We start from the raw sequence: 232,062 nt of genomic DNA on the forward strand, positions 1-232,062 counted from the left end.
AGGGATTGTGGTTGATGCCAGTTATTCTTCACCCATGATGACACCTTCCTCTCTAAGCACCTCTTTGGAGCATTCAGTATTCTAAAGAATAATGCCAACTCCAAGGGGCTGTGTACCAAACTAATGCCACTGTGAAAGTAACAGGAAACAAAGGAAAAGAATAGACTGCTGAATTTGATCACCTCTCTAGGATGTTAGCAGAACTGTGGCACCTTTCTGAACATCACAGATGTAAAAAGGTGCTGTCACCAATTTTTCTTTATATTCAGCTTTTCGTAAGGAAACCCAGTGGCACAGAGGTGTGTCATGTGTCAGATAAGCATGTCATTTACAGTCCATATCTCAAGGTGGACTTCTCCAGTCTACTTGATATGTCTGGCACTGGTGGTCCATGCACTGCACTGCATCTTTGCCCTTTGGTGAAAGGTGGACTGTTCAGTCACTTGTTTTCAGGATGTTGGTCTGCCATTGCTTTGCCAGCATTATGTCTTTAGGTGTTCATTTTGAAACCTAGCAACCCCTCTAGTTTCTCAACCTGAGCCGAAGCTCATTCAATAAAGGAAGGCAGCTTGATGGATGAGGTCTCCAGGAGTCTAAAATTATCTAAATCTTATTATGTGATATCATCTACTGTTAAATTCTGCTCCGTACTTCAAAATTTTTTTTTTTTTATTGAGGATTTGTTCTGTTCTGTGTATTGTATTGTATTGACCCCCTTCTTTTGACACCCACTGCACGCCCAACCTACCTGGAAAGGGGTCTCTCTTTGAACTACCTTTCCCAAGGTTTCTTCCATTTTTTCCCTACTAGGTTTTTTTTTTGGGAGTTTTTCCTTGTCTTCTTACAGAGTCAAGGCTGGGGGGCTGTCAAGAGGCAGGGCCTGTTAAAGCCCATTGCGGCACTTCCTGTGTGATTTTGGGCTATACAAAAATAAACTGTATTGTATTGTATTGTAAGTACAAACCCTCCATAGGATGCCAACCATACTGGGATGAAGTCAGAGTCCCCAGAGAAAACCTAAGGGACACGGAGTGAATATGCAGATTGCACACAGACAGGGCGACGATTTGAACTCATAGCACTGTGTTGTGAGGCAGCAAGTCCTGTGGTGTTGAAAGTAATGGATGGATATTTGTGTTAAAATTATTGATTGGTACTTTTATTCCATAAAAACATTTTTTTAAAGATAACTGTACAGAGGCAAGGTGCAACTTTTTTGAGGAGATGTAAACATCCAGTGAGTTTTGCGCTACAGAGTTATGGAAAGAAATGTCAAGAAGACAGCTTCAGCCTTGTGCCAACCTGGAGAAATGCCAAAGTCACTCATTCTTTGGGAATACTAAGTGTTTCTAATGGTAAATGCGGTACTAATTCAAGCAATAGGATGGCAAATTATTACATGGACACAAGTTCAACCTGCATGAAGAATTAAAGATGTTCTACCAATTCACTGAGGATTGTCAAGTAAAGCGGACATGCCTCATAGAGACCCTGGGGAAGGGATGTCAGATTTGAAGGAACGAAGGGATGTTAAATTTCAATGTCTTCATGACAGCAGAGATAGAGTGGAGACCCATATTCAAATGTAGCTGACAAGAAGAGACCCAAAGGTATTGTGGAATACAACTGGGTTATGTAAGTTAACCACTGAAACACGGCTGACCTATGCAGGCCGACCTCTTTGGGTTGATGAAAATGTCCAGATGAATTCTACCAACACAGAACCCCCATCCATTTTCCTCAAGGTAGGTAGCACAGTGGCTAGGTACAAATCTAGGCCTGGTCACTCCTTCTCTGAGTTTTCCTCAAACATCCCAAAGACAGGCAAGAGGCTGTGTGGTAACATTAAGCTGGTTCTATGTGGGTATGTGAGGGCCCTGAGACTGGCTGGCATACTGTACAGGGTTTGTTCCTATCTTGTGCCTGATAATACCAGGACAGACTGTAGACCCTGTGGCACCCGACTGTATTAAGTAGCTTTGATAATGGATGGATACAGTCTCAGGAAGCCCAATGCCAAACCTTCAAAAACACATGTACTGGAGGTCACATCTTGATAGTAATGGAGGAAAGCAGGGTGAAACCCCAAGAGCACTAAGGATATACGTCTCATCTTCCACTAGGAAGAAGAGGAAACAATCCTGTGACCATTCTACTCATAATTTTTTACATCTATCTTCCATCCCTCCGTTATGTGAGCGCTTTGTTTAACTGGAAAGGGTCAGTAAGTGCAAACAATTAATGTAAAGCAGTAGCCATGTCTTGGTGAGATGCCTGTCCACTGCACTGCTCTGCAAATCCTTCTTTATGAGTGTGCTGCTTTCTTGTCACTGTCACTGAGGGGGTGGAAATAGTCTCGGAGACTAACATAAAGGAGCAATAATTAGGGTAAAAATATGATATGAGGAACACCCAAGGGTTATGAGAATCCTCTATGCAAAGTATCTTGAAATGACCAAGTTGTATTAATCCAAATGATGCACCCTGATGAATCTGAATAGCAAAGAGAAGTTTATTATTGCTGGGAACACTGGGCTGAGTGATGTCACCAACATGATGTCATTGGAAGGTCACTTATCAGTGAAACAATGCTAATTGTGTCAAATTGTTAAAAGGCTGGGAACAAAAGCGTCCATTACCTTATAATACGACTGATCGATATGCAAGGCTGATGTTACGTTAATGTTCCTTTGTTTTATTTATTAAACATTATGATGCTAAAGAAATGTGACCTATCCTTTTTAAATTTCCCAACAGATTGATTAGCCAGTAATAGATATTGGGCAGTGTTCCCATAAACACGTCCTCATGCTTTGTTTCAGCTGAAAACTTTAGCCTTGGAGGCCACAGCGCCATGCAAACAGAGTTAGGCCATGTTCATTTTAGATCATTGACCAGGTAAAGACACTTGCACTACTATCACAAAGACGAGACGGTCACTGCACAAAGCATGACTTCGAATGGCTGCTCCTTAGGGCTTATAACTTTACAGCATTCTATTTTTATGATTTTATTCTCCTCTCCTGTAGCTAATATCAACAGGGAACAAAGATGCATATTTAAACCAGTGATAACATGGATATTTTTTTTTTGGGTTATTAGGCTGGGAACACCTTTTGGTAATATCGTTAGCAGAAATCACATTACCACACAATTTGCTCCGTTCAAAGCAGACATTCATCTTGTCTTTGGCAACCACAGCTTGGTATTCATGTCATATAAAATCAGGGTCAGCAGCAAGTACGGAGGAATCGGCCAAACTTGAATTGTCAATAATGGCTAGCAGCAGTATGTGAAGATGGACACATTAATAGTGACAACAACAGTGTGTGGAGACATGATAAGAAGAGTTCGCTGCTGATCAGTAAAAAATAAGCAGCAGCCAAGGACACAGTCAAAAAACAGGGCTCTGGGTCAGAATCCAAACAAGTTAACCATAAGCCAAACCGACAGTAAAAGTGTAGCTGGAAAAAACAGGAAAAGAACATTGAGACCATAAAAAGACCCAAAATGTGATTTTTCTCCCACCTCTAAAGGCAAACACGACTGGCCTTCCATGATTGGTTCTTGCCTTTCACTTTGACCCAAACAATGGTCTGAGAGAGACTAAGCCGAGATTAAAGCTCAGGAGCCAAACAACATGAGGTGACTGACTGATAATGATAGGTAACCAGCAAATGAAAGTGTTGGTATGATCTTTAAGGAAGTCCTGCATTTGTGCTCAACATGGGTCCTTTATGTGCTAAGCAAGGCATGGGTCCTGCTGCACCCTCTTCAGCACAGACTCCAGACGTAGCAAAGTATCTGAGGGAAAGAATACCGGAATGTTCTATTGTCACATTTATATACATTACTTTTTATAATACAGGGTTATAAGTGACTGGAGGTTTTGTTAGTGAGTGCTGCAAGTAAGAAACCAACCCTGAATGGTATTCCAGTCCGACCCAGTACAAATGAATTGCTACTGGGCCAATTTAGAAGCTTCAAGACATCCCAGGCAGGTGGTTAGCTGTAGGGAGGCTACAACACTGCTTGCTGTGGCCCATTATTACTCATCACAAATATCAATGGGATAAATGAGAAGAGGACATGGCACCATGTGGAAATAAAGCCTGAATGTCTGGAATATAGGGTGATGAAAAATGGTTGCAGATTCCCGTGTTTGTAACCCAGCCCAGCCACTATTTGTCTGTGTAGGATTTTCTCCAGTTTTTCCTGTGGCGTCCCCACTGCGCACTGGTACATTGTCACAGCAGGAGTGGTTGGTACCTTGTCCTTGTATTTGGTGCAGCAATTGTAGAGTTGGATTAAGCAGGATGACTTAGAGGAGGTGGCTACTTGTGTGTTAAGCCAATGTCACATTACACATTGGGATTTCAAACTTGACAAGTACAGTTGCTGATCTCGTAATCAGTGGATGGCAGATTGCACAACTAGAAATTACAGAGTATGTCAAATTAGAATGTGTTTGATGACTTTCCAGCACAGTTCCAAAGTATTGCAAGCTCAGCCCTTTTTCTGACAGCCAGTAGTGTCTGCTCTGTTTGTGACGTCCAAAACACCCGCATGCCTTATTTCACATTATATGTATTGTACTTGCAGCAGAGCGCTCATTGGTTGTAAAGTCTCACACACACACAGTCCATCCCTACAACTTAAGATTTTGTCACGGTGAGTTTTGGATTAATTAAACTGTGACTGGAGGTTATGGGAGCGCAATGCAACTACCTGTGCACTTGCTAAGATTTTGTAAATGAAGTCTGTGACTGAAAATCGCTAGAAAAGTCTTTTACCGTGACACGTGGTCTTTAGTGTGATCTGGTGACTTTAAGGTTACTTTGTTACACGATGTCAGATTTTGTTTGGGCTTTAATTAATTCATACATAAAAAAAACAGTTGTCCTCTAGGTTTAAGCAATATCAGCAAACATTTGTTCAGAGCATAATGAGAAAATCAGTATGTTTTACTGCATTGTGTTTCATTTCAGCTATTATATTTTTAAATGTGTTCAGAGCTCTTGGCTATTAAATGGAAGGGTACTATAAAATACATTTATCTGACTTAAACTGGGTACTATGGACTCATTGTGACCTCGATGTGGACCAAGCAGGTCTGATAAAGCATGAATCAGTGGATACTGATATTCAGAGTTAGTTGTGTATGTTGTTGCCTGGGTAGGCTCTGGTCCCCATTGACTTTGTACTGAAATAAGTAATGCAAAAACAGTGGAAAGTGGAGTGTGCTTACAGTGCCAGCCTGTTTGCCCATGTCATATTTTTGATACTGCGGTGGGTTGGCACCCTGCCCGGGATTGGTTCCTGCCTTGTGCCCTGTGTTGGCTGGGATTGGCTCCAGCAGACCCCCGTGACCCTGTGTTCAGATTCAGCGGGTTGAACAATGGATGGATGGATATTTTTGATAGGCACAGGCAATAAATAATATGCTGCCCCAGCACTGCACCTGCTCTCAAAGAATGGCATCTCAACGATAGTTGTAAAGCTGTGAATTAGTGGTGCTTAAACACAAGGCCACTGAGCTTCTCAGGTGCCCATAGATTGATTTTAATTTTATAGCTAATTTTCTTTTGTATCTACTCGTGCATACATGTAGCTCTATCTTGTTTTTAATTGTTCCAAGTAGACCATAACACGAGATGTATCTTCTGTGTGGAAAAATGGCTGGAATGTAGATCTTGGGAGTAGTCTGTTTTGCTTCCCCTCTCAGTGGGCAGTTTTTCACTCATCACTGAACCCATCTGCCAAAACAGCAGAAAATATCAGTTTTCCTCAGTGGTGGGTAGCACTGTTCTCTCATAGCTTTGGGTATCTAGGTTAATTTTCTGGACCATTTATTGTATGTTCTCCCAATTCACATATCTGCTCTTCCTTTATTCCGGTTTCTTTTCACATCCAAGAACACGTGTGCAGGAACTGGGTTACTGGACAGGGCCTTGCGAAACGTATGGGTCCTAAAAAAAAAAGGTGGTCCCTTGTCTGTTACTCCATGCTTCTAAGCTGTGTTTTTGGCTTCTAATCACACTGCAATGGACATGGTAGATTCATAACACAGGTAGACCCTTGTTCCTTTTGAGGTGACATACTGCATGTATTACAGAAATATATTCTGAAGTTTGACCATCTACATATCTGTACAGGGCAAACATTTTAAAGAACTACACAAGATGAGGAGTTTCTGTTAAGGCCATCAAAATCAATGCGAATATAGCTTCCTAGAAAAACTTGAACATGAAGATATATGATACGACTGTAGCTCAGTTTCCCTGAAAGAGAGAAACACATTCTTCAATGTCATCATGATTCCTTTAGCTGCATCTGCTGTAGTCTTAGATCAACATTAGTTCAGAAACAATATAGAATAAAACAATTCTCTTATTTCCAAATTTGTCCTTCTGGTCTAAATTGAACTCTAGGGTAAGGAATGGGTGGAGTAGTTTGGCTTGGTAAATGGCACATGTACTGTGTACATGAGAAAAAAATGTTCAAATATGTCAGAACACAGTGAAACTACCTTCAACATCATTTTAACTGTTATTGGTTGACCATGGAAAAGATTAGGTTGACTCCTTCACTTTTATTTTTTTTCCATGAAATGCCAGAAGCTACCAGAAGGGTTTTACCCAATCCAGCTGCTGTGTAAAAGACATCTATGAGCAACCCTGGATATAATCCAGGACATATTGGAGAAGCAAACCTGATATTGAGACAGATATAATTGAACATGCTTCTTGTTTCAGTGACTGCAGAACAATGGTGTGTGAATTTCATCTTAGCAACCACTTTATGTTATTAGTTCTCATCTCACAGTCAAAACTAAGACAAACAGGCCTGTGGACCATGTGCTATTAGAACCTATTAAAAGGCATAGTAGCAAATTGACCACATGAAAGTATTTTGTCTTTGAAAACTTCAAGATGGTAAACATATTCATGACTACTTAACTATAGTCACCAGCGCATACTAAAATCTGAAGGAGCTGTAGGGCATCTATCTGAAGAAATGCATACTATTGTCATTTTATTAAGTAAAATTAGTTTTTATTAGAGTATTACCAAAAGCAAGACATTTTATCTAAATTACCTTATTTCTGAAAGAAAATTAGATTTTTTTTAACCTGAGTGAAACATGGCTTAAGAAAGATGATTGAAATTTTCAATTTTATTCACAAGATGGGGCTTGGCAAATATTTTCTCAAACAAGTTGAATTGCAAAAGCATCAGCCTTGGCATTTTTTTTGCTTCTTTTGAATATCTAGCTTTTATCATTTAAGAAGTAACATCTGCTAGTATATTAACCATCTATTTTTTTTATCAGTAAATCATCAGGTTTACTATCATAATAACTGACAAGTTCATAATAGCAAGTGAGATAATCAATGTGGCCTCAAAACAGGAGAGTTTATGAACCTTGCACATTCCTTTCATCTTAGTCGGCAGGCTACTCAGCCAAAGCATAAGAGTGGACATACAGTAAATTAGGTTTATTAATATCCAAAGGACTTACAGATCTTAGACATCGATATTTCTGACCACTTCATCATCTTTGACATAATATCTGTAACTAGAACAAAAAAACTGCACATTTTTAAGCAGCAGCATGTTGATGCAGCATCTGCTTCTATATTTTCTATTATTACTATTTGGGAACAACCCTTTATTCTCTTACATTCAGAAATATTGACAGCCAGATGTACAGTTTCAATGTCAGGTTGAAGAGGCCACAGCCAAGAAATGTGTAAGCTCAAAAGAGATTGTCGTAAAGCTGAGCAGAAAAGGAGAATAACTAAATTAACAGTCCATTATGAAGTTTTGAAAACTCAGATAACCAGACAATACAGACGTTTGGGCTGAGAGACAGGTCTTACTTTAAAATTCTAAACAACAGGGTAGGTAATCCAAGACTGTGGTTCTCAACTACACATTGAAGCCAACACCGTCTATGGAGTGAATGAACAAAGTTTCAGTAATTGATTAGAAATGTTTCTAAAACTTCTCAAAGAAAAAAAAAACTTATCTAATGTAATACAGACATCTACTGTAGAAAAGTCAGTTAAACTTCCCCCAATTCATCACAATGAACGGAACTCCTTTAGAAAAATAAGCACACTTGAATTTCATAGAAAAATTTCTCAATTGCTCACCTGCATTCTTGATCCCGTACCTACAGGCTTTTTCAAGGAAGTTTCAGCGTATGTGACATCATTTACAGCTCAACAGATTCTCCCATTTTTCCAAATTCCTTAAAAACCACAGTAGTAAAAAATCTGATGTAAAAAAATGATCCAAAATGGATTGCTTATCTCTAATGTACTATTTAAAAAAAAGCATTTAATTACTTGAATAAATCTTTTATTCTGGATAGATACAAGTCAACTTTTAGATCTAATTACAGCACAAAAACTGCTCCTGTGAAAGTGGTTAATATTTTGTGGTGCAATGCTGATGGAAATAATATTTCAGTTCTCGAGTTAGACTTGAGCACTGTGTTTGATACCACAGATCACAATTTTCTCTTTAACCACTTGTAATAGCAGGTTAGACTTTTAGGTAGTGCGTTAAGTTGGTTAAAACATACATATCAGGCTGGATAATCTTTGTAAGTCTTGTTGACTATACAACAGAAACACATGATATCATACTTGGTGTGCCTCAGGGATCTATATTGCGTCCTTTATTATACTCACTCTATATGCTCCCCTTTGGCCAGATCATTTTTAAATATAAAGTTATTCACAATATTTGGACAACATTCAGCTCAATATACTGCTCATGCCAGATGACTCCAGGTCTCAAACCCCTGATTCAGTATTGTGCTAACATTAAAACAGGGATGAAGCATAATTTCTTAAATACAGGAAAAAAATATAAACTCTAAATTATTGGCAGATATTAGAGTAAAACTTTGATCATTATGCCCTGAAAATTAAACCAGAAGTGCAGAATCTAGATGTCATTATACAACCAGAAAAAAAATTAAGTTACATATTAGTCACATTATAAACTTTAACCTTGTAAATATGGGACTTATGAACTTTATGTTGTAAAATATCTGCAACACAACTGCCGTTGTGGTCAAAAAGTGTCCTTTTCATGCTCATTCTCAAGAAAAAAAAGAGTCAGAACTTTAGGATAATAGACATGTTAAATGTGGTGGTCTATAACTATTGCATTTATCCTGAAGGATGATAATAAGTTCAGTTGACTTTTTTAATGTCGCCTTTAGATAAATTAGGAGGGCTGGTAATGGATATTTACTAACTATGATGACAAACCTGTACTGTATTGACAAATACTCTTGATTGAGGCAAGCAAGGGAAAAATATTTTTGCAGCTCCTCTGGAATTAGCAGTACCAAATTCTTCCTGTTGGATTTCAAAATGCACCAGCTACTTTTCTACATAATGTGCCCAAACAGCTAAAGCCCCAGTTCATCTTTAGTGCAGTATACAGTATCTATATAACATTTTTCTTTCATTTGGACAGAAGACCTTATGCTGGACACACTAAAACAAACTAGACTTCACAGAAACTCTACCAAATTCCTCTTTTATCTAAGCAAGTTAAAATTACTTGGGGTATGCAGTATGGAAAATATTAAAAGTTTAAGCTAACACAGTAAAGGTCTTATATTTTCAGTAGGATAATAATAGAATGACAATAGCAATTTGTAGGAAGCACAGGTTCAACTCTGAAGTGTGCTAAGAGCACAAGTTTGCTTCCTTTGGCTTTGGATCAGACCTGCACAATGCTCAGGAGGAACTTTGGACTATTCTTCATTATATAACTGCTTCTCCTCCACAATATTCGTTAAGATGTGTGGTGTGAACAGCTCTCTTGAAGTCATTCCTCAGCATTGCTACTGGGTGTAAACCGAAGGGGGCAGTACCGAGCCCCAAATCCAATAATGTCCAACACAGTCAATGAAACAAAAAACAATGAAACACAGCCCAAAAACCATACAAACAATAAAAGTTTTTCCTTTCCTATCGTCTCCAGTTGAGTGCTGCCCACTGCCTCCTAGCTCTGACTTCTTGAGGTAGGTTATACTGTACTAGACCCAGAACAACTTCTGGTGAACCAGCATGACGTGTGGCGAGTACTTCCTGGTTGTTTTGGAATCAGTGAAGTCCTCTTGTAACAGCGTCCTCTTGTGGCACCAAAGGACCCCGACAGGGTTGCACTTCTGGATTCCAGTTCCCATGATTCCTGTGGGTATCCAAACTGGGACACCTCCAGTAGACCACTGTCACCTAATGTATGGGGGATGGAACTGCTCCAGGCTTCTGCTTGCCTACCCCCTGGCACCTTCCATTTTAACTGGAAGTCAAGCTGTTGTCCAGTTGGGATGCCTGCCTGTCCTCCGTGTCACTCACATACAGTACTCCCTCCACCTCAGCTGAGCCATACAGGGTCCACGGCCAGTCCTGTGTGGGGGTAAGTCCAACCAGCATGATTGGGTGTGCAGATTCGCCTATGCATGCGATCATTGTCAGGAGACAAAGAATAAGTTAAGAAGTGTGGTCGGCTGTCAAGACATCTTTGATCTATGTAGTTGCAGCACTTTCTGTTCAGTTCCTAACCCCTGTCTAATGGCAGGCTGCTTCAATGGACATTGCCTTCAATAGTGCCCTTGTAATTGGGACTCAAAACATTGCCCTCCTGGTATTTCTGTGGGACTTTGATTTCCTTTAAAAGCAGAGGGGAAAACTTGGACTGTCAGTGACATACATAGACTACGTGGACTTCATGGGGGATCAGGATTGAATGCCTTTCCCTTGTTGGGTAAGCCTCTATTTTTAGATAGGCTCGCCATTTTCATTTGTGGCCTGAAGACAGTTAGGGATCTTTTATGAGGAAAAAATGGACCCTTTCCCATCGGTGTAGCCTTTGCTAAAGCATATCGAGGTTTTTAAATGAGATCACCTTTTCATTTGTTGGAGAACACTACTTGGTTCCAAACAAATGAATCTAGGACCTCTTCACACTGCATCCACATTGCTTTATCTTCCCAGGTCTCAGGCATCTGAACAGCTGCTTCTTTGATGCAAAGCTCAGAAGTGGGGAACTTTTTTTTTGCAGACTTACAGTACAGTGATCCCTCGCTATATTGCGCTTCGCCTTTCGCGGCTTCACTCCATCGCGGATTTTATATGTAAGCATATTTAAATATATATCGCGGATTTTTTGCTGGTTCGCGGATTTCTGCGGACAATGGGTCTTTTAATTTCTGGTACATGCTTCCTCAGTTGGTTTGCCCAGTTGATTTCATACAAGGGACGCTATTGGCAGATGGCTGAGAAGCTAGATTGCTTACTTTTCTCTGTCTCTTGCGCTGACTATCTGTGATCCTGACGTATGGGGATTGAGCAGGGGGGCTGTTCGCACACCTAGACGATACAGACGCTCGTCTAAAAATGCTGAAAGATTATCTTCACGTTGCTATCTTTTGTGCAGCTGCTTCCTGAAACGACATGCTGCTCAGTGCTTCGCATACTTAAAAGCTCGAAGGGCACGTATTGATTTTTGACTGAAAAACAAACTCTCTCTCTCTCTCCCTGCTCCTGACGGAGGGGGTGTGAGCTGCTGCCTTCAACAGCTTTGTACCGGCGGTGCTTCGCATACTTAAAAGCCAAACAGCCCTATTGATTTGTTTGCTAGAGATTGTTTTCTCTATCTATGTGACATTCTGTGCTCCTGATACGCACTCCTTTGAAGAGGAAGATATGTTTGCATTCTTTTAATTGTGAGACAGAACTGTCATCTCTGTCTTGTCATGGAGCACAGTTTAAACTTTTGAAAAAGAGACAAATGTTTGTTTGCAGTGTTTGAATAACGTTCCTGTCTCTCTACAGCCTCCTGTGTTTCTGCGCAAATCTGTGACCCAAGCATGACAATATAAAAATAACCATATAAACATATGGTTTCTACTTCGCGGATTTTCTTATTTCGCGGGCGGCTCTGGAACGCAACCCCCGTGATGGAGGAGGGATTACTGTACATGGCATTTGAGTTGGAATGAGTGTGTTTTGGTTCCCCTCAGCTTTGTCAGGGATTGTTTCACACTGCGTTCCTTTATTATGTACTATACAGTCTCTGCTTACCTGTATAGCCGAATCAACACCCAGTAGTAATCCTATTTCCAGACCCTGGAAATACCTCTCGTCAGTTTCAAGAAGTTCATTTGCTGTCTCCTTGATCCCTTTTATGTCTTCTTCGAGGTACTTTAGTACAGATAGCAGTCTCTGTACTGGGTGCAACAGCACTTCCAGCTCTCAAAGATCAACGTGGCTTTCGTGCGGAGTAGTGGTTTTCTGGGAGAAACTTAGGGAATTTCCATCTGTTCTGCTGGAGTCACATGGCATATGCTGATCCTGCACATGCTCGATTGGGCATACAGTTGCCACCTGGGATAATGAGTCTGGAAGCCCTGAAAAGGGGCCAGTCTGGTCAGTTTTCCTTAATTTATCAACAGAGTCGTGACACTTATCAAAAGATCATTTTAAGTTGAAAATTCAAATAAGGTTGAATAGGTATTCAGATATTAACATTCGGCTGTACCACATTTTTCCACAATAATAGCTTTGTTTTAGGGGTAGGCATCTTGAAGTTTTGCACACAGAGTGATTTTTGTTCAATCCTCTTAACAGACTTGGTCCAGCTCATTGAAAGTTTTTGGATTGTGCTTGTGAGGTACTGTTTTTTAAACCTTGCCACAAATTCTTTGGGATTCTGAGACGTTTGACTAGGCCACTTGTGAAATTCACCTTTTAGCTAAACAGTCACTTCAGCGTTGCTCTGTCACTGTCTTTGAATCAGTCCCCTGCTAGGGTGTGCATCTTTAGCAGGTGAAAACAAGATCCCTTCCAATAGTTAGTGGTACTGAAACTCCATCTCAAATTATTTGCCCAGATCTTGATGAGGACAAGCACCACCAGCGCATAATGCTACCATCTTTATGCTGTAAGGACAACATTCCTTAGAGTACAGACAGGGATGGGTTTGCTCCTCAAATAAGATATTTTAGCTAATGAGGTCAGTTTTAGTGTTATCTGACCTAGAGTCCTTAGACAATTCTCTCTTGTGGCTTTCCAGTAAACTCCAGATGGGTTTTAAGATGCTTCTTTGTAATACCCTCCCATACTGATCTGTGTTAAAGCTCACTGATGCACTTTTCACTCCACTCTCAGTTGGACTTTAAAGGTGATCACTGACTTCTAAGTAGCTACCCTCTCATACTTAGTTGTTCAGATGATAAGTTTTGACAGACATCCTTTTTTAGACAGAGTATGGGTGATGTGATGCACAGCTTCCATTACTTGATCAATAGGGCAATAATGTTCTGAATTAGAACCAAACAATTTCCTTATGTACACATTTTATCATTGTAACTCTGACTTCTTTAGCTTATTGTATAGTTTCATTTTCATAACATTCTTTCAGATTCATTATATAATAAATGATTCCTAAATAGACTAGAGTTCTTTTCCCCAGATAATGTGACATTGATTTCAGTGGCATACACAGTGAAAGGTCAGCAGTAAGACTAGGATTTTAAAATTTTTAGCTGACAAATAACTTTTGTTTTAAAATTTTTCTTTTTTAACATACTTGACTTCAATAATAATACACAATGGAAAATATTTTATATATATATATATATATATAAATAATTTGCAGCTCAGCAGCTTTTTAGAATTTTTACAGGATGTAAATACCTTTTTAAGAAAATAAAACAGTAAAATTCAGATGTTCTAAAAGTGTCCATCCAAAATAAATTCACATCGTAGCATACATGGTGAGATGAAATGGTCACACAGAAGGGAGGTTTCAGAGAAGAAATAAATTGGGTAAGAACAACAAACAACTCTTGACTAATGCCACTGTTATTATCAAAGTAAAAGGTGACAGACTCAAAGAAGAGCAGTAAGATTTTAGTGATTTTATTCAATTTTTTATTGCAAATTACTCAGTATTTTCCAGAGTGCATTGATTCACAGTGATGGCATTACCCTTGCCACAGTGCTTGTCACTGCATCTTCAGAAGTCCACATTCAAGGTTTAGTTCCTGCATTCTCCCAAATTCTCAGGTGTCCCAAAACTAGCTTAGTAGTGTGTGATTGTGTATCCTATTCATTGATGGTTGCTGCCTATTGCTCAAAATTGTAGGTGTTGGATCTGGTATCCCACAACTCAAAGAACAAACAGATTTAGAACAAGGATGGATGAAGTTTATAAGTGATAACAAGGCCTCTATCAGCAGTTGTAGGCTTAATGGGAAGGTGCAGATGGAACGAAATCTGCCACAGTCACATGAAAGTAATCCAAGATTGTTATATTTTTTTGTTTTCTGACAAACTCCATGAGAAGTGATGTGTGCTGGTATCAGTCCTATGTTTTCTCCAATTGAAGTAATCTTTCTTACTATAATTACACAGAGCAAAACCAAGATGCTAAACAAAAACAGAAGAGATGCAAATAAACAAGCTCTTTTTCTTCCTCTCTTTAAATGCATGATGGTTAACCAGAAACTTCCACCTAACAGCCTATCTCCACCCTCTGTCTGACAATACTGGCAGCCAGCTGCTGCAAATTCAGACAAAAGCAGCGAGAAGACTTGCATCTTAGTTATGGAAGCCTAAGGCAACTAACACATACTTCTTTATAGTGCTGAAAAGAAGGCAAAAAGGTGCAATTAATTTATACAATTTATAATTTTGTTTTTTGGAAACAATTCACAAGACATTTACTTTGGTTACAGATTAACATCTGAGATAAATACATAAACTGGAGAGCTAATGTGTTAGAGCAGGCCTGCCTTGCACATAACAAGTAAGGACCCATGTGCAGATAAGAAGTCAAATTCTTAAATGGTAGCACATTGAGTTTAATGATTATGTAACTCTTGAATAATCAGACAAAACTACAAAGCCCCCATAACTCCAACACAATTCCGATATTACTTTTTTTGGTAGGGCTATGTTCACGAAATGACAAAGAGTACTAAAGATTTACCATGGACTAGGGTGATTTTCATGTAATGGCCAAAACATGGAAGGACAAGTCTAAATAGGGAGCAGTGAGCATAATATAATTATGAGATGTGCAGCAGAAAAATTACTTCCCAGCAGGCCTCTAACTAATTAAGGTGTACAATGGCCTGCACTGCTGTGTGGTTGGAAGCATGTCCCTCAATGAATGGCAGTCCTTTAATTTAAAGTACGTATTTTGAGAATACAGTGGAACCTCGGTTTGCGAGTAACTTGGTTTTGCAAGACGAGCAAAAATTTTTGATAAATTTTGACTTGATAAACGAGCGAGGTCTTGCAGTCCGAGTAGTATGTATACATTTTGTCTGCTGAGCGTCATGTGATCACAACTGAGCTGATGGTTCTTCTCTCTCTCACTGCGGGATTGTGGGCAATCATCTCCTATTCTCTGTCTGAGTCGCGTGCCTCACTCATAGTAAACATCCGTACGAGCGTATACTGTTTACTACAGCATTAGCATTGTGACTGTGTGTGCACGCGCGCTTGTGCGTGTATGTGTGTGTGCTCGCTCGCGTGTGTGCTGTGACATGCGAGTCCCCGTCCTGCACACTAAAACACAAAGTTGAGTCTCAGTACTTTAGCAACAATTTTATTTAGCTTGAATGTGTGTATGCACTTGCTCGCTCACGCACGCGTGTGTGTGTGTGCTCGCGCACGCACGTGTGTGTGTGCTGTGACGTGCGAGTCCCCGTCTTGCACACCAAAACACAAAGCTGAGTCTCAGTACTTTAGCAACAACTTTATTCAGCTTGAAACAGACACAGCAGTCAGGCAGGGCCCTGCACATTTATAATGTTCCTTGTATCACCCATTGACGGCAGGCGCTTATAGCATGTCCGCAATCTTTTCGGATTCGCTTTTACAGCGAACTGCTACAGCAGTGGGAGACTGTGATTGCTTTGGGACTCTCTTCCGCATGTCATCCCGTTGGGTGGAATACCCACAAGAGTTTAGAAACTCACTCACACCAGCCATGATTCTTTTCAAAGGTAAAGTGCAAGTTAATTTGTTTTATGTATTTTTACTTTATATTTTGTATTAATCATTTTTACATGAATAGTTTTGGGTTGTGGAACAAATCATCTGAGTTTCCATTATTTCTTATGGGGAAATTCACTTTGATATATGAGTGCTTTGGACTACGAGCACATTTCCGGAACGAATTATGCTCGCAAACCGAGGTTCCACTGTATTAAGAATTCTAAAGGCTTGAAGGCTTTGATACATGTCCTGGTGTGTTTGCAATGATTAGTGGCACACTTTGCTTGCAAGGCAACATTTTAGTCTATTGTACCCTAATGGGACTGAGTGATAATCTTCAATCACTGCTGCTGTAATTGATTTCTTTACATGATGATGATGATGCTTCGATTCACTGATTATGTACAGTTACCCAAAAGATAAATAAATCACTGACCTTTTCTTTATGTCATGACCTTTTAATTTGCTGATACTAATTACTGGCACCTAAGCCAGTGCTCTTCACCTTTGTTATCCAGAAATGAGCTTCTCGTGCCTTGTACACCCTAGAAAAAGTAAATACTGGTACACTTTATACAATGGTAATCGAAAGAGATTTGTTGCTTTCATTTTTTATCAGCTACAAATCTCTTACATGTGTAAGAGATGCAAACAAAAATGTCACAGTCCTTAGCTAACTTTATTTTCATTACATCATATGTAATTTAGTACTATAAATTCAAATGGAGAACTGATATTGCAGAACATTCTTGTACAAAGACTGATTTGTAAAAATATTTTTTCCTACATTTATAAAATCAAAATAACATGGGTAATAAATTGTCTACAATTCACCAAATATGTCAAATAGAAGGGAAAATCTTTTTTAAAAGAATGACAGCAATCAAATATACCCATAAGCTGATTTTAACGGAAAAAAAATCTAATTTTATGTAAAGCACATAGGATGAGAATTTGTGCCACATCAATCCATTTTCCATTTCTGTTGCCTTGATACTGCACCTTTTGGTGGACATTCTAGGAAGAACAGAGACATCTGGGTCATTTAGTCCTCCCAGGTAAGTGCTTTGAAATTAATGGAACAGTATGCAACTTTTCAGATAATGTGGACATTCAATTCTAATATAAAGCAATTTATTTTGTGTGCACTACTGCCATTCAGCAGAAGGGAAGAAGAAATGCAAGCCTCTCGAGTAAAAGTATAATTTATTGAATATTAAAAAATACCCTTGCCACTACACAAATTAAAAACAAATATTTAAAATAATTTTAAATTTATGTCCCAAATGAGTCTCTGAAGATTAAAACTTATAATTAATTGATAAAAACTTATGGCTAAAAACAATATGATCAGTCTGGAAATGCGGATTAGCGAAAGAGACCTTTGGCTGATTTCTTTTTAGGTCTTGCAGTAGGTTGACTTGAAGCCTGAGTGGCAGTTGCCATGGTCATCTCCTGAAAATAAAAGGAAAATGAACATCCATCAATATCTATGCTAGCTCCTGATGGAGGAAGTAAGTAAATAAATTAATGTAATATGAACGGTCTGCATTCCAGCAGTTACAAGCACTAATACCCAAGTTGAATGTGAAGGTCTTCAAATGCAGGTATGAAAACACCAATCTTTTTTAGTATTTTTTGTATTGGAATATTGTTACAGAATGTCATATTTTAATTTATTTACTTTTAAAATGCATCAGAGATAAAGGGGATTTTGGAGGACTTGATCAGAAAATAAAACTATATGCAGATGATATAGTAATATATACAGTATATCAGACCCACAAAATACTGTGCTTGCAGCTAGTGTTGGACGATATGACCAAAATTTTATATCACGGTATTTTTCAAAATTATACCAGTTTCACGGTACTGGACGGTATTTTTTTCCCCATGCATGAGTGGTTGTTAACCACATTTTCCACTGCAATTACTGGCTAAGAATAACCTATTCCACTGTCATGAGAATTGTACATTGTACTAAAAAAACATTTTAATGTGCACACAAGTATTAATACAGGTTTGCATGGCCCCATAAAGTGATACTTTTCAAGGGGGAGGCACTAATGAAGAGAAGGAATCACATTGCATGATACAGTCAAAATATAGAGCCTTTAAATTGAACAATATTTGCAAACAACTTAAACTAAAATTTTGACAACATATTTTCAACCATCCAAAGAGGCATTTAGACTTAGTAAAATATCCAGAAGTGCCTGTCAAAAGTTGTATTGCACTGAACAATGTCTTAGAAAAGAAATAAATAGTAAATATTTTTTGTAAACCAACTACACTTTGTTAATATTAACAATCTCTGTCCACTGACACTTTAAAGTGACTTTTTAAACAACTTTACCATCATTAAACTGCATAATATTTAAACTAATAAATAATAACAATAAAATAAATAATAGTTCAACTGCCAGTAATACTATTACTTCCAAGACTTCAAGCCCAGGCGCATTACACAAAAATAAAACAAGTGCAACTTGGTGATGACATCTTTACCAACTGAACCATCATTAACACTAGAATTACCAGAGCCTACGAAAAAACTTGTATATCCGGCCCACCTTAAATCGCTTCTTAAATCCGTTCACACCTCTCCGCCAGCATCCTTTGTCCTCTAAATGTGCTGATAAAAGACAAGCTGCCAGCAGCCAGCTATTCCATCCCCCCACCGACTTAGAACGTGAGCGAACTTTTCCCAGCTCATGCCTTGATTGATTATGTGGGAGTGAAGTGGAGTTTTACAGTGGAAATAAGAGATCGTTATTCTAAAGTAATCTGTGTAAACACATTGTTAAAACAGAAACTTTGTCATATTTTAGTAATAAATGTTACAAAATGTAGTAGGCATAAACTATAGAATGTGTAAAGCCCGAGTTCCAAAGATCAAATAAACACTTTCACAAAAGCTTCAAAGACAGTACAAGAGCCTCCGTGGCGTAGCGCGTTAAGATTTGCCTCTTAGAGCTCAACAGCTCTGCCGCCTCACAGACCTGAGTTCGATTCCCCACTGGGGATAAAATGTTGCTTTTTTTTTTCTTTTTAACCTCAAACGGACATAAAATTTATAAATTGGTATGCACTGTCAGTTAATGAGATCGTTATATTTTCATGTGGGATACTCCTTTTAAAATATTTTTTTAACAATTGAGACTGCAATTAACAGGAACAACTGTCCTTATAACTGTTATTTTTAAGATCCATAACACACAGACAGACGAGCACTGCGTAATAGAGAGACAGACAGGCAGAGATATATAAATAAACAGGGAAGGCACATGCACTGAAAGAAAAAAAAAGATCAACGTGCGTTGTTCCTGCAGCACTGAATGAGCTCACGTGCTCTAACATCACCCCTCCCCCCGATCTTACTTAGTGCTCGTCTGTCTGTGTGTTATGGATCTTAAAAATAACAGTTATAAGGACAGTTGTTCCTGTTAATTGCAGTCTCAATTGTTAAAAAAATATTTTAAAAGGAGCATCCCACATGAAAATATAACGATCTCATTAACTGACAGTGCATACCAATTTATAAATTTTATGTCCGTTTGAGGTTAAAAAGAAAAAAAAAAAAGCAACATTTTATCCCCAGTGGGGAATCGAACTCAGGTCTGTGAGGCGGCAGAGCTGTTGAGCTCTAAGAGGCAAATCTTAACGCGCTACGCCATGGAGGCTCTTGTACTGTCTTTGAAGCTTTTGTGAAAGTGTTTATTTGATCTTTGGAACTCGGGCTTTACACATTCTATAGTTTATGCCTACTACATTTTGTAACATTTATTACTAAAATATGACAAAGTTTCTGTTTTAACAATGTGTTTACACAGATTACTTTAGAATAACGATCTCTTATTTCCACTGTAAAACTCCACTTCACTCCCACATAATCAATCAAGGCATGAGCTGGGAAAAGTTCGCTCACGTTCTAAGTTGGTGGGGGGATGGAATAGCCGGCTGCTGGCAGCTGGTCTTTTATCAGCACATTTAGAGGACAAAGGATGCTGGCGGAGAGGTGTGAACGGATTTAAGAAGCGATTTAAGGTGGGCCGGATATACGAGTTTTTTCGTAGGCTCTGGTAATTCTAGTGTTAAGGCAAACTGTATTAATATGGACATTGCTTCAAGCTAAGCTATATACATACACAATAAAACTGCAACTTGCATTCATAATGCTATTTGTGGTATAGCCCTATGGAATCGTATTAGGGCCACGGTGAAGAAAAAAAAAATCTGGACACAGTGAAATAAAAAAAAAACTATATGTCAAGATTAAAGTCGACATTTCCACTTTATTCTTGTAGTTTATTCTGTCATTAAAGAAGAATGTCGTAAACTAAACTTCATCCTAAAATCAATGTTTAATTCACTAGATTTTCTCAAACCCCGTCATAAGGTATGTAGCACATTAAATGCTTTGTTAAGTGTTCCCCGACCCAGTTGTTAATCGCTACGCTCTTCTTAAACTAACTTCCTCTTGCACTAAGAGGCAGCAATCGCTGCACAGAATACATTCACTTCATGATATTCCTTCTCTCTGAAAATGTAGAATGCTAAGATAATTTTTCATGATGTAATGCATTAAAACAGGTATTAAACATGCACGGTAGTATGGTGGTAGTGCTGCTCCCTCGCAGTAAGAGGTCCCCAGGTGTACGTTCAGTGTAGAGAACTTTATGGCAGGTGTGACGAGGTTCCAAAAAACTGGATGTATGAATGGGTATTGCAAAGGTTTAACTTAAATTTTGTGTAAATGTTGGGTTCATGATCTGGTGGTCGAAGACACGAACACAGAATTCAATGGATGTTCTTCTGAGCGGGCTTTCTTTATTGCATGCATGCTGTCTCTTTCTGATGTATTAAACCCCCAGTTCCTATCCTTCCTTTTTCTTTCTCCAAATAACCAATCACCACATGATAAACGTCCTTGTGAAATTAAAACTAGTTATAAACTTAGACCACGGAGTGTTCAGAACTTTAAAAAAAAAATCTTTGTTATACATGTTTAATTATGCCGTCCATTCAGGGTTGCGCCCATCCCAGCAAGCACTGTGTGCAAGGCAGGAGGAAATCCTGAATGTGGTGCCAGCACATCGCAGGGTGAATACGAGCAATACATACACTAGCAGGGTTAATATAGCATAACAAAACCTGCCATCCTACATGACTTTGAAAGGAAACTGAAGCACGCCGAGTAAACCCACCAGAAAAACATGCAAATTCTAAGCAGGGAACACCCGGGACCCCATTGCTGTGAGGCAGCAGTGCAACTTCCACACCACTGTGCCCCACATGATTAATACATGCTTTAGATAGATAGATAGATAGATAGATACTTTATTAATCCCAATGGGAAATTCACAATTGCTTTAATGCATTTCATCATGAAAATTACATCAAGTATTTATCTTAGCATTCTAAATGTTCAGGGAGCAGGAATATCATGAAATTAATGTATTCTGTGTGCCGTCTGCGCCTCCTCTTAGTGCAAGAAGAAGTCAGTTTAAGAAGTACGTAGCGATTAACATGGCTCCGGGAACACAACACAAAGCATTTAATGTGCTACATAACTTATGACGGGGTTTGAGAAAATCTAGTAAATTAAATATTCATTTTAAGATGAAGTTTAGTTTACAATATTCTACTTTAATAACAAATTACGAGAATAAAGTCAACATGTCAACTTTAATCTCGACAAACGGCGAGAATAAAGTAGAAGTGTCGACTTTATTCTAGTCATAAGCGTTGAGATTAAAGTGGAAATGTCGAGAATAAAGTCAACATGTCGTCACACTATTACACAGTACTGAAAAAAATACAACTTGGCTTGCAGTATTATCCAGTAGTATAGAAACAGTATTCACACATTTGAACATAATGGTCCACATCCGACCTTTTAAATCCAAAGTATCTCCAGGCAACAGATGTGACTCCTTTTTCCAGCAAAAGTTCTTCTGTGTCATCATGTCAACTTTATCGTCTGCTACAGCTTCAGTTTCAGAATGTTTTCTGTCCATTTTCACCACGCAATACCTCCACTAACACATGTACTCAGTTGTATGCTTGTTTAGTGGTGTTGCAGTAAAATTAGCCCCCGTGCAACACCTCTGTGGCATGTGTTTAGCGGTGTAGCAGTGAAAAAGGTTCCCCTTAAACAGTTTCCCACTGCGCCACGTTCCGAACGCTGTTAAGGAAATTTAAACCTGTGTTGCGGTGTAAGAAAAATCCATATCATAACAAAAATAAAAAACGTTTATCAGTATGAACCTGTATACCGCCCAGCACTACTTGCAGCCCTAACTGCACAAGCAGAATTTCAAAAGATATCTGGACTCAAAATTAATTTGAACAAAACTGTGCTTTTTCCAGTGAATTCTCTACCAAATAACATTAGATTGGAAACTTTACCTTTTATCATTGCAGATCAGATTAAATACCTAGGGGTAAACATCACAAGTAAATATAAAGCTCTTTTTAGACAACTTTGCGGTCTGCTTGGAAAAACTTAAAACAAGATGTGCATAGATGGTCCACCCTCCATCTTACTTTAGTAGGGAGAATTAACATGATCAAGATGAATCTCCTCCCTAAGCTTCTGTTTCAGAACATCCAAATATACATTAACAAATCATTTTTTAAGAAATCAGATCAGATTGGAATTCGAAATATCCACACATCCAAAGGGTGACCCTATAATGACCTAAATCAGAAGTTTGCATGGCTCTACCTAATTTTCAATTTTACTACTGGGCAGCAAATATACAAACTATAAAAACTTGGACATTGACACAAATAGATGAACATACACAGTCTTGGTCCACAAAAGAAATCAAATCATGCAGTACTCCATTATATTCCCTGCTTAGTATATTGATGACACTTTGCATTTCCTGATGTACAAACAATCCAATTGTCCTTCATTCTGTGTCAAGCTGTTGTGCCATCTTGCTTTAAAACCTCAGAAATCATCCCAGTTCCGAAAAAACCCATAGTCACAACCATGAATGACTATCGCCCTGTAGCCTTAACATCAATAGTGATGAAATGTTTCGAGAGGCTGATCAAGGACCACATTACTTCTGTCCTACCCTCCTCTTTTGACCCACTCCAATTCGCCTACCGCTCCAACCATGCCACAGAGGATGCCATATCTATTGCACTCCATTTTTCATTGGAACATCTGGAGAATAGAGACGCTATGGTCCGCATGCTGTTTGTTGATTTTAGTTCGGCTTTTAATACCATCATCCCTCAGAATTTGATCAGCAAACTGGGCCCATTGGGACTGGGCATACCTCTGCAAAACTGGATATTGGACTTTCTAATGGATAGGCCACAGTACGTACGGGTAGGAAAGAATAAATCAGATACCATCTCCTTGAGCACAGGTTCTCCACAGGGGTGTGTTCTAAGTCCCCTCCTCTTCATGCTCATGACCCACGATTGTTGTGCAAAGTTCAGCACAAACCAAATTATTAAGTATGCGGACGACACAACAGTGGTGGGTCTCATTCGAGGTGACGGGGAGGGGGATTACAGAGAGGAGGTGAAGTCATTTGTGGAATGGAGTGATAAAAACAATCTGATACTGAATGTCGAAAAAATAAAAGAACTGTTGATTGACTTCAGGAAGAAACAGCTGATACACATCCCTATCTACATTAAGAACACTGCTGTGGAAATTGTGCAGTCTACTAAGTTCCTGGGAGTTAATGTGACGAACAACCTCACCTGGTCCCTGCACACCTCCTCCGTCATCAAGAAAGCTCACCAGCGCTTGATCTTTCTGCGGAGGCTAAAGAGGGCCCATCTCAGTAAGTCAGTCCTCACCACTTTTTACAGAGGGACCATAGAGAGCGTGCTAACCAGCAGCAGCTCTCTGTGGCAGGAGAGCTGCAGCGCTTCGGACTGGAAAGCACTGAGGAAAGTGGTGAGGGCTGCGGAGAGGATCATTGGAGCCCCGTTGCCAAATGTACAAGATTTGGCAAAACAATGCTGTCTGGCCAGAGCTGTGCGGATTTCTAGAGACCCTACTTATCCTGCCTCTGAACTCTTTTCCCTCATGCCCTCAAGCAGAAGGTACCGCAGCCTGAAATGTAGAACTACCAGGTTTAAAAACAGTTTTTTTCCTACTGCCGTTCGTCTTTTAAATGAAGCATTTTAGTATTTCATTGTATACTGATTTTAACTATGTGTTTTTATTAATGTCTTGTGCATCGTATTTTCGTTCTGCAGCACATCTTGGATGTTCTGCTGAATGACAAATAAAATTGAATTGAATTGAATTCACTCAGAATATGGAACCAATGTAGGAAGCACTTCAAGTTAGAGAATATTTTATCTGTGGCACCTCTACATGATAAGCACCTTTTTCCACCCTCTCAAACTTACACATTTTTTTTTTTTATATTTTATTAATTTTAATGTAATCATTCCGTACAAATAGATCAATTTTTACAAAAAATAGGATTGAAAACAAATCAAAACCCCACCCCTGAGAAGGAGAGCATGGCCAAAGGAGTAATACTTAAAGCTTGTAAACATACCTAAATTGTTGAGTTTAATAGGGCAATAAAGATAAATGGAGAAGGACAAGAAATGCAGAAATAATTATTTCTTCTTATTCTAAAATATTATTGATTAGATCCTGCCAGGTTTTGAAAAAGTTCTGTACAGATCCTCTAACTGATAATTAGATTTTTTCCAATTTCAAATAATATAAAACATCAGTTTCCCACTGACTTATAAGAGGAGAGTTAGGATTCTTCCAATTTAACAAAATAAGTCTTCGTGCCAAAAGTGTAGTGGATGCAATCACTGTTTGCTTGTCCTTCTCCACTTCAAATCCATCTGGAAGAACACCAAACACAGCTGTTAATGGGTTAGGAGGGATTGTGACACCAACGCTGTCTGAAAGGCACTTAAAAATTTTGGACCAGAATTATGTTAATTTGGTGCAGGCCCAAAACATGCGACCCAGTGAGGCAGGAGCTTGGTTGCAGCCTTCGCAGGTTGGATCTTGCCCTGGAAATATTTTGGACAGTTTTAAGAGAGACAGAGGAGCTCGATATATAATTTTGAGTTGAATAATTCTATGCTTTGCGCATATGGAGCTCGAGTGAATTCTCTGCATTGCTACCTTCCACTCCTTTTCTGATAGATTAATTAAGAGATCTTTTTCCCATTGTCCTCTAGGATCTTTGAAAAGAAGGGACACTAATAAAATTTTATATATTGCAGAAATGGTGTCCAAGTCCTCAAAACTGAGCAATATTTTTTCCAGCATGGTGGAGGGTATGAGATGAGGAAAATAGGGTAGGTTCTGTAAAACAAAGTTTCTAATTTGAAGATAGTGAAAGAACTCTGTAGCTGGAAGGTTACATTTGGAATGTAATTGTTCAAAGGATGCTAACTTACACAATTTTTAATGTTTGGAAAATGTATGGCATTGAATCATTTAGAGATTTGTACATAAATAATATATATATTATGTCTTTGCATCCTATGAACAATTACAATCCAAATCTAGCTTCTCATCAACATAATTTTTCCACTATCTCCAAATCAGAAACTTTGTTAAATGAAATCTGTCCAATTTTCCTCACCTCTCACCTATTTCTATTTCAGAAGAAACACTGATCAGTCTTGAAGATTCAGACAGCATTTCTATAATACAGGGTGGCCCACAAAAAAGTGCCCCCCTCCACTCAACCCCATGATGTTTCAAAGAGTGTACATGAACATGCTGAAACGGGCACAGAGATGTATTGATGCATAATGAGATCACTTTCAGCATCTTCTGTAAATGTGAGTACCAAATTTGATAATTTTCCTCTTCATCATGTAATGCAGTCATCTCGGTGGAGGCAGGCCACTTTTTTGTAGGCCACCCTATATATAAAACCATTTTATAGTCCCTTCCTTTTAAAGATCCCAGAGTACAGTGGGAAAAGGATCTCTTACTCAACATTTCAGTAGTACTAGGGTGTTGTACTGTGTTAGCCATTATGAATGCAGAGAAAAGCCAAGCAAAATGACACATTTATTGGCTAATTAAATTGCCTGAAGAAGGGGCCTGAGTTGCCTCAAAAGCTTGCATATTGTAATCTTATTAGTTAGCCAATAAAAGGTGTCATTTTGCTTGGCTTTTCTCAACATTTCAGAAAATAAGTAGAAGGCAGCCATGCACAGAATTAATTCTAGCTCCATATGTGCAAGGCATTCAATTATTCAACTTAAAACCTTTTATTGAGCACATCTGTCTCATTTAAAATTGTCTAAAATGTTTCCAGGGCAAGATCCAAACTGCGAATGTTGCAAACAAGCTCCAGCCTCACTAGGCCACATGTTTTGGGCATGTACCAAATTAACATCATTCTGGACAAAAATTTTGAAATGCCTAACAGACAGCCTGGGTGTCACAATCTCTCCTAATCCATTAACGGCTGTGTTTAGTGTACTTCCAGATGGGCTTAAAGTGGAGAAGAATAAACAAATTGTAATTGCCTTTGCTACACTATTGGAACATGGACTTATCTTGCTCAACTGGAAGAATACTAGCCCACCTCTTTTAAGTCAGTGGGTAACTGATGTTATATACTATTTGAATTTGGAAAAAATCAAATTTTTACTTAGAGGATCTGCTCAAAACTTTCTTTTTTAAATTGGCAGGATCTAATTAATAACATTTTAGAATAAGCATTTATATTAGGGAGGAGGACTTCTTTCCCTCTTTACTACTCTCAAAGTTTTACTCTGGCTGTTGGCCTTCCTTCCTTCCTTTCTCATGTGTGGGGGTTGAATTGAATTTAGTTTTGTTAAGTTTGATTTGATTGTATGGAACGTTACATGCTTTTAATAAATTCAAAATAACATAGGTAAAAAGTTTACATCTTCTTTCTTTTGCCTCCTCCAACATTACAAGCACTGTACACTCTCACAGTTTTTGAATTGACATACTAAACAATTTTTGGATGTCTTTTTTAAAAAAGTCAAATCTTTCTAGTCTTCTTATTTAAAAGAAGTCAGTGAAAAAACATTTTTAAAAACCTTTCTAGTGTCATTTGTCAAAGGTGACTGTGTTCCTCCTTCTTCTTCTTTGCACTTTTCTTCTGCAAGATGTTCAAAAGGCATCTTCTGGGCCTGTTCAGCTTGGGTGGAGATGCTTTTGGATACTTCTGAGACAACAAAAACAAAGCAAGTTTGTTAACTACCCAGAATTACAAAACTGCACCATTTTCAGTGGTACATTCTTATCAGGTAGACTTGTTTCCGCATCCAGATATTAATTATAGTAAATTTTTATTTTCCTTCTTACAACAATTGTGATTTCATTTAAATACAATTTAGTATACTAGGTAGTGCAGTGGCTAAAGCTGCTGCCTTAAAGCTTCATAAAACTGGATCTGAACCAATGTCTGTGTGTAGTTAGCATGTTCTCATTGTATTAATGTGGATTTTTCTCTGGGTACTTTGGTTTTCTTCCAACATCCAGGTTAGGTTAAATGTAAACTTGAAAATGGCCTGATGTGAATCAATATGGTGGATAGGCTCAGAAAACACTCCTGACTACAAATGAACTCTGATGGGGTTTAAACAGCATTTACTCTTGTAGATGAATATATAAGATAGTATACAAAAAACTTCAAGTTTTCAATGCTTTGTTAACATTTCTTTGAAAGTATTTGTTTCATGGTATTACAGTTATTTTGCTCTTGGTTGTACTTTACTAGTAAAAAAAACAGACAGGTTAAAAAAAAAAAAGTGTGCATTCAAGTCAATAAATAGACCCATCGCCTTCATTCTACTTTGATTTAAAGCAAATATTTTAGAAGTCTTATTTAAAAATAAGACAATATTTTAATATTAAACCAAATAAAAATAAAAGAACTGCCAAATGCACTAATGTTTTTCAAGTATTGACATATTTCATCATAGTAAGTGACAGATGCACAGTAGTTGCCCAGTGTGGTTATAAAGCAACATAGAGTTGCCAACCCACCCGGATTCTCCTGGATTCTTTACAATATAAAGTCAAATCTCTGGAAAACTTCTGAAAACAAGCCAGAAAGAAAACTTTTGGGAATTATTTTTTGGGAAAATAATTGTTTAATTGACTGTTTCCAAATACCCTGCCAGGAATATGGCATAGTAATGTGAAATTTCAATTAAAGGATAAAAGCTGCAGAGAATCTAAAGGCATATATAAAGATTATTTTTATTCTTACATTTTTTTAAAGATATTTTCAACCTGTCATGTATAATCATTTGACACCATTTTTAAGCCTTCCTGCAGAAGGCTTCCTAACTGCACTATAAAATTCAAGAAACAGCAGAATAATTTTCAAAAAGCTTCTGCTAAACAAAAATGAAAGAAATGTAATTTAAAAATCACGACCACAGTACATATATATATATATATATATATATATATATATATATATATATTTTTTTAATTATTATTGCTGTATTATTGAATGTCTTTCCAAATCTTTCACTTACCAGTCATTCTATTGTTTTATTATTATTAAATAATACGTACCCTGGGAAACCTGAGTACTTGTATCTTCACTGTCCTCATGCTTACGCTTCTGCCGAGACCCCATGGTTGTCACTGCTACATACAGCTCTTGAATTTCTCTGGTGAATCCTCTGCAGTCCTGAACAGCGCAAATCTCAGGAAGTTTCTGATTTAAGAAAGACAGACAGACTGATTAGATAATTCTACTGATACTAGCCAGCTAATTGTGGTATAATTCATATATAATTCATATTGTATCCTGATTGCACACCTTTCTTTTATTATTTTCTTATTTTGTTCTTTTATTAGCCACATACCAATTTCCACGTTTACAATCAAGGTTAAAACGGTTTTATTTATTTTTTCAGGTTACTAAAACTAAGGACTCTTTGAGTCAGGTGAGTAAGTACTGTAATTCATCAGCATCCAAAAATGAGGTATGGAGTCTAAATAAAAACTTGCAGTAACTGCTTGGTTAAAAAAAAAAACCAAAAAAAAAAACCCAAAGATTTTTGAGCTAGCAGTAGCCTAACAATTTTTACCCTGACTGTAAATTTGAAACTACATTGTTCATTAATTTTGTTTATTCCCTACTTTTTTACCTGGTTCATTTTAAAAGATTAAGTATTAAAGGAAAACAAATTCATTACACTGTTAACTAAACAGTGTGTGGCATGGTGACACAGTGATTAGTGCTGCTGCCTTGTAGATCCAGCCTCCAGCTATTATTGGCATTGAGTTTGCCAGTTTTCTCCATCTCCATATGGGTTTACTCTCATACAACCTCAGAGATGCGCTGGGTAGGTTAATCAAAGACTTTAAATTGTCCCCTATGTGATACACAAACAAACCCTGCCGCCCTGTCCAGGGCAGTTATCATCACTGAGTACAGTATCTATGGGAATAGGCTTTGGCTCCCTTCAACCTTGAACTGGATTAAGTGGGTGTGAGAAAGTTAAGTTACACCTTATTTAAAAAAAAAAACAAAAACAAAAAAAAAAACATGAAGTGCTTGTTCTGTATCTAGAACTAAATTTTTAAAGGAACAAAAATGTAAAGTTGAACGGAAAAACTAGATAAAACAAATGACTGGACTATACTTTATATAGAAATAATTAAAAGAAAAAGAGAACAAAAGTCAAGAGTTAAAAATGAATATTTTTGGAATTTTACACAAAAATTGCTCTCAATAGGGCTGTATCAGACAGACTTTGTAAATTGTAAAAAGGTCAATTAATCTGAACTGCTTGAATATACACTTGTGAGGAGAAACAAGATAAAACCCCTGAGAACAGAAAGAGTGGGGGCTAACTATACATATGTGAACCCCTAAGGACTTGTTACCCAGGAAATGTGAGGCATTAGTACTACCTCCTCTGTTAAAGGAGACTAAATTCAATAAGAATCTTACTGGGCTTTACAGGCTGGGTACATTTATAGAGTACATATGCTGTTTGTGCAGGACTTGAGATTATGTAACTGGGTCAGGGCTTAAGTGAATATTTTCTAAATTCCCTTTCAGTCCCCTGGAGAAACAGTTTTTTAATTCCTATAAACTAAAGATCTATTGAGTCACCAAGTGACTTCCACCAGTCGACCTTAAGCAAAGAAGTCTGATTTTATCAAATGATTTTGTAGTAAACTGTTAGAGGGTTGAATTCACTAACTGAGCCTACTATGGCCAAGTGTAAAGTGAAACATGAAACAAGAAATATAGAATGTTGCTGTGATCTTGTTGTCAGTCCAGTGGTTTGTTTTATCTTAACTGGTTTTATTTTTGGAATAAAAAAATTTGGAATGCTCTTCGCAAGGAAAAATGTATTATTCATTTCAAAGTCCTGTTAAAAACACATCTTTTCAATAAGTATTATTAATTTTCTTGTATGTAATTTCTACTGTCTTGTTAATGTGTTTATTGAATTGTAAAGTGTCAGTGAGTATATTAAAGGAGCTACATAAATAACACTTATTATTATTATAACTGTGCGATCCATAGCAGATACTAAGCTTCACTAATTAAAGGAGTTCTAAAGCAAAATCGACAATCAAAGAAATAATACACAAGAAGTATTTAAAGAGCAATGTATTCATTTTTAGAGCTGAACACAAAAGACTGGATAAATATTAACAAAGAACACTAGGTTTAAGGTCCCCTAGAGTCCCTGCTCATAACAGATAAATGTAAGAGGACTCCTTAATCTGTAAATGCAATTTATTTATTTATCCTGTCATCATTAATAAGTTATTCTAGCAACTCAATATTTTTTTCCACTAGCACAAGCCATATTTTCTGGATCTACATGTTGAAATTGTAAAGAGGTGAGTTGGGCAAACACTACCACAATCTTGAACTTCTAACCCATCTGCTAGTGTGATGCAGTAGAAAGTGCAATGAGCACAGTACACTCCTGAGGATAAGGCAGCTTGAGCTGCGTAATGTAGAATGCCATCTAGTGGCTGAAAAGATCAAAGTGCTAAAAAAGAGTAGACTTGATTTGCATGCTTATTTAAGAAGGTTTCAATCTCTAAAAAACATTGTTGCATTAATATGAAAATAGCAAAAGGCCAAGATTAAAAGATGTTATGGACAAATGTGGAAAATTAAAAATATGGAGAGCATGGAGAAAATGTGCACAAGAAAACCATGATGTCAGGAATAAGACAAAAGGCAGATTTTACATTTTTCTTAAAAGCATACTTATACATGAAAATTACTAATGACTAGTGTAATAGCAAAACTAATTAAACACATGGTGGGATACCTAAAACTATGAAAACTTAGTTCAGAATTTGTAATGACCTTCTCTTTGTGTAAGTCATCTTCTTACTGCATATTCATTTATTTAGACTCAGAATTGCAGGGTTGCTTTTCTGGAACACATTTTAGTCATTTGCTGGTCCATCACTTTTGAACACAGCTCTGCAGTGGGCAAATCCAACATCTGAAGCTTTATGAAACTTAAAATTCCCCATGGGCATGCTGTAGTGAGTAATTTAAAGAAACCAGCATTTGTAAAAGCTGAAGGATGGTCATGGCAGGGGATCTGAAAGTGTCCTTTAAATGTCTGAAGTCATTTCTTGTTGATTTAGATTTATTTGGCATCTTTTTAAACACTTTTCTAAGCAGTTAAGAATGCTAAACTGACCAGTTAAATATATATGGTTCAATACAGTGTTAGTTAATTGTAAACTAGCAATATTAGGCCAGAAATCCATAATGCTGGTTTATGTTAAAAACCACTGTAATCTTTTGTACTGTAAAATCAAAGAAAACAATGTTTGTGAAATCAAATACTGCAGTGGCATAACATAATTCATGCTGATTTCCCAGATCACTCTATTTCTAAAAGCTATTTTCCCAAGCTAAAAACAGGAATTCACACTACGTTTACAGGAATACACATAACCAGGTTCAAGTGAATAATTCGGTTAAGGCAGAATTCTGGTTTCTTAAAAATAAATGTTTACATCAGTAAGTAACCTTCTGGAGTTCTCTTTTATGAAAATGCTCCAATGTCATAAAACTGCGCAAAAAAAGAGTTAAACATCATCATTGGCCTCTGTGATCCTGAAAATAAGCATTACTCCTGTGATAATGTTCATGTGCTTTATAAATACTGTATGTTTAGTCAAATTGATGCTGCATTCATAGATTTCTGTCACAGAAATGCATACAGCACACTCTTTTCTGCATGGCTACGTGATTGAGCCCTGTAAAGGATCTGATACATGTGCTTCTTGTCTTGCACCCTTGCTGCTGGAATAATAATGCTGCATGTATTTTTACTTAAATAAAAATAAGTATTTCGTTAGGTTACTCATTACTTTAAAAAGTAATCTGACTATGTAATGCACATACATTAAATGTGTTATCCTATTGCTCTTGAGATTGTGTTGCTAAGGTTGGCTCTGTATGGTACATTCAGCGTATCAACATAGATGTAGTGATTTCTAAAATATTAAGATGGATTATTTCAGCCATAAGAAGGAATAATGCAAATTCACAATCACTTGTTTCTGGAAATTTATTTTGTGGGTGCTGAAAGCGTGTGGGTAGAAAATACATGCACAAACTACAAAAACCTTAACAATAACCTGTATGACGGTTTAAATGGGCACATAATTGGGCTATTTGTGAAAAAATCTACGTCTGTTAACTAGGTTTCTCTGGGGTGAAACCCAGTTTCTTTAACCAGAATAAAGTTTTATATGGCGTTTTAGAAACCAAGTTTCTGTGAATAATCGGTTACTGAGGCATATGTAAACACTTGCTCTAAAATGTACCTCTAATTCTACTTTCAAGTCTCTCAACATTGAAATCTAGCTCTAAAAGGCCTAAGCGTGGCTTATTTCACTAAAATCCACTAGAACATCTGATTTTATTTTATGTGATACAGATTATTCACATAAAAAACAACTTAACAGGCTACTTCCATAAAGAGGATTTCATTAAATAGTTGCTTGAATATACTTAAAGATTTTATATAAAAAAGTGGAAAGGGAAAGTTGGAATTGAGCAACATTTCCTATTGAGTCTGTGGTGACTACAGACTTTATAAATGGAAAGGATGGACATAAATGGCAAGTTTTGTGGTTCTAGGAGAAAGAATAATATCTCTTAAACTGAAATTACACATTCAGCATTTTACTTTAATAATAACCAAGAGCTAAAAAAATGACCTATGATATGAGATACTGTATCCAGAGCTGATGTAGATCTGAAATTCTGCTGCTTCACACTATTATCATATGATAGATTATAAAACAGTTTAATCTAACATTTGAAGGGAATAATTTTAAACAGGTATGCAGAACCATTCAGAAGGAAGACTGTGAAAGACATTTAAGATATACAAAAAAAAATAGTAGAAATTTGGGAAAAATATGGTTAATTTTCAAGAAAGGCTTACTAAATTCCAAGACTAAACAGATTAACTCACAAGGAAAGACTGAAATTTACATATCAAGAAAACATACACAAAAAGATGCACTAATGGACATATAAAATTAGGACCGCTTTCATCAGCAAAATAACTGCATTAAGAAAGGGAATGGATCAATTTAGAATTTAAAATTACATTTTGCAACAATGACAGATTATACCTCTTCACAAAATCAGCTGTAGAATCACAAAACCAGCTTCAAATCTGAGCATTGGCGACTTTCAAATCACAGCTGTCATTTTGAACATTGCAGAACATGCAACAGTTGTGATAAAACAGTTCATGTCATTAGCCACACTCCTTTTCCTCTGTGAAGCATTTTGTATGATCTCAAGACTGCCAATTCTCTGTTCTTTGTCTTGATTTCTTGGTTCCTAATGTAAACTTTGACAGTGTTTTAGCCAATTTCTTTTCTACTTGTTTGCCACTGTCTGTGACCAATTTAATGGCATATTCCGGGGTATTTAGGTTGCACTTTAATTTAGCAGGTGACAGTTCCTGTTCCAGTAATCCAAAGTTTAAATAATGGTAAAATGTGCTATTGGGAAAGACCTCAGTATTTTGTGCCAGGTTGGAACTGCCACTGTAGTTATATTATATGTACATAAATATACATTGGATATAGCAAATAGATATCGAGTATAATGGTATGTATGTTGCACCCTAGATATACTTTTTTGTGTATGGTGTGTCTTTGTGTGGGTATTCTATTGCTGTCAAATCTTCAGAGACCACACGCAGGTAAGAATTTTATCGTACTATGTAAACCTGAACTTGAAGAGAACAAGACACTAAAATTATATGCTTAAGATCATAGAATCTTGAAAACTACAGTTCAGTATAAAGTGTATGACAATATTTATCAGTAAAGGCAACATTTTGGCGGTGCCCAAAAAAAGTAAGACAAAAATGTAATATTAGGTTAAAAATAAAAGTTGTTAAATACAAATCAAGGAATATTATGATCAAATTCTATAACGCACTTGTGAGACTACACCTGGAGTAGTGTGTGCAATTCTGGTTACCATGCTAAGAAGCAGGCATAGCAGCACTATATGCTGTGTAGAAAAGTGTAACCAAGTGCACCCTGGGACTAAAGGGGAAGTACTAGATAAGATTTAAAGAACTAAACAGGGAAGCTAATGTAGAAGTATCATCTGATGCTCAAAATTCAGTTATACGCTGAACTAGGTGCTCAAAAACAAAATATAGTCGAGACAAAAATAGGAAAGCATTTCTTCACAAACAGGAATGTAGGAATCTAGAATAAACTTAAACTGAGCTCCAGAGGGCCTTAAAAAAAGAAATAAGGAAAAAAGTCAAAAGTAGTAGTCATATCATCATGGTATTCAGTACAGTGAAATTCTTCTTGCATATGTGACCAATAGGCAACTCATCAGCACTCTCTGGTGTCAAGATATTAGTTCAACTTGGTCATTAGGTAACTTAACAATGCCGATGGTGTAAATGGTTTCTCATTCATAAAACTTATTATATTCTCATGAACTCTCCAGAGAAAATAAAATAGACTACATACAACCAAGGTCTGTGAGACGGGAGTGCTAATCAGTGTACTGTATGTGAGGAGAAACAGTGCTCCTGGAGTTGAAACACACACAGATATGGAAAGAAAGTCCAAGCCCAACACAGACAATGACCAAGCTGAACTGCATTAATGACCATGGACAGTGCTCTCGTAGAATTCAAGTAGGTGATCAAAATTTTTTAAGTAACTGGGCATGATATTGATATCAGAAATTAAGTAGAACAAAAACACAACATTTACAAGGACAGAACTTATTACAGAGAAGAGAATGATTACAGTCTTTATTATAGGGAGAGTCTTGTAAAATAGGAACCTGATAAGAGGTAGTATGGCACGTATTTGATCTGAATGTCAAGTAATCAGAAGAGCTTAAGTTATCTTCTGAAAATGTGGCATGTGAGCAACCGGCCAACAATATGCAAGAGTGCCTTCTAAAAAACATCACCTGCAATCAAAGCAATACTTCCTCATAGTATTAACATAACAGTACATAACATAACAATTACATTCATGATTGTAATTTTAATACGACCAACAAAAATAAAGGATTACATATTTTGAAACTGCTTCTGTCATTTTGTATTTACCACAATGCTCAGAAACAAAAAAGGAAGAGAATGTAAGTGCGTATAGCATATGTATCACGTTATAAATTGTATGCTAGTTTGGCCATTCTATTCTTCTTTTTAAAAGAACCTTAAAAAAAAAGTGCTTTAAAAATTTGCAAACCTTAACCATAAGCTAAGAATACTTGAATTCTGGATTTGAAGCAGTGTTCTATACTGTATCATTTAGTTTACAGGCACTGCCAGACCTTCAGGTGGCAAGTCTATACTAGACAGAAAAGAAATGCCAAGGGTAAATGTGTACCCCTCTGATGAGCTACTGGAACATCACTCAGTTTGACACCCAGCACAAACTTTCATTAGCCCAAGACTCAGCAAATGTTAGGGTGTGCCTGAGCAGTCCTGTGACGCTACAAGATTTCATGAATGTTAAAGTGAGCAGACTGCTGAAAACTAAATGCCAGCTAACTCCTTTGAACAAGGAAAGTCAGCAAGCAAACACACCCAGCTCTGGAGTGTTTATCGCTATTGCTGCCAAGATTCCTCTTAGATATCATTTACAACAATGAAAGCACCTATAAAAATACCAAGCAAGAGCATCAGATTTGAGTTGGAGAGGGAGTTTGCCCTTTAAAAAAAAAAAAAAAAAAAAACCTTGCTTTTCAGATCTAAAGAAAAAAGCAATCACCAGCAGACATGACATTCCTCTCAAAAACAAACTCATAAAACAATTAGCTTCATCAAAGCAAAGTGATGGCACTATAAGGAATAAAACAGAAAGTCAGTGCCAAGATGAAGCCCCAGCATAGAGTTGCTTATAGTTACTGGACTGAATCTATTCTATGACTTTGCTCATGGAGGCTATTTTAGTTTTCAACTTAAACTGCAATTACAACTGCATCACACTTTACTTGGATTACTCTAATGGCTCTACAGAATGGTTAAAGTAAACAGTAAGCCAACCCAAGTCAAAGCAAACCATGTTATTAAAAATCTGTACTTTATCAGGAATCCTGAAAACAAATATAATCATTAAATTTAAGGAATTGTGCACCTCCTGACACCTTAGCTACAATTCACCAGAGCTATGATCTGCCAATGAAGCTTGAATCATGAGTACCTTTATGTCATTACATCTAACCAGGAGTTACAATACAGAATTTTAACAAATACTGGTTTAATAATATTTAGTCAAGGGTGTGCAAAGTTTCATCACCACCAAATAATACAGAAACTATGCAAAGAGACAAGCACCCCTGACACCAAAAGTCACTGTAACCTAAAACATGAGGAACAACAACTGAGAGGTGGGTCCACACATAATTCTGGAGCTATGGCACCAGGAGAGTCACTGTTTCTTAGTAATTATTCCAAATCAAGCAAGAAAAACAACTTTTCAAGTGTCATTCCCGGGGACCAGAAACTCATTTAACAATCTGAATTTATGGCAGTTTTCTTCTAAAAGGCTTTTCTTTTGCTATCTTAAAGTTCACCATCCGCCAAAACCTATCCTCAGGGAAAATTAAGACTTGCCTAGAATAAAATAGGAGTTCAAAGTTTATCAATGCAAGCTAACTTCATTCCAAAAATTCAAAACTACAGTAATCCCTCCTCCATCGCGGGGGTTGCGTTCCAGAGCCACCCGCGAAATAAGAAAATCCGCGAAGTAGAAACCATATGTTTATATGGTTATTTTTATATTGTCATGCTTGGGTCACAGATTTGCGCAGAAACACAGGAGGTTGTAGAGAGACAGGAACGTTATTCAAACACTGCAAACAAACATTTGTCTCTTTTTCAAAAGTTTAAACTGTGCTCCATCACAAGACAGAGATGACAGTTCTGTCTCACAATTAAAAGAATGCAAACATATCTTCCTCTTCAAAGGAGTGCGTGTGAGGAGCACAGAATGTCACATAGATAGAGAAAACAATCTCTAGCAAACAAATCAATAAGGCTGTTTGGCTTTTAAGTATGCGAAGCACCGCGGCACAAAGCTGTTGAAGGCAGCAGCTCACACCCCCTCCGTCAGGAGCAGGGAGAGAGAGAGAGAGAGAGATAGAGAGAGACAGAGTTTGTTTTTCAGTCAAAAATCAATACGTGCCCTTCGAGCTTTTAAGTATGCGAAGCACCGTGCAGCATGTCGTTTTAGGAAGCAGCTGCACACAAGATAGCAACGTGAAGATAATCTTTCAGCATTTTTAGATGAGCGTCCGTATCGTCTAGGTGTGCGAACAGCCCCCCTGCTCAATCCCCATACGTCAGGATCAGAGAAAGTCAGCGCAAGAAAGAGAGAAGAGTAAGCAAAGAGTAAGCAATCTAGCTTCTCAGCCATCTGCCAATACCGTCCCTTGTATGAAATCAACTGGGCAAACCAACTGAGGAAGCATGTACCAGAAATTAAAAGACCCATTGTCCGCAGAAATCCGCGAACCAGCAAAAAATCTGCGATATATACTGTATTTAAATATGCTTACATATAAAATCCGCGATGGAATGAAGCCGCAAAAGGCGAAGCGCGATATAGCGAGGGATCACTGTATACTCCTGAAGGTTAGCAGTAATCAATTAAATCAGCTAACTTCTCTCTCTCATTCTTTCCTAGGGCACGGAGAGGAAGCAGACGCAGACAATGGTCGACAGATGAACCGCGTCGTCGAAGAACTTCAGGCACTCAACATCCAGATCCAGAAACTCCTGTCCACACAGAGTACCTGAGGGATTTGAAGGCTCGTCTGCTGGAGAAATCATCCCCGACATCTGAAATCGATGCAGCAAATCGCGGTTCAGTAACATCGACTCCACGCTGTGCCGCTCACCTCCATGGTCAAGTGTGCTTTACCCCAGTGCCTCGTCATTGTAGCGTCGACGTCAACGATGAAGACCTCGGCTTTTTTCAGCTATGCAGGTGGGGGTTTAAGGCTGGAACACCTCCATCGGCACAGGCAAGCTTCTCCACCCAGAACCGGTTCAACCCTCTCCGCGTCCCCAGTTTGCCTTCAACCCCGGTGATGTATTTGTGATTGGCGATTCAATCGTATGAAACCTAAACATCTTATGCCTTAATCAGAAATCTTTTGTCTCTTGTTTTCCCGGTGCTCATGTCCAAGATGTTATGAGATGAGCTCCGACAGTCTTCGAGAGGCACAAGAACAGAGCAGTGGGATCCATTGTAATACACGCCGGGGTAAACGACGTGAGATACCGACAGTTGGAGATTCTCAAGGCGGACTTCACAGCACTGATCAAAGCCACAAAGGAGAGGACCCCGGCTGCAAGAATCATCATCTCGGGTATCCTACCTCTCGTTAGAAGATCGAACGAGTATTACAGTCGTCTGCTGGGATTAAACATCTGGCTGAAAGGCTTCTGTGAGAGTCAAAACATTGGGTTTGTAGACAACTGGGACCTCTTCTGGGAGAGGCTGTGTTTCTTCAAGCGGGAAGGTCTGCATCCAAATAGATTTGGCGCCTGGGTTCTCTCTGAAAACATCACTAAGGTAATTCGTCTGTCTTGACTCTCTGTTTCTACTCCTAACCCTTTCCGTAATGCTTCACAAGGACTCTAATAACTAACCTCAATGCATGTACAAAATCTAGGCAGTGCAGCATAAATACAAATAATTTAATTACAATTACACCTCTAGATGAGCAATGTATTAAAACTATAAAAACAGATTATAGATTAAATAAAAAATACGCACAGACCGGCGCTAATAAAAATAACCTAATTTCTATCTCGAATACCCATAACGCATATACAATTCAGCTCTGCTCTTCCGAAACATTAAATATGGCTTTATTAAATGTTAGAGCATTAACCAACAAGACTTTTTTCCATCAACGATCTTATTAGTGATAAGAAAATTGATTTTATTGCATTAAGTGAAACATGGCTTACCTCTGATGGCTCAGCTATTTTTATCGATTTTAAGCGTTGCTCATGTGGATCGCCAAGGTAAGAAAGGCGGCGGTTTAGTAAACATTTACTCGAGCCGGTTAAAGTGTAAAGATGTCAGTTTTGGCAAATTCAAGGTCTTTGGGTATCTTGCCGTTGTTATTCATGGAGTTTCACAGTTTCTAGTATTATCCGTGTATAGACCTCCTGAACACAATGCGTCTTTCTTTGAGGAATTCTCAGACTTTGTTTCAATTATAATTATGAACTATGATACGTTCCTAATAGTTGGTGACTTAAACTTTCATATCGATAATCAGTGCGACCCGAAAGTAAAAGAATTTATGAACCTCCTGGACTCCTTTGATTTGAGACAGCACGTTAGTCACCCTACACACAAAGCAGGTCATACGTTAGTCTTAGTAGTTACTAAAGGACTAAAAGTTGATGTAAAGCAGATCTTTGATATTGGTCTGACCATTTTCTTTTACTATTTAATATAGAAATAATGATAGAAAATTTGCACGAGAAGCATATTGTTAAAAAACACTTCTTTGATTCATTGGCAGCTTCAAAATTTACAAACATTCTAAGCAACCAGTCTGTTTATAGTGTTAACTACAAAAGCACGGATAATGTAAATAGTAAGGTGGAAAATTTTAATACTAAGGTGAGAGCAGCTGCTGACATAGTCGCAGCTGAAAAGACAGTTAAAAAAATCTTCTAGCATTGTTATACCATGTAAGACCCAAAGAGTGTCTGATTTAAAGAGAACATGCCGGAGAGCTGAGCGTAAATGGAGAAAAACTAAACTATCCACTATGAGATATTGAAGGTTAAAATAACAGAATACAACAACATAGCAGTGCCTCTCAAGACGGACTATTTCTCTAGAATTATAAATAACAATGCTAGTAATCCCAGAGTTTTATTCAATACGATTGATCGCCTGCTAAACCCAGGTCACTCAACGGAATGACTCCAAGATACTTCCAGTGAAATGTGTGAGGCTATTGCTGTATTTTTTAATCAAAAAATTAATGATATTAGAAACAATATAGTACATCTCCCCAACACTGATCCTCTTAAGCCCCAGTACTCCATTATAAACAAATTAAATTCTTTCACCAGGATAGATTTACCTGATTTATATAAAATAATTTCTCAACTGAGACCCTCCACCTGCGTCCTTGACCCAATACCATCAAAGAAGTATTGGGTGTGCTAATTGATAGTATTCTTGACATAGTAAACTCATCATTAGATACGGGGGTCTTCCTAGACTGTCTTAAGACTGCTGTAGTTAAACCCCTACTCAAGAAAAATAATCGTGACTCCTCTGCTTTTGAAAATTTTAGACCTCTCTCTAACTTGCCTTTCTTAAGTAGAATTCTAGAGAAGACAGTCATTATGCACCTTAATGTCCACCTCAATAAACATGCTATTCTTGATGAGCTTCAGTCGGGTTTCAGAACAAATCACAGTACAGAAACTGCACTCGTTAAAGTACTAAATGACTTGTGGGTAAATGCAGACAGAGGCCGTTTATCTGTTCTCATCCTCTTACTGTAGATCTGAGTGCCGCATTTGATACCATTGATCACAATATTCTTAGAAATCGCCTTAGTCAATGGGTAAGCCTCTCTGGCAGTGTCTTAAATTGGTTTGAATCCTACCTGGCAGGTAGAAAATTCTTTGTTAGTTGTGGTAATTATACTTCTATTACACATGATATTGTATATGGTGTTCCACAAGGCTCTATCCTGGGTCTGCTGCTCTTTTCGATTTACATGCTTCTGTTAGGTCAGATTATCTCAAGGCATAACGTGAGGTACTACAGCTATGGTGATGACACGCAACTGTACTTATCAATAGCACCTGATGACCCTGACTCTGTTGATTCATTGACACAATGTCTGTCTTGTGTTTCTGAATGGATGTGTAGTAATTTTCTCAAACTAAACAAAGGGAAAACTGAAATTTTAGTGATTGGCAATAATGGATATAATGAGGTTATTAGAAATAAACTTGATGCATTAGGATTAAAAGTCAAGAAGGAGGTAAAGAATTTAGGGTTAATTGTTGACTGTGACCTGAATTTTAAATCACATATTAATCAGATCACTAGGACAGCATTTTTTCATTTAAGAAATATAGCAAAAGTTAGACCTCTTATATCATTGAAAGATACTGAGAAATTAATTCACGCTTTTGTTTTCAGTCAACTAGATTACTGTAATGCACTCCTCTCAGGACTACCCAAAAAAGACATAAATTGATTGCAACTAGTGCAGAATGCAGCTGCTAGAATCTTAACTAGGAAAAGAAAATCAGAGCAGATTTCTCCAGTTTTGATGTCACTACTTTGGTTACCTGTGTCATTCAGAATTGACTTTAAAATACTGCTTATGGTTTATAATGCCTTAAATAATCTCGCTTCATCTTACGTATATTTTGGAATGTCTGACACCTTACACTCCAAATCGTAACCTTATATCTTCAAATAAGTGTCTGCTTAGAATTCCAAGAGCTAAACTTAAAAGAAGTGGTGAGGCGGCCTTCTGCTGTTATTCACCTAAAATCTGGAATAGCTTGCCAATAGGAATTCGTCAGGCTAATACAGTGGAGCACTTTAAAACACTGCTGAAAACACATTACTTTAACGTGGCTTTCTCATAGCTTCATCTTAGTTAATTCCTGATGATCTGTATATTCAATTAATTATTATTATTCATGGTGGCTCCAAAATCCGCACTAATTGGTGATCTGCGCCACCACCACCTAATCAAAGCACCGTGATGTCCCTACATTGATGGATTAAAGACCAGAAGTCCACATGACCGTCATCATCAAGTCCTTCCATGAGAACCCTGAATACAATGAGGACTGATTGATGTCATTTATGTTAGGTAGAATGCCTAGTGGGCTGGGTGGTCTCATGGTCTGGAACCCCTGCAGATTTTATTTTTTCTCCAGTCGTCTGGAGTTTTTTTGTTTTTTCTGTTCTCCCTGGCCATCGGACCTTACTTTTATTCTGTGTTAATTAGTGTTCTCTTATTTTAATTCTTATTTTGTCTTCTTTTCTCTTTCTTCATCATGTAAAGCACTTTGAGCTATATAATTTGTATGAAAATGTGCTAAAGAAATAAACGTTGTTGTTGTTATTTTCAGGAAGCACACCTTTAGAAGTCAGAGAGCTTAAGATATGTGAAGTTAGATGAACCTGAATATGGTGTATTCTAAAGTTTCGATAAAATGTACACTATACCTTTGCATTATTATTTTAATATGAAAGCAAACCTGCACACAAAAAGCTGTCTGCTGGGTCCCTAAAGCCTCATCAGTCATGGCCACCTGGATAACAACTTGGAAAAGGAGAAGAAAAACAAACAGTAGCAGGAAGAAGCACAATTTGAAAGATAAATAGGAAAAATGATTAAAAGTAAATAATCCGCCCTAGTGGTACATTATTTTAAATATGTTTTTTAGCAGTGGCTTTTCACAGACCCTTGCTTGTTTGCCCTTTCAGAGTACCTATTTACAAACCTAAACTGTTGGCTACTATATGAGCAGGTTATAGGGAGATCTCATTCAAGAATAGAACTGGATGACATTGCCTCAGCTTAGGACAAGTTCACCAAATTAGCTCTCTAAATATTTATTTCAGTCATCAAGACTCAACTCTTTGGAAAGAAACAACACTATGCCTAAACATACTGGTCAAGATTTTTTACTTGTTTATTTGAATAAAAACGTTTGATGCGCCTCCTTTTCCTTGGTGGATACTGCCAGAAATTCACCTCCATGTGGAAAGACTGAATTCACCCTACTGAATGAAGCATTCCCACAGTTTCCAGAGAGAAACTATGTTGCTTTTCATAGACAGAAAAGAGCAAATTAGCTCCATTTCATCATGCTTCTTTGTGTGTGATTGTGTTTTTAACAGGTGCTCATTTATTGTAATTCTTTACTTGCTGGATCCTTTTACCCAACTTGACTTACATTTAACACCATTATGTAAACAGGCAATCCAGTTGTCCATTTGCGTCTCTCTTGGGACAATAAACTTAATTTAATTATTTAACCACACAATGAACTTTATCATAACTAAAACGGAAAGCTTAAGGATGTCTAGGTTTTTAATAACCACCATACACAAGCGACACATTTAATGCAAGGGTGTGAAACTGAGGTCTTGGTCCAAAGGTTTTTTTCCCTGCCACTTCATCGCTGATGGAATAAAAGCACAAAACTCTTAGCACTTATCTTTATGTTTTGTGTCATCGTTGCATTAGTCCTCCTCAGTACATGACTATCAATGTGTGGGTACAAGAAGGGATGATTCCAGCGGTGGGCAATCCATGCAAAATACTTGTAGGGAGCAAAGGATTCTAATGTACATATATTTAACAGAAATCAGGGTCCAGAACATTGAGTTACTAGGAAATTAGCCAAGAGATAAGAACCCCAGACATTGTCTAAATAAAATAAACATGAAAGGCTGTAGCTGTTTTAGCTATCCATTCACAATATGGATCAATATATCAGGAAAAATGGAATAAGCATTGTCTGCTTTTTACCAGTACTGTGTATCAGGTATTGTGCATCTTCTGAGTTCAAGTTGCTTCCCCAGGAGACCACTTTATAGAACAATACACTGACTACCACGGACTGATAGCACATTTCCAGCAGCTTGCTGCACAGATCGAAAGACCCAAGTCTCCTTAGGTTGTACAATCTGTGTTAGCTCTTCGCATACAGAGCCACTGTATTGTCAAACCAGTCCAGTTTTCTGTTTATTTGAACCCCCAGGTATTTGTAGCCCAGCACCACTTCCACATCATCCCCATGAATGTGACTGGTCAGAGAGGCTTTTTGGAACACTAGAAATCCATCACCAGCTCTTTCACCATACAGATGTTGAATTGCAGGTGGTTTTCTCTGCACCACAAGAATCCTGCACTCTGACTTGTCTCCATTATTAATGCAGCCTATATTAATGGCATCATCTAACAATTTCTGTAGGTGGCAAGTGCTGGTATTTTAATGGAAATACGTTTTGTAGAGGGTAAACAGGAAGGGAAACAGGACAGTTCCCTGTGGTACTTCAATGTTACACATTGCCATTTCTGACTCAGTTCTTGAGCCTCACAAACTGCAGTCTGTTACTCAGATATTCTGTGATCGAGGAGACTGTGGAGGCTTCAAGAAACAAAGCCTGGAGCATTTTCCCCAGTTGATGATATGGAGTGGTGTTAAAGGCACTGGAAAAATCAAACAGCATGACCCTGACTGTAGTGCTTGCTTTGTCCAAGTGGAAGTAGGCTCTGTGAAGCAGGTAGACCACATTTCTAAAGTTAAAAAACACATATTTACAATATACAGTACGTCATGACTTAAAAGGTACAAGAAGCAAATTATGGAAAGCATTTAATTGAAATAAGGTGGTCATCCTCAAGACAGTAGGCAGAATAAATTACAAAGTGAAGTAAAATACTGATCATGGAACACTTTCTTGAAACTGCAAACTGCACTGCTAAAACATCACATCAAGAGGGATGCACTGTGCACCTACACACATGTATGTGATATTTGCCCGTATAAGAAAACCAATTAATTACAAAGTTATATTTTCTACTTAAATCTCAAAACACTGAGATTTCACTGAGAAGTGAATAAAACTGATGCAAGGAAACAGATAAATTTCCAGTGCTCATTAAATGTCTTCTTTTTCACAATTTCAATCAAACTTAGAATTGCTACAATTTGCATTTCTAAAATGCCTACATAACACTGCAAACATGTTCATCGGTGCTAGACAAATGCATAAAACTAGCTGCAAAGCTAGCTCTATTTCACTGTGTCCCAGTGAAGTTAAATGCCAAGAGCTGGCTGAAATTACACTGTGCAATAACTAAATAAAGCTGGTGTGCAAAAAACAAAGTGAATTTAGTGAAACATGCTATACCATAGTCACTGCCACTGGAACCCAATTGTATTACATAATCATCACACTATTTTACATGGTTACAATATTATACAGGACACTATCACAAAGTCATATGAAGGGCATAATTAGTAACAAGTCAAGATAAAAATATAATTCTTAAATCTGTAAAAATACTGAAAAAAGAAAGAACTGGTCTTAAATATAAGTGCATACTTATAAAGTCAATGGATTTAATATTGGAGTACAGTATTTAGGCGTTAGGATGTAACAGACCATGCAGCAGTATCAAAGGTAACACTTTATTTTAGGCATTCATTATAAGCAGTTGTTCTCAGACTGCACGTTTTTAAACATATTGTTCATCTTTTTGTCAGGACATACAATAAAAAAGTGACAGTAACATACAGCTATGTGAAAAAGTAAGTACACCCCACAATATATATAATTTATATATATATATATATAATTTATATATATAATTTATATATATATATATATATATATATATATATATAACATTCATGGCATTCGTAGTCTGAATCACAATCTGATTGTATGGGTGGTTACCTACCAGGTAACACTTGTGGTTGGTCTGCAAGTCGGCAAACATCCAAACCACATGCCGTGGTGCAACGTAAGAGGCTTCGTCTCTAACGCTGATGTCCGAGGTTCGATTCCCCGAGAGAGGTGTGCAGTGAGTGTGTACGCTTGATGAGCCCAGAATTAGGGCGAAACACATGTCGCGTACTCTTTGCATTATTTGACAGTAAACTATTCAACTATTCTATGATCTGCTTCTTGCAACTGAAAGAGGGCACCATGGTGGATGTTTGCCGACTTGCAGACCAACCACAGGCGTTACCTGGTAGGTAACCACCCTTACAATCGCATTGTGATTCAGACTATGAACGCCATGAATGTAATTACCCCGATCTACATGCTGTCAAATAAATGAACCACACGCCGTAGTGCAATGTAAGAGGCTTTGCCTCTAACGCTGACGTCAGAGGTTTGATTCCCCGAGAGGGGGGTGCAGTGAGTGTGTACGCCTGATGAGCCCAGAATTAAGGCGAAACATGTGTCGCATACTCTTTGCATTATTTGACAGTAAACTATTCAACCATATATATATGTAACATATGTGGACATACCAATATTTGATCTTCATTTAAACAATATCTTTAGATAAATTTGATGTAACTGGAAAAAGAAATGGCATTTGGAATTTGCAATAATTTAATCATTGAAAAATGAACAAATATGCAACTTCAGCCTGTGGAAAAAGTAAATAAACCTTTGGCTCTAATAGCCTGTATTGGCCCTTTGGTAGAAACAACCTCAATTAGATATTTCTTCTAACTGTCTACCAGACTCTGACATTGACTGGCAGAACGTTTACCCACTCCTGCATGCCATGCAGAATTCAATTGAATCAACATCTCCATGGGATTCAGATCCACAATTTCATTTGGTCTTTCCAGAACCCTCCACTTCTGTTTATTCCAGCCATTTCATGATGGACATACTTGAATGTTTAGGGTCACTGTCATATTGCAAGGTCGAATCCCACCCACAGCATCTTGATGGGATTCAGATCTAGGCTTTGACTTTGCCATTCCAGGACTCTCTATTTCTTTCTTTGTTTTCAGCTACTTCTTGACGGATTTACTAGTATTTTCAGGGTCATTGGCATGTTGCAAAGTCCACTTTCGGTTGAGCTTCAAACTCCTAGTTTCACATTACAGTATACTCAAGCACAATGAAGAATTCATAATGGATTCTATGATGGTGAGATGTCCAGGTCCTGATGCAGCAAACAGCTGCAAACCATAACATTTCCACCATTGTGCTTTACAGTTGGTATTAGGCTCTTCTGACCAAATGCTGTCTTTGGTTTTCTCCATACAGATCTTCTGATACTGCAGCTAAATAAATGTATCTTTGCCTCATCTCTTCAGAGTACAATGTACCAGAGGTCCTGGTGTTCATAGATTAACTTTAGTCTTGCCCTGATGTTCCTCTAAACAGCAAAAGTTTTCTACTGGAACACCTCCTATAAAGATCTAATTTGGCTAGCCTCTTTGAAATGGCAGACTCATGTACTTCGACATTAGCAATGCCAAGAGATTCTGTACATGTAAGTTCTGTGAAGTAATATTGGGCTTCTTAGAGACTTCTTTCAACATCTTGAATTCTGCTCTTGGAATGAACTTACTGTGCATGCCTGACAAGTTGGCAGTTGCTTCATGTCCACTTGTAGACTTGTAGATTTTCTGGAGAGTGGAATGGTTGATTTCCAGTTGTTCAGAGAGGTTTTTAAACCCCTTTCCAGACTCGTATACATCTATAACCTTTTTCTGAAGCACCTGTAGAGCTCTTTTGATCTAGGCATGATGACAACATGTCCTTCAACAACTAAGAGCAAGACAAACTAAATGTCAGAAGTTAAAAAAAAACAAAAAAAATAAATAAAAACAGGTGCCTCCTTAATCTTCTCTAATTATGTTGCACCTTATATAGTGCACCTGTTTTTAAATTTACATATCTGAGGCAGTGATACATGTAGTGGTGTACTGACTTTTTCCACATGCAAAATTTGTATTTATGTGTATTTAAATTATACAATAGACTACAAAATGTAAACGTGGCATGATATTTGTTCTATTACCTTTATACATAGATACCGCTTAAATAAAGATCAAATATTGATATGTACACATATATTTAAAAAAAAATAAAAACATTTAATTGGGTGTACTTACTTTGCACCTGACAGTACTTCAGTTATAATTTACTACTATTAATAGCATATGTAATAATACATTTACAGACTGTTTATAATGTATACTTAAACTAAAATACTGTATAACCACTTTCACATTAGCATGGTAAATAAAAAATAACTGTTTGTAAACTAAAATATCTACAGTAGTAATAACTTTAAAAATGTAAGAGAGAAAAGGTGGATTTTCAGTTTTAAACATTAGACCTCATGGTGTTTCATGGACAGTTCTTGAGATGAGTTCCACAAAGGAGGAGCCATAAGGCTAAATTTGCATTAGCTGGATTATGGAGATTTTATATAGTGAGAAAACTCATTTCAGACCTCAAATGTCTGTGAGGTTTATATTGAACAATCAATAACCACAGGGAACTTAAGGTGCTGAAATGTACAGCTTTGTAAGTAAGGAGCAGAGCATTTAAAATACTTCTTTATGCATTAAAAAGCCAACGTCGTTGAGCTGGTAGAAGGGAGATGTTTTAATTGTGTTTGGTCATAGTCAGGACTCAGGCACTAGAATTTTTAAGTTATTATAACCATGAAGGAAGACAACTGGCCCAGATGAGAGAAAATGAAACAAAGTTTTCTGGCATTAAAGAAGGCAGTGTTCAGCTAGTTACAACTCCAAGGCTGGTGATGGAATATGATGGGTACTGAAAGTTTAAAATGGTTTTCGAGTGTAGCTAAAAAGCAAATAAGAAGCCAACCAATTTTTTTTTTTTTTTTTTTGTGTTCAGTTTTATTAATTAATTTTTTTAGTTTAGTTTTTTTATTAAGCTAGAAGACCTATAAGACCTCCACTAATATTACTGAGATACTGTAGTTAGTTAACTTGTTGAATGATGATTTGGATCATCATACATATGTGAGTACCACAATCATACCTACATAAGTAAATAAAAAAGTGTGCTGTTATGGCTAGGATTTAAAGCAACAAGGCTCCCAGTACATTTACTGCCCCTGACTCAATGTGTGACCATAATTAAGTTACTTGACCCAATGGTGTTCCAATTGTTTAAATAAACAAACAAATAATAAATAACTAAATAAATGATGTTGTAAGTACTTGTACTATACCTTGGTTAAAGGTGTAAGCCAAATACATAGTAGTATAATAATAGTAATAATAATAATAATAGTAGTAATAATAATGATATTCCATGAAGTTGTTGAAACATTTAAAAGAGGTCCTGCATATATTGTGTAGCAAGCCCCTCATCAAAAATTAGATTGGCAAGCAAAGAAAAATACTGATTGTGACTTAATAGGTAAGAATGCATCCAGTTGTGTCAGGTTATAGGCTTTTTAGTAAGGTGCCATAATGTCAAATGCAGCAGCAATGTCAAGGACAAGTAGCATACAGAGAATCACTTGCACTAGTAAATTGGAGGTTACTTTTGATGCACATCATTTCTGGACTTTCAGAGAGAAAATACTTGATTTGAAATATGATTAAAATTAGAGATAAGAGTTGATCCAGCCTACAGTACAATAAAACCTATTGTGTCATCCTAGCACAGAAGTGACCAAGCTATACTGAATGATCAGATTAACCTTGTGTTGTTTTAATGTATATTCTGCAATAATACTTTAGAAGGTTGTGGTAGAATATTCAAAGAACAGGCAGTTGGTCTGGAATGAGACAGTCAGATAGCAACACTGATTACAAAGTAGTAAGAAATCATGAAGCAGAACGAGGAATAGGAAAAACTGAACAGAATGAGAAGCAGTAAAACTACAAACCTATTCTCATGAATCTGCTAGTCCATTTGTAAATTCTGTAATTCAATCATTCTGCAACACTTATCATTTCAAAGCATTGTCCTACTAGTAGAAAATGTTTGCCAGGACAACATATGAAAAAGTTAGGATATACAATATATAAAAATATTTCAACAACTTTAGAACTTTTTTAAACATGCATGGAAGGGAGTTTAGAATTACAATATCTTCTATAATTCTTAGAAACAATTCTGTACCATAAAAAATAAGTAAGCCATTGAAATCTTACTTTAGCTTTTGTGCTTTGCTGTTTATCCAAAAAAATAAAAAGCTGATTGCGATAAGTGCATGAGATTAAGTTGACACAGAATATCTGTAAATCCTTTCTCCTTTAACCTACTGTACTTCTTATCTGGTGGTAGGATACAACTGATGTTCTATATAAAGTGTGTTGTGTAAAATGCCATGATAACCTAAGTTATTCACACCTCAAGATCAAAGCTTCCAAAACAAAATGCATTAAGCAAATGGTAAGGAATGAATTGTAACAGATGAGGCAAAGTACACTTTAAATCTTAAGCTTATGAATCAGCAAAACCACAGAAGTAAATGTATAATTTGGCAAAGTGAAAAGATTTTCTTTAAATAATTTTTATAGTAAATATGATTTTAAATGTGTAACAGAACACCCATTGTAGAAGGTCCAAAAGTAAAAGAAACACAGGTAAGTTCACCAAAGAAGTAGTCATTTTTTTTTTATTAATGGCTGAAGACTGAAATGAGTGATACAGTGTACAAATACTAGTTAGTATTTACTAATTAAGAAGAGAAGAAAAGAAGAATGATTGGGGCAATTGGCAAGTGCTATAGCATGATGAACAGCTTCCTATTTAACTCCGTGGACAAGGTTCACATTCTGCTTATGTGTTTCTTACAGAATTCCCACCCACCCGTTTAGTCACAGCTGGTAGCACATTTTGAAGATGCTAGTTGGTTTGATCTTAACCAATAATAATTGTGGTTTTTCAGTCAAACTACTTATTTCTTTAAGTATGGTATAATGAAAATACTATATTCCTGTCAGCTCTGATGCATACAAAGATTCATCTGTTTAACAGAATAGAGTATCATGAGCATAGACCAAAGGAATATGTCAATTTTAAACTTTTTAAAAAAACTAATAAAAAGTATTTTCTTAAGTGAAAAGCAGAGTTAAATATTAACAATTCTGACTGTATGTAATACAGAGGAGAATAAAAATTAGCAGATGTCTTAAAAATATATACACACAGAGTACATATATATATATATATATATGTATTCTGAACTTGGCATTTCAAAACGTTTTCAGAAGTGGTTAATCTACAACAAAATCCCTTTTCCCTCAACAGAAAGGCCATTTCATTTTCTGATGCTAAAAAAGCCGAAAAAAGTGTCTTTCTCTTGTGTGTTGTGCCGAATGGGCGGGAACCAATGGAAACCAGCTCCTTTAGATCAGCATTGATGTTGCATAGTTATTAATTTACCCTTTCAAATAAAAGGACGCCATGGGCTCAGAGAGATGGGTGGCTTTCAAAAGATGCCAACCAGTGCCTTTCATTTCTCTCCAAGGGGCTTGACATCACTGGGACATCACATGGGCAACAGACATTATGGGCAGCATGGACAGACAACCACATGTAATTCAGTATAATCTAAACCTGAGAGCAGACAAAAGCAAAGCCATCTTCTTGCTTTGAGAGAGAGTAAGGGAGAGAGACAGAATGGCTGTGTACCATCAAGTATTCATAGAGGGACTTTCTGCATTCTGAATGACCACATCCTATCACAGACTCTTGACTACTCTGAAAAAGGAAATGTTATGGGTTTTTGCATTGATTATTGTCTCTTGTGGATGGATAAATCCCTATCAGTCAAGAGACAGAGCATTAGAACTCCAGATCTGTAGCTTTCCGGTTCTCCAAAGATTATAATAAGTAGTCTTGCATTTGCTGTCATTCCAACTCAATGAAATACAGCAACAAAACCATTTAACTATTGAAAAAGTAGTTTACTTGCTCCAAGAATGTGCAAGGCTGGAAGAACAAACAATTAGTGCAAAGAAACAAGCTCATGAACACATACACGCACACTAACTATATATTTCCAAGAATAAAAAAAAAAATAAATGGAAAAGAGAAACTAAATAACATTCCTTCGATCACTCCATTGTTTATTGTTCATGCTTGTATGCACAGCATGAGCAGGCACTGATTGTTTTTAAGAAATATCAAAAGCACTAATTCTATAATAGGTATAATCTTAAATTTATTGGTACCTTCTAAAGATGGTCCTCTGGTGGTATAAGTACTTTTACTTTTTGAGAGTGTGTGAATTAGTTTTGTTCATTGCTGAAGCATCTTTTGTTTTCATGTTCTTACTGCTGCAACAGCAGTTACTTATGAAAGATTCTTAATTTTTTTCCCCAAAACATAATAATAATGTACTGTATTACTTCAGAGATTAGTTCAATATATTTGTGTAATGAAAAACTAATTTACTTTGCATGTATTTCTGCCAGGACTAATTCTTAGATGAAATGACACTGAAGCAGATGAAGAAAATAGATTTAGTCCAGTTTTAGTAAAAGTCTTCAATACAAATGATGGCAAAAGGGTTATGTAGTCACATCTTGATTTAAATGCTGTTGTTGAAGTAATTTATTATAGTGTCTGCTATATTTTCAACTTATGATGCTAGTAGCCATCAATAACACAGTGCAACCAGTAACAATGTCTTTCTAAAAAGAAAGGATTGTATAACTGGTTCTATTCTATTTTTTTTCTTATTTTTTATTGACAGAGGTTAAAAATGTGAAGTTGAAATGAAAGCCAAAGACAACTGTGAATGAATCAATTAATTCTCACTTAAGAGGATCTGTGCAGAACTTTTTCAAAACCTGGCAGCATCTAATTAATAATATTTTAGAATAAGCTCTTCCCATTTCTTTTTCTTCTCCATTTATTTGTATCCGCCTAATAAAAATACTGTAGTAAAAATAAATAAATTGATGAGTTTAAGTTTTAGTCCGTTGGCCATGCTCTCTTTCTCAGGGGTGGGGGTTGATTTGTTTTCAATCCTATTTTTTTTGTAAAAAATGATCTATTTGTGTGGAATTATTACAATAAAATCAATAAAATAAAAAAAAAAAGAAAAAGTACTAGAGTAAAAAAAAATCAAAATACTTCAGAATAATCTTACATAGGTAGACTGTGACACATATGTGCTAATTAACAATGGAAGAGTTTGTTTAGCGAAAATCAAGATTATTTTTTTTGGGATGAAGCAGCTATTTGTATAAAAGTTATTACAGAGGAACTCAACCTGATGTCTCATGCACTAGTTAGGAATAATGACATAATTAAAAATGTGCCATGGGGCACCTCATACTATATAACCCAATAAATATGTTAGAAAAAAGGATATCATTACAAATTCTGACATACGTTAATTAGCAAACTTAGATTTAACAACGGTGAGAAAAATGCATAAGGATATTTAATTAAAATTTTTAAGGAAAATTGTCTTCTAAACTATATTGCAGAAGTTGTCTATATCACATTATCTACATTCTGAAATTTGTATCCAACATTTGTTTCCAACAGAGGGCCAAGGGAAACATTATCAAAAACTGATGCTCATGACATTATTGGGGTCTTGAGTTTCTGATTTGATGTACAGTATTAGAGTTTTAACTGCCATTTGTTTTATAAGTGAGCTAGACCCCAGTTTGATGGTTACCTTTAATCAAATAGACGACTGCAGTTAGAAAGATTCAATAAAAGTTCTGAGGCAAGAATGCTACAATACTTTGAGTCTTGTCCAAACTAATAGGTAATCAGTTTTAGATTTGTTGCTGAATATTGCTGCCTGCATGGCATCAACAAGGTTGCAGAGGTTATATAAAATGTCTGTCTTGTTACTGTCAAAATCATGCTTTATGTCTCTCGGAAGAAGGCAACAAATTTAGACAGTACTTCAAGGGGTGTAGTAACACAGTCTGTTCCAACACTGCTTTAACACAGACAGAGGGATTTTAAGTAATGAACAGAAGTTGGGACGCCTGTGCAAACTTTTTGCTTCAACTTGCAAGGCTGAATTTATAGGTGGAAAACTATTAGTTGTTCCCTGAAGACGACTCATTTGTAATATTCTGAAATTTCCTTTTTTCAGGTTTTGCTAACTTAAATTTTAAATTTAAACCTCTAGCAGTTTACTGTTTACCTTTTCACTATTTTAGGTCATTTATTGCATTTGAACTGATTAACTTTGTAGAAAAACCTGGAAAAACTGAGGTGTTCTAAAACTTTTGACCATTAGTATACATAAATGAGAGATTTGCGTTTTTGATTTTCCAAAAATGTACAAATCTTTTGAAAAAGAGATTTTCATTTTGTCATTATGGATTACTGAGTGTAGATTGATGGGCAAATCTATTACGGTAATTTAAAATGAAACCTACAACATAATAAAGTGTTTAGAAGGTGGTCTGAAGACCTTTTGAATCCACTGTACCTCTTCTCTGCTCCTCATGTCACACTGCATAGAGATTTACCTCCACCTGCCTTTAGGCATGTACATCTTTGCTTATTGCTTGACCTGTACATAAGTATCTACTCAAGTACCAAGGTAATGCAGAGTGTTTCCTTAGTGGCAGGTTGAACAGGTGGTGAAATGGACTTTGCTGGTTTTCCTATAATTTTGTAGTTTATTTTATTTGTTTTTCACATTCTTTTGTCAAAATTGTGCTCTCCTATTGTAATGCAGGTTTCCAAGATGACAATAATGTTGTGTAATCTACACTGAAGTTGTCATGCCGATTAAAATATGCTGTGGTAGGACCAGACAGCAAATAACATGGCGGTGGCCTACTGCTGGCATGTAACATTATATTAGCCATTTTCTGTATAAATAATTCTCAGTGACTCAAGATTAACCAAAAGCCTTTCTGACCTATTTAAAGGATTAGACATCAACTTAATAACATTTTTCTATGGTATTCATTATCAATATTCTTTTTTTATGTTTTGCATTTTTTGGCAATGTTTTGTATTTTTGCTGCCTTGGTTCCATTTTTTGTTTGTGTTGTTGCTTCTGACCTCTGATTTTTCAGTATTTTGTTGTTCTTAGGGGTCACTGGGGCCTACTTATTGTTTAGCTTTGTTTTTTTTCAAGCTTGCTCCAGTTACTATCTTCTCTCTCTCTCTCTCTTATTATTTATTTATATATATATATATATATATATATATATATATATATATATATATATATATATATATATATATATATATATATATATATATATATATATATATCACGGCATTCGTAGTCTGTGTCACAATCTGATTGCATGGGTGGTTACCCACCAGGTAAACGAACCACACGCCGTAGCGCAATGTTAGGGGCTTCACCTCTGGCGCTGACGTTCAATTCCCAAGAGGGGATGCAGTGAGTGTGTACGCCTGATGAGCCCAGAATTAGGGCGAAACACGTGTCGCGTACTCTTTGCATTATTTGACAGTAAAACTATTTCAACCATTCTATGACCTGCTTCTCGCAACTGAAAAGAGGGCACCGTGACGGATGTTAGCCGACTTGCTGACCAACCACAAGCGTTACCTGGCAGGTAACCACCCATACAATCAGACTGTGATTCAGACTACGAATGCCATGAATATATATACAGTACTGTGCAAAAGTTTTAGGCAGGTGTGAAAAAATGCTGTAAACAAAGAATGCTTTCAGAAATATAAATAATTATTGTTTATTGTTATCAATTTACAATATGCAAAGTGAGCGAACAAAAGAAAAATCTAAATCAAATCAATATTTGGTGTTACAACCTTTTGCCTTCAAACCAGAATCAATTCTTATAGGTACACTTGCACAAAGTCAGGGATTTTGTAGGATTATAGTCAGGTGTATGATCAACCAATTATACCAAACAAGTGCTAATGATCATCAATGTCACACGTAGGTTGAAACACAGTCATTAACTGAAACAGAAACAGCTGTGTAGGAGGCTTAAAACTGGGTGAGGAACAGCCAAACTCTGCTACCAAGGTGAGGTTGTGGAAGATAGTTTCATGTCATGGCAAGATTGAGCACAGCAACAAGACACAAGGTAGTTATACTGCATCAGCAAGGTCTCTCCCAGACAAAGATTTCAAAGCAGACTGGGGTTTCAAGATGTGCTCTTCAAGCTCTTTTGAAGAAACACAAAGAAACGGGCAACGTTGAGGATCGTAGACGCAGTGGTCGGCCAAGGAAACTTAGTGCAGCAGATGAAAGACACATCAAGCTTATTACCCTTCGAAATCGGAAGATGTCCAGCAGTGCCATCAGCTCAGAACTGGCAGAAACCAGTGGGACCCAGGTACACCCATCTACTGTCCGGAGAAGTCTGGCCAGAAGTCTTCATGGAATAGTTGCAGCCAAAAAGCCATACCTCCAATGTGGAAACAAGGCCAAGCGACTCAAGTATGCATGAAAACATAGGAACTGGGGTGCAGAAAAATGGCAGCAGGTGCTTTGGACCGATGAGTCAAAATTTGAAATATTTGGCTGTAGCAGAAGGCAGTTTGTTCGTCGAAGGGCTGGAGAGTGGTACAATAATGAGTGTCTGCAGGCATGGTGGAGGTTCCTTGAATGTTTGGGGATGCATTTCTGCAAATGGAGTTGGAGATTTGGTCAGGATTAATGGTGTTCTAAATGCTGAGAAATATTGGCAGATACTTATCCATCATGCAATACCATCACGGAGGCGTATGATTGGCCCCAAATTTATTCTGCAGTAGGACAACGACCCCAAACATACATCCAAAGTCATTAAGAACTATCTTCAGCGTAGAGAAGAACAAGAAGTCCTGGAAGTAATGGTATGGCCCCTACAGAGCCCTGATCTCAACATCATCGAGTGTGTCTGGGATTACATGAAGAGACAGAAGGATGTGAAGAAGCCTACATCCACAGAAGATCTGTGGTTAGTTCTCCAAGATGTTTGGAACAACCTACCAGCTGAGTTCCTTCAAAAACTGTGTGCAAGTGTACCTAGAAGAATTGATGCTGTTTTGAAGGCAAAGGGTGGTCACACCAAATATTGATTTGATTTAGATTTCTCTTTTGTTCATTCACTGCATTTTGTTGATTGATGAAAATAAATGATTAACACTTCCATTTTTGAAAGCATTCTTTGTTTACAGCATTTTTTCACACCTGCCTAAAACTTTTGCACAGTACTGTATATATATAAATAAATAAATCTTAAGCCTAAAAGTGCAACGATTTTATGTCACGTTTTTTGTCATGCTTTATATTAAAACCTACATATATATATTTGGTATCATTCTTTTCAGAGTTTATCGAACTTTAATGTGATGTTGTTAGATGTTCAGATTCTTATTCCGATTTTAAATTATAAACTAAAAAATATCAAGAACTCACTTCCCATGAGACAAGACTTTGTGCCAAGAGATTTATCCCAGGGCCAGAAATAAAAGACAAAGAGTAGGACAACTGCTGTACAGGCTTTTAAATGTCCAAAGCGCCACGCGGGATGCAGATCATGCGGTACGGCAGCAGGAGCAAGCCAGCAGCTGATTGAGCAAAGAGGAGGTAAAAAAAAACCTGTATTTGTTTCCCATTGTATCACTGTTTAAGAGAGGGTTTCGGAGGAGTGACCGCATCTCCTTGGGGTGCGTTCAGTCCCCCTCGTCACAACGCGAATGGCAGAGACACCAGGGGGGTTGGCGAGCAAAGCAAATATAAATGCTCAGTAGCATGTCTTCTGACTTCAGAAACAGTTATTTTTTTATTTTTCAAATGATTTAAGCACATACACTTAATAAGTTAGTGTACAGTACATTCTGTTTTTGTCTTAAGTTTAGTTATTAGATGAGTCATCCAATTAATTAGACTGTTCTTGTGTACTATTATCAGTGTATAATTGATTTTTCTTTAAAATTGCTACAATAATATTAATTGAGATTCTTGATGATAATTAGTATGAAAGTCACTATATACATTTAAATATATAATGTTTTGAATTTCAGGATTAAGTACAATTTTATTGGGTGGCACAAGCTGAGGTTTCTTCCTTTGAACCCAAATATCAGAACCTCAGCAGAGAATAAATATTAATCATCGATACCTGTGCTTCTCTATTTTTTTAAATTTCAAGTTTTTGGACCATGAAGAAGGAAGCGGATTAAGATGATTGCAATATAACATTCACAAATCTGCTTAACTGAATTCAAGCTGGCTGGGTCTGGAGAATACAATAGCAGCACTGGGCAAAAGGAAGAAAACAGCTGCCTAAACACTGCACAAGTCAATTTCATGGTCCAGCTACACTAACACTCATGCTCATAAGCACACAGGACTAATGTGCAATAACAAATTAAACCAACCTGCATATCTTTTGTTTATGTCAGAGACACCCAGAATATCCAGGAGAAGCTATGTACAAATGAGTAGAACATACAGACTCTATACTAACAATTGCATGGTGGGACTCAAACCCAAGATACTGGATCTCTGAAGCACCAGTGCTTACCAATATTGCAACCATGGAACCCTTTGATCAATTAGCGTAATAAAACATTAAACACCATGTGGCTTATTGTTTACCAAAAATTTCACCAAAAACAAAGTATAATCAGGGAAGCCATACTATGAGTGACTATATTTGTTGACGCCACCAATGATCAGTTTGAAAGACTAAGTAACAATGAGAAAAGTTTCACATACAAGATAGGACTCTCTTTTTTAGTATACAGTTTAAAGTCACTGTAGTCAACCTGAATTGTTCATGACAAATGAAAAAACATTGGCCAGGATAATTGCATAGTAATCAGGAGAATATAATAATTTTGAGTTAGCCTCTATTGTTACTATTCACCATTTGGACAGTAAGAAAATATTAGAAACGCAATAAATGCTTTTAATAAACAACCATGATTTTTATGAATAAATGTAGTTAGCCACTCAATTTATTTGTTTTTTGATTCTCTTTACTAAGTAAAAGCTTACAGCATAAAATATGTTAATTGAAAGATGACTTTTGGAAAAGACACCTTACAATTATGAAGTATTTAATTTTTTATCATGGCAGCAATTCCGCTGTAGAAAACAAAACACGCCTTAAAAAACATGTATAAAATGAGCTAAATAAAGCATTATGGGCTAAATACTTGTGGACAATCACAGACTGCTGTCCTAAAATAACTGCTTTACATTTACCAGAGTAATCAATTGCCAAAGATAGTGGGAGGTATTCAATTATGGTATCTACTCTGTTTAAAAATTTACCTTGGCCAAACAAATTCAGAAAATTCTGAATGTTATTACAGAATAGATTTTACCTCACTTTTAAGCTATTTCACTTCATAAACTTCATAACATAAAGTAACATTCTCTATCCTAATCTCTCTGTTATATTAAAAAGTGTTCCATTGTTTCCACTTTACTCAGCCTTGAGCACTCCCCTCCATAGCGCTTACCCAATCATTACTCCTACTGCGTACATCCTCTCTTTGTACCACCCTGTGACACTCTCAGTGCTCACTCTTTAACGCAGTCAGTTATAATGGCAAGGCAGAAAAGCAAATCATCTATTCAAGAATGTTGAATATTAGATTGGGATAGAAAAAGAGTGTCAAGAGCTGATAATGAACGTCGAATTAAAGAAAAAGAACAAAAAAGAGCTGCATATAAATAAAAATAAAGAGCAAAGCGAATCGTTCAATAAATGAGAAAGAGAAAAATATCCTGAACTATATGCAAACAGAAATTCAAAAAAGCAACATTTATAGAATGAAAGTAAGAGGATAAAGTAATTCATAATACTGTTCCTAAAGATGCATTAATGTAATTTAATTTTATATTTACTTTTTATTATGTTTTTCTTTTTAACTTCTATTTTCTACTACGTTTATTTATTCATTGGTATTTAAAATAGACAGCTGTAGTGAAATACTCAAGAAACTAATTTTCTATCTACAATATCTAAGGACCAAACCATCTTCCTCCCGTGCCCCACATACTCTTTTTTATACCACGTCTTTAAATACAATCACTTTCTCTAACAGAGAAAAGGCTTAATGGAAAGCATTTTAACAAAAACCTTAGGGGGGAAAAAGGATTACCAAAAATATTTGTGTGCAGACAAAAGCTGTAGAAACTTACAACTTATACTAAACTTGCTCCTGTCTTTTCTAATAAAATCACAGATTAAACCCAGAACAGTGCTACACTTACAATGTAACACTACAGCAATATTTGGAGATACTGTGAGAAATCTAAACAATAGAGATCAGTTGCCAATATGACTATAATATAGAGGTTTTAAATGCAGTAGGTCATCTAAAACAAAGAGTGAGTAGAGCACATTTTAAAGTATTCAATTACAAAATTAACCCATTTATATTAAAACTTGTCTTGTAAATTGTACAAAGCACTGAGTAACTGTTAACTTGTCACAGTAAAGCAGTAGTCATAATGTCAATGAATGGTTTTGGAAAAAACTGTAGTGGAAGTATTGAAGGGAGCTGCTGATGAAAAGAAGTCTTGTTTGTCCTGCTTGCCATATTACTGATTTGACCTTCATCAAGTTCCATCTGAGGTACTTGTTAAATTTGTGTTTACTTACAAATTTTTTTATTAGTTGATTAATTGATTGGAAATATTATCTGTCCTGTGAGTATATATTCTTGTTTTTTTATTTGAATGGATTTGAGATTAATAAAGTTTATCTAATCTAATCTACTCTATGAAAAATTATTGTGATATTGCGAGAAATCAAATAAAACTTAGAAACTGAACAACAATAGTGCATCTTTTCATTTATATATAAAATAATAAAACTACAAGTAAATATTGAAAAGTTAATATTCAAGAATTTATATAAATCAAACCACAGGCTAGCAAAATACAACAGATATAACACAAGTTTACAAATGCTAGTGAGCATCTAATCTTAAATGATTTTTATTTTTCTCAGTTTAAAAATGGGATGGTATGAAGCAGTAGCTAATAAGCATTTGTCATCTAAGTTCTCAGGTGTAAGTTACCATTAATGTGTTTATTACCTGAAATTATTCAATTTTTATGAATATTTGTTTACATTGTAGTACTGTTTAGGTGATGCCATGTTGTATAAGTTGGGCTGTATGTTAATAGACACATAATGTAGTGTGTCATGTGATGTGTTACATCATCACAGTCACTCTATTAAAGATGGCTGCTGTTATATGTCACCACTCCCGAGACCCTTCAGAGGTTATTTAACAGACAGGGAAGAGGACATCAGGAGAGGTATTGAAGTTACTGGAGTCATTTATTAAATATTGGTTTTTGTGTTGTACTTACTGATAGTTTTGAGCTTCTTTTGCTCTGTTTACTAGATTTTGGCTTTGGACTATATGTCAGGACTTGTTCACCTAGTATTGTATTTTAGGGAATTCCTCTTTACTCCTTTTAAGCGTTTTGTTATATTTTCTATTCTGGGTTAAATATTCTCATTTATAAAGATTCCTTTGTGTACTGTTTCTCAAGCCAGTTTTTTTTTTAATGGTTTTCCTTTTCCTTGAAAGGCACTTTGAGATATTTTAGGAAATTTAATGTATAAAGCCAAAACCCTTTTTTAGACCTGTGTAAGCCAAAGGCGGCCAGTAGATTTTGGGATCAAGCTGCTTGGGGTGGGGGCTAGGCTGGGTAGGCTAGGGAAGGCCCAGTATGGGTTTTTGGGGTTCTTTTTGAATCCTCACATCCTCTTTGCTATGTCTGGCACTCCAATTCATAACAGCTGTGTGCATGAAACAGTGTCAAACTTTGTGAAAATAAAGGGAAGTCTTTGCAATAGATCTGAGATCAAGCAATACATAAGTATAAGTTTACATTCTGGTTTTGATTCTGCTTTGTTCTTTTGAGTTTAGTTTAAACTCCAATGAAGTTTGCTATTCTAGCTTAACATATAGCATGCTGGCTTTTACTTCTCTCCTCTGTCTTTCACAACAAGCAAATTACTTTCTATAAAAAATGTACCCTGAATAATATATAGCACCATATAACATAATAGCATAGAAAAACATTCAGAGACAATTTTAATCTTCATAACTTTAAGGTGAAATACAAACCTATAGTGAAATACAAACCATAGTCTGACCATATCTTGCTATTCAGAGCAGGTTACTGTTACTTTTTATCTTTGTTCTGGAATCTGTCTAATTGTAGGACCCAAAAAGCAAATTTAGGAAGTTGCAAGACTAGCACTGAATCTCTTGTTTCAGAACTCTAAATAAACACTTTTTATTATTTACTTATTTTATTAACTTTTTTATCTTCCTGGAGTGGTGCTACAATCTGTGCACCTTTTATGAATAACAAGGTCTTGGGAGAATTTTAAATGATGGACATCTTTCACAGTGACTTTAATGAGAGCAGAGCATGTTAAATTATAAATAATAAAAAACAAAACACAAATGACTGTATGTAATACTAAAGTACATTTGTGAGTGTGGGGTTTGGGGGGTAGGGGGGTTCAAAAGAAAGTACTGTGCTGTACGAAAGGTAGTTGTCTAGTCTATGGGTAACACTGACAAAAAGTTGTGAGTAATGGCCTGCATATGTATATGGAACTGAGTTGTGACTAATCCTAGGTGCCATGGAAATTTGGCACCCAAGAATTCTATGTGAACATAATTTCCAAACCTAATGGAGGTTCTGAATAAAATACTGTATGGCATCTATTTTAAAAAAATATATTGGTTGAAATCTGATTTAAAATCATAGAAACATAAATTGAAAAGTACAAGGAAAATGAATTGTTAAGGTGATATACAAAACATAGTGAACAGCTTTAAAATGTATTTCTGAAAGACTAGATTTAGGAAAGGTAAATATACTAAAAGTAAGTGATGATAATTTAAGTTCAAATACCTGAAAGTTTTTTTTTTTTTTTTTATAAATTCAAAAGATGTACATGTTAAACGATTGGCACATCTAAACTGCCATGGTAAGTGTGAATGAGGATATGATTTTGCCTGTACCCTAGAATTGACTGGCATCCTGTGGAGAATTGTTCATGCCCAATTACATGGCATCCACGACACAGTATTTGAGTAAACTGTAATGATATGTGTGATTGTAGGTGTATGGACCTTTCTTATGATGGAATGGTGTCTTTTGCAGGGTTAGTTTCTGATTTCCAAAGATATCTTAGAGGATAACCTCAAGGTCCTTTCAAACCTGTACTGCAACAAGCAGATTTGGAAAATAAGTTAATACTCAAAAACAGCTTTTCAAAAATGGCATTTAAATGATCAGTTTTCTTCTTATTTTAGTATACTTAAATATGAAGAATAGCTTAAGAAGCATGCTCAGCTTTCATTAAAGCCTGATTTTAATACCAAAAGAAAGTATTATATATTTACACAGAAACCTGCAAAGTGTGTCACCACTAGGATAGCCTTATTACACACTAAGCAAATTAAATATATTTGCCTTTATAATTTATCATATATATTACTACACAATTCTATATATTTCTAATGTGAAAGAAAAAAGAAATCTGCTTCAGTCTCCAAGTTGCATTTAAGGTACTTATAAACTTGCAACTGGAACACAAATCTAAAACAAACAAGAAAACTGCAAAGCAGTTTCTTATGTTTATTACTCATGAATAAGGGGCCATATAATGTATTTACTCCCATTGGATGTGTTCTTATTACACTGTATGACAACATGGAATCTATTTAACTGAATGATCTGCCATTGGTCAGCACAATGAGTAGCCAGCATTCAAAATGATTCCATAAAAAATTCATTCAAAATGAGTTGAGATTTGATAAGGGTACAAAGTGGTAGTATTAATTTAAAGACATTCTCTTACAACTTATTGTTTGCAAAATTACTGAATTCCTTCAACCTGGATGTTACCAGAAATATACAAATCCATATATCAATTTTTAAAAAATTTGTATTGGGCTGAGGTTGAAGCTTTGAATGGTCCACTCAAAAAATATATTTTTTAAATTAAAGTCACTCTAGTTTTACACCTATATTAAGTGTTACTGTCTTTTTTGAAAATTGGTCTTCTACCATGACTTGGCACAAGCAAACCTTGTTTTGCCATAAGCTTGGCAAAATCACAGAAATGTCTGGGGATTTCAGCAAATTTCATTTCCGTCAATTACGAAGAAGGAACTGAACTAGTTTTGGATGGGTTATAATAAAGTAATGTTTTTTTAATGTCCCGGAGGACTAGTCTGCCAACTATGCTGGAAAGATTATTGTGCCCAAAATGTGAACTGAACTGTGAGGCAGCTATGCTAACCAATGCACTACAGTGCCTCAATCAACAAAAGAGGCAGACATAGTGATAACCACAAGCAGAATACAATGCACTGCCACAAACTAGAAACCTATTAAATAAACAAACAAATAAATAAATAATAATATACCATTTAGCTCAGAATTCCAATTTTTGGGCCACTGGTGGGCCGTGCCATGTTGCAACGGCTTGGGACTAGTTTTTTTAAGTTGCAGCTGCTTCACACATGCACATTAGCCATTTGGCACAGAGGAAAGTGTAAGTAAACTTTAAAAGAGCCAGGCCCCTTTCCATCCCAGATTCAGAAAGCAAAAGATCCTGAGAAATAATAAAAATGAAAAATGTCTTACTATATACAAGGTATTTCTATCTTCTTGATGGAAAAAGAGAGTGTGAAGGAACTGCACAAACAGATCATAAACAAAAAAATGGATTTTAGATAGTGGAGCTGTGACTTAAAAAATAGAATGAGCCAGGCCTACACTGCCATTCTGTGCCCTGAAAACTGGAGCTCTTTATGGGTGCTCAGAGTTCTAGTCTTTGGAGGACTGACTGGCTGTGGCATGCAGTGGCTATCACTTACTGATTTGTGCTAGACAGCGAGGAGCCTAACATGCTTACTCCAGCAGTAAAGGCACAACTTACAATTAATCTATGCAGGACAATGAAGTATTTTCATAATATTCCCTTTATGGTCAGCTAATGTACCTTTCAAATGAAAATACTGTGAGTTTTTTTTTCCTTTGCAGAGTGCAAAACTGGTTAGTATACCAATTAGGTAGTGGCATGTATGCATACACTGTAAACTATTCATAAGTGTGCAAAGCACATTGAGCAGCACTATAAAGAGGGGGAGTAGGCTTATAGTATGCATATGTGAAGTTAGGAGCACAAGTAATTGGGCAGCAACATCTCCATCTAGCTCTGTGATATCATGCTGGCTTTGTAAAGCATTACAGGGCACTGGCAAAAAATGTTTGCCTAAGCATGCCACATGGTGTATTTTCAGGAAATAATTCAGCAAACAAAGTAGCTGGAGAATCCAGCAAATTCTCAGTGAAAAATGCTTTGCTGAATTTCGACAATCAATCTTACTTTTGATCAAAGACTTATACAGATTTTGTCAGGATTGAAATTTTACACATTTCCCCAGTACATGCTATTCAGTAACGTCTCCCTATGTGATTTTAATAACCATTTTGTAGTACTCCATAGAAACAGATGTAATTATCTTGAAGATCATGTACCAGAGTTTATTTTGGTGAGACAATCAAAGGGGTGAGAACAATTACATCATTGACCATTTTCTGTTTTTTATATAGAATTTATTTTGATGAATCTTTAAAATTTTGCAGCACATAATTTTTATTAATCATTGGCAAAAATCACGAATAAATACTATAATTTTCTATATTTCTTAGTTTAAAATCATAAAATATTGAAGAACCTCAGAAGCAGTGTTTGTACTCACTGTACTTTGTGGCAAGGCTTTACTGTCAAAGATTGGTATTGCTATCTTAGGTGTCCAAGATGCATTTTAAAACTGACATTTTTTAATGAACACTTTTACATGTTATATGTAAGTGTTAAGCCACTTGACTATATTAAACTGGGTAAGACTGCATAATACCATTAACAGATGCACGCTTTAGAATGGGAACAATAAAAGCATTTTTTGCAAATATGTGATTACAAACAGTAATACCAACAAGTTAATCTTGTGGTGCATTACAACGCGACAGTCTAGCTTTTAAAGGAAACAAAACAATAATGCATCAATAAAGCAATATCAACAAGCGTATGACATACTATATCGTGTCACTCAATTTAGTATAATATTGTGAAATCCAATATACCTTTTACCCATCACTCCAAAAAAAAAAAAAAAAGTTACCATTTGAAAGGCTGTCCACTATCAAAATGTTAATATCAACCATTTTCAGCATGGAAAGAAAATTCACAAAGATAGTGGAAAAGTCCAGTGTTTTGTTATGAAATAAAGTGAAAGCTTATTCTGAAATCTAAAAGGACATATGCAATTGTATAAACAGCCAAACGACTCTGTACCAATATAAGGTTGCTATAGTTATAGAAACACTATAAAGTGTCTGAGGTTTTCCTATGGATTATATTATTGCACACTACTGAAAACAGAAACTCTGCTCAGAATAATTAGTGGAGCATCTATATTATCTCCAAGACATGTGCAGACCCTGTTCAAGTTACATGTAAGGCACGAAGGCCACGTGAAGACTTGGGAAAGAAGGGATCAAGTGACTGATGGAACCAACCAATCCCAGCGGATTTGTGTGGAGAATCAGGCTGCACAGCTGGAAACACAAAAGGAGGCCCAATGTGAAATTTAAAGGACAAGCACCCCTAAATTCTGATCTGAGTATGCCCACAGACACTAGACATCGTTGAATAGCAGTCTAGTGACAGGAGTAGCATAAATATTTCCTGGCCATGTAGTCTTGGCTACATTATAGAAGCCTGCATTGCTGCCTCAGATTGAAAATTGACAAGCAGGTATTTTTTGGTTATGATCATAGCTTTACTTATTTGTTTTTAAATAAATCAGCATTTTCTTATTCTTAATAACTAAAGGGCTACTCATTTTGGCAATACCGGAAAAGCAAATGGGGATGAGGGTGGAATAAGCCACACCATGAAATCAGCACGTTATTCCGGAGGAAAAAAAATTATTATATATCTTCCAGAACTTTACTTGTTCCATATGTTCATGTATGTCCGTGCCCTGTCCCTAGTTCAGAGGCAATGTGGGATACCACAGTAACCCATGCTGTGGTGAGAAGCATTCTAAAATTCAAAGCTGCTGTGGATTCTAAAATATCTAATTAGAGGCCCCCGATTCTTGCAGAAGCTGAAAGAAACACACAGAAAGCTTGGTGAAAGTGAGCAGATCTGAGGAGAGGGATGACCTGTGGAAAACAGGACATTGCAAAACACAGTTTTGACAAAGTTGTGGTGTAGAGAACAATTTCAGACCGAATTCTTCTCATTAGTTTCATGTGTACTCTTTAGAGATTGTGTATATTGAATCTTATCTAGACGCATAGAAATGTGACAGATCTTCCACCATCATGTCTAATCCTTCTGTAATCTTGTAATCAACTGTATTGATTGAGTCATTATTTTAACTTTTTAATGCAAATGTGTGTCCATCATTTACTTTGTAAATAACTCAAATTCATCTGGAAGTTAAAAAAATATCATTGCAATTATGCAAAAATCACTTTTTTTTTTTTTAAAAAAAAAAAGCTCAAGCATTTAACTTACACTCAACAAAACCATAATAACACCACTAATAATAAAACAGCTTGAAAACTACAGCCCAAATAACATAGTTGTAATATCTGGAGGGTTACACATCCTTGAGGTTTCCAAGGACAACAGGAGCATATATGACTATCAGAGCTATGACAGGCTCTTCGAGCACAAGAGCTTAGTTTAAGCAGGGAATGGAGCCTGATCCCTTTACTGTTGAGCAGTTGAACCCAAGGTGACCCCAGACTAAACCACTGCTTATTCTATGTGCAGGGGTCAGCCTCCAGAGATGCTCTGAACTGGTGCTGGAGTTGAGAGGTGGTCAGGCTGCAGGAATCAAATTTCATTTACCACCTGCCCATAATAAAACATGCTCCGTCTAAAAGGGTTTAGAGAAGAAAATATTGGTAAATCCTGCTGAACTCCCCATCAACTTTGTTAAAAATTGTCAGCATAAGCCCACTCAATAGTAATTGTTTAGGACACTGATATCAGTCAAAACACAATGATTTTATAACCTAAAAACAATTAGTAAAATTAAGAGAAAATAGTAGTATTGCCACATGTACAGAATTTGTGCACTTACATACCATTTTAAGACTAATCTACAAAACTGGAGGGTCCACAGACATGCAAATGAACAAATTTAACTTATAAAAGTTCAGCAGATAACCATAACATTGTCCTTCCTTATATAGGGTTTGAAAATTATTCTTGGTACCTGTGTCTGTCTGGAACTCTGCAGTCGACAGCTGAAATTTTCTTCCTAGAAGCTGCGTGTACAAAGAAAACCTGATCTTATGAACTGCAAGCCCTGTAATTCCCAATGCCCAAGTATTTCACAATTTTGTTGGGTCTAAATTACAAGTATGATTTATAATACATTAGATAATTTGAAATAAAATACCACCATGAAATACAATTCATCAAAGAGGGAAAACATACAGTCCCAAGTCACTGAACTGTGATACCTCATGCACGCCTCAATAAAAGATGGCATTTTTCTCTTGATTTCTGGCATTTACAGGTTGTGGTATAAATACATGACAGTATAATGACATTGCTGCCTGAATATCTGGTGCAAAGCATTTACACAGATAAAGATTTTTAAATACCAAGGTGAACAGATGACAGATGACCACAATAAAGCTGGCACTTCCTGTGAACACTAGCTACAGAACAAAAATAAGTAAGAAAGATCTGAAAAAACACATGGTGGTTGCCTACCAGTCTGTACAAGTTTTCATTTATTGCTCCGTAATCAGCAATGGTGCTTCTTTATGCATTGAAATGTTTGCAGAAATATTGAGTATAGTGCCTGTATTCTGTATCAGTACGGTTGATTGTCAGGACACAACCATTTTAGCATTTTGTGCTACCTAAAGATATTCTATGCTATTTATTAAGATGTCATGAGCTAAAAGAGTTATAGCCTTTTTGCTACTGTAGTGTTTGGTCAGTGCTCCTGTATAATTAATATATGTAGATATACAGTTGAATCCAACAGCTGCAGTTGAAACAATTAACTGTTTGGAAGACACAGTAAAAACAGAGAATATCTAACATAAGGTGCTTGTTTGATATTGGTGAAGGCTGATGGGCTGAGCTGCTTCTACTCTAGACTTGCCAAGTCTGAAATGCATGGGTACTGATCTCATTTACATCTATATATAAAACTGACTGTCTATGTGTTCAAGCATCATATACCACTACACCAATTTCTATAAACCTTTGCAGTTATTTTTGGTATACTCAAACCTAGAATAAACACTAATTAAATTTTACATTTTCTACATACATATCTACTAAGACAACCTAACTCAAAGTTACCATTTTCACTGGACCTTTGCACCTTTTAACCTCAATATCTCCAACACACAACAGAATATTTATGTGATTTTTGCTTCAAAAATGTTTGAATTAATTGCTTAACAATGCCAACTTCCAGTGTCTATGTAGACTATACTGAGATTTTAAGTGTGTTGAAAAAGAAAGATTTTTATGCTTGCCACCCAAAAAGTCAACAAGTCATTTATGGTGGATTGTATCAAAAATCCACTCCTTCTGTTCTGAATGATCATTTTATGATTTTGTGATTGCTAACTATGTTTAAGATAGCTATAGAAGGCAACATTTTAGTAATGACACTGTTCCAATGTGTCAAGTTCTGTCTTTACTAAGAAGAATAGTCTTTCACTACTACTTCTTCTTTCGGCTGCTCCTGTTAGGGGTCTCCACAGCGTATCATCTTCTTCCATATCTTTCTGTCCTCTGCATCTTGTTCTGTTACACCCATCACCTGCATGTCCTCTCTCACCACATCCATAAACCTTCTCTTAGTACTTCCTCTTTTCCTCTTCCCTGGCAGCTCTATCCTTAGCATCCTTTTCCCAATATACTCAGCATCTCTCCTCTGCACATGTCCAAACCAACGCAATCTCACCTCTCTGACTTTGTATCCCAAACGTCCAACTTGAGCTGACCCTCTAATACACTCATTTCTAATCCTATCCATCCTTGTCACAACCGATGCAAATCTTAGCATCTTTAACTCTACTACCTCCAGCTCTGTCTCCTGTTTTCTAGACAGTGCCACTGTCTCCAACCCATATAACATAGCTAGTCTCACTACCGGCCTATAGACATTCCCTTTCACTCTTGCTGATATCCGTTTGTCACAAATCACTCCTGACACTCATCTCCACCCATTCCACCCTGCCTGCACTCTTTTTCACCTCTCTTCCACAATCCCCATTACTCTGTACTGCTGATCCAAGTATTTAAACTCATCCAACTTCGCCAACTGTACTCCTTGTATCCTCACCATTCCACTAACCACCCTCTCATTCACACACATGTATTCTGTCTTGTTCCTACTGACCTTCATTCCTCTCCTCTCTAGAGCATATCGCCACCTCTCCAAGGTTTCCTCAACCTGCTCCCTACTATCGCTACAGATCACAATGTCCTCAGCATATATCATAGCCCACGGGGACTCTTGTCTAATCTCGTTTATCAACCTGTTCATCACCATTGCAAATAAGAAAGGGCTCAGAGCCGATCCCTGATGTAATCCCACCTTGAATGCATCCGTCACTCCTACTGCATACTTCACCATGGTCACACTTCCCTCGTACATATCCTGTACAACTCTTACATACTTCTCTGCCACTCCCGACTTCCTCATACAATACTACAGCTCCTCTTGAGGCACCCTGTCATATGCTTTCTCCTGGTCCACAAAGACACAATTCAGCTCCTTCTGGCCTTCTCTATACTTCTCCATCAACACCCTCAGAGAAAACATCATGCCTGTGGTGCTCTTTCTTGGCATATGAAACCATACTGCTGCTCACTAATCATCACCTCTCTTCTTAACCTAAATTCCACTACTCTTTCCCATAACTTCATGCTGTGGCTCATCAATTTTATCCCCCTGTAGTTACTACAGTCCTGCACATCACCCATATTCTTAAATATCGGGACCAGTACACTTCTTCTCTATTCCTCAGGCATCCTCTCACTTTCCAAGATTCCATTAAACAATCTGGTTAAAAACTCCACTGCCATCTCTCCTAAACACTTCCACAGGTATGTCACCTGGACCAAAGGCTTTTCCATTCTTCATCCTCTTCATAGCTGTCCTTACTTCCTCCTTGCTAATCCGTTGCACTTCCTGATTCACTATCTTCACATCATCCAACCTCTTCTCTCTCCCGTTCTCTTCATTCATCAACCTCTCAAAGTACTCTTTCCATCTGCTCAACACACACTCCTCGCTTGTGAATACATTTCCATCTTTATTCTTTAATACCCTAACCTGCTGCACATCTTTTCCAGCTCGGTCCCTCTTACTAGCCAATCGGTACAGGCCCTTTTCTCCCTCCTTAGTGTCCAACCTCTCATACAACTCATCATATGACTTTTCTTTAGCCTTCGCCACCTCTCTCTTCACCTTGCGCCTTATCTCCTTGTACTCTTGTCTACTTTCTGCATCTCTCCGACTATCCCACTTCTTCTTTGCCATCCTCTTCCTCTGTATACCCTCCTGTACTTCCCCATTCCACCACCAGGTTTCCTTTTCCTCCTTCCTCTGTCCAGATGTCATGCCAAGCACCCTTGTTGCTGTCACCCTTACTACATCTGCTGTAGGTTCCCCAACTGTCTTCTTCACTACCACCCAGTGCCTGTCTCACCTTCTCCCTAAACTCAACCTTGCAGTCTTCCTTTTTCAAATTCCACCATTTGATCCTTGGCTCTGCCCTCACTCTCTTCCTTTTCTTGATCCCCAATGTCATCCTACAGACCACCGTGCCAGTCTTTTACTTCTGAAGAATGATATTAAGATAATTACGAAAGTTTTAGCTAAAAGAACAGAGAGAGTTCTCCACTCTCTAAAATTATAAGATCAAACTGTTCTTATTAAAGGCTGATATTATCAAACCTTACATTACTGTTAAGAGTAATAGATATCCCACAATACCTTAGTTTCTAGAGGTTCTATTTTTGGACGCAGAAAGTGCCTCTGATAGAATGGAATAGGGAGATCTTTTTACTGTTCAACACAGACTTTGGCTCTGACTCAATATACAGTTAGGTCCATAAATATTTGGACAGAGACAACTTTTTTCTAATTTTGGTTCTGTACATCACCACAATGAATTTTAAATGAAACAACTCAGATGCAATTGAAGTGCAGACTTTCAGCTTTAATTCAGTGGGGTGAACAAAATGATTGCATAAAAACTTGAGGCAACTAAAGCATTTTTTTAACACAATCCCTTCATTTCAGGGGCTCCAAAGTAATTGCACAAATTAAATAACTGGAAATAAAATGTTCATTTCTAATACTTGGTTGAAAACCCTTTGCTGGCAATGACAGCCTGAAGTGTTGAACTCAAGGACATCACCAGATGCTGGGTTTCCTCCTTTTTAATGCTCTGCCAGGCCTTTACTGCAGCAGCTTTCAGTTGCTGTTTGTTTGTGGGCCTTTCTGTCTGAAGTTTAGTCTTCAACAAGTGAAATGCATGTTCAATTGGGTTAAGATCAGGTGACTGACTTGGCCATTCAAGAATTTTCCACTTCTTTGCTTTAATAAACTCCTGGCTTGTTTTGGCTATATGTTTTGGGTCATTGTCCATCTGTATCATGAAACGCCGCCCAATCAATTTGACTGCATTTAGCTGAATTTGAGCAGACAGTATGTCTCTGAACGTCTCAGAATTCATTCGGCTGCTTCTGTCCTGTGTCACATTATCAATAAACACTAGTGTCCCAGTGCCACTGGCAGCCTTGCACCCCCAAGCCATCACACTGCCTCCACTGTGTTTACAGATGATGTGGTATGCTTTGGATAATGAGCTGTTCCACGCCTTCTCCATACTTTTTTCTTGCTATCATTCTGGTAGAGGTTGATCTTGGTTTCATCTGTCCAGAGAATGTTTTTCCAGAACTGTGCTGGCTTTTTTAGATGTTCTTTAGCAAAGTCCAATCTAGCCTTTCTACTCTTGAGACTTATGAGTGGCTTGCACCTTGCAGTGCACCCTCTGTATTTACTTTCATGCAGTCTTCTCTTCATGGTAGACTTGGATATCGATATGCCTACCCCCTGGAGAAGTGTTGTTCACTTGGTTGGCTGTTGTGAAGGGGTTTCCCTTCACCATGGAAATGATTCTGCGATCATCCACCACTGTTGTCTTCCGTGGACGTCCAGGTCTTTTTGCGTTGCTGAGTTGACCAGTGCTTGCTTTCTTTCTCAGGATGTACCAAACTGTAGATTTTGCCACTCGTAATATTGTAGCAATTTCTCGGATGGGTTTTTTCTGTTTTCGCAGCTTAAGGATGGCTTCTTTCACCTGAATGGAGAGCTCCTTTGACCGCATGTTGTCTGTTCACAGCAAAATCTTCCACATGCAAGCACCACACCTCAAATCAGCTTCAGGCCTTTTATCTGCTTAATTGATAATGACATGATGACGGACTTGCCCACACCTGCCCATGAAATAGCCTTTGAGTCAATTGTCCAATTACTTTTCAGCCCCTGAAATGAAGGGATTGTGTTCAAAAAATGCTTCAGTTGCCTCACATTTTTATGCAATCGTTTTGTTCACCCCACTGAATTGAAACTGAAAGTCTGCACTTCAACTGCATTTGAGTTGTTTCATTTAAAATTCATTGTGGTAATGTACAGAACCAAAATTAGAAAAAAGTTGTCTCTGTCCAAATATTTATGGACCTAACTGTACATAATTGGATCAAATTACTATATTTTAGCCTAGACACCTCTGTTGCATAAACTGTATACATTCTTAATATTTTACACTAGAATGTGAAACCTGGCAGGGCTGTCTACTATATGAGACCCTGTGAAGTGCCTTACGAATGGGAAAGGCGCTATATAAATAAAGTATATTATTATTATTATCAGTCTTAACCTTAAAAATACTTTTACCAATTAGCATCTTCTGAAACAGTCAGAGATAAAGAAGCTCATAAGAGAAGGATTAGAACAAAAAAGTATTTCTCCATAATGACGACACTCATCATTGCTACTCATATTCATCTACAGGATGAATTTTCATAAGAACTCTAGGTTCAGAATTAAGGTGAATAACATAATTCTTTTCCAGAATATAGTCACTTCTCATTTATTGTCTAAGAAAAGATGAAATATTTAGAAATTGAAGGAAAACATCAAACAAGAATCATATTTTCAACTCAAGATAACAGGGAGAATTTATATTTTTGAAATGAATAGTATTCCATAGCACTAAATGGAAATTACACAATGGTCCTTGGAACTGACATCACAATGCTAAACACTGCACAAATGAAAATCTATTAATTTAATAAAATTCATAAAATTGTATGTTTTTCTTTGCTTTGCAAAAGTTATCATCTGGCTATTACAATAGAAGTGAGTGTTAATGTAAAGTTAGTACTGAAATCTATTTACTTAGTTATCCTAACTTGGGATTCTTCTTGGAGTGGAGTTGAAAATTATATTTAAAGAAAGCCTAACTGCTCAAAAACTGCTTTCTCTTGTTATACTAGGACAAAACTCAAAACAGGAATCTCCAGTTGAAAGAATCAGTTAAAAAGAGCTGATGGAAAACCACTCCTGTGCATGATGCAGCTTTGCCATGTATAAATATATACAAATATATACAGTGGACATAGAAAAAGTTTCTTATTTATAGGCCTAGGGTTACGGTTCAGCTGTTCTGGCAAACAGAGATTCCAGCTCTGTTTCCTTTGCCTAGTAAGTGGCATGTTAAAGGCTGGCTATGTTGCTCGTGTTTGTGGGCTGTTTGACAAACCTCTGGGCTCTGTTTCCGGATGAAGTTCCAAGTAAAATGAGCTTTTTGGGCTTTCCTTACACTTCCTGGTTCTTGCTTCATTTTGTATAGAGACAGACATGGGTAAATGGGCCTGTGAGTTTTTAGATGACTGTTAAACATATTTTTTAAGTTTTTAAATGTAGCACAAAAAAAAGATTTGTGTAAGATCATACATTACTTTCATTTATCAACATTTTTAAAATAAAGAGGAGACTACACTTAGCAAATGTGCATATTCTGAATATTTAAGGAGAAACGTTAATTCAGTTTGCTAAAAACAGAAACACCTTTATTCTTGTAAATGAGCAATAATATAATAATGACATAATGAAGAAAGAACAAAAAGGATCTGATACAGTCAGATCACATGACTGTGAACAACACCTAAACAATAAGGCAATATAATCCTGTCTTGTGCACAATCTAGTGGATCAATATCTTATTTGAGAATGACAGTACTAATGCTAAACAGGAAGAGACCCTTCTTGCCACAGCAGATACAATACTAAAGTAGTACGCAGAGCTTCAGGGAAAGAACAATGTGTATAAATGGTTGTACATAACGAAAGTGGGATAATGTGGCTTGTATTAACTTTCTCAAGGTTTAGCTTGGATGACAACTGTGGCTGTTTGTTTTTGTTATAACTGATTTATTAAACAAAAGCACATACTATCATTTATTTCAAGTAGAACTTAAATTTATTCCATACACTCTGATTATTGGGGGGGGGGGATTAGTTTGTGTGTATTTCATTTTAAATAATTTTTATTAGGACACACTGTAAAAGGTTATTTTTTTAAACAAGAATGGGGTGTTTCAGCTGCATAACAAATTTACAGCATGAATGTTGTCCTTCTAAAGAGACATGAATAGAAAGTGTGAGTCAAAACCGTTGTCAAAGCTTTCAGAATGTGTTTAATGCTCTTGATTCGTTTTCTTTTCATTTTATGTATTGACTTACTTGATGACCATTTTGATTTCTAAATACTATTCTTTAAACAGTACTGATACTCAAACACAGAGCAGCAATTTATATAACAATGCATCCCTAGCATGAAATGTTTATTTACTTACATTTACTGCTATAAAAACAAATATTATGAAATAAAAAAGATCTTAGCAAGTACCTTTAGTACTATGAATGAAAATTCAAAGGAGAGAAAAAGAAAGCATAAAAAATACAAATGTTTGGACATGAATAGGCCAACATTAATAAATTGTCAGGAACTACAATGAGCTGCACTCCAGAAAAGTTTTTAGGAAACTTTGCTCTACAGAAGACAAACATCCACAGCAAAAAAGTTTGAATAAAAAGAACAGAACCAATATTTTTAATTGAGGAGACACCGCACCAAAGTTGTATCTAAAGTATTTTTCATTATAAACAAGCCATTTTACCTGTCAAAGACAGGCAATAGAATATTTTTTTAAAAACTAGGGGGCTCAGCCCCCTGCTCGCTTTGCTCACCCACCCTTGGGTTTGGTTTACCGGATATACAATTTAAAGAGATTTTAGTTTCATGGGAATTGTTACATATGCATTATTTTTCACTTTTACTTCAAAATTTTTGTAAAAACAAAATTTCCGGCCCCGGGCGTGGTGCGGCTGAACACATGCTAAGGAGAAGCGGTCGGATCATCTGCTGGCTTTCTGCTGCTGGCGAGCTGCGTGGCTCCTACAACATTTACTCTTCCTTGTTTGTCTTCACTTGCACTCTCTCTTTTGATTTAGTCACCAAAGCCAAACTGACCAATCAGACTGCTCTGAAGGACTAGACACGTACACACCTTACCATTTCATTATAAAGTATATAATCGGATAATGCAACTAGTTATTCTTTTGTATAATGGGAAGAAAAACTGTGATGGAAAAGAAAATAAATAAGTAATCATTTACTCAGTAGATAATAGCTGAAGTGTCTTTCCCTCACATATTTCACTATACATTAATTAAGAAGTGACAGACTGGTGAGAAATGTTGCCTTGCAACTCCAAAGCCTTGAGCTCAAAACATGGTTTGGGAACTCTGTGAAGTTTTCATGTTCATTCCAAGTTAAATGGGTTTTATCCTGATATTTTTGTTTTCCACTCCCATCTGCCAGATATGCAAGTTACATCTCTTGGCAGTTCAGTGTTGGTCTGGTGTGAGGTAGATAAATGTGTCTGAATGAATTGGAATTTCACCCAGGGTTATTTACTGCTTCGTTCCATTGAAATAAACACTGTCTACGTACTACAAAGAACTGGAAGAGATGGTTAGGAAACTAATGGATAGATACATTTATATTTTCTAAATTGTGAACATTTCTTTAGCAGGACTGATTACAAGAAAGCTCCTTTTCCTTATAAACAACAACAACAACATACTGATGAAGCTTGCCTCCACACTCTCAAAAGGTCAGAACTACAAGATCTTCGCAGACAACTACTTTACCTCTGTCCCATTGGTAGCGAAGCTCCTTGATTGTGGAATTCATTATGTGGGAACAGCCAGGCAAGTACGTCTACCCAACTGTAACCTTGAAGATGAGAAGAGCTTGAAGAAAAAGGGGAGAGGAAGCTTTGATGCCAGAGTGGAGGGGAACCACAACATCTGTGCTGTCAAATGGTATGACAACAGGGCAGTTACACTTGTGTCAACCTTTGCTGGCCCAGAGCCTGTGCAAAAAGTTCAACGCTGGGACAAAGCCATCAGAACCTACACTGATGTTGAAAGGCCTTACATTGTGGGTCTCTACAATAAATACATGGGAGGTGTGGATTTGTTGGATTCATTTGCAGCCAAATATAAGTTCCCTATAAAACCATGCCGCTGGTGTATATATACATCTTCTGGCATACCATTATCCTTGCTGTGATCAATGCCTGGCTCCTCTACAAGCGGGACTGCAAAGCTCTCAGGATTCCTAAGAAGGAGATTTTGAACAGGAGACAGTTTCAGGCACAACTCACATCTTCTCTTATATTGATGAATGCTGCTGCCAACAGACTAAACAGAGGGCGACCATCGTCAGGCAATAAGAGCCCAGAAACATCAAGGAGCCCTTTGAATGCGCAGAAGAGGCCATTTTCAGGTGACGGGAGTCCAGCAAATAGGATCTCAGCCAAGAGGTCATCTGTGCATCCTCCACCGGATGTGCGCAAGGACATTATTGCACATTTCCCCGTGAAAACAAAGAGAGGACGCTGCAGACACTATGGTAAAGGATATACCAACACGCTGTGCAGCAAGTGCAATGTCCATCTCTGCTTTTCAGATGACAAGAACTGTTTTTGGGACTATCACTGTAAATAAATAGTCATTGGTTATAGACAGTTTTGATTAAGTTGACTAAATACAATTTTATCCTGTTTTCTAAATTATGATTATCAATAAATCATAATTGATAAAAATGCATATGTTGTTCAATTATTATTCATAATATATAGTCTTATGGTGGTACATGAGCAGTAAAACTTGCAAATAAACCTTTAGGTGTTTATATTTGTTTAGAGAGTGTGAGTACAAAATGTGGAAGTTCTGCTCCCAACTAGGCCCAATGTTGCAATATTACAACATATCCCTAAAACTAACTAAAACAAAAAAAATTTAAAAACTCTTTCATTTCTGCATCAGAGGCCTCCTACAATAACATCTGGAAGGAGAAAAAAAATTGCTCATTTTTTTTTAATATTTGGGTTTTACAGGGTTAAACAGTTTCAGCAATTGTTTTTAACAGTCATTCCTCGGTGAACTAAAAGGCTTGGAAATCAGTTTTCTCCAATGACAAATAGTTACTAACCTTAAATTTTCAATTTTCTTTGCTTTTTCCACATGAAAGTGATTTCTAGTCATCGGCATATTGATTAGGTCCAGATTTGGCTTGCTCACTGTACAGTATTAGGAAAGAATGAAAAAGATCAAGGTGTCCTCCCTGTGCCACATCAGATACCCTGTTTCCAACCAATTAACCACCCTTATTATACAGAAGCCTCATCCTTAAAAAATTGTATACAAGGAAAATGTTACAGTAATCATTTTGAAATTTTTTCTGTTGACTTGACCTTATGTACAGTGATTTAACATTCATGAATCTTTGACTTGACTGCAGTTAGTTTTTTAATAAATTGAAAAGTAGATGTAAATAATAAGTTCCTTCAGAGCAAACATTGCTCATCTCTGTATTTATACTCAAATGATAAATGATACACTACATTATGAAAAACATAAGACAATATCTGCAACAGTAGGGACAATCCAAAGTCCAAGCATAAATATTTAATCCACCGAATATAGCACCAGTGTGTACATACAAATAACATGCACATATATACTAGGTGGTGTAACCAAAAGGGGGCACCAGAGAGCCCCAAATCACAGAAACAATAATACAAAACACATTATACCATTATAGGAATAAAGGGATTTTTATTCTCTTCACTTCACTTCAGCCCCCCTACAGGGCTGCACTTCCGGACTCCATTTTCATAGCACCCCTGCAGGTGTCCCGACCGGGTTCTCATATGAGGACCACTGCTACCTAGCGCATGGGGGATGTAACCACTCCCAAGTTCCAGGTTCCGCTGGTCCATCCGTTATTTTATAATGGCTGGGTATCTTTCCACCTAGTCGGCCAATTCATCCATTGTTCCTTTTGGGTCCAGGTAATACCCCATGCTCCTCCCTGGCCAGCAAGCCTGTTCTCCTCTACAGTGGACACTAGTAATAGCTGTGCATCATCAGCTACATTTAGCTTCAGGTGCTTAAACACCTCACTATTAAATTTCAAATGTACTTCTGTGTTAGGAGTTAAAAATTGCATGCTACATGTGTGTTGAATTCTTCAATACTGAGTATGAAACAGCTCCCTGGAAAGTATGAATACAGAACATGTCAGTACCTGGGTATTACAAATGCCCATGCACAAACTCTTACAGCAACCCCCTGGGGCCAAAAATATTTAAGTTCATCCATATACAGTTACCAACAGGATATGTGTGAAGTCTGCTGTGTTTATCTCTTCACAACAAGGGTGAAGAAAGCCTAATAGAAAGTTAAGCTGTCATTACCCGAATCCTTCGAAAACACTCACTCATTCTGGTAATTCTGGCTTGGAACAACGAAAAGGATCAGAAATAACTTTTTTTGCATTTAGTTAAGGGCAGATCAATGGATGCATGGTAAGTTGCTAAGGAAATGTTCCTCACCAATTTCAACATTGAAACTAGCTATAAATGGTTTTTAACTTCCAATATGAATAGTGACTGTATTTGTAAAAACATTATAAATTGAGACACATTAACAACGTGAAGATTCTTTGCTAAACTACATGTGTGTCTTATATTCAGAACATTATTGTCACAGATTAAAAATGGATTCTGGTAATAGTGGCAAAAACCTGTGACATCCCTGAAACTTGATTATCATTATGGTTATTTCTATTTGTGTTTTAAATATAAATGGACAAACGTCAAATATGAAAAATAAGCAGCAGCAAGATGGATAGTTTTCCATATGTCCTAACTCTAATTTTATCACTTCCTTTAACTAACTAGGCCTTGTAAAATTACTCAGAAATCTATCAGGGTGCACTGACAAACTGCAAAACAATTTTAGCACTCAGAGAACAGCTGGTGAAAATAATGACAGGATAAAAAGCAGAATGTGTCTGAAAAGTAGCCAGAAAAACTGGCTTATTGGTTTCTGTAAAATTAGGTATTTCTATGGTTGGGGCCTTTGAAATACGCAGGTTTAATTGCTTCTTGGTTTACATTATACCTAGTCAAGGAGGGAAAGATAATTATCTTGTGTACGCAACTTATTATCTTGTGTGAATGAGACAGAAAGTCACAACCACAAGAGATATATTTTTGTCTCACATCCCACTGGGGATTTGTCATTTTTTTATTTAAAGCAGTCCAAGAAGTGAGTCGGTAACTTGCACCTACTGCACCAACATTAAAAAAGTTACTTCTAACCAGTAAATAGAAGGGTAGCATTCAAGCCAATGATTTGCTCAAAAAAATGTTAGTGAAAAATGACTGCAAAACACTTCATTGAGAATTCAGCAAGAGAAGAGATACTGCAAACATGACAAACAGCAGACAAACAGCAGAATAACAATGAAACGTTTTATACTATAAATGAATAATCTAGTTGACTGGTGAATGTTCTGGAATTATAAAAAAAAAAAAAAAAAAAATTAAATACATGAGGCATGTTTTGCATTCCCTAGTAAAATTAAAGATACAACAAGGACTGTGTCTAAGATATAAACTATTTCAATAGAATAAAAAAAAAATTCAGTGTTAAAGCAGCGTACATTCAGTACCCCCCTTCAGACTTCTGGTGCATTCTTTCAACTCTGGCTACATGAAATGTTTACTTTATTCTGCATCAAACATTGATACTATGCAAGATTATCACCATCCCACTTCCTAACAATTAATGAACTAGACTTAAACACACACTTCATACCCTTCACTGTGCCATGCCTACCAGATGCCCAAGTAGTGATCTGACAAAATACTGTTCCATATCAGCAGCAAATACGTACATGAAAATCTAGACCCTGAAGTCATTAATTAGGTGAAGAAAAGAACACCATCACTAATGACAGGATAATTGTGAATTTCCCCTTGGGATTAATAAAGTATTTATCTATCTATCTATCACGTAATTGTTGTTATTGTATACATCCCTCCTCGGGCGGACGTGGAGACAGCGAGTGACATCATCCATTCTGCTGTTGCTAAGTTACAAACGCAGCACCCTGAGGTGCTTGTGCTAATCGCTGGAGACTTTAACCATGTTACGCTGGACAAAACATTACCTGCCTTCTCCCAGTATGTGGACTGTAACACCCGGGGAAATAAGACTATTGACTTACTGTATGCAAATGTTAAAGACGCATACAGCGCCACCCCGCTGCCTGCGCTTGGGAAAGCAGATCATAACCTGGTTCTGCTTCAGCCTCACTACAAACCAAGAGTGAGGGTCCTACCTACAACCACACGCTCATTCAGGAAGTGGTCCCTGGAGGCAGAGAAGGCTCCGAGAGAATGCTTTGGAACTACAGACTGGGGTATCCTGCAGGGATCACATAGTGAGAACATTGAGGAGGTTGTTGACTGCACTACTGACTACATCAACTTCTGTATGGACATTGTAGTTCCAGTAAGAACTGTACGCTGCTATGCTAACAACAAGCCATGGATTACAAGTGACATCAAGGGCCTTTTGAACCAGAAGAAAAGGGCTTTTAAAGGCAGTGATCAGCATGAGCTCAAGCGCGTGCAGAAGGAACTCCGAGTCCAGCTCAGGGTGGCGAAGGAGCAGTACAGAAGAAAGATGGAGCAGAAGTTGCAGAATAAAAGCAAGAAGGAAGTGTGGGATGGGGATGAAGATCATTACTGGCTGCAGCTCGAAGCGGGGTGCCACCATCGAGAGAGACGTGAAGAGAGCAAACCAAATGAACAACTTCTTTAACAGGTTTGACCACCCTAACCCACTCTCACTCTCACCTCGGAGTACTGCACCCTCCACGCATCCTTCTGCTGATACCAGCATAGGAGAGACATCCCCAACCCACAATTACAACAGCGCAGGTGAGCAGAGAGCTGAGAAGACTTCGTGCCAGCAAAGCAGCGGGTTCAGATGGAGTATTGCCACGACTGTTGAAGGTCTGTGCATTGGAGCTGGGGGGTCCTCTAAAGCGCATCTTCAACCTCAGCCTGGAACAGGGGAGAGTCCCGAGGCTTTGAAAAACATCTTGCATCACCCCAGTCCCAAAGGTATCACGTCATAGTGAGCTGAATGACTTCCGGCCTGTTGCTCTGACATCACATGTGATGAAGACCATGGAGAGGCTGCTGCTTCACCACCTGGGGCCACAGGTTCAACACACCCTCGACCCTCTGCAATTTGCATATCAGGAGAAGGTGGGAGTGGAGGATGCCATCATCTATATGCAACACCGATCCCTCTCCCACTTGGACAGAGGCAGTGGTGCTGTAAGAATTATGTTTCTAGACTTCTCTATCGCCTTCAACACAATCCAACCTCTGCTCCTTAGGGACAAGCTGACAGAGATGGCAGTAGATTCATACCTGGTGGCATGGATCGTGGACTATCTTAAAGACAGACCTCAGTATGTGCGTCTTGGGAACTGCACGTCTGACATTGTGGTCAACAACACAGGAGCACCACAGGGGACTGTACTTTCTCCGGTCCTGTTTAGCCTATATACATTGGACTTCCAATACAACTCGGGAGTCCTGCCATGTGCAAAAGTTCGCTGACGACACTGCTATCGTGGGCTGCATCAGGACGTGGGCAGGAGGAGGAGTATAAGGACCTAATCAAGGACTTTGTTAAATGGTGCGACTCAAACCACCTACACCTGAACACCAGCAAAACAAGGAGCTGGTGGTGGATTTTAGGAGGCCCAGACCTCTCATGGACCCAGTGATCATCAAAGGTGACTGTGTGCAGATGGTGCAGACCTATAAATACCTGGGGAGTGCAGCTTGCTGTCAATGTCCTGCTCCACTGACAGACTGAGGAGACTGTTCCTCCCCCAAACTATGCGACTCTTCAATTCCACCCAGGGGGGGGTAAACCGTTAACATCATACAAAGTTATTGTCTGTATTTTACCTGCATTGTTATCAATCTTTAATATTGTTTTTTTGTATCAGTATGCTGCTGCTGGACTATGTGAATTTCCCCTTGGGATTAATAAAGTATCTATCTATCTATCTCATAACTTAATGCCACCTACTATAGGTTTACAGGCTTATTATTACCTATATAGTATGCATTAACAGTTTTTGACATTTTTTTTTAAATAATACGAATACAAAGCTATGAACAAATGATAAAATAATAAGACCCACAAGGAAAAAGAAAGCATATTCTCTTCCACATATTCCATTACATTTATTTTTGTTTGTAATGGCAACATGATTTCCTACACTTCCTTGTAAATTATTCCCAAGGAAGCCATTATCATGTAGTTCTATCTTTAAAGGAAAAGTATGCTCTTGACAACATATAGTGAAACAACAAGGAAAGGAATTACTGTTTTGATATTTTTCTCTGGATTTGATCATAGGGTGTAATTATTTTTATTTATAGTTTATACACAAATGGTGTGTGTGTGTGGGGGGGGACGACACTGGGACAATAAAAGGCAGAAATAAGACTTAAGATACCTATGATTCACATCTCACCGAGTGTCTATACATACCTTAACCTACCTAAGTCACCCCCAAAATTCTCTCTCTCTCTAGTACCAAACCATAATCACCCCTATTTTGAATTATTTTAATATCATTAATAGAATTAATAAATTCATTAATAAAATTATTAATTTTATTGTTTAATAGAATGAATAATTATAATAAATGAAATTTGCTCTGTAATGCCTTCTTCCCATTCATGGCTGATTCCAGCCTAATGATTGCTGCTACCAGAATATACTCTGACTTACTGCAAGCCTCAAACTAAAAAAGGAGTTTCAAAAAATGAATGAACAGATTTTTCATAAAATAATTATTTAGCAAGATTGGTTTCTTACTGGTTATTCTGAAATTTTCAGCTATTTGTGTTTTTTAGGAATGACTGATATATTTTAAGAGGATACTATACTATCATTGATTTCCAAACCTGTAAAATGTTTTCAGCCTTAGTTTCAGTTTGTTTCACTTATTGTTTGTTATCATTAAACTAGAGACTGGTGATGTGTTACATGTAGGTCAGATATTCAAGTAAGAACTTCACTGCATTCTGTACACGTGACAATAAATATGAACTTGAGCATCTTGCAAAGCAAATAGGAAGAACTAATCTTGATGTGCAATGTCATTTTGATGTAAACTTTGCTGTTATAACATGATAAAAAAAACCAGGGCAAGTGTAACACATTACATAAAGCTGACAACTTCAGAGGTGCAACTCTCCGAATCCCAAAACTCTCTAAGCTATGAGTTGCTATTTTGTTTGTAAAAATTATCTAAAAAGATGTCTGAAGACAACATAGGCACCGGAGGAGTTCTAAGTGCGCTATGAACAGAGTAAACTTAGTAGGAAGAATGAAAACACAACTATTGCTCCACAACTATACAGAGAACATAAATGGCACACCACAGTGGCCCTGGCATCCTATATTCTTGCAGCCCCTTGCAGATGACACCACAGGATATGGGATGCCAAGCCAAGTCCACAAACATGTAGATAGGATTGGCAAATTTGCTTGATTCCTCAAAAATTCTTGACACTTGATTCTTCCTGAAGTTAGAGTTTAACTAGTGGGCCAAGTCTCTGTCTGTTCTTAGCCTTCTTGGGAAAGTGTATTCCTTGGTGCTAGAAGAATGATACCTTTTGGATTTTTTAGCTGCATCTTATTATTCCTCACAGCCTTGCAACTAAAGAACAGAGACCTGGATCCTGTGAGAATTCAATGAGAGCTAACATAAAAACAAATGATACAAAATTTTGCTATACCAGGCAGCAGCTGTGAATGGTTGGTTAGAGGGCATGTAACATTATGAAGCGCTCAGTTAGATAATTGGGAATATTGCTGCACTACAGAAATGTAACATTGTCAAGAAGCTTGTTATCATTCAGGGTTGCAAGATGCCAGAGCTTAACCTGGCAACAAAGGGTGCAAAACATAAGACACCATCAAATAGACAACAGCCCAATGCAGGGCTCACTTACACAGGGTTAATTTGGAATTACCAACCAACCTAGTATACCTATCTCTGGGATGTGGAAAGAAAACAGGAGCACTAGGCAAACCCCAGACTGACAGCTGGGTATGCAATTCAAACACGGGACAATGAAACTATGAGGCAGCAGCACAAATCATTTTGCCACTGCAAATGTGTATCCAAAGTTTCAGTTACCAGAAAACAAGCTAAAATAATAAGGTACACAACTTAATTCTTCACATATCCTTCATTGTCCCTCTATTCTGTACTACTTTTTTTTTATTAGTTTCTACAAATAAAATTTTTATACTCTTTTTCATTCTCCATTAGCATTCACCTTCCAAATCTACATACAAATGGGTGGTTTTCATTGTCTGTGCGGTTCTTTTTTTCTGTTTTGGTTAGGTTACAAAATTATATTATTGGATTTTGCTTTACATTAATGCAAATCTATATTGCTTTTGACTGATGACAAAAGTCCTTTTAATGGTCATACTGTCAAAGGGAAGCAAGAGGCTGTCAGACACAAGTGTACAATAGAAATAATCAGAAAATGAGTGAATGTACACATTACAATTAAAGGAAATTAAAAGCAAAGTTTTAGCTACTGAACCATGCTTCATCAGCTGTATACCTAAAATGTGTCTGTCATAATTAAGCATTTTACTATACTTTTTCTACACCAAATATCAGGTGCTTCCATGTTTGACTAAATTTGAGAAGGACTGTCAGCTATTTCATATTCTACATTATTTTATGTAGCTTTCATAACATCAGGTATTTTGTTTTGATAGAGAGACTGAGGGTTCCAAGCTGGTGCGTGGCTTTTAGATTGGAAAATTATGTGAAAAATATAATCTTGGGAATGGGAAATATGGTATATTAAGTTAAACTGGACTAAACATAAATGATTTGTTTTTCAACTTATTGTTATAACAAAAATGATCTGTGATGATTGTGTATCTTGTTTTGAACACTCCCTTTTCCTTCTGTATCAGAAATAATAATTTCTGTTAAAAAGGTTTCATGGCCTTCTACTCCATGCTGTAATTTCTGTCCATGTTGAAACTGAATACTAGTAGAGAATCACTCCAGTCATATATAATGCTAATGTTAAAACATTCATATATTTTAAGTAAATGAAGTATGCTTTACAAATATAAAAATTCAGAAAATGTAATCTTTAGTTCAAGGTAAATTCCTGTTGACATTACCTTGGTAGTGTAAAAAGTTAATATGTCATGTGAGGCTTCTAAACCTAGGGCATTAAGGAGAGCATAAAAATGACTATTGATAAAATAGATTAGTTCTTATTTTTACACTTTTGTATGTTCTTTTTAGTATTACATGACTTATTTTAAAAGCAACAGTATAGCCAAGTAATTTTTTAGTTACTTTTTTATGCATACTGTCTCTTTTAGAGAATGTTAATGTTGTACACAGAAACCCCGTGTCACCCGAGAACAGAAAATAACAACCATAGGTCAGCAGTGCTCTCAAACACTAAATTCCATCTAAAGGCAAAAGAACCAAAACCAAAAACCCAACAAGCATATTTAGTAACATTTTGGCAAACTATAATTACATATGTGGCTAACAGGGTAATTTAACTGCTTTCCCGTGGTGATTGACATTTTCAGTGAAGCACACTGATCAACAGTGCAACTCTCCTTCAAGCATGTTCAACTGAACTATGAATCTCTCTATTAAGAAATGTACCATCAGCCTCATACTGATTAACCATGCCCTTGTCTTCAAATGCTTAAGTTCAGAGGACTTTAGAATCTGCAATGGCACCAAGTTCCTTCAGATCTGAGCTAAAAACATCAGCAACCCTAAAGCAATGGCAGGATTAGAGTGATCTTTGTGGAAAAAACCTGGCATTGCTAAAGAACATACCACATATTTTCCTGAACAAACTGATGAAGACTTCTAAACCATCAGACTGAAAACTGTGATATCATTGTTGCTCTGATTCCACTGGAAGAAGAAAGAAATACCATTTACCCATTGGCTATAAAATTAGACTCAAGGATTAAATTCAGTCTTTTATTCCACAATGTTAATAATATCTACAGAGCTACTTCCACTAATGAGTTTATATATTTAAAGAAAATACTGTAGAATTTAACAAAGTCAATACACACCCTTGGTCAAATGCTTGACAATATGCAGGTATTATACCATAAATATGAGCATCAGCCTCTGAAGCAAAAAACAAGTCACATACAGTCTAATACACACTACAACACATTACATTTTAGTCATAGGCAATGTAAATAATTCCCCGAATCATAGATAGTTGCTAAAATCTACGAAACTGCCTTAAAAACTTGTCTTAAATAAATACTGTTTTTCAAGTTAGCCTTGTCTTTATTTTCTACTGCTCATAATTCATAATCACCTCACAACGCCAAAAAGAAATATGCAAAAATAAAAAATGAAAAAAATAACAGTGTTGACTCTAAAAGGGTCAGCTGTGCTACTGCAGTTCATAAAGTTATAATTAAACGCAAAGTCAATATTTACCTTTAGTGGGTGTAGGACCATAGGCTATTTGCTGATGACCAATAGAGGTTGACCAGGCTACCCTCCTAGGGATACTCCAGCCAGACAAGGATCTGCAAGGTCCACTTAACCATTTGCTATCTTTACTTTTTGAAATGGGTCTCAGAAACTAGCCAGGCTTTTGAAAAACATCAACACTCTATAAAATTCTTGATTTTTACACAAGGCCTTAAATCCAAAACCCAGGCAGACTTGATTCCATGCACTCCAATATAATGGCTGCATTTAAAATGATTAAAAAACACAAGAGGCTGCATGCCTAATAAATGTGCATTAGTTTTGCAGAACTACCCACAGTTTTGTCCAGTTAGCAAGTGTTTTAGCAATTAATGAACAAGAGACTGATTGCACTTTTAATACCGCTAACTTTGCTAATTGAAGTGTTAAGGAAAGGAGAGAATTATTTTTCTTACACTGAATGGATTAAAACTAAAACTTAATCACAAATTAATTATAAAGGGAGTAATTTGGATAAGCACTCTCTTTAAAATCTAACTATAAAGTTTAACAAAAATGAAAAAAAAAAAAATCTGAAAAACAACCCCTTTAAAAAAATCAAAAAAAGTACCAGTAACTAAAGCAGGGTGCGGAAAACACTGAGTTTTTCTTAACTGTTTGAAATCCACTGACTGCTAATAAATATTTGCACTACTAATTGTGCTTTGCATACCCTGATGAGGGTAGAATCCTGAAAACCTAATATAATACCAATTACCCCTTCTCCATTGAACCTAATAATGAACATTAACAAATATACATATACTAGTCATTAAGCCCGTTACAATAACGGGCGCTAGAACAGTAGTGCATAAACATTAGTAGGAACAGTCTATATTAAATGGCAAGGGACCTTGACCTCATTCTTTTTGTTGGTTGTATTTTTCTTTGTCTTTCAGCCTTTCTTTTGTTGATGAATACTTGCTGAGCTGACCGTTCTTCGTGGGCTGCCGCCGTGTATTGTGTGTCTTTAATTTTCTGTGACAGTAATACTGTCTTGTACGTCCATAATATACCTTTAATTTTCTCTGGCGGTAATACAGGCGTGCGCGTCGGTAATATGCCTTTAATTTTCTCTGATAGTAATACTGGTTTGTATGTGGCTGTAATATGCATCACTGTATTGTGTACCTTTAATTTCCTCTCGCAGTAATACTGGTTTGTATTTCCGTAAAACGCCTGTAACTTTCTCTGACAGTAATATCACACATCGCACCGTGCCCCGCGCATGCGCACTTCACCAGAAGACACACACACACACGGACACCTGGATGCACACAGGGATTTTATTAAAGAGGATAAATAAAAAAAAAAAAAAAATATCACAGTTCAAAGATGATGTACTTGATCAAAAAATGTAGAAGGAATAAAACTCTCTGTAAAAAAATGTCGCGCTTTGAGATGGTAACCAATGATCAAAATTAATTGCTTGTTAAAATCAGTACCAGATACCACAGTGTGACAGTAACCAAAAACCACCTCATTGAGTTATGGCATCTAGTTACACACAATAGGCATAGAAGAAGTCAAAAATAAACAATATGAAGCAAAACAGGGTCATACAAATGATAAGCAAGGAAACGTGAAGGAAAAGGTAGATAATACTGTACAAAATGGAATAATACAATCATGCCCAATAAATCTCAGAGGAAACTTGTCACTTTTTTGGTAGAAAACCATGTATGTGCTAAATATGATCATGTGATGGTCTCTGTTTTCTTTTATTATGAATTAATGGTAAAAAGTGAAATCATTTTCAGATGCACAGAATGTGTTGCTTTGGTTGAACACCAAAAATACTTTCCTGATATAAACACTAGGAGACCTTAGCACTTGTCTATAAAAATAGATAATATTTAAGCCACATTAGAAATTTCACACTAAATACCACCCCAAGGTTGGTCAAAATGTAATAATTAATTGGAGAATAATTGCCATTACAATCTCACAGGCTACATGAGTGCTGTGTTCTATTTGGCACACATGAACAAGTATAACGATCACTCTGGTAATGTCATGACAATGTTGTCATTCTAGAAATCAAATAATCTGCCAGCCAAAAGCAAATGTACAACTGTAAATTCAATTCAAATTGCATGTAAATACAGTATGCTCAATCTGCTGTTACAACTGAAGCTTGCCAGCATTATTTCCATAAACAGACACTTATTTCAAAAGAACGGATTATATTTTAGAGCAGTTTGTTTTAAAATGTTAAGTTTGCAATCATTACTACAGAAAACAGATATACAGTTCTAATTTGGACACTGTTCTGTACACTTGTGTTGAATATTTTGCTTATTTTGCAGTCAAGGTAAAGTACACGGGTGGCTGCCCCAAACCTTTGTCTTGTGTCAAGGCGTCTTATTTTACAGGATGAATAGCTTTCTCCAGCCAGTGTCTTCATTAGCTAATTTAATGCATAACTGTATTGGCTGCACTAAATGAAAATGGAATCAGGAGATGGAAACTGGTAAGGTAAACTAGCTGAAGTCAATCCTGGGGAAAAAAAATGAAAAAGGATTGAAGAAACTTTCAGAATGAGAACTCAAAATCACAGGTAAGGGTGTAGCAAGAGAGTAAAAACTAGTAAACTAGTAAATAAGGGCAATAAATAAATTAAATGACATGGCTGAAGTACAGAAAAAGACCATAACCAAAAATCAACCACTAATCTCAAATAAAATCACAAGACAGTTTTTGGTTGTATTGACAAACTTAGACAACCATGCAGATTTGTTTTGATGGATCCCGTATATGATTAAAAATCTTATAAACCCATGGATCCATATAATAGAATGTTATGGTAGAATGTTGTTAGCAGTGTTGTCTATCTGTAAATTGTCTAAGAATTTTCTCTTCTAGCAGGACACTAGTCTGCAAGTACTGTGGAGCACAATGGAGATGACCATCACCCCCAGATGACAATGACTTTCAGCACACTATGTCAGTCCATGGGTGATGAATTAAAATTGTTCTTCAGATACGTTGGAGACCAATTAACTATTAGGTGGGTGTATAAATGCATAAAATTATTAATGATAATGCAGGAAATTCCAGAATTTTACTTTCAATTATTGATCATCTTCTAAATCCAGCTCAGTTAATGGAATGGTTCCTGAAAAGTTGTACTGAAACTTGTGAGGCTTTCACAGAATTTTTGAAACACTACACAAATTATGTTAGCCGTAATATAATACATCCCCCCAAAGTTAATCCTGCTCTTTTTAGTAAAATAAATTATTTCACTTAAATAGGTTTACCTGAATTTCTTAGAACAATTTCTCAACTAAAACAAACCACTTGTGTCCTTGACCCTGTCTCAACAGGCATTTTCAAAGAAGTCTCCAATCTGCTAATTGATAGTGTACTTAGTAGTTAACTTGTCATTAGACCTATTTAATTTAGATCTATTTCTTACCTGCCTTTTTAAAATTAAAAGTCTAGAAAAAAAAGCAGTTTTTCAGAAGTTAAATGATTATTTAGTCGAATATTCTATTCTTGGTAATTTTTTTTCAGATTTTAGAACAACTCATCATATAAAAACTTACTAGTTAAAAATAGTAAATAACTTGTAGGTTTATGTGGACAAAGGACACATATCAGTTCTTGTTCTATTAGACTTGAGTACAACCTCTGACACCATAGACCATGGTATTCTCATAAATCAATTTATGGGTGGGTCTCTTGGCAGTGTTTTAAATTGATTTCAATTGTATTTAACTGGTAGAGAATTCTTTGTTAGTTGTGGTGATTGTAGTTCAGAGATCCAGTATATGGTATATCAAAAGGACCTATTCAATGCCTGCTGTTTTTTTTTTTTCAATCTACATACTCCCTTTTAGGCCAGATTATCTCAAACCACATGGTGAACTACAACAGTTATGCAAATGACATGCAGCCCTAAAGTAGTGGTCTCTCTGACTCAATGTCTTAATTGTATTTCTTAATGAATGACTACTTTTCCCAAGCTAAATAAGGATAAAATAGAAATCTTAGTATTTGGCAAAAATGAAAATACAGTAGTGAAGGTCTTAGAAATAATTTTGATCTCTTAGCATTAAAAGTCAAGGAGGAGGTAAAGAATTTAGGTGTAATCATGGACTCTGACCTGAACTTTAAATTGCAAATTAACCAGATTACTATGACTAGGATTTTTCTATTTAAGAAACATTGAAAAATTAGGCCCCTTATGACACTGAAAGATGCTGAGAAACTAATTCACACTTTTCTTTTTAGTTTGCTAGATTATGTAAAAGACTTCTAACTGGACTACTTAAGAAAGACAGCAATTGGTTGCAATAAGTTCAGAATACAGCAGCAAGAATCTTAACCATATAATAATTATAACCTTACAATAGTGGTCTGCTTACTATTCCAAGTGCTGAGCATAAAAGAAGTGGTGATGCAGTCTTTTGCTGTTACCTACCAAAAATCTGGAATAATTTACAAATGTCAGGCTAACATTGTGGATAATTTAAAAAAACATGAAAATATTCTTTTATAATTTGGCTTTGTCATAGCTGCATTTTAGTTGTACTCTTAATAGAATATGCATGCATAGAATAGTATACTCTACATTTGTAATCTTCTCTAAACTTTGCTTTTCTCTGCTTACTTTTTGGGTCTTTCTGTAGTGGTGTTCTGCACTAACAGCATCTGATTGAAGCATTGTACAGCCACCTGAGATCCTCAAATGAAGGTGGGTGCCCTAGCTGTCCATGGGACCCACTGTATCAAATGATCCACACCAAAATGTCCATCATTGTTTTTTGTGACTAACACATTACAACATCCATGCTTTAGCTTATCTGCAGTAATCTAATGGAAGTAGGAAGGCAGCATGTTCTCACACAGGTCTTCTTACTATTTTCAAGGCACTAGGTCCTTCTGAAATTAAATAAATTCTACTTTTCTTTTTTTAAATGACCTTTTTAGGGTCTTAACGGTGTCTCCCTCATGTACAAAGACAGCAGTGATTTAAGCTGCAGATTCTAAGCATTGCCTTTTGTATAGTATAGCAATACCCACTGCTGAATGAAAAACAACTCTCTTTAAATGCTTTTTCCCCTAGTATCAATGGTCCTTATCAGGTCACTGCCATCAGTCCCTCTTATATACAAAAGCCACAGTAATGTAAACTCTATTTCATGCAATGTCTTTCACTTCCAATGTCACAAATCAACATTATAGAATTGTTACACTGATTAGTTCTGAAGTTAGACAAAGTATTCAGTATAAGTATCCTATAATTATTTGTGTTTTCATAAAGCATTGTTTTTATTGAAATATTTGCCAAAATAGAGAATATATGTAAAAAGTAACCTTGACTTATTGACATTTGCAATTATTGTTGGTATTTAAACATCAGCTCCTGAGAAGAGCCCAAAACTGTAGGGGATTTGGTTGATTAGGCTGCCAATAGGGCATGCTAATAATAACCCAAGCAGGAGAAAACCTTAGTATAATACAAAACACATTTTTAATCGGTCTCTCTGTTCATAACAGCATATCTGATATGTGAATAAAAACAAAGTCTATCATTTTTCTTTTTTATACAAAAACATACTGTACACCTATAACTTCTCTCTTGTAGAAAATCACAATATGTTCTAAAGGGCCAGTACTGACCTACAGTTTAACTTCGATGGCCTCCATATATTAATTAGAAGATAACTACCTAGACCCTCACCTTTCCTGGACACTGACAGACCACTAACAAGAAAGATTAGAAATGTATACAATTTATGTGATTAGAAATTCAGAATACTAGTTATACTTGTAGAGAACAGAAAGCAATACTTTCTTAATCTCCAAGTCTGATCACACATTTTGTTTTGGGTAGAAACAGCAAAATCTATTTAAACAGAAATATAGGGTATGCTCCCCATGGAAACTAAAATATATGTTGCAGTAAAAGTTTGATAATTTTCATTATTTTGCTGCAGTTAGAATGAAGAATAACAATCAATGAGTTATGCAGTGGGGCAGCCATCAATATGTACATTTAATGCCCTATTCATCTAGTTCAGTTTACGGAAGGAAACTTACGAAAAATGATACTGACATGTAGTACTTGTGTACAGTTTTTTAAACTCTCAAATAATGGCCCGTTATTAAGGAAGCACACTTTGTACAGTTATAAGAAATACATTTTTCAATGGTTGATCTTATGAGATACCTTACCTCTTTTTTTTTTTTTTTTTAAAATAAGGTTACATGAAACAAAAAGAACCCTTATAAATCATATTTTAGCCTCTCATCATAAATTATTAAAAACTAAATTTTCAGCCAAGGATTTTGGCCTCTTAATTATTTTTAAACATTTAAGGAAATACCAGAGATCATGACATTACAAGAGAGACAGGCAGATGAGGAAAAATGAACTTACTTCAGTACTAAGACTGCATAAAGTCATACTACAAAACAGTAAAAACAAAATGCCAATTATTGCATGAGCACTGTTCAGGTCAGGAATTTATCAGATTGCACCAACGGTCAATGGTTGATGTGTATTTATCAGTTGTGTATAGGTTAAAGTTTCAGGGAAACAGGGTATTTACATAGGGTGCCCTGTGTTGCTGACCACTACTCAGAGACATAGTCCTGGAGCCTCATAAACTATCGCCTGTCAGTTCAACAGTGCATGATTCAGGACACTATTGGGGAGTGTACCTGCATTACTCTGGGAATGTTCCATAATATGCTGCATAAATCTAGCACATCCCTTATACTTTTGAAAAGTGTGAACATTACATATATATTAAAAAAGGTAATTTTCATCAAGTAAGTGCCCATTGTGCTAGTTTCAAGCATTAATGGCTGTAAATGAAAAGATACAGTTTGACAACAATGACAAAGCCAGTGTGAAAAGAAGTTATTTGGTGCATTAGGTCTTCAGTGCGGCCTGACTGAAAACCAATGGCAAAGTAATGATCACTGAATACAAAGGTTTTGTCAGACTAGTATAAAATAAACATTCCATATTTGGTAAAGGTACAAGAGTTTACACATATCCCTACAATTTTAATTCTTCACAAATTCACGAGTACAGTGCTACTTAAACAAATGAATAAAATAATTTGTAAGAAAGTAAATTTGATCCAGTCATGAAAATAGTCTGTAGTTGAGCCATGTGTTTAAAGTATTTGGAAAATGAGTTTCTAAACTGTCATCATTAGATGAACTAATATGGAAGACCCCAAAATCGTAATGATGATGTCTTAATGTATGCTTTTGTTGGAGATTAGTTTAATTATCATTTCTATCACTTCTGGTGGAAGACTGGGGACATAGATTATAAATGGCACATTTTCAAAAACTTAGAAGTGAATGCAGTTACAAGGAATTGTGTCTTAAAAGGAATTTTATTCAGGCTAAAATGGCAATTGTACGGCATGTTTTTAGACACCAGCAAAAGAATTTGTCAAGTTAAAAGGGGAGATATTGCATGCAATGTTAGCAGGAGGGCTTCGTTTTTAATGAAATGGCAATGTTAGGTGAAGCAAACTACAGTTAGAGCAGTGGCTTGGTATGGGGAGGAATTTGGAGAGGCCAGGAAAAATTACTTTTATGATGTTCTGTCAAACAGTTCATATGAAATTTGGTTAGAACAAATTGCTCACAGCAAAGTCATCAAACTACTGTAGAAGTATTGCTGAAATGTAGAAACATCTAATGCCACTGCAGTTGCTCAAGTAAGAAGTGGCAGCGAAGGAAGCATTTGATAGGGCTTTATTAGTTACTTCGACTACTGAAATGGCTAAAAAGCCATTTTCCTCACCAAACAAAACTATTTCAGAAAAACTGATTTAAGCTGAGCAAGACATTTTTAGCAGCCAGCTCTACAGTCAGTCTCTACTGGTGGTTAAATCTTAATATGTGACTTACTGCCTCTGGAAGGGAAAGATCTTAAATTACTTCATTAACTTTTAACAAGTCAAAGTAAACAGGCATACCACAACTTACAAAGGTGATTGCTTCAACAGCAATACTCTAGGGTTTTTCTCTCTAAAGTACAAACATAAGCTAATATTTAAGTCAAACATCCACGGCAACTTACACTATTTGCGCATTTAAGATAGTATAACTACTGAAGAAAAACAATGTTTCCAAATGTTTTTACTTGGAGTTGCCTTATTAAGACGACTTCCATTTTTCTCTATAGAACCTTGCTCCGTGTACAAATCAAAGCCCTATCATACAGCATAGAAAGCAGAAGCATGCCTAGAAGAGCCGCAAGCCTTCCTGACACTGCTGGTTGTTATCTTACCAGACAAGAAAATCATCTTCTATATTCAAGATTTGATTCAGGTGACTACTAAGTGGACACACACACAGACGTGACATTAATCACTTACATTTAAGTGAAATTACTATTTTATTTAATCCCATTGTTCAGCAGCATTGCTACTACTAATCCAGTATATACAGTATGCTTCAGAAGGGGACAGTGGCTTTGGGATAAATGAAACTTAATGAGTTGATTACAATCTTTTGGGGCTTGTGGTACATAATGCCTCATATCGTAACACATTGGCAGAACGGCTACTGAAGCTGGTAAAGATGGTGAAGATAAAAAGCAAGAAAAATCTAAGAATGCAGCTCTCAGTTTTACACTTAGGCCAGGTTTATATTTCACATGATGCGACGCATGCTCCAGCTGACGATACTGTTACACAAGCATTTTACTGTTTATATTTGCACGCGTACTTCACATAAATCTGGAAGATTCCACCAGGTGGCAGTGCGAGATAGCATCACGGTGAGAAAACGTTGGACTTCGCCGTATTGTAAATTGATTGAAACAACCATTAAATTCCAAAGACACCTTGCCACAATATATCTGATTACAACCATCAATCAAGGTATTAACCCATTGCAGCAAGCATCGGGTGTGAGAGAGAAACAAAATCACTGGATGGAGCGCAAGGTGAACACAAACATACACATACACTTGTGTCATTTTAGCGTCACCAAATCCCCAAAACTGCATATCTTTGGAAGGAAACCAGAGCACACTGTGGAAACCCACCAGGAAAACATGCAAACTGCAAAATGCTACCACTCTGCCACCATGCCGCCACAACATGTGTAATTATTATCATCATTCATTATTTAAATGAAGTTAATGACTTATCAGTAAAATGTAACATATAATTTTCATGATGAAATGCATTAAAGTATATATCAAGTATAAATCTAAAGATTCTAAATTTGCAGATAGCTAGAATATCATAAATCTAATGTGTTGTGTGTGTGGAAATTGCTGTTGTCAGTTCAGTAGGAAGCCCCAAAAGAACATAGTGATTAACAACCGGGTTGGTTTTAAGATGACATTTATGATGGTCTACTTTAATGATAAAGTAAACTACGACGTTAAAATGGACATTTCGAGATTAAAGCCGAAATTTCTACTTTAATCACAAAATAGACCTTTTCACCATGCCCTTACTTTTTTTCTCTGTGGCTCAAATACACTGCCATACATTCTGATGATGTTGTGAAGGTGCAAAAAAAAAAAAAAAAAAAAAAAAAAAGCCATAGTACGGGAGATGGTATGTGAGACCTTTAAAATGTATTGTGTCATAACGTTGGGGAATGCTTCAACATAAAAGCACAATGAATGCATTTGTATGTCTGCATTTTTTTTCACCACATCAAACCATTTATCAAACATGAAAGTACACGTATCGATCCTGAAGGACTGGCATAGCGGCTTTCTGTCACGTGTAGATAGTAAACACAGACACATTCTGACTTTTATAACACTGCATCCAGCCCCCACCCCTGGATGCATGCGCATTCGCGTTCTGAGCATCAAGTATAAACGAGCCCTTAGGCCGGGTTTATACTTCACGTGACACGACGCATGCTGCAGTGGATGCTCCTGCTACGCAAGCGTTGTAGTGTTTATACTTGCGCGCATACTTTCCGTAAATCTGGAGGAATCCGCCAGGTGGCAGTGCTAGATATCACGGTGAGAAGATGTTCGGCTTCTCTGTGTTGTGAATTGCCTAGAACACCCATTAAATTCCGATGACACCTTACCGCAATATCTCTGAAAAGGATGTCTATTGATTAAATCCATCAATCCAGGGATGTGTCCATTCCAGCAAGCATTGGGTACGAGTGAGAAACAATCCCTGAACGAGGCCTCAGCTCATCGCAAGGTGAATACAAGCACACACATACAATAGCGTCATTTTAGCGGCACCAAATCCCCAAATCTGCATATCTTTGGAATGAAACTGGAGCACACTGAGGAAACCCAGCAGGAAAACATGTAAACTCCAGGCAGGGAATATCAGCGACGTGACTCCCTGCAAAACAGCAGTGCTAACGCTCCGCCACTGTGTCACCCCTGTGTGTGTGTAATTATTAACAGCATTCATTATTTAAACAAAATTACCAATTTATCTGTAAAATGTAATATACATACTTTAATGCTTTTGATCATGAAAGTGATATCAAGTATAAATCTAAGGATTCTAAATGTGCAGAGAGTTGGAATATCATACATTTAATGTGCTCAGTGTGGCGATCCGCTGCTGTCAGGACCAGAGGAAGCCCTAGAAAAAAAGACGGCACAGAAGACGGTATGTGAGACTTTTAAAATGTATCGTGTCATTACGATCGGAAATATGCAACGCTTGAATATAAAAGCACCACGAATACATCTGTATGTCGGCATTTTGCTTCACCACATCGAACCATTTATCAAACATTAAAGCGCGCACACTGATCTTGTAGGATCCACAAAGTGGCTTTCTGTCACATGTAGATAGTAAACAGAGACTCTGACGTCACATTTCAACTTTTAGCACACTGCACCCCCCGACTTGTTGCTGGTACTGCAACTCGCGCACAGGTTCTGTTAATTTCCGAGGACCTGTTCAAAGGACGCATCAAATGAACGCTGAGAACGCGTGGCAGCCATGATGCGGGCGCGTACGCGTTCTAAGCGTGAAGTATAAACGAGCCCTTAGTCTATCCATTTGAGTAACTATAGTTGCAGTATAATGCGATTATGACCATTAGCAAACAAAATGAGGTTCCTTTGCTGAATCCAGGAAAAGTTTTGAATGTAGCCACTTTTGCTCTGTTCTGAGAAGAGACAACTTTCTCAGGTAGTGTACGTTGCATTCAAAAAAAATTTTTTTTAAACGTTAGTCTATATATCCTCCCTATGGCATTTGCCACTTGATTGACATACAGGGCGGCCAGTCTGAGATCTGTTTTCTTCTAACATACTGGTCATCCCGCACGCACGATCAAACGAGCGAGCTACTGCAAAACTGTGGCTGTGATCTAATTAGCCTTCCAATTTTTTCTCACAAGTGCGTTTGTCTGATCTGTCAATCTATCATTGCTATTCCAAAGAAGGAAAATGTGGAAAGGCACTTTTGAACTGTTCATAAAAACTACGAAACTGACTTCCTTCTGAAAAGCGATCTGAGAAAGAGAAAGGGAACTAAAATCGCAGTTAATCGGACAGCCGTCATTTTTCACTCGGCCGAATTCAAAAAACAAAGGCAGACACACCGAAGCATCGTTCTGGGCAAGTCACTTGATCATTAAGCATAAAAAGTCCTTCCAAGACGGAGAGATGATAAAAGAGGCTTTCGTTAAGACAGATGGCTAGGGTGAAATTCCTGCTGAGATTTCAAGACCCCTGGCCGGAGAAAAAGGAGTTTCTCCTTGTCATTAAACATGCAGAATACAAGCAACTTAATAAAGACCAATGGCCGCTAGACTTGGCATTTTTTTTCCGATCTGACCTATATGTTGAATGAGCTTAATTTACAGCTGCAAGGAAAAAGAGAACTCCACGGTCAATATGATATCATATATATATAACATTTTTAATGTAGGTAGATCATTTCGACCTGGTCATTTTAAAAGTAGCTCGCAAGCCGAAAAAGTGTGGGCACCCCTGATTAAAAGCATTACAAAATCTGGTCTGAAGATAATAAAAAAAATTATCAAGAAAAAAAAAATAATTTAAAATAATATGTGACATGGTGGTGTAAATGGTGGGCAAAAGCAAAAATGCAAGGCTGGGATGACTATGTGAGAGATAATAAAACAAACACATACACATACACAGTGGGGAAAAAAGCAATTGCATTACCTACTGTATTTCCTCTGTTTCTCTTTTGTTTAAATTAAGAAGTCAAGCAAAATGACACCTTTTATTGGATAACTAAACAGATTACAATATGCAAGATGAAACTGGGTAAATGCCTAAATGAGTTTTAAATTTACCATCTTACATGATAAAACAACAAAGTCAGAATTGCCACCCCAAGGATATTAAAAAGGTTTATTTTAATGATGTCAAGAAATCTCATTACAGGTGTCATGGAGCACCTGGTGAGATGGCACATCTTTCCCTTTTCAATAGCCAGGAGGTGTTGCCTGCATAACTTAAGCTGAAATAACAGTACTCACTGTGACACAAAACCAGTAGAAAAAACAAAAAAAAAACAGGGTCCCCAATCTAAGGCCTTAAGAATCAAAGGTGCTAAGGTTTTGCCCGATTTATATTAATAGATACTACTCTTTGATATTAATGGAATTTGTCAACAAATTAGATCTATAGCTTTGCTCAAACATCAGCCTTAGAAATTACAAATAACGTTTTTACTTCACCATCTTCTTCTTCTTCTTTCGGCTGCTACCATTAGGGGTCGCCACAGCGGATCATCTTCCATATCTTTCTGTCCTCTGCATCTTGTTCTGTTACACCCATCACCTACATGTCCTCTCTCACCACATCCATAAACCTTCTCTTAGGCCTTCCTCTTTTTCTCTTGACTGGCAGCTCTATCCTTAGCATCTTTCTCCCAATATTATTGGTATCTCTCCTCTGCACATGTCCAAACCAACGCAATCTCGCCACTCTGACTTTGTCTCCCAACCATCCAACTTGAGCCGACCCTCTAATGTACTCATTTCTAATCCTATCCATCCTTGTCACACCCAATGCAAATCTTAGCATCTTTAACTCTGCTACCTCCAGCTCTACCTCCTGCTTTCTGGTCAGTGCCACCGTCTCCAACCCATATAACATAGCTGGTCTCACTACCGTCCTGTAGATCTTCCCTTTCACTCTTGCTGATACCCGTCTGTCACAAATCACTCCTGACACTCTTCTCCACCCATTCCACCCTGGCTGCACTCTCTTTTTCACCTCTCTTCCACAATCCCCATTACTCTGTACTGCTGATCCCAAGTATTTAAACTCATCCACCTTTGCCAACACTACTCTTTGCATCCTCACCATTCCACTGACCTCCCTCTCATTTACACACTTGTATTCTGTCTTGTTCCTACTGGCCTTCATTCCTCTCCTCTCTAGAGCATATCTCCACCTCTCCAGGGTCTCCTCAACCTGCTCCCTACTATCGCTACAGATCACAATGTCATCAGGAAACAACGCTTTTACTTCACCATGAAGGTTCAATAATGTATATATTGCAATCATCTATTATGATAAATATGAGTAAAGTCTGCATTTTAAATAGTTTTCAATTCAATTAATTTTGATCATTAGGCAGCCAACAATGTAGAAGCTAATTTGATACTATTTGCACTAGTTATACTCAACATAATTAAAGTTTCAGAAAAGGTGAGACAGAAGAAAATAAAACAAGATTTAGGTGAACAAAAACCCTCTGGTCAGCTGAAAGTTGTATTTTTTACAAAACTGAAATATACATGGATAGGGATTTGATACATGGTAAAATGACAGCAGAAACAATTCATCTAACTAAATGGCATGTTACTAAACAGCAAGAACTTCTAATGAGAACAGCGGTTTTAACAAAAAGGTGCATCTCTCAAGGACATAGACAAGGGATCTTTTCCAGTAAAACATTACATGTTGACTGTAATACAAATGTGAAATAACAAATAACATAAATAATACAAATAACAATGAAAAGAATGCCTAACAATAGTCTTTTTTATATTAAAGATTATCACTGAGTATCTTTCACTTGGGCAATAAGAACGCATCAAGGGAACTGAACATTTATGATCCATCAAGGTCCCTAGTCAATATATTTAGAGTTAGTTACACATGACAAGCCAGTCATTATCATTGAGGACATTACTGAAGAACAGCTAAAATCAATTTTAAATTTGACCAACATCAGAAGAGAGGAAAACCAAAAACACCACACCACTACTTTCATTGAGAAAATAAACCTTTCAGTTGGGAAGGGTAGAGTTGACGATCAGCAGTCTGTGACTCCATGTGCAAGCTGTAGATTCATGGAAAGCACCTTAAAAATCAACAAATCTAATTAATGGTAATTTAATTATGTTCCATTAATTTAAATTTACTAAAGTGGTTTGAAGAAAGGGGCAATATGCCGTGTAGTATAGGCTTCTTCTTTTTGGGCACACACTGTGAAGAAGCTGTCTGTTACAGTCCCATCTTTGTCCAGTCTGTGTCCTCTAGGGGTCGCTAGCTCCCTAGTTGGAATAAGTTCTTTTTAATTGCAGTGTTTTAAGTAACCTGAACCTAAATAGACGTAATATTAAAAGGCGATACCCCTCCCATAGTGATACGGTGGTATAAAATCACATAAGTGAAAAAAACTTCAATTTCTTTAATGACGATTTATGCGGCATTACAGACTAAAGGAAGCCATAGCAAGACTTTTATCAAGGTGGGATCTCGATGGTCTGCCATTTTCGTTGTTGCGATGGAAGGATTTTCAGGACGGATAACGTTATCAGCCATCCGTCCGTCGGCTTCAAAGACTTGGCTGCTGTCCAAGTCTTTTATATTGTTTTCTCCACATGCAGGCCCTTACTTAGGCTCCAAACAAGGCAAGGTGAATTTTCAGTTTCATCTCTAACATACAGAAATAGTACAATGCCCATTTTCGTAGTTGTACCTTTCTCTCTACAAATGCTTGCCTTGCAGTTCTAAATGCTGAGAGCCCCTGTGTGCTAACTTTGGCCTGGCCTGTGAGGATGTGAGTGGATTTATAAAATAATTTTTGTACAGAGCACAGTGACATTAAACTTATTATTCTGATTACACAGTCCGATAGCGGTCACGGGACATCGTATCTTTGATTGCTGGTACAACAAATAGTTCTGAGCAGGCATCAGCCACAGCACTGCTCTTGTGAAAAGAATGGAGATAAATGCCATCAACTCAAAGATGGAGAGGCAAGTTTGTCGTGCCATGTGAATGTCGGAGAGAGAATAAAACTGAATAATTAAAAAAACAAGCGCTTTTACAAGTAGCCAGAATTTACACTAGGTGTTACAGACTCAAATCAAATGTATGTTTTTATTATATTGTAATAATAATAATAATAGCAGCTCACTAATCAAAGCATGGAGTGCCCAGTCTTATAACCCATAGCTCCCAGGTTCAAGGCAGCAGTTCTTGCCTCTGCACCATTCAAGAATACGTGTAAATTCCTTGTCGTATGACATTTGAGCTTGAGTTTTTAACTCACTGACAGCCACATGTAAATCGAATGCTTTTTTTTTTTCCTTTCTTTGGTTAATTTCTTGAATAAAAGCACACGTGTTTATTTGATATTTGGACTAAAGTCTTTACACATTGTACACTACTCATCATTATTAGTATAACATGTAAAAATTTTCTGCTTTAAGTATGTGTTCAGCATTTCTTGCATTTCCTTTCATCCTACACTTACCCAGATCTTTGTATACACGGAACACACTTGAAATGCATGCATTCCAAATAACGATGTACTGTATTATTTACACTATACAACTCCAAGCACATCACACACAGATAAGGAGCATTGGCTTGAGCTGAGAGAACTTTTTGCACGCAAGCTGAGCTCCATCAAGGTGGGGGATGGGACAGTAGGGTGCTTGCTTCTTGTGCTGATCGAAGTACAGTATTCACAAAACAAAAGACGCTGATGGTAGAGGTGCAAAGGGATTTAAGGTGGGCTGGGATTGCGAGTTTTTTTGTAGGCTTCAGGAATTGTAGTGTTTAGGGTTTGGATCAGATATTCATTTCTCAGAAAAAGATCTACAAGAATATAAACAGTGCAAAAACTCTGTTTTGGAAATTCAGCATGGCTAAACATATCACAATGAGTTGATATTGCTGAATTGATCAAGATAAGTATTTCTGACATTTATTCTACAATTGAGCAAGTGACTTTGACAATTTTGTTTTTCTACAAACCAAAAAAAAAACATGTAAGAAAACATCAAAATAATGATAATTGTGTTTTTCAACATTAAAAGACTTGTTAATAGAGTTTCTCCATGAAAACACTTAATCATCAACATTAAACTAAACTACTGAGGAGTCTGCAGGTAAGCCTTAGGAAAAAAAATATCAAGAACAACAACACACACAAAACTGCATTTTAATTATGACAGCGCTCTCACCACATTATTCAATGAGTTTTTAACCAAAAACAATGTGGCTGTTGTGTCACACTTCTCATATTTGCAAGATCTCATTCCCTGTTACTTTATCCGTTCCTGAAATTAAAATTGAGGCTGAAAGAAAAAGACAATTTGCTACTTTTTTAGAAATCCAGGGAAAAACACACACACACACACACACACACACACACACACACACACACACACACAGGTGGCTCTAGACACAGTTACAAAAAATTAATACAGGAGATGTTTCTAGTAATGGAAGAAGTGTTTTTTTTTTTTCTACAGAATTTTGTGAGGTTTTGGTACCCCTTGTACTTTTAGAAAAAACTCCATCAGGACAATGACATTGTTATTCAAATTAGTTGCGATGGAAACACTGCTTTTGCAGTCTTAGATAAGATCCCTCTTTGGGTGGTACAAAACTTTGATTATGATGTCCTGAACCATGGAAGAATCGTTGTGCCTGTAGGTTTAGCACATTCTTCTCCTGCAAGGTCCATTCAGGATAAGGGAAGGAAACACTAGGATAAAAGGGAAGCACCAGAGATTTGATTTAAAAAAAATGGATATCTGCTTGGGTGTTTTAACCTCACTTTTATTAGATTTATTTATTTGATTGCTTTTAATGTTCAATTTCACTTCACTTATTGGAATATTTACTTGTTGAACTTCTTTTGATACATTGCACTGTTTTGAATACTGTTGATTTGATTTTGATGGTTTTTAATAAATGCACTAGAACACTTTTGCACCTTCCCCTTACCTTAGGTTAGTGTCCTCATTTGCCTGGCTCATCCAGTCATGACTATCAATGGTGTTGGTCTCAAGAGGCTCCCGGTGGAATCTGGTAATGTGGAACTGACCCGCACAATCACAGTAATACATTTATATTGTTATATATTATAAAGGAGATTTTTGTACATCCAAAACATTATAAAGGAGATTTTTGTACATAAAAAACATTATTAGTATTTATTATGAAAAGTCTTGTTTTACTAAATTAATCTCTGTGTGTAATAATATTTTTAAAATGCTTTTTTGCTTTATCATTAGCACTTTAAAAATGTATACTTTTTTTTTTTTACTACCTATATAGAGTTTGCATATTCTCACCATGTCTGAATAGAAGTTTTATCCTGTTACTTTCTTCCCACTTTACATTGGTACAGTATGAGTGTCAGTGTTAGTGTGAGTAGGGTTTGCAATAGACTTGTGCTTCTCCTAAGACTGGTTTGTTGCATGTGCCTCGTGGTACGAAGACAGGCACATGTTACCACTGACTTCAAACTGGATAAACAGGACAGAAAACAGAAGGATTAATGGATAGATAAAAAGCAATATGTCATATTGAAAACTCACATGTGATAATATTTCTGATGGTCATGGTACAAATACTACTTTTGATTAACTAATGTTAACTTTCCAAAATCAATGTAAATGTAACACAAAACAGAAATTCAACACAAAACAGAAAAATATATTTAAAGTAGTATTAATACAGTTTCACAACTATTAGCTTATTAACGAAACTGTATACGTTGGGGGGGGGGGGGGGGGGGGGGGGGTAACAAAATTTAAAAAGAAGCCCACCCCTTAAATTACATGTCCATCTAATTATGAGTTTGTTTGTAAATTAGAGGGTATGTGTTACTGATTTCCAGTATATTAATTGTTTTCTCTGTACCTGGAGTTCAGAAATTTTTTTTTTTTACATCAACCATGAAACCTGATGGGCAAACATACTATGTAGGCAAATAGGGATACTTGTGCAGAAAAGTTAGTCTTTGAGAGGTATCAGATCCCGTGCTATGACTGATTACAAATGTGAACAGTGATGATATAATGCATTTGTTTTAGAATAAAAGAATATGACTTTTGGCAGATATATACTGTATTGTCTGTCTGAAGCAAGGGCCACACAATTGGTAACATACTACATGACTCAAAGCAGAGCACAAAAGTCAATATTTAAGGGATGAAGGCATCATGCCTTATTACAAGCAAATAAATTTACTTCCAATGCATACAAGAGCCTGTATAAAGAGTTGAATGGAATATATGTATTTTTTTCTTCAACATTATATACTTGCATTGCATCTGCTAAATCTCTACAAGTGTTTTTTCATGAATATCTAATATAAGTATGGATCTTTTTTTCCACAAATATAGTAACAATTGATTATGCCTTTAAATGAAAATGCTAAAATAGATGAGGTTTCAACACTCTGTGGAAAGTATTCTTTTATTAGAAAAACTTTCCCTAGTATTGCTAGACTTGCAAGCCACTAAAGTACTTGGGAATACAGATACTCTTTCAGTCTGCCGGTCTGTACGTTTTAGGATAACAAACTGCTAAAAATATTCTGTGGAACCTGGTTGTTCCACTTTGAAACGCACATTAATGAAGAGCTTTTCAACAGGTTATTCAGTACAGAAATTCCAGCCATTTTTTAAAGGAATCACTCTTTCCTATCTTGTGTTCATGACTGGACACACTGTACAATTTGGCATATATATTGGACAGTTATATAATTTGGCTAAAACTCAACAAACCTTATAACAAAAATGATTGTCTGGACAGAGTTCTGTAGCATCTCTGATAAAAAAAAAAAAAAGAAATAGAGTTGGTTAAAAAAAAATTACAGGTATTTTTTGTTAGCCTACATTTTAAATCAATGGCAGAATGCATCAGTTAGCCAGTCCTGTGGCAAAATGTTTACTGTACACTGTCACAATAGTGGACAAGGCTGGACATAATACAGAAGGCTTAACAACGATCAAGCAATCTAAAATATCAGAAGTTTAATACAATAACAGATAAAACATAAAATTAACAAAGTCACACTTTTTCTTTATTCTAGCTACCTATTTTTTTCTATTTCACATTTTCCCTTTTTTTAGAATTACATTTTTTTTCCAAAAGCTCCTTTACATATTTGAAGGAGGAGGGAATTAAGTAGCTGTTCAAGACAATCAAAACATAAACAGTTGAAACAGGTATTGACAAATAAAACGTGAACTAAACAGTCAGTTAAAGACCGAATACTACCATACTATGCCTATAACATTGTTACATTTGTCAGATCATTTCTAATCACGAGCTCTAAAGGGAATGTTACAAATTCTCTCCAACTCTGGTATTATGGTTGCCCTTTCAAGATGCCTTTTAGAATGCAACAACATTGAGAAATTCTTTAGAAACCTGAAACAAGTTTGAACCTGTTCTCACTCTCATATAAGGTGAAGGATTCAAGACTACTACATTATCATTCTGAATTCACTGCTCCTCTCAGAAGTAGAGAAGATGACATGCAGTATAGTGGTTGACATTCTCTAGTAAACAAGAAACATTTTATTGTTGAATTTCCCATTTCCTGGGAACCTGGATCCAATTAACTATAAACCACAAACTTTCTAATTGTAAAGTTTTACTGCAAGGCTTGTTCTATCCACACTTTCAGAAGAAAAAATACACTTGAACAGAGAATATGCTGCTTGAAAACTGTATGTTATTTATCAGCAATGTAGAGAAAAATATGCTAAACATAAATTGTTAACACCAGCAACGGTACTATATTATAATATAAAAGTTTTAATTTCACTTGCAGTTTCCATACTACTGATTAGATAAGTATACAGTAGTCTACAGTATTGTGTTACATACATATACTGTTTCGTATATAGGGAACTAAAAAGTAGATTTACTGTGCAGCCAATGCTAATTTCTGTAAAACAGTTTTTATTCTTTTGATTTTACCACATTTTTAGTAGCATGGTAATTATTTAAAAATGAGACGCAGAAATTCTCTAGCATCTAGAATACATATTTTCAGTTGTTAATGCCTAAATCACACAAGTAAATAATTTCTTAAATAAGGAATGCACATTACTTATAAAATGCTTTTGATCTAAATCGGCCTGCCTGTCTCTCAGACACTTTTAGCTATTACACAAGCAGTTAATAACCATAGTTACCTGTACTTTGTTTGTAACTTAATTTTTTATACAAGTAATATTCAGGGTTAGTCAAAACGTTATAAAGAACCTTAACTGTTCATTACTAATTTCATTATAACTGTTGCTATGACAAAAACTGTATTAAAGGAAAAAGTGAATTTTCAAGTTTTAACAGTTACAGTGCCCAACAGAATTGACAGTACTCTTGGTAAAGATAAGCAATTTTTAATTGTTTTTTTTTGTAAGGGTTTGTTTTGCTTGAATAATTTAACCTTAGTGAAAGGCTAGATTTCTCTCATATTTTCACTGCATGATCAACCTAATAAACAACGGAGAATTTTTTTCATAGCTGCCTTTGCTCATCTCTACTAAGGGTGCTAATAATTCTGAAGGGCTCACACAGTCCATTAAAAGGTGTTCAATATGTGACCTTTCACACATTAAATTAAATCTATTTCTTGCCATACATTTGTTGTGAACAGTCAAAACAGAAAATAGAAGCAGAGATGTGCCTTGGCATTTCTTGTAAAACGGCATGTAGTAGTTGCACAAAGAAAATGAGAACACTGAAACTCACAACACTGCTAGAAAGCAGCTGTATTATAAAATCTGCAAATTGTATCAAATACTAGTAAAAGACAATAAATACAAGAAAAATTCATAGATGATTTCACAATACCAGCAAATGAAAACAGCCAAGAAAGAGTCCAAAAAACTGCTTATATAAAGACATTCAAATTGAACCTCAAAGGATGTGGCATTTAAACTAAAATAGTCCCCATTATAACTTACACCAAATGAGCTATTCACAAGAAACATATGGAAAGCTTAATATCTATTTATGAGAGTGAAAATGAAGCTACACTTTTATCATTTAGTGATTTTAGTACAGCTTACAAATCAACATAAAATATTTACTATATCCTAGTATTCCCCACTTACCGTTGTGTTTCAGCTCATAATTTGTGAAACACAAAATCTCATATAAGACAAGGACTAATACAACATTTTAAAAACATCTGTGTAGTAGCCTGTAGTAACCGCATAACATTCAAATTGTTTGACTATTGCATCGTTTATATTGCATTAAGAAAATAGTTGGGTGGTAATTAGATGAAAAAACAAGCGTGCAATGGTGTTACTTAGCCTGCGGATATTTTGTGAGCCTTCTTTGAACTATTGCTCCACAGGATAAATATTTGTAACAATAGGTTATATATCTGCCATGCCCTGTAAACTTTTTTCAGTGCTTTTTACATTATCAGTTGTCAATGGAGTGCACACTTAAAATGTTTGGGAGAAAGTGGGTGAAAGTATGAAAAACATTACTTCGGCGGTAAATAAGTTAATGTGCAGCTGCATATTAGGGACCACTGACTAAGCAGTTGAACGTCTGAGCATTTGAAAACAGTTCAGGCCCAAATGCCACTACAGGGAATCCCACGTGACCAATTTTTAAATATTTAATAAATGCCATTTATGAATTGGAAAGGGACAACCCCTATAATTTACCTGTATGTATGACTTTGCAGTTGCAAATATATCTGAGATTGCCATTTGCTTAAGAAGTATCCCAGATGTATTTTTATGACCTCTAACAAATATTTTTTGTAATGGCCTGTGTTGCTTTTTTAGCTCTTGAATCAAAACTACTGTGCTTCCTTGGGTTATTTGACAAAACAGCAGTCTCTAGAGAATGCCACCATTTGTCAGTAATATTCTCTCTGCAGAAGTTAAAGGCATAGTTTTTTCAACAATTTGACAAATTAATTAGTTTTATATGCTTGTGTAATTTCTCTATAGGACTGCAGCTCTTCCTGCATAAAATGCCAACGAGTTAAAATAGGCTTAAAATGGTCACGGTAGAGTTTCAACTTAGATAAAGCATGTGACTACAGTATATTACCTCTCAGTTGGTTAGTTTCACGAGCTTTCTGTCATATATAGTATAATACAGTAGTCGAGATATTCTGATTATAGCCTTCTTATAATTCTATACATCTATAACACAAGTGTTGGCAAATGTTTATTTAAATATGCTACTTCTATACTCTGAAAGTTTCTGTTGGATTTTAACATCCAGACTGAATTCAGTTTTTTTTTTCCTTCTGGCTTTTCAATTGATATTGACTCATTTATGAGTTTTAACAGTTCCTAATATTCAGTAAGATAGCATAACCATACTTCACTATACTATGTTAAGTTGGCATGTTAGCTTTAAAAACTCCATCATAATTTATTGTGTTCTGTTGCTGTGACTATAACTATTGCAATGTCCCCTTCTTTGTACTTTTATACTGTGGCTGTGTTTAATTTGCACAGCTCCTTTTGATAATTACCATTTGTAATTTGTGTGTTATACAGTACTTCAAGTTCCTTCTGGCATTTGACAGTACTGCATTTTTTCTTTTTGTGGTGTTATTTTTATTGCACAGCTGAGTTTGTGTATTTGATGCAGTTTGTAACCCTGTTTACTCTGCTGGTAATAGTATTAAATATATACCGATTATTGTTATTTTTCATTTGGCTATGCTAACTTAGATTTTTCATATACTGATTAATTTTGTATATTTAATATGATAATATAATTTTGTTTGTTCTGTAAAGTGATTTTTGGAAGTGCATGTTACCGAAGGGGCAATATATAATAAAGAGTGATTCATTGATTGAATCACTGAACCAGCTTGTGGTCCTCTCTCTTCACAAACACTGCATCATTTTAAACGAATAAGCATTAACATCCAGAATGAAGAATACTATTGCTCCGAAATCCTAAACTGGAGATATGCATCTATGTTTTCACCAGATGAAAAGTTCAGGAGTGGTGTATGTTTTTTCCCCACAAAGGGAATTATTTTCCTACCACAGGGCTGAGAGTGCCACGGAAGGCTGCTATATCGAAACATTAAACAAAACGCATTTGCTAATCTTGCCTTTATTGAGGTTACTGGTTGGTGCAGCAAATCTTTTCATGTGTAAAATCCATCCCCTCTAATTACCCTTCCACCAGACTGGACAGCCTTGTAATAAAGAAGGCCTATTTTTATACTTCTCTGTAATAATTCAGTCCTCCTTTTTGTTAAATTAGTGTGCATTTTTTATTTTTTAGAAAAACAGTATATTTAAAAAAAATCATGAAAAACATGCTGGTCTATCTTACGCTGAAGCAGATTACTTTATTCACTTGAGTATGCTTTTCCAACAAAAAAAAAAAAAAACCTGACAGATTTAGAAATGTTACTAATACCATATCTGAATATATACTAAATCCCAAAATACTAATTTATATTAATTTTCTCTTACTAATAAAATTAATTTTACAGGACTGTAATTTAAAAAAAGATACTAGAAAATGCAGTGAACAAAAAAATGCACTAAATGTTTAAAACAAAACTTAGGACACTCTTTCAAATGAAACCTTACCTCTTTGAAACAACAAAATACAGATCACCCCGTAACAGTTTAATTTTAGAAATTATAAGCATGACCATTTTTTCTTCAGACACTAAACCCTACTGCAGGTACCAGAAATAAAGTTAAAACATATATTCAATCAACATCAATAAATTTCAGAATGCAAAATATACCTAGGGCACTATCTGAATCTATCTGTGCATTCCATCTGTTTCCATATGGGCTGTCTTCTGCTGACATATAAAACAAATGCAAAGCAGTGACATTGTCAGGTCTAAATTATATGTGAGTGTGTGGATTTAATACATCCTCCAAAGAAACAGCTTCCAGGTGATGGTAAGTGCTTTAGACTTAGTAAATTTGTACACATAAAATCCTTTTACTCATTTAAATGAAAGTATGCATATGCAACCAAAGCATGCATATTTTTGAACCTTCTATGTATAAAGAAATGTCATGCTAAAGAGCTAAAAGCATGTGCTATACTTTGTAATATGCTACTCCACTGTTTCAAATTGCACTGTAGCTTCCACTATAGTGGGTGTTGCTATTCACTGTGAAGCTAACATTTATCCTTTTCTCAGGAAAGATAGGGATGAGAATCTGTGTTGAAAATAATTTCCAAATTCATTTGCTATAAACACTCCTCAGATATACGAAAGACAATTTTTTTTATTAGATAAGTTTTAAGGCTGTTTCTTGTTTCCTATTGCACTCCATAGATCATAATGCTTCACATAACAGCACATGTTTCTGGGGCAAGAGACTGAAAAATAGCTTTGACTTCATAAATACAGAAATTATCCTTTAACAGTCGTTAGAGAAAAAAAACCAGCTGAAAGCATTATTAATACATAAATGACTGCATATTCAAAACATTTTGAACTTTACTCTTCACCAGCTCATAATGTTAAAAAAAAAAGTTTAGAAGATAGTTTAAAGTGGACTGCTTGCATTTATGAATGCTATCAAAATCCTGTTTTTGGTAATAAGAAAGTCTTTTTTTACTGCCATCTGGTGGATGATGCAGATACTGTGAAACTAAACAAACCAAAGTGGGTGCAAGATGCTTGGAGCACTGACATAACATCCTGGATTCTATAAGAATGTAATTCAAAACAAAAAAAAATAAAATAAATGTAGTAAAATATAATTAAAATCAAAAATGCCAAAACAGGTTTCACTGTTCTAAATTTTGTAGTTTTAAGATGTACATTGACAAAACAACCAAAATCCAGAAAGGAACTCATCCATTAATTACCTGAATACAATAAAATGATACAAAATACAAATATTTAAGGATTTTGATTGTTATGTTGTATTTACTAGCACAATATAATACATATTCAGTATAAAATCAGTATTAAAATAACTGCACCAACAAAAACAACATGGCAATCTTTAGTATTCTCAAACAAACAAAATAAAGATGAATAATCACAACACAGGACCATGCTTCGAACTAATACAGGCCTTTATTGTCATGAAATATTGATCTAGTAACATGCAAGGAAATGTAAAATCTTCAATGATGAATATGGGGAATAATTATAACAATTATTTTAATTATAATACACACATGAAGATCATGAAGGATTATACATTTCCAAGGGAAACTGCATCTGCTTATCATGGGGACAAATAAAATTTAATCACATGTTCTCTGCCTCTCCTGAAGGCACATAAAGAATAATTCATAAAACACTACCATAAATCATATACAATTTGCCAATTGTCTTAAAGGTTCATTAAAATTTTTATAATGTCATCTTCTAATACACCTGTTTTATTAATGGTCAAAAACTACATGCAATGAAAGTTGTCACTATTTAAATACCATATGATGAGGTGCATGGGTGACCAGGATTTACCAGGATATAGACAATGACAAAGATGGTAAAGGTCAGGGGAACGAACTATAGCAAAGCTCTGCAGAAGAGAGAGTACTACATTGGCAATGAGAGGACACCTCTGCATTACACATCCTCTTCTCTGGACAGGTCACCCAGGAAATGAAGATATAATGGGCCCCAAGGGTTAGAGAGAGAAAAAGTAAGAACAAAAAATGCAACTGAAAATGATAACTAAGGAAAAAAGGCAATTAAAATGTTAACAGAAAGTAAAGAAGAACTGCAATTGAAGCTAAGGCACACAGAAAATAGTGATATTCCAGTAAAATGGCAGTTAAACACAGCATTAAAAACCTCAAGGACACTTGAGGAAAAATGACTGACATTGACCAGAAATTACAAATGAACCAAATAAATATTACACCCACATTTTTTTTTAAGGGGTTTGAAATTGAAGAGTATGATGTACTTCTGGCACTAGGTGTGTTGCAGACTAAGAAACCCAAGGGTCCAATGGAATTTTACCAGCAGTGCTGAAAAAATTAAAGATGCTATATATAAATGTTAAGTAAAATTATTCCAGCAATCAGTGTAGTAGGGAGAGGTGCCTGATGATTTGAAAGCAGAAAATGCATTTCCAGCACACAAGAAGGTAAAATACATTCCAGGAATATGAACCAAACACACCTTATCTCTAACCTATACAAGACTATACATAGTCACAAACAAACAAAAAGGCTATTTGTATAAAAAATATTTAAAATAACAGTACAATGTATGAAGCAAAAGAAGGATATCCAGAAACATTTGAGTTTCAAAATGAAATTTACACTTATTAGGCAAAAATCTACATATTAATCTAGTGTGCTCTATGATAATTACAAATATTTACTTGATAAAAATAAATAGCACACATAATGTTTAAAGATAAACAGAAAAACATCATGCAATATATACAAAAAATATACATTCACTTGAGGTCGTGACCCATTCAAAATGGTCATTACTTTATTAATTATAGAGCTACTACACTAATTTTCCAAATTTATATTTTTTTCTCTTGCTTACCGGCAAGCATTGAAGGACCTCTCCAGAGCTGCTGGAAAGGGCAGTCAGTGGCTCTGGCTCAAGAGGAAGAACTCCAGCTGAGCCTAAGCTGGGTAGATGGCATCTTTGGGGTGAGCCTGGGACGCAGGGATTCACTGCTGAACCCTCTGGAGACGTTATTGGTCTATCAGTGAAATGTTGAGGAAGGGGGGCACCCACTTGATAACCCAGAAAGGCGCCATCACTCATTTGACAATTCCACAGAATCTAAGCTGAAGGTCTCATGTATGCAATTAGGGATGTAAACACCTAGTCCTATGAAACAGAACTGACCATCTGGGAAACCAGTGACTGCTGTGAAAGAGCAGGTGACAACTAGGGAAAGACCTTGTGATAACATGGAAAGACAGCTGGCAGGAGGGAATAGACCCCACCGGGGTTTCCATGGGCTAGCTACCTATGGTAGCAGGATCTGACACACAAGTGTGACAATGTGGGTTCTGCTCCATGCTCCCGTCTTGCTTCTGGGAGCTCTGAACCCGACACCGTTGGTAATGTCACCGATGAGTTGGACAGTGAGGCACAACAATGAAGCAAGGGGATGGTGCAAAAAGTGCAGAGTCCTTTTATTTAAAACATCAACATCAAAACAAAGTGTTCAAATAAATACTGCAGTGCTGCAAAGACGTTAAATAAATAATCCGATAAAACGAGTGAACTAGTGGAGGTTAAAAACACAATGAAAAAATCCTTTAAAACCCGAGGTTAAAATAACGGCAGGAAGCAGTCTCTTTAACAACACAAAGCACAGTGAATCCTTCTTTAACCCGGCAATTCCCCTGCTTCTCCCTTACGAGCCCCACAACAGGGGAGTCGCCCTACCAGCATATGCAGCTCCTTCAACACTCCAGCCAAACCAAGACTTGGGTTTCTTCCCCCAGTGGCCACGGTGCTCATGCTGGGGTACAACACACCCAAAGCCTCCACGACTCCCGCTATTGTCAACGGCCAGTTGACTCCACTGCCGGTCACTCCAGCTCCTCCCAATTGCTCAGCTGAAGCGACCGCTTCAATCTGCCCCCTCCAAGAGTTGGCCACACTCCTCCGGGGATCTCCTACCAGCTGCCTGCCTTTGCACATGCGAGCCTGCTGTCGCTCGCTTGCTTGCTTGCACCGGCTCCAACCTTCTTCTCCCTTAACCTCCCGTTCTCTCTCTTTCCTCTTCTCTGTTCCCTTCCGAGTCATCTCGCGCTTCTATTTATTACAGGGACGTGGATCAGATGTGGCAATTAGCAGCTCCCGGCAACAATTACTGAGCCAGCGAGAGTGGGGGTGGAAGATGGATAATCGGTGGACAACCCAGCAACTGACATGGCAATGGAACAGATGACGAATTGGATGGTCAGCATATCTGAGACAGCAAGACCAGCAGCAGGACATAAACTTCAGAGCTGTTTATGTGGCTGGGCAAAGGTTTCTTCCACCACAGGCCTGAGAATATATCAGGGCAGGAAAGATTGTCTGAAGGGCAACAGAAGTCATGCATCGACAGCTACTTTTTAAGAAGCAGGTCGAGTCAGTTAACTGAAGTTCAGCAGCAGGTTAAAAACCAAGTCTGCAGGACATCAACAACCCTGTCCCTCTCCCTGTCCCAGGAGAGGAAGAGATAGACACGGGAGAGCAACCTGAACTTAGCCCAGTGCAACCAACAGTGGAGAAAAAGATTCAGCGGAAAAAGTAACAGATCAAGTGGCCAAATTCCTGCAAAAAGGAGGTGTGGGAGGAGGTCAAAGTCGACCTCAGCAACATATTGGGGTCTCTGTGTGGCACCACCCTGAAGCAGCTGGAACGTATGGGGGACGTAATCTACACCTATGGAGCACAGTGATTCAGGGTGGTAGAGAGGAAGAGAACAGCACCAATAATCCCTAATATGTCAAGGAGGCAGAGAGAAATAGATCACCTGGTCCAAGAGAGAAGGCAGCTGAAGAAGCAATGGAGGAAGGCCACAGAAGAGGAGAGAGATGGCATAAATCTGCTGCAAGCAGAGATCCAGTGCAGGCTCATGACAGAGAAGAGCTGAAAACCTTGTGAAGAAACACAGGAGGAAGGAGAGGACAAGAACACACTTCTACAAAAACCCTTTAAAATTTGTGAAAACTCCCTTCACAAGTGAGAAGAGTGGAAATCTCTCAGTGTCAAAGGGAGACCTGGAGAAACAACTAGCAGACACAATGAAAAGATCACTCTTCCAGTTGACAAGCCTAATATCCACCCTCCTGTGCACCAGCTAGACACCAGCCCACATAGATGGAGTGAAGTACAGCACATTGTGCATAGAGCAAGGACTTCATCAGCACCAAGCCCCAATTGAGTTCCATACAAGCTCTACAAAAATGCACCAGGTGTGCTGCAACTCCTGTGGAGGCTCAAGAAGGTGGTATGGCACAAAAAGGTGATCCCAATATCCTGCCGGAGAGTTGGGGGAATCCTGATTCCTAAAGAAAAGGATTCCTCAAAAATCAGTCAGTTCAGCCAAATAAGCCTCCTAAATGTTGGGGGCAAAATCTTCTTCAGTGTAGTGGCTCAAAGATTATCCAGTTACCTGCAAAGAAACCACCTCCACCAGCTATCTGGAACACACTAGCACCAGCTGGCTCCAGATTCAGGTTACCAAGAAGAAAGGAACAAATCTGTTTGTGGTGTTTCTGGACCTTGCTAATGCCTTTGGTTCAGTCCCTCACAACTTCCTCTGGGCTGCTTTTGACTACTTTAGGGTACCAGTGGCTCTCACAGATCTTGTCAAGACCTATTTCTGGGACATTCAGCTATGCATAACAGCATTAGATTTCACCACAGCATGGTACTGTTCAGATTTAGGAGTCATCACAGGCTGCACCATCTCCCTTCTAGCCTTCACCATTGCTATGGAGATGATCATTAGAGCATCATGATGGGTGGTTGGAGGATAGCACATAAGACCTGGTCTGAAGATGCCACCTATCAGAGCATTTATGGATGATCTTATAACACTTACCACAACCAAAGCTTGTAATTAGAGACTGCTCAGATAACTCCAAGATAACAATGAGAAGGCCCGGATAAAGATCAAGCCAAGCAAGTCCAGAAGCATTTCCATCATTAAGGGGAACCTAGCTGACTGGTGTTTTTATATTGGCGATTCCCACAGTCTCTTAGAAGCCAGCTAAGAGCCTAGGGCGTTGGTATAGTGAATCGCTCAAGGACAGGGACCAGGTAGAACAGGTCAGGAAGGATGCTATCTATGGCCTGGAGACCATCGACAAAAGTTCTCTCCCTGGCAAATTGAAGCTCTGGTGTTTGCAATTTGGCCTCCTTCCACGTCCCATGTGGCCGCTAACCCTTTATGAGGTTCCAGTTACAAAGGTGGAAAAGTTGGAGCGGCTGCTTAGCTGAAGAAGTTGATTGGTCTCCCTAGGTGCCTAAACAGCATTAGGCTCTATGGCAAAGGCATACTAGAACTACCCATCTCCAGTCTCACAGAGGAGTACAAGTACATCAAGGTGAAGCTGGAGATGATGCTAAAAGAGTCAAGCGATCCTGTTGTTGCCCAGGTTGCCCCAATCTTGGTTGCGGGTAGGAAATGGTCACCAGCAGAAGCAACCAAGCTCACAAAGGCAGCAGTCATGCACAGGGACATTGTGGGTCAGGTCCTGCAAGGAAGGGGTTGTCTTGGACTTGAGGCCAGCACATTAGCCTGGAACAAGGCCACGCTGTCTCAGAGGCGCAGACTTGTGATGCAGGAGATTCACCAGCAGGAGGAGGCAACAAGGCGGTGAAGGCCGTTGCACAGGCTGAGCAAGGGCACTGGCTGAGATAGGATAGGAGGGAGTAGAGAAGAGGAAGCTCTCCTGGAAAGATCTGTGGGAGATGGAGGCATTTAGAGTGAGCTTCACCATCAAGGCTGCCTATGATGTCCTGAAGTCTCCAAAAAATCTAAGCCAGTTGTATAGAGAAAATTCCACATGCTCACTCTGCCCGTCACCTGCAACATTAAAACACATCTTGGTAGGCTGCTAGACCAGCCTCTCTCAAGGCCGCTACACTTGGCGGCACAACCACGTGCTACAGTGCTTGGCAGGAGTGCTGGAGAAGCAACGGACGAGTGTTAATACCCACCCCGCCCCTTTATTACATGGACTGGCAACAGCATTTGTCCGGGAAGGAGAAGGACGAGATGGACATGCCACTCCAGGACCAGACTCTGGGCAGCTGGGTGATGTACGAGATTGGAAGTTGTTGGTGGACCTAGGTCAGGGGTGGCGAACTCCAGGCCTGGAGTGCCGCAGTGGCTGCAGGATTTCATTCTTACCATCTTCTTAATTAGTGACCAGTTTTTGCTGCTGATTACTACTTTTAATTAACTTGACATAGTTGTTTCTTTTTCTTTAATTAGCAGCTAAACAACAATGAGACACAAAACAAGCCACCACATGACCAGCTCCCCTGTGCCCATCACACAATATCTGAAATTAAAGAGAGGCTTCTCATTAAGAAAGTGATTGGAGTGAAATTGGTTGGAGTTTGAAGCCCCAGTTTAGCTGGTCATCTGTTAGCTCGTTTCACATCTCATTTCTGCTTGGCTGTCATTTAATGACGAAAGGAATCAATTCAGAGGGCTGAACTCTTCTAAAAGGGCTATTAAAGTGATGGGGAAAAAGTTAATTAGCAGTGAAAACTGGTCACTGATTAGGAAAAGGGTTAGAATGAAAACCTGTAGCCACTGTGGCACTCTAGGCCTGGAGTTCGCTACCCCTGACCTAGGTCAAAAACTCTGCTTCCCAGCTGAGATTGCATCTTCCAACCTCAGACCTGACCTTGTGCTATGGCCAGCATCACTCCAGCTCATATACTGTACATCACTGAGCTTAGTGTACCATGGGAGGAAGTAGTGGAGGAGGCCTATGAGGGTAAGAAGCTGAGATATGCCAATCTTGCAACCGATGTGCAACAACGTGGCTGGAAATCTAATGTCTGACCAGTCAAGGTAGGCTACAGAGGATTTATTGCATCCTCAACATCAAGGCTACTCCGGGAGTTGGGAGTGCAGGGACAGGCTCACCAGCAAGCATTGAAGGACCTCTCCAGAGCTGCTGAAAGGGGCAGTCAGTGGCTCTACCTCAAGAGGAAGAACTACAACTCGGCCACAACAGGGTAGATGGCATCTTGGGAGTGAGTCTGTGATGCGGGGATTCACTGCTGAACCCTCTGGAGATGTTGTCGGCCTATCAGCGAAATGTTGATGAAGGAGGGGTGCCCACTTGATAACCCAGGAAGGTGCCATCACTCATTTGACAATTCTATAGAATCAAAGCTGAAGGTCTCATATATGCAATTAGGGATGTAAACACCTAGTCTTATGAAAAATAACTTATTGAATTTATTAAAAGCAAGTAATATTCCATATAAACAAGTCAAATTTGACAAAACTAAATTCAATTCAGCCCTACCCATGGGAAAGACAGTAAGGCCAACAGGCAGAGTAAAAATTTAAGAGTATAAAAGGGGAAAATCCTTTTCCCCAATATAAATACTTATTCTAATATGTTATTAATTAGATCCTGCCAAATTATTAGGAACACCTGTACACCTGGATTATCCATGTAATTATCAATTCAGCCAAACCTGTTTAGCAGAGCAATACATAAAATCATACAGATACAGGTCAGGAGAGTCAGTTAATGTTTACATCAAACACCAGAATGGGAAAAACCTGCAATTAGTTATTTTGAATGTAGCATGATCGTTGGCACCAGACAGGCTAGTTTCAGTATTTGTATAACTGCTGAACTCATGGGATTTTCAGACACAACAGTCTTTAGAGATTACTCAGAATAGTGTAAAAAACAAAACACATTCAATGACCAGCAGTTCTGTGAATGGAAACCCCTTGTTGATGAGAGAGATCATAGGAGAAACTCAAGACTGGTTCCAGCTGACAGAAAGGATACAGTAACACTGATAACTACTCTGCACAACTGTGGTAAGTAGAAAAGTAAGCAACACATTGGGCCCTACTCCTCTAACCAAGAACAGTAAGCTGAGGCTGTAGTGGGTACAGGCTCATCAAAACTGGACAGAGAAAGACAGAAAAAACATAGCCTGGTCTGATGAATCTCAATTTCTAACAAAGCACATAGATGGTAGGAACAGAATTTGGTATCAACAGCATGAATCCATACACCCAACCTGCCTTGTGTGAACAGTCCAAGTTGGTGGTGGTGGAGTCATGATTTGGGCAACGTTTTCTTGGCACACCTTGGGCCTGTTAATAACAATCATCACTTGATTGACTCAGCATATTTAACTATTGTTGCTGATCATGTGCATCTCTTCATGGCCACAATTTATCCATCTTCTAATGACTACTTTGAGCACGATGATGTACTAAATGTCACAAAGTAAAAGTTATCTGAAGCTGCTTTCATGAGCATGCCAATACATTCAGTATTTTTCAGAGGCATTCCCAGTCACAAGATCTGAATCCATTAGAATACCAAGAGGATGTGGCAGAACGGGTGATTTGCAGCATGAATGTGCAGCTGTCAAATCAGTAGAAAATGTGTGATGCAATCAATTCAACATGAACTGGAATTGCAAAGGAATGTTTTCAAAATCTTGTGGCATCCATGGCACACATAATTAAGGCTGTTAGAGAGCCACCATTTTTGACTATACAGATAAGGTTTTGTTGGTGACAGGTTATGTTGGCTCTTAACCAGACATTAGCCTTGATGCTGTACCCAATTAATTCATGTGTGGACACATCTATTCAGGAAGCAGATTTCCAGAGCTTCAGATTTCTGTTTGGCAGGTTTGTTTATTCTTTTTTTTGTGATAAAAAGAGTATTCTCCTCATAAAACCTTCAATTAATGACACTTCATCTTATTGTTGATCTATGCATCGCTATTCTAAAAGCAGCAAGGGGGGCTTATAAGTCTCTGGATGTTAATTTAGGATTACCTTTTAATTCTTTTATTATTCTCCTTGTGGCCCTAGTCACTAAGGACATTAACGTTTGGCAGTAGGGCCACTGTTTTAAAAGCCCTCCACTTGTATACTACTTAACTAACAGTGGATTTATTGGGTCTTTTTGAAATTGCATTCTAATTTAATTAACATTCTGCTGATCTTTTCTTAGTTTAAAGTATAATACTAGAAAGAGTAAGTTAACTGCCTTCAACTATTTCTATTTGCTCCTTCCTAATATAACATTTCAGATCTTGTTTCATTGGTTAGCTCAGTTAACTGGGTAATACTCGTCACTGAACCACCTGACACTCCCTTACCTTGATGTATGTCATAGAACTAAGGGTTCACTCGCACAATTTCTATACATTGTGTGTATTATTTTGTTGCATACACATTTTCTTCCAAAAAATCAAATCAAAGATGAATAATTATACAATAATTAAATAAGGAAAATAAAAACTGATTAAATATGCATTATGTGGATAAAAAACAAAAACTCAAATTATGCAAAGAATTCACAAACTTTCAAACTTGTGTAAATTTTTTCTGTTCTGTAGTGCTTAGAAGAGTTTAGGTAGAACCATGTTAGTATGCTTACAATGGAACACATTTTATCCATCCATTATCCAACCCGCTATATCCTAACTACAGGGTCACGGGGGTCTGCTGGAGCCAATCCCAGCCAACACAGGGCACAAGGCAGGAAACAAACCCTGGGCAGGGCGCCAGCCCACCGCAGTAACACATTTTATTTCAAACTTAAAACTGGGATAAGAGAAAGACTGAATCATGGTAACACATCAAACATGATAATGGTTATTCACAAACAGCAAGGGCTCAGTTCAGACTTGGGGATTCCCAGCAGTTGGTTTCCAGCACAGCATGCAATGTCCTGGACAACAGAACTTTGGCAAGATGAGTATAAACAAACAGGGTAAGCCAAAACATGATTGAGAAACTCTTAAAAAATTGTATTTATCACGAGAACTGGAGATTCAGATAATTCTAACATTTTGTTACTTTGTATTTAATAATAACTTTTAACAGACAGAAACTTTCTAGGGGCTTTAGCCCCTGTGTGATAATGTGAGATGTGGAGCTAAACTGAACTTGCAGCTGTTTTTACAGAGGCTACATTATCGTGTTTGGCTGTCTACTGAGGAGCCACTTGTTGCACTGCTTACCCTCTCCAGAATCCATCAGTCTTTGCCATTTTGGTATACACACACACACACACACATATATTTATTATGACAAACACTATCCAGAACCTTTACCCAGATGGGACTATCACAGCCTGGAAGGACAAGAAGAGATAGCGTGTGTAGGGCATCGTCTCCCCTGGATCATTAGATGAAAGCCCCATGGATTCCCACAGAGCATCATGGAAACTGGAGTTCTTTGGCTCAGCCTTGTTGGGTCCCGTGTGCACCACCAGGGGGTGCTGTGGGAACTACAGTGCGCTACTTTGTTGGGCTCCCACTTCAACCAGAAGAGCTTCTGAACCACAGTTTTGGGACAACGGAAGTGCATCTGGGTGTCTCATAAAAGGAACTGCCTGACACAACTCTGGGAGCCAGAGTCGGGAGAAGGAGGACAATGCTTGCTTTGAGGATTGGAGGCTAAGAGAGAGAAAGACAAGAAGAAGACAAAGAACTGCTGTGTGTTGCAGTTGCGTTGTATTTGTGGGTGTGATGTGGGAAACTCTTGCCCGTGAAAAGTTTCACATGAATAAAATCCCTGTTTGTGGCAAAATGTCCGTCTAAGCCTGCATGTTGGGTGTGTGGGGGGCTGCAGTGCCCCTCTGGTGCCCACTATGTAATACATATATACATACATATATACATACACACACTTTATATATAGGCAAAAACTGCTTGTCAAAAGTTTTCAAACACATAAAAGTTTCTTATGTTTTATTATAGACTAGTCATTAAGCCCGTTACAATAACGGGCGCTAGAACAGTAGTACATAAACATTAGTAGGAACAGTCTATATTAAATGGCAAGGGACCTTTTGCCTCATTGAATTTTCTCTGTAAAATGCCTGTAATTTTCTCTGACAGTAATACTGGCTTTGAAGTTCGTAATATGCATTTAATTTTCTGTGACAACAGTGGGCAATCAGCAGATTCTCCCCAGCAACTGATGTAATGTGCACGAAAATAAATCTACTTTTACTTTACACTTTACCGGACCAAGCTTCTTAATCGCAAATCTAACATCCTCAGAGTGAACACTTGCACAACAATGGGGAAACCAGTCTCCACATCCCAGTACCCGATTGGATTTTTCGTGTTTTCTGTTTTAGGTCTTACCTCATTTACCGAAATCTGATTGGATCTGCAGCGCGATATTTTATAGGTCCCGCCCTCTCTGTCTTGTGTGACGCATCAGGCGACCTTTGAAGCATCTGCTTTGAAGCATCGCTCCATGACCCGTGCACGCGCACTTCACCAGAAGACACGGACACATGGACGCACACAGGTATTTTATTAAAGAGGATTAAGCAATATAAGCCCCACACACAAAACAATCAAAGAACGGCAATTAAGAGGAATATTAAATAAAATGGGAACCACCACCTATGTAATAAAATAAACAGTCTAAACCTTAGAATCATAAAAACAGCCATATTTTACAGTAATTACAGATGAACTGTATCAGCGGTAGCACTAAGCTCTATCCAGTATGGAATGCTGCTGATAAATACCATGCTAGCACTTTTGGTTCAGGATTCTGGTCAGACTGTGCAGGTCTAAACTCAGTAAAACATCCCCCCAATCATACTGTTAATTAATTAATTTTCTTACCATCTTGATAACCTACACAAAATGTGATAAACCAAAACTCTCAAACTTGGATTAACCAGTCCACAATACTTTTTCCATTCTGCAGCAGTCCAGCTCTCATACTGAACAGCTTGAACATGCCACTTAATTCTGTTTTGTTGCCTTAATACACGATTTTGAGCTGTTATATGATCCATCATTACTGCATTCTGATGTCTTCTCTGGACTGTTTACTGTCTCATTCAGCTGTGCCTTAAAATCTGGTGCAGTCAGACTTCTAATACACGGGGTGGAGACCTATATATAATTGTGGTCTGACAGATTTTGTTTTGATTAGAGTTCTTCCCAGGTTCTAAATGCTTTTTGACATAGTATTTTACACTGCTCTGCTATGCTTTAACTTGTATTGCTATTTCTCTGTGAAATAATCTATCATTCTTTAGAATAATAATAGCTTGCCGTTCTCTCATGTAATCTGACAGTTGTCTTCTGTGCTGACTGTTGAGTCTCTTAAGAGTGTCCCAGTAAACAACTAAATCTTTATATTTAAGGACCTATTAGCCGGCAAGCTTACAAATTCTAACAGGATTCTAAATCAGTGCTTAAAAAAGGCAGGTGCACTGAAAAGGTAGAATAATTACACTAAAACATGTAAAGGACAGATGTTAAGCAACTTCAGACTGGTATGTGAATGATTCAAACATGCTATACCACTGAACGACCCATTACTTTCTTAAGTTGATGTTAATGGTAAATTCACATACATTTTTTTTCTTAATTTGAAAGAAAAATAAAATTTAAGTGGTGTTTGATTAAACAGCCACTTATCAAAGGACTCTTAATGAGCAATTGTTGAAAGGTCCCAACCTAACACGCTCATTGACGTCCTTTCAAAATTTAAGAAAGACCTGGGGCCTCATGTATAAACGGTGCGTACGCACAGAAATGTTGCGTACGAACGTTTCCACGCTGAAATCGCGATATATAAAACCTAAACTTGGCGTAAAGCCAAGCACATTTCCACGGTACCTCATACCATGGCGTAAGCAAGTTCTCCGCTCGTTTTTGCAGACTGGCGGCACCCAGCGTCAAAGCAGTGCTACTGTTCCTGTGTGGTTACCCTTTCTTTCTTAGACCCACATTCCTGAAGCGGCTTTATAAATACACTGAAATTAACTGCATATTGTTTATTAGTGTAATGCATCTGATTGTAACTAACCTGTAGCAATATAATCACAGCAGAAGCTGATAGGAAAGAGAATTATCGGTATATAATTTCAAGCACACATTACCTCAGCCATGGCAAAACGCGTCAAAGCCTTTCCTGTACGGACCTCGCGTTTCAGAAACAGTTTCATCCCAAGAACTATAAACGCACTCAATCAGTCCATCAAGTGCTCCTTGTAGAACTGTTTGTACTTATAAGTACAATTACCCCACTGTAAACTTGCACTACAGTTATAATATTGCACAACCTGCGCCACTTTATAAAGCGCGTATGATGACGATATCATTTCTAAGATGAAATGCAGCAAAATATGTTGCTTATAGTATACAGATAAAACTAACTTCATTTAAATAATCTGTATTGTTAATAATTAAACATGTGAGGACACGGTGCCGCAGCGCTAGCTAGTTCACGGATAGCTCCTGCCTTACGCTGTATTATTGCTGGTGCTGACGCGACACTGGAAGGATAGATGGATAGAATAATTAAATATGTACTACGAAGATATTTCAATGTTCCTTAAAAATTTTGAAGAATCGGCGTTCTAAGCTTACAGATGGCTTAACATCTATTACAGAGCTGATTGTGTGGCGATTGGGTATTTGGAGAAAGAAAAGTAAGGACAGGAATTGGAGGTTAGTACGTTTGAAAGAGACAGTACTTCTGTAATAAATTATTTCATCGAAGGTCGCGCATTGCGCAGCAAGCCTCTTGCGTGAGATATGAACAGTCACTGCACCACCGTGTTCCCATGTTTAATAACATGCTTTCATTCCCATCATCATGAAAAAGATATCACATATACATCTCAGTATTTTAATTATTCAGAGAGCTGTAATATCACAAATGTAATGGATTCTGTGTCCTGTCGGAGAAAGAGAAAGAACGGAAGGACGTAGTGATTCACACACATAGAGCACATAGAAGATCAAACACAGAACAAAGCATTTAACGTGCTACTTGAGAAACTAGTAAAATAAATGATTTTAAGATGAAGTTTATGATGTTCTACTTTAATGACAAAATAAACTACATGATTAAAGTGGAAATTTCAAGATTAAAGTTGACATTTCGTGCTTTTTTCTCCCACTGTGTGCCTTTTTTTTTCTCTGTACCCTAATAAGCTTTCATATGACACACAGACGGTCCGCTACGAGTCGCCTTTTCACGCCGACTTTGATATGTGACAACTTTTTTTTTTTTTTATTTCGGGCACTGTGCGACTTTGTGAACTTGAGCTTTCGAGTTTCTCCGACACTATGTCACTCGTTCAACTTTCTTTTGTTGATTATACTACTGTTTAAACCAACAAATAGTACGTTTTTCCTTTGTCTCCACTTGGTATTCGCTGAAATTTTTATATTTTCCCAAGTGCTTTTCCCATTGTCTTTTCACAGAAGGCTATTTATATTGATTTGCATATTCAAAGAGGCATAATTCTGGGAGGAGTTGGGGCAGGACAGAAGGCGCGTGCACGTGCGTTACTTTTCACGTTGATCAGGATTTATGTAGTGGAAGAACGTGAAAGTTTGCGTATGCACAGATTCCTGCATCTGGATTTTTCTGTGCGTATGCACATTCCCGCTTTTGTGCTTATGCCATGTTATAGTGTGAGTTCTACGCACGGCGTTATACATGAGGCCCCTGGTGCATTAACAGCAGACATTAAATCAAAGTTCTACCAAGTAAAGTCCCACATAAAGATACAGATCTTCTTAGCATTTTGGCATGGTCTGAAAGCATTCTAAGTAAAGACTTGGAAGAATTTAAAATGGGTACATCTATTGGGTGCTACTTTTTCACCCAGTTGTGCTTCCTATGCCTGGTGCAGAACAGACTAAGATACAAGAGAAGCAGTTCCAGAAAAAGCAGTTAAAATAGTGTTTCAAATATTTTATGGAGATGACTGTTTAAAGTCAGTTGCTACAGACAAACAGGAAATTAAGTTGGCAAGAGATCTTCAAGCCTTATGTTTCAGAGATGGATTCCCACTGACCAAATGTGTGAGTAACAGTAGATTGATCTAAATGTCTATCCCTGAAAAACGAAGAGCTCTCAAATAAAAGGACATAGACTTAAGCATAAATTTGCTTCCTATGTAAATTGCTCTGGGTGGCATGCTCAGAAATGGAGAGTTTCAAATGTGATATAAAACTATACGATACGACAACCACAAGGACTGGTATTCTGTCTGTGGTCATCAACTCTGTATATTGACCCTCTTAGACTTTTGAAACCAGTTATACTTCCTGCAAAGTTGATGTTAAGAGGCCTGTGGAAAAAAAATTGATGGAATGAATTTATGGAACTCAAGTATATTCAGAATTTGAAAAAAATGGATGGACCATTTGCACATTCTGGTAGATAATAATGAAATTAGATGAATCAAACTCACAGGGTTCATTGTCATAAACATAGCACAAACATACCATTTTGCAGATGCCAGTGAAGATGGTTATGACACAAAAATGGATAAAATGCTAAAAAGTTAACTTTAAAGACCCTTGCAAGAATCTGCTTTTTGGAATGAGAGCTCTACAGTGCTAAATATATTTCAAATGAAAACACCTGATTCAATGTCTTTGTTGTCAGCAGAATCACAACGATAAGAGATCATTCATAACCTTCACCATGGAGGTACTGTATGATCTTGTGATATTACAGAAGGAAGCACTTTCCCAGTCCTTCTTGCTAGAACTTTGGGGAATATCTTAACATCATTATTCAGAGATGAAACTGGTCTGTATGATACACATTGTATTAAGTCCTTATTTTTCTTTGGAAAGATGGTAATTAATGATTGGAGAAAAGTTAGAGGTAGAATTTTGTTGTCTGTAGCTTCTATAAACATTGCTAATAATGGTGAAGCTAACTTATTTGAATTTTTTTTATAATATTCCACTGGGTGGCCATCAGGAGCTGCTGCTATCCTAATCTGGAGTGAAGGTTACAGCATCTAGTAATTCCGAGAGTGTCAGAGGTTTGTCCTGTTCCTCTGCGCTAAAGAGTATCTAGCTATAGTATTTGTAATGCATCAAAAAACTCTTTGTGTCTTATCTTCTTTAAACTGAGTAGAATATAAGGATTTATAGTACTCTCTAAATGTGTGGGTAATATTTTTATAGTCAATGATTTCATCTCCATCTGCGTTGGTAATTTCTGTTATTGCATTGCGAAATTCCTGTTTGTAGATTTGTTGAGCTAAGATCTTATTAGCTTTCTCTCTCTGTTCATAGTAATGATGTCACAATTTAAAGATGGGTTGTCCTATTTCTTTTGTTGTCAACAGGCTAAATTCTGATTGCAATACCTGTCTTTTTCTATAAAGTGCCTCATTTGGGGACCTGGCATATTCTTGATCTATTCTGGTAATTTTGCTGATTAACTCCAATGCATTCTTGGTTTCCAATTTTTTTTTTTTTTCGAGAAGATATGAAATAATCTGTTCTGTTAAAAAAAAGCCTTCAGTTTCTAAGAGTATTCCTGCAGAGACTTCAGAGTATGTATTTGTCTCTAGAAATAATCAATTTGACTGGAGATTCATAAATATCTATGCACCTAATGTGAATAGAGATTTCATCCAGTTCTCATCAACTAATGACATGGGGTTAAGATGCCAGCTACCAAATGAGTGTGTAGGGCATAGTGATTTAAGCTCAGTGATTACAGAAGTGTGACAGGAGATAACAATAGTGTTGTACATTGTACTTGCAAGATCCAATAGTGGGTAATAAATTATTATCTATAAAAAGATAATCAATTATTGAGTAATAATGATGTACTGATTAGAAGAAGGAATATGCTCTTGAGTTTGGATTTAAAAAATTCCTGATGAGTATACCGGTTCATACCGAAAACCGCTTTTATTTTTGTTATGATATGGATTTTTCTTATACCGCAACACCGGTTTCAATAGCCTAAATAACGTTTGTAATGTGGCACAGCGGGAAACTGTTTAAGGGGGGACCTTTTGCACTGCTACACCGCTAAACACGTATGCAATGGAGTACATGCATTAGTGGATGTATTGAACGGTGAAAATGGACAGAGAACATTCCGAAACTGAAACAGACATTATGACACAGAAGAACTTTTGCCGAAAAAAGGAGCCATGTCTGTTGTCTGGAGATACTTTGGTTTTAAAATGTCGGATGTGGACCAAACAACTATTTACTGCAAATGCTGTCAAGCTAAAGTTGTCGCCGGTGGCAGCAACAAAATTTGCTGCACCACCTTAGCCGCAAACATGCTTTGGAGTACCAGTGCTTTGGACACAGGCTTCACAGAGTTATAGGTATGCAATAGTTATTAAAATAATAATACTATTTTAAGTAATGGTAGTAAAAACATACCATAGAATAAGAAATGTATAATGAATGTGTGTATAATCAGTTTTCTGTTATCTCTATTATCAGTAAGTACAGGTAGTCCCCTACTTACGATGGTTCAACTTAGATTTTTCAAAGTTACGATGTCGAAAGCAAGACGATAATTTATATAAAATTGTGTAAAATATAAATTTTCAAGTTGGTGCGGCAAGCAAACGTTTCTGTGGGCCGAGCGATGCAATACGATATGCTGCCGGAAACTCCCATGTTGTGAGATGCCTCAGTCTAGCTAGCAATCAATAGAGATCAGTGATCTTGTTGTTACAGCACTTTTTGATACACTTTTGCTAGAAGGAACGTTAGCTTTGTTGATTTGACCTCGATTCCCTGCACGTGCACGAGTAGCAAAGAGCAAACAGCTTCTAAAATGGCATGTGGAGAGATACCAAAGTGAATGCTCAAAGCAAAATAATCCGTGGATGACTTTTTGCATATTATCGCTGAATCTGACTCTGACTTATTGGGCTCTGATTTTGATGCAAGTGATCTGGATATCGAAAACGAAAGAGAGGTACTGTGATTGGTCCCCAGCTGATCATGGTGCTGAACACATTCCTGTAGCTGATGCACCCATGGCAACGTTCACCTGGGATGAACGACACTTATGATGACACGAGGTACACAACATATTGCATCTCACTGCAATGGTCACCCCTGCACACCTGTCTCACAAAGACACCCAGGCAGCCAATCCACCATGCATTCCTGCTGGCCTAGCTTGAAGCAAGGTCCATATTAATGCAATTTGCCTTACTGATGGTTCAGTTGGTAAAGATGTCATCACCAAGTTGCACTTGTTTTATTTTATTTGGTGAATACTGTGTAATGTACCTGGGCTTGAAGTCTTGAAGTAATAGTATTATTACTGGAAGTTGCACTATTAATTATTTTATTGTTATTATTTATTAGTTTAAATACCATGCACTTTAATGATGGTAAAGTTGTTTAAAAAGTCACTTTAACATGTCAGTGGACAAATATTGTTAATATTAACAGAAAGTGTAGTTGGTTTACAAAAAAAAATTACTATTTATTCCTTTTCTAAGACATGTTCAGTGTAATACAACTTTTGACAAGCACCTCTGGATATTTTACCAAGTCTAAATGCCTCCTTGGATGGTTGAAAATACATGTATGTTGTCAAAATTATAGTTTAAGTTGTTTGCAAAATTTGTTCAATAAAAAGGTTCTATATTTTGACTGCAACTGTCATGCAATGTGATTCCTTCTCTTCATTAGTGTACACCCTTCACTTTATGGGGCCTTGTAAACCTGTATTAATACTTGTGTGCACATTAAAATGTTTTTTTGTACAATATACAATTCTCACGACAGTGGAATAGGTTATTCTTAGCCAGTCTACTGCACTAATTACAGTGGAAAATGTGGTTAACATCCATTCATGCATGGGAAAAAAAATACCGTGAAACCGGTATAATTTTGAAAAATTCTGCGATGCAGAATTTTGGTCATACCGCCCAGCACTACTGATAAGTTATGATCCATTACAAAATGATTTTGCAGTATTAGATGTTATTGCCACTGTAGTTGAAGAACTATCCAGGTCTGGATTTAAAACACAACCAAAATCTCCAGCCATTATAATTTTATATGTGTTCATATTAGGAATAGATGCAAATACACTTTGGATGAAATCTCTATTATCCACATTAGGTGCATAGATATTTATGAAAATTCCTTTAGATTTAAATAAATTACCATCACCAAGACATAACGCCTTACAGGATCAGAAACTGCTGTATATACTACAAATGAGATTTGTGTTATGTATTGAGATTCCCCACACCTCTAGTTTTCTTTGTATAGCTGGAGTGAAATATTTGGCCAATACAATCTCTGTGCAATTGAAACTGGTCCTTATTTAATAAGATAGTCTCCTGTAAAAATACTATTAGCATTTAGGCCTGTTTGGTGAGACAATACTTATTTTATCTTTATCTTTTGATTGTGTCTGAGATCTTCGATATTCCATCTCACAAAGGTCACTGTTTTGAGGACATTGTAATCTTAAGTAAAGGTAGTACATTGTTTCATACAATAGCTTTAACCTTGGCATCATGTTAAGGAGCGTATTATGTTGGCGCTTACAGTTGTTGGGGTAAAAAAAAAAAAAAAGTAACTTGCTGTTACCACCATCCCCCACCCCCAAATCCAAATCCACCTCCCCAAGTGCAGCTGGACCAGACTTCCTGAAGTGCCAGTCCACCGAAATGCCTAGAGACACAGCATGTCCCAAACAAAACAAACCCCCAGTAGTGGTGTACAAAGAATTAAAACCGAGATATCTTATAATAGTACAGTCAAGATTCAATAAACCTAGGGTATAAGGTTAAGTAATTTTTTTTTCTTAAGGGGACTGCTTAATGGTTAAGGAAATCAAATGTATAGTTACAGCAAATGTTGCATTACAGATAGACTAAGTTGCAAGCAGTATCTTCTTTGCATTACCAGGACACAATATACAGTATCTCACAAAAGTGAGTACACCCCTCACATTTTTGTAAATATTTCATTATATCTTTTCATGGGACAACACTGAAGATATGATACTTTGATACAATGTAAAGTAGTCAGTGTACAGCTTGTATAACAGTGTAAATTTGCTGTCCCCTCAAAATAACTCAACACACAGCCATTAATGTCTAAACCGCTGGCAACAAAAGTGAGTACACCCCTAAGTGAAAAATGTCCAAATTGTGCCCAAAGTGTCAATATTTTGTGTGGCTACTATTATTTTCTAGCACTGCCTCAACTCTCTTGGGCATGGAGTTCACTAGAGCTTCACTTGTTGCCACTGGAATCCTCTTCCACTCCTCCATGACAACATCATGGAGTTGGTGGATGTTAGAGACCTTGCGCTCCTCCACCTTCTGTTTGAGGATGCCCCACAGATGCTCAATAGGGTTTAGGTCTGGAGACATGCTTGGCCAGTCCAGCACCTTTACTCTCAGTTTCTTTACCAAGGCAATGGTCGTCTTGGAGGTGTGTTTGGGGTCGTTATCATGTTGGAATACTGCCCTGCGGCTCAGTTTCCGAAGGGAGGGGATCATGTTCTGCTTCAGTATGTCACAGTACATGGCATTCACAGTTCCCTTAATGAACTGTAGCTCCCCAGTGCTGGCAGCACTCATGCAGCCCCAAACCATGACACTCCCACCACCATGCTTGACTGTAGGCAAGACACACTTGTCTTTGTACTCCTCACCTGGTTGCCGCCACACATGCTTGACACCATCTAAACCAAATAAGTTTATCTTGGTCTCATCAGACCACAGGACATGACTCCAGTAATCCATGTCCTTAGTCTGCTTATCTTCAGCAAACTGTTTGTGGGCTTTCTTGTGCATCATCTTTAGAAGAGGCTTCCTTCTGGGATGACAGCCATGCAGACCAATTTGATGTAGTGTGCGGCGTATGGTCTGAGCACTGACAGGCTGACTCCCCACCCCTTCAATCTCTGCAGCAATGCTGGCAGCACTCATACGTCTATTTTCAAAAGAAAACCTCTGGATATGACACTGAGCACGCGCACTCAACTTCTTTGGTCGACCATGGCGAGGCCTGTTCTGAGTGGAACCTGTCCTGTTAAACCGCTGTATGGTCTTGGCCACCATGCTGCAGCTCAGTTTCAGGGTGTTGGCAATCTTCTTATAGCCTAGGCCATCTTTATGTAGAGCAACAATTCTTTTTTTCAGATCCTCAGAGAGTTCTTTGCCATGAGGTGCCATGTTGAACTTCCAGTGACACAATATGAGATAGTGTAAGAGCGATAACACCAAATTTTACACACCAGCTCCCCATTCACACCTGAGACCTTGTAACACTAACGAGTCACATAACACCGGGGAGGGAAAATGACTAATTAGGCACAATTTGGATATTTTTCACTTAGGGGTGTACTCACTTTTGTTGCCAGCGGTTTAGACATTAATGGCTGTGTGTATTACACTGTTATACAAACTGTACACAGACTACTTTACATTGTATCAAAGTGTCATATCTTCAGTGTTGTCCCATGAAAAGATATAATAAAATATTTACAAAAATGTGACGGGTGTACTCACTTTTGTGAGATACTGTAGGTCATGTTCATACTGTATTTTGAATGATGTTGGGATCAGTCTTTTTAGCTCTTTATCTGCTTCTTCAGGAGAACTAAAAATGTAATCAGTAATCACTTTCAATTTGGCGGGAAACAAAAGGCTGTATCTAATTTCAGCTTTGCGTAAGTGCTGTTTAATGCTGTACAATGCAGCTTGTTTGGCAGCTGTTGAAGGGGAGAAATCTAGGACAATACAAATGTGGTTATTTTCAAATAAAATCTTCTCATTCTGTCTGAGAAACAGCATCAAGTTTTCTTTCATCCATTGTTGAATCAGGCAATCATGCCTCTTGGTTTTCAGGCATCCAATCCAAGTATGAAATAAATTGCTGAGATCTCCGTTTCTGATTTAAAGTTCTCTCCAATTATTTTAGAAAATTATTCAGCTATGAATTTCACTGAGTTTGGGCTTTCACGAATTTCAGGGAAACCTTCGATTCCAATGTTGTTCCTTCTATATCTATCTTCCAATGCAGCTACACTATCATAGAACACTTTGCATTCGGATTTTGCAACAGTTCCTTTATTATCAGCCACGGATATCAATTGTTCAACTTCTTCAACTGAAGTCGTAAACATCTGCTTAACTTCTTCTAGGTGATCACTGAGGACTCATTTTATTCTCAACTTTCCCTGTATTTTTCATCAATTCTTGCTAGATTTTTTTAAGGATTACGTCAAATTTATTGCTTAAATGTACCTCCTGATCTTTTATATCCTGAAGCAGCTTGTCTATTCTGCTGTACATCTGATATCAGTACTGTCTATCCCCCTTTGCATGATTTCTTTTATCCCTCATTGTGGTGATCAATGCCTTCAGCTTGGATAACTTGTTTCCATCTACTCCATACTGCGAAAGTGGAGTTACGAATCCTACTGGAGTTGATTTTGTTGACTCACAGTGGGTGTTGGTAGTAGTTGACAGTGGGGACAAAGAGGCCATACTCGGTTTGAATATCCTGCCAGAGACTGGCAAATTTAAATTGCCTGCCTCACTTGCAGTTTTGTTTCCGTATTTGCTGTTGGCTGGAGAAGATGCTGCAGCGTGAGGATCTGGCTGATCCATCCCTTCGCATGTCTCTTCCAACTCAGTCTGTGGCAGGCTGTAATGTGAACTTGAGACTAGGTTAGACTTTGATGTAACTTTAGCTATTGTTTCTTTCTCTTGCTGACCCCTTGGTCTCCTGCTCATGTTTTTAATATACTTGTAATAAATCCTCTCGGGTTGACTAAATACAGAATATCTCAGATAGACAATAAACAGTTAAGTAACACTGCTGCAAGCAGTGCACCATCTCAGACATCCATTTCTTGCATTAGACTAGACCTACTTTTTTAATATTGTATTATACATACAGTAAATACATTTCTTGTCTATGATATAACACTTAAGGAGTCCAATATTCTAACTCATGAAAAAAGACTAGATTTATCTATAACTGAACAATGGCTTTGACAGATTCAAAGTCTCTGCCTCATGTTACATTATTTCCAAACACAGTAAAATGTATTACAAAATTTACAGATCTGTTATTAAACAGTATTCTTTATATTTTATAGACACATTTTAGTACACAGCAGAAAGACTAATCAAAAAGTTTTGAGCCTCATTCTGAAAGGATTGTTTGATTGTGGTGATTTTGTATGTGTCCAAGAATTTGCTTCTGTGCTTTAAAATTTGTGAATTCCAAGTTTCTAGTATCTGTGGTTTCTAGACTATGTGTCTTGCTTTGGAAACATTGCTACAAATGTTTATGCTACATCATTTGTTAGAATGACAAAAGCAATGGATATGTCCCTGCTATGTTTGTGACGCACCATCTTTTGGAAGGCCAAATGCACTGCAATTTATTACTATAATTGTTTGTGATGTGCCATCTTTTGGAGTGACAGAGACATAGTAATTGGACGGACACACAGATACACAGACACAGGGTCACGGGGGTCTTCTGGAGCCAATCCCAGCCAACACAGGGTGCAAGGCAGGAACAAATCCCCGGGCAGGGTGCCAGCCCACCGCAGGGCACACACACACACACACACCACACACCAAGCACACACTAGGGACAATTTAGGACTGCCAATGCGCCTAACCTGCATGTCTTTGGACAGTTGGTGGAAACTGGAGCACCTGGAGGAAACCCACGCAGACACGGGAGAACATTCGAACTCCACACAGGGAGGACCCAGGGAGTGAACCAAGGTCTCCTTACTGCGAGGCAGCAGCACTACTACTGCGCCACCGTGCCGCCCCACTTACCATTTTATTAAGGTGGAAAATGTTGCCATATTTATAACAGCATATTTGTGCTTTCACATGTCCATAACAGTCTGCCTGATGTGGGCAGAATTCAATTTGTAACATTACCCACAATACTAAGTCCATTAACCCTGCTCACGAGGTGGTCTAATTTAGTACACAACTTTGATGCCCTTCTCAACTCCCAGAAGCACAATGCAGCTGTATTTAGTATTAGTCTTGATCCACTACTGAGGCACACTGCAACAATGCTAAACCCAAAAGTTGCCGTCTTGTAACCATATATACATGTTAAGACCAGATCAGAAAAGGATCATCCCCAGCTTATAGCACACTGCAACTCACTCTTTGGTTTCTATTATATCCATTCATCCATTATCCAACCCGCTATATCAGGCATGTCAAACACGCATGCGGTCCGCAACAGAAATCTGTGCGGCCCGCATGACAGATCCTAGTTAGCACTGAACTTGTGCAAAATGATTACTATCGTTTGTGATTGAATCATTCTGCATCTTCGGTGTTACTTATTGACTTTTCTTACTTCTGCCTTCTGACAAAAGCGCGTTTTCCCATGGCATTACGGTACCGGAAACGTCATCTGCTAGTATAGCCACGAGCCTTGACCAAAGTTAATGAGCCGCAGTGTCACAACTGAAGTGCTAGGCTGCAGCAGGGGTGGCCTTAGGCATGTGCAAACTGTGCACCTGCACAGTGCCGCCAAGCCTATATATATTGAATATAAAACAGAAAGAGAAAATAACGACACAGCTGACGGCAATGTGGCAGAAAAACATTCTGTTTCTTGTTAATTAGTACGCTGTATTTACTAATGTCGATAGAGTCGGCGCAGTAAGCTATATGTAATATTATAATGTTTTGCCGTAATGAGAATATCATGGGCCGCCACTTGGTTTTCAAGTTATGGACACGCGTATATAGAAGCGCGTCATGAGCACGAGGCGGCTATGCAGTGTCCACAACGGATGTGGCCATCCGCCGTGCATAAGATACCGTATTGACATTGCCAGGCGAAGGGGCCACCGATTCTTTCTCTGCCCAGGGCTGCCACGAGCCGCCACTGGCAGGCTACACTACTGGCTGGGCTGCTGAGACTGGCCACTGGGCAGAACTGACCATCACGACCAGTAATAGCCCGCATATTTTCACGTTTTTTTGCTCTAGTTTCATGTAATTTTGTGCTAGTATTGTAACGAACAGTTAGTGCAGACTACAGCTGAAGATCTGAAGTGGACGTGAAAAGTTGGTGAGTTGTTTATTAACATATTTTTGTGATTTTGAGTTTGTAAAATTATTGTAGGTCAGGTGGCTTTTTGCATATCGGCTTATTTTACAATATAAACTTTGAAGTAAACTTAGTAAAGTAAAATTTGATTTTTGGAGGATTTGTTTTCCAACTTGAATTACTGAGCAATGAATTCAGTGAGCATTTTCGTGATTTCAGTTCACACAAACATGCAGGGCATTGCGCTGTTCTCTTACAACGTTGAGAATGCGCCTGAGAATATCCAAATGGAATTGACTGAAGTGCAGTCAGATTCTATTCTGAAGGCAAAATACAACGAAGTTGGTGTGCCAGGCTTGTATGCTTACCTGCCACCCTCGTATGTGCAGATCCGTAAGTTGGCATCGAGAGAACTGTCAATGTTCGGAAGCACTTACCTTTGTGAGCAAGTGTTTTCGTTAATGAAAGCTACCAAAACCCCACATCGCTCAAGACTTACCGTCGAGCACCTTTCATCCCTCATAAAAGTTGCAGCTGCACAAGATTTCAAGCCTGATATTGACGAACTGGTTACTAACAAGAGATGCCAAGTGTCGGGACAAAAGAAATAAATCTCACACTGTAAGGCTCCTATATAAGCAATGAATATAATATAATGAATATCAATCATCAAGACACTATATAAAAGCGGTCGGGATTGTCCTTCCATCCCGTGAGTGCAAAGCGTAGCGGTATTCCGCTTATCACAGACTTACTACTTGCGGCACGAAGCGACGCGATGTGAGAAGAGTTCTGGTGCTCCCATCGTTCCCTTGCTTTTGTGCGCAATGCGCTGGAAAAATAGACAAAATTATGTCTCTGGAAATAATTAATGTTGATGGAGTACAAATGCCTCACTGCGTAGTAAATATCAGAGGAGATGGTGCTTGCTTATTCTCATCTATAGCTTACAGTATTTAGTGCATGAAACTCCGTCTTTAGCGGTACTGATTCGGGCTGACATTGTACGACATGTTTTAAGTAATTGGTCAAGGTTTCAGCCAATTACAATGATGCAGTCAGGAATCTCTTATACAAATGAGCTTCAGTATCTCACTGAAATGTCAAAGTCTCAAACTTATGGTACTATTTCTGAGCTAATGGCAGCGGGAGAGTTGTTCCCCTATGAGTTTCAAGTATATTATTATGGAGTCCTACACTCCAAGTTTGGACAGACACTCGAGGGGATAAAAAAAACGTAGGTATTCGGGAGATGTTATGAATGGGCACTTTGATGTTCTCATTCCCTACACTTACCTGCCTGATGTACACATGGAGCGCACACAAATTGAGGATAAAAGTCGGTCGCCTTAAAAGGCGGGTGAGCCTAGTAATATAATAAGGACCTAGCTAAAAGGTTAAGACTCTAATTCTACACTGTTGTATGGAGACTGCAGGGAAATAAATTGCTTTTCTTTAAACTTTAAGTGTTACATTTTTTAAAGTTTTCAATATTGGAAAGAAAGCTACAGTAACTTTGTACAATAGTATAATAGTATTTGTTACAGTACGGCCCGCTGACGCACGTATGGCAGTCAAAGCGGCCCACCAATGGTAGCGAGTTTGACATGCTTGCGCTATATCCTAACTACAGGGTCACGGGAGTCTGGGTTTCTATTATATCATAAACTTATTTCTCTGCATTCTGCATGAAACGTGACATTACATGTTTTTCTCACTCATCACTACAAAGTATACATGGAGCAATTAAAATATAAAAAATACTATCTTTGGGTGTATTATTCCTTTAATATTTTTCAAGAGAGATTCTTTTCTGCATGGATTAAACCTGTTACTCGTGGAGATAGCCTTGTGACAACTAAAGACTGTCCAAAAGGCAACTTAGAAATTGAAAGTAATTTAAATGTAGAAAATAGAAAGGGAATTTAAGAAACTGTTTTGGCAATCATTAAGAGCAGACGGAACTTAATGGCTTTTTACCTGCAACTTCTGACAATAACAAATCTCCATTTAGTCAAAGCACTCAAAATTCTACAATGCCAGCATTTGCTCAGTTGTAAAATGAAGTCACAAGTCAAGAATTTGAGTTTAAACAGGCCTAAGCTGTAGATGACAATTATTACAAAGAATGAGAGATAGCAATGCATAGAGTTTTAAGATAATATATTGAAAATAAAGTAAATTCTCTGAGAATTTTAAGGAAGACAAATGTTTCAAGGTAAGGTTTTACACATGCAAGTAACAATTTCACTGTACTCTGTACATGTGACAATAAATGACCCTATAAAACTATTAAAACTGAAAACATTTTACAGTAGATCCATACTAAGCTAAATGGACTTTTTAAATTTTAAATGGTCCACTAGGTCTTACTCATATTGTACCCTTTTGAATTTGAAAGGCATGTTCTTATCAAATTGAATGGGATTTCCATGCAAATTGTGCAGTGGTCTTGCAGGCTTATAAAGGCATGCAGTCCCCAAGCTGCACTGTCAGAGGGAGGCCCAACACCCTTTGGCTCTACCTAAAGACAACAAAGAACAGAATTTAAAAAAACTAGACACAAAAACTAGCATCATACATAAACACAAAATAATTAATACACAAAAATTCATCAATATATACAACAAAAACAAAATCAATAATATTTATAAAGGTAATACATACAAAAATGCAAAACAATTTAACAAAATAACCATTATAAAACTGTGGACTTATAACTGGGTGTTGTCTTTATTAATAGAAAGCCCCACTAACTTCATTATTTTTTGTACACAATACATTTAATTAACGCCATGCTGAGGACATGATGCTGCTGAATGCATGAGCCAAGGTTTATTTAAATAAAAAGTCAAGAAAAACAGCCTTTACAATTGAAGGCAACATTCAGTCACAAATGAATAGGATTTTATATGCATCATACTGTGAAAATATTGCACTGGTTTCTTGTCAGTTAATATGCTGACAGAATAGTTCCTTATTGCTATTTGAATGAGATTTTTAAATAACATTAAAGCTCTCTATAATTCAAGTCAGATTTAGAATTCATCTTTCATTACTTTGTACAATTATTAGATAGCAGAGGTTCCCTACACATGATTCAGCAATAATGTTGTATTTATAGACACACTCGAATTGAAAGCTTCTTTCTTTTAGAACCAATTCTGTACAATCAGTATGTGCTCTATTAGTGTCTTTACTGTGAACACTATTTAAAAAACAAATTATACACAATAAGAATAAGCTAATAAGGGAAAAACTGCCAGTTATATTTGGTGGTATCATTTGGAGATTAGTCAATTTCTTTGCATAAATACAGTATAATGGGATCTTTAGTTATTGTTTCTTAAATATGATATTACATACTAAACATGAGCAGAAATAGCTTATACAGATCTATTCTCAGTGATTCACATATATGTTCCTACATGCATTAATAGATAGGGACTACAATGCCAATCTGAGTTTCTTAACATTTATCACGTTATAAAAACAGATGTTTGGTTTCATACCTGATTATCATGGCCTTTATGAACATTCTACATTCTCGTTTATTTTCATTGAAAAAAAGAGTAGAATTTATGATTTTTTTTTCAAAGATTGCAAGTCATCCCGCTTGTGATACTATAAAAATCCTCATACAGTGATGTTACAATGTGCTTACTTAAATTCACTGTTTCTACAAGGCCTTGGGTGGATCTACTTTTGGGTCATCTGTCTGTAAACCTTTGTTTCCAAACTCGAGTGTCATCTAATTGCATTATGTCAAACCTGAAGCTATCACCCATACCCTCAACAGTGAGCAGATGCCTTCCATGGTTTCTACTTTTGTCCAATTGTCTTTTTGATGGTCAAGTCATGAATGCTAAACTTATCTGAGATGCACAATGCCTGCATATCCTTAGATATTCTTTTACATTTCTAAACCTAGTTTGACTGGACAGCCACAGCTGGGCAACAGTGACTACTTTAACAAGCTCTCTCTATTTTGATAATGTGACTCTCACTGTGATTTTACAGAGACTGGGGTAAATATGGGGTCTATAAACCTTTTTAAACTAATACTATTAACAACATTCATTCTGTAGGTCACTAATATTGGTTGCTGTGTGCTTAAAACCTGTGAGCTGAAAATTTCATTTTTATTGTATGAGACAATTAATTTTATTGTATGATAAAATTAATCGGACTAAATTGGGATAGGGACGGCCAAAATTACATAAGACAATTAACCAAAATATTAAAAGTATAATTAATGATGAGCTCACTAAGGACTAAAATAATTTTTACAACTGAAAATTCCATGTTTATGTTGAACACCACCAAAGTTTGACGTTATATTTTTTTCTCCGAATCTCCAATATGTACTTCTACAATGCATAAAAAATATGACCAAATCCCATGAAAATAATAATACAGAAAATCAAATCATTGCAAAGACTTATCTCTATCAGTGTACATAAAATATAGTGCATAAGGGTTTGGGAAGAAGTTTAAGATTTATTGTGACTGAAGAGGACAGGTTACTATGAGAAGACGACAGATTACTAGGTAATCAAAAAAATTCATCATGGTGAATAATTTAAATACTGTAATTTAAATAAGAAGCACAGAAAACATGAGTATCATGAGTTAATCAGAGTGACAGTGATTCAGAATCATGCCTAAGCTACAGAAAACTATAAACATAACATTTTTTTCTCTTTTGCTTGTAAGTCTAGAAAAGCCAAACTGGCAGTCATCTACTACCCTGCAATATCCCAACATCACCTCTTGCTTTAATTAGCCTTTAATTGAAAACTTGCCGTCTCCTCCTCTAAGCATTCCAGTGGTAAAAGTGATTAAAGCAGTGGTCTTCCCTAATATGGTGGGCTGATTTTAAAAAGGACGGTCTTGTTGCATGACAGAATCCCTCCTGACCGAGGCTTGTCCTTTAATACGGGCTGCTTTAAAGTGGCTTTCTCGATTGCACGTTGGCTAATGCAAACCGCCTGAGAGGGTTAGCGCTAATTATATGCTGCTGTGTCTGTGAGTGAGCGGGTCTGTTTCCAATAGCACTGCCGCCAAATCAAATGGATTGGCAGCCATCCGCTGAACCTGCTGGCACAGACATAGACTTTTAATAGATTACAAGGCATTGCACCCTTTCAGCCAGTGTCAGCTCCATGTGCCAGTCAAAACTTTTGAATATATTAGTTAATGCTTATCTGTTCAAAAAGGCAAGTGGGATAATGATTGATTCTGATGTTCAGACTTAAATTTAAATTATTAGTTCTTTTATTATAAGTAATAGACATCCTGTTATCATAAAAAAACACTGTTTATTTGGATTAGGAGTATTTTTTTAATTATAGCAATGTCAAATATAGTCAAGCATCAAATGAACAACTTTCAGTGCTGCTATCATCACAAAGACAATGCTCTTATGAGAATTTAATGTTCATAAAGCACGACAAATGACAGAAATAATACAAATGCAAGCATCCAATAAGCAGTGATTGTCAAATGAACAAAGTACATGATCTTTCAAAAAGATAAAAATGTCTAATGTGCATTAAAAATATAATACACCCATTATCTGGTTATTAATTGCTCCTAATCCAACCAGAAGGAAATACTTACAATTAAAGGAGTGCCCTCACTTTTAATGAATCCTCTAATATACTATACTGATCAAGATTATGGCATATTCACAAAGAGACTTTTCCATTTTCAGTTATTTTGATGCCTGCCCAAATAATTGAAAACATCCCTTAACTGGTGCAGCTGGCATCTCAGCTCAGCCCAGCTGAATAAAATAACCCCCCTTCTTAAATGTTTCCTGCATTCAGACTATGATTTCTTAAGCTACATAGCTGCTGCTGTATTTGGGGGGGAGGTGAAAAACGTTTTGCATGCACATGGATTTTGTTGCTGAAAGACATGTATCAGGCTAAAACTAAATACTAAATAGCAAATGCAGTAGGGTTTATGTTTTATAACACTTTGTTGCACAAGTTTCAACATTTGGATAGAAGGGCACAGCAATCACAAACAACTTATAATCCAGTAGTGAATCTTTTTTTTTTTTTTTTTTACATCATGATGTACACAGAAATAGAAGTTATGCGTCAAACCCTAACTTTACAAAGTTATTGAAGGCCAGGACTTGTACTACCTTAAGGCCCCATCTTTTCACTTGCTATTTGAAAAGCAAGATAACCAGGAACAAACATCAAACAAAATATACTTTCAAAATTCCCAGCCCAGCAAAATTCCCTGCTGCTACTTCTTCCAAGTACCCAAAGACAAATATATAAAGGCACTAACACCTAACATTACATAGATGATTTGTTTGCTTTAAATGTTAGCTGCTTGAAGGTGTCAAATAAATAAATAGAATTTAAAAAAAAATGCCCCATTAATCGAGCAGCAAAGGCATGCTGAACACTTTAAATGTCCATTTAATTGTCAATTCAACTTACATTTTGGGAGTACAAGACAAGGAATACTGGCACAGCTTGAAAATCTCATTTTACTGTTGGTGTCCTTCTTAGGCATCTAAAAACACAGTCCACTGCTTTGACTCAAGACCCTTGTTGTCCTTACGGAAGGAAAGTGTGTGCCCCAGTGCGCTTATAAAATACGGTACACAGGCAGTTTGCTGTGTGTACTGAAATTATCCATGATGCCTCTTCTGTCATTTCAAAATGCAAAAATAAATAGTGCTTTATTTGCTTATATGCTATAAATGCACATTTATTTTACAACCTACTTATTAATCTTGTTTGGGGGTCTGATTAATAATTAGCAGAAGGGTAAAACACATTTTTCCTGTATCATAATCTTCAAAGATCTGTGCTGGCTATCTAATATAATACTAGGTCTTTCAATATACATGGAAATGCTCCTGCTATTCCAGCTTCCTCTAACACTTTCAATGAAGCTGACAAACCATTTCCTTTGCTACTACAACAAATACTACAATTTAATAGAAAGTGAAAATCTAAAAAAATGTTGCTCCTTCTACCCTCCCAAACAAATAACTACAGTCAGGCTATATGAGGAATTTATCTGTAACCTGCTCGGTTATGGGCATGAATAAAGCTGGAGTCAAATTTTGCTAATACATATGAATATTTCAGTGGTTAAGTATAACCTATGGGAAAACACAAAAATGCTACACATAAGATGGAGTGATGATGTAGGTGAAACTGCATAAAATAAATGGACAATAATGTATTAAGTTAATAATACGACTAATTTGATTGCTTTTGAAATAATTACTGAAGAATCTGTTTAGAAAGTGTTTAGAAAATGGATAGACTCAGAAAAAGGTAGTAATGTTTCATCACAGCCAGTGTGTAAAGTTAAACTTGGTTGCCACCAGACCCAGCCATGTACTGTTCACTTCTGAAGTGCTTCTATTTTGCCAAATTATAAGTCATTTCTATGCAAAAAGGGAGTGATGTGCTGAGGCTATATTAGAGCAGTCATAAAACAGAATACAGTACATGTGGCCCACATCCCATAAATATTGAGCATTGTGCAACTTTGGATCTTTGCTGGTTCTTACTAGCATCTTATATGGTTCAATTTCTCATCATTATTGTTTACCGTATGTCTCCAGGGAATTTTTATAGTAGTAGCAGAGTAAAGGCAGCACTTGAATGGTGCTACTCACCTATTTCACTTAGACAAAAACAACAATGACATTGGTGGTCACAGACACTTCAGTATCCTTGTCCACTTACATGGGACTCTCTCATGTGATTAAAAAAAAACAAACAAAAAAAAAACAGTTATGAGTAGGGATGGGAATTGATAAGATTTTCACGATTCCGATTCCATTTTCGATTCTGTTTAACAATTCGATTCTTTATCGATTCTCCTATCGATTCTTATTTTTAAAAAAAGAAGAACATACAGGTCGATTAACGTAGAACTTTGTTTTATATCTTATCTTTGAACAAGATAGAAATTTAGGAGTAGCATGACCTTACAAACCCAACAGTGAGATCTTAAGAGATCCACAGCCTACGGCTCCTCGATGGGGTGCCATGGGGTCCCCAGGAAAAAATGTGTAAATGTAAAATAATAATAAAATAAATATTCTTCTGTAGCAATAACAAAGTATAACATAAATTATTCTGTGGCAATTACACAAGAATGTCCAGTAACATTTACACTCTCCTTTTTAAAAGTATATATGAGCTGAGCACTCAAAAATAAAACTACATCAGCCAGCAACAAATACAATCAACTCAAGTCCAATGGAACTGTGCACAGTGCAATTCTGCAACCATCAACTATTTTGACAGCTACATCCATGTTGGCCGCATTATCAATAGTGGCTGCCACAACCTTGTCTTTGATACCATACTCCTCCAAGATCTCATCAGTCTCCTCTGCTACAGCTGTCCCTGTCTGTGCCTGGTACACTGGTTTGGTTTTGAGGACTTTTTCTTGAGCCTGGCCATTCCTGACATAATGCAGCGTTACTGTGAGGTAATGATCTTGACTAAAACTTGCCCATCCATCTGCAGTGACGGCTGCCTTCAACACATGTTTCAGCTCAGAAATGGAAACGGATGAAACATCTGGTAAGAGGAGAACACGCAAATTTGACATTCCCTGACTTAGCCTACAATTAAACACATTCACTTACCGAAAATCGGGGGCACCTACTGTGGCAAATGGGTGCAAGCCTTTTACCACAAACTTAGTCACTGCTCGCTGACATTCGTCTATCCTGGCCTGTGTCATTTCTTTTCCCCGCCTCTGTGAAAGGAGAAGCTACCGGTAGACTGCAGCGAGAACTGCCAGCATCTGAGACAGCCAGACTCTGTCTGTCTCTCTCGTCATGGTCATCTAAATGCAATGCACAGTAATAGCAGGTTTTGCAATAAGGCAAATCGCACTAACATAATATGCAATGTTAGTTGATTAGTTACCTGCCGTATTAACGGGAGAGGACCTGCAAACGTTACCGCTGCTGCTGGGTTGAGATTCACTAGTCCGGAGCGGATCAAAAACACAACATTCATTTAAGGTTATCGCGTGTTTTGTGTGCAAATGCTTTTGCATATTCATAGTGTTTCCTCCCTTTGATGAAATATCTACTTTGCAAGTATTGCAAGTTGCCCTGTTGTCATCCTTTCTCGTAAAGTATAACCAAACTTTTGAGCATTTGTGCCGCTTAGGCGCCATGTTTCCTGCTGGGTAAATGACGCTACGCAACGCGGTGACGTCATTCGAGGCGACTGGAATCGATAGGGGAATCGTTTGCAAAAATGGCAAACAATTCCAAGGAATTGAAACAGTGGGAACCGGTTCTCAACAAGAACCGGTTTTCGATTCCCATCCCTAGTTATGAGTAAATGAGCTAATCTATCAATTACTTAGATGGTTAACATGGGAATTTCCCAAGCACTGTGTGTAAAAGACAATAATACTAACAAGATATTTGAGTTTTGAGAGCAGCTATGACCAAACTTGGGTATTCAATTAAAAGTAAAACTAATTGTCAAAAAATAAAATTAAGGGAAAAAAAGCTAGGTTAATTTTATTTAAGTTAAGCTTTAAATGCACTACAACCAGAACAATGTTAAGATTTTAATAACATTAAAAAGACATACAGTTTGTCGTCTCAATAATTTAAATGTACTACAACCAATAAAACTCAAATTATCAAAAAGAAATCATTATGTATCAGAATAAAACAACTTTTAGCATTTTTTATACATTTTACACAAATCAACATTAAAACTGCTTACAAATATTTTTTAAAAGACAAACAAACTAATGTACTGTTTTAACATAAACCCCACTATGGCAGCCTACTGCCACACATAAAAAAAATAAATTTTAATTGTTATTTTGCAAAGATATTGCCTGCTTTTGCAGGTAGCATACCAATGTGTGCTTTGGTCTTCTAGTGACAAACAAAAATTCATCAGATGCATAGCATGCAATTGAGAGGAAGTAACTGACGTTAGATTTAGTTTTAATCAGATTACTTAGTACATATTTTAACATTGACAGAGTTGTGGTGCAGAGCTTTTGTTCCTACATAGGGTCAGGGTCTTTGTTTGATTGCTAGTCATATCAGGGTCTTTATGGAGTTTGCACATTTGCCCCACGTCCCCTGGGATTGATTGATGAATGAAGGTAAATAATTGTTTATTAACTTAATACTGAAAATGTGTGGTATAAGTGAATGTAAATTCTAACACAATGTTTCAATGTAAAAGTAAAAGGAGTAACTTGCTTGCCTTAATGCTAGAAGCATCAAAAATAAAACAAGCGAGTTGATATTTTATGTAGAGGTGCATAATTATGATACTATAGCAAAAACATAAACCTGGGTATATCATAGAGGAATGCTATTTTTTAGGAAGAACAGCCAGAACAGAAAAGAAGGTGGAGTTGCTGTTTATGTTAAACAGAATTTAAATGCAAGTCCTCTTCAGTTGGACGATGAGCCCCATCTTAGACAGACAGAAGTCTTATTTTGGGAGTGTGTTATAAACTGCCAAATGCAGACAGTAATTTCAACAAACATCTTTTTAATAATATTAGAAAGGCAATTTTATAGGGGGATATTGTAGTCATGGGGGACTTTAGCTACCCAAATAGTAACTGGGATAGCTTTGCAAATAGTGGAGCAAAACAGCAGGAGTTTTTAGTAGTAATCAGTGACTGTTTTTTTAACACAGTATGTTAAAGAACCAACACAGGCTGAATCCCATCTAGAGTTAGAATTTTGTAATAATCAGAACAGAATTGAGGCTTTGGATGCGATTGAACCAACAGGGCCAAGTGACCAAAATAAAATACAATTCTCAGTGTTTCATAAAAATGTGGATGCAAAAACTAATACTGCAAAGTTTAAATTTGGCAGGGCAAAATTTGAGCAAATACTGCAATATCTAAGGAGGATAGACTGGAATAAGCTTTCAAGTGTGGAAACAGTTGAGGAGCAGTGAATCAGGTTAAAAGACAGGCTAAAAGACGGTTGGAGAGGAATATAGCAGTAAAAGATCAGTCAAGGAGGAAGTGAAGTGTATCAGGAAGAGTAAAAGGGAATTAAAAAATACAGACAGTGAGACAGCGGATACTCTAAATAAGCATTTTTCTGAGGTCTTCACAAGTGAGGAAGTAGATAACCACCCAGCAGTAAATGGGACTACTAAGGAGGTACTGACCGATTTGGAAATAATAGAGGGAGAAGTACTGTTCAGATTAAATAGACTGAAATCAAACAAATCTCCAGGACCAGATAATATTTACCCTCGAGTTTTTAAGGAGGTTAGAGAGTACATTTATAAACCATTGACATGTATTTTTAGCAAGTCACTGCCCACTGGGGAAACTCAGAAAGACTGGAAAATGGCAAATATTATCCTGTTATATGAAAAGGGTGACCAGGCAGATCCAAGCAACTATAGGCCAGTAAGCTTAACATGCATCAAATGTAAGTAAATGGAAGGATTTATTAAAAAGATAAGATTGAGCAGCATATGGCAAGTACAGGAGCCCTGAAAAATCAGCATAAGTTCAGAAGAGGAAGGTCATGTTTTACTAACATGCTGGAATTCTATGAGGAAGCAACAAAAGGGTATGATCAAAGTGGAGCTTATGATATTATTTATCTATATTTTCAGAAAGCATTTGATAAGGTGCCACATTAGAAGTTGGGCATTAAACTAAAAGAAGTGGGACTTGACAATAATGTTTGCAGATGGGTGCAGAATTGGCTTAGTCACAGGAAGCAGAAGGTAATGATGAGAAGAACTTTATCACAGTTAGCCGATGATAAGAACAGTGTTTCACAGGGGTCAGTGCTATTTTTAATATATATAAATGACTTGGATAGGAATATAAACAACAAGCTGGTTAAGTGTTTAAAATTATGAAGGGAATTAGCACAGTGGATCAAGACTGTTTTTTTAAAATGAGTTCATCAAGAACAAAGGGACACAGTTGTAAACTTGTTAAGAGTAAATTTCGCATAAACATTAGGCAGTTTATCTTTACACAGAGAACCATAGACACTTGGAATAAGCTACCAAGTGGCATGGTAGACAGTAAGACTTTAGGGGACTTTCAAAACTAGACTTGATTTTTTTTTTTAGAAGAATTAAGTGGATAGGACTGGTGAACTTTGTTGGGCTGAATGGCCTTTTCTCTTCTAGATTGTTCTAATGTGAATAAACAGCCATTTTATAACTGAAAATTGGAAAGGTGTCATTAATCACACTCAATTATTAAAATATGCGTTGTGGAATAAATTACACTTTCTAACCTGGATATTGCTTGTAATGCATTTAGAATGTTTAACATATCTCAAGCTTTTTAAATGTAATTTCATCAAAAAGATTTTACTTTATTTTAGGGCAAAATAAAACTCATGTAAACACAGGGAGAACTACAAATTTCACAACAGTGGTGACAGGAGTGTGATTAGAACCCAGGATTCAGTAATTCTGAGACAGAATGACTAAGCATTATATCACTCACATTGTAATTGTTAATCAGTTATTGGTCTTTTTATTCTTGTAGCTACGTTTACAGATGTGACATATTTGAACTTCAACACTGATGACATTCTAAATATATATGTAATGCACATGTAACATACTCTTAAATATAATTTTATTCTGTTTATTTGCTGTGGCTGACATCAGCCAATGTCATTTAAGCCATTTCAAAGTATGAATTTTTTTTTTTTTTTTAATTACTTGAGCATTTCTTGCTTTGGTTATTTCTTTCAAAAACTGTAGTGACTGCGTGAACTGTGATAATACTAGAGGGCTCCACCCCCTGCTCGCTTCGCTCGCCAACCCCCAGGTTTGGTCCTGTAGAAATACAATTTCAAGTGTTTTTTTTAATGGGAATTGTTACATATGCATTATGTTCACTTTTTATTCTAAAACTTCATAAATAACAATATTTGGAATGAACTTTTCTTTAAGATCGCATTGAATTTTGATTCCTTGTTTGGTCTTACAGTGTGATAATGTAACGTATAGCTGGCCGTGAGTGAATATCGTTTCTTTGTCTCTTATAAATAAACCGACTTTTTCAAATGTTTGTCCTTGTGATTTAATTGTCATTGCAAAAGCTATTCTGACAGGAAACTGTAAACGTCTTAATACGAATGGCATATCAAGATCTCCTTTTTGCCGAACACCGTTTAGAGTTCATTCAATAAAAATAAGACTTTCTGATAAAACAATCTACTTACAAAAGTGGGAATATCCAGAGCCGATGTAGCCGGTGGCATTGCTCTCAAGAAGCTGTGGATTTCTAGCCATTGTGGATTGCACGTCATTGTAATAAAGAAATCTGGCCGACCGATAGTTCTGGATATTGCTATTGCATCATGATATAACTGTTGCAATGCTCTTGGACTCCTTGATATGATGGTGGTAATATTACTGCTTTACTTATTTTGAATTTGTCTTAACTATTGATATTTGAATTTTAAACGTGATCAATGAGACCTTGCATATGTTCCGTTCTAAGTTTAGCTTGATTTGATTTAATAAAGAGGAGACGATTAGCTACGACTTTTACATATGCATTAATAATGTAATGTTGTGATAGACATTGAGATGATAGAAGTGGGTCACATACATGGGAACGCAGCGCTAATCTTTACCCAAAATATTGTGTGGGTGTTATTCGTTTTTCTGAATGTGTTTGTTTCATATTGTACAACTATCCTGTTTCGCCATCTGGGAAAAGCAAAGGAAAGAGTAAAGGGTCGGCATGTGGCGATGTATTTGACATACATGATGAATCAAACTTTGCCATTGGATATACACGAATATCTACTCTGTCTTTGATATCTCCATCTTTTGAAAGAATTCTCACTGACAATTCATCACATGTGGGTTTATTATAAATGCGGCTGTGATCTTTTGGATTCATATACAACTCCAAGAAAATTTCTTTTGCTGATAACTTGTGTAAAGTGCGATACTTTTGGACATATGGATTTGTATCCATTGTTTGCTGGATAATTTCTATTACGTCAGATCGTTTAACTTTTTCGATTCTATGTTGCATCGCTTCTCCGTAATCATAAATATACACATGTCCAAATTCTGGTTGTTTCGAAATTAAACTTGTCATAGCTGTAATTGTTGCGGGAACACATATTCTCATAGAGTATGGTACTTTTCCCTGATGGCAACATGAATTAGACTATCTACAAGTCTTCGACTTAAACTGTAAAGCCTTACAATACTTCCAACATATCACCTATGTCCATATATTCGATCTCTTTTTGCTGTTCTGTTATTTCACCTAGTAATAATTGCCGTTTGTTTGCGCAAATGAGATCTGTACTCTCTTTTTTTTTGACACCTTTGAATTGTAGTATTATCATATTTTTTAACTTGCTCTGCGTGTGTATTGCAGCAAGGTTTATTTTTGAGCTTTTCGAATTCCACTGCTTTCATAATCTGTAACCTGCTCTGCATGTGTATGGCGCCAACGTTATGAAGTTCTACTGTGTCTTTTACTCTTTGTCTTTTATTACTGAGCCCGTTTGGACCTGCAAGGTTTTCAATTCTACTTGTTCCGGGCTGATTATCACTTTCCTTGCCTAGGTTACCATCTAACGGGAACATGCTTCCAACAGATGTCAGTATGACATGACTTGACCTCTCTGAAATGTCTCTCTTGTCTCTCTTCAGAACATCACGTCTCGTAGTAATTTTTTTTTTTTATATAAATAGAGAGACTATCCATCCATCCATCCATTTTCCAACCCGCTGAATCCGAACACAGGGTCACGGGGGTCTGCTGGAGCCAATCCCAGCCAGCACAGGGCGCAAGGCAGGGACAAATACTGGGTAGGGTGCCAGCCCACCACAGGGCACCCCCACACACACACACACACACACACACACACACACCCCCACTCACCCACCAAGCACACACTAGGGGTAATTTAGAATCACCAATCCACCTAACCTGCATGTCTTTGGACTGTGGGAGGAAACCAGAGCACCGGGAGGAAACCCACACAGACACGGGGAGAACATGCAAACTCCACACAGGGAGGACCCGGAAAGTGAACCCAAGTCTCCTTACTGCGAGGCAGCAGCGCTACCCCTGGGCCACCATGCTGCCCAATAGAGAGACTAGGAATAAAACAAATATATGTTTTGCCATGTGTATAGCACATTTTTATGAATATATCTGCATCATATTACTCCATAAGACATGTAAGAATATACATATTTTGGTAATTTAGAGTGATTAAAGACACATTTCCAACATATAGTCAGAAAACAATTTTACGCTGGTACACACACTGTAATCCTTCATTCACACTTGGAGAGAATGTGCTCCAAAGGTCATGCAAAAAAAAAAAAAAAAAATTACCCTTAAGGGATTAATAAAGTGTATCAAATCAAAATCCATACAGATCCTGATCAGGCTAGTAATCAAACAAGAACTTGTGGCACTGTGAGGCAGGAAGACTAACTCTGTGGCATCATTCTATATACAGTATGTTAAAACATTTGTACTAATTGATTTAACTCAAAGTAAATTTATACATTTAATTGCTGGTTGGCAAGGCACCTACTCAGCTAAAGATTGCAAGGTGTTGCAAAAGATGGTGATGGGAGGGTAGAATATTATTGACAACCACCTGCCTAATATTCTTCACAAAAACAACCTAGAAGGGCAAACTGGATAATTAAACAACTCAGCCAATCTGCACAGCTGTTTTTCTAACTCTTACCTTCTGGCAAACCAACAACATTGGCACTCCTACCAGTAGATTGAAAGACAGTATGTAAACACAAGACTGCTGAACAGTCAATCACAAGAACAAAAACTGTAACCTAACACACGGTGTGTGTGTGTATGTGCATAGTAGTAGTAAATACATATTGTATGTACACACACACACACACACACACACACACACACACACACACACACAATACTGAGGTTTTTTTTTTTTTTTTATTGTCAGCAGCTCTGATGAGACATGAACATAAAATGTATTTATACTGAATAAATATAACAATAAAGCGCACTCATTGTGTGCCATGCAGTTTTTTTAATCTCACTCTCTATTACTAGAATACAAAAATGTATGTGGATGATGGCAAGCCTATAATATCTTAGCTAAATATTTTTTTCTCCCCATAGTCGTGGGAGTTTCTATACCCTTTTTCAGGGAGGTTTACTTGAGCTACTTGGCAAATCCTTCACATCTCCAAAACATTTAAAAGCCAGTCCCTAATGTTTCCTTGGACAATGGTTAAGGATTAAAATGAGGAATATGATTAAATTAAGAGTGTGCCTTTTATCTGAATACTTTCTCCGTCTACTGTATACGAATAAACTCACTTTCCTTTCTATAATTATGTTTTAAAAGTGTGAATAAATTGTATTATTTCATTTATTAAGGTAAGCCAATTTGAGATTTTGTTGAAAGTTAAAGGGTAAGTTCAGTACCTTTCAAGTCAGTTATTTCTTTACCATCGTGGTGTATATTAATTTGCCAGTTGAAATTATGTTGTAAAGTGAAGCATTTTTATAAATTTTTAAAGTATCTTGTCTGTTCATATATCTTACAATGAAGCTATAGGGTACCGGGTCCAAAGGTGAAAGTAAAACCCCTAAAACAAAGCGGGAAAGGATTTTATTTAAGAAAACATACATTCCACATGCATGAGGAATCTGTGTGATAACAAAAGGAAACTAGAAATATTTATCAGATGCTTGGTCCTATTTTCTTGAGGTAAAGATATTTTTGTAGCTTATTTGGTTGTGGCTCTCAACCCAATGCCAAACCCCTCCTTGCCCCATTACATTCTGTGCTGTTATTTTACAAGGCCTAACAAGCAAGAGGCACATCGAGCAGCAGTGTGCTGAAAAAAACAGTACATTTTTCTTAGATGAACTGGCGTTGCTAAACTGGTCCTAGTGTAAGTGCATTTGTCCTGTGATGGACTGACGCTCTGTCCTTGTGTTGTTCCTGCCTTGCAGCTGATGGTTGCTAGGATAGGCTTCCACTGCCCAGAGACTCTGCCCTGGACAAGAGGGTTAAAAAAATGGATAGAGGAATAGATAATAATGATTATTATTATGAGGCAGCACTGCTGTCTCTCAGTGAAGCAGACTGGGGTTAGCATCCTGGGTGTTCCCTGCATGGAGTTTGCATCCCAAACCCAGTGTTCCAGTTTCCTTCCACAGTCCAAAAACCTGCAAATTATCTCAATTTGGCATTGCAAAAGTGGCCGGTGTATGTGTGCTTGCCCTATGATGGACTGGCATCCTATCCAGTATATTGTACAATATACTGTTCTTTCTGAGGCACAATCAAGCAACACAGGAAGGATCTTTGCAAAATATATAAGAAAGTTTCAGTACTTTGAAATAATATAAGCGATCATGTGAATTTTTTCAGTTACTATTGGTTTGGGGATGCTTTTTTAAGACCGATACTGATCACCAATTTCATGTTACTTGATTGGCTGATTCAGATTTTTTTTCTTTATCCCTTTAAAAAACTTTTTACACTAATCTCCTGCATAAACAGAGAAATAGACATTTTAAGTGCTATACAAAAGTGGATTTTTTTAAATTAAACTATAGACCACAGGTGTTAACTGTTAATTTTTTATTAACAAAACGAAATTCTGTAGGCTTATTGTTCAACGACCATAAATTACTAAAATAAAATGATTTATCCATAATACATATGGCATAAAAGATGCTTCTCATAATTACAAGCTATATATATATATGTTCTTCTCACAGAATCAACCACCTTAGGTTTATGTTTTTTCTCAGCAAAACATATAAAAAGCATTTTTAATAAATTTAATCTTTCTACTGTAAATCATGCAAGACACTAAATGTACAAAGTCAGAGGTATAAAAAGTATAATAGTGATGCAAATGATAATAATATGAAATTAATTATAATAATGATGAGGCTAATACCATATTATGCTGTCAAAATATGTCTTTTGTGTATGTCTTTGAATGGGAAAGTTGCTTAGGTGTACAATCATTTACTCAACATTTACTCAACTGCTCAGCATAATGTTTTGTCTCAACAACAATTCTTTCTATCACGTCATCATCAAGTAATAACTTCAAGTAAGTGAGTGGATCTTGGCTGACAATATTAACTTTTATTTTTGGGTGTCACACAAAAATCAAAACAAGGTGTCGCTAGTTTATTTGAAGCAGGGTCAACAGAAAACCAACTCAAGAGTCACTTTTGAATTCATCAGAATCACTTTTGGTTTCACTGTCCATTCCAATTTCACTGCCTGAAGACAGATTAACTTTGTTATCACTGAACATCATTGCTCGTATCATTATCAAGAGTGTGCAACACCTGGGCTGCTGAAAAATGTTTCTTACCAGATACCATTATGAGGGTAGGAGAAGATTTTTCTACACAGTTGCCCGGGTAATACTTGGACCTGACACTTACTCAGCAATGAAATAGGCATGTCTTACGTAACGTTTGGGACAAAATGGTGTTAGTACTTTTACGGCCTGAGGAATCCTTGTGTCTAAACCTTATGTGAGACGCGTCTATACGGTTACCTGAGTGACAATCGGGACTAATGCTTTAAACAACAGCCTTTTCCACCCTCTCAAATGTACGCAGTTTTTAATATCTGGAAAACATTTGGGATTAAATCACTTAGAGCTATGTACATAGACAAAGTCTTCGCCTCTTACGAACAATTATACTCTAAATGTAACTTTCCAGCAACACATTTCTTTCACTAACTTTAAATTAGAATGTTTGTTAAACAAAACCTACCCAATTTCCCTCATCTCCCACCTACCTCTATTCCAGAAGAAATATTGATCAGTCTTGAGGACTCAGACAGCAATTCTGTAATACTGTATATAAAAACATTTTAAAGTCCCTCCTTTTAAAAGATGCAAGAGTACTGTGGGAAAAGGACCTCTCACTCAACATCTCGGAAAAGGAGTGGAAGGTAGCAATGCACAGAATTCACTTGAGCTCCATATGCGCAAAGCATACAATTATTCAAATTAAAATTATATATCGAGCACATCTGTCTAGCTTAAAATTGTCCAAAATGTTTCCAGGGCAAGTTCCAACCTGCGAATGTTACAATCAAGTTCCAGCCTCATTGGGCCATATGTTTTGGGTGTGCACCAAATTAACATCATTTTGGACAAATATTTTTAAATGCCTTTCAGACAGCCTTGGTGTGACAATCCCTCCTAATCCACTAACAGCTGTGTTTGGTGCACTTCCAGATGCAGTTATATGTTTTAATAATTTTAATTCATTAGTTGCACTACAGCTTTTTGCTGTTAAAATATACATTTACTATATTTATACAATTCTTGAGGTGTAATTATGAAATTGGATTACCATTTTACTTATGTAGTATTTGTTTCTTAACAAGACTTATGCTGTATGAAACACAGCAAGCAAATAATAAACATAGTACAAATCTTTCAAAAAAAGCCTATTGTTTACTAAGCAGCAGTTTCAAATTCATCTTTATCTTTTCTTTTTCCAATTAAAAGTGTAAGCAGCTGTTTTATAAACAAGCTCGCTGTCCAAACTCAAGTGGTGCCCTTTTTAAAGGACAAAATAAAGTTCGGAATTCCTTAAAGTAGCTTTTCTTGCTGTTTGTCTAGCTACACAGGAGGATGACTTTTCCAATTACATTTTTTCAGTTTTTTACTTCACTTTCTTTAACTCTTTGAGGGCTGGATATTTTTTCCAAAAAACTGCATTTTTTGAAAAGCCTACAAAGCAATGGGTTACACATAAATTAGTGCCTATTCGCAGTTTCTGCTGGGGCAGCTCAATGGCCAGCAGGAACACGTGGTGGACAGGCTGCCCTCTTGTGACAGGTGGGTAGTGGGGGCTGTAGCAGTGCGACGCAATCTCGTTTGAACCTTTTGTCATAGTAAGTGGTGGTTCACCAAGGCGATTATTGCTGTAGGCACATCAGCTACACGAATGTGTTCAGCAGCATGATCAGCTGCGGACCAATCAGCTGATACTGGTACCTCACTTTCGTTTTCGACTTCCATCTCCAGATCACCTGCATCAAAATCAGAGTCTGACAGCTCAGAGTCCGATTCAGCAATAATACGCAAAACATCGTCCATGGAGTATTTTGTTTTGCACATACGCTTTGGTCTTCCGTCAAGATGTTAATGCCATTTTAGAGGTTGCCTGCTCTTCACTACTCATGCCTTATAGCAAAGAGAGTCCAACTAAAATGTAGCAGTGAGTTTTTTGCAGTTTACAGCTGATTATCCCACTTTACCCCTGAATTTTGACAAAAAGTCAACATCTGCCCTGAAAGAGTTAACGTAAAGGCTAATATACCAATCAGCTCTCCTTCACTAATACAACAAGCTTCCACTTGTTGGTCTTTGTTTACATTGCAGGAAGTTTGCTGCAGAAGGAAAAAAAAAACAAAGATGCTTGCTGGCTCAACTGTAGTAATACTTTGTGTTATGTAGTACTAAAATTAAATTACCATAAAGCTTAGAAAAGTAAGGGTTGAAAATATCAGTTTTTATGATCAGCCTTTTTACCAATCAAACCTTTTTTTAGTGAAAAATCAGCTGATTTTGATCAGCGCCCCAATTATCGGGGTATCCCTACTAGTAGAAATGAGACTGCAATCCACATTTGGGCATCAACATTCAATAATGATGTCTGGTGATAACTTACCAAAGTAAATTTACACCCCTGGGGCCAAATACCTCCTTCCTGTTCCACAGGTTGCAGAAACAATGCTGTAGAGCACAGGTGTCGAACTCCAGGCCTGGAGGGCCGCAGTGGCTGCAGGTTTTCATTCTAACCCTTTTCCTAATCAGTGACCAGTTTTCACTGCTAATTAACTCCTTTTCCCTTCATTTTAATAGCCCTGTTTTAAGGATTCAGTCCTCTCAATTGATTCTTTTCTTCATTAAATGGCCCAAACAGAAATGTGACATGAAACGAGCCAACAGATGACCAGCTAAACTGGGGTTTCAAACTCCAACCAATTTCACTCCAACCAGTTTCTTAATGAAAAGCCATTTCTTGCTGTTAATTAAACCCATTAACTTGATACCTTGGCTTGCTGCTGCTCTCTTTCTGTTACAACAGACATTTCCCAAACTGTTGATTTTCTGTTTCTGATTATTGACCTGAGAGATCAACCTTACTGAGACCCTCATCTTTGTTTATGTTCAGATAATGTGGTTAGCTGATCACCTGTTTGCTCATTTTGTGTCTCATTATTGTTTGGCTGCTAATTAAGGAAATAGAAGGAACTAAGGGGTCTGAGTCGAGTTAATTAAAACTAAGGCAAAAGAAGCTAATTAGCAGCAAAAACAGGTCACTAATTAAGAAGGTGGTTGAAATGAAAACCGGCAACCATTGCGGCCCTCCAGGACCGGAGTTTGACACCCCTGCTGTAGAGGAAGACAAGGGATGGTGAAGTGAAGCACACAGCTGGTGTTCTTTTTAAATGGATTAATCTCACAATAATGTTTTGCTTTTAAGACTGGTTCCTTCTTAAAACTAAATGGGTATGCAGTTTTGAAACGTGTAATCTCAAGACATGGATCAATATGCAAATATTTGGCTTAAAAAAATGAATGTATTTGGTATGTTTTAAGTATTTTCTTTATAATTGCATCCCAGTATCCATAACCCCCATTATAAAATGTAAGAGTGAATTAGTTTTTTTTTTATATTTTTAATGTATAAAATATGTTTTACTTTTCAACGCAAACTAAATATATACCATGGTTACAAAGAAATAACTTCAACTTGAAAAACACCAAAGTTATCTTTTAAGTTACCTGCTTATTCAAAAACTGAAATTCACCTGTTCCTCGCACAATCATCCTCACAGCATCTCTCTAAACTGTGGATACGAACAGGAATCTGAAGAAGAAAACCACATGAATATGTACAAAACAAATTACATGGAAGGTGGATCATTTGGTAACTGAATAGGAATCCAAACACCGTGACCCAAGATAAATTCCAGCTGTGCTACAAAACTATTAATGCCCACTTCACTAATCCATTTTTCTGAACCTTTTCTTCCATTGGGTTGCAAGGAGCAGAAGCCTATGCCAACAGCATAAAACGCAAAATGGGGACCAACCACAGATGGAATGTCACTTCACAGCACAGCACAATCATATATACACCCACAATAAATTATTTCAGACTGGTTTAGAGACACCAGTTAAACTAATAGATATATTTGAACCACTTTGATCAAACAATATAAAAGAGCTCATTCAGCCCAACAAAGATGGTCAATTTTATTCCACTAATTTCCTCTATGCAATGCACAAGGAAATGACACAGTAAAAACAAATCGAACATGGGAAATATGAACTATTCACAGATAATGCACATTCCTTATCTTGATAATGGATGGGGTGTCAATGTGCAGAATCTGGAGCGACTAGATCAACAGCCAACCAATTCCATGAGGAGATTTATGAGGAATTCCTAGGCACTTATAACCCAGAGGTGTACCCTAGATCTTTTATACCTTTTGTAAGAGGCAACCACGGACAGACTACATGCAGAAGCCATCCCAATTGACTTCTCATGATTTGGAGAGAAATGTTTCCACTCTGAAGTCTCTTGGTATTGCAGAGCTCCAGTAGCCCTGTTTAGCCACATAATTTCAGCAACTTGTACTAGCAACCTCTTTCTTTCAATCACTACACAAAAACCACAGTGGTAAATGAGGAAGTAGACTTGCCAATTCAATGACTTAGCTCCCACTTTACCACTACAGTACTATGTTCATAAAATAATCATCAGTAAACCGAAACTGTGGTTGTCTCATAGTTGTCTCGACACTTACCCCGCAAACAATGCGGCCAGGATCTTGATCTTCTCCATGTGTGACATTTGTTCACCTTAACCGATCAAGCCGCACTTTTCTAGAGAGAGCTATGCCCTCATATTTAAAAATGGTAATTTGCATTTTGACTTTATCATCCTCATATACAAACCACTTTATTGCATACCAAATATCACAGTCTGATGCCAAGAGGACAATGCCATCTACATATAGAAAAAAGCAGCACTCCAGTCTCTTTACTTGTGAAGTCTAAACTTTACCTTTGTCTTGATGCCATGCCAAAGAAAATCACAAGCAAATTTAGAATGCCTTGCAATGCAGCAGATACTCATGCTCGCATGCCAAATACAGTGCATAATGAATGAATAAGTACATGTGTGATCTTGTCAAACTGTATATCCTGATGTCTCAATGAATGCTGCATAGTACTAGCTGTTATATATACAGTACTAGAGCATGAGAGGCACCGTGGTTAGCTTTCTATCTCACAAATGCAGAATCTTGGGTTTGCATTTTGGGCCAGGCACTGCCTTTGCAGAGTTTGGACATTATCTCCTTAGATCTGTCTTTTCTATTTTATATTTAATTTATAAGTGCTCCATTTTTCTAGCCACTCTTTAAATAGATGTGTGTTAGGTTAGATGGGTGAATCCAAATTGTCCTAGCAGTATAGTGTGCACTGTGATGGACTGGCACCTTGTCCAAGGTCAGTTTCCCAATGAACTTGAACTTAAGAAGTTGATTATAAAATAGATCAATAGATGAAAAAAGCATTTTACTGAATGTCAGACATAATATGTGAAACATTTTAAACAATACTTAATCTGTACAGCAAGGCCCTTTTAAATGCTGTGTATATCCAGTTATATTTTATATAGCCAAACACTTGACAAAATTTAACTTGCAGGGTGATATAAAGACAAAATAGACATTTAGAGGATGTATGTGCATTTTTGGACTCTATTATTTTGAAAAAAAGAGCAGTCACCACACTCACTTCTGTAATGATGTGCTGCCTATTCATGCCTTAATGGCAATTTAAATCAGAACTAAATGTCGGGTCATTCTGTCATTTATTTTCTGAATTTGTTTTTTTCCAATACAGAGTCACATGGGGATGGTGAAGCTCTACATGACTATATTATATGCAAGGAAGTAAGATACAGTGGGCATGGGACACACTCACTAGTAATTTAGAGTAAACCAAGTGCATTACTGCTAAATATTCTGATAATATTTTAATATTCCTAATCCTTACATTTTGCATCAGTTCAATTATTATGACCAATATTTGCTTATACGGTAGATGTAGATTACCTAGCGAATCAATAATAAACTGTATACACCCACAAATTCTAGTATTTGTATCTTATGAACTATGTGTCATTAAGTCTTCTGTCTACTTTTGAAAATGATATTGTGAGGTTTTTAAAGCAAGAAAGACAGTAGTTTCAAGGTAAGGTTGTTATACTCAATAACCATGGCATTGAAAAGTGGTGACATGTTGCATGTTGATTATCACATATTGCTTGAATACACCTGACTTGAGCATTCATAGTTTTCATACTCTTTCTCTGAATGTTTAGCATTTGTTTTCCCAGAGGTTGATGGACTTGCTGCTTCCTGAGCAGCTCTTCTTTTCTCCACCCTAGCAGCCTGCTTCTTCTCTTCTTTCTTTGGCATCTTTTCGTGTTAAAACTGATTAAGTCAGTGTTTGTGTTGCAATTACCTAGTACGTTTTCCTTAATTTTTCACTTAAGGTGGCACTTAAGTGTTCAATCTGCCTCCAGAATGATTTAAGATATGAAGAGGTAGGGGAAGTGACGGTGAAGGTGGAAGGGAATGAGAATGGCGGCCGTACGAATGCATCGCATGACCACCCTGCTGGCCGCTGCCGAGAATTGATTCTATGACAAAATAAAATAAAAATACCCTTGGAGGTATATCATCACCCAGAAAGTAGATAGTAGACATCACATAGTGTATGTGTACCAAATTAATAGTTCAAATGGTTTGCGAGCTACAGGTGATTTAAAATCCTGATGGACAAACGGACAGCCACGGTAGCGTATTATTAAGAAGATAAGGCGTTTGCAATACAAAAAATCTCATTTATTGCTAAAGTGCAGTGGTTCTCAAACTTTTATTTAACAGTATAACCCAGCTTTCAAAAAACAACCCCACATACAATTTATTTTGTACTGTTTGTTCTTCAATAGGAATTAGTTATAATCTGGGACCCTACAAACAAACCTTATGAGTATTCACAATGACATGCTCAACTTGAGTGCAGAAAAATATAAAACTGTAGGAGAAGAGAGTCTAGAGGTTTCCGACATTAAATGTATAATGAAAAGACCTCATAAAAATAGTGAACACTTTACTTCTCACACTTTCTTTTCAAGATTTAAGTGATATTACTTGAAAAGAAAAAGTGGAAGAAAATGATTGTGATAAAACATACATAACATAGCAAAAATAACACTTGAAACCTGAATAACATGAAACACCTCAACGCACTTCCAAACACAGTATACACAATGTAAAAAAAAATATTTGAAAAGGTCACTAAGTTCAAATTACTGTACCTGTTAATGTTGAAAGATTAATGCATGTATCAGAACAAAATAGATGAAAAAATTAAGCAAGGAGCATTTTATGAGTTAGCTATTACCTTGTGATGGGAAGTGCATATCCTATAGCAGCTTCAGCCTCGGCTACATTAATTTTACTGCCATTTTTAGGTCTTTTAAAAAAATCTAAACATTTAAAATGTACTTTATCTTTACCTTAAAACTCCATCATGGTCATGAAGACTCACAATCACCAAGTCCACTTGTTCACTATATAATATCAGGTCATTTGACAACCTGACTTTCATCATGTTATGACCGACCGCTGCTAAAATGTTTTCAGAAAAAGAAAAAAAACATAGAAATGGTACTTTGTAATACTGTATATTTCTTTAGATTATAAAAAAGGTAATTAGTATAAGGTTTGTAAAAAACACACAGGTTCTTATTCAACTGAAGTGAACACCTTGGTAGAAACATTTTCATAGAACTTGGAATTTCATTAATAATTGGCTAAATAGCTCATTTGAAATTGGATACCTTCACAAAAATATCACAATCATTACTAAATGCTGAGACAGAGACCAATCTTAAAGTATCATAATAAATGGTTGTGTGGCTTTCATAAGGTGGATAATAACAACTTACATAAATGTAAATGTTCAAACCAAATTATTTTCTTTACTATTAAACTTCTATTCCTCTAATGCATGACCACTGATGTTTTTTACATAATAAACCTTATATCTATTTACATATTTCTTGTCCCAGTTACAGTAGCACTGTATACTACAGTATACTAACAGTGTGTTGCTTATTTAGAATATTAAAAGCTCCGTGACTACATCTTTCCCTCACCAATCTCTCCTGCATACTATCATTCAGTAAACTCTTGTTTATGGAGAAAACGTATATCAAACAGATTGATTCTATTTGTGACACACAAGAAATTGGATATCGTATCAGTATAATGAAGGATAATGAAGAAAAAGGGCATCAGTGTCAAGATTTAATGTTAAGATTATTTCAGTTGCTAGACCAATATGATTAATTAATCATCATGAGGCAGGAGAATGATTTCTGGTGAACATGCTGCAGTATACCGAGTAGAATATGATCTGTGTAGTTATTTCCCCATTGTGAATATTAGCAGAAGATGTATTATAATTTTATAACAAATTTAATTAGTTGTGTAAAAGAGGAATACCTGGACAAAGGTACTGCCTGTTTAAAAGTTAAAGGGTAAAACCCATAATTCCTGCACAGCAGTTTGACGTTTCTTTGTCAGCTAACCTATTATTTGAGAAGCGTAAGCATAATGGTACCAAAACATCCTCCGAGAGCAACTTCTCCCAACCATCCAAGAACCGTTTGGTGACGAACAATGCCTTTTCCAGTGAGACAGAGCACCATGCCGTAAGGCAAAAGTGATAACTAAGTGGCTCGGGGAACAAAACATCAAAATTTTGGGTCCATGGCCAGGAAATACCCCATACCTATATCCCATTGAGAACTTGTGGTCAATCCTCAAGACGCGGGTTGGGGGTTGGGGTCGCCAAACAAAAACCCATAAATTCTGACAAACTCCAAGCATTGATTATACAAGAATGGGCTACCATCAGTCAGGAGTTGCCCTAGAAGTTGATTGACAGCATGCCAGGGCCAGTTGCAGAGGTCTTGAAAAAGAAGGACCAACACTGCAAATATTGACTCTTTGCATGAACTTAATGTAATTGTCAATAAAAGCCATTTGAAACTTATGAAATGCTTGTAATTATACTTAGGTATAGCATAGAAACATCTGACAAAAAGATCTAAAAACACTGAAGCAGCAAACTTAAATACTTGTGTCTTTTTCAAAACTTTTGGCAACGACTGAAGTTAATATAGACACAGGCTTCTGGACTGGTATAAATAATTTTATCCATGCACAAATATTTGGGCGAGACCCAAATTTGTGAAATGTCGTGAATAGGTAGTCCCATTCGACTCAGTCATAGGCTTTTCAACAGCAGTGGGTCTAAGTAGTGTTTCATAAGAGGACTCACATAGTCCAGAAGTAGCCCCCTTGAAGGCCTCCATGATGTGAAATATAAGGGCCATTGTTCTGTAGTCATTATTCTCATCTGGACAATGGCGAGATTTAAAATGAATATAATTTGTTAAACACTTTGAGTAAACTTTTTAGAAGCATTTTAAAAATCAAGTATAAATTTTAATATATATATTATATATATATATATATATATATATGTATTATATATATATAAAATAACAAGTAAATGCATTTCAAAGCAGCACACACATTTAGAACTAGACAAAAAAAAAAAAAAAAGAAAACTTTATTGACCAGATTAAAGGGCACAGACTGAACTCTTTTTCTACTGTTAAAACAATGATAAAAAATGCATTTCAAAGAAGTACATCCATCCATCCATCCATTTTCCAACCCGCTGAATCCGAACACAGGGTCATGGGGGTCTGCTGGAGCCAATCCCAGCCAACACAGGGCACAAGACAGGAACCAATCCTGGGCAGGGTGCCAACCCACCGCAGGACACACACAAACACACCCACACACCAAGCACACACTAGGGCCAATTTAGAATCGCCAATCCACCTAACCAGCATGTCTTTGGACTGTGGGAGGAAACCGGAGCGCCCGGAGGAAACCCACGCAGACACGGGGACAACATGCAAACTCCACGCAGGGAGGGCCCGGGAAGCGAACTCGGGTCCCCAGATCTCCCAACTGCGAGGCAGCAGCGCTACCCACTGCGCCACCGTGCTGCCCTCAAAGAAGTACATTTAATATAAAATGAGTACATAATCTTACGGGGAGTGCTGCAAAATTTAAACAGTAGGCAAAATGGTATGTGCTGCCTTCTGATCATTTAAAAAAAAAAAAATCATTGTACTATATAACTACAATGCAATTGTTTCTTCATATTACTTTGTTTGTTTGAATGATATATGCCTTGAAAACAATCATTAAAGGTGCTGCAAAAATAAGGAAATAATGCAAAATGCTACCATTAGGATCAAACTTTTTTTTTAAAAAACAAGAATAGCTGAATATATTTGTGCATCAATTTTACAGCTATCAAATAATATTGGAACACTAAAGATGCATCTCCACCTAGAAAAATCTAAGAGGAAGAATCAATATTAAAAAACTGAAAAATATTTTCTTAAAGTAAATGTGAAATTGTGTAAATGTATACTTTGGTTTATACTGCGATTAACAAGAAAAGTGAACACCTGTACCTTAATAGAAAATGATCAAATAGAAACAGCAACAGGAAATTGTTGTTTTCTACCAAACATTGCACTAAGTAAAAAAGAACAGGTAGAGATGTGGAAAACCAAAGACTTGTAAGACAATGGTTTTAATCAAACTAATTATGTGTGTGTATAATACAGTATATTATTATATATATATATATATATATATATATATATATATATATATATATATATATATATATTACACAGTATAAGAGAGCTAGAGCAAGAGAGAGAGAGAGAGAGAGAGGATCCTTTCAGTCACCGGCTATGCTACAGCAAGAGGAAATCATAAAAATAAAAAAGATTTATGCAGCAATTACAGCTTGCCCGTCTAGTGTGCATTTTCCTCAGAGCCGTCATTAAGAGGCTAAATTTATCATGGCGAGCTGCTCCCTGTGTAAATAGCAGCCGAAGCTCGTCACACACTCACTCTCAGCTCCCACCTTCCACCCGCACTGGGCAACTCCACATTCTTGTTCTCCCGCCAAGAACGCTTAAACAAGCGCTTAATTTTTTGAGTTTGTTTACAGAGATGCTGTTTTTATATTTAAGTTCATTGAGCAACCCCCCCAACCCAAACTCCAAAGTTACAAAGATGAAAAAAAAAAATCATACAGTTTTACTTTTTGGTTTTTAAATCCTATTTTTAGAGTACTCCCTCATTCTGAAGGATATCATTTTGGAGTCCAGAGGGGTGGAGAGAAGCAGTAAGGTATAGGTGGCTAATGTTTCTGTGAAAAAAACCTGGGCTAATATCACAAACAAAAATTATTTTTACATGGTTTACAAAAAATACTGTATGAGAATTAAAATATAGTAGAAAAGTCTTTAAACATTTATTTAGCTTAAGGAAATTGTTATCCATTCCTGCTGGGTGAACATTGGCAGTGAGATTAACTCTTTCACTAATGTCCTAAAACTGAAATAATATTAATCATTACAATAATAAAATATTTTTATTCTATTATTAACAGCAAAAACACATTTCAATGTATCAATGCAATTAAGGATTTTATATCTCTCTCAATATTTTTTATTTTATAGATATAATACAAGTTTACAACTAATAAATAAAAACAAACCAAATCACAGACATTAAATGCCAAACAATTTACTATTATGCTAGAATTATTCTAATAAAGATTCACATGTTTTCGATAGCAAGGATTTTACAAATTCAAATTAATATAAAAGAGGCTTGGTAACAGAATCCAGATTTCTATTTATAGTCATTATCTTTTCCATGTTTAAATTTTAGTTTTCCCTTATATCTGAAATACATGTATGTCAGAAATGTTAAATTAATCCAAAATGTGTGTTCCATCTAAGGTTAGTTCTTGCCTGCCACACAGAGGTATTACAGGCTCTAACTCCCTGTGAACCCTAAATTTGGTTTAAATAATTTCAGTGAATAGAGAGATGTGTTTTGGAAGAAATAATGTTCAATATAAGACAAGAATGATTCTATTGAAAAATTCTATGAAGAAAAACGACCATCTGTAAATCTTCATGTGAAAATTGTGAAAAACTACACAATGCAGTCAACTTCATCAGTACAGAGTTAAAGGAATGCAGAACCATGAGACTCTTTTAACACAATATCCTTGCGAAGTGAGCAATCAGTCAAGGAAACTTGCGCAGAGAAGTCAACAATGATACAGTTATCACCCTGATAAAAATCACATTATCTCATTGGCCACATCACATTTAAAATATTGCCTCTATAAAGAAAAATCTAAATGGAAACCACTTTTGAGAAAATATAACATGTAAAGTTTGAAGGAAGGTACAGTATTAAGCATAATTCTCTGGTCTGAAACAGTAAATCGAATTGCAAAGTGCTATGTCAGGTGTAAACTGAACACTATTACAAACCAACACAACTATCATGAATCATAAAGTTTCAAATACTTTTGGGTGATGATGATGATGATCATAAGCAGGAAATGTAATACTTATCAGGATAAAAGGAAGAGTGGAACGAGGGTAGCCGCATAACAAGTAAACCTTGGAAAATAACTTACACCAGGAAGAAAAAAAACACTTCAGACTAGGAAGAGTGTTCTCATGGTCAAACAGCACGGGTTGACAGTATTAACATTTATCAAAAATCTTTACATGACTCTGAATGCTATTTCGAATTTTATTGATGGAAGCATTACTCATGTACAGTAGTATGTAGCACAGCTACTGTTTTGATACAGAATTCTTTGATTTATTTTAAATAATAAAACAGCATAACGCTACATATTTCAAAATCAACTCAAAGATTAAATATTACATAATCAATCTGTTATTTTGCACACATATCTGCAGTAATTTCATGCTAACAGCAAGACTAGAAATTCTACCCTTATTTCTATCATGAAACTCTTCACATATCTGATCCAATCGAAGAACTTTGTCTCCACTAGAGATGTTTTTTTTTTTTTTTTAACAGAAGCTCTTTAAATAAATAAACACACATACACAATATTGGTTGAACACACATCAGAATGATTAAAAAGAAAGAACATTTAAAAAGAAAACATTCTTACTTGACAGTCACAGCGAGAAATCATGCTGACATATTGCTGCTAGTATAAAGGAGCCTGAGTAGCCTTTCTTGACACACTTTTGCTGAATAATTCATTGGCCCAAAAGTACTCAGTGTTATTGTGTCAGAGAGAGGGTGTGCAGCACTGTTCATAATGGCATTCAGTTTTGTTTTAATTATCTCCTTTGATATTACTTCCAGGGGATCCAGAGTGCATTACATAACTGAGCCTGCCCTTTTAATTAGCTTGTTGATTCAATGGGCCTCTCTTGAAGTGATGTTACCAGTCCACCACACCACAGCGTTAAAAAAAAAAAAAAAAAAAATCACACAGATCATTACAAAGTTGTAAAAGATGTGAAGGACGTCACTAACCATATTAAAGGAACACAGTCTCCTAAGAAAAAAAGAGCCTGCTCTGTCCTTTTTTACAGTTCCTCCATGTTATGAAACAAGTCAAACCTGTCATTAATGTGGATCCCTAAGTACTTGCAGGAGTGCAGCACTTCTATAGCCTCTCCCTGAATAGCAACCAAACAGAGAGGCTCTTTGGTGTGGCAAAAGTTAAAAACCAGTTCCTTTGTTTTGCTGCAGACAATTCACTTTGCACCAAGAAACTAAAGTTCTCAACCTGATTCCTATATTCTGCCTCATCCCTTCATCAACATAACCAATAAAAGCAGAATCATCTGAAAATTTCTGCAAGTAGCATGACCTGGTGTTATATTTATAATAAGAGGTGCACAGAGTGAAGAGAATAGGAGACAGGCCTTGTGGTGTTTCAGTGTGCTCACTGTATCAGAAACACAGTCCTCGAGTCTCACAAACTCATCTGCCCAACAGACAGTTCATTTCCAAGGGTGCCATAGGCTCTTCCACTTGTATATCTCTCAGCTTACTCCATAACAGGGATGGCTGGTTGGTACTGAAGGCACTAGAGAAATCAAAAAACATCCTCACAGTGCTGTCATCTTGTCTGGTCTTCTCCTTGAAGAGAAACAGATAATAGCATCCTCTGCTCCAATCATGTTCCAATAGGCATACTGCACTGGGTCCAGGTGGTCTACTACAAGAGAATTCTTAAAGTCCAGTACCAGCCTCTCAAAGATCTTCATGATATGAGGCGTAAGTACCACTGGTCTGTAGCCATTAGGCAAAGAGGTGCCTGCCCCCTTTGGAACAGGAATGATGCAGGTGGCACTTACTGGAACCTTAGGGACTGACTGAACAGGTGACAGAGGATACCACTAAGTTAGTCAGCACATGTCTTAAGACCTTGAGGACTGACTCCATCTGGTCCGACAGCTTTTCATGTGTGTTGTTTCCTCAATTTTCTTCATATTTGATCTTCCATTATCCAAGCCGAGTTTATGAAAGTTTTGACTACTGTAGTTGTATCACCAATTTTTATCATGATTAATGTTCATTGTCGAGCAAAGTGCCAGATGAATTAGAGAAGCTTCTGTCAGACATTTAATAAAGAAAATAGACAAACCATAAAAATACTTAATATTTTATGTCAATTCCAAATATATAAACCCATATTAGGCATATTGAGGCAGTCACTTGAGGAAGGTTAAGTACTGTACCAGAGGACTAATGAAGATAACTGTCAGATCTGCAACTTTAAAAAGGGAGACAAAATGGATCCTAGTAATTACAGACAAATTAGTCTTAAGGCTGGGTTATACTTCACACAACACACGGACGCTACTGCTACGCAAGTGGTGTACTGTTTACACTTGCACATGTACTTTACATTGATCTTGAAGAAGAATACACTAGATGGCAGTGCGAGATATCATCACGGCAAGAAAACGTTCGTCTTCGCTGTGTTGTGAATTGCCTGAGACATCCATTAAATTCTGAGGACACCTTGCCACAATCCCTGGATGGGGCATCAGTACATCGCAAGGTGAATACAAGCACACACATACACTAGCGTCATTTTAGCATCACCAAATCCCCAAACCTTCATTTCTTTGGAAGGAAAGACCGTGCTGCCCCCACCATGTGTAATTATTAACAGTATTCATTATTTAAGTGAAGTTAACGATTTATCTGTAAATGTCAGTCAGTGGCGGCACGGTGGCGCAGTGGGTAGCGCTGCTGCCTCGCAGTTAGGAGACTCAGGTTCACTTCCCGGGTCCTCCCTGCATGGAGTTTGCATGTTCTCCCCGTGTCTGCGCAGGTTTCCTCTGGGCGCTCCGGTTTCCTCCCACAGTCCAAAGACATGCAGGTTAGGTGCATTGGCGATCCTAAATTGTCCCTAGTGTGTGCTTGGTGTGTGTGTGAGTGTGTGTGTGCGCGCGCCCTGCAGTGGGCTGGCACCCTGCCCGGGGATTGTTTCCTGCCTGGGGATTGTTTCCTGCCTTGCGCCCTGTGTTGACTGGGATTGGCTCCAGCAGACCCCTGTGACCCTGTAGTTCGGATATAGCGGGCTGGAAAATGGATGGATGGATGGATGGATGGATGTCAGTCAGTCATTGTCCAACTCGCTATCTGTAAATGTAATATACATAATTTAATGCATTTCATTATAAAAATGATATCAAGTATAAATATAAGGATTCCAAATGTGTAGAGAGCTGGAATATCATAAATTTAATGTGTTTGTTGTGGCAATTGCTGCTTGCCGCTGCTGTCAGATCAGGAAGAAGCCACAGAAGCATGTAGCAATTAATAACTGGGTCGTTTCAAGATGACATTTACAACGGTCTACTTTAATGATAAAATACACTACAGTATTAAAGTGGACATTTTGAGATTAAAGCCAAAATTTCCACATTAATCACAAAAAAGACCTTTCACTGTGTCCCTAACTTTTTTTTCCCCTGTGGCTCAAATATGTGGCAGTACATTCTAATAGTATTGAGAAGGTGGTGGTTGTTGTTGTTGTTAGGAGCACACGCTAATACAGCATATTGCCGCACCCACCACACGACAAACCAACTCAGGATCCCAGATTAAGACCCGAGTGCAGCCATGCAACAGGTGACACCTCAGCAAAGAAAATGGTATGACAGACCTTTAAAATGTATCATGTCATTACATTGGGGAATTTGCAACACCTGAAAAGAAACGACATACTCTGATAGACTCAAAGAATTAAACCTGCTTAGTCTTGAGCAAAGGAAACTGAATGGGGACCTAATACATGTCTTAAAAATTCTCAAAGGGATTGATAAAGAAGATCCAGCAGAATTCATTCAACTTAAGAGTGAATCATGTACAGTACTTCAGGAGACTAGTGGAAATTAAGGGAGAGTGCATTTAGGACTGAAGCCAGGAAGAACTTCTTTGCGCAAAGAGTTGCAGGAATCAGAATCAACCTAGTAAGACATGTAGTTGAACCAGAAATCTTCACAATCTCTGAAAAAGATTTGCATGTGATATTAAAATAGATTAGCTATTAGCTTAACAAAAATGCCTGATAGACTGAACAGTCCCCTCACGTTTGTCAAATTTTTTATTTTCTAAATATACAGTAGCCATTCATCTTGGTTTCAGCTTAATCATTTAACCCGTTTGAAAAGTTTCAATCTGAATTTTACACTAGTGAAAATACTTAAATGGACTTTTCTTGTGCTGTTAATAATACTCTAATATCTCAGATAAAGAAAAATTCTACAGATACCATGTTGTGAGCCTTAAGACCAGCTTTTACTGCTACTGTATGCACCTTAATCTATGTTCATTTTTATCAAATTGATTTCAGAATGTAGAGAATTGTGATGCCAGTGCTTCATCATTATATCCTTAAATGGTGTTGTGGCAAAGTATTGGCACATTCACTATTTTTGTTTTTTTATGCTTTTTCTGGAAGATATACAGTAGTCTAAAAACATTTTTATTTGTATATAGATGACACTTCGCTTTATCTGCTAGTGATATGAATACAGTCATCTAATACAGAAAAAAATTTTTTTCTAATGGTTGATGAAAATATTGCAGACAGTAGGTTGCCTTAACTTTTGCAACTTGGAAGACCTTAATATTTGCTTAGCTGAATACAAATTACTATAGGCATTAACTTTCTAAATCTGGAGCATTAAACTCTGATACTGGAGTTGGCTTGCTTTGTATCTTATTATTTTTTGGCTGCTGTATAGAGAAAAAAAGAACCAATTAAGGTTTCTAAACCTATAAAAGTAAATCAATCAAAATTAAAGAAAGAGGGGTATGTGCCATTAGCAGGAGCAATCGGTTGCTAATTAAAGTGGCTACAACAAAATCCTGCAGCACCTGTGTCCCTGCAGGATGAGAGTCTGACACCCCTGTAAGTGCTATTGTATCCTTTAGTAGCTACTTTACTGCACTATACACTGCCACTCCCACCTAAGAACAATAATCTATGCATTTTCTTATTACACAGGATATATATACAAATAAACCATGTAATTTTTTCATGGAGAACTGACAATAGCAATGCTTTATTTACATGTTTGAATTGTTCTCTTTATCTCCTGCAGTAAACTGAAAATGCTGAAGTAAGCATCATTATTAGTACTGGGAAATATGACCATATAACTTCAAGTACATACACTGGTCTCTAGTTAAATTTAAGGAAGTTTTAAAATCTTCCAAACATATTAAAAGACTCTGGACTCACTTACATTAAAGAATACATTGACTTGTACATATTCCAGTATGGACATTGTGATTACAAGATCCAGTTATTCTAAAATTTCCAAAAACAAATAAAAATACAGTACTATTGTAGTTAAAGCCCTTAGCTACAGCTTAATTATTGAATAATGTGCCTACTAGTGTAAGGACTGTGCAATTTGTTTAATTATTTAAATAAAGACTGAAAACTCATTAGTAACTCGATATTTGTTTCTGAAATATTACAACTATGTTTTTTTGTTTTTTTTAATAAAACCTTTTGTACTCATTACTGTTACTGACCTTTTCCTATTTTCTTTCTCTTCTTCTTCTGTCTCACTTATGGCCAGTGCTACCTAAATCATGCTACTGTTCCTCTCCATGAGGCATGAGATTGATTTTGAGCCTTAGGAATTAATTTGGCTAACACAGTACCAGACAATCATATTTTGATAGTGATCATTAAGCATCATCTGGTATTAACACAATGTATACTACTATATGTATATTTATACTGCGCTCAGAGGTGGTTGATAAGTGAAAACTTTTGTCTAAAAAGGCTTAAAATTATAGTATAACCAGGTGCTTGAAGACATCACAGATGAGCAGATTCTTTCAGTTTAAATTCGTAATGGTTCCTGCTGTACAATTCTAAGCTAATTATGATGTACCTCACATACACTAGGAAAGAATGTATGATTCCAATTTGTTATATAGAACATAATAGAACAGTTTACATGAAAGGTTATATTAACAACATAGTTGTTCAAAAGATGCAAAATAAATTGTCAATATACATGCTCTAAATGGTCTCAGAACCAAACAAATGTTATACATAAAGCTGAGATTACTTTAGTTAAAAATGGTCAGGAACATACAACTAGCATGTTAACAAATAGCAGCAGCATTAGTCCTTTCAAATATTACCTACCTACCTTACTACCAAATTTTCAGGGACTGCCGAACCAATGGATTTGTGCTAAGTTTACAGGATTTTGTAGATTTTTGGCACAAAAAGGCCCTAAAAAATATTTTGTTTAGTTGGGGCCTTCTTCAAAGCTAAATAAAGGAGGATATAGTTGCATACAGTTTTTTTAAAAGATGTACAGAATTTATAAATACAGAAATGAACTGGAAATGATATGGGACAATGTTATCATGATCAATGTTAGAACAGCAAGAATAGAAATGCACTCTTATTTTTAAGGTTGTAGAATACTGTAAATATAGAAAGCTTCATGAATCTAATATTTATTTTTTTAAATATTGAATTATTAAGACATTTGTGTGTAATAATGTCCTAACCTATAGGACAAACTGTCTACAGCAGTCCATGTCTCCTGCCAATGAAAAAGTAGATATAAATTTAATTTTATCCAGATTGGGATAATACACATTACCCTGATTCAATTTTGTTCAGTAAGTTTTGAACTACAATAAACTGACAACCTCTTGCACTGGATATCACTTAACTCTTAGAGGGCTGAATATTTTTCACAAAAAACTCAGTTTTCTGAAAAACACACAAAGCAATGGTTTTACACATAAACATAAAACATCTGTCGCTGTGTGCTGTGGCTGCTGTTGCCACCTATTTGCGGTTTCTACCGGCTGCGCAAGGGGCAGCTCAATGGCCAGGAGGAATGTGTGGCGAGCCATCTACCTGGCTGTCTTCATGAGCGGGTATCAGTTGTACTGTAAAGCAATCTAGTTTACATTTTTTATCATTTTAAGTGGCGGTCCTCCTAGGCAAACATTACCATAAACGCATCAGCTAGACAAATGTGTTCAGCACCACGATCAGCCAGGGACTGTTCAGCTGATATCAGTACCTCATTTTCGATCTTCATCTCCAGATTACTTGCATCAAAATCAGAGTCTGACAAGTCCAATTCAGCAATAATGCACAAAACATTGTCCACGTAGTATTTTGTTTTGTGTATTCACCTTGATCTCTCGCTGGATGTTGATGCATTTTAGAGGTTGTTTGCTCTTCACTACTTATGCACGCACAGGGAATTGAGGTCACAGCAGCAAAGCTAACTTTCCTTCTAGCAAAGACAGTCAAACTAAAATGGAAAGGTGAGTTTTGTTGCTGCTTACAGCTGATTACCGTCCTCCATCTCTGAATTTTGACAAAAGTCGACATCCACCCCGAAAGAGTTACTCGAGGAGAAAAGGACTACTGTAGATCTGTTTATCTATATTTCAACCAATTTTATGGCTAAAACACCTCCATTCTTAAGTTTAGGATGGTCTTTGATGCTTAGCTGTATCTCCTATATCAAGGCACTATTTGCCCTCATAGAACTCCGTTGAGATACTGTAGCAACTTATTTCTTTATAGTTACTGATTTAAGCCCTTAAAATTCCTAATTTACTGGACAACCAGGGACATATAGTACATTATTCCTTCAAGTCATACTTATTGGTGACACAGAAACGTTGGAGGAAATGCTCACAATTCCTCCAGTTCATGCACTTTAGCCGCCGGTGTTTCAGGGAGAGAGCAAAAAAAAAAAAACTGAGCAAAACACTTGAGGTGGTGAAGAAAAAAAAAAAAAAAAACAACAGCAGTTGTCCATTCTGGATCTCAGTAGCACAAAGGAGCTGAAGATTAATGATTAATTTGTACATAGTAAAGAGTGCAGCTACAGATCAGACATACACACATACACACACACACACACACACACACACACACTGATCACTGCAGCTACTTGGTTCAAGGCTTTTGATAAGTGCTTTGGTCTGATACAATATCTTTCTGTCATTTTGACTATTGCATCACCATGTGGCAAAATAACAGCAAACAGAGTTTAGATAAGCATTGTGGTCTACGTATATAATACATGTTACAATGCAGTGGCTATGTTCTGGCATGGCATGTTTGTATTTCCAATTAGACAGTAATGTTAACTTTCTTTAGTTATTTTTTCAGATGTGCAGTCGGAAGGTGGATGCTGTACAGCCTTATCTGTGCGTCTGTTGGTGTTGGTAGGGACATTTATTGATGTGGGTGTTTTGAGTACTGAAATTTACATCTACTGTGGCTCTGTTATCAACTCTTTTAATGGCAGTCCTCTTCACCTTCGTTTGATGGTGTGTGACACATTGTTTACACCAAATGAATATTATGTATTCGTATTTTCACAAACATAGCTGCCAATTCTTTCAATTTTATATCAACTCCTATACTATCGTCATACCTGAACAACAGCAGTTTCAGTTTCAGATTTTGGAACATTTCATATTTTGGAATTTCAGATTAGGGATGCTCAAACTGTAATAATATTATATCATATAGAGTAATGTGCTGACTTACAGATCCATTTGGGATCATCTCTTTGACCTTCTGTTGATCACAAAGTTTACAGGTCATTGTGGGTCTGGCATGGGTTATTGGTATGCATATTTTAAAAGCTGGTACAGAGTGGCACAAACTGATATGCAAGTCTCAGTTGCCATTTTTTCAGGAAGCCATGCAGTACTTTTAAACTGTTGCTCAGCTGTTATCATGCTGCTTACTACCCTTCCTGCTCAACAGTTTGGAAGTGTGACACAACCGTGCTCATGAAACTCCACTCATGACTTGCAGTAGAATCGTGCCTTGCTGTGATTAATAGATACTTCATGGGGGACCCACCCATGATTGTCGTTCACATGTTAGTGCTTTGCAGTATTCATTATATCATAGGGAAAGTTATTCATTCATTTGTTGGTGCTACACGATGATTGACTGGTATCAGTAAAAACTAAAAAAAAAAAAAAATGAATAAATTACAGGGAACATTTACCTTAAGTATGAATAGCCTCAGCTAGGTGAGCTGCAAGTCTGTGCATAACTGTAGAATAGCATCAAAGCAAGGAAACAAAGTATAAAAAAAAAGATCAACAACTAGTAATACTATTCAGTCCATCCCAATGTCTCTTCTATAGTAATAACAACAGTGGTATTAATATATAGGGAGGGCAACTAAATGCCCAAGCAAACTTAACTGTTTTTACAGATTTTTCTGTCAACAGGCACTGTTCACCAATAGCCAAGCCCATTAATAACAATAATGAAAAGTGTAATATCATAATGAAAATAATTTATATGGTCAAGGTAATTTTCACCCAACACTGGACCATTTCCTTAATGTAGTGTTGGGACGTGTGCATCTAGTTGATGCTCAGAGCTAGGTCGTATGGAGCTTTGTGCTCCTGTTAAGATCTCCCTTTGTGAATGGATTCTGGCTTAAAGGTAACACAAAGAATGGTTTATAGTGACCCTTATGATAGCAGAAATTAAAAAGCAGTGCACCCTGCCTGGGACTGGTTTATCAGGACCCACTTCTGGAGGGTGTAGCATTCATAGGCAAGCACATAGAGGTCGAGCAACCCACATAAAGCAGCCAGGCTTTTTTTCCCTCCCTTATGGTCATCTGATAATAACAGAAAGAATAAGATTGTGAGAACAGCAGCAGAAATGAGGTTTCATCACAGGGAGGCTGGGCTGGAACTCTGTGATAGGATGAGAAGCTCAGTGAATTGGAAGAACCACAGACTAGAGTCTTTGCTCCTCTGGAACCAGTGAAGGTGGTTTAGGTATGTCGTAACGGTTCTCGCCGTAGAAGTGCTGCAAGCATAGTCCCCATAGCAGATCCTGGACATGCTGGAGGGATTATATCTTTTGAGTAGCTTGGGAACACCTGAGAATTTACAAGGAAGAAATGGACTCTATAGGTGGGTACAGGAAAGTCTGGGTTGACGTCCTTGGCTTGCTGTCACCATGAACCTCACCAGGAAAAGCGTTTTTCGGGAAATGAGATTAGATGAGGTAATTATTGATAACAATACTAAAAAATTAATATATGCACATTGAATCTATATTTTGCAGCATTTATGTTAAACATAGTAAATAAGTTTCAGAAAGAAAAGAAGCATGTGTGTATACTATGTATTGTAGAGCCTGCATAGATAGTCCAGTGAACTGAAGACATACAAACGCAACAAAAGACAAGGACAGGGCCCAGCAATGCCCTATAACACATGACATTATGTGCTACATGATCTGAGACAGCAGTAACCAGAAATACCTACTCTACATGGAAGTGAGGAGGTAGCAGCTGGGAATGGAGCAAGCAGTACTCCTCCCAGATGCAAGGAGTCAGGCAACTAATTTAAAGAAGGTGATAAAGAGAGTGCGGCCAGGAAAGATAATGCCAGAAGTGACAGCAAACAGTTCCGGAGAGGGAAAAGAGATTAAATGATGTTGAACTTCCCTATGCATGGAGTAGGGATTGCCTATGCAGCCTAGCTATATAAAGGCTGCAATTGGCCAATATGTCACCAGAGGTCTTAGTGATTTGAAGGCTCAGAGACTTTATAGAGACACCTCTATTTATTGCAGTACGTTAGTGCGTATGTGGACTAACTAACCCACAATTTAGACAGGGGTTCAACACCTGGGCTTGGCTGTCCTTTGTAAACTGTTTCTTCCTCGTGTTTACAGACAAAATTTACAGATAGGCCATGTCAGCATATATACAATTACACATGAATACTTCTATATAGACATTCAAAGGTTACACTTAAAGAAGATTATCAGATGTTAAACAGGAAATTTAAACATAACAGTGGCAAGGTAATTACTGTAAAAATTCAAATAGTACTAGCACAGTAGTAATACTAACATTAATTATAACAGTAAAAGATGTCAATCATAAAAATAGAAAAAAAAACTAATAAAAATAAAAAATTCTGCAATAGAATTACGATTTATTATAAGCTGATTTAAAGTAAATTACTCATAATGAATGAGGAGGCCCTTAACCTATCCGTAACAATTCAGATCCATCTGCAGGAATTCAGCTCTTAAAGCAAGCTTTCAGAATGCACTTATCCTCTCATGTATTGAACAATGTATTTCCTGTAGCACATTGAATACAAAAGCCAACACTGGATTCATCTATTTTGTTCTTTATTGTAGTTGACTCTTTTTTTTTAAAAAAAAAAGTATATGCTACACATATTAAGAAAAGATGAACACCAAATAGAATTTTTATACAGAAACTTTTTTTTTGCTTAGGCAGTACTACACAATTTCCCCCCAATACTGATACTAAAGAATCATCACAATAAATACTCTGGGTATAATATTTGGGAACATTAGTACAGAATGAAGCCTGCCAAACTCTTGATTTTTATCAACACTACTTTCCAGTACTTTAATAAAGAATAAACTCCTGGAGAGTGTGGGCCAATTTCCTTCTGTACACTACAGAAACCCAAACATCAGTTGATTCTTCGAGTCCAATTTTATCCAACTGAGCCTTAAGTTGGGTGGCCAAGGTTTGATTAAGAGACTCCTAACCATGACAGTGATCCCTCGCTATATCGCGCTTCGCCTTTCGCGGCTTCACTCCATCGCGGATTTTATATGTAAGCATATTTAAATATATATCGCGGATTTTTTGCTGGTTCGCGGATTTCTGCAGACAATGGGTCTTTTAATTTCTGGTACATGCTTCCTCAGTTGGTTTGCCCAGTTGATTTCATACAAGGGATGCTACTGGCAGATGGCTGAGAAGCTAGATTGCTTACTTTTCTCTCTCTCTTGCGCTGACTATCTGTGATCCTGACGTATGGGGATTGAGCAGGGGGGCTGTTCGCACACCTAGACGATACGGACGCTCGTCTAAAAATGCTGAAAGATTATCTTCACGTTGCTATCTTTTGTGCAGCTGCTTCCTGAAACGACATGCTGCACAGTGCTTCGCATACTTAAAAGCTCGAAGGGCACGTATTGATTTTTGACTGAAAAACAAACTCTCTCTCTCTCTCTGCTCCTGACGGAGGGGGTGTGAGCTGCCGCCTTCAACAGCTTTGTGCCGCGGTGCTTCGCATACTTAAAAGCCAAACAGCCCTATTGATTTGTTTGCTAGAGATTGTTTTCTCTATCTATGTGACATTCTGTGCTCCTCACACGCACTCCTTTGAAGAGGAAGATATGTTTGCATTCTTTTAATTGTGAGACAGAACTGTCATCTCTGTCTTGTCATGGAGCACAGTTTAAACTTTTGAAAAAGAGACAAATGTTTGTTTGCAGTGTTTGAATAACGTTCCTGTCTCTCTACAACCTCCTGTGTTTCTGCGCAAATCTGTGACCCAAGCATGACAATATAAAAATAACCATATAAACATATGGTTTCTACTTCGCGGATTTTCTTATTTCGTGGGTGGCTCTGGAACGCAACCCCCGTGATGGAGGAGGGATTACTGTAGTCTTACTATTGACATCCATGAGTTCTTGTGTAAACTCTTTACTATGATGCAATTTCACTTCTCTTATCATAACATTGTGTCTAATTGTATTTCTAGCAAAAGTAACACATTTTTTATATGTCTTGCTCCTCCTCTTCTCCCTGCTCTCAAAGAGATCAGTTCCATTTTCTGCCTTCTAAATTCTTACTTTTTTGCTTCAGAGGCTGTTTATTTTGTTCCTTCAATATAGATTGTTCTTTCATATGAACTTTAAGACAAGAAGGTCAAGAGCTAATGGGTGTGGGGTTCAGTTTGCAACACTGATGTTAGATTGTCAGATAGACTAGGTTTTTATATGGTACTGCTTGTTTAAAATATTAAAATAAAGTGGTTTCAGGAGAAATGACTGTCCTACACCTCTACCCACAACAGTATCAAGATTTCATTAAGTATATGAAAAACCAAAACACAAAACTTTTCTTTCCATTTAATATTTCTAGAAATTACATTGTATTTTAAAAATAAAAAAACAATTTTATGCAAGTAAAACTGAAGTACAAAGTTAACAGACACAAACAAGTCTGCAATTTTTTCAAAATAGTATTCATTTCAATAACAGTAGGTTAAAAAACATGGATTTGAAAAAACTAAAGCAGCTGCTTAAAACACCCCGATATCTTCATTATCTTATAGCTGCAGACAAAAGCTTCCTTTGCCTTATCAAGGGGTCACACACAGACTCACCTTTGAAACAATCCATTGGTAACTGCACCTGTACAACTTTTCTGATAAAAACAGATAAAGGAGTATCCTATTTGAACTCGTCTTATTTTTATTTTTTTCAGATTTATTTTAAACAAAGTTTTTGTTATGTTTTGACAATCTAGCATTAAGAAAAAGTATTTTATGGGTTAAACATAGATGAAGAAATAAATAATAACTATGTTCTCTCTATGCTGTGTATGTTTGCAGGCATGCACAACTTTAGATGTTACAGTGCAGAACACATTCCAGTAGCATACAATGAAGCAAATTAGAAAATCCACTCCCAGCAACTCTTGAAAGATTACAAAGGAGAGATGGCATAACTGTCCATTTCCAAACAAATCAACAGTTAATAAACAGAACATGTGGAAAGCCCATTGGCAAATCTTTTGAAAATTGACATTAAAGTGAGCCAAGCATTTTGTCTTATATCCAATCATCTCTCTGATATCCCAGTTCTATTCACTAACCTCTTCCTCTTTATGCTTTCCTGTACTTCCTCATTTCACCACCAAGTCTCTTTGTCTTCCTTCCTCTGTCGAGATATCACACCAAGAACCTTCCTAGCTATCTTCCTTACGACATGAGCTGTCATGTTCTAATCATCTACTCTGTCTTCACCACCACCCAGAGCTTTTCTCACGTTTATTCTGAATTTCACACAACCATTTTTCTCTTTCAGCTTCCACCACCTGACCTTTGGTTCCTTTCTCATTCTCTTCCTCTTTTTCACCTTGAAATTCATCCTGCATACCATTAATCGATGCTGTCTAGCTACACTATTCCCTGCCACTACCTTACAATCTCTAATCTCTGTCACACTGCACCTTCTACACAGGACATCGTTCACCTGTGTGCACCCTGTGTTCCTCCTTATTCTGCCCTTCGACATTTTTCTCCTTAATATCATACCTGCCCATCACCTCCTCATCATCACTGTTACCTTCACCAACGTGCCCATTAAGGTCCACTCCAATCACCACTCTTTCTTCTTTGGGTATACTCTCCACCATTTCATCTAACTCACTTCAGAAATCTTCTTTCTCCTCCATCTCACATCCCACTTGCAGGACATATGTGCCAATGATATTTAACATTACCCCTTCGAATTCCAACTTTATGCTCATCACTCTCTCTGACACTCTCTTCACCTCCCAAACATTCATAACATAGTCTTTCCTTCACAATTACCCCTGCAATGTTTCTCTTCCTGTCCACACCATTGTAGAACATTTTGCGCCCTCCTTGGATGATTCTGGCCTTAGTCCCTTTCCACTTGGTCTCCTGTACACACAGTACATTTCTTTTTCTCCAATCTATCATATCGGCCAGCTACTGAAAACAGTATTGTTCTTGAGGTAGTGCACTGGGTCAAAAGCCTCTGATATTGTTATGTATTCATAAATCCAAGTAGTGAAATCTGCTACAAACATTTCTGCAGCAGTATGCCCCAAAAATCAAAATACTGTATTAACACACACATTTGAAATATTTAATAAAGCAACATCCAAACGTCTTATCTTGCCGATCTAAAACTTCTCTGACTTGCTTTATTTTTACTCACAAGGACCCTATTCACCCCTAAAACAGCCCTGATATCTAAATGCACATTAAACATACTGGCTGCTACAAATGTGTTTGTACTTTTTTTAGTTTTTATTATTGTAAATATTTTTACATTCTTGCTTAAGGGTGACCTTAACATTTATGTTTAAGGTGTTGTGTCTATATAGTCAGAAGCCATCTAAAACTCAGAATGTCTATGAAACTATATGTTGGCCGAGGAAACTAAAATGAACAGTTAACTGAAAAGGCTATTTTATATTTGTTATTATTAAAGTTATAATAACAAAAAGAAAATCAGAAATGTTTCAGTTATTTTCCACTCTTTGTTAATGAAAATTTAATCCAGTATTTGCATTTTTCAATGGATGCTTAACAGTTCTAGCAAAAAGCTTCAGTAAGCCAGGGAACTCCAATTTAAAGAGTGAACTGGAATGGGCCCCGGAGCAGAACTGTATTTTTAGAGTAACAGAGAAGTATTTAAAAACCTGCTTCTATCACAATTTTAGATCCAAGAGCAGACAGTGAGGTAGAAAAGTCTGTCCTAATAACCATTCTTCTTCACAAATGCATAAGAAGCTGAAGCCAGTCCATTTTACCAATGACAAATTAAGAACTGAAAAAATATCAAAAATGACAGGAAGAATAGGTGTGCAAGTACAATGAGAGGTCTGTAAAATATGTCAAATGGGGCAGGTTAAGCAAGCAAGATGATTCTTTAATACATTGAAATTATACTCAAATTACCTTAAATCTGACAGACTCACTTTAATGTAACTTTGGCTTGTAAAAAATGTCAAAGTAAAGCACAATGAACAAATATTTTAAAAAATAACCATGAATTCAAGATGAAAGCCTAATGTCTGATAGGAGTTTAAGCACTTATATAAGACAGAATTCCCAGAGAAGGCAGTTTAGGAAGAATTAGGCCCACCTTTACAAAATTTCACTCTCTCTTACTTACAACAGTATGCAAAGTGTAACTGACTTTAATACAGCACAGAAGGAAATACTACTTTCTGTGAAATGTGCAAACACAAAAACACACTGGCTGCAAAGCATGTTAAATTAACGCCAACTGATGGTTCTTATCACTCTCGCTGCGGGATTGTGGGCAATCGTCTCCTATTCTCCGTCTGAGTCGGTGTGCCTCACTCATAGTAAACATCTGTACGAGCGTATACTGTTTACTACAGCATTAGCATTGTGACTGTGTGTGCGTGCTCGCTCACGTGTGTGTGTGTGCGTGTGTGTGCTGTGACGTGCGAGTCCCCGTCTTGCACACTAAAACACAAAGCTGAGTCTCACTACTTTAGCAACACCAGGTTTATTCAGCTTGAAACAGACACAGCAGTCCGGCAGGGCCCTGCACATTTATAATGTTCCTTGTTCCTTGTATCACCCATCGACTGCAGGCGCTTATAGCATGTCCGCGATCTTTTCGGATTCACTTTTACGGCGAACTGCTAAAGCGCTGGGAGACTGCGATTGCTTTGGGACGATCTTCCGCGTGTCGTCCCGTTGGGTGGAATCTCACAAGAGTTTAGAAACTCACTCACACCAGCCATGATTCTTTTCAAAGGTAAAGTGCAGGTTAATTTGTTTTATGTATTTTTACTTTATATTTTGTATTAAATCATTTTTATATGAATAGTTTTGGGTTGTGCAACAAATCATCTGAGTTTCCATTATTTCTTATGGGGAAATTCACTTTGATATACGAGTGCTTTGGACTACGAGCACGTTTCTGGAACGAATTATGCTCGCAAACCGAGGTTCCACTGTAGTTATTTTTGTCAGAATATGATGATGGATTCAGCTATGCCATCAGTTATCCTTTTCAGGATTAATAACACATAATAAAAAATGGTCTCGGCCTTTCTATCCATTATTTTAGAATACCTGCACAATTTTTTTTGTTCCGTTTTCAAGCCAAGTATGCCACATGAGAGATCAGACGTGTTATTACATGTTTTTTATGTTCAAAACTAGACTTAGAACAACTACAGCAATTATGCTGCATTTCTGTGGCTCCCATTTTACTTAATTATGTGCTTTCCCTGCTTTCATAACATTTTAGGATGTGTGCAAAAACACAAGAAGAGGCACATATTTAGTGTTTAATTAATCTATGAGCAAGTGCTACTGCAGGTGCTTTATACATAGCATCATTACACCAGTAATGAATGTCAGGCCAATAAGGAAACATTGAAATACACTTATATTTTGGAATGAAAGATAGAATTAGTGAAAGCCCCTCAGTTTGAAATGTGCTTGTTTTTCATAACTCTACATGTATTGCAGTCAAAGGATGAATGGAAAGACTTTTTACTGTATTGAACTTACATACTATATAGTTTGATTTTTTGGTCAGCTAGTTAAAAATCCGTCTAACCATGAGATGCTAAATGAAGAGCATCTAAATGAACAGCTCTTAGAGCACCCATCATCACATGCTCAAAATATGTTAATTATTTATTTAATTTGCACTAAAATTTGAAAAAAAAAATTAGCAATAGTAGTGGCCTCTTACCTACATTTTTGAAAGGTCATTGTAATCTATTCATGGACACAAATGCACACACCTATACTCAATAATAAAGAGCTACTTTGGAAACAAAACAAAGCCTAACCTGCAATCCATTTGATTCAGGAAAAAATAGATTATCTGGGGTGGGGGGTGGGGGGACACTGTAGGTAGTACATGGATTGGGACATGAATCCAGGACGACTTTACGGCTGTGTTAGATAGCAACACTAATCACTATGCCTTAGTGCCCTAGATAATAATAAAAACAATCATCAGAAATAAGTGCTCTCTGTAAATAAAGTAAAACCATGATAAATGGATATTAAAATCTCTGGAATGCATCTTTGAGAATAAATAGTGAAAGCTACTGCATACTCATTTAAGTCCTCATAGAAAAATAGCGCCTCCAAAATTATTATTTACTTAAAAACTAATAAAATTCGAGTTTGATAAAATACTAAAGGAAGCTTTGCTTAGTGGAAGTTCTACTGTAATTTCTATGGAAAGCAATACCGGAAAAACAGGATAACATTAAGAAATCATCATTAAGTTAAAACAGGCACCTACTTCTTTATTTTTGTACCAGTTCTATAGTATACAAAGTTGTCAAATTTACTGAAATGGAGTGCGCATGTCAACAACACTAGGTACAGATTTTATGTGACAAATAAAAAAGGAAGCAATTCCATTACCAAAAACCTTCACCACTCCAGGAAATTACTGCATTTGCAAAACTTCAAAATCATACACATTCTAGCTATGCCATACAAAAAAGGATATACAGTATAAATGTAGTTTATTTCACTTGGCCAACTATTCCACACACCTGTATCAGATGCAGTACTCTCATCCTTAACATAAAAAGTCAACCAGGATGGACTAATAATGGAGCTATAGCAAACAGTTCTATTAAAGAGTAAAAAGTCTTTGAGCCTTTGGCCCATATAACATTTTGAGACAGACAAAATTCAGAACTGCAGCTGCTGCTGCATTCAAAGGGCTGAAATTACTAATGAAACACTGACAACAATTTGTAAAATCTTTAATCATGATCCCTGTTTATGTAACGGTGGAATAACATAAGTTTTTACTAACTTGGTTTTACTAGTGTCCTGATCAAAAAAAATATTTTCTTATGAAAGGAAGAAATGCACACTGAATATGGAATGTAAATTTCATATATTTTACAAATACCATAGTTTTGTTGAAAAAAAAAAGTACCTCCAGAGCAAAGTGTATATGATCATTTTACAAAAATGTTTTAGAATAGTATTAATATATACAATCGCATATGCTCCCAAAATAGTCTTGAATAATGTTAAAGAAAAGCTTATAAAATTACGAGAGTACTTTCTAGCTCATATAATGTAAGTTAGTGCTCATATTAACCAATATGTGAATTATAAACCACTTCTAATAATCTCAAACTATAATTAAAACAAAATACGACCAAATAAAATCCATCTCTGCATCACTGACAAAGTTAAAAATAACTTGTGTGTGTTAATTTAACTACTTGCTGTTTACAAAATATGCAAAGATCTAGGTTTGTTTCAATTAAAAGCACACGGTGCAGAGAAGGTTTACTTAATTGTACACAAATATCAAGCCCAGCATATCAACAACATAAGCCAATACCATGCACCAGTACTAGGATTTTTATTTAACCCAAAAAAAAAAAAAAAAAAAAAAAAAAAAAAAAAAAAAAAAGAAAACTTAGCGCGGCGAGGTACGTTCGCGTCAGAACAAAATGAGGCTCATTACTTTTGAATCCTACCCTGTATATACAGTGTGTATATGTATATGTATATATATATATATATATATATAAATATATAAACACATGATAACCTGAGTATGCTTTCACTTAGGTCAACCAAATTTTGCATACAAGTATTAGGTACAAAACATAGATTTCTATCAACTTTTGGGCTATTTCCACTAACCGGAAGTGGTACTTTACCTTTTATCTATGCAGCTGCAGAGTCTGATTTATTCAGTTTTACTTCTATAATAGTTTTTCAATATATTATTAATTTGATTTGTTGTTGATGGTTCTATAATGTGCATAATACAAAAATAATTGTTGTCTTGCAGTTTACTCCTCAAATATCCATTTCATATCTGAGTATACGAGAAAGTCGATTTCTTGCTTTTAAAAATCAAGTAGAATTTCACCTCTACTATTGGATAGCCTGCTTGAACCTCATCAAGAGACTCTCCCTAAAACAGCAGACAAGATTTTATTTACATTAGACGTCTGACTGAATGACTTTATCATGAACATGCAGGGAAATTAAAGTGCAACCAGATGAGAATTAAAGGGTTAGTATCAACAGATGACATGAGAAAAATTCAGGGTTGGCATCAAGTCAGTGTATGCTTATGTTTTACATAAAATGGTAAAACTCTACATGAAGAGATCAGGAATATTCTTTTTATTGGCAGAAGTACAGACATTGTGGCGGTACATAACAACATTACATACATTACTATTCTGTGTTCTGTATACACAATCTATATATATAATTCACTAAGCCACCGACAAGCAGACACCCATGGAAAGCACGCAAGATAGCCACGCCCACCAACTCTAAGACCATTGGATACGATGACAACTCGCAGAGCCACATCCACCAACTCGGACGCAGCAACTCACAGAGCGGGGTGTCATTCGCGTTCGTCTCTGCTACACTCCACATGCACCTCTGAAGAAGTATGTTTGTCACGGATGTGAATCGCTGTATGCAGCGTGTAGAACAGTTTGCAGTCTCTCCCTGTGCATTTCCTGTGCGACACACATACACACAGAGGCAGCGCGAGAGAGAGAGCCGCGCGCACACACAGGCAGCGCCAGAGAGAGACAGAGGTACACACACAGATGGCGCCAGAGAGAGAGAGCCACGCACACACACAGGCAGCGCCAGAGAGAGACAGACGCATGCGCACACACACACAGAGGCAGCAAGAGAGAGAGCCGCGCACACACACAGGCAGGCCAGAGAGAGAGCCGCGCGCACACACAGGCAGCGCGAGAGAGAGCCGCACACACCTCATGAGAGAGACAGAGGCACACACAGGCAGCGCCAGAGAGAGAGACAGAGGCACACACACAGGCAGTGAGAGAGAGAGCCGCGTGCACACACACAGGCAGCGCGAGAGAGAGAGCTGCGTGCACACACACAGGCAGCGCGAGAGACAGAGCTGCGTGCACACACACAGGCAGCGCGAGAGAGAGAGGGCTGAACTTATAAGGTAGGAAGGCAGTTAAAGAATGCACTGGGCTTGATTTTGTTTTCACTTCTGTTTACAGCGATTGGTTCGTAGTGTGCATTTTTGAAATGTTACTTTTCTTGGTGGTTTATTAAATTATGGATTTTTTTCAAATGTTCATTTTTTGTTGCTATAGCGCAAACTATTGCAGTGTTAGTTTTCTCTGTTGTTCAAGGTTCTCTCAGTGTTATTCAATGTTTTTACATCCATCCATCCATCCATTCCATTTTCCAACCCGCTGAATCCGAACACAGGGTCACGGGGGTCTGCTGGAGCCAATCCCAGCCAACACGGGGCACAAGGCAGGAACCAATCCCAGGCAGGGTGCCAACCCACCGCAGGACCCACACACCAAGCACACACTAGGGCCAATTTAGAATCACCAATCCACCTAACCTCCATGTCTTTGGACTGTGGGAGGAAACCGGAGTACCCAGAGGAAACCCACGCAGACACGGGGAGAACATGCAAACTCCACGCAGGGAGTACCCAGGAAGCGAACCCAGGTCCCCAGGTCTCCCAACTGCAAGGCAGCAGCACTACCCACTGCACCACCGTGCCGCCCATGTTTTTACATTTAGTTTACTATTACACAGTGCATTCTATGGTTTAATTAACTATATTTGTGCTTAAAAACTTACAAAAATATATATTTACATACAGTTTGTATGGTCTGGAACGGATTAATTGTATTTCCATACAATCCTATGGGAGAAATTGCTTCGGTTCACAACCAAATCGGTTTACGACCAGAGTTTTGGAACGAATTATGGTCGTGAACCGAGGTTCCACTGCATTCTTTTCAGTTATGATGCACGACTGCGTCCACCATCACAAACTGTTTTACACGCCATGATCCTGCCTCTTGACAGCCCCCCAGCCTTGACTCTCTAAGACGACAAGGAAAAACTCCCAAAAAAACCCTTGTAGGGAAAAAATGGAAGAAACCTTGGGAAAGGCAGTTCAAAAAGAGACCCTTTTCCAGGTAGGTTGGGCATGCAGTGGGTGTCAAAAAGAAGGGGGTCAATACAATACAATACACAGAACAAATCCTCAATTCAGTATAAAAATAAAAATTTTACAAGTACGGAGCAGAATTTAACAGTAGATAATATCCCATAATATGATTTGGGATATGATGCACACACACATAACACCATGTTCATTTATATGTGTGGCTCTTATTGTTACATTAAATTTTCCTTGCATAATGGATTGAACACACTAAATCATTGCTTTGCAAGTTAATAGTATGGCATAAGAATTCATCACTGTAGGTGACTTTGTCATCACTGGTGTGTTTACACCATTCCAAGCAACATGAGCACACAAACTATAGGCACTTCTTGTGCATCTCAATGCACTGGCCAGTGCTCCTGACCTACCACACTATGGCTTTTGTAGTAACATGAAGCTGAATGGGGATATTTGAAATTTTCAACTTAACTTTGAATACTCAGACTGTAAAAGAATTTCAGGTATACTCAATTGAAAGTTGAATATTATAGCTATATTGAATGAAAACTGGTGTCCATAAAATAAATACAAATGTATCATACACATAGGGAAATCTAACTGGTAATCGAGAGCTATGCATTTAACAGGGCTTATTTTGCAAAATATACTATGGCGCCAAAACTTGCCACAAAGCTTAACAAATCACGCTTCAAGGACGTACACTAAACAACACTTTTGTCATCTGTGCCTACCCTTTCAGTGGTTTACTGCAAGTTATCATATTTCATTTCTAATCTCCTTTTAAATTGGGAATGCATACTTGTCTCAGTCTCAAAGAAAGTTATATAATGAGCCAAAAGAGAGAGTAAGTACTTCTGGGGTGGTACTAACCAAATATGACTACCAGTGAGATCTACAGAAGTATCCCTTAATCCACTAACTACTCTAAGATGCTATTTCTATTTGGTGTCAAAAAGTTGCTAGATTACAAATTTATAACCAGGAAAATGAAAAAGTGATTGACAGGCTAAACTAACAAAAAAGAATCTCCTCATGTAAGACTGACACTTTCATTTCTATGTCTACTCAGTAACCAAAAATAGAATGCCTACGCTCCCAATAATGTGTGTGGGAACATTTTTCTTTATTTTTTAACTAAGTTTCTAAACGCTTGACTAAAGTGAATAAAAGTCAATAAACTTTTCACTGCATGCAAGTTAGTGAACATTGTTGTTGATACAGAAACTATCATCTAAAAGAATATTTCCAGGATTAAGACTGGATGCTAAAAATTAAAAGGCACAATACCACCTTTAATTAAAATTGTCTTTGCAGGTTTTCTATTACTTCTCTTACTGATTAAATAAATACATCCAATTCTCAAAAACAAAGGCAAAAAGCAGAAGTTTCAACCCATTGACATTCTTGAATTAGCAAGAATTATTGATTTACGTATATGCATATGTGAGTTTCAGGACAGCAAGAATGCTATTATGAGCAGCCTCCATCCATCTATACCTCTCATAGTGCCAGTCCTGTATTGGGCTACCTGATTAAGTAGTAGTTTTAACTGAAACTTAAGATACATTGTGTGTGACAATGCAGGTAGGCTCCACACTCCTGTGGCCTTCAAGGAGCACCTTGAATCCACCACCTTTGATACCATAACCATTCTTTCATTCTGTTTTTTCTGCCTCGTACTGGCTTCCCCCTATATGCCTCCTTGGGCGCAGAGACTCATTCGCAGACCACAGAAAGCCAATGGAGCAATCAAGACAAGCCACACTCTCACGTGCAGGTGTGCTCCATCTCAACTACCCCACCAACCTCCTGCAGCTGCACGAGCACACACATCCACAGAGATTGACCTGGCTATGTATTTATTTAAAAACAAACCTCTACCACTTAGCCATGGACCCACTATTCCACACTGTGACTAATTCATCTTTAAATTCATTTCTGAAATTAGAATTTTGCAGGATTCCACATGCAGTCTGCGGACAAAGTTCTTGATTTCATTTGATTACTCTGAAGCAATCCTAGAACACAGGTCAATATAGATCTGTGCCAGAAAAAAAGACATTCTTTTTATAAAAAAACTGAAATGAGTGCATTACCAAGTACAATACACTTAAACCTTCTTGTGCATTCACCAATAAAAAAAGAAGTTGAAATACTGTATAAGCTCTCAATGTTAATAAAGAATACACACAGCTTAACCACTCCAAATTGTATGGGGTGAAATGCAGTCCAAGGCAAAAAAAAAAGGGGTAAGCACCTGTGAGTAGGAAATCAAATATCTTTAATTAAGGTAAACAGCAGCATAGCAACTACCAGTTTCGCTATAACAATAGTATGTTTCACATTTAGTCTCTTTTTTTCTGGCTTATGTCAGGCTTTGAAAAAAATAATTTTTTACATTACCTATTGGTACACCATGCACATCTTTACTGCTTAGAATGTTCCAAAAATGTTAAACTTTATGAATTTTGGGTTACATTAGGACACTGACGTATCTTTCATTCATTGATTCATTCATTAATCTTGAAAAGATAACTTTTCAGACAGAATAGCATTAATGGTTCACAATTAGTAATGTAACAACTCACAATGAATTGTCAAGTCGTTAAATGTTCAGTTTAAAAGTAAAATTAAATATATGAATTTAACTGTATATCTTTATTTACAACTTTGAGTAAACTAATGCTTAAAAGAATGGCCAGTGTGCAGGTATACATATTCGTTACAGCAAAATTGTTAAAGGGGTGAAATAATGAGTTGCTCCAGAACAATGTTTATTTGCTAAGAGCATGTATGTATAGTATGTTGTATGCTGTACAATTAATATTTTACTGGTGCAAATTTTTAGTATCTAAAAATAATAACAGAAATTATAAAATAAGTATGAATACAGTTTTGTCACAGAGTTAATATTGCACTCTTTGTCGTAGTATCTGTGTAGGCATTAACTTTCCTGGGGAAAACAATATCTTTATGTAACCCTTAGAGTAGATATTTAATTTAAGGGTCCATTCTTTCTCAGAATTTCATAGTTTGGTTTGCAGTGGAGTGCCAGATGATTCATATGTTATAAGCTGTCTGTGGTTCAAGAGTCCTCACAGTCCCACTGCCAGCTCTACTGCATGCCAAACATGTTCTTTATCTCTATATACCTTCTAAACAAAACACATCAACAAGGAACCATACTTTAATGAGAAGCAGAGGTGACTCTGGGAGGTTATCACACTGCCAGCATGCAACTAAGTATTTAGATAATTAAATGCAGAGTCCAAATATTTCACATTGCCTTGCAACTGCCAGTGTTGCCTTCAGGTAGAAGCGTAAGAAAAACAGAGTGAGAAGGAGGGATAATTGCACCACAGGCCAAAACAAACAAGTTTAATTTTTGATCTGGCATAAGTAGATCAGATAGTAAGTCAAACAAAATTATAGTAACTGGAAAAGTAGGAAGGCAAATTACAATAGGTTAGATGGCTAGGTACTGTTACACTACAGTAGCCAACAGGTCTATATGATTAATGTATACTCTACCCCACATTTTACATTTATAACATGCAAAAATAATTATTATTGGTGTTGATATGCATCAAAACACAAGATATTAATTATGTTTACCAAATTCTCATTCTTGACAACTTTATTTGTAAATCAAGTGCAAACTTACCAGTGTATCCAAGCATTCAACAAGTACCATCAAATCACTTAGTAATTTACTGTTTTAGCAGTACAACAGATCACTTAGGATACTGTGCAGAGCTAATACAATCTTAAAATGATATTAAGCTTGTACATTATTTTGAGATTTAAATAAAAGTTAAAATCATGAGAATATATATTAATTCTTAAGTGGAATCTCATGTCAGTTTTAAATGCTATTGCACATTATGTGCTGAAACTGGCAACACACTTATTAAACTAAATTCTATAATACTAAAGAATGCAAGAATAGTTGTATTCAATGTACAATTATAACTAATACAGTTTTCACACACTTTTTTTATTTCCTTCTGTTACTAAAGGGAAATTCATTAAATAACTCAGTTTCAGTTTTTCTCAATACAGTATATACAAAATACATTAATCACATATGGGGGAAAAAAAATCATTTGCTTTAAGATTTTATTTATACATTACAATGACCTGTAGTACATACTGATAAGCCACAACATTAAAACCCCCGACAAATGAAGCAAATAACACTGATCATCTCATTACAAAGGCATGCAACAAGGGGTGGAATATATTAGGCAGAAAGTGAACAGTCAGTTCTTGAAAGTGATGTGTTGGATTTGGGAAAAATGGCCAAGTGTAAGGATCTGAGCAACTTTGACGAAGGCCAGATTGTGATGGCTAGACAACTGGGTCAGAGCATTTCCTGGTCTTGTAGGGTGTACCCATTATGTGTTGGTTAGTACCTACCATAAGAGGTCCAAGGAGTGTCAACTGTGAACCGGTGACAGGGTCATAGGCACCCATGGCTCACTGATGTGCATCTAGAGCAAAGTATAGCCCATCTGGTCCTGCAACACCTGAAGAGCTACTCTAGCACAAATTTCTAAAAAACGTAATGTTGGGTATACCTGAAAATAACTGAAAGGCATCAGAACACAATGTGTATTGCAACTTGCTGCATAACCGCAGACAAAGGTCAAAGTGCACTATAGGAAGATGGTAGCAGGATGCCCTATGGGAAGAAGGCAAGCCAGCAGGGGCAGTTTGATGTTCTAGGCAATGTTCTGCTGGGAAACATTTCATCCTGGCATTCATGTGGATGTTAATTTGACACATACAACCTATGTAAAGATTGAAGTTCAACTGCACCCCTTCATGGTAACGATACTCCCTGATGGTAGTGGCCTGTTTCAGCAGGATAATGTGCCCTGCCACACTGCAAAAAATGTTCAGGAAGGGGTTAAGGAACATTGCAAAGGAGTGCAAGGTGTTGACTTGGCCTCCAAATTCCCCAGATCTCTATCCAATTGAGCATTTGTGGGAAATGCTCGAAAATCAAGTTCAATTCATGGAAGCCCCACACTGCAACTTACAGATCTTAAAGGATCTGCTGCTTCAGAGGTCTTGTCGAGTCCATCCCTCAACAGGTCAGAGTGGTTTTAGCAGAACATGGGGATCTTCACAATATTGGGCAGGTGGTTTTAATACTGTGGCTGGTCGGTGTATATCACTCAGATCATTCAAAATACTAAGAGTACAATGCAAAGAAATTCTTATATAAAAATTAGGAAAGTCATATTTCATTTCAATGTTGTTTTTGTGAAATAGTGCAATGTTAAAATTTTTATACAATATCTACACTATTCTAAAATTTCAGTAGCTTAAAATGTAATAATAATAATAATAATAATAATTCTTTGCATTTATATAGCACTTTTCTCACTACTCAAAGCGCTCAGCAATTGCAGGTTAAGGGCCTTGCTCAAGGGCCCAACAGAGCAGAGTCCCTTTTGCCATTTACGGGATTCGAACCTGCAACCTTCCGATTGCCAGTGCAAATCCCTAGCCTCACAGCCACCACTCCGCCTACTATGTATAGATTAGTATTTTGAACACTCCATTAATTAAATATTTTAAATTCTTACATTAACATTTCAAATATTATGATCTTCACTAAACTGATAAACACAAAAATAAAATTCTCATCTTTGACAGACAAATCTTATCTGAATGTTATTTATTTCAAATAAAATCATTTGGTCTATTAAAACATTTGAATTGATGCATTTTGGAACATTGTCCATGGAAAATAAAGTAAGTTTACATATTAAGCACCAAAACCTCATTAAATGCATACATAAGAATACCAATATAATTTGCATTACTTGTAAATATTCATACTCCTAACTGTAATAACATAAGCAAATGTTAATGCAAGATTCATTACGTTAAACCTAAGTCACATTCCATTCACTGCCTAACTGTGATATATATCACAAATGCTGTTTAGTAAGTTTAAAGTTTATTTTAAAACAGCCATTTTGTATTAATATATCATATTTGCCCTTTGTGCATGCACAGTTTTAGTGCAAGCATGCTTAGCACTAAAGGTCATAGACTCCTACAATACATTCTATCTCTCCAAACACAAAAGTATAGCAGGTATTCAAGACACTATGTTTTGTTGCATATGACACTTCTGACAACATTTATTTATTTACATTAAAATATCTCCAAGTGTATTATTTAATGCATTCTTGAAAACTTGCTTTAGCAAAATCCTGAATAACCACTACTTCTTTAAGCCAATTTAACTACCGTAGATACTCGCGTATTAGTTGATCTCGCAGATAAGTCGAGTGTATTTTTAAGCCAAAAATTATGAAATTTGTTATGACCCGCGTATAAGTCGAGGATAAAACTTGACAGCTATCAGAGATAGAGGGCGACAATCAGCTGTTAATGACAACAAAATTCACTGTCACGTCACAGGCATTCCCTCTGTGCTTGGAGAAATGCTAGACACGTTGACTCGGCAACTAATCCTTGCGTGTGCGTGAGTTGCGAAATGTAAACAAATGTAAACAAAGCAAGATGGCGTCGATATGTCACAAGGGAGCGAAGCGAGTGCAGAAAAGAAAACACTCGGCAGACGATGTTTTGCACATTATCGCTGAGTTGGACTCTGATTTTTCAGAATCGGATTTTATTGACAGTGATCAGGAATCGAGCAGGAGAGTGAGAAGCCGGCATCAGATGATCGGACACCAGCCAAAGCCACGGCAGCTGATCGGCTGCCAGCTGAACGCATTCGCGCAGCCGATGCACCTATGGCAAGGTTTGCGTGGGAGGAATACCCAGACATTGATCCGTGGGAGCCGAACTGGCTACCGGACTTCACAAGACAGCATGGCTTGCTGTTGGACACGACAGATCACCCGCTGCTGGACTACTTCAGGCTGCTCTCTCCTGATGCTGCTTTTCAGCTACTGTCAGACGAGACAAACAGGTAGGCAGAGAAATTTTTTGAATCGCGGGCTGCGCTTGCATCGCATTGATAGTGTGCGTTGCCTTGGTTCTTTTGATTCCAAATCTGGTTGCACATGGCAGCTAATGGTATGTTTGTTATCCAAAACCTGCAAAAGCTAATGCTCAAATTCAAGTATTTCACAGTTTAAAGAATTATTTAATGAAATTAGAAAAAAACTAGCTAATTAGCAATAGCATTGCTGGCTTATAATTATTTCAAAGACCATGGGAAACGGCAGATGACCGGTGACTTAACACCGTGAAGCGTTGAGTGTACAATGTCATTACCCAAATTCTATGGACAATTGTGTTGCCCCGCGGATAAGTCGACCCTGTTTTTTTTGAATGAATTTTAAGGCATAAATTTTTCGACTTATACGCGAGTATCTACGGTATGTGATTTATGATGTTTTTTAAAATTTCTAAAATAAAAGGTAAACTGCTTTATGTTTTGTTCTATAACCTCACTGATCTATTATTCCTCACCTACTAGTCTCTACCACATTTCTACAGTTTATAAACTCCCAAAATATAACCAATTTTAAAAATATTGTGGAAAAACTAAAGAACTAACCATTGAATTAAGAAATAAAATTATATCTGCTTTCTACAATATTAAAAATTTGAAACTAATTTAGCTTTCTTGTCTAACTCATGTTTACATAAAGTAAAAACTGCTTAAAACAAATTACAATGCACTTTTTTCTAAGACACAGTTCTTTCAGACAGAAAGATAGATAGATAGGTGTATAGACAGACAGACAGATAGAGAGAGTATGGTAATCTGAAGTGACGAAGACAGCTTAACATTGGTCTACAAGGCACACAAAATGTTCGTATATCCAAACAGATCTAGTATCATACTTAAAGAGTTTAAGCTCATTTTTAATGCATACCTTTAAGAAAAAAAGCTTATTAAATGCCTGTTGCTGGAACAATTCTGTTTTCAAGCGATCTAGAAAAAACAAGCACATTGGAACCCTTTACTTAAAATGCATAAAAAAATGATTTTCCTTAAAATCAACGGTTATGTGTAACAGTTCTAAACATCCTAATAACCAGTGCAGACATGCTGACAATTACACTTTTTGCCATTAAATTACATCCAGTTACCACGTCTCATATTCTTCTGTAATTGTTCATTTTCCTCCACATTTTTAAAATGTAGGGATTTAACTAAGCACATTTTTTATGAGGCAAATTTAACTAAGCACTTTTTTGAGAGGCAAATCAAAATAAGTAAATAATCATAATTATGATCTGATGATTTTAATAATATAAAATCAACATTTAAAAACTTAAATCGAACCTCGACTGAGCACGGCACCATTTTCCTTGTAGTCCTGTATTTCATCATCTTTTCTTTTCAGCAATGTACCTAGCTCCAATGTTTGCTCTTGAAGGAACCTGCTTATTGCCAGAAAAGGATGCACAAGGTGCTGGCAAATCTGTAATACACCAAGAAAAGAGCAGGAGTCATTGTAAGCAATGTTAGCTAGACAATAGAGAGTGGTAAAAGATATGATCAAATTAAACCTTTATACATTAAGGGTTTTTTGGCATTATTGCACCTAAATGATATACCCAAAAATAAGCAGCTATTACTCCTTTATTGTAATAAAGGAGCTGCAGATGAGTGAGTACACTTCAAAGTTTAGATGTTTGAAAACCTTTGTTTACATTGTGTGGAAACACAGTGTCCCTTTTTGGAAGCATATGGTCTCTTGCCTGCGGTGGGTTGGCACCCTGCCCGGGATTGGTTCCCTGCCTTGTGCCCTGTGTTGGCTGGGATTGGCTCCAGCAGACCCCCGTGACCCTGTGTTCGGATTCAGCGGGTTGGAAAATGGATGGATGGATGGTCTCTTGCACCTAAACAATCTCTCAAAGGAATTATTTTTTTGTATTTTTTTACAAAAAAATATACATATACGCAAAATGTGTACAGTGGTGTGCAAAAGTATTCAATCCCCTTGAAAGATATAGTTTTCTGCATGATAAAACATTTGTGCACATATTTATCCATTCAGTATTTTTAATAGGAACTTTTCATTTCCAAAGTCAAAATAAAACATTTTCTGTAGATAGACTGATGAAGATCTTATCCAGCCTTCTGTTGCAGTTATCCTACAGAAGTTCAGTGCGTTATTTATTTTTCTTGTTTACATTATTTATTTGTATTTCACATCTGAAGTCCATTCAGACATTTTCATACCAGCTTCTTCCAGTGTTGGGTTACAGTGACAATGCCTTTGCTGGTAGCCCCGAGCACAGAGCTAGCCATATAGACACATACACCTAAGCCAGTTTTTCTCAGTCACCTTTGAGTCTCAGGATGCCGATTGCGGCTCCAGAGCATATGAGACTTGTTCATGATATAATCTGACCCCCACTTTTCCCTGCAAAGGCATTGATATAGTCTTGCGAGAGTTTTTATCCAGTTTCTAATCACACATTCTTCACTGTGCTGTCTATCTATTATACCTGCCTTGCACTCTCCACCTTGCATTTTTTTTAACTTGCAATGTGTTTTTATTGCTCTTTAATTAATATTGTTTTTAATATTGCTTTTATCAGTATGCTGCTGCTGGAGTATGTGAATTTCCCCTTGGGGATTAATAAAGTATCTATCTATCTATCTATCTATCTATCTAGTGCTTCAGTTGTACTGGGAGTGGGGATTATACAATGAACAAGTCACTAGCTGAAACAGTATTTTCTTTTTTTTTCTCCATCTTATGCTGGCAACAAAGTAACATAAATGGAGTGCTACAGTCATATTTCATTGGGCTTTGGGGGCTCAAAAGTACAACATAACAATTACTCATCGGTACACTAAAAAAACATTGCATGCACTTGAAATTGAAAAACCACTGCTCAGTAAACTAACATACGAAGAATGTGCAGCAAATATAGCAAGACACCTTGTCCATAAGTGGTTAAGTATTTGAAAGTGGTTGTAGATTTAATACAAGAGTATATGGTGGATTGTAAGATATGTTTATAAGCACATGCAAATATTTATAGGTACATAATCTTTTATATATAAAAGTGTATAAAAGTACTTTAATTCCAGTTTCTTTTGGTAACACTGCAGAAGGGGAACAATTAGAACATAAAATATACACTATGTTGCCCCTTTCACTTTTTTTTTTTCCCTCACCTTACAGGAGACTGTTAAACACAGGTTGTATCTGGACTGCACTATTATAAGATATCTCAACTTTATCCTTACTACACCACTGCCAGGGGTCTCTTTTTGCTTTGGATATGCCCAGTTTCTTGGCATGTCAGAACACTGGGACTCTGAAGTGTGGTCAGTTGTAAGTGCCAACATATAGATAAGCTCCATAGCCACACTAGTCGGTAATAACAATAAGAAATCGGTGTTAAGGCTAAATCTTGAAATAACACACTACTTTTACTTGAAGATTATGTTCAGAAGCAGTACTTATGTGACTAAACTCTGAACTTTGAAAGCTGGAATATCAAAGGCCTCAATCATGATCTAAATATTAGAAAAGAAAAATATAGTACATAAATTAAATAATACACGAATAAGCATTCTATTTTCAAAAAGTTTGTCAGGTTTTAGAATAAATCATAGTACAGAAACTGCACTGCTTAAAGCAGTAAATGATTTGAGGGTTAATGCGGACAGATACCATATACCTGTTCTTGTTCTCTTAGATTGGAGTGCAGCACTTGACACCACAGACCACAGTATTCTTATAAATCACAATGTGTGGGCATCTCCAGCAGCATCTTAAATTTGTTTCAGTCAACCAGTTTCTGCTAGGTTGTGGTGATTGTTCTTTTTAGATCCATGATATTGTATAGAATGTACCACAAGGATCTATTCTGGGTTCGCTGCTTTTTTCAATCTACATGCTTCCATTAAGTCAGACTATCTCAAAACACCAGGTGATCTACCACAGCTATGCAGATGACACACAGCTTTATTTATCAATAGCACCGGATGACTCCAATGCTTTTGACTGTCTGGTCCAATGTCTTAGCAGTATTCCAAAAGGATGAGTAGTAACTTTTTCAAACTACTGTAAATAAGGAAAAAACAGAAATCTTAGTGATCAGCAAATATGGAAATAGCGAGGGTATTAGAAATAAACTTGATCACTTAGGTTTAAAAGTCAAGGTGGAGGTAAAGAATTTAGGTGTAATCATTGACTCTGACCTAAACTTTAAAACATATACTAAACACATTACTAGCACTGCATTTTTTTTCCCTTAAGGAATACAGCAAAAGTTAGACCGCTTATAACTTTACAAGACTCTGAAAAAATGTACTCCTAACAGGACTACCTAAGAAAGACATCAGTTGGAATACAGAAACCAGAATCTTAACCAGAAAATAAAAATCTGAGCACATCAACAATTGTAGCATCGTTACATTGGTTACCCGTATCATTCAGAATTGACTTTAAAATACTACTAATGGTTTATAAAGCCTTATAGTCTCAGTCTTATATTTTGAAATGCCAATTCCACCACCCAACACACTCACACACCTTACACTCCAAGTTAGAACCTTAGCTGTTTGATTGATTTTAGCCTTTTTGTAGCTGCATTTTTATACGTACTCCTAATGGACTATATAGGCATAAAATTATCATATTCTTCAGGGATCCTGTCTTTAATGATGGAATGAAAGTGGGTGCACCCCAGCTGTTCATGATGCTGTATCTGCTGTGACTTGTTCATGTACTTTCAGTCAGGGGTCTTTGGATACAGAACAGCACAGAGGGTGTGGGGGCATGTTGGAGGACTAAAGAGCAGCTGTTACTCTGGTTAATTTCGACAAGTAATAGCATCTGAGGAACATGAGGTCTAGTTGCTTATTCTTCTGCTATATTTTGGTATTCTACATAAAGGAGTTTTTATGGCTATTGAGGAGCCACAAGAAAACTCAGCTAAGGAGCATCAGTACATTCCAGGATTCACTGTCTATCCAACGCAATACCAACAAGCTTTCCTCTTAACAGCAGGGATCCCTGTTGCACTTGATAAAGAATTTAGATGTCTCTTTAGTCATGTGGCAGTCCTGCAGAAAACACTAAAAAACAAGGGCATCACAATCATGTCAACCTTCAAAGAGGTAGAGTCCCTTATTGAAATTAAACATCTTTTGGCTTATGTGAATCATCTGCAAAACTGATAGGTTGGTGAAGAGAAATAATACAATACTCAAAGAGATGATGTTCAAAGTGGTGCACAAAAGCCATAAGGACTGGGACTTTCTTTAATCCATGCAGTTAATTGCCCATCAGGAAGTTCCACAAGATTAAATGGCTTTTCAATCATTCAAGATGATGTATGGGATTCAACCAAGAGAGCTTCTAAATATTGCATGAGTTATCTGGGGAGAGAAACCTGACTCACAGATGAGAATCATCAACCATGTGCATTAGCTGCGAAAGAATAAAAAATAAAAGACCTTTTCTCAAAGAACATCTAGATGCAGCCCAGGTGTATAATAACATCACCGCAATAAAATAATTCTAGCCAGAAGATGTTGTCATTATATTTACTCCTTCCTCCACCCTCCCGTTTGGGCAACTTTTTCATTTCTTGGGGAAGATATACGGTATTTATATAAAAAAAAAAAAAGAGGTTGAAAGAGACTCTTTTGGGGACTTAACTGAAAGGTTATTTTTTTCATCTTTAAAATCTTTAACGGAGACTGCAAGGGTGCCGTTAAAATGTGTCTCACTTTTGTGGGAGAAAAAAACATGGACAATTGAGCACACACAAGCTGACTCTCAATTTTTTTGTTTTTTTATTGCCGTGTCTATATAAACCTGCACATATTCACCTTCTATCCTAATGTTATGGATAAGCTGTACTGTGTTTACTACAGCAAGTGTGTTTAGATAATTTGTTTTGAAAAAATAGTCTATCACCATGTCTGAACCATAAACAGAGAAAATCAAATTTGTTTTGTGTTCACTTTTTCCAATTTATGAACTTTGGTCACAATTTGAAATTTATGGGGGAGGACACCAGTGGGGGACTGTATTTGTTTCTCTATTTTATATTTTTATTGCTAAAATTTGGCTGTTAAAATATTTTGCTTAGTGCTGTTTCAATAAAAGATTCAGTCAAAATAAAAAGTGCTGTTTCAATAAAAGATTCAGTCAAAATAAGTAAATAAATATGTATAGTGTATCACTTCATAGTATTCTTCGACTTGGACATGAGATGGAGATATTCCACATTAATTAAGGATTAACTATGAAACTTACACTGAATGGCTCCTACTCAAACATGCTTGAAAAGGTACAGAAATCCACTATAATTTCATCCGTTTAATTATATCTTAAAGATATACCTGCATTCATTTCAAAAGATATATGAATATTAAAATGTTCAATAAAACATTAAATAACTGATTATCAGTTAAGCATTTCTGCTTTTTCATTTGCTATTTCAAAGAAGATAAATAAAAGCATCTAAAATATATAATACATACTTCTATAATTTTACTAAGACATGGACTTTCTGGGTAAAAAATTCTAAAACCACTCACAATGTTGTAATCAGATTCAAACATAGATCCACTTGGAAAAAATGAAACATAACAGTAATGCAGTGGAACATGACTTTCCTAGGGAGGTAATGACATTCTCTCGAGTTAATATATCTATTTTTTACTCTCTTAAGTGAAAAGATGTATTTTTAAAAAGATAATTCAAACACCTGACTCCATTGAGCATACCCATTACAATACTTCTTGCCTCCTCTGGTGGCCCTAAACAAGAACTGCATAGAAAATCTTTAAAATTCCTGGCTTCAAAAACTGGTCTAAAAGAACACACTTAGAACAAGTTAAAATGCTCCTCTTATGTGCAAGTCATAAGAAATCACTTATAACAACCGACTAGTAGAAAATACAAAAGCTCATATATATATATATATATATATATATATATATATATATATATATATATATATAAAACTCAAAATTGTATACTTGTTATATTTAAAAGACTGAATACTTATTGATATGTACTGTATGTTATTTCCACATCAGAAAAGTGACTTTCAGTTTTTCTTTATGCATTGAGGAAGCAAAGAATATGATCAAATAAAAAGAAAAAAAAATCGTTATATACTTTAGGATAAGGATGAAGCAATTGAACAAGATACAAGCCAGATATAGTAAGGCATTAAAACGAGTAATTCTATATATTTGATTTGTAATATCTGGGTCTAACAAATTTATGTTGCTGCAACAGGAAATTGAATATATGTCATACAGTCAAGGAATGTTGACCAAACAAACCAATACAACATACCAGTAATCCTACAGGTTCCAATTTTAATAACATATTAAGGATGTAAAACTAATCGAGCAGAGAGACCTACCACTCTGACAGAGGCAGGTGAACAGCTGAACCTCCAGTAAAATGGAACCCCAGCTAGTTCACTCTTCATGTGCAGAGTCAAACCATCCTGAACACGCTCACAAGAAAATGTGGCTGCACTATCAGTCTCCTCATGGCCCTCTAGCTTTGGCTGAGCTATAGCACACAGCTGTTGAAAGAAGGAAACAACTGAGGCTTTCAACCGTCGGTTCAGCTCCTGAATGAAGAGATAGGAAAAAAAACAAAAACATATTGATTGTGTCTGCAGATGTCAGACAAAACAGTAGTAAAATGTACAACATTGCAAGATAATATAAATTTACTATACACATTCCTGATGATTACTGTATTTTCAAAAAGACATTTTGCTTGTTATTATCATTTATGATAAGAATTCACCAACAAATAAAGCCCCCCCCCCCAAAGTACATAATTTAATAAAGGAACTTGTCATCCTTTTTGAGAAATGTGTCTCCCTAATTATTTTGCCCTAATTAAGCACATTACTAAGTTGAAAAAAGGTAATATACATGAGCATAGGAGAGCACAATAAAACAAACAAGAACAAAATGAACAAACATCCTGTAATTCAGAAACAGCTGAGCATTTTTAAAAAGACTGAACACCTTTATAAATCACTGTCATTCTCAAATTCCCGTATTTCAGTTTTATACACATTATATTCATTTATAGTCACATATGCTAGAAAAGTCTCTCACTCTTTCAGGATCTAAACTAAAAACACTTTGGAGAATAAAGTAAAGGATGGACAGTTGGCTAAAGCCAACAGGACATTATTACTATTTTTGAGAACACATCAAATTTAATGATTGCAGTTGCTGGATTTTGTCATCTTGAGGATGTCAGATTTCATGACTGAAAATTGTAAGGGATGACAAAATAAGCTTGCATCTAACTAAACAACTTTTGCAGTGATTATCAGTTCAGACTTCATTTACAATGTATAATTTTTAAGTCAGAAGCAGTCACATCTTGCTCCCATTGCATGTACCTTGTACTTTGACATCTCCAGCAACTCAGACACACTGGTCTGTAACACGCCCTGGCAAAATCAAATTAAGTCATAGAAGTGGACTTGTGTGTGTTTGAGACTTGACAAGCAATGAACACTCATCTAAAACTATAATGCAAACAATGCAGCTGCATGGAAAGAAGAAAATGGTATGTTTTAGATTGTGCAAACTAAAAGAGGTTCATCTTTCTGGAAACTCAACAGAACTGGTGCCATCAGGCAGCATGTAAGAAATTGTCAGAATGTTGCCACCTCCTGATACTTTGAAAATCTGAAATTCTGCTGAGAAGTCATCACAGAGTCATGTAATTTGGCATCAAAGAAGAAAACATCTACCAACTGCAGTTAAGTTTGGCATGCTCTCTAGAAATTGTGCAATATGCCACCGATTTTACATGACTCTGTGGCCAAACATAAAATTTGAGAAAAATACCTAACACTACTAAACACAATAAAGAAGAGACAAATACTTTTTTTTCCCCAAATGTTGATTTTTCCTTAAAAAAAATAAATAAATGAGGCCTTGCATGCATATGCCTACCTGGGCCCTCTGTTCAAGAGTATTTGTGTCTACTGACTCATACCAGACAAAGTCCAAATCAGAGATCAAAAGCTGATAGGCAGTATTCCCAAAGCTGACTTTCACCAAGAAAAGAGTGTTAGAGATCTCAACAGGAACCCAGGGCTGATCTAGTAGGCCCCTAGCTGTGTTCCCCGATTTCTCCATTCTGCAAAGAAGGGAAAGAGCATTAGTTCCAGGTAGTGTTTCCAATGGATTCTTCACTCAGCAACTAGAAAAAGAAGTCGTTGTTCTAAAGTATATTTACATACAAACATAACTTAATCTGGGCGGCACGGTGGCGCAGTGGGTAGCGCTGCTGCCTCGCAGTTAGGAGACCCGAGCTCGCTTCCTGCATGGAGTTTGCATGTTCTCCCCGTGTCTGTGTGGGTTTCCTCCGGTTGCTTCGGTTTCCTCCCACAGTCCTAAGACATGCAGGTTAGGTGCATTGGTGATCCTAAATTGTCCCTAGTGTATGCTTGGTGTGTGTGTGTGTGTGCCCTGCGGTGGGCTGGCGCCCTGCCCGGGGTTTGTTTCCTGCCTTGCGCCCTGTGTTGGCTGGGATTGGCTCCAGCAGACCCCCGTGACCCTGTAGCTAGGATAAAGCGGGTTGGATAATGGATGGATGGATGGCATAACTTAATCTAAAAAGTTGAATCAGCAAAGTCTGCTAAAGCTGTTAGAAAATATGAATGTGTCAGTACCAGTTTTGGATAAATGGAGTGGAGTTTCACAGCAGGCTAATACCCTGTCTAGGTAAGAAAGAAATCTGCAAAATAGTGCAATAGGCGCCTGAAGAGTCAGCTGATAAACCTGTTCTCAAAAATAAACATGGAGTATGACAACAAATGATACAAAATTCACTAATGTCATTTTGCTGAATCTATCTATCTATCTAATCAGATCACAACAATTCAGCTACAAACAAAAATGCCATTTTAACATTTCATGAACGGCTACAAAACCCAGTTGATGCAATACTAAACTGTAATATAAAAAAGATATGAGAGATAATTCTAAACATGCAAGTAAGACTACTAGACATAGTTTTAAAAGGTGCAATTTATACAAAAGTAATAAGTGATATTATCAGAAAATGTTGAGAAACTGCTAAGCATTTGCTGCGTCAATTATCTAACCTTAAGAAATAGTATTTTACACACTAAAACGTTCATCTGGGAACAGGGAGCTTAGCAAACCTACACATCAATAACATAGATTTAACATACTTTAAAAATCCTCAGGTGAACAGATGATAACTAAAACAAAAAAAGCCTGACAGAGAAGCATTTTGAATGCACACTCCAAAATTAGTTTTACACACTAAGAAAAATGCAATCAAACACCTTGGAAAAATGTGCAAAATGTCTGCATGTTTGACCAAAATATTATTAGCAATTACTTCCTGAAAATTCAACATTGAATGTGAACAGAAAAGATATAATTCCTTGTGCGTATGAATTGAAGTTCTACCTCTCTCCCTCATTAATTGGTGAAGAATCCTGTCTTCAATTCAAATACACTGAACTGTGTGAATTATGTCTTCCCATTGACATTCAATGCTGAGTTTTCAGGAAGTAACTGTTTATATATTAGCAAAAAAGCACACATTTTGCACATTTTGACCATACAAATGGATAACGGACATGGGGATTATGCAACACAAGTTAAGTGAGAATGTTTTTTCTTTTTTTGCTTTTCACATTGCTTGCCATTGTCCAGAACTGGTCACCATGAGATTGCATTGAGTTTGAATTCTTAATACGTAATATTTCCATGAGAAAACATGAGATTAAAAATTTTTCTCAGCCACCACACCAAACTACATGGAGTAAGAAACATAAAAATATATAAAAAAATATATTTTTGGGTGGAATATTACTTTAAGGTGCAAACCTTGCCTCCTCTAAGGTTATTCTACATGAGTAGATGTTCCGTGCGATGGACAGGATCCTCATCCAGGGCTATTTTCTGCTTTGTACTGTTTGCAATCCTGAACTTGATAAGATAGTTAGAAAATGGATGAACTGGAGCTTACTAGGATCAGTAAAAATTTTGAGAATGGAGGAACAGCAGAAAATACAAGGTGCAAAGCTAGCTACTTGATCCACTTGTCTGAAATAATATGTCAGACTAAAGCCATATTAATTTCTTGCATGTTAAAAAAAAACCTTGGTTTATATTCGATTTATTGAAGAAATTTGATCTCACAGTGCACAACACTTGAAAAGACATTAAAACTACTGTCAGTGATTTTGCTTTGAAGTTAGTGGCGGTTCCGCCCACATAGTAGTTAAACAGGACAAACTTTAAAAATCAATAACCAAACAGGTATCGGTAGCTAAGCAGAGGCAAGGTATGCTCCAAAATGTTTTTAAAGGTAGACCGACTTGAATGGAGGCTGGCGCGTGAGTGAGGAAAGCCCTGCCCGACTCCCCACTCCTAACATCACGCTTCCCCCTACCCTCGGCCCACAGCCCGTCTCAGATTAACGTGAATAAAATGTTCCTTCAAGTGAACTATGATACTTAGTGCAATGAGAGAAGCAGCAAAATCAACCTGAACGCTCAAGCAAATTATAGCAAAAAACTCAATCTAAATCCGTTAAGTAGTTTTCTTGTGAAAGGCGGACAGACATACAGACGCCGAATTATTTATATCTTATATACTGTATACATTATATATATATATTTTGTGAGAAACCAGCCTGGCCACAGACAGACAGACACCGAATGTCCCGATTATACACACGCTTTATTTCAGCACAACAGCACAATTAACCACAATAATGCTCTCAGTCCCTTTTCTCTCTCTCTTTTCGGCCACCTCCTCCTCCTACTCAGGCTCCTGTCTTCTCCCTCCCGACTCTAGCCCCGAGTGGAGTGCGGTGGCCTCCTTTATACAGCACCCGGAAGTGCTCCAGGTGCTTCTTGATTAGCATCCGGCACTACTTCCGGGTGTGGCAGAAGTGCTGCATGCCGATTCAGCTCCTCTTCTGACAGCACTTCCTGTTGTGGCGGAAGTGCTGTCGACCACCGTTGTGGAGCTGTCCAGACGCCCCCTGGCAGTGGCCACGTGGCCCCCATGTAACCCAGGAAAACTGCCCTCTCATATTCCAGGGAAAATACTGCCCCTCTCCCGGCGGAGCAATGTCCCCGGACATCTGTCACTATATATATGAGAGAGAGAGAGAGAGAGAATTTAAAAATACTTTTAATAGTACCAGCAAACCATCCCTATTCTAGCTCATCCACAGTAACATTTTAATATGAAGATCATTACCTGAATCTATCAAAGTAGTAAAACAGTAATACATAGCGATGAAAAATTAGTTGAAAGGTCTGAGGTACAGACAGACATGTACCTTATGCCTATGTCTAATTTTAGTGACTGGGTGATGTAAAGTGTTCAACCTGAAAGAAGACTATAATAGAAGAGTTCTAAATATGCATATTTTGAAATCCATTAATGATGCTGACAACAATTTCACATTATCTTAATGGAATGCCACAACTTACAGAGAGTGGTAAAGAAATTAAATAAAGAATGACTTTATATAACTGCAAACAATGCTAACATAATGGAAGTTGAACTGTCAAGAAACAATAAAACCAGTGGTGGAGGTACTTATGTTTCCTATTTTATTGTATTCTTGTAGGCTAAGGGTGTCAGACTCATATCTTAGAGTGCCATAATAGATGCAGGCTTTCGTATCAGCAACATTCTTACTTAGTAATCAGTTACCCCAGGTAATTTAAAATACTTTTTGCCTTAAATATAATTGACTTGCTTAATTTTTTTCTTTAACTGGCAGCCAAACAATAAAGAAATGCATAGCAAGCCAATAGATTCCCAGCTAACTCAGGGGCTCAAAAGGCCTTTGAGGACCTACCATTTTCATTCCAACCAATATCCTATTTAGATGTTAATATAACCCATCATTTAATTCAATGGCTTGTTAGTGTTGTTATTGTGCCACGCCAGTCATTTCCAAAACTAATTTTCTTTTTTTGAAGAACATCATCATTCAAATGCCTTGTGGACAACAGTACATTATTATTTCTCAGACTTTCACTTTTTCATTTTCAATTTCAAATATTTAATTGAGGCAGATATTTTGTGAAAGACAAGGGTGCAAATGGAAAAAAAAGTTAGCCTGGTCATCTGTTGGCTCCCTTTAAATCTCATTAGACTTTGGTTGCTTGATGAAGAAAAAACAAAACAATTAAAATGCAAGTCAATTAAAATCAAGGCACCATAGTATGTTCAATTAAAAACTGGAATGTCCACAATTATACAATAACTGAAGGCACAAGTGGTTTAGTGCCCAGACAACATTCTATAATGCTATAGTCAACACAGAGAACTGTGCAACTGGAGATCATATAATACCGTACAATTAAAAAATAAATTTTAAAAAGCCCCAAAAATCAGTCTTAACTTGTGGGCTGAGATTAAGCTCGATGTTAAATGGTCTGTATCATATACTGGGCATTCTACAGAAGATGGGGTGCACTTTTAACAGCTGTTCTACACAGAGTACTCCTTTAACGGGTGTGACTTTGAATATCAGGAGAATGGGGTGGTGGCAGAGCTGTTCCAATATATCGCTGGATAATTTTTGTATTAAAGTTACCACAAGTAAAAGTGGAAAGAGTCTTGTTTTAAAATCTTTTACAGTTTGGGTGCAGGGAACACATCTTTCACATGGGAAAAACTTGAAGCTAACCAAATTTTACCACATAGACAACCCCATTCATCCTTTTATTAAATATTCACTAAATTGCTACACTTTTTTATCCAAAGCACCTATCCAAAATGGAAAAACTCCCAAGCTGCGCGACTGCAACAACAGTTTTGCAGGCATGTGCCAAATGTCAACTGCAAACACCTGATGGAAAATCTCAGCAATACCAAATCTCAGCCAATTAATGTCCAGGAAAGATATTACATTTTACAGCATCACCCAATGCTAAATCTTTATTCTGTTCATTTTTATTAGGTAGGTTTTTTTATTATGTAAAACACATTTATTAGCTATTTATATACATATGTGAAGAATTATTTTAAGAATTCATTTAGGGGGCAAAATGTGTCTGGATGGCAAGACCTGGGCCCCTCAGGCCAACTCTATAGCACCAACCACTGCCCCACCAAGCCACCCACCCTTTCCACTTAGAAAAGCTAAGTTTGATTGTGTACTTTCATTTTAAGGTTACACTGTGTCTTTGTTCAAAACTTCATTCTATCACTTACAGAATACAGCAAGAATTGGACCTTTGCTACAAATGCATGACACCAAGAAGTTAGTCTCTACTTTTGTAACATCTATGGACTATGGAAATTCCTTCTTTGTTGGTCTTCCCGGAAAAACCATTCAGAGGTAACAGTACATCCAAAACATTGCTACATGGTTTTAACCAAAATTTATAAAATAACTCACACAATCCTAATTTCATCATCCCTTCACTTGCTACCTATTAAAGAATCCATTTTAAGATCTTACTCTTAGTTTATAAATGTATTACTGGTAGTGCCCCTGTCTACCTTCAAGACCTACTTTCACATATACACCTGTCAGTACTCTGGATCCTCTAACCTCATGGCTGCTCCACAACACATGACAGAGCATTTAGTTTTATCTGACCTCATCTATGGGGCAAACTCCAACTGTCTGTCTGAAGCTCTGCAACAGTGACTAGTTTTATGAAGATTTTAAAGAGTTATTTGGTTCAATGTGCTTCTAATATTCCATGATAAGTAATATGTACTTCTGTTTTATTCTGTTAAGCATAGTACTATTTAAAGCTCTAAAAATTTATGTTATTTATTCTTGATTTGTAAAGCATCTAGGAATGACTTATTTTAATGTGGTATATTAATAAAATGCATTAATTGTACCAGCATAATGACAGCAATTACAAAATATTAAGAAGCATTTCCACATAAATTCATATAATTGCACTGTAGTTAAATAACTAGAGTTAAAGAATCTAACATTTTTTTCCAAATAAAATCAAAATAATAACTATTTTTTACTAGAACTGCTGCAACATAAAGCACAATATTACAGTCACTAGAAAAAAACAGATTTTTCCTGATCCTGGACAGGACAAACCAAAAATGACCAATTTAAATAAAATATTGCTGTGGAATAAAATTGGCAACATACATATTAGCCGAGTCATTAACATACAAATATGAAGGTTTTGATGTAAGTTTATTAATCAGAATTACTGTAGTTTGCTTTGTACCGAAATGATGGATAACTTTACAAAAGGCGAGTCCGGATTTCCTTTGAGTCCTACTAAGCAGCCTTTTCATGACCATGACTGTGAAAGTGTTTTCTAGAGGAATATGATATTGGCTAGACGCCATGAGATGAAGGGCTGGTTGGCCTACAATGTTGCCTTATTCCATGTCAGAGTAAGGTTTTAATTTGTCATGATTTTTTAATTAGCAATACATGCACAATTACGTTAGATAAAGCTAGGAATCCTACAACCTGAAAATACCCACCGTATATACTTGATATGTGGTTCCACTCGAATTACTTTAAAGACATACTGTAAATTTCAGTGGTCTAGACAGTTGACACATTTAGGGATATGTCAACAGCAAAGGAGCCCCTGGTGTAATTAATGCAGGCGCACGAGTAACTTCGCATTCCTTTGGGTGCACTTAGGTTTAATTCAAATATCCGCAGTTGTTTATTCATTACCGTATACGTTTTAAATGAATGCTATTTAGACCGGCATGTCTTTGCATAAACACTTCAAAGTATTATAATGAATACGGTAAACCAACACTAAAAAAGAAGTTTCTATCGGAGCTATTATTAATACTCCATGAACCTATGCACGTGTATAAAGTCCACACTACAATCTTTAAGACATACTGTATCCCAATATTTGCATTTCATTCTTAACTTCTAAATCAACACACCCACTATAACGAAAGCTCCAACTGAACTTATTAGGCGCTTATTTCCTAGTGTATTATCTTGAAAAGAAAAAGAAAAAAAAAACTAAGTAAGACAAGAATGCCACACAACACACTCAGTGTACGTCCGCTGCCTCACTACTTAACAGTCTACGGTCGGTCACCTCATACAAACGCACTTCAGATGCTCCACGCGCAGCCTCCAGAATCCAGTCCGCTCTTGCCTCTATCCCCACGGAAACTTTCGGGTAGAAAGCAACGTTCCGGCGCACGTGAAACAAATTAGACCACCAGAGGTCACAATTGCACCCCGCTGTCATCTTCTATTAAGCGTACACTTACGCAAACAATACACTGGATTCCGTCCCCATAATGAGCAATTTGTGTAGGAAAGTTCACTTCTTCAACAAAAGATAGTACTAATTGGAAATACTGTAATTCACCCTGCACATCTGCAGTTTACACACTGGATGCTTAGGTAAATCTTTTTACAAATAGTATTTCTTTCTTTTGTATTGTATAGATTACTTTTCGAAGCAAAAGGGATGAATGAAAGCAAAAAATATCGCCCATCAATTTTTATACACTAACTTTTTTTCCAAGATTTTTTCAGGTTAAGGTCTACATTTTGCTCGTAATACTTGCCAATATGGCTCTAGAGATTCGACAACTTGTCTTATGTTGGTCGCACATAAAGATGACAATGTTATTGTACTTTGTACATAATGTAGTACCGGTACCAAATGTCAGAATTGATTCTTTACCCTTTGCATAGTTTTTTAGGTGTCCGGCTATCTTTAAACAGACTGTTGTCCTTTGGCACACAAATCTGTTTGCGACATTCCAAATGTACACAGCTCTTCTACATTTTTACATAGCTACCCCATCGAAGTCGCTGGGCCCAGCGACCGCTTCTATCTTTATTATATATGGCCCAAAGCTCTTAGAAACTGCAGGGTGGTCTCCTTTCGATGCAGCTAGAGACAAAAGCACATCGGCAGGAGTCTAGAGCGAGTAGCTGTTAGGTGGGGTGTTAAGATGTTGCCTGTCATGCGTCGCAGCAGTGGTCCGTTACAAGTGAGCAGGCGAACCTCCTCTTCGCTGTTTTCCTTCTCTGAACTGACACTGCAAAGACAGTTCCAGGTTCCAATCTCAACTTTGAGACTCACCCTCTATTGCTACTCTGTAATGCCGTTGCAATCTGCCTCATCCTTTGCTCTCTGCCAACTTGATCTGCCACACTTTTTCTGAACAACATGAGCCGGAAGCTATAGACGGCATCCATGCATCCACATCAATGGACCTTAACTGATGAAGAAGCGACGGTGGAGCTGCAGAGGTAGCAGTCTGTCAGCAGTCTTCCTCCATGTACTAATGCCGCAAATGGCGCTGTACTTCCATGATCTCAGCCTCCAGACTCTCCAGCAACTCCTCAAAAGATCCAGATAGGTCCAATGGAGTCTCTGTGGCAAAATGCACTTGCTGAAATCATAAGGTAGGTCTTTTTTTCATCCTGCTGTTGACACCAATGCAGTGCCAGAATGGATTCTTTTTCTTTTTACATGGCTCTGTTAAGTAGCTCACTACTAGGGGGCTCCGCCCCCTGCTCGCTTCGCTAGCCAACCCCTGGCGTTGGGGCATGACAGAGTGAGATGTATGAATGAGATATAGAATAGTGTGGAGGTGTGGATGATGCATATAGAAAGCAAAAAATACAGTGTTTGGCACAGAGTAATGGTTTATTGGAATATTTGTTTGTACACAACATTAGTAGTAAAGATGGTGTCCTGTCCTTGAATGAGTCTTCCTTGGCATGGAGCATTTATAACTTTAACTTTAACGTCAGATGAATATCGAACACGTGAGAAGGCAACATAAAGTTGTCCATGTCCAAAAATGGGCTCAGAGAGGTAGATGCCAACCTTGTCCATGGTTTGTCCTTGTGATTTGTTGATGGTCATGGCAAATGCAGGTTTAATGGGGAACTGTCGGCGTTTCAATGTAAAAGGTAATTCTAGGTCAGAACTCGTAAGGTCAATTCTAGGAATGAGAACAGTATTGTTAGCATGTGATCCTGTAAGAACTGTTGCTTGAATAACATTGTGTGTCATGGTGTTGACGACTAAACGTGTGCCATTGCATAAACCCTGTTTAGTGTTAAGGTTTCTTAATAGCATGATTATTGTTCCGTTTTTAAGGCTAAGATTGTGTTGTGGTAATCCGGCCGGGTTAATAGTGTTCAAATATTCTAAGGTGAAATTCAGATGTTCATTGTCGTCATCAGAGTCAACTTTGTCAGAGCTTAGAAAGAGCCGTGCCTCTCCAGGAAGTAATGAAATGACCTGGTTATTAATGTGATCAACATTAATATTTTTTGGACATAATATAGTGCGTTGTGTTAAAAGGGGTATTTGGTCCAATGAGATTGCTGTTCCAAATATCTCTGTAACTAAATTGTCGCAGATAAAGGATTGGGGAATTGTAATAATATTTGGGTGAAGTCCATCTGTATTGGTGAGTGTACCATTTCCCAGTTGTAATAGCCAATTGTTATATTCTGGATCTGGGCATTGCATGTTTTGTACTAACTGTATTGTTTGAAAGCAATGCCAGTTGTCTGCGTATTTTAAGGTGGACTGAATAATAGCTGAGCGCATGGCATGTGGAACAATAGCCAAGCATTGTCTAAAATCACCGCCTAATAAAAGTACTTTTCCTCCAAAGGGAATATTATTATTCATCAACGTTTGTAGAAGTTTATCAATGGTGTTGAGTAAGTGACTGGATGCCATTGTACATTCATCAATAATTAACAGTTTCGCAAGACGAATGTCATATTTGTCCACATATGCGAAAGCAGTATGGGCCGTTGCCTTTTGGTGGCCTGATATGTACTCCGGTAGATGCAAAAGCAAATGAACTATTGTAGGATCTAATGCAGTTCATAAAGTTTTTACTTTCAGGCACATCGTTAGTTAGAAGCTTCTGTAGATATTCAGGATATGAATGTAAAGAAGGCAGTCTAATCTGACCCTTTTGACAACAACGTGTAAATTGATTATTTGTATTGCCAGTTGTTTCTTCAGGGAAGTTAAGTGAATGACAATGATTGCAAATGCCATTCATTAATCCCAATGAATTTTCCTCAATAGTGCACTCATTATTGAACGCGTTGTCAGCCAAGTGGCGCAAGCGTTTAGCAGGTGTCTGGCGTTGATGTCCGCGACGGGCAGGTTTTGCTTGTGGCGTTTGAGAGGCGCGTTGTTGCATGTCCAGTATTTGGGACGCGCTATTTTGGAGGTGCAATCGATTCGTCTGTGCTGTGCGAAAAGTCCGTTTCAGTCTACGTCGTGCATTGTTTGTATCGAGCCTTGTCCGTTTTTGTATGTCGGTCAGTTGAGCTTTCTGTTTTTGGAGCCTTGCTTGCTTGTTTTCTGGCAGTTTATATGCGCGTTGTAGACGTCTGCGTTCATTTATGCTTTCTCTTCGCTCCCGTTTTTGTATGTCTGAGACGCGAGGTCTTTCGGTTTGAACTCGTGCCTGTTTCGATGCAGCACTTTGAGACGCGCGCTGTATGCGTCTACGTTCATTGTGTCTGTCCATTTGGGCACGTCTCTGTAACGGGGTTAGTTGAGCTTTGCGTTTTTGGAGCCGAAACATTTTTTCTCCAGGAGTTTCACAAGCGCATTGTATGCGCCGCCGTGTATTTTGTTGTTTCATGCGGGTTCGTGTGTTTGGTCCCGTTATCTGAGCCGAATCGTTTTGTACCCGTGAGCGTGTATTCATGACTTGTTTGTTCCTCAGCGTGCGAAATATGGATAAGTAATAAGGAGGATCACACTCACTGTTAATATAGAGCCTTTTCTGCAGTTGAACGGTTAATAGTGGTTTATTGTAAGGAGATCCACGTATGCTGCATAGTGTGAAGGTGTTGAGATGATGTATGTTTAATATGGACGGTTCCTTTAGAAATGGGGCTTTGGGTGTCACTTCTTATTGATATTAGTGTGTTTGTGGGTCTGATTCGTCGTTGTTGTGAACGTTTCGTGTGCCATGTCTCGTCTCTAATGGGCTTGGCGTGGCGGTCACGGCTTCTTTTTTTTGGTGCGTTAGGAGCTTGTTAAATCATCCTCTTTGTGTGGGTCCCCTTTCGTGTGCAATGGGATTCGTGCGGCGCTGTGTGGTTTTCCGGCGTCTGAGGGGGGGGGGGGGGGGTTGGGGGGGGCGCAAGCGTCTTCTTTCTTTTTGTGTGACAGGGGCTTGTTGAATCCTCCTCTTTGTGTGTGTCCCGTCCCTTGCTTGTAGGGTGGGCGGGGTGGTTTTGGGTTCTTTTTTTTTGTGTGCCGGGGGCTTGTTGAATCGTCCTCTTTGTGTGTGTCCCGTTCGGTGCTTGTAGGGGGGGTGGGTGCTTGCAGGTGGGCGCGAGAGGCTTCTTTTTTTTTTGTGTGCTAGTTTCGTGTGCAATGGGTTTCGTGCGGCGCTGTGTGCGTTGCCTGCGTTTGACTCCTTTTTTCTGTGCTGACTCCTTTTTTCTGTGGTCGCGGCGCCTCATTTCTTTGACTCCTTTTTTCTGTGCTCAGTCCTTTTTTCTGTGGTTGCGGCCGCCTCTCGCGGCGCCTCATTTCTTGGGGTGCCTGCGCAGTACGTCTTTTTGCGGCTACGGCCCATGGCCGGATGTTCCCTGTGTCCACCCAGTTTAGCATTCTTGGTTAGTAATATGGATCCTTAAAAGGACTGTTTGCCTTTGCCGCATTAGATGGAATTCTGTTTGCAACATTGCAGGATTACTGTTTTTATAGGCGCCCCTGTCCCTGGTGATGGAATGTCAGTTTATTCTATGGTTTACTATTACAATGTGCAACATCTCAGTACCACATTGCAAAAAATGCATATGCAAAACCTAGACAAAAGAAATTTAAATGGGAGAAGTTAATTTAGGTGTACCATATTTTTTTTTATTTTTTATGCATTACGTCTGCTACATATTTTTAGTATTGTACTCCTGTCACTAGTCTTCGGGTAACATGAAAGTAAGAATTTCATTGACATGACAATTAATTTCAACTTGAACTTGACTGCATGTTTTGAGACAGTGGAAGAAAAACATGGTTTATTGAGCAAATTTCAACAAACATGAAGAAGATGTGCAAACTTTAGTAAAAAGTCTTGCCAGTAAGGAATCAAACCATTTAAGTTTAGTGATAATCATGCAGCCAGTTCAGTGTGTTCATAAAAAGTAAATAAACACACTTTATTCTTCCGTAGTATTGTTTTAATAATAGAAGCACTCCAACAATGGATTCAGCTTCTGTTCTTTGTAGTAGATCTCCGAGTCTCGGATGTTGCTCACAACAAAACATACACCATTAGTACCTGGAGTGGTATCCAAGTACAAGGTCTTAGCAGCAAAAGACAACCTGTAATGAAATTAGGTATAGATAATGTCTGGCCAAAGGACAGGTGCACATGCAGAGAAGACCTGCTGTATGTAAGAGCAACTCATGTCACTGAAGAAAATGGTTTAACTGGTCTCAGACTCTTAGTAAACAAGGCAAGAGAGGAGATCAGTGCGTGAAACCTCAAAGATACAGCACACAGTGTGACCAGCCCAAGAGAGGCCAGGATAAAGAAACAGAAAGTAATGCCGCTATTCCTCAAGTCAACATACTTATCATTACTATGAATTCTTCATTCTAAGGCTAAATTTGATTATAACCTTGTACTTAGAGTGCAACAAATGTATTAGAATATGTATAGCATGTTATTGGTGTTGCTCTATCTGAAAATAAAAAATTGTGTGCTCAAAAAACATTTTGATTCACTCAGATTTATATTTGGTGTTGTTTGTTTATTTTTTTTTTTGTTTATATAAAGTATTCCTTAATATATCGATCATCTATAATCCTTGTGTTACGAATTATAAATCTTTTGTACTGTTTATTAAAGGTGTACTCCACCCATAAATGATATTTTGTTACGTGTTACTAAACCCATGTAGTTTGTAATGATGGCCAAGAAAAATATTTAATCTCATGAAAACAGAGATAACAAAGGTTCTGATATAACAGGCGCCTATGGAGACTAACACTACAACAGTAAACAATATGAAACACTTCCATGAAAAAAATCTCACGTTATTCGTATTGCATTATTGACACGTCAAGTCAATGAGTTGTATGTTCTGAAAAGTCACATATTTTTACTAACATATTCTTAAATAAGCCACTCTCATGAAAAAAGTGGAAAACACTCATACACGAAAGAGCATTTGAATTGAAGACCTTCCTTACACATTTTCATTTTTATTTCTGGCAGTGTGCTACAAACTGGAGTACCTCAGATTATTTAGTGGCAATCTGTGAAACTACACAGTTAATTGACCTTTTGCTTGTTGAAGCATCTCAGATGTGCACAAGTGCAAAGCATATTCTCTTCCTGATAACTTTTAATCTTTCATTTTACATGTCTCTCAGTGCACATTGTTATTACTGGGTTCCTATACATGTACATTCCATTCTTGTTCTCAAGACATTTCTCAGAAGTGATGTATTTAACACACTTTTATTAAAAATATATGTGGGACATTGTGAGCATATGACTGGATAAACTGCTATCATATGGATTATGTGACATGAACAGCAAAGTTTTGATATTGTTTGCTGTTGTTCAGTTTTGCTTACCTCCATGTATCATGCAGCATACACAATATATTATTGTCTTTTAAATTGTCATTGAATAGTAATGGTGTCCCTTTGGTTCAAACCCCGCATAACTTTTTAAAGGAATAAAAATGTTTGCGCGTAACTGTTAAAAGATGAATTAAAGAAAGCTTGGCACAAATGATATATTTAACAAATGATTACTCATACAAAGCTCTGGGACCAGGTTAAAAAATTTTTTTTCCAAATAATGTCAGTTAAATAGAACATCAACTGTTACCAGAATGGCACCCTTGAAAATAATGTGGTATTAAGGTAACAAGTGCCTGAATATTTTCTTTAGGAATGTTATTCCATACCGTATATGATATTCTCGGTCAGTTGAGACATACTTGTGGCCGGGTAAAAGCCATAATACTGGCTTTATGTTAACAGTGTCTCACACATGCTTGATTGGATTCTGGTTGGGGGAACTGTCTGTTAAGGCTGTATTGATGTTTTAATGAGCTTCCCTTGTTCATGACTGTATAGTGTGCTGGAAAACTCCAGTGTCAACATCCTAGAAGACATACTATTGAGTGTCATGATCAAAATTTTATTTTTGATTTTTGTAATTTCTCCTTGGCCACTAAAAATCATAGAAATTTCTTTTTATGGGTTCCAGAGGTTCAAGATTCACATATTCAATATTCAACATATTCAATAAGATGCTGCAGATGTTCTATCAGACAGTTGTGGCGAGCGCCCTCTTCTATGCAGTGGTGTGCTGGGGAGGCAGCATTAAGAGGAAAGACGCCTCACGTCTGGACAAACTGGTGAGGAAGGCAAGCTCTATTGTTGGCATGGAGCTGGACAGTTTAACATCTGTGGCAGAGCGAAGGGCGCTCAGCAGGCTACTATCAATTATGGAGAATCCACTGCATCCACTTAATAGTATCATCTCCAGACAGAAGAGCAGCTTCAGCGACAGACTGCTGTCACTGTCCTGCTCCACTGACAGATTGAGGAGATCGTTCCTCCCCCAAACTATGCGACTCTTTAATTCCATCCGGGGGGTAAACGTTAACATTTAACATTATACATAGTTATTGTCTGTTTTTCACCTGCATTATTATCATTCTTTAATATTATTTATTGTATCAGTATGCTGCTGCTGAAGAATGTGAATTTCCCATTGGGATTAATAAAGTATCTATCTATCTATCTATCTATCTATCTATCTATCTATCTATCTATCTATCTATCTATCTATCTATCTATCTATCTATCTATCTATCTATCTATCTATCTATCTATCTATCTATTTCAGTGATCATATTTTACTTTGTACTTGATACATTTTTTTTCTTATGGGTTTCACCATTTTGAGAGTTATTTATTGATGGTTAGTTACTATGCTGTTGCTAGGTAAGGTCAACCGGAAGTGTGTGGAGTGTGGTTATATAAGATTGTGAATTCTCCTGCAATACCTTTCCATTCATTCTTTGTTTTTTTCGAATGCTTGGTTAAGAATATTTCTGCATGCTTTTTTAATATGATTTACAACTTGCCTCCAGTTACATGTTCCTTTTTGTATTTGGTTATCAAACCCTTTTTTCTAGCTACATCCTAAGCACTTTTTTGCTTAACTTTTTGCAGTTTCCTTAACTTGAAGATTTTGACTTAACAATAGCTCCAGATTACAATTCTATTCAAAGTGACTCTCCTCTCCAATACATTAGAACGTTAGAACATGAGAACAGGCCATTCTGCCCAACAATCTTGTCTACTCTGTTCACCTGGATTGTCCAAAATAATATCAAATCAAGATTTCAAGGTCCCTAAAGTCCTACTCTCTGCACATTATTTGATCATTTATTCCATGTGTCTATGATTCTTTGCATGAAGAAAACCTAACCTTTGTATGAAATCTACCTTTAGTAAGATACCATCCATGTCCCCAGGTTCTTGATGCAGAGTTTATTTTAAAGCAACAACTGGTATTTACTGTACCAGGTCCTTTCATAATTTTGAACACTTCAATCATGTGCCCCCTCAATTGCTTAAACTGAAAAGGTTCAGCTCCCTCAACCTCTCCTGATAGCTCATACCTAACCAGCCTTGGACCTTTTCTAACACTGCTATGCTTTTTTTTGCAGCATGGAGAAGAAAACAGTACACAGAACTCTAGGCGAGGCCTCAGTAGTGCATTATATAACAAGCATAACCTCCCTTGATTTATACTCACACATTGTGACATATAACCTAATGCCTTATTAGCTTTCTTGATGGCTTCTGTACTCTGTCTGGATGTAGATAGTAATGAGTCCACTATGACTCCTAAATCCTTCTCATAAGGTGTACTTTGGGTTTTCAGACCTCCCATTGTGTATTCAAACCTTACATTTATACTTCCTACATGTAATACTTTACATTTACGTACATTAAATTTCATCATCCACAAAATCTGGCCAAGCCTGAATGTTATCCAAATTCCTCCATAACACTTTAGCTGATTCCACATTATTTGCCATTCCAGCTAGTTTGGTATCAACTGAAAACCTAAACAGCTCATTGATTATATTCTTGACTAGATCATTTGTTTAAATTACAAAGAGCAGCAGCCACAGCACTGATCCCTGAGGGACACCACTTTTAACATCACCTAATTCTGAAAAATCTTCCCTTACCCCTTTGCTTCCTGTGTTTGAGCCAAGTTTGTTCTCAACTATAGAGAGTGCCCTGAATTCCCATTTCTTTTAGTTAGATCATTAACCTTTAATGTGGTACGTTATCACAAGCCTTCTGAAAATCAAGATAAAAAAATATTATATGCACCTCTCTGATTGTATCCTTTTGTTGCTTCCTCATAGAATTCCAGCATAGTGAAACACCACCTTCCTCATCTGAACCCATGTTGAGCATTTGCTAATACTCCTGTTCTAGACATGGGCTGCTTCGTCTTTTCCTTAATAACTGCTTCCATTAATTTACCTTTGATGTATGTTAAGCTTAGTGGTCTATAGTTACTTAGACCTGCCCAATCACCTTTTTTATACAATAAGATAATATTCACTAGCCCCAAGTCTTTAGGAATGTCTTCAGTGTGCAGAGGTTTTTTGAAAAATGTGCACCAAGAGTTTATATATGCACTCAAGAATTATTGTTATTTGGTCCCATTATCTGTTAGTTTTCAGTTTTTTTAATCTAAGCAGTACTTATAGCTCTACAATTTCCAAGTCACTAAGTAGCTCCTTAGAAGTCCCTTTTACTTTTGGGAGGTTATTCACATGTATGAACTTCAATAAAGTGCAAGTTCAAAGCATTTTATTTGTGTATTCAAGTTGGTATGATGTTGTACTGCATCCGCCCTGTAAACGGTCCTCCAACTTGCAGGGAAATCATGGGGGTTGGTGGAAGATTTGGCACTCCAGCCACCGTAAAAAAACGTCATGCAGCTATGAGACGACAGACAGGACTCCTTCCTGCTCTCCATGGGAGTAGCTCTGCTGTGCACGAATTATGACGGGGATGGGGGAAAGCTCTCAGGAGCCTCATCGGTGGAAGAGTCAAAACCGTTGGAAAGCCAATGAGGTCAGGCCTCTTGGGAATTGGAACTGATCCTTACGGATGACACTGCAGTTGTGACCTGCTAAGCTGGCTACTTTGAGCAGCTGTTTAAAGCTGATCCTCCAGCTAGGACGTTGGATATCTCTTGGTCCACGGTTCTTGAGGCTGATCCTTCAATTAGCAGTGAACCATCCACTCTCACTGAGATTGCACATGTGGTGAACAAGCCGGTATCTGAGATGATCTTCACCAGGCTGGTGGTAAGGGTGTCCTCCTGGCATTGCAAGCAATCTTTGCCTCCATTTGGGAGATGGGCGTCATCCCAACTGACTAGAAAATGGGACTTGTCATCCCTACCTGGAAAAGGAAGGGTTATCGCCTGGATTGCGTCAACTACAGGGGGATAACATTGTTCTTGGTGCCGGGTAATGCTCACCAACTAATGATCACTTGCTCACCTACCAGCGACCGGAGCAGTCTGGCTTTACAACTAAGAGGTCTACCATTGACCACATCCTGGCACTGAGGGTTCTCATGGAGTGTAAACATGAATATTGGCAGAGTTTCTTTGCAACATTTGTCAATTTCGTAAAGCATTCAACTCAGTTGATGAAGCTGCCCAGTGGGACATCCTGAGACTTCGCAAGATCACCTCAAGGTTGCTGGATATCATGGCCGGCCTGTACACTGGTACTGTGAGTACTGTGCGTTTTTCCCAGTTGATTCTGGAGTTTGTCAGGGGTGTGTTCTTGCTCCTACTCTGTTCAGTTTTGGCATGGACTGGGTGTTGGGCAGGGTCGTGGAGACCAGCGGTTGTGGGGCATCTGTTGGTGAAGAGAGATTCACTGATCTTGACTTTGCCGATGATGCTGTGATGTTCGCAGAGTCAATGGAGGCTCAGATTGGGGCTCTCGAGAGACTGAGAGTGGAGTCTGAGCTTGCAAGTGTGCTGGATAAAAAACAAGATCCAGGCCTTTAATGACCTCTTGGGCACAGTCATCTGCAGTGTGTCCAGTCTACAGAGAGAGTGTCGACCTTGTTGAGAGGTTTACTTACCTTAGCAGCAACATTCATGTCTCTTGGGACTCTTCCTGTGAAGTCGGTAGATTGATTGGGAGAGCATGGGGGTTATTAGGTCGCTGGAAAGGGATGTGTGGGGCTCTCGATAACTTTGCAAAAGGCGGAAGGTCCAAGTTTTAAGAGTCCTGGTGCTCCCTGTTTTGCTATATTGTTGCGAGACATGGATGCTATCCAGTGACCTGAGACGAAGACTGGACTCCTCCAGTACTATGTCTCTTAGGAGAATCCTTGGGTATCACTGGTTTGACTTTGTGTTGAATGAGCGGTATTATGGTCACTAGATCATAATAATTTAATCACCTATTACCCTTTTACCCCTACATTGATAGGTTATGTTATCCTCAATGAAAACCTGTGGGGATTTGTTGTCATATCCTAAAGCAAACTTTTTTCTTTTTCTGTTTTGAAGAAGCAGTGTTACCTATTGACCTGTCCCACACAGACACAAGACCCATCACTGAAGACAAATGGGCATCACTGTGCTGTCTCTTGCAGTCTTTCTGAACATTAGACTCTGCTGCATATCCTTAGGTTTCAATGGGAGACATTGTGTTAAAAGTATAACTGCACCTGTTGTGAAAGTGGGACTGGAAAAAGACAATTTGTTACCCTTGTTAATGTCCTGCATTGCACTAGATCACACTTGGAGGTTAAAGTCACAAGAGTATTGGGGAAGACAGACAGGCTGGCTCTTCCCAAATACACTCTGTGGTGAAACTTAGTACAGCTAGGGGGAGCTCCTCAGGGGTACCAGCAGGCCTTTGAGCACTGGCCGGATAACATGGAAACACTAACAAGGGCTTACCTGGATGGGTTTCCTGTCCTGGGCTTTAAAAGCCCCAGTAGTCAGTATATAGGGGGCCTTGGAGTTGGGAGCAAGCCATTGCTAAGTTGCTAGGTAGTGAAAGGAGGCTAGAGGATAAATAGAATGGCCAGAAGGCTTATGTTTTTGTTATTCTTAAGCCCCATTGTATTTATGGAGCACTCTGTTGAAAGTTCTTCTGCTTTGTGTAATAAAGTCTGTTCTTTTTATAGGTCATCATTTGGGTTCAGTTACAAAGTATGAGTTCACTCTATAGTCCACACTGATCAGTATTAAAATGCTTTTAGTTTTTAATGGATTGGTAAGGTTTTACTCTGCCACCTATAATCAACATTCATCTTATTCTAGTTCATTGCCCTTCTGCATGGTCCTGTCTCAGGAACCCGTGTGTGTATGTGCATGTTAGTGGGTGTACATTCAAGTACCCATTGGTAACACACAGGTAGCACTCCATTCATTCGCTCTGCAACATCTTAGATAGACATGTCACCTCCACACTTGCCAGTGATGCAATTCAATTCTTTTGTCTTAATTGTAATCGACTTGACTCAAAACCCTGAATTATTTCTTTTTTTCCCTTAATTATCAGCCAAACAAGAATGAGACACAAAATGAGCTGACATACAACCAGCTAACTTGTGCCCATCACACAATATCTGAAAATAAAGAAAGGTGAAGGTCTCAGTAAGACTGATCTGCTTAGGTCATCAAAACATCTTGTCAGTGTTCTTAGAAAAAAAGAAAATCAACAGTTTTGGAAATGTCTACGGTGGCAGAATGAGAGCAGCAACAAGCCATGGAATTAAATAATGAGTTTAATTAACAACAAAAATGAGCTTCTCATTAAGAAATTGTTTGGAGTTTGAAGCCCTGACTTAGCTGGTCACCTGTTGGCTCGCTTCACATCTCATTTCTGTTTGGCTGCCAGTTAATGAAGAAAATAGTCAATTACAGAGGACTGAATCATTAAAAACAGGGCTATTAAAATGAAGGGAAAAAAGTTAATTAGCAGTGAAAACTGGTCACTGATTAAGAAAAGGGTAAGAATGAAAACCTGCAGGCACTGTGGCCGGCCTACCAGGATCAGAGTTGGACACCTCTGGTTTAAGAGAAATAGTGTACAATGTTCACTACATAATTAAAAATATCCATACGTTTTTCATGCAGAAAAAGATTGACTTTTCCACCATTACTTATGCTATGACTCGTTCTTCTCTAAAGATATTGTGCAGAGCATTTATTCAGTTCTTAAGGACCCATAAGCTTCATATATTGTAATTTGGTGGCAATAACATGACTCCTTCACATTGTTCTAATTTCCAGTTTCTTCAGAGTGGTAAGTTTGCGTAAATATATTCTTCCCATACCTAGATGCAAAGAATTTAGTGGCATCTATACAGATTTTTGTGGTTTTAAAACTGTATTTTTTAAAGTTGGTGAATTGAGCCAACAAAACTCTTAGAGTAAAACCAGCACAAGTGACAAAGTTAGGTGTTTGACGTGGCCGTCTGTAAATTAAATGATGCCCTGGGCAAAAAATGTTGGCATCCCATAAAGGTTATTTAAAGAAAACCCCTGTAAAAATGTAATTGGTATGTGGCAGTTAAGCGAATAATACATTTTTTTTTCTTTCACATACTTTCAGGTCACCCAACATTTGTTTAGGCACTGGCCCAGTATTTCTCATTTGACTGCTACTAGAACCTAAAAACTATGGAAATAAACACAGTAAATGTTCATCACTTTTAAAATTACTGTTGTAAAATCAATCAAATTACAGTGATGTAACTAATAGTAAAAATCAAGTATATTTGGAATTCCACAAAACTGTTACCACAAAGATTAAAGAAAAATGCTGGCTTCGGAGAACTTTGCAGGCATCTTGACCATATGAGCAGTGTTTGTTTGCTCATCCACTGAGAAATTTCTTTTTTTGCCATACCGCATGACTTGCATTAAACTTTCATTTTGGTTTATTTAATGTTTAATTTGACTTCATTTTCAGGCATTCTTTTCTGTTTGTTTAAGCACAATGCTAACTGAAGTGCTCTAATAAGGTTTTTTCTCCAAAAAATGGCAAATATGAGAGGTCAACTGTAGAGGCTGTGCTGGTTTAGTGTCTGTGTCAAGCATTATACTGTAAAAGCAGAATTTCACATTGAGGAGTATGCCAGTTTAGAGTCGGCTAATAAACCTAAAAATATGGCTTTGAAATATAAAAATATCAATACAACTTACACTTTTAAATGAATCTCGATAAAACAGAGATGAATTGTTTAATCAATAATTGGAATCACATTAATGAATGATTAGTTCATAAGCTTATGACTGGCTACTTTTATGTGAAAACAGTAAGACAAGTTTTATACATTGTCATTCAGAATTGTGCGGACAATTGAGAAAAACACAGCTTTTTATACTGGATGGGAGAGCTGCCTGATTCATTTAAACATTTGAACAAAATATTGTAACTTGTCCTCCTTAAGTCATAAGGAACACCCCTAAATTAAACAAGTTAGAAAGTGTACACATGGTGTAACGTTTAGGTGTATTCAATGGCTGTCCAGGTGCTGTAGCCCTCAATGGACTGAGTTCAGTAGGTGGGTTCTAGAACCTTCTTGATCCATTTCAGAATTGCAGGGGCCTAAGGCTGTCTCGCCAGGATTGAGCCAAAGGCTGAAAACAGGACTGGTAAGGATTCTAGTCCATGATAGGGACCACTTTCACTCACATACACACCATATTCATACAAAGTGACAGTTTGCTATTGCTAATTAACATAACCTAAATTAAAAAAAAAACTTGTAATTAATTCCTTCTTTTCTTGAACATGTCTGGCCATCATAATTTTCATGAAACAGGACTGTTAGACATATTAGGGAATTATAATAGTGAAAGGCAAACTTTATTACAACGACTAACCATTATGAATACCACTCGATTGTGGCACTCTGATTGTAAACTATAGGGTGACCAGATTTTTAAAGTTCTAAATTTGGACACATGTATAGTATGTATCTCATGCATAAAACCTTATTTGTTTAGTGTCTCCTATTGTCATCAATGGGATCAGGGTACAGGAAAAAAAAATATAAAACACTTTCACAAGTAAACATATATGATTGCACACAATGCTTCTACTGAAAATGCAGTTTTGTTCATAAGTTTACATACCCTAGAAGAATTTGTAAGATGTTCATCATATTTTAAAGAAAAGATGACTGATCAGGCAAAGGACATTTCATTTATTTTCACTGGAATCCAAGTTAAACTATAAAACATCAGAAATGCACAACCATTAAACAAAATATAGTAATAAGGAAAATAATGAGATGGTCCCAGTTGAAAAGTTTACATACCTTTAGTTCTTACTGCTGTTTATTGCCCCATTTAGCATCAATGATGGCTTGCAGTCTTTTGTGATAGTTAGGGATGAGGCCCTTGAATTTCTCAGGTGCTAGAGCTGCCCATTCTAATTAATAAAATGTCTCCAGGTCCCATCAGTTCTCGAGTTGTCTTGCATGAACTGCATGTTTCAGATCTCCCCAAGTTGGCTCAATGAAATAGAGGTCAGGGGACTATGATGGCCACTCCAGCAGCTTCACTTTTTTTCTGCTATAGCCACCAAAGGATCAATTTGGCCTTGTGTTTTGGACGATCCAAATGCATCCAATGTGCAGCTTCCAGACCGATGAATGCAAGTTGTCCTCCAATATTTTCTGGTAACATTCTGCATTCATCTTGCCATCAATTTTCACAAAGCTACCCGTGCTGCTGTAGCTCACACACCCACCAGAACATCAGAGATTCACCTCCATACTTCACATTAGGGATGGTGTGCTTTTCATCATGAGCCTTGTTGCATCCTCTCCAAACATAGTGTTTATGGTTGGGGCCATAAAGTTCAGCTTTGGCCTCATCACTCGAAAGGACTTTGTTCCAGAAATTTTGAGGCTTGTCTCGATGCGGTTTGGAACATTGTAAGTGGACTGTTTTGTGCCATCAGCACAGTAAAGTAAGGGCTTCTTTCTTGCAAGTTGACTGTGCAGCCCATTTTTGTTCAAGTATGTCCTTATTGTACATCATGAAACAGCAACACCACTTGTTTGTAGAGAAGCCTGTATCTCAGGTGAAGTGGTTTGTGGGTTTTTCTTGGCAGCTTGACAAATGATCCTGGCAGTTTAGGCTGAAATCTTGGTTGGTCTACCTGACCATGGCCTGGTAAAGAACAGGACCCATAACTTTTCACTTTTTTTATCAGAGTTTGAACACTACTGACAGGTATTTTCAAATCTCTGGATATCTTTTTTATATCCTTTTCCTAATCTGAACAATTCAACAACCTTTTCTCGTAGGTCCTTTGACAGTTCTTTTGCTTTCCCCATTGCTTGGTATCCAGCAAAGTCAGTGCAGCTTTGCATGAATTTAAATTGACTATAAACAGACACTGATTACAATCAAAGAGGTTACAAGTGTGCACACTCTCCCTTAATTACCATTAATATGAACCTGTGTGTGTCAACTTATGTGTATACTATCAGCCCCAACATTAAAGGGTATATAAACTTTTGATCAGGCCCACTTGGGTGATTTCAGTTACCATTATGATTTAAAAAGGGCACACACAATTATGTGATAACTAGTCATTTAGCCCATTACAATAACAGGCGCTAGAACAGTAGTGCATAAACATTAGTAGGAACAGTCTATATTAAATGGCAAGGGACTTTGACCTCATTCTTTTTGTTGGTCGTATTTTTCTTTCTTTCAGCCTTTCTTTTGTTGATGTTTACTTGCTGAGCTGACCGTTCTTCGTGGGCTGCCGCCGTGTATTGTGTCTCTTTAATTTTCTGTGACAGTAATACTGTCTTGTACGGCTCTATTCAATAAGGGCGCGCACAAAAAGGCGAGCTTCAAAAGGGCGACCTCAATTGAGCTTGGCGCGCCCTTATTGAAGGGTGCCTGTGCGCGCCCTTATTGAAGGATACTGTCTTGTACGTCCACTGGCTTGTACGTCCGTAATATACCTTTAATTTTCTCTGGCGGTAATACAGGCGTGCGCGTCGGTAATATGCCTTTAATCTCCTCTGACAGTAATACTGGCTTGTATGTGGCTGTAATATGCGTCACTGTATTGTGTACCTTTAATTTCCTCTCGCAGTAATACTGGTTTGTATTTCCGTAAAATGCCTCTAATTTTCTCTGACAGTAATATCGCCCACTCAACGTGCCCCGCGCATGCGCACTTCATCAGAAGACACCCACACACGGATACCTGGACGCACATAGGGATTTTATATATATAGATAAATTGCTTTGAATGAACACACCCCTATTTAAAAGGAAAGCTTTCTGCATGATTACTTATATTTTCCAAATAATGGCCTATACTTCACAAATTCTTCCAGGGTATGTAAGCTTTTGAGCACAACTGTAAATAAAGTATATCACATATGGCAGTATATTATCTGTTTGTGTGTACTTTATGGTTCTCCTCATAATGCTGTTAAAATTTAACACAAGTTCCTAATCCAAGCAGGGCTTCCCCTTGGAATTGTGTTTGTGTTTGTGTTATTGTAAATTTATTATGACAACATTTGCAACACTGAAAAACTTTTAGCACAGCAGTATGATTTTTACATTTATAAGACATTTATAAATATTTCTACTTTTGCTTTAAATGCTTACCTCTCTTTTGTTGTTGTCCTATTGCTGAATTATTTTTTGTGCAGTTTTGCAACTTCTCTCATCGTGCCAAGTATTATAGTTCAGTTGCGGCACAGATGTATTTGTGTGAACCCGAGAGACAGGCTGCGGGCTGAGGGGAGAGAGAGGCAGGACCTCAGGATTAGGGAGCCAGGCGGCGCCATCCTCACTCATGTGCCAGCCTCCATTTGAGTCGCTCTACCTCTCGCCTCATGTTGGAGAGTACCTTGCCTCCGCTTAGCTAGCAATACCTGTTTGTTCAGCAGACATTATCATCTAGAGATTGTTAAAGAGTAACATTTTACATTTTTAAGAGACAGATCACAGCTATGTGTGTTTTAGAGGGTACCTGCTTATTGGCAGAGATATGACAGCCACATGCTCTTCTCCCCTTGTGGGGGACACTCTCCCATCAGAGCTGAACACGATCAGATACATTGGCAATGTTTGATGCCGGAGCGTACCTACCTCCCGCAAAATATAACATTTTGTTTTCTTTGCCTGCATTTTATACTTTTAGTAAAATTATTTAACTTACTTGTTACAAGTTGAAGAATCAGGAGGATGGAAGTGCTGATACTTAAGCGCAAGCAGAAGAGAAGAAGTGTAAGTGCAGGCAGCTTCCCACGCGTGCTCAAATTGCCAGTGACAGTGACTTCATGCCCATGCACGCAGTCTGCTTGTGATTCATAAACTTGTATTAGGGGTTCTGTTTGCAGTCAGTACCAGTTATCAGAGGAGAAAAACATCAAAATATAAAATCTTTGCATAACTGCTGTCAAGCACGTTGCGGCACTTCTTGTGTGATTTTGGGCTATACAAAAATAAATTGTATTGTATAAAATTTATACAGTAAATAAGTAGCTGAAGTCGCACTTTAAGTTTCTTCATTTTAAGATAGACGAATCTGCAAATTCACCAATGCTTTTCAATGTGTGATTTTGAAATTTTAAAACTGTGTAAAGTGCAGTCTGTTTGAGAAATCTCAACAAAAATCGAACCATGTCAACAAATTTCTTTGAAGAATAAGCAAGCCACATTTCAACCAAATTGGTCATATTGGTCAAATAAGTTGTTTCATGCAGATAAATAAGACACTGAATATTGCAATAGGTGCTTCACGCATTATATGACAGATCACAAACAGGCTGGAGAG

The 232,062-nt window shown here is 37.2% G+C and overlaps 1 protein-coding gene across 3 annotated transcripts; it reads right to left on the minus strand.

The window, feature by feature from the left end:
• Nucleotides 1–17,234: 17,234 nt before the first annotated feature.
• nhej1 (nonhomologous end-joining factor 1) lies at nt 17,235–213,342 on the minus strand. 3 transcript variants are annotated; one of them, XM_028807232.2, is made up of 8 exons: nt 213,269–213,342; nt 206,130–206,316; nt 204,557–204,772; nt 198,483–198,621; nt 198,070–198,128; nt 28,590–28,734; nt 27,098–27,225; nt 17,235–17,500 (listed from the first exon to the last, which is right to left on the minus strand). In XM_028807232.2, exons 2-8 carry the CDS (start codon nt 206,313–206,315, stop codon nt 17,414–17,416), a joined length of 960 nt encoding a protein of 319 aa, XP_028663065.1. In that variant the 5' UTR covers nt 206,316; nt 213,269–213,342; the 3' UTR covers nt 17,235–17,413. The 3 variants fall into 3 exon arrangements, with proteins under 3 accessions (XP_028663065.1, XP_028663064.1, XP_028663067.1); XM_028807231.2 differs by having other exon boundaries at nt 213,254–213,342; XM_028807234.2 differs by lacking the exon at nt 213,269–213,342 and adding an exon at nt 213,206–213,224.
• Between the last annotated feature and the right edge of the window lie 18,720 nt (nt 213,343–232,062).

The sequence above is a fragment of the Erpetoichthys calabaricus genome, chromosome 8 (assembly GCF_900747795.2).
Source record: "Erpetoichthys calabaricus chromosome 8, fErpCal1.3, whole genome shotgun sequence".
Taxonomy (NCBI): Eukaryota; Metazoa; Chordata; class Cladistia; order Polypteriformes; family Polypteridae; genus Erpetoichthys; species Erpetoichthys calabaricus.

Bases quoted from the DNA above. Each gene is read 5' to 3' on its own strand.
- nhej1 (XM_028807231.2), bottom strand. The intron at 198,622-204,556 runs GTAGGTCTCTCT...GGTGTATTACAG, and splicing joins CACCTGCCTCTGTCAGAGTG to ATTTGCCAGCACCTTGTGCA. The intron at 28,735-198,069 runs GTATGCATTAAA...TTCTTAAATCAG, and splicing joins ATAAGCTTTTTTTCTTAAAG to AAACTTCCTGAGATTTGCGC.